At 43.1% G+C, this 267,718-nt stretch overlaps 1 protein-coding gene and 1 long non-coding RNA gene across 6 annotated transcripts; both read left to right on the forward strand.

Annotated features, from left to right (window-relative positions):
- Window positions 1-22,638: 22,638 nt before the first annotated feature.
- PDGFRA (platelet derived growth factor receptor alpha) lies at window positions 22,639-68,341 on the forward strand. Of its 4 annotated transcripts, XR_003520986.2 has the most exons (24): window positions 22,639-22,922; window positions 32,450-32,510; window positions 34,134-34,451; window positions 38,363-38,623; window positions 39,798-39,928; window positions 41,145-41,316; window positions 41,409-41,598; window positions 44,198-44,313; window positions 45,273-45,399; window positions 46,500-46,693; window positions 47,406-47,500; window positions 47,713-47,845; window positions 50,112-50,216; window positions 50,593-50,703; window positions 51,214-51,367; window positions 52,239-52,405; window positions 54,728-54,843; window positions 55,197-55,319; window positions 56,659-56,770; window positions 58,296-58,395; window positions 58,510-58,615; window positions 59,920-60,161; window positions 65,239-65,911; window positions 67,763-68,341. XR_003520986.2 is itself a non-coding variant. In XM_027600009.2 (23 exons), exons 2-23 carry the CDS (start codon window positions 32,462-32,464, stop codon window positions 65,384-65,386), a joined length of 3,270 nt encoding a protein of 1,089 aa, XP_027455810.2. In that variant the 5' UTR covers window positions 22,639-22,922; window positions 32,450-32,461; the 3' UTR covers window positions 65,387-66,122. The 4 variants fall into 4 exon arrangements, 3 of the variants coding, with proteins under 3 accessions (XP_027455810.2, XP_027455811.2, XP_027455812.2); XM_027600009.2 differs by lacking the exon at window positions 67,763-68,341 and having other exon boundaries at window positions 65,239-66,122; XM_027600010.2 differs by lacking the exons at window positions 22,639-22,922; window positions 67,763-68,341 and adding an exon at window positions 23,988-24,113 and having other exon boundaries at window positions 65,239-66,122.
- A 25,169-nt stretch (window positions 68,342-93,510) lies between these two features.
- LOC113924898 lies at window positions 93,511-174,136 on the forward strand. Of its 2 annotated transcripts, none has more exons than XR_003520844.1 (5): window positions 93,511-94,044; window positions 105,799-105,982; window positions 107,421-107,662; window positions 108,171-108,289; window positions 173,715-174,136. It is a non-coding gene; the product is annotated as an uncharacterized LOC113924898 (long non-coding RNA). The 2 variants fall into 2 exon arrangements; XR_003520845.1 differs by lacking the exon at window positions 173,715-174,136 and adding an exon at window positions 139,584-139,621.
- The last annotated feature ends 93,582 nt before the right edge of the window (window positions 174,137-267,718 follow it).

Here is a 267,718-nt window from a genome sequence, read left to right on the forward strand (position 1 = left end):
CCTAGATGCCATTAGGGAATTGCAAATTAAAACAACGAGACACTACTATATTCTTCTGAGAATGATGAAAATCTGTAACACTGACAACTCCAAATGCTACCCAGGTTGTAGAATGACAAGAACGCCCATTCATTGTTGGTGGGAATGCGAAATGGTAGAGACATTTTGGAAGGCCATTTGGCAGCTTCTTACAAAGCTAAACAGTCTTACCATACGATTCAGCAATCATGCTCCTAGGGATTTATCCAAATGAAAACTATGTCCACACAAAAATCTGCATGCGAATGTTTAGAGCAGCTTTATTCGTAATTGCCCCAAACTGGAAACAACCACGATGTCTTTTGAGAGGCAAGTGGGTAAATAAACTGTAGTGCATCGCACAATGGAAACGAGCTATCAACTCATAAAAAGCCATGGAGGAATATTAAATGTTTATTTCCAAGTGCAAGTAGCCAGTCTATAAAGGCTACATATTTTATGATTTCAACTGTATGATATTCTGGAAAAAGCAAAGCTATAACACAGTAAAACCATCAGTGGTGGCCAGGGGTTGTATGTGGTGGGGGAAGGACAAATAGGTGAAGAACAGGATTTTTAAGGTGGTGCAACCATTCTGTATGATTCCGTAATGGCGGATACATGACAGTGTGCTTTTACCTAAACACACAGAACTGTACCACACAAAGAGTGAATGCTAATATTAACTATGGTCTCTATTAATAATTTTATATCAATATTGGTTCATCAATTGTAACAAATGTAGCACACTAATGTTAGATGTTAGTGATAGGGGAAACTGTGTGTATGCGTGGGCGGGGTGTATGGGAACTCTGTATTATCTCTCAATTTCTCTGTAAACCTAAAACTGTCCTAAAAAGTGGTCTGTTTAAAAAACAACAACAGCAACAGGACTCAAATGATCAGTTTTCATCATAAAGTAAAACTCTTTCGCTTCACCTTGTTTCTGTGCCCTTGGCTATCTTGTCCACCGCTGGATCCCCATGGCACATAGTAGGTGCTCAGTAAACACCACTGAATGAATATGCTCACAAAAGGTTAGCCAATAAAACTCTGCTCTTATGTCTTTTGTACCCTGTTGGATCAGATAAACCTTGACAAAATGCAAATCACTGTAATCAGTTAATATGTATGAAACATTCAGTGTGTGTCAGACATTTTTCTAGACGCTTGACACGTAGTAATTCATTTATTCCTCGTTAGAACCCTATGAAATAGGTACTTGTTTTACAGACGAGGAAAACTGGGCCATAGAAAGTTTAAGTCATTTGTCCAAGGTTATAGGACTCATAAGTGGTGGAGTCAGGATTTGAACACAGAAATTCTGGCTCCAGAGGCCACACTCTTTTGACAACTCTGCTAACGGAGGAACTGTGGGAATAAGGAGACATATCAACAAATATCTTCTTTCAGGATATTTCAATCCATTAGGATAGCATGCATGAATTCTGCAAACAACAATAGAGGGCTGATCTCTTTCCACTGGAACACTTTTTTCAGGGCCAGCCCAAATTAGCCCATGTGGGGCTGCTGGGTCATTTCTCTGTGTCCTGAGCTTAGTTTTCGCATTACATACTATCACAGTCAACACTCAAGAGCTATTGACATTACTAACTAATTGCTTCCTCTGTGTTTGTCTACCCCAATTAGACTCACACTCCTTTAGGTCAGGGATAAGTTCTTATACTTCACTCTCTACCTGCATGGTGGGTGGTTAATAAATACTTTTGGACTGATTAAGTGTTGGGAGAATGCTCAGTAAGAAAACAAATTTAAGTCCAAATTTCAATAAAATAGAGTTCAAAAATATTGTGTGTGTGTGTGTGTGTGTGTGTGTGTGTGTGTGTTTTAGGACTTTCGGTGGCAAATTTGCACTTCATTTACATTTGATTCACTGTGAACGTCACGGTGTTTGATATTCACCATATCTTTGATGGCCCATTAGAGGGCAAAGTGCTTGAGTAAACCATTCACATACAGGTAGAGAGGAGCTCACCTTTGGATCCAAAGGATCCCAGAGTTCAGAGGTCAAGGGTCAGAAAGGTAGCAAGGAGCCTTGGGAATTGGAGATCAGTGTTTTACTGTGATACTTGTCACAGACTGTGTGACTGGGGCAGATCATTTACATTCCCCGAACCTCAGTTCCCCCATCCATTGCATGAAGCTAATTTTACCTGCTCTGTCTACTTCTCAAAGTTTTTGTATCAACCGAGCCTTTGGTGAGTGAAAGATCAGGATGTCATATAGCTTAAAAGAGAGAAGGTGGTGGGAAAGGATAGTGATGAAATATTTTGTGATTCATCTTCATTATATTCTGCATCAGAGGCTTATTTTTTGAAACAGGGCAGCATATAAACACTTCTGCTTGCTGTTTTAGACTATATAAGAGTTTCTACAGGAGGGTTAACTCAACTGGGTCACGGACTACTGAAGGACATCAAGTTAATGCCCTGTTTTCTCTCTTAATAGATTTCCCTCAAATGGGCTTGAAATATTCATAACCACTCCACTGTTGTGCAACCGAGTAGCGAGAACAAGTACCTGCTGGTTACTCATAACAATGGTTGTAATAGTATGTCGTCTACTGGGGGAAAATTTAAACCATCATTCCATAATTTTCCAACAGTTAATCAGTTGTTAAATAAAGACCGGCAAGAAATAAGTGCTAGCAGATCATCCACATTCTATTTCATATTTGCTGACGGCCATTAGAGCACTTTACAGTCATGGGTAGGTGGTGGAAACAATTACCAGGTTGCCCAAGAAGAGTCACTATGATGGCACCCTTACCTTTGGAACCAGAAATCAGCAAATAAGGTTTTGAGAGCTAGGTCTGGGCTCAAGTAAGAGGTATGAGAATGGTCTAAGCAAGGATATGAACCCCTTGCCACCTCATTGCTCTCCTCCTCCATTGGATTCTGCTATTGATCCCATCTGTGGGTATGAAGGCGACCGGACAGAGAGCTTGTCCCCTGTCCAACCATCACTGTTCTTTCTTCCCATCCCCAGAGAATAAGGAAGCCGAACAGCTTTGGCAGAAGTGCCGTAGGCAAGCTCTACCAGTTTGGAGATTGCCGAGAACTGTCAGGCTCAAGACACACTTGACCAGTCTTCTCCCCACTACCTCCTCAGCAGAGAGGGGTGGTACCAAAGAAGGAAGAGAGGAAGCCTCATAATTAGGAGGCATTCCAGTGTTTAAATATGCCCACTGTCATGAACTACTTTGGAGCAGTTGAGTTGTGTGTGTGTGTGCTTCCAGTCTTTGAGGGAGACACTTTGGCCCTTAGAAGACGGTTTGTCAGAGACAATGTAATTTTCTGAAAGTAAGCACTCGAAGTGAGATATGGGAGGAGGGGAGAAAAAAGTATTTGGGGGGAAGGATGCGTTTCGGTGATTGCAACTTCCTGAATCATGCTGATGCCAAACTCTGGGATCATTCTAGATAGGGCTACAGAGAGGGGAAAGAAGTGCAGTGGGGGCCCAGGACTAGATTCTGGAGCCCCTCACTCAGGCAGGGTGCTGTTTGAGTTTGGGCCCCCATCCATTTTTGAGCCTTTGGTGAGTCGCTTCAAAGTGGCCCAGATACACCCCTGGACGCGTACACCTTCAGGAGACATTTAATGGTAAGAGGCAGGGGGCTGGGGAGGGTGGAAGCTGTTTGAGACTAGGCTATTTCCTCTTTCCTGGCCTCATCTTCATCATTGGTGAAATAGAATAATAATGATAATTTCTGACCAGTAATTCTACTTCTCAGGGTTTACCTGAAGAAAATGAAAACACCCACTTGAAGGGATATATACACCCTTATGTTCATTGCAACATTACTTACAATAGCCAAGATACAGAAGCAACCTAAATGTCCGTTGACTGAAGAATGGATAAAGAAGATGTTATATATATGCAATGGAATACTACACAGCCATCAAAAAGAATGAACTCTTACCATTTGCAACATGGATGGAGCTAGAGAGTATTATGCTAAATGAAATAAGTCAGACAGAGAAAGACAAATACCATATGATTTCACTCCTGTGGAGTTTAAAGAACAAAACAAATGAATAAACACAAGAAAACAGAAACAGGCTCGTAGGTACAAGAAACAAACTATTGGTTGGGGTGGGGGACTTTGGGTGGATAGGGTAAAATAAGGGAAGGGGATTAAGAGATATAAACTTCCACTTATAAAATAAATAAACCACAAGGATGTAGTGTACAGCAAAGGGAATATCATCAACAATATTGTAATAACTTTATATGGTGACAGATAGTAACTAGACTTATTGGGGGGATCATTTCATAACGTATAAAAATGTCACATCACTATGATGCACATTTGAAACTAATATAATAAAAAAATAAGAATCTCTACCTAATAATCTGCTGGGGGAGAGGTTAAATAAAATAACATATGTGAGGCATCTAGCACAGTGTATCACAAGTAGTAAGAATTCCATTATTGCCAGTAATTATTGTTTCACATGATGCTTATACTGGAGTTATTTGCATATATGCAGGTCACTCCCATTTGATTATAAATCTCTCAGGGGCAGACACTGAGTATATTCATTTTTTTTTTCTTTTTCTGGAGCTGGCTGAACCTTGGAGGCAAGGACCTTTTCTTATTCCTCTAGATACTTGTTCCTAGCAAAGGGCCTGGCTCATGGTAAACAATGTAGAAACTATGTTTGTTGAATGAATGAATGAATGAGTGAGTGAATGAACAGGGAAATGAAAAACACACTAAAGTGAAAAGAATGGAAATCTGAGAACAGAGTGTGATTCCATGTTCCTGTTATTTTTGCTTGAAATTAATTCTCAGATCTCTGCTGGGATCTTGGCTGACATACATTTGCTGGGGTTGACTAGATTATATAATTGCTGTTTTCTGTCTCTAACCACTGTGATTATGACTCAAGTAGTGGATACATTTACGGTACTATGTAAATAATAATTATTTTAATTATGGTTTGACCTGTACAATATATTCTAACAACGTAGCTGACTGTGCATTTGTGTATGTGTACTCTCGAGAGTGGTGGAGAAATCTCCTATTATGAAGGTACAAAGGAATCTCCCCTCTATGCACATGGTAATTTTAGAATTCTAACATAGAGAAGTACAATACCACTGTAATTATAGCAAGTTTGCAGAAAGAAATGGCTTTGAAATAGTATATAATCTAAGTGTATTGTATTTAGATAATATAAAATTTAATTTTATTGACACTTTTATTTTTGGTGCCAGGAAAAAGGGATAATGGCAATTTTTCAGGCTTCCTGTAAGATTATAAAAGTTCCTTCTAGATTTAAGGGTGATGTAAGCAACATAACTTTTGTAACATGCTCAGTCAAGTGGCTGGTATGTAGTAAGTGCTCAGTAAGTATTAGATGTTGTCATTTGGCAACAGCATGTGTGTAAGTAAGCATATGATGTAAATGATGCGTTGTATGCATTTTTAGCATGATTTCCAAAAGGAACTCAAATTTGATCCACATGGTACCTGGTAGACCATGATCAACTACAGCAAAAGTTATTTTTTGCACTTGAAATGCACAAGGGACAATTTTAGACATTGGATGGAGTCGAGACATGAAGATGAATATCATAGTATCTGCTTCTAAGGAATTTACAATGAAATAAAAGAAGCAGATGCTCATGGAATAATAATAGAACTCTAACTGAGCACTTACTACATGCCAGGCACTATTCTAGGAGCTTTACTCCTACTAACTCTTATAATCCTCACACAGATGACATCAATTAAGTAAGATGTCACAGATAGCAAGCAGCTGACAAGATCCCAAACGGGGCTGTCTGACCCCAGTCCACACTCCTGACTCCTGCCTTAAATTGCCCCCCTAAGGGTGTGCATATAGCAGCAATGCAAGTATAATCTTCAGGAAGGGATAAGAAAACCGCTATGGGAACATTCCAGCCAAGAGATTGGGAAGCTTCCCCGAGGACTGGACTTTGAGTTGAATTTTGAAAGACTGGGGGAAAAGAATGTCAAGCAAGAGAGAAGAGCTTCCTAGATCCTTTGACAGCCCCCACCATGCCCCGCAATTCTGGAGTAAATTCCTCCTCTGGGCTCCTACATCAACTATGGTCCCCTGCTGTAACCCTTAGTACATTTACTGCAATTGCCCCCATTAAATACACACGCTGGAAATCTCTATCTTGAGCACCTCGGAGACCCTCAAGGGTTTACTACTACGATCTACCACTGACTACTTTTTTCTTAAATTAGATATTTTACACCACAAAACGACTACATTTAATTTAAAATATACCATGTGCCCCACAGAACTGTACATTTATATGGTGCGAAGATACATTGAACACACAGCTCATTATTTGAAACATAGTTTTGTGGCTAAATCAGTAGGATTATTGGAGCCAAAGTAAACCTTTTAAATGCATATGTCATGGAGGATGAATGCCTTCCAATTATCTGGAAGTTAATATGGCATTTTAAATGAAAACGACAATAAATCCTACTCTGTTCTCATCTGAATACTCTGTATTTTTGTATCCTGCTCATACACAGGAAATGCTTAGCCTCTCTGGTCCGGTAGGAAAGATACAGCGGCAGTTGTAAGATGGGTGCTACTTGATGGAATAGACAACAGAGGAAAATCAGGTTAGCACAAGGGAGGCTGAACGTATTTAAGAAATGCACAAAATTACCAACTTATAATAATTAATGCATTCTGAAAATTCTTGCCAGAAACACTACACATTATCAAATTCTGTCCCCATTGTTATTGAAATCATAGAATATTTGAAGCATATTCTTTCTTACCCTAAAATTGTTGGCTTTAAGATCCAAGCCAGCTGAACCCTACAACCTACAGCACCCCCCTAGGAATAACTTAAGCCCTCAGAAAAGGGCGTTCCTCTTGGAAGACATTAGGGTGCGTCCTGGGGATATGGAAGGCTATTTGATTATTAAAAAATTCATTTCCTAGAATACCCAGACCTTCCAAATCATTTCTTCCTTTAGAAAACCTCTTTGGGTTAACTCTGACTCTGCTTTTTTCCCCAGAGACTCCTTGCTCACGAACAAGCTCTGGGCTGCTTGTCTAAGTGCTGCTGGTTCATCCCTTAAGTCCTCTGCCTGTCCACTTCTGGCCAAGTGTTTTCCAGGCACCCAGGGAAAGACTCCTTCCTTCAGTGGATGTCAAACTCCACATTCAAGGATGATATTAAACATTATTTTACTCATATCTGAAATAGACTAGATTCATTCACTTGTTCTTTCAATAAACATTTGTTGAGTGCCCACAAGCACTGTCTTCCAGGCTTAGGGGCTAGAGTAGTTTTCAAAGCAGACAGTCTCCCACTCTTCATGAACTTTATAGTCTAAGGGGAGAAAGAGAAGGAAGAAAGAAAGAAGAAAAGAAAGAAAGAAAGAAGAAAGAAAAAGAAAAGAAAAAGGGAAACATGTAACTACAAACTGTGGTAAGTGCTGGGTGATCAGTTCTGTGAAGGGAAGCGCAGGACGGAGTGGTCAGTGATCGCCTCAGGACAGACTTTACATCTGAGATAGGAAGGGTGGGAAAGAGCGTAGGACAGAAGGAACTTTTCCCAGGCTAAGGAAGAAGTGTGTGCAGATCCAGAGGTGGGAAAGAGCTTGACAGATTTTCAGAAGACCAATGTAGGAAGAGGAAGAGAGTGATAGAGGGTGACATTGGAGGGGGTGGCAGGGTCAGCTTTGGGAGTCTAGGTTTTGTTTTAAATTCATCAAGAAGCCATTGAAGGTCAGTAAGTAGGAAGTGACATTGATCAGATTTATGAAAGCACACTGTCCATGAGAATGATTAAAATTAAAAAGACAGACAAACATCAAGAGTTGGCAAAGATACAAAGCAAATGGAACATTCATACATTGCTAGTGAGGATTACTTGGGAAACTGGCAGTATCTACCCAGCAATTCCACTCCCAGGTATATTCCCAACAGAAGTGCATTCATAGGCTCACCAAAAGACAGGCACGAGAATGTTTAGAGCAGTATTATTGATAGCTAAAAACTGGAAACTATTCATGTGTCCAACAACAATAGAATGGTTCAATAAATTGTGAATTCATACAATGGAATACTCCCCAGAAATTAGAATAAACAAACTACAGTGACAGGGAACAACATGGGCGAATGCCATTAACCAAATGCTGACTGGAAGGAGTCAGACACAGAAGAGTGCACCCTGTGTAACTCTATTTGTCTATGATCCATATAGAGTCTATGGTTCAATGATAAAGCGTTAAAGCAGGCAAAAACCAATCTATGGTGTTGGAAGTTAGGACGGTGGGCACCCTTGGAAGAGGCTCGTGTAGAAATAGCATGAGAGGACTTCCGGTCAGGAATGTGTTCATTGTATATAAAATGACTGAATTATACATTATGGTTTGTGTTCTTTTGGTATATATTTTATATTTAAACAATGTATATTTGACTTACATAAAAAATTAAGAGTTTACATTTTAGAAAGAGCATCCTGATGGCTGCGTGGAGAATGGATTGACAGTTGGCAAGAATAGATGTAGAGAAGCAACTGGAAGGTGATTCTTACTGAGAGGAACTTCTTGGCACAAGGGGGGCAGTGCAGTGGAGAGGGAGAGGAAGGGACAGATTTTAAATATTCCTGGAAGATAAAATCGATAAAACTTGTTAATGGCCTGAATACAGGGAGAAGAAACAAAGTATACAGCTAGATGTGGGGCTTGGGCAACTGAGAGTATGGTGGTGTCATTACTTGAGATGGAAAAGACTAGGGGAGAATCAAGTTTGGGTGAAAACCTATGGTTTGTAAATCAAGGCTTTCCAGCAGCTCCATTGGCACAAGGCTGATCTCAAGGAAGTGGAGAAGGTTGAAATGCCTCAGTACACCTACAGTCTTGCCAGACCTGAGATAGATTCTGTGGACAGAAAAAGGGGGAACATTCTCATTCAGAAAGAGCTCATTTCTTCCTAGGACTTTACTGTTTGTCTCCAATTCCTCCCCATTCCCTTAGCTCTGGATCTAACAAGGCAATCTCTGCCACCAGGAAGGCGACAAGGGTATCCCTACACTTTTCTCTTAGCCAGAAAGGTCCCATCTCTTCCCCTTAGGTCATAGGTAGTTGCAATTAAAGAAAAGACTTTTTTGGGTCACCTGGGTGTCTCAGTTGGTCGAGTGTCTGCCTTTGGCTCAGGATGATCTCAGGGTCCTGGGATGGAGCTCCAGCTGAGCATGGAGTCTGCTTCTCCCTCTCCCTCTGCCTCCCCTGCTCTCCCCCCCACCCCGTTCATGCACGCACATGCACTCTCTCTCTCACATAAATAAATAAATAAAATCTTAAAAAAAAATAAAGACTTTTTCCATGAATAAAAGGAAAGGAACCCAAATACCAACCACAGAACACAAAGAGGGGAGGAAAATAAGAGTGTGTTCTGAGTTGTCTAAGGTCTGACCCAAACAATGGGGCACTGAGAGCCCACAATGTTGAAGCTGCTGGGTGCAGGCAGAGGTGTCACACCAGGGTGAGGCTGGGGAGCAGCCAGGACCCTTTATGGTGGGCTTTGCAGCCTGTGCCAAGGGTTCTGGAACTTGATCTTTTTGGAGTTGGGATAGTTAGTTGGGGGGCTGTGATCAGTCTGGAGTGGAGATGCTGAGGACTTGAAATAGAGCGTGGAGGCAAGAAGGGAGGAAAGGAAGAGATGGCGCCAGGAAGATCTGGAAGATCAATCTGAAGGTCTTGGGGACTGAACAGATTCAGATGGGGAAGGAGATGGGCTACTCAAGGATATGCCCACGCTGGAGGGACCCTTGGGACTGAGAAATCAACAAGTGAGAGAATACAGGACTGGAGCAGGTTTGGAGAAGTAGCTTGAAATGGATCAGTTGAATCCTGACCTGGTGACAGCCTAAATACTGCTTCCTACAAAAACCCCCTTGCTCCCACCATGTAAGCCCTATCCCCAGGCACTGAGTGACTGGTGGGCGGCATTCGTTCATATGCTAATGTTTGTTTCTTAATAAATAGATTTTAAACGTCTGGGAAGTAGCTATTTCTTGTAATTTCTATGGTGTCTCTTCCTGGCTACCTAGCACCCAGCCTTGCACATAGAAGGAATTCAATACGCCTTTTGAATTTTGTGGCATTTATATAGTGTGAACCATAAAACTAGAAAAAAAGGTACAGGGGGCACCTGGGTGGCTCAGTTGGTTAAGCGACTGCCTTCGGCTCAGGTCATGATCCCAGAGTCCTGGGATCGAGTCCCACATCAGGCTCCCAGCTCAGCAGGGAGTCTGCTTCTCCCTCTGACCCTCTCCCCCTCTCATGCTGTTCCTCTCTCTCTCTCTCAAATAAATAAATAAATAAAATCTTTAAAAGAAAAAAAGGAACAGGAACATGAAAACCTACCCTGCTCAGATTACAGGAGGAAAAACATATTTTACTTCTGAGTTCCTTGATTAGGAACTTTATCCGCATTATATCCACATAAACTATTTCTTTTTTTAAAAGATTTTATTTATTTATTTGACAGAGAGAGACACAGCGAGAGAAGGGACAAAAGCAGGGGGGGAGTGGGAGAGGGAGAAGCAGACTTCCGCTGAGCAGGGAGCCCGATGTGGGGCTCGATCCCAGTACCCTGGGATCATGACCCAAGCTGAAGGCAAATGCTTAACGACTGAACCACCCAGGTGCCCCCCACATAAACTATTTCTAACTGCAAAGAGAATGATGGTGGTGGGGAGACCATTGCTGGAAGCCAGAAGGATGCCCGGTCCCCCCCCCAATCTGAGAATGATGGCTTGTATTAATCAGAACCTCTCCTATTCAGTGTCTCTGTCACTGCCCTTTTGCTCATGGCTGTGAGGGATTTTGGATGCGCTCACATAACCAGAAATACGTTTGGAAGGTGTAAAATGGCATGGGAGTATTAACTCATGGAAAATGGAATAGCAAATCTGAAATTAAAGTGACCTGCTCTTCCAGTGGTCTGCCTGGATTCCAAAGTATCAGAATAATTGAAACGTTTTTCATCTGTCCTTCGGGTAACATGTAGACATGGCTGGCCTTTATCCCCTGGTTGGTAGAAAGTGCTGGTGGAATGAGGATGAGCTATTTGCCACACAGCTTGAGAATGAAACTTTAAAATGGTCAGGGAGAGGACTGTGCATTCCAACCAAGCATCTTGGAAGTCTCTGTGCTCAAAGACCAAGTAAGTATTAAGCAATACCCATCAGACAACCTCTTCCTCAGTCATCCAGGTGGGGTGGAGGCAGGGAACTCTTGACCGGCAAATTCCACTTTCTCAGATTTTATTGGTGGCTTGAGGGAAAGCAGACAGCACGCAGAGAGGCAGATAAGATAACCACTATCTGAAGTGTGAGTCTGTTAAATTGTCTTTTATTTGGAAATACACTGAATCTAATTTAAATGTCAAGACAAAACTTAAAGATTCAACTACAGAACTATGGACAGATCATTTAAAAACTATTTTATTTATTTATTTGAGAGAGAGAGAGAAAGAGAGAGCGCACTCACGAGCAGGGGGAGGGCCAGAGGAAAAGGGAGAAGCAGACTCCATCCTCCGCGGGAGCTCCTTCCCAGAACCCTGAGATCATGACCTAAGCCAAGGTCAGATGCTTAACCATCTGAACCACCCAGACACCCCAGACAAATCATTTTTTAAGTGTGTAGAATAAATGTACAATATGAATTTTTACCTGCAATAAGAGAGTCGTTCAGTAGGCTTGGTATTAGTTACACTATATGAATCGCTGATGCTTACCCGGTTTGGGACCTACAGAAACGGCAATTACATATGCCAGAGCTGCCAGATGCACGCCAGAGTCTGTCACCACAAAATTCAGATGACTCACATGGATCTTTGGCAGAATTTATGTAAGTTATTCTTTACCTTTTGCATGTGTGAGTCTCGTGTGTCTCTAATTATCACGAGTACTGAAACACAGCTTAAATTTACTTTTGTGTGTTTTTACAAATCATGCCTTTGCACCCTTATTTAGCAAAAGATGGGTTGGTAGTAGAGAATTAAATGCAAAGACTGGAAGTCATCATAATCTTGCCTGAATTCAACTAAAACGGAAATTGGTATTGGATCTCAATTATTAAAATTCTTCTGAAAGATGTAAACGTATGTCAGTCAAGTGTTACCTGTGTCTGTAATAACATGACCTAACCATAAAAGCATGAGTGTTTGAGTTGGGTAAATCACTCTGGTTCAATTGGCCTTACTGTTCCCAAGTAGAATAATAGGGCTAACCAACAGTAATAATATCAGGTTTTTCACAGGGCTGCCATGGAAAAATCATTTGATAAGAAATATTTTGGGGCACCTGGGTGGCTCAGTCGTTAAGTGTCTGTGTTCGGCTGAGGTCATGATCCCGGGGTCCTGGGATCGAGCCCCGCATCGGGCTCCTTGCTCAGCAGGAAGCCTGCTTCTCCCTCTCCCACTCCCCCTGCTTGTGTTCCCTTCCTCGCTGTGTCTCTCTCTGTCAAATAAATAAATAAAATCTTAAAAAAAGAAAGAAATATTTTCCATGATGCCTGCCCATTTGAGAGCGCTAATTCCATAGGAGAACCTCAGAAAATTCAATCTTTTAGCTCCACAGTGCAGGCCAGTCTGTCAAAATACTGATTTTGTGGTAATACATGCAAAATGTACTATGATTTTCCTTACCGACAGGTAAAATTTTGTTTTAATGTTTGAGAATTCCAGTCATCAATGCCGACTCAATGTTACGAAGCACTGCTATTTGTTATGGGAGCCAAAGCTAGACATTTTAATTTGAGTTGGTCTTACGTTCAGGTCCTGAGTTAGCTCTTTGAAGTCCCTGGGCGGCCTTCAAATCTGCGCTAGAGTAGCCCACAGAGGAAGGGCTCCCCACCCCTGACCCTGGTGGACAGCATGGCCTCGCCTCTCTCCACTCTGGCCTCTATGCCTTTGCTTAAACCGTTCCCTCTGCAGGTAACACATCTCTCACTTTTCTTCGAGGGTTATTCTACTCACTCTTCAGGTCTTAGCTCGGACACTGCCCCCAGAAAGTCTTTCCCAACCTCTGAGGTTCCGTAAAGTGCCCTGATTCTGTGCTTTCGCGGCTATTTATACCTTTATGTTCTCACCTCTCACCGACCTTTTCATGGAGACTTTCCCCAGCACAGAGCCTGACATCCGGTAGGGGATGGCAACTGGCTGTATCTCCTTAGCATCTTCGTTCGCAATTGCATCATGAGCCCTCCTCCCTTCCCCCCACCCCTGCACTGACACCCAAACCGCAGTGTTCTGAGGATGTCTCCAGACAGGGTCAGATCTTCAAGACGAGCCTCAAGCTTGTCGAGGGCTGGACTGGAACTGAACCAGTTTCTAGGGGTGACTGGGGAGTCTTAGGGAAGGGAGAGACCCTAACCTGGCTCCCCTCCAGAACGTTTGGGAACACTCGGCTCTTTTTACGCGCTAACGTGGACTTGCTGAGTGGACTTAGATTCTGAGCTGGCCTCTTGCGCCCTCTGGTGGTTCAAATGCACCGCTGGGCAGAGGGAGAACTCAAGGACCGCTCAGGGTTTTTTTCTTTTCTTTAATCGGAGTTAGCGGCTTAGACATCTATCTACCAGGTAGTGAAGTCATTGCATAAATACACTTAGGGAGCACTACAATAATTAACCAAATGCACGTACCATAAGGAACTTGGAGCGTCTTGTGGAATCCTTGAAGGGCCTCGGGTTCTTTATTTTGTAGTGCAAACTTTTTTTTTTTTTAAGTAGTGCAAACTCTTAATAGGCTGTATGTGCCCAGTGGATAATTGAAAATGTGCTTTAATCCAAGGCAATCATTCTGTCATTGTCAGCCTGTGAAACATTAGCTCAGGAGCTGGATGACAGCACACCTTCCTCTTATCTCCCCAAGACTGCTCCACCCCAAGCATGACAGAAGAACCAGATCTGGCATTGACCTGAGTCTCAGTTATATTCAAATTTCATGATAGGCAATCTCAAGGGAGCCCAAGTGTCTCCTTTGAACAAGGACAATTCCTTAGATGAGTGTGTTCAATCATTCTGTGATCCGGTATCAGCAAATTACAGTTCCTTTGGGGGGCACTAGAAACTATCATTTCTGGAAACAGGAGCGTATGCTTTGCTATCTTTGCAACGGCCCCAAACACATACTTTTTGTGGGACCTAACTTTTTGAATGACTTAAAAATCATAGCAAAACATAGCTACTTTCCTCAGAATTGCACGCAGCGTTAAATATCACCTCCTGGGGGAAGATTCCTTGAGGATTTGGAGCAGATCTGGCTTCCTGTTGTAGCCTCCTGCATCACTAGATGACAGATGGGCCCTTGTCACGTCTGCCATTTAATCAGGGTCTGGGTTTGTTTTCTGTCTGTCTCCCCTCCCCGCCCCCCCCCCAAGCCGAGCTCCATAGTGCAGAGGTCTTGTTTGTTTCTCTACCACAGCATCCCTGAGTCTAGCACGATGCCTGGCACAGGGCGTGTCGAATAAACATTTGTTAACTGACTGATAGAATCCAGTGGGGGTAAATGCTAAGGAGATAGGCCACAGATGAAAGCTGAATTTGCTTCCTATTTTAGGGCTTCACTCAGATTATGAGCAGAAGGAGTATATGCTTAAAGACTCAGTGATAGCTGGGTCAGGATTAGCACCCGGAGGCCACGGCACGTCTGCTGCTATAGATGGAGGGCAGGGAGAGGAGAAACTCAAGTTCTTTCATTAAATTCCCGAAGCAATCAGAGACCAGCATCTCCTTGCCTCATGGGCCTGCATCTCTCTGCCGAGGGCCTGGTGGAAGCTGGCCTGAAGTCTGTGAAGGCTTACCTGCAGGATTGTTCTATTACCTCAAGATATAGGCATGAAGGTTACCTTTCTGAAAGCATATCTTTAAAGTCCTAAGAATCAAATAAGGATGTGCGTAGGTTGAGGATCTGGAAGCAGCAACGAGAGAGGGCCAGAAGTGTGCAGACTGTAAGAATATGATGAAGGGAAGAGTGAGAATGTAATGAAGAATGAAAATAGGAGACCAAGTGAAAGGATGGGGGGGAGCAAACTAATTCATACTTTCTTTTTCTCTGTCAGAGTCCCTTTTCCATTACTGACTATTCAAAGACAAATTAAGTTGAATAAGCAGCATGCCTGAATTGAGTGTTGTAAAACACACACACACACACACACACACACACACACACACACACACTTTTAGATCCCACAGGGTGACTGTTATGTGAGTACATCAGCAGGGAGACATCCCAGCCTTGGTAGGCTTACTGGGGATGTCATGCGTCTGTGTATGTGTTTCAGCCCTTCTATCCCCAGTTTTCATTTTGGGGCAAAGGTGATTGTGTTTGTAGTTAGAATGAACAAACGCTTTCTGATTTTAGCTGGGCTGCCAGTAACAGAAAAATTCAACATAAGAGTCTTAATGAGAGAGAATTTTGTTTTCCCTACATTTTCAAGAAGATAATAGGTAATCTCTCAGGGTGTGTCTGAAGCTTCACAGGTCAGGGACCTTCCATTTATTGCACCATAGTGTATGGTTTCCACTTTCAAGTTTGCCTCATAGTCTAAGATGGCTGCTGAAGCGCCAGTCATACATCTGCTTTCCATTCAGCAAAAAGACCAGATTGAGAAGGATGTGCCCCTTACTATTAGGGACACTTGTTGGCAATTGCAACCAAAACTTCTGCTTATATCCCGTTGGCCAGGACTTTTCTTCATGACCACATCTAGCTGCAAGAGAGATAGAAAGGTTTTGTCCCAGGAAGCAAAAAAAATCAGGGGCTCAATTACAGAGAAGGAAGGGAGAATGATTACTAGTGGACAAGATGCAATCTTTGTCACTGAAATAATACATATTTTCTTTTGGTGTCCGAGAGTAAGCCCTGCCTCAGTCTTTCCAGGGCATGGTGAGGGCTGGGGGTGAGGGATAGAGAGCTAGTATTTGAGTATCCTTAGGACAAGGATCTGGCTTCAACCGCACTTGGGTCTTTGGGTGATTTGAATCCAAATGTGGATGCAAACGTATTTTTAAGATTATGAATGACAGAAACCATAATCTAGTATTGACGGCCATCTAATAATTAAAGTTCTCATGTCTTCATAGAACGTTGATCACTACTCAAATACAGAACTACCAGATATGTCTGGCTACCATTTATAATGCTGAACTTAGATAAGTGTAGACGGCTCTTTAAATTCAACCAACTCTCATACAATCTCCTGTATAGATTCAGAGATGACAGCTGAATATTCAGGAGATAAAGATGATTCCCGGCGGTCCTTTCTCAGCCTCTGCCCACCGGAAAATGCTGGAGTCACCTGCATTTCTGTTCTGGATTTTCTCTTCATTTGACTCTTGCCTTCCAGAGCTTTTTCAAATGTATCATGTTTAAGAGTGGGCTCATTATTTTCCTTCCCAAATTTGTGTTCCTTTTGTTCCCCAACTGAGGAACAGCACGGGCTAAGACTCCACTCTCCCTCAGGGCTCACATTCAGCCAGGAAGGATGTGCATTTTACTTTCCCCTTCTGATTCACTTTCTCCAAACCCCCTGCTGTGAACCCTGGGGCCAGGGAAGCATCCTCTCCAGCCAGATTATAGCGGTGGCCTCCCTGCCTACTGGCATCCTTCAGTCTGATCTGGCCTAAGATTCAACTCTGCTCCAGTCCTGTCCGTCCTTAAACCAATTCTGGTACTTCCCAAGAATCAAGTCCAGACTCTACAGGGCCTGGAAGGTCCCACAATCTGGCCTCCTTCTTGCTCCTCCCCATCTGGTCCTTTCCAAGTTCCAGCCATTCCAAATTTTTTTCACTTCCTCTGATGACCTTGTGCTCTCTCTCACCTCCAAGTCCCTGCATAAGAGATTCCTCTCCAGCTAGACTATTATTTCTCTTAGGTTCAAAGAGAAGATGTCCCTTCCCTCTAAGAAGTCCCGTCTGGCCCCCAAGTTGGGCTAGGCTCCTCATCACTGTGCCCCTCTAAAATGTGAGTACAGCACTATAGTGCAACTCTCTGTTTCATTGACTGTTTGTTCAACCAGTCTATAAACTCTCTGCAGGCAGGGCTGTATCCTTACCACTTGGCACAGAGTCTTGGGCATCTTTGGCTCAGGAAGAATATATTGTATTGAATTGGAGCTCCTCCCAGCCTAGGCTGGAGTTCCCAGTTGTACACATTCTGGAGAGTTTGGGAAGGTTGTGTGGCCCATGATTCAAGACTATGCCCGGTCTGCCTTCTCTAGCTACCTTCGTAAGAGTCTCCCAGGGCAATGAGTGTTGTCCCAATGGGTGCCCTCTCAATACTCAGCAGTGAGGCTGCAATGGGGGAAACTTTGGTGGCCAGTCAAGAATATTCTAGCAACCTCCCTGAAGGCAAGGACCATATCCATTCTGCTGACTACCATATCACTAATGCCTAACTTAGAGCCAGACACAGGCAGACGCTCAATGAATGTTTCTTGACGCAGTGGATCGACTCTCCAAAGCTGAGGAGAAACTCTGATTGGCACATACCATGAGTTTTTGATGAATTAAAAAATAGAAAAAGAAACTCTTCCCCAACCAAGGTTGTGGGGGGAGTCTGGGGGTAGTCATGCGTGAGGTGCATGCATGGGGACACCTTGCCCCGCCGGGTGCGCCCTATCACAGCCCCACAAAGCAGCCGAGGGGTTCCCTCACCGATCCTTACCCCAAGTTCCCCGTGCTGAGGCCCCCACCTGCCTTCTTCCTGGCTCTCCAGCAGCCCCTCTGGCTGCTGGGGCCAGGCCTGGTCTTCTCATTTCCAGTCCCTTTCTTCATCCTTCCTCGCTCCACCTCCTCTTGTCCTCTCCCATCAGGCTCACCTTCTTAGGAGGGCCTGACACACTGGGGAGTAACAGCTGAAAATCAAGACAACCCCCCACCCCAAACTTGACTGAGAATATGAAAGAGAGAACTGGACTGGCTTTCCCCCAGCTCGTGAGGCCAGTCCAAGGGCACTGGAGCTGAGTGTGATAGCGATGATGTGGGTGGAAAATCCTGAAGATGCGAGAGAAGGATCCCATTTATTTAGCTCTTTCTTGGGTTTCATAGACCTCATCTCGCTTGATCTTCACAATGATCCAGGGACATAAGGCAGACACTGCACCCATTCATGTGCGTAGGGAAACGGAGCCTCAGAAACATGACCTGTCTTGACCACATCACACCGTACCTGGAGCCAGGACTGGGTTAGGCAGATTGAGGCACTGCTCTATGCAAATTGCTCACCCCCTCTGGCTTTGTTTGCTTATCTACTAAATGGGGGTAATCATGCACAACCCACAGTGTTGCCTTGGGGATTAAATAATACACTCACTAAATAATGGGGGCCATATTCAAACTTAGGTAGTATACTTAATGTAATTGTGGGACACAGGTCCCCGTGGCTCTCCACTTCACAACGCCTCTGCTGGACTTTTTTTTTTTTTTTAAACATCACAGAGCCTTGCTGTACTCCTGGGACTTCCAGAGGACAAGGCCCTTGCTTCAGTCAGGCTGACCTAAGCGCGGCCAGCCCTCCCCAGCCACAGCTGTGTGTTGGGAAGCTGGACGCTCAGGCCCCTAATAAAGAGCAGACCTCCCAATCTCTTCATTCCCTCTCTCTCCCCTCACATAGGTTTTCAAACTAAAAGTAACTAAAAGCTAAATCCTAAAGAGGGAAAGGGGGGGATAGGAGGCCCCCCAAAATACCCGGAGATGGAGGAAGTGGGGCTCTCTCCCTAGGAAAAGGGTATCCTAAAATCCAGATTCATAAGGGGTTCTCTCCTGCCACATCTTTCTCAACTCTGAGGAGGGTAGGCCCACTTGGGCTGGGCTGGGCTGGGCCACAAAACAGAGCTCCCAGTCTCTGGTCCTCTGTGTGGTCTGTAAGCAGGCTGCCGGGTTAGGGACCATAGGAGCCTTTGCAGCTGGTCGCCAGCCACAAGGAACTGCTGTCTACGTCTCCCTAGACCCAAATCTCTAGAGAGAAAGACCCAAGGAACCCAGAAGAGACGCTGCACCCTTAGCTAGCCAGCAACCGCCAAGGAGAGGAGGTGCGCAGGGATCCCTGGACAGAGAACTGACATTCCAAATTACACACGCTAGTCTGGACCCTTCTGGAGCACTCTTCCTCCTCCTTTTTCAAGCCTTGGGCCTCTCTGCATCCTGAGCGTGCAAAGAGGCTCGGAGCAAGCTTCCAAGCCTCTGCTGGGGCAGACCCGAGGCAAGGGTGGAGTTCTCTCTGCTCTCCCCGCGGAGACCCCACATCTGTGCGCCACATCCACACGCCTCCTCCGAGCCTTCCCTAAGAAGTTCCCTTTGCCGGGCCCAGGGAGGCGGCTTTTCCAGGCGAAGGCAAATATTGAAGTGGTGGAGGGAGGAAGGGGTAGTTAGCGCCGTTTTCTTTTGCAAACCGCCAAACGAGTTGCATTTTCAACTTGCGAACCTAGAACTGTGCCCCCATCCCATCAATCTCATTTGGGGAGAAAAAAAAAATCACAAGTTTGTTTAAACTGTGATTTGCACAACGAACGGCTTTGATAACTGCTACAACCCTAAGTCTTCTAAAGCAAAAGGACCTTCTGAATTCTCTAAGGAGAGCAGAACTGGGGGTGGAGCTGTAGAGCAGGGGAGTAGAGAGAGGAAACAAAACCCCAGCTCAGCGGGGAACGCCCACGAAAGCCAAAGGTGTGCGGCCCAGAGCTGCGGCGGAGGTTACGGAGGAGGGGGCCGCAGGCGCGAGCCCGGGAGCAGGGCGGGGGAGATTCTCTTTTGTTTTCAGGGACCATTTTGGTTTGGTTGTGCGTAGTCCGCGAGGCCCTCTTTTTGATGGCTGGCTCTACTTAATCTCTTTTGTACACTTGCACCCAATTTTATGTCGCCTGCGAGCCTGGACAAGCGAGGCCACGCCAGAACGGCCGTGCCCCCGACGGCTTTCCCCGACTTCTCTGCCCAGCTCAACTCCAGAGTCAGGCCTCCTTCCCAGAGCGGCCGCAGCCCCCCGCCCCCCGGACTCGCGGTTTGGGGAGAAAAGCCTCATTTTTAACCTCATGATGATTCCTCAAGGGAAAAACACAAGAGGGTAAAATAAAAACCCGGTTTGGGCTGGGACCTTCGCACAGCTGCCCACGTCGGCGAAAGTCACCCCTCGGCGCGCACCGGGTGGCCTGGTCCCCCACGGTGCCAGGGGCCGGAGCCCGGAGAGAGGAGAAAGGACCTCGCAGTCCGCCTTGGCCAGCGGCGCTTCTTGCCCACGGCGGCTCCAGGACCACCCAGGACCCCGGGCGCCCAGGGAGCAATCTGGAAAGATCTTAGAACAACAGGGGAAGAGCGCGGCTCGCCTCCCCCCCTCCATTCCTTGTCTCCGCCGCCTCCCGGGCTGACTGCGCGGCAGACCAGTCCTCTCCCGAAGGCTCGGACAGGCGGCGGAGGGGGACTGCAAGATTCAAATCCGCCTATGAGCCGTGGGAGGCGCGGGTGGGTGGTGGCTGCGGGGGCCGGACCGGTTTTAAGGCACGAACCGCCTCTTTTCGAGGGCCTCCAGGCCCGAAGTTGCTCCCGACCACTGGGTTTATTTTGCTTTTGCAGGGGAGGCAGATGTTGACCTCTCTCCATCTTTGCTCGGCCCTGACTCGGCGGAATCATTCCCCCCCAACCATTTGCTTCCCTGCGCCACCCCCCACCGGTGCGCTATCCCGGGAGTCAGCATCCCAGTGCTTTAAACCTTCTGGAATGTCACACATGGAAAGCTTTAGCAAATGTTTGTTAATGATCATAACAAAGGCATCATTCAAATTAGGCAGGTAATTACTACCAGAAGGACAACTGGGTGCTCACTTGCTCATCCATTCCCCATGCTTCAAACTCACGAGGAGTTACGACCCGAAGACACCCCCGCCCAGCCCGCTTTTCGGGCCGCCTTTAAGCATCTCTGAAATGAACTGTGAAGTTACCATTTGTGGGCGGGGAGCCCAGGGTTCTGAAGATCCCGGCGCGACCGGGCTGGCAGTTTCCCAGAGCAAAGCAGGCCTTCCTGGGTAGGCTCCCTACCTTGCCTCCTACTCTTTAGGGTATCTGATATAAAAACTTAGATCTCAAGTTGTCTTTATTAATAGCATGAAAGCCAGCACCCGCCTTCTCCTATTATTCCGCACGCTGATTTTTTGGGGGGTCGCGCGTCCCGGTTCATTATCTACAAACATTACGGTATCCTGTTAGCATTCCGAACAAGGGGCTGTTCATATATTTGCCTTCAATGATTTCCTGAAGGAACATGTGGAAGTAATAGTGAGCAGGGCAGTCACCCGAACTGAAGATGCACGAGAGGCGGGCGCGCAGAAGAGCTGGGGGAATGGGGCCCCTAGCCCAGCCTCAGGCGTCTTCCCGAGACTGACACCCCAGGAGCCCATTCCGGAGCAGCCCAGGACCCCACACCTTTCTGTGACCCTCTCCTGCCCGCTGTTTTCTTGTCCACCCTCCAGATGAAGGAGAAAGTTGATGACTGTCCGACGTTCCAGGCTCAACCTGGACGCCGTAGCCCTTCTGAGAGTGTGGAGGTGGAGTGGGGGTGGAGATAAAAAAAAATGACCCCTTCCATCCAACAGGAGAACTCAAAATTAGAGAAGGCGGGGAAGGTGAACGCGCTCCCCTCCCCCTCCGTCACTTGGAAGCCCCACTCGGCCTGGTTTGGTTCCTGGAGCGTCAGCGCCCCCTTTCCTTCGCGAGAAGAATCGTTCTCTCCCGGTAGAGTCTCTTGCCTGGCGCTTGGGGCAGAGGATTTGGGGCTCCGCTCAACTCCAGGGCATCGATAAGGTTCGTCCCTCGCGGCGGGAAGGAGCGCACGGAGGTGAACCTCCCCTGAACGCGGGGGTGGCAGGTTTGTTGTAGGCGATTCCTCAAACGCCCAAGCCCGAGCCCTTTTGTGTGCGTGATAGAAGCCAGGACAACCTCGCCCAGATTACCCCGAAAACAAAGACACGACAAGATAAGTGGCTCCAGGGGAGTAAAGGTCGTTCTGTCGGAGAACGTTCCAAACCTACGCAGACCCTCGATTCTTTGTACCGTCTTTCAAACCCATTTTCAAAGCAAAACAAAACAAAAAACAAAGACCATCATCTTCATATTGGACTCAACAGTTTGCTTAATCCCATTAAAGGATTAGCAACTACCCGGCACTTTCCCTAAAGGACCCCAAGTTGTAAAGACGCAACTGCTTGGAGACCTCTCCGGACAGCCCCCTGTCTAGTTGGGCTACGAATTTCTACGGAAGGGACATTCTCGATTCCAGATGTATAATCTTTCTGGGCATTAACTGCAATTTCACGAGTTCTTTTTCTTTCTTTCAAAGAGAATGCAAAGCAGTATAGCAGCGTTGGAAAATATCCCCCTAAATCAGGAGGCAAACTCCTTCTGGAAATGATGGGCAATTTGTATTTTCACGAACCTCTTTCCCGGCAGAACATCAGCACCTCCCCCTTCCACCACCCCCACCCCATCTGGTCTGCTTCTCCCCGCCCCCCAGTTGTTGTCGAAGTCTGGGGGTTGGGGCTGGACCCCCTGATTGCGTAAGAGCAAAAAGCGAAGGCGCAATCTGGCTGCGTGGAGATTCAGAGAGCACGGAGTTCGAGAAAACTTTTATTTTGAAGAGGCCGAGGGGGGGGGCGCTTCATTTCCTGACAGCTATTTACTTAGAGCAAATGATTAGTTTTAGAAGGATGGACTATAACGTTGAATCAATTACAAAACGCGGTTTTTGAGCCCATTACAGTTGGAGCTAGAGGGAGAAAAACAGAGGAGGGGACTTCAGGAGAGTGCTGGAAGCCGTGGACACTGTTTACTCCCTATGTAGGATTTTCATTACGAATTGACATAGGAGGAGAAGGTAAGGAAGGAGAAAAAATGATTTTTGTTTCTAAGAAGTCCCTGATCAGGCCCCTGGGGCTAGAAAAGAAGTAACTTCACTCAAACGTTGGGCGATGAGGGAAAAAATGGAGTTGAATTCCAGCTGTGCGTCCAGAGAGTCATTTATTTTGAATAAACTTCACTTGGAAGAAAGATAACCATAGAGTTAGAAAGTCTAGGGATTAAAAAAAAAACACACATTTTCCAGACCTATTTTTAAAAGCCGTGTTTTTCTAACAACTCTGTAGCCTCCCAAAGAAATTGTTTAGGCTTACATTTTTGAGGTTTCTTTTGGGGTTGGGGGTGGTATTCGTGTATACTGGGACGAGCACCAAGTAATGCTGGGAGTGGGGGCAGAGGTGTTTGCCCTCTTTTTGGCAGTAGGTCCTGGAAGGCGACAGGTTTTTAATGAGTATTTTCATTCCTCGCCCGCGGTTTGGCGGGACAGCGCTGCAGTCGGTGGTGTGGAGCGCGGCTGGGGGACTGGGGGAGGTGGAGGGAGAAGAGCGCCGAGTCGGGCGCGGAAGGGGTTGCGAGGAGGGGAGGCGTGAAGGGCTCGGCTGGAGAGGGCCGGGCCTTGGGTGCCAGCCGGGGGCACATGGCGCCGGCCGAGGGCGCGTAATTACTGGACGGCGCAGAGCGCCGGGTGCGAGCCGCGACCAGACACAGCACAACCGTGGCGGCTGCAAGACGAGCAGAGGGGGCGCGGACCTGGGCGAGGGTTTGAGGGACTCCCCAGCGGTTTGCGGGATCAGTGAAGTGAGAGGGAGAGCGGGCGCCAGTCCCGCAGTGCGCTGGGGTTGTGCGCCCTAGTGCGGGGGCGAAGGCGGCGCGGGCGGGCAGGCGGTCTGGAGTAATGACAAACACATTTGGCCCCGAGTGAAGAAGTCGCCGTCGCCTCGCATTCCAGCAAGTGGGATTTGAGGAATTTCGTCCGGCTCTCCAAGGGGCCCCCATTGTGCGCTGTGGTCCCCACCCCCACTCGTCTCCTCGCGCCCCCTTTCCTCGGTGGAATCGTTTTTTGTTTTTGTTTTTTTTTTTTGCAAAGGCCGGGGCTCTACTGCTGCCCAGTCCCGGCCACAGGAAGGAAAGAAGGAAGATCGCCAGAAAAGTGCAGAACTTCTCTTGGGGGAGTTAGGGACGACTGAGAACGGAGAAACTTGGTTCCCAGGTAAGAGAAAGGTGGTAGGCGAACCGACCTCACCACCTCCCTCCGGGCACCTGAGCTCAAGACCCCCCCCCCCCCCCGCCTTGCGTGTCCCTTTCCTCGCGGGGATGGGTGGCACTCGCCGCCTGCGCTCGCCCTGCGCTGCTTCATCCTCTCCAAGTGCCTCCTGCGCTCTTTGCGCCGGCCTCCCTGCCTGCTTCGGCGCAGTCTCCTCGCGCCCCTCCTTCCTCCTTCGTCTGTCCCCATCCCGGGACTGCCCGGGGAACGGGCGGCGTCCACTTGGCTCGGAAACAAATGGGATCAGCGGTTCTGTTGGGAAAGGGTCGCAGCCAGCTCAGAGCCAGAGGGACCCGAGTACGACAGTCCTAAGAGCCAGGAACCCGACCGCCTGGCCAGGTGTGCGGGAGCTGCCAGTGCCCTGGCCAAGCGTCTCCGACGGGAAGAAGTGTTGGGCTGTCTGTTGGCTGTGCGTCCTTCCAGCAGCCGGAGCGCCCGTCCCTCTCTCTGCTTCCCTAGCCCTGCTAAGACCTTAGGTTTGCAGAACGAGTGCCTGGAAGAACTTGCCACTCACTCCATCTGCCAGGCTGAGAGGCAAATCCGGGCTGGAGAGAGAGCGTGGATGGCCTTTATCAGGTCCGGACTGCCCCGAGCCCGGCCCAGCTGCCTGGAAAAGCCCCGGGCTGCGCCGTGTGGGAAATGGCTTTTTGGCTCCGCAGCCGAATTGCTCAACGTTTTGGACCGACTCGGCTTGCCGCAGTCGCTTGCGACCAGAACTAAGCAGCTTTTTAGAGCAGGGAGACAGCCGGAGCATACGGGCAGGACAATCAGCCGCACAGCTCCCGGGACTAACACCCCGGAGCCCAGCGAGCGTCCGGGCTGCTGGAGGGCAGGCAGAGGCACCCCCGGCTTGCGCACCTCACCCGCAGCCCCGGTGGCTCTGGTTTTAACATCCCCCACCCTTTACCCGCCTCTGACCACTCGGACCCTGGCGCTTCTGCTTTGCATCTCTTCCCTGTTTTCCTTTCCTCTTGGTTTCCTCCTTTCCTCTTGCTTGCCCTCTTTCCACTCTCCCATGATAAAGGCGCCCTTCCTCCGCTCCCCGACAGGCCGACAGGCGAGGGCCCGTCCATCTTCGCTTTGACACCCTGGTCAAACTAGAGACCTAAGTCAGTCTCTGCTTCGAGGCTCTTACACAGTCTTGTGTTTGGTTTGACCCAAGTGTAGCTTTGGGTGAGTCCCCACAGCGGGGGTGGGGGGTGGGGGAGGGGGAGGCAGAAAGAGGAGGTGAGGGGGTCGGCAGCGGGAAGGAGCGGGTAGCTGACCCTCGGCCCTTGCACCAGTCCTTAGTTGGACATAGAGGGACTCGAAGCAGAACCCCGGCTCCCGGCCCCAGGTCTGCTTTCTTCTTGGGGCGCGGACTGGGGAGGGGTGCAGGGGGAGGGGCAACGGGCCGGGCTTTCCAGCTGCAAACGCGTCTGGCGCCGAGGCGGGCCCGTTTTGTGCCTCCTGGGGACCGGCCGTGGGCGGCGCGCAGCGCCTGGACGCGTCCTGCGGACGTGGTGGCCAGCGCCTTCCTGCAGAGTCCAGCGGGTGGGACTCCCTCCGGCCTCCGGGGAGCTGCGACAGGGTTACATGTTGCTGATGGACGAGTGGCAGTTCTGGGGGAAAAGCTAAAGCCTGCTCGGTGATTGAAAGGTGCGGCTCTCAGCGTCCCTTGAGTTTGGCTTCGAGGGGCCCACGCGCAGCATCAGCCGTCGGGGTGCGAGGGGGGAGGTCCCGCGCGGGATGCAGGCTCCGGGCAAATTGCTTTTCTCTACTGAGCTCTAGTCCGAGCTCTGCCGGTGCATGTCTTTTGCTGAAGTGGCTCTGCGGCATTTCCTTTTGTTTTAAACTGAACAGGGAGCCAGGAATTGGTTGGAAAAATAGATTGGAGTAGCTAAAGAGAACCTCGGATTTGGGGCGCTCCCCTCCCAGCCAACTGCAGTTCTCCCCTTCCCCGAGAAAGGGAAGCGAGGGGCGCTTGTGGGCGCGAGTGTGCGCTGGGCTGCCGGGGCAGAAGCGAGCATCGGGCTGGGGGGGCGCAGGGGGAGGCCCAGTTCTTTAAAGACGAGGGGTCGCAGTCTCAGCGCCCCGAGGCCTTCTCCGCCAGCAGCTGCCCGCGGCCGTGTCGCTTTAGGGCCCATAGGAGGCGCTGGCGCGCGACTGTAACCCTAAACCACCCCCCGGCCCCTCTCCCTCCACCCCTCCCAGCCACCTCTCAGGTCTCCGCCGAAAACAATGCAAACGCCCAGCTTCGTGCCTGGGGCGCCGCGGCCGCTGCAGCTCTGAGGCCGGGAGTGCGGCCGATAGGGACGCTAAACTCCGACCGAGCGGGAGGTCGTCGCCACCAACCCCGGAGTGACAGAGCGGCCGAGGGCGTGGGGAAGGCGGGAAGGGAAGCGGCCGGCGCGGGGTCGTGTGGGGGCAGCGGGGCAGGAGGCGGGACCGTGAGGAACCTCCCCGGCGAAGGTGGTGGAGCTGCCGGGCCGGACTGCGCTGTAGGGGACCGGGAGCCTGAGCAGCCGGCGGCGGGCGGGCCAGCGAGCCGGCGAGCCGGGTAAGATTCGCGGGGCTGCTGCGCCCTCTAGTGGCCTTCCGGAGCGTGCGCCTCCCGGCTCTCCTGCCTCTGGCGCTCGGAGTGCAGCGCTGAGCCCGAAGGCCCCGGGCCGACCGACCCTATCACCTTTGCCGCGGCCGGAGACCTCGGATAGACGCCTGCAGGCAGGTGTGTGTGGCTCGGGAAGCGCTGGGGGAGAGGGAGGGGCGGGGTGCAGGGTTTGGGGATGGGCTGGGGGCGTCGTCGTGATTGAGGGTGGGACAAGCGGAGGAAGGCGGAGGGTAAGAGGCGCCGGGCGCTTTGGCTGGGGGGTAGCAGCCGACGTTTGAGGCCCCTCGCTAGGTCCCCTGCCGCGCGGGCGGCCCCTGGCTGTTTGTTTGTTTTACGACCCTACGCTATTGAGCAACGGGAACAGTCGTTTCCAATCAGCCCGCGGTTCCCGGCTGCCCGGCCGTCGCGCCCCCCCCGCCGAGCGGGTTTACGAGGGGTGACAACGGCCTGCGAACAGATCGGGCTGCGTGGCTAGGGCTGCGGCGTCGAGGTCGCCACCCGGCGCGGCCCAGGTGGTTTCCCTCCTGCGGGTGGGCGCCATCCCCGGGGTGGGGAGAGCGTCGGGGAAACAAAGCCCTGGATCCCCGACCTCCTCTCGAGTGGCTTCTCCTGCCCAACCCTCTGAACCTGTGCGGCCTGGGGTGGCAGTGCCGTCTTGAGGGCTCCCGAGGCCCCGCTGCCCTAGCGGACTCGTTCGCAGAGACCGTGCTGGTGCCTGGCCCTCACCGAATTCTCCTGGGACCCCGAGGACAGTGAAGCATTTTCGGCAACAGTTTCCCTATTCCTGCTTCCATTCTGTGGGCTCTGAACTGAGGTCACCACGACACCTAAAAGTACGATCCAAGAAAGGAAGAGATTGGAAGTTAAGATTTGGGACACTTGAGCACAGAACTTCCAGCAGCGTCTGTGTCTCCACGGACCCCGGGACGCACGTCCTTGGGCCAACACTGTCATCTGCTGGCCACACTTAAGAACTGCAACGAGCCTCTGTGGGAATGGGCTTCGTGGAGATTCGAAGCAAGTTGTGGCATGAGGAAGATGCATTTTCTGCCTGGTAGGACCAAGTGGAAGATGATGACTAGTTTCTTTTTACTACAGAGCTGCAAGAATCACTGGGCTGGCCACGTTTGTTTTGTGGACCTTTGTGTAGTTTTTCACCTTAGTTCGTTCTTTGCATTTGTGTAATGAACAAAGTGTGGACCTACCACATCTATCAGAGCAAGTCTGTGAAGAAGCTAGGCAGATATTTGCATATCCCTTTATGAGTGAAGTGCTGGAGTTGGGAGCTTGGTGATCTTGAGTTCAAGTGCACTATAAGCGACTACACCCAAGGTTGTCTCATTAGGAGTCACACCAGTTTGGTGACAATCAAAAGGAAGTGTCATTTCAGTCTTCTATGGCTAAATATCTGGTGCAGGAAGAGCAGAAGGGTTTACAAGCTCAGATTGTCCCATAAAATGCTCCCGTGTAAGAATACTCCAGCCACCACCCATTACTGGAATGTCTGATGGAGCACAGAGAGATCAAAACAGCAAAACAGCGTCTGGTGGGGTGCAGATCCTGGTAAACACACCCTCCATGAAGTTGCCACCAGTGTAGGCCAACATTTGGATTGCCAGGGCTGAAGTTACGAGATGGAGTACAACATTTGTCACAGGGAAAAAGCAGGACATGTAATTTTCACAGTTAGAATTAACTTAGAGCCGAAATTAACCGAACCTCGGGAATCTGAATCTGGAAGTTGTCAGTGGCTTTGGGGACTGTGAGAGAGTCTCCTGTGGCCTTTAATCATGCCAGGGTGGGGTGAAATTCAAGATTCAGTGGCTCAGTGGCGGGATGCGTTGAGCCCTTGGCGATCGGGAAGTTAGCTCTCTGGCTTTCTGAGAAGGCTAGTGTGCTCTCATTTCTGGAAATAGTGCCCAAGCTCTGTTTACTCTCTAGCTTAGCACATTGTCTTTGGTTATTGAGTTGCCCTTCAAGGCTCTTCACTTCTGTTTGCAGGAACAGGGGTGGCAGCCCATTAAGGACGGTGGCTACAAACATTTCTTTTTCTGTTTTATGCCACCGTATATATTGGTTCAAGTTAAAACAGCCTTGATGTTTCATCAGGCCTTTGTTAAACCTAAGTCTAGATTCACCTCTCCAATATGCAGGTGATGAAGGGCAAGTCCAAAGGCCTCTGGGCCAGACCTTCTCAGTAAGTAGAAGTTGAAGGAGTTACTCTGACATCCCCGTCATCTCAGACATCTTGGGGGGGCTGCTGCCTGGGTGCCACAGTTGGTTGAGCATCCGTACAACTCTTGATTTCAGCTCAGGTCATGATCTCGGGGTTGTGAGATCAAGCGCTACATTAGCTCCGTGCTGAGCACAGAGTCTGCTTGGGATTCTCTGTCTCTCCCTCTGCCCCTCCCCCTCATGCATACTCTCAAATAAATAATAAATAAAATCTTTATAAAACATTTTAGGAGTCTGCAGGAAAAGAGTCGATATGAAAACCAATGGCTGTGGTTTCTAAAGCACTTTTGACTTAACTATAACTTAGTCTTTATAATAACGTGGTAAAGCAAACCAGCAAGTCAGGTGTTATTAATCCCCCTTTATAGAAGAAGAGCCGGAGGTTCAGAGAGATGGACTAAGCGTCCGATTGGGATGAACCTAGTCCAAAGTGATTTCCATTAAACTTCGGAGAGAAGGAATGAGAAAGACAAGAAAATGCCATGGGTGGGGGGACCATAGGTCACTTGCCTGAGAGTGAACGTGGCAGACATCTCTTTTCCCTCCTTGTTTCTCTCGCTCTTGGCAGCGCTTTTTGCATTGTGGTTATAGAGGATGGAGCCTGAAACCCAACTTGTAGCTGGCATGAGAAGACATGATTATGATTTTTTAAAAACAGATTTGGATGAAGTCCGTTGCTCTCCTTGCAAAGTGATTTGTTCTTGCTGGCTCATTTCTCTGATTTTGTAACCTCAGTTACTTGTGTTTGCGCATCTAACTTTTGGATATGCTCCAGGATAGGGATCACTGATTAAGGATGAACGTTTACTCCCCGAGTGGAAAAGCCCGGGAAATAACGAGCTGGACTCCTCGAGATCCTCACTACATGGCCAATAGGCAGGGAGGCTATTCTCTCCTGTTGTTTTCCATTACCTCCCTGTAGGGCAAATACGCTGCAATTATTCACGACGCAATTGTCTGAGTTACAGATGAGTCATGACATGAAACTTCACAAATACGCCTGGGTTTCTAGCCAGGGAACTTCTCTTATCAGAGAAGGGAGTTTGAAATCTTCGGCAAACACATGTAGAGTCTCAGTGTTCGCATCATTATCGCTGGCTCTGAGGCCCTGCTTTCACTGCCCACGTTGTCTGTCAGTGAATTCTCCTCCCTAGCAGCAGGGCCACCGTGTCTGGATGCACAGAAGGCAAGCTGGTGGGGCTGGCCGGGGGCAAAACGCTCCTCAGAGCCCTTCTCTCAAGCTCGGAATGCTTTAAAGATGCATCATTGGCAAGCCCTGCTAAAGAAATGCAGGATATAAATGTGATAAAACCCAAGACATCAAGCTGGCTCTGGAGGGCTCCTTTGAAGTTGGCTAAGTGGATTATCAGTGGGAGGCTGATATTTATATGTACAAACACACAGGCCGTTACTGCTAATTGTGGTAAATCAGGCTGGCCAGCCTGGCTCTGGGGCCCACTGTACCCGTCACCACAGCAGTGAGGAAACCCTGCAAAATACCCCCCACCCCCCGCCTCCCGGGCACATGCCAGGAGCCTCAGAAGCCATCAGCAAGCCAGCATTGTGCAAATTGCGTTTGGGTTCACAGCGCCGCAATTGTACTTCTCTCACTAGGGTGAGCAGAGAAGGGAAGGAGGGCCCCAGTTTGCATTAGGAAATAGTGCTGGGAGGGGGAGGGAGGGGACACGCAAGGCTGAAGCACTGACCTTCCCTTGAGGGAGACCATATGGTGAATTGGAGAGGGCATGGCTTTTGCATCACACAGACTTCGGGTTAGAATTCTGGTTTTAGCACCCGCTGTGTGACTTGGGGTGACTTGCTAAACTTCTCTGAGGCTCAGCTGGCACTTCCTAAAATCGAATATGTCTCAGGGTTATTGTTAATAGACACGGCCTACAGATTTAGCATTTTTTTTCCTGTCCAACCCTCCTCCCCACCCCCCACCGTGGCCAGCATTCTGCCTTTCACTCTGTCTGTCTTCCTGCTCCATTTTCCAGGTAGAATTCAGTGATGCAGAAATCTGATTTGTGCATATGGGCCACCTGAAAGCAAAAATGCACGATCAGAGGCTAACCACAGGCATACATGGAGCTTCTTTTTTTTTTTTCTGTGTTTTCTTGGTTTGTTTGTTTTAGGCCAATTTACTCAAGAATCATGAACACACATCTTAGTTTCCAAAGTTGTGATGGAAAAAATTAAATCCCATTAAGTCCTTCCATTTCATGTGTTGGGGTTTTGAGCAAGGTAGGGACCCAGGACATCCCAGGAAAAGGCTTAGGTGATTTTTTTTAATGAGATATTCTAAAGCTTGCACCCCCCTGGGGGCCCCTCTGTAGGGCCTCTCCATTCGAAACTTGGGTGCTTCGCAGCGTCCACACCTGTAAGCCTGTGCGCAGGTCTTTCATTGACTTCAGTCAGATCACGAAATCAGTGACTTCATGTGGGAAGTGATGGGGAGGAGATAAAATAAGGCGAGTGGGGATGCGCATGAAAAGAAAAAGATAAGGAAAAAGGGGCCGTTTCATGGGATTGACCAGAATAGACTGTTCCATGGCTTCACCTTGGGGCTCCTTGGGTCCCTCTTAATTTTCCCTCCCTTTCCCTGCTTGTGTCTTGTGACATTCGGTTTCAGTCTCTCCCCACTTCTCTTTCATTCCTCAGATTTTGCAGCAGGCAATTGGAGTCAAAGACTTGGTTTCTCCAGGTCTCTACTGAATTTTATTGGGTGGTTTACCACAGCTCCCAAAACACAGACATTTAGGCATACTTTTCTCCCTGTTTCCTCTCCCCGCCTCACCTTCTTCACTGCTCCTTTCATGCCTTGTGCCCTGGGCTCCCCTTGGTCAGCCCGACTGTGAGTGCAGTGGGTCCTGAGCCTACTAGGGGCCCGTGCATGGCAAAGGGACCTCCTCCAATTGACATTGGTTTTGACTTTCAAAAAACTCGAGATCAGAATGGCTTGTCAATATAAAGATATTTGTTGTAGCCCAAGCATCTTTTCCAAAGGTAGTGGTTGAGCTTCACGTACTCTCTGTAGTGAAACACAAAGCAAATGACAACCTGTTTTGAGCGAAAATAGTTGCAGTTTGGAATTTGAGTAAATACGTGGGTGCTTGTTTTTCACATTCTTAATTTCAGTGGATTAAAAGGAACAGTTCTCTTATACTCTTGGATGCATTCTGAGACCATAAAAGCCAGACTTTTTGGAATTTGAAAGCTGCGTGCAATCCAAAAGGGTTTCAGCTTCAGATGGCTCCTGTCATGATCTTGGGCTCCCATTGGGCTATGGGATTCTTTTTTAGGTATCTTAACTGCTTTAACCATGAATCTTAAAGCAAGGTATTTTTGACTAAAGTGATGCTATTAATGCTTTCCATATTGCAAAGCACAAAAGGAACGAGGCTCACCGGTGGATTTATTGGCTAACACTGCTTCTGTTTGATGTTTGATTTTCCAGTTTTCCGGAACGATGGGGACTTCCCTTCCGGCCCTCCTGATCTTAGGCTGTCTCCTCAGAGGTAAGGATCCCAATACTCTCTGACTTCACTGTTCTGGGGGAACCCTTGCCTTCTAAGTTCTGTGCTCCGGGAGTGTATTCCCTGCACTGTGCAAACACAGTCCAAAAGAGGGGAGGGAAGTCGAAAATGTTGAGAAGTTATCTAGAATGACCACAAACCTTCAGTTCCCTTTGCTGGATCGAGCTAACTCCAGTTCAAAAGGAATGTTCACCAGTGGCAATTTTAGTATATGTATAATCCTGGCATTGAAACGTGGTAGGAATAATTGCCTAAATTTGCCCACTGCTCTCTTCTTTTTCCTGGGACATGGATTTCTGGAGACGTTCGTGAATGTTCAAAGGAAATAAACGATGGAAAATTCATGTCCAGGGTGTCATACCTGTCTTAAGTGGAAGATGCTTAAATTGCTGGAAAAATCTTAGAGCCACTTTTTCCCTTGGAATCTGATTGGTAGAATACTTGACTCTTGGGAAATCTTACTAACGTTTTTCTACCAGGAGGCTACTACTTGGACCATTTGTGGAAATATTTATTGGCATTTTTTTGGTTTTCATCCAGATGTTTATACATCACAGATGTTCACCATGAACCCAATGTTTTCCTGGTCTGAGGAGTTAACTTAAGTCTGTTAGTGTCTGTAGGGCTTACCTGTATGGGCATGTTAGCCTTAAGCGAGGGTTCGGTAGTTCCAAACACCACCAAGTATACCCCACCTGCAGGAGGATAGGTGACCGGATGCACTTATGACCCCGGCCTGAGGCTGCAAGAGTCATAGTGGGTGCATAGTGAAGTTGGGTGGGGTTCCCACATTGGGCTCCAAAGGAGATTAGAGACCATAGATTAATAATTAAGTCATAATATCTCTTCTGTCGGTTTTATAGACAGGGAAAACTGGACTGAAATTTTAGGTTCTAAGATGAACTTAGAGTTTTCTTTAAGTAGTCTTACTTTAAAAATTTAAGTATTTAAGTGTTCTTTAAGTATTTAAGTATTCTTAATTTAAAAATTAAAATCCAGGGGCGCTTGGCTGGCTTAGGCAGTAGAGCACGAGACTCTTAATCTCAGGGTCATGAGTTCAAGCCCCACATTGGGGGTGGAGCCTACTTAAAAATAAATAAATTAAATTAAATTAAGCGAGAAAGCATGCCGGAGTGTTGTGAGGAATGGAAAAGACATGATTCTTGAACACAGACCTGCTTTGTGCTTCTTGCAGTCTCCCCGCCCTGGTTCTCACCCCATTTCGTACTAAGGGGAGTATCTGCAGGGAATGTGGACAATAAAGAACCCATATGTGCTCGCGTCTCTGCCCTCTTGGGATATTTTATGGTCACACACAAGAGTCTGAAATATGGAATTGGAATCAGGCGTCCTCTTCCATCTGAGTGTTTGCTGGGATGAATCTCAGGGTTTGGTGGGGCTTTTGAGGCCTTTGGAGCATTTGCTGCTCTCAGCAGATGCAGCGGCTGTTATAATGGGGAGCCTTTCATGGGCATCCAGGCTAACGGATTTTGGCGCAGAAACGGTCATTGTTGCCGTAAGCCGCTGCTGTTGGCTCCTCTCGGTTCTCTGGGTGAGACTGTCCTTTCTGGCTGCACCCTATTCAGAGCCTGTTTCCTTTTACAGGGCCCAGCCTAATCCTCTGCCAGCTTTCATTACCGTCTATCCTCCCGAACGAAAATGAAAAGGTCGTGCAGCTGAATTCATCCTTTTCTCTGAGATGCTTTGGGGAGAGTGAAGTGAGCTGGCAGTACCCCATGTCTGAAGAAGAGAACCCCAATGTGGAAATCAGAAATGAGGAAAACAACAGTGGCCTTTTTGTGACCGTGCTGGAGGTGGTCAACGCGTCGGCGGCGCACACAGGCTTGTACACTTGCTATTACAATCACACTCAGACGGAGGAAACCGAGATCGAAGGCAGGCACATCTACATCTACGTGCCAGGTGAGCCGTGTGGGCCCCCTGCACCACGCTCCTGGTCCTGTCCCTCCTGCCAGCTGGATTAGCGTCTTAAGAAATATAAACATGATAAACAGTTACGGGAGAAAATGTGACAAATACGAGAGAACGCACAACATTAAACCAAGGTCACTTGTGAGACCATTATCAAGAAATATATATGGGTAACGTTTTGGAACCGCGTTAAGTTTTAGAAAATATTTTTATCAGGTCACGTTTTATTGGCATTGTGCAAAAAAATCTGAAATGACTTCATTTCTGCTCAGCTCAACCAAGTTTGACGAGTATTTGCAGTTTATTTATTATGTGTCAGGTGCTATGCGAAGTGTTGGGGACACAAAAATTAATTAGGTACCTTGGAGCTGCTTATCGTTTATTTTAATAGCTTCCAAATAACCATGCTATTCTTTCGGATGGAATGAAATATATATTCTTGATTAATTAGGTAGGCTTTTTTCTTCTTAATTCAAATTTGGGGGCAAACTCCATACTAATGATGTTGTCTCCCGACCTGTGAAAAGCAGGTGCCAAGACAGGAGTAAGATGGGATGAAGCACGCTAGGGCTTGATGAGGGGACAAGCCTGTGCGAGAAAATGGGGAGGGATCCAGCAGAGCCTGGGAGGGCTGTTTGCCTGCATTGTGGGTGTGACCTCGGATGGAGGAGGGAAGGAAGGAAGGTAGAGTAGATGAGTCCTAGAGCTCTGTGTCAAGGAGGTCTGGGACCTAAGGAACCCCAGTGCCACACAGTCCGTGGCTGGTGGCCCCTCTGGAGGGCATGGCCTTGGGGTGTGAGCCTGCTCCTAGAGTGGAGGATGGTGTGGTGCTTTCTCCCAGCAGCCCCGCTAATCAGCTAGGCTTAGCCATGAGCTTGAGGTTCATTTGGTTTACCGCCCGGCTAGTATGCCCCTGTGCACTCCTTGTAATGATCTAAATCTATATGTGCACTCATATCTATGTCTTACCTGTTCCTTTGTGTATATCTGTCTCTGTATCTGTCCCTATCTGTGTATATTGATTTCTACCAAGGACAGTTGTTTAAAGAAGGGCCATGATTCTATTTAAACATTGCATAGATAGTGCATTATGGTAGGGAAGACTCGCATTTTTAAAGGAAGCCCTGGCTGATGTGTTATGAATATCAAAATGTATATTTTAACCTGAGATGAATTCGTAGCTTTGTTTGCTGAAATCTTTACTAACAGAATTCGAGGATTTGGAACTCTGAACACAAACTCAAGTAATGGAAATCTTTGTACATAAATTAAAAGGGACTGTAGCTAGAGTACTTGGTTTAAAGCAAACAAATATACAAACTATTGATAACTCTTGCCATCCTGTTTTGGCAGAGGTGAGGTAAGGGGGGGTCTCTGAAATATGTCTTCCTATCTTTCTGCCTCTTCCTTGTAAGTTTTTTTTAAGATTTTTTTATTTGTTTAATTTGACCGAGAGAGACACAGTGAGAGAGGGAACACAAGCAGAGGGAGTGGGAAAGGGAGAAGCAAGCTTCCTGCTGAGCAGGGAGCCCGATGTGGGGATTGATCCCAGGGCCCTGGGATCATGACCTGAGCCGAAGGTAGACGCTTAACCGACTGAGCCACCCAGGCGCCCCATTTTTTTTTTTAAATCGGCCACTCTTCTTGTTCTCTGTAACTGTGGGTGCCCCACGGATCTAGACTCTCTTCATTTCTTTCATGACATTCTTAACTGTCTGAACCCTTCTTCCTAACAGTAAAAGGTTTTGTTTTAAGAAGGGTAGGCGGAGGTTTGTTCTTTCTCTTGCCACTCCAAAGGAGTTTGGGTTTTTCTTGCTCCTTCTGGCCCATAAAGTTCTTCCCAGGGTATTTTGTAGCAAGTTGAGTCTTGAGCATCACCTCCCACTGGACCCCGAAGATCTAGGAGGAGCTTCAGTCTGTGACCAGGTTTCCAATGGATTCGCAAAAGCAGCTTTACCCAACCTGGGCCCCGGGTGAAGAGAATTCCCAGGAAGGCTCGGGTGCCTCTCAAACTATCTCCGAAGTATTAAAAAGAATCTTGGTAAATTGACTCTTGACTCTAGTATCAAACTCCCTTCCCCTCTACCAGAATATCCATCCCAGCAGCAGGGCAGAGAGAAGAAACCACAGGGGCTGGTTGAGCGCATCCTTAGCAGCAGCAGGAGGAGGACTGGAGTAAGGACTTTGTTAACTGCTCGGAAAGAAAGGATGGAAAAGATGATGCGACTGATTCAATACCAGCACTACCTCAACCAGCGGTCCATGCTTCAAAACGATCTACAGCAGAAGGAAGCTGAGGAGGGTGAATCAAGAGTGGAAAGATGTAGACGTCGCTGTCATTATTGCCTTTATCATAAAGATCTTTCTGAGGACACCAGCATGGAGAATAATTATGACATAGAGCCAGTGTAAACGTAAACTTTATTCTTGTATGGTTTCTTCTTAACTAGTGATTTTAGCGTCATTTTGCAGCAGCTTGGGAAAGCTGCTCTGTGTTAGGGCAAACTGTAATATTTTGGTAATCTATGATATTATAAAGTCTTTTTTTGTGTCTTTTCTACCTTCATACCAATAATTTGTGAGGAATCCTGTAGTTTGCATTTGAATGACTTCAGTATACGTCCACCTTTTGATTTGACCTAAGGAAGCACTAATAGGTTTTGAGTGTTGCCTATGTGTTTGAGAGGCCTGAAGTCATTAAGACAAGACCTAGCCTCAAAAATTGGAAGCCAAGTAACTTGTGCAGAAGGAGTACACAGAAAACTTTGGGTGGTTTGGTTAGAGCATGATTAGGGCAGATGTGTATGCTAGATTTTGTGGTCTTCAAAAATTGTAATAAAATTTTTTTGTGCTATTTCAATTTTCAGTAGCAAATGTGTGTGTAGAGGATCTTATTAAAATTGACTTATTTGGGAAAAAAAAAAGAAGGGTAGGCATTTAGAATGTCACCCCAGCTTTGTTCACACATAAATGCCCCTGCTTTGAAGAGAATGGTAGGGATATGGGCTTGTTAAAGGCATATGGTGTTTTGATCATCTTTTTGTTTGTTTGTTTCGATCATCTTAAAACTGTCCAAAAATTCTCCCCTATCCTCAGCACAAACATTATCCAAGTAAGTTCTGCACTGCTGTCAGTTAGAGATCTTTTTATCTGTAGTCATGGAGAGTAAGAGGCCCTTCTGAACCCGACGTTTGAGACTCTCAGTATTCCTTACTGTAGTAGCTTACATAGCTGGTTTTCTTTTGGAAATAAAATTCTCAGGCTATGGAACTGTAAATTCTATTTATTACTTGACAGATTATATTTTTTAATAGACAGGTTTCTGTACTACTTTTCAGTAATACTGACTATAGACAATAGGAATTTTTAAATTTTTGGGGGGGTGTCTGGGGTTTTTATTGGTGATCATGGTCTGGGGCACATGTCCTCTGAAGCATCCAGGCACTAACTGGTCAGAACAAAGACAGGGTCCAGGTGTCCTTCATAAGTCACTCATTCCCTTAAGTCAGGGGTCTTGGCATCAAGGTGTTTGGAGTCAGTGATCTTGGAGGATGTTTATGACTGGAATTTTTGAAATTATGAGTATTTTCTCTTGTTTTGAATAGACTTGATTATTGATCATTTTTTCAGTAGTGCTTAAATTTTGATTTCAATTCCTGGCTAATATTTAGTCATCACCAGTCTTTTTAGTAGGGTACAGGCATTTTGGTGTTATTCATACTTTAAAATAGCCTTCTAGCTCTTATGGCGATTAATGTCAGTGTGGTGACAGTTCTGGATATATGTGAAGGTATCATTCATACCTAATGTGATTAATGCCAGTGGGATAATTTTTCTCCTGAATATATGTGTAAAGGTGAAATTAATGCCTAACGCATTTTTCTTTCTTTCCTAAACTGTAGACCCAGATGTAGCCTTTGTACCTCTAGGAATGACAGATTATTTAGTCATCGTGGAGGATGATGATTCTGCCATCATACCTTGTCGCACAACTGATCCCGAGACTCCGGTCACCTTGCGCAGCAATGATGGGGTGGTGCATGCCTCCTATGACAGCAGACAGGGCTTTAATGGGACCTTCAGCGTTGGGCCCTATATCTGCGAAGCCACCGTCAGAGGGAAGAAGTTCCAGACCATCCCATTTAATGTTTATGCTTTAAAAGGTACTAATACCTTCTCTCTCCTTCTTTAAAGAGTTAAAGGCAAAATAACTAAATGTATACAGGATTTTTTTTTTTTAAACTATCGTCCCTGGTGATGGAGACCCTGAATATTTGGGGATTTAGGACCCCACCTTTACCATACAATGTTAGGCTGCCCTCTGTGGCTGTAATAATATTAAGCTTAGCACTACTAAAAACAAATGCTTTACCCCTTGTAAGATTTTCATATTTCATCAGTTGACTTCGAAATACTGTAAGGAATTCTTTTCTCGCATAAGCCTCTTACTGTTATACCCACATTCCTGACTACAGACGCCCTAAAAACAAACACACACCTGTGGGGGTTGGATGCCTAGATTAACTTCAGTAACTTAAGAAAAGTGATTTTGATTTTGAGCAAAGCTGGTTGCTACAGCCCTCCCTTTGATGTGAGTGGTTCATGTGAATGGGAAAGGATAATGCGTGTTTGGGGTCAGCAGAATGCCACTGAACGCTGGGTAAGGGCTTCTTTTATGCCAGCACTGTGCTTGGTTCTAGAAAAGCGCTGAGAATAGTTGGGCAGCAGGGTGGGAGAGAGAAGGAGAGAAATGGGTAGGGGAGGAGCAAAGTGCCCGGAGCAGTGCTGGTCAGAAAAGGCTGGTTGATTAAATGAATAAATACATCTATAAAGGTGGTTGCAGAAGAGGAGAGCCATCCTTAACCCAAATGCTCAGGAATGTGGTGTTCTGTTCAATTGGAATTTAGTTTTACTCTTGTTACTATTTTCTGTGTAGGTGTTTGTAGGTATGTGGGTGTGTTATTTTATAACTATGTGCCAAATTATGTATGCCAATACAAAATAGAAGCTTCTGAGACTTCAAAAATTTTGTCTTGATCACAGTGATTTGAAAATTATTTTTCTTGGGCCAGCTTGGTGGCTCAGTTGGTTAGGCATCTGACTCTTGACTTGGGCTCAGGTCATGATCTCAGGGTTGTGAGATTGAGCCCTGAGTTGGGGCTTAAGATTCTTGCTCTTCCTCTTCCTCTGCACCCCCCAACAAAAACAAACAAAAAGCTTACAAAGAAAAGAAAACTATTTTTCAGGATTTTAAAAAAGAAAGCAAACCCAAACCTTATAAGGTTCTAACTATACTGTGGATAATGAGGTCCTTGTGTTTGTTCTTCTTTTAAATAGCAACATCAGAACTTGATCTAGAAATGGAAGCTCTTAAAACCGTGTATAAGTCAGGGGAGACGATTGTGGTCACCTGCGCCGTCTTTAACAATGAGGTGGTTGACCTTCAGTGGACTTACCCTGGAGAAGTGGTAGGTACCTGCAAGGCTCCTGGTGGCATGGAGCGGAGCACAGCAGGGCTCACAAGACCTGTCACTGACGGGGCATGACACCGATCTCCAGACTTCAGCTTCCCATCTCTGCAGTGAACCCATTTGACTGGATCACTTTATGGCTCGTTGGGCAATGGGGGAGGTTGAGATGCTAGCTGGACCAGGACCTTCAGAATCTATAAAGGTTGTACACTGAGGCTTCTTTTTCATAAGTAAGAAATAGGAAGGTTCTATACATACGGCTCTATCTATCTATCTAGCTATCTATCTAATTCCCCTTCACTCCTGATTTGCAAATTTCTGCTTCCTACTCTTTTTTGGCATTTGATAGCTTCTCTCCTTTTATCCATTTTTCTCCCCTGTGCTTTTGCTTCCCCTCTTCCTGTCTCTCCAGGGCATTGATTGGAAGTTGTGCATTTTCATATATGACATTATGACCTCATGCATTGAAGAGACATTCATAATCTGATATGTGTTACATCTTCCTGGGATATGAGGCAGTTTGATTTTACTGTTCATACTTGATTACCCTAATCCTTAAAGCATAAACATTTCTTCTCATTTATTGGAGGTAGACATTTTCCCCCCAAACCATAGTACATGCTATTTGGCCCAAAAATATATAATCTAAGTATTGTTTTATGAAACAAAGTTTTCATCAGATAATAAAAATAATACAGGTTTATCATCATAATGTTATCAAATTTAGAGAAACAGAGGAAAAGCCACTTCCCAGGACATCACCATTTATATTCTAGGAAGATAAATCCTTTCAATACTTTGTATACAAAATAAATGTAATCATTAATAGATATTATACTTTAAATAGCACTTTGTCACATCATTTTTCCTCTGGCAGTGTATCACAAACACCTTACTATGCCATTAAATATCCTTTTAAAACGTGATTTTCTAAGGCACTAGCTTAAGAAAAATTTTTTATTAGACTATTTTTTAGAGCTGTTTTAGGTTCGTAGTGAAATTGAGTGGATGGTACAGAGATTTCCCATTAGCCTCTGCCCCGTGCATGCACAGCTCCCCCCACCCCCTTACCAACAGCCCCGTGGGGTTGGCGGGGGAAGGACATCACAATCCAAGAACTTACATTAGCACCTCATCCCCACCCATGGTGTGTATGAGGGTTCACTCTCTGGAGCTAGCTTTTTAAAGTGGTTTTCCTCCCCTTCTGCTGTAGAAAGGCAAAGGCATCACCATGCTGGAGGAAATCAAGGTCCCGTCCATCAAATTGGTGTACACTCTGAGGGTCCCCGAGGCCACGGTGAAAGATAGTGGAGATTATGAATGTGCTGCCCGCCAGGCCACCAAGGAGGTCAAAGAGATGAAGAAAGTCACCATTTCTGTCCATGGTACATTCTGCTTTCTAAAATGTCAGTTATCCCTGCTGCTCAGGATCTACCGCGTGGTAATCATTACTTAATGGAAACTCTTCCCTGTACAGAGAAAGGGTTCATTGAAATCAAACCCAACTTCAGCCCGTTGGAAGCTGTTGACCTACATGAAGTCAAACATTTTGTGGTGGACGTGCAGGCCTACCCCCCTCCCAGGATATCCTGGCTGAAGGACAACCTGACTCTGATTGAAAATCTCACGGAGATCACCACGGACATAGAAAGGATTCAGGAAATAAGGTAAAGAAACACCCTTCCCAAGTATGCATTTCTTTTTACTGTGTCTCTCTAGATAGACTGAGGTTTGTGCATGTCTTACAACACAAAACAAGACTCAATCTAGAAAATGAGAAGTCTGACACAGGAGATACTTGAAATCAAGTACCTTTAATGATAACGTTGCCATGTGCTAATACTGTGCTGATAAATATTTAATAATAAAATAACAAAAAAGAACTAAAGAGCTCTGTTCCCAATAAGATCATTTCCTGCATCCAGGAAGGGATGGAGGAAAGGATGTAAAGTTGGACCCACTTGGATTGGATATATTCCATGACATCCACCATCTGTATGGCAAGTAGACATGTATGGTGACGCCAGTTGCAAGGCAGTTGTCACATAAACCTACACGAAGCAAAACGTCATTGGTTTCATTTGAAACACGTTTGCCCCAGGGAGGCCTCCACCGGAAATAAGAGTAGTGTCTGGTGAGATCTGGTTTAGAGAAAATGTGCAACGACTAGTTTGGATCCCTGCCCTCTGATGAGATGGTCTAATGCTCTCATCTCTTAACAAGGGGTGGAGTAAGTCCCCTTGGCCCCAGTTTCCCCGTCTGTAATGTAGGGTTAATAATACCTTACATCCCTCAAGGCAAGGAGTTAGACCAGATGATATCTTGAGGTCTCTTGCAATTCTAAGCTCTGATTTGAATCCCAGAGCAGAAGGTACATCTTGCACCAAGTACTCCGGCCCTGCACCCTTATCAGAAACCATCCCAGAGAGACATATGTCAGTCCTCTATTTCTAGCCTTCAGGGAAGAGGGGCAGACCCTCTCTCACTGGTTCACTTAACCTCGGGATTTGCTTTCTTCTTTCTGAGCTAAATCCCGTGTGTCGTTGAGAAGTAGTATCTGAGAAAATGGCATTTTACAGCCTCTGGAGAACAGCGATGGAAAAAGTGTCGATTGCTGAATCTGGAGGGATTTTCTGACGACACAGGATGAAGGTGGGCCAAGAGGTGGGCAGTGGCAAACTTTCCATTAGGCTGTGACGCCCAAGAGGAACGGGGTAATCCTGCACACCGAACACTTGGGACACTTGTAGGAGCGTGGTACGCAGGCCATAATCGACGGTCATGACAAGAGGAAGCTCACCAACGGAGAGGTTCAGGAAAGCCTCCTGTGAAAGTGATTCAGGAATTCCTCTAGCACAGATTTGCCTCGTTCCCACTGTGGGCGAGGGAACACAAGGGTGAATACGCCAGATGGGGGATGTGGCTTCCTGAAGCTTACACCTGTGGCTCCACCAATTTCCTTGGCTGAGCGAGTGGAGACAACAAATGACAGATGATCGTGTGGTGACCAGTAGCCAGCAGTGCCTACGGGGACTCGCTAAGAAAGCCCCGGTCTGGAGCACGTCCAGTGAGTGTAGTGCCAGCAGAGGACAAACCAGCCCGTGGTGGCCCCATTACCGGTGCTGGTGCCCGGCATTTTAGGCTAGAAGACTCTACATGTACAGCATACTTTGGGCCCTCAAAATACTTCCACACATATAATTTCATTTAATTAATTTTGGAAAGGGCACTGTGCTATTGCATACAGTTATCCCACGTTACACAGAAGGATGCTGAGGCGTGGAGAATTTCAGGGATGCCGGAGCTCGTCTCGCTTTGTGACCAGCTCTCTTCCCATCCATCCCGTGGCTTTTTGGCACTGTGATGCTTTACATGTTTACTTATTTATTTAAAGATTTATTTATTTATTTATTTATTTGACAGAGAGAGAGAGAGAGAGAGAGAGAGAGAGAGAGAGCGAGCATAAGCAGGGGGAGCGGCAGAGGGAGAAACAGGCTTCCGGATGAGCAGGGAGCCTGATGTGGGGCTCGATCCCAGGACCCTGGGATCATGACCGGAGCCGAAGGCAGACGCTTAACGACTGAGCCACCCAGGTGCCCCTGTGATGTTTTATAAATAAGGTCAATCAAATGGGCAATACTCTATTGATGAACCCATACAAACACACAGAGCCAAATGTCACTTATAACACATGGAAGAAATCTTTAGGGGAAACTTCCCTTTAATAAAGTATGAAGAAATAGATTTTTCTAATTTATTTTTTTAAAAGGTGACAGAATCTTGTACTTTATTAGTATTTAAGCATTAAGAAGGTGCTTTGTAAGAAGCCTTGCTCCATTCCTGCCGCCATTTGCCCGGGTCTCCCTGCCTCCCCAGGCAGAGGGAAATACTTTTATTAGTTTCATTAGGTTCTTCTGAAACCTTCCAGAGTTTCTTTAAGCAAATACCAACAAGTAGGAATCCTTGTTGGAGGAGACCTCTCCTGGAGGTCTGGAGAGCTCTGGAGACCTCTCCATGTCAGTGTGTAGACTGTGTCCTGTTGCTCGTCTCAGGATGTCTGGGCTTCTGTTTAAGAATTAAGTGTCTGTAAGTCAGACCTTCACTGTGTAGAAAGAGCACGGAAAATCCCGAAAAGTGAAGATATGGACAAGAAAACAAAGACGTTTTTGCTTTTTACAACAGACTTTAAAGTGAATGTGGCACCTGTTGGAACGGTTGGCATCTGTTTGGCTCTGGCTGGCTGACACAAAGTCCTTTTCGTTTCAGGTATCGGAGCAAATTAAAGCTGATCCGCGCTAAGGAGGAAGACAGTGGCCATTACACGATTGTCGTTCAAAATGAAGACGACGTGAAGAGCTATACTTTCGAACTCTTAACTCAAGGTGCATCAGGCAGTAGAAGGATAATGTTAGCTCCGTGACGGAGTGAACGAGTGTCCCCCAAGGAGAGCCTGGCACTTTTCTCCCCCGGGGGTGGAGAGAAAAGCAACGCTTTATGGGAGAAGTAGCTGATGAAGGCGTCACCTGTCAGGGAGAGCTTTGTTGGGCTATGAGTTCACACAATTCTGGGAAGTCCAGGCTGCTCTGAAACCGTCTGGGGAATTCCTAGCTTACAGCACCACCTGCTTCTCAGTCTGGCACCTCCAGTTCTTGGAAGAGTAAAGTGATGCATTTTGGTCCAGATGACCTTAGGTTGTTCCAGAGAGTTTTGGCCTTTTCGCTTAGCTTCCCTCAAGGCATTGCACAGTGGCCCTTACCAGGAGGGAGTGCCTTGGTCTATTCACGTTCAGGTCCAGCCCCTGGTTCACTGGGTACCTACCATATGCCTGGGACTGCGTTAGGGGACTCACTTGACCCTCACAGTAAATCTGTGATATAAGTATTAGCATATTTCTAATTTATTTGATCATGGATTAAAAAAAAATCTTTTAAACCTAGTGACATTCCACAGATGCACTTTGGTAAATGCTGCTTTAGATTATACTCTAGCTGAATCCATTAGTTGAACCCCAAGCCGTAATACAATTTTAAGAGCCTCCTTGCCTTTCAAGCCAAATAACCACAGGGGCTTTTTACTTTTCTCACTCCAGATTGAGAACACCACAGGATACAAATCCCTAAACACTGAAACTGTGAAAATGCTCTTAACCAAGTGGGTCTACTCAAAGTGGAGCATTATGATTATGCACATAATTGCTTTCAGCCCCTTCTTGGGTGGTTACTCGCTTGGCAGGTCCGAATGCGACGTGGACAATTTCTTGAACCTGAATTCTGTGAACCGTGGCTCACGGGAGTTCTGGGACCCAGACCATTCGATTCTGATCTCTTTTTACCTCTTGCAGTTCCCTCGTCTATTCTGGACTTGGTTGATGACCACCATGGCTCTACGGGGGGACAGACCGTGAGATGCACCGCTGAAGGGACGCCTCTTCCTGATATTGAGTGGATGATCTGCAAGGATATTAAGAAGTACGGAAACAAGAGGTTTCTTTCTCACTGGTGGTCAGAATGTTGATTCCTTGATACAAAGAACTTCAGATGCATTTGCTTTCTTTGGCTGGCCCTTCTTTTGTATTTGTGATTCTGCCTGGGCCTAAGTCTCATAAACTACAGGATAGGGGTCCTAAGCACGGGCCTGGTGTGCATGCGTGCATGGTATGCGTGCCTATGCACCCACGTGGTCATGAAGAGCTGTAAGGAGAAGGTCCCTGGCTCTCACCAGATTCTCCAAGGGTGCCTAATCGGAAAAGAAGATGAATTTAAAGGGCCACAGGTCCAAGAGGATTTTTACTCCCCTGGCCCACTTCACCTTATATTTCTTACAGGGTGAACTTTTTTTGGTAGCTAGATTGGCATGTGAACATAAATGACAATGTTGCCCATGGTGACCGCTTGCTTCCTTTGCCTACCTGCTGTTTGGGGGGAGTTAACTCACCAGTTCCTCCTTTACCCCCCGATCTGTTCATCTTCTCTGATGGGCACTCGAGTGACATGCTCACGCTTCCACCCATGGTGACTGCTTGCATTCAGAAGCCTCGACTGTTTCTCTCGGAGGCTGAGACTCCTAGACCTTCCCCTTCTTAGGGGATCTTGATCTTGGATCTTGACTGGGGCTGGATCTAGGTCTCATTAACTCAGCCAGGGGATCACTCCAACCCTAGTGACACCTGAGGGGCTCTTGACAGTGCAGGTGAGGAGAGAAGAAGGGGCCAGGCTTTTTCAAGGGGTGGGCAATTGGGATAGTTAAACACTCTTGAAGTGGGTCTGTTCAGTTGGCTCATGAGTTCAAGCCCTGGGATTGGTAGTTAACATTTGATGGAACTTATTTCTACCTTGCGTGCTTCATAAACGGTTAACTTTCAATTATCCACATACAGGTTATCCTCTTTTGGGTCTGTGCAAAACAAGTTTCAGTGTTATTAATAAGCACATAAAATACGAAAGTCCACCTGTAGCACCCCCAAATGTAGGCAAGGTCAGAGCTGCTTGCCACCATAGGTGATTCACTGCTTTGCTCACCTCCATTATCCTGATAACTGGCTCTGTATTTATGTTCTTTTTCTCTCCAGGTGTAATAATGAAACTTCATGGGCGATTTTGGCCAACAATATCTCAAACATTATCACGGAGGTCCACCCCCGAGATAGGAGTACTGTGGAGGGCCGAGTGACATTCACCAGGGTGGAGGAGACCATCGCTGTTCGATGTCTGGCCAAGAATCTCCTTGGGGCCGAGAGCCGAGAGCTGAAGCTGGTGGCTCCCAGTGAGTTGCTCTTAGTCATCAGCCAACCCCTTCCTCCTCCATGCAGAACTTTGAATCCCAGATGGGGTCCAAAAGGAGTGATGGTCCCAAGGCAGAAATTCAGCTCTGAATGCTCTTAAAGGGCCTTCGCCGGGCATCCACATGGGAGCCCTTTCTTTCGGATTCTGACCCCCAATTGCACCTTGCAGAGGCATCCTGCTTGTCTAGCAGGATAGCTACTCCATCTCTGTAGTCTGAGTGTGGGGATGGAAGATGGGGAAGGAGGATCTTCTGCCTTGTTGCTCCTTACAACTGTCGAGACAGGTTGAATTCTTTAAAAAAAAAAAAAAAAAGTAACAAAGCCCCAAGTAGAGTGTAAACAAAAATGCCACCTTTCAAAATAAACTGAACTTATGTGACTTCCAATCTCATTTATCAGTCTTTATATTCCAGTCCACATTCTGTCTGGAATGTTAAATGGTGCGGTACCTTTGGAGCCAAATTGCATTCCCCTGATTGAATTTTGTCCCCTTTCTCTTCTAAGGGAAGAGCTGGAGTAGGTTCATGTATGTAGATGATCGAGAGATGGTATCGCCCATCCTGAAAATGAGCCAGGCAGCCTTGATGCTTTTCCACCAGCAGTGAGAGATTTCTGGCCCAAACACAACCACATCGCCTTCCCACCCTCCTGCGTGTTTGTGCGAATTCTTCCTCATGTGTCTTTCTCTTTCAGCGCTGCGTTCTGAACTCACCGTCGCCGCTGCGGTCCTCGTGCTGTTGGTGATTGTGATCATCTCACTTATTGTCCTGGTTGTCATTTGGAAACAGGTAGGTATTTTTCCCAAAGAACTAAAAACCTTTGAAGCCAGTAAGAACAAGAAGAGTAGCCTAGTTCAGCGCGTGGCACGGAGAAGGAGCTCAGTAATTATGTGTTGAAGGAATGTGGTTGATCCTGCTGTGTCTGGTCACTTTGCTGCCATTAAGCTTTGGTGCATCTGGGCTTTGGTAATTCACTAGTTACCTGTCCTGGTCATTCGTAGAAACCGAGGTATGAAATTCGCTGGAGGGTCATTGAATCCATCAGCCCTGATGGACATGAATATATTTACGTGGACCCGATGCAGCTGCCTTATGACTCAAGATGGGAGTTTCCAAGGGATGGACTCGTGCTTGGTAAGTGCCTCCTGGGGTGATCTCCCAAGACTCCCCTTTGATTGGGACATAACTACTTTTTATAGCCTTGTGCAGGAATAAGGGATCTGAGCTTGTGCTTGGTAAGAGCTAGGCAATAGAAATTGGCTTTCAGAAGTATTTTTCTGTCTTGAAAACGAGTTAATTGCATCACTGCCGTGGTTTTTAAAAAATCTCGTTCCAGGGGCGCCTGGGTGGCTCAGTCAGTTAAGCGTCTGTCTTCGGCTCAGGCCATGATCTCGGGGTCCTGGGATCGAGTCCCACATCGGGCTCTGCCCTCAGCGGGGAGTCTGCTTGTCCCTCTGCCCCTCCCCCACCCCGCTCGTGCTCTCTCTCACTCTCAAATAAATAAAATCTTAAAAAAATAAAAACATAAAAAAATAAAAATCTTGTTCTACAGCAAATTATGGTTAAAGAAAATTCTACAAGAGGAGAAGAGAATGTGAGGAGGTCCTGCCAAAGAGACTCATCGAGATGACTTTGCTTTGGGAGTCACACAAATTGATGGGATGAGTTTCTGTGACTGAAAAGGAACAGATGAGATTTGAATGAGGACAACCACAAAGGGGTATTTTAAAGTAGTCCATTCTGAGGATGTATTAGATACTTCCTTAGAGTATGTATATTTAGAATATAGAATATAAAAATATAGGTACTTTTCAAAGCGAAACATGTAAAAATAATCAAGTCAACTTATCACAAACTTTTCATATATTTCAATCTTAGGCTGAGACCGAGTACATGAAGCTTTAGTTCAAGGACTTTTTTTTTTTAAATCACATTCTGAATGAATGAAAACAGGACAAAGACACAAAGCAGATGAACATAGGGGAAGGGAAGGGAAAATGAAATAAGATAAAAACAGAGAAAGAGGCAAACCATAAGAGACTATTAACTATAAGGAAAAAACTGAAGGTGGCTACAGGGGAGGTGGGTGGGGGGATGGGGTAACTGGGTGATGGGCATTAAGGAGGGCACTTGATGTAATGAGCACTGGGTGTTATTTGCAACTGAGGAATCACTAAATTCTACCCCCGAAACTAATAATATGCTATATGTTAACTAAATTGAATTTAAATAAAAGATAAAAAAAGACAAGTGAAAGTTAGAGCTAGAGGTTGTGTCACTGGGAGTACGCTAACCATGTGTGTTGGAGGATGCCAGAGGCAGTGTTTAATGATCCACTTGTCTCATTCCAAAATACAAGGTTAGGTCTTCTTAAAGAGTTACTTAAACTGAAATCAGACAGGATGTCCTAGCTACTTCCAATTTCAACTACTTGTACCTGGAAACGAAGTTTTCTTTATCATCTCTCCCCACCACCAATCCCACCCCTACTCCCCTCCCCCACCCCCCAGTTTTACAAAAAGAGCCAAGGAACTTAAGGTAGTAAAATGGTGGGGGGAGGGCAACATCCCTAATATGCTAAGAGGCATTTCTGTGTCTCTCTGCTCCTGTGTGTTCCCCTAAGGCAGCCATACCTTTCCAGGTAGTTTCTCACAATGCAAACATGCAAACATGCACTGCTGGCTGTTAGTCCCTTATGAGCCGAGTCTCTCCCCCGCAACCCCCCCCCCCCCCCCCCGCTGCCCTGGCTTGTTTCACCGTGGTGAGACTGACACTCGGGGACACATTCCTTTTAGATTGTGGGGACGGCAGCTTCCATTTCCTTATGTCGCTTCCAGCATGGAGCCAAGCGTGTGCTCCCGCTGGGCGCCATTAGCCTCTGACGGTCCTGGCCCTTCCTATAAGCAGGCAGCAAGGACAGCAGCCCAAAGTTCACTTCGTCACGCCTCGGAATCAGTGATGTCTCGAATACCGAAGTATTTCCAGTGGATAAGGACTTATTGATGCAAAAGATGCCTCTGTTTGCATGTGGAGAACAGAAGGGTAGAGAAGCAGGGGGTTTGGGCGAGAGCCACAGGAAACAAGGGCCTTGGAGCCTGCGGTCTGGCCCAGCACTGGAGCTGGGAGACAGAATGTTCACACCAGGGAAGGATGCACCCTCCTTACTCCTGCCTGTGGTTCCCTTCCCCCTACAGATGTTATTTGACAAAAGCAATTGTACTGATTTCCTTTCCTGTGGGCTCTGTTCTGGTCTTGACGTGCTGACTTGCAGGAACCATGAGGCTTACTCCATTCTGAAAGAACAGCCCCCACTGGGCGCCTGCACATGCTGGCTGTGGTGCATAAAACCGAGGGGAGGAAGCCCCAGTCTGCCTGTGTTAATGGTTCTGATTGCTCACAGGTCGTATCCTGGGATCTGGTGCGTTTGGGAAAGTGGTTGAAGGAACTGCCTATGGGTTAAGCCGCTCCCAGCCTGTCATGAAAGTGGCAGTGAAGATGCTAAAACGTAAGTGCCCTTTCCTGGGATTTTTTTGAAAATAGAGGTTAGTCAGGTGAATTGCTCAAAATCACACAGCCAGTACATGCCAGATTTAGGACCAGATCTTTCGATTCTAGGTTTTGTGTGTATTTAGGCTCTTTTCTCAGTCACGTTATTTATTCTCATTGCCTGTATGTTGGAAAATCAAGAGTTGTTATTTTTGGTGACTTCTGTTTACCCTCAAGACTAGGCACTAGTTAGTAGAGTCCAGACCAGGTCACTCTGTGTTTCTCTTTAAGGCTCTCGGTAAATGAAATGATATCCCATCATAGGATTAGCCATGTCATTGGCTTTGTGTGAGGGGAAATCACTTGAACTGATACGTGATTTGTTTCTTCAACAGCCACAGCCAGATCCAGTGAGAAACAAGCTCTCATGTCGGAACTGAAGATAATGACTCACCTGGGGCCGCATTTAAACATTGTGAACTTGCTGGGAGCCTGTACCAAGTCAGGTAGGCTTCCTGACCTGGGAGTGAGGATTTTCACAGAAGACCTGTAGTTGTGAAGACTGTCCAGGCTTTTTTAAAGTGCTTCCTGTCTACCTCCAAACATGCCAGCAACTCTAAGTCCCTTGAACGGAGTTGCCTGGCTTCCACTGAATTGTCGGAAGCTCCTTGTTTTTGAGCACCATCTCCTGTCTGCGCAAACATCGCATTTCATGGCTTTTCTGTTCTTCGTGTTCATGCCCATTTCTTTTTTTTTTTTTAAAGATTTATTTATTTATTTATTTATTTATTTATTTATTTATTTATTTATTTGATAGAGAGAGACACAGCGAGAGAGGGAACACAAACAGGGGGAGTGGGAGAGGGAGAAGCAGGCTTCCCGCAGAGCAGGGAGCCCGATGTGGGGCTTGATCCCACGACCCTGGGACTATGACCTGAGTCGAAGGCAGTCGCTTAGTGGCTAAGCCACCCAGGTGCCTCTCATGCCCATTTCTTAACTGGTTTTGGTTTCCGCAGGCCCTATTTACATCATCACCGAGTACTGCTTCTATGGGGATTTGGTCAACTATTTGCATAAGAATAGGGATAGCTTCCTGAGCCGCCACCCGGAGAAGCCAAAGGAAGAGCTGGACATTTTCGGATTGAACCCTGCCGATGACAGCACACGGAGGTGGGTGCAGAGGGACATGCTGCTGTGAGTCGTTGGCTTACAAGCCTCACCAGTGGAGAGAGCCCGTGTCTGCATAGAATCCATGCCTGCAGACCCCGTGCCATCAGGCAGCAAGACTTAGAGTCCCCCAGCCTACCCCGTTGTCCCCTGATGCAGCCGGGACACACCTGCCCGCAGGTGTTTGGGACCAGATATCACATGGGGAGGCCTTGCCAAGAGGTTTGAACGGAGGCAAGAGTTGGAGTCATTCTGGGAGCCATTTTGCTGCTAATGTGTGGTCTGCTTGAGACCTGTAAGTTGCAGCTCTGGCCAGGGATGCTTCCCTGCTGGTATCTTGTGAGAAACTGCCTGAGGACCTCCAAGTTTGAGATTCTGCTCCTTGTGGACCCTGGGCCTAGAAATCAAGCCAGTGGTAGTAATCCCAACTGCGGGAAACTACAAGTAGCTACAGAGGTCTGTGTGGCTTTAAAGTTCTGTGAGATCAGAAAGTGCAAGTTCACTTTATATTGAATTCCTCAATGGACACCACATTGGCACTGAAATTATTGAGGAGCAGGAAACATCTGGCCACGTGGTCGTGTGGCCCAGGGTTTGTGGCCCGTGAGTTGAAAAACAGAGCAAGAATAAAGACAGACACACCTCAGTTGAGATGACCCAGGTATTTGTGTGATTATTGATAAATGCTCATCTCACCTTCCAGGCTGCCCCACGTGGAAGGTGCACATTGGTTTTGCTTTTGCTCACCCCCCTGGCTAGCCCCATACCTGCCTCACCGCCTTGCATACATGGGCCCCTGCTCATCATCTACTGAAGGTAGAATGACCACTCCCAAGGGGCACCCTGAATAAGGTTTCTTTTTCTTTTGTTACAGTTATGTTATTTTATCTTTTGAAAACAATGGTGACTACATGGACATGAAGCAAGCTGACACCACACAGTATGTCCCCATGCTGGAAAGGAAAGAGGTTTCTAAATACTCGGACATCCAGAGATCGCTGTATGACCGCCCAGCCTCGTATAAGAAGAAATCTATGTTAGGTAAAACTGTCACTGTCCACTCTCTGCATCTGCCAGTGGTTTGGTATGATACAGATTTCCCCTGCTCTCCGAAAGTTGGGTTTCTGCCACTCTTTGATGAAAGATCTACACTAGTACTCGTTCTCACTCACTGAAAGAAGTCCGAAAAGGATTTTGGGTTTTACGAAATAGTAAGTGCTTCTTTGCTTTACACCGTTTTGGCTTACACAGGAGTTCATAGGAATGCTCTACTTTCAGATAGTGGTGGAAGCCTGTACTTAAAATACCCAGAGGAAGGAGTGCCAGGGTGGCTTGATCGGTTAAGCATCTGCCTCTTGATCTCAGCCCCGGCCTTGATCTCAGGGCCGTGAGTTCAAGCCCCGTGTTGGGCTCCATGCTGGGCATGGAGACTACTTAAAAAAAAAAAAAAAAAAATACTTAGAGGAAGGTGAGCAGGCACGGTGAGCAGAACTGCCAGCCCGTGGTCCCTAACTGCGTGTCTGCACAACTGTATCTGTGATGTGTTTTCAGAAGTTTGTGGCCTGTGAATTGAAAAGAAGAAAAAGAATAAAGACTTAATGCAACACACTTTCACACTTTAAATGTAATCCTTTTAAAGAATGGTTTATCCTGATGTACTTATCTTCCTTTTTTGGTGTTAATGTGTCTTTTTTTTTTTTTTAATGAAAGTATGGTGATCATTTTTTTTTTTTCTCTTATTGGGGGAAAAAAATTAAGTGCCCTTATTGGCAAAATTAAAAGTTGTCTATCTTCTATTGGTTCCTAATATTTTTTTCAAAATTTTAATTCTATAAGTCTCTGGTATCTAGGAGTTCAGTAGCCCTTGCTTTTGGCTTTGTAAATATCCACTTTGTGATAGAAACTGGAAAGTAGACAATTGGAGGTCGTGTTTTTCTGACAAGAGTGTTAGGTATTTCTACTGAATATTGTTTGAAGGAAGATCTGTCTGCTCTTTCAAAACAGATGAACATGTGGCAGGACTGCATTGATTTATAAACTCCAGGGAGCCTAGCCGATGCCCAGAGCAGATGGACCACCCCACTTCTGCCAGGGTGGGGGTGGCCCTTCCAGGTTCTTGTCTAATCCCAGGCTTGGAGTGGGGAAGACACTACTATCGGGTCCGATGTTGACATGTCTTGTAATTTTGTGTTATTGGGCCTGAGCCCTCCCATTAGTCAATGCACAAAAGTGTTGACCTGCCATGGAAATTATTTCGAAAATCACTGATATGCTCTGAATGCTTGCGGGGTTCTTAAGTGAAAGGTACAATCTGTTAAAAAAGAATGTGCTTGTTTTGCAAAGCTCGGTATATAAGAATATTTTCCATTGCTGCAGTTCCAAGTTCCATTCACTTCTCATTGCCAAATGGGTACACTTCCAAGCCCTTTTAAAAGATTAGCCAATGAGAGCTGTCGGAACCAGTGCTTCCTCTCCCCTCCCGTATTGTTAAAAATAGTTTACATTGCTTCCCAGGCTGGACCTGGCTCCAGATGTCAGGGGAACCTGATTCATGCTCAGCCCGGGCCCTGTTGGCAGGCGGACCACTGCTTTCTGGCCTTCTCCTAGCTGGCAGGAAAAATATGAATGGCTGCAACTACTCTTCACTTGCCTGAAAATTTTTAAAAAGAAATGAGAACTGCTGGCCTAGATTACCTCCTTCCTCGAAAACCCTGGGACCCTTCCAGATGGGACTAACTGGGGAAAGTGGACAAGTTACAAAAGGAACTAAAGGCAAAGTCCTTGGCACTGACCTATAAGATTGTTACCTCTAGTCTGATTGGGGCTGGATTTTATTCAGGAAATGAGCCAAACACTCTGAAGGTGGCTTTAAAAAGAGGAAAAAACAAAGGGGGGGCGGATTCCTAGAAGCTACTTTCTCAAGGGCCCTTATGTATATTCATCATGGAAGATTTTGTGTGTGTGTGTGTGTGTGTGTACGTGTGTGTGTGTGTGTGTGTGTGTGTGTGTGTGTGTTAGAGGTGGCTGAGGTAACTTGCTAACTAAGGCTGAAAAAAGAAATTTGGGAGGCAAACAACAAGATATGTGTGAGAACCCACTAGACTGGTCCTTATGGATATATATATATATATGTTTATAAACCAGAGAGATATTTCTGCAGATAGATTTCTTTTTAATGGTAGAACCTCTGCATGGCTTACATACCCACCCGTGAGGTCTGGAAATGCTATAGGAACATAATTTTAGATCCGTTCTTTGGACAAGGCTGAGCAGCCTGACAAGTGGCTGCCCTAGGGGAGCGTCCCCGTGGGGGATGCTTCACACTGTCCTCTAGGGCCAACACACTTCATTCTTTTTCTGCAGACTCGGAAGTCAAAAACCTCCTTTCAGACGATAACTCAGAAGGCCTTACTTTGTTGGACTTGTTGAGCTTTACCTATCAAGTTGCGCGAGGAATGGAATTTTTGGCTTCAAAAAATGTAAGTGCGTTCATGGAACAGAGTTCTCTGTGGATCCAGCCACAGGTCTGAGTGAGGTGAGCATGGAAGATCTCGCTTGAAGAGGCCAGTAGCAATGGCTGCTTCTCTCTTCCTTTTCCCCCGAAGCGTAGTGGGGAGTCTGATATCATCAAGTATCTACTCTGCTCTAGAGCTTTCTCCCTCTTGGGGGTGGTTGGGAGGAGAGCCTGGAGGAGGCAAGCTGTCTGTGCCGGGACAGCCTCCCCAACGCATGCCAGGCAGCTCCCAGCACCACCAGGAGGTGGTCAGTCTTGCAGGGGTGATGTTGTCTTGTGGCAGATGGACAGACTGTTGTTTCTTCCCTTTCGATGCAGTGTGTCCATCGGGACCTGGCTGCTCGAAATGTCCTCCTGGCGCAGGGGAAAATCGTGAAGATCTGTGACTTCGGCCTGGCCAGAGACATCATGCATGATTCAAACTACGTGTCCAAAGGCAGTGTATGTGCTCTCTCTGCTCACTTGACATGCTCACCTTTCCTCACTCAATCTCTAAAGCTACGTGTTGCTTCTGGCCACTCAGGGTCCATATTTTTAACGTGGAGTCCATGAAATTCAGGAATGGGCTCCAGGGAATCAGTATGAAAAGCATGAGCTCTGTAGCCAGGCTGCCTGGGCGTGAGTACTGGCTCCAGCATGTACTAGCGTGGAGCTTTGGGGCGAGTTACTTGACCATTCTGTACCTTAGTTTTCCCTATCAGTAGCAGTGACCTGATAACAGTACCTATCTCCTGGGTTTTCGTGGGTGATTCGGTGACTTTAATGTTAAATGCTTAGAACCGTGCCTGGTACATATGAACACTTAGCAAGTGTTAGCTATTACTCGTCTGTGCCTCAGTACATGCATTCATTTCCAGACAGAGCATCTCTGACTTCTACCAAATTTGCAAATGGAATCTATGACCCCTAAAACTTAAGACCATTTGAGTGAATAGATCTTAGAGGCCCAATCTCCTGAAAGACTGTCATTCTAAATGAACCCTCGGACCATCCTCCCCACCGCTTCTACCTCTAAGCAGATGTGGTAGCTCAGTATTGCCACCTGTTGGTACAATTACAAATCACGCCACTGCACCTGTTGTGAGACCACTCGGGGCTGCTGCCTCCACCCACAGAAGGCCACCTCTCTGTGTCCAGGGTTCATGTGGTTTGTGTACTGTGTGGCCGTGATCTGGAGATTTAGGCACCCCAAACAGATCAGTGGACGTTGGTGGAGTTGCTCTCTCGCCTGCTCAAGAAGCCGATGAATCTGTGATCTTGTCTGCCATTGTAGAGGGCTGAAGGATGCTAACATGGTCCCTTTATGTGGCGGCCTCAGCTTAGTGTTTGCACCGCAGCCGGCACCAGCCTCACAGAAGAGGCTTCCAGATTATGAAATGACAATTTCTTAAAGTTCAAAAATGTAACTGGTTCTCAGAGCACTGGATCTGTTTTTAATTTTGTTCCTAGGAACACCTGCAAATAGGAGACAGGCCCATTCAGGGCTCTCACTCTTTGGGTAAACATTCAGGCTTAAATATTTTTGGATGTTATTCTTTGGGAGGACACAAGAGGCAACATCGACCATCCGTCCTTCATCAGATATTTATTGAGCACCCACTAGGTGCCAGGCACTCTTCTGAGTGTGGGGAGCGTAGCGCTGGACAAAAAAACACGAAGATTTTGTGGGCAAGGTTATTAGTGCAAGTTATTATTAGTCCACAGAGAACCCCTGCTATTTCTGCTGCTGTAGGTCATCAGTGGGTATGCTGGGTTTACTTTCCTCCGTCTCTCCATGTAGACCTTTCTCCCCGTGAAGTGGATGGCCCCTGAGAGCATCTTCGACAACCTCTACACCACGCTGAGTGACGTGTGGTCCTACGGCATTCTGCTCTGGGAGATCTTTTCCCTTGGTATGGACCTGACATCTCTGCTCATTCGGGTTGTTTTGCAACAACACGGGAAGGGAAGCACTGTTTTCCAAGCTCCAGGGTGTAGACGATGCTAAGATACGTGCTGTGAGTCAAGAGTGCAGCAGCTGATTTAAATCACAAATTGTGCACTTGTGGTGTCTGATGTATCCCCATGTGCACTGAGCCGGGAGTCTTGGGGGGCTGTGCCCTCACCTCTGGCCTGTGCCCCCCACTCCTTTGGGCTGTGCTTGGGTGACTTTCTCCCACTGCAAGTGTTCCTGAGGACACCCACTCCCCAGCTGCTTTCTTGCTGGGGACTTTGAGTTAAGTAGGTTCACCGGTGGGGAGTCACCTTTCCGTCGCTTCATGGTGATCGACGCTCAGGTGAAAAGTAGTATGGCAGGCGAATGGGTGTGACTCACCTTCCCGGTCATCGCTCTGGAGGAGGAGAGGAACCTCCTGGTCATTCAGGGAGTCAGTCCCCAGGTACCCCCCCGTGCCGCCAGGTGAGGGCCCTGAGGGAGGAGTGATTCACGACCCTGACCTTAGTTCATCTGGAGAGGTAAGACCTTCATGTAGCAATAAACCGTGTGCTGCTGATTTAAAATTGTCATGGAAGAGAAAGGGGAAGGGAGCCCTGCGGTCATTTTGGACGGCTTTAGAGAGGAAACTAAGCTTCATCTGGCCTTGGCCATACACACTGAAAGGTGTCCTGAATTCTGTAGGAAAGGGTTTCTTCTCTGCCTCATCTCCTTTTTTGATCCCGGTTCTCCCTGCTTGGATGTCACTGTGTGGATCATCCCAGTGTGTGGCTTGACTGAGTCTCACGGTCTATTAAAAGGAGAGAATTATCTAGGTATTTCAAGCCGCAGCTTTGACTTTTGCTCTCGTTATTTGAACATTTTTGGTGAAAATGATTTTTTTGCCTTCAGTGGTTCAGAATTTCTCTTGCTTTTCTATTTTGCTTTATGTATGTAGATCCAATAGTCAGAAACATTGAAAAACATGTTCGTGCTTTTTCTAAAGATGTAGTTTTGTCTCAGGTGTCTGGACTTGACCAACATTAAGTACTGGTGACATTTATTTATTTATTTATTTTAAAGATAGATTTATTTATTTATTTATTTATTTATTTGACAGAGAGAGACACAGTGAGAGAGGGAACACAAGCAGGGGGAGTGGGAGAGGGAGAAGCAGGCTTCCCGCGGAGCAGGGAGTCCGATGCGGGGCTCGATCCCAGGATCCTGGGATCATGACCCGAGCCAAAGGCAGACTCTCAACGACTGAGCCACTCAGGCGCCCCAAGTCCTGCTTACATTTAAAATTTGAGGGGAATTCCTGGTTACATTTAAGATTTGGGGAAGCAAACTGTGAAGTCGAGGAGATAATAACACTTTATTGCCTTGAAAGAACCAGAACTTCAAGTGGGGATCCCCAGGTGTTTTCTGTAGGTTCTGTGTCACCCTGAGAGTTTCAGCAGTGTCCCACCCGCTGGCTAATCCTGGTGGTTTCCCTTGGTTTTCAGGTGGCACACCCTACCCTGGCATGATGGTGGATTCTACTTTCTACAATAAGATCAAGAGTGGGTACCGGATGGCCAAGCCTGACCACGCCACCAGCGAAGTGTGAGCCCCCTCCCCATCTTGTGGGCCTTGTGTTCATGCCCAGTGGGTCTGTGGGTTGTGGGGGGTGCCCTGACACCCCTCCCTGTGCCCACTCTGAGTTCTGCGCTCCCGCAGCTATGAGATCATGGTGAAGTGCTGGCACAGCGAGCCGGAGAAGAGACCCTCCTTCTACCACCTGAGTGAGATTGTGGAGCATCTGCTGCCTGGACAGTATAAGAAGGTTTGTCTGGGCCCCTTAAAGATGGGTGGAAAGGAATGGGCAAAGGGAAGACGTCAATAGCTGGTAGCTCTGCGAGTGAGCCGCACCATTCAACACTGTTTTAAAGGAACATTTTCAGAGGAGGAAAACGATTGCTTGATCCAGTGGCCTGGGTTTCCTGGAGTGCTCCCCAGACCCCTGGTAGCAGTGATGTCTGAAAACCCTCCCCTTTCCGCAGGGCTCCCCTTTCATCTTAAGTGTGCAACACCTGTAAACACTTTATTCTCCAGATATTTGAGTATCTGAAGCTACTGTGCAGTTAGAAGTCTCGGGGCATCCACAGCCTCATTTGCATACACTTAAATCCACGTGAAATTGGCTTTTACCAGCTGACTGGAAGGAACAACCTCAGCTGTTATTTGTGGCTCCAGCTGGTTTTTTTGTGGGATAGGAAGCATTGTTCAAAGGAACAAATGTAATTTCATGGAACCAAGCAGGATACGTTAATGAATGAAACAACTTTCTGCTGAGATGCTGTGAAGGAACCCCAGACACAGTTGTATAATAAACTCCATTTCTGAGATTCAGATTAGTCGCCATGTAGAGTCTTCATAGTTGTTACTTCTTCTCAAAGAGGAGCAGTGTTAGGAGGTTGTGTGCTGAACCGGGAGTTAAATGCTTTTGTCTGTTGATTATTTCACTGCCCATTACAACTCCTCGAAGTGAAGCAATGAGGAGGCAGAAGGAAATTATGGTAGGTCAATCAGAGGAGTTCTGGCTGCCTTAAGTCAGACGTGTTGGTGGGAAGAGACTGGAAGTATTGTTGAAAATGGGGTTTTCTAGATCAAAGGTCTGTAAGCTTTGAGTTAGATTTCTCCAACATTTAAGGATCAGGAAGGTTTCAGGGATGGTGCTCCCAGTGGAAGTCCTTGTCACCTCTTATTGGGACCCATCCAAGCCCTGGAGAGATTATGTAATGGGGACCAGAAGGGTCCATGCTAGTCCCAGAGAAGGGAGTGGGTGTGTGTGTTGGGGGGGGCAGGCACAGTCTTAGCTATTGACTCAGAGAACGGGCTCATTGTGATCTTAAGGTGAATGAGAGATCTCACTGGCAGGATGGCGGGAGATCTCTGTCATTGGTGGCCCTTTGTTCGTGTCCCACACCTCTGGGGACGGTTGACCTCTGACTCTCCTTCAGTTGTCTAAATCCCGTATCGGGGAGGGAGTTTGGAGACACAGACGGTTAAAAGGGAGTAAGTTCTGAGAATCCTTTTTGCAGTTCGGGCCGTGACACTTGGCTAACCATGTGAAATGAATGTCTGCAGAGTTATGAAAAGATTCATCTGGACTTCCTGAAGAGCGACCACCCCGCCGTGGCGCGCATGCGCGTGGACTCGGACAACACCTACATTGGCGTCACCTACAAAAACGAGGAAGACAAGCTGAAGGACTGGGAGGGCAGCCTGGACGAGCAGAGGCTGAGCGCGGACAGCGGCTACATCATCCCCCTGCCCGACATCGACCCTGTTCCTGAGGAGGAAGACCTGGGCAAGAGGAACAGACACAGGTATAGGGCTTCCGGCAGGGCCCCCCCTCTCCGCTCCCCAGCGCACCTGATGGTGAGGCTCGCCCGGAGCTGCGTCCGTTCCACGGCAGCCGGCTGCAGAGTCCCGGAGTCCCCAAGGGGTCTGCTCCGTTTTGTAAACGCTTCCCAGACCATCCTAATGTGGGCCCTGTGGGGTTGGGGGAGGTGTAGAGCAGGCAGGGACGTGCTTCCCAGGTGGAGAGCCTTTGACCCAAGTCCCCAGGTAGCTTGATCAGTCACTGCAGCCCTGATTCTTGAGATACTATAAGCCTCTCTTGCTGTTCTCTGCATGGGTCCTGGGACCAGGGGGAGAGTTGAGGGAGAGGATAGACTGGGCTATTTGATACTGACTGTCAGGGGATCTTAACCCCAGCTTCAAGTTTGGGTCACCTGGGGAGACTTGAAAACTGATCTACACACTTCACCCAGACCAACAAGTTAGAATCTCTGGGAACGGAGCCCAGGCGCCTCCTGGCTGATTTTATTCCTTCTTTTTAACTTTGTATAATGGAAGATTTCTAACCTGCCCGATTTAAGTCGAATAGTGAACTGTCGGTTCCTCTGTCACCGGACTTGAGCATTTATGAACTCGTGGCCGGACTGCATGAAGAGCCATATCTACTCGGCTGCTACTCTCTTTGGACTGTTTTGAAACAAATCCTAGACATCATATCATTTCATCCATAAATATTCTATTATGGTGCCTCTAAAAGATAAAGGCTCTATTTAAAAGAATAGCTGGGGTTATTAAGTTATTAAAAAAAAAAAAAACTACAGTACCGTTGTCTTGCCCTCCCCCACCAACTGACAAGAAATCGTTAAGAGCATCAGATATTCAGTGTTCAGATTTCCCTGACTCTCTCATAAATACAGTTTTGCATTTGTTTTGTTCTAATTGAGAACCAAGTAAGAATCACACGTGGCATTTAGTTGCTACGTCTCTATACGTTTGTCCTGCCCCTTCTTACCCCCTTGCATAGTAATTGTGAAGAAACTGGAGTATTTGCCTGTAACGTTCCCACATTCAGAATGTTGCTGATTGCATCCTGTAGTGTGTCTGACCATGTGCTTTCTCTCCTGTATTTGCTGTAAACTGGTAGTCTAGAGCCTTGATCTGGCTCAGGTTAGATTTTTGGCAAGCATGCTTCAAAGCCGGTGCTGTGTACGTCCATTGGGAGCTACCTAGTGTCCAGTTGTCTCCCCTTCTGTGACATTAACAGCCATTAGTGATCATCACCTGGATCCATTAATTTATTACCAACGCGATGCTAACACCCAGCTAGGACTACAGTCATTAGTTTTCACAGTCCCGAAGAGGGGACCACGTCCCAGTTCCCCCTGTCTTTGCATAGCCCTTGAAAAGAGGCAGGAGAAAGTGATGATAGTGGTCCTTGGTTCCAGGTCCAAGTTGCATATGAGTCTCTCTTCTTTTTTCCTCTTCGTTCAGGATACTCTTGTCCCTTCTTCCTCAGTCATTTGGTTAGCTACATACAGTTATTTAGGCAGAAGCACATGGTGTTATTAGTTTGGAGCCTTGTGATTTTGACATCCCTTGCTGTTGGTATGAACCAGGTAATTTAAAAAGTATAGTTGTGGTTTTGTTTTTGGAATGTGTTATGAGACTAGGGAAGGTTGGGCAGAGTGCCCTGACTTACCTTTGCTCATGACAATTTCAAAATTATGTTTATGTTCTTTTAGCAAAGTGTTTCTGTGAGCTTTGGGTATCTATGGTAGCACTTGACCTCAGATCTACCATCCTTTTTGGTTATTTTGTATGTCAGGGACTCTGAATAATATTTCAGTCATAAAAAGGTTTTGCTTCTAAGTTAAGTTAGAAAGTTGTATTGATAAATAACATAAGCAAAGTGCCCAGAACTTTTCTGGGGGTACACGAGGCTGCACCACAGAATTTGACATCTATTACACAGAGAGAATAATTCTAGCTGATAGATAGTTGTCGTCTTAGATAATTAGAACTTCTGCAAGGGTGATAACGTTTGATTTTCGAATTGTACGAAGTATATACCAAATGACTACCCCCAGGTCAGTTGAGACTGTGGCTCTGACAGGTGGGCTGAGCATGGGGAGTGTCTTGGTCAGCTTAGGCTGCTGTTACACACTATCATGGATTTGGGGTCGTAGACAATAGAAATCTGTTTTCTCACAGTTCTGGAGGCTGGAAGTCCAAGATGAAGGTGTTGGCAGGTTTGGTTTTTCCTGAAGCTCTCTCCTTGGCTTGCAGATGGCCATCTTTTTAATGTGTCCTCACATGGTCTTTTTCTGTGTGCCTATTGCGGGTGTCTCTTCCTCTACAAGGACCCCAGTCCTGTGGGGTGAGGGCCCCATTTTAATGACTTCATTTAACCTTAATTACCTCCTAAAAGGCCCTGTCTGCAAATATAATCACAATGGGGATTAGGGCTTCAACATGTGAATTTGGTGGGAGGGGGGCGTTATACGATTCTGTCCATCATGGGGGTAGGGATGCCAGGGTTGGGATGCTCTGGGTCTAGGAAGGCATAGTGGTCCTGTGAAGTCCTCTCCTTGGGCTTGGGAGGGGAGTGGGCATGAGAAAAACTGGCTCTTGCTTGCTGTAGAGGGTTTGGGGGGTGCTGGGTCAGTACTATTGTGGCCAGGCACTGGGCCACAAGAAGGGAATCAGAAGTAAGCCCAGTCATGAGCTCTGGGACTGCCGCGAAGCCTGGCAAGCAGCAAGGATGATCTGGGGCTGAGTCTCCCTGAAGTTAGCTTCCTCCATGGCCACATCTCTGCCTTCTCTCTGTGAGATGGATCGGCAGAGAGGAGCCTGCCAAGCCCAGTAGGGTCAGGGCAAGGGGGTGACTCCTCTGTAGGACTCCACTGTAGAACTGGCCCCCAGGGAGGGGCCATTAGTCCAAATCACAGTGTCCAAAGAAGTCTCATAAATGCAGGTCCTAATTGGGTTGGGGTCCATATCCAAGGGTTGACTTAGGCCTCCAGCTACTGGCCAGGGCCCCAGGAAGCAGATCTGTCTGGTCTGCCAGGGAGAAGGGTTGTCAGGACGACGTGATTATCAAGACCAGCCCAGTGGACTGGGGTTCACAGTGAGGCTCCCGGACCAGGGGGTAGGGTGGAGTACAGATTCAGAATGGAGACAAAAGCTCAGTCCTAGGGAAGGGCCCAATGTGTGGGGTTGTGAAGGGAAACCTCAGTTTGGTGACCCTGCAGGTTCTAAGAGCTCTCCGGGCTACAAGGACCTTGGGGCGGATGGCAGCAGACTGTTTCCCATAGGCCCCTACCTGCCAGGCTCAGTTCTCTGCTTGGAAATCGAACTGACCTGGAGAGGAGGGGAGCAAGGCAGAGGAGTCAAGCCTGGTCCTCAGGGGATAAAAGAGCTGGATCGAGAGCCGCTGCTGGGCGTGTGTGAGCCTCGCTCCTCTGGCTGGCCAGCCCATAGTGTGGCTTACATGGCACGTCTCCAGCGTGCTGCTGCAGCCTCACGGTGAGAGCAGACTGGCCTGCCTGTCAGCACCTCACCTGCTGGGAGCCAAATGACAGATCTAGACATGTTGCAATCCAAGGCAGGAGAATGATAAGGCAGTAGGAGTTTAGAGACAGGAAGGTAGGGAATCATGACAGGCTAGAGACTAGGGAAAATTATTTTTCTAAAAAGAGGTATTTTAAATGTCCAGAAAAATTGAGAGACTACATCTACTACTTAGCTTTAGTAGTTGTTAACATTTTGCCACATTTGGTTTCTCTACCTATATAATGTTATAGTTACCCCTATTTTACGTATATATGTAATATATAATAATATATACTATGTAATTAATAACACATAATATGGAATATATATGTACCACATTCATATACATGCATCCTTTTTCTTTTCTTGCTAAAACATTTGAAACTCCAGCAAACATCTCCTAAGAATAAGGATACTCTCAAGGTGCCTGGGTGGCTCAGTTGGTTAAGCATCTGCCTTCGGCTCAGGTCATGATCCCAGGGCCCTGGGATCGAGCCCCGCGGCAGGCGCTCTGCTTGGCAGGAAGCCTGCTTCTTCCTCTGCCTCTGCCCCACCCACCTACATACTTGCACTCTCTTTGTCAAATAAATAACTAAATCTTTAAGAACAAGCAATGAGGATACTCTCCTATAAAAAATCATAACAGCATGATCACATGTAAGAAAATTAACTATTTCCTGATATCCTCTGCTATTCAGGCCCTATTTAGGTAGGGTTTGAGTAATAACAATAATAATAATAGCTAATATTTATTGGGACTTAGTATGTTCTAGGTACTGTGCTCAGTGCTTTATGGTTATTACCTTATTTAATCACCCTGACAAGCAGGAATATTGTCAGGCACTATTGTCATCCCATTCCATAGGCCAGGGAACTAGCTCAGGGGGTTAAGTGACTGGTGTGACTCCCACAGCTGCTAAGTGCTAGATGATTCCAGACTTACAGCTCCTTTTCAGCCCCTTCTCTAGTGAGTAAAGAGCCTTCACCCTGCTTTCCAGCCTGGGGCTGGGGAAGATCTGGAAGGGTGTAAAGAAGAGGGGAAGAAGGCTTTCCTGAGGCATGGGCTCAGATCCTGAGAACACTGTTTGGACACTCGGGAAGTTTCAGGGACAGCAAGTGACTGGCCCGGCTGTAGTTTGCAGCTGATTTCATCCCTCTGTGCTTTTCCTTCCCTCATTGTCTTCTGATCAGGCACTGCTTACTTTCTTTTCCACTAGGACTGAGTGGGCGGGGGGGGTGGGGGAGGCTAAAAATTGTCACAGCTTGTTAGCAACTCTGCTGGAAGATTTGACAGAAGAGAAGGAAGGCCGAAGCATGGAGATGACCTGGGGATCTCGGTTTTGCACGGGGCCCACTGTGGTGTGACACATGATGAGTAGCTGCCTGGCTTGGCAGCAGAATCTTGCCAGATCGGGTGGCCTGAGGTGGAATGCCAAAGGATCTCACAGGAAGAACTCCTTTGCTTCTGGGGGCAGGGGGCACCCTAGCCACCCATCCAGTCTCATGGGTCTGCACGTGGGCTTAACCTTTCCAATCCTCTCCCTCGTCCAGCTCACAGACCTCAGAAGAGAGCGCTATCGAGACAGGTTCCAGCAGCTCTACTTTCATCAAGAGAGAGGATGAAACCATCGAGGATATCGACATGATGGACGACATTGGCATAGACTCCTCAGACCTGGTAGAGGACAGCTTCCTGTGACTGGCAGATTCAGGGGGGCACTTTCCACTCCTGGGGCCACCTTGGATCCCTTTAAGCAAACCACTTGATTGCAATGCAAACGTTTGGGAGGAGGACGCGGATGAGGTGTAAAGAGAAGTTCTCGGCCGAGGGCCTCAGGGAGCCTGCTCACTATGGATGAATGGGAGCTTTCGAAATGAGCTCTGTCAGCCTTGCCTCTTGGCAATGCTTCAGTAGCATCTTAGCGGCGTGTGAAGTTTGGAGATGTTTGGACAAGGAAGTGATAGGTCTCGGAAGGTGAACTCCATGTTTCCAAGGCATTGGTGAGATTCCAACAGACACAACTTCGATTGCGAGAAAACCCCAGCATTGTAATTATGTAAATAGGTCTAACTGAGGATGTGTTTAGATTTGTATTAACTGTCTTCTCCGGACTTCTGAAGAGACCACTCATCCCATCCATGTACTTCCTGCTTGAAACCTGGTATCAGCTGCTGTTGAACTCCTCTTTGAAGTACATGCAAAACCACTTTTGAACCTTAAAAGGTACTGGTACTATAGCATTTTACTTTTTTTTTTTTTTTTAGTGTTAAAGAGATAAAGAAGAATAATTAACCAATCTTGTTTACTAGATTTGGGTCCTTTAGAAGCCCACCAACTCATTTTCGTATTGTAATCTACGTTTAATATACTACTGTTATCAGTAACGCTAAATGTGTAATGTGTAACACGTTTTCCCTACAGAGAAAGCACAATTAAAAAAAATACTAAGTAGGCGACAAGTTGGACAGTTTTTGACATTTATATCAAATAACCGATGTTTCTCTAGAAAATATGGTAATAGCTTTAGTGGATTAAATTTAGTGGAACATAGAGAACAAAGTAAAAGTAGTGTCTTCCAGGAAGTCCGTGTTTTTAACTGTGTACTGAGTAGGTTCCCTAATCTGTTGTACTAAAAACAGTTAATTGCCCTCTGAAGTGATGGGATTTGAAAGAAACAAACCCCTAAATCCTAAATGTTCTCGATATAAAGGCATAAGCCTATGCCTAACATGACTTCTCATTTTATTACCCCGTGGAAAATACAATCAGCAATAAAAACTTAATTTGCAGAGGTCATTTTCATGCCCGGTGATAACTCTGGTGCATCCCAACATCTATATTTTCAAAATTTTACAAACCCTAGAAGAGTCAGAAGGATGCCTTGACCATGGCCTCCTTTCCTTCATCTCCTCTCCCACAGAGAAATAGTTTGAAACTGTGAGAACACACAGGCATCGTTTAGGGTTCATGTGTGTTAGACTGGATCCTCGCTTCCCAAATGTAATCGCAACCAGGATCACCAAATTCTAGGTCCCCACTCCAGAGCTTCTGAATTATTGAGTCTGGCCAGGGGCAGGATACTGTATTTTTATAAACTCCCTGGCTGTTTCGATTAGCCAGGTTTGGGAAACACCAGCTTAGGTCACAGGAAGTTGCCATGGGAAACAGATCATTTGAAATTTGGAACTGGGCTAGAAGTCATCCGTGCAGGAAGCCTACTATTTTAAATCCTTGGCTTTGGGTCAGTGACATTTAATGCCCCATATCTAGCAAGTGCTGCCCTTTGTTTAACTTTCCAGTCTTAGCTGAGGCTGAGAGAGCTAAATCTTGGTTTGGTAGGTCTTCTAGAAGTAAAGACAGAGCTTCCCACTGCATGGGGCAACTGGACTGCCCCCCCGCCATGGCATGCACGAAAATGACGCTATTCAGTGTCCCAAGTCTCTGTGTAACCAGGTGAATATTTTGGTGAAAAAAATTTTTAAGTTTTGCTGAAATTTTGGGGTGAGACAGCAGGACAAATTGTCACATCCATCCAAACTGTCAAAACTGATTGGTGTGGGTTCTTTGGCATTCTTTGCAATACTACTTAATTGCTGACACCGTATGAAAGAAACACGGGCTGTGATTACTGCGCTCACTGTGGGTGCTCCTGGCAGGTGATGCTTTGGAAGATGTAGCAGCAGTAACAAGGTACTTGACTACCCACTGGTGCAATCTCAATGCAAGCCCCAACTTTCTTCTCCACCTTTTTCATACTAAGTGTGAAGACTGAGCCAGACTGGCCAATTAAAAAAAAGAAAATCTGACTAGGTTCTGTAGAGCCAATTAGACTTGAAATACATTTGTGTTTCTAGAATCACAGCTCAAGCATTCTGTTTATCGCTCATTGTCTCTTGTACAGCCTTCTTTTGTTGGTGCTTTGCATTTTGATGTTCCTTTGAGTTCTGCGTGACATCACAAGGCTGGATGAAAATTCTCAGACAAGCAGGTTCTAGTCCTAATGAATACTCCCATCTAATGAGTACTCCCACCTGAGTTTGTGTGTGACTGCTTTTTTTTTTTTTTTTTTAACAGTGTTTTCAGTGTATCACAGATTTGTTTCCTTTTTGGCCTCTTGCAAAGTCCCCAGATGAAAATTTGCCAATCCTTCCTGCTTTCTGTTTTTATGAAGACAATCAAAGCTGGCCTGAGAAACACAATTTGTGACTTTAAAATGATCAATGATGTCCTTAAAATGTGGTCTGCCGATCTGTACAAATGGTCCTATTTTTGTGAAGAGGGACGTGAGATAAAATGATGTTATACATCAATATGTATATATGTATTTCTATATAGACTTGGAGAATACTGCCAAAACATTTATGACAAGCTGTATCACTGCCTTTGTTTATATTTTTTTTGACTGTGATATTCCCCACAGGCACATTGACTGTTGCACTTTTGAATGTCCAAAATTTATATTTTAGAAAAATAAAGAGAAAAATACGTGTTTCCAAAATAGTGGTGTGGCGAATGTGTGAGAAGTAACTCAATACGTAGGGTCTACTGATAAAAAAAGATGTATTACAAAATGCCCCATTTGTGTTTTTGTTTTAAAACGTGTAAATGAAGATCTTTATATTTCAATAAATGATATATATGTAATTTAAAGTTATGCTAAGGTTCCAGCATTTTTGTTTTTAGCCGAATCACATGAATTAAAGCCATCCCATTCAGTTTGCTTTGTTAGCAACATTTCAGTAGGACTCCATATTATGGTTTCGATGAGACCAGTAGGAAATTTAAGATTTGAATATTATTTGAGCGAGTTAGTTTTCAGACCCAGGATCTGACTTAAAGATGGCTGGCACTTGGCTCATCTTCGATCCTACTGTTTATTTGTTTTAATAGCATTATATTGCATGGTATTTTTCTCCCCTGCAGAAAGAGTACATTTACTGTCTACAACATTCAAACGTTGCCCATGTGTGTAATATAAAAGATTACAGACTTTTTTCATTCTGTCATCTTTCCTGTCCCTCTGCTGGTTCCCAGAGGCAGAAATGCATCTTCTATCTTTCCAGTTCCCTATCTGTGCATCTGTTTCTATACATATGTATACATCTCTATTTTTGCTTCATATTTTACCCAAATGGGGTTTGCTTTTTTTAAAAAAATATTTATTTTTATTTTAGAGTGAGAGCACGCGAGAGAGTACGTGCGCACGAGCTGGGTGAGGGCAGAGGGAGAGACTCTCCAGCAGATTCCTTGCTGAGTGCAGAGCCTGATGCAGGGCTTGATCCCGTGACCCTCAGATCATGACCTGAGCTGAAACCAAGCGTCGGACGCTTAACCAACTGAGCCACCCAGGCACCTCCATAATGCTTTGTAAAGTGCTTTTCCCCCCGTTTTTTTAAACATAGACTTTATTTCCTAGAGCAGTTTTAGGTTCACAGCAAAATTGAATGGAAGGTATAGAGGTTACCCCTCTACCTCTTGCCTCCCCCATCATCAGCATCTCCCAGAGTGGCACATTTGTTACAATTAATGAACCTATACTGACACATCATTATCAGAGTTTATGCTGCTTTTCTCTTTCAATGCTATGTTTTAGAGATCTCTGTGAGAAGTACCTATAGATCTCCCTCATTTTTTATGAGCTGTACAGTTTCACATTATGTGAATGTACCAGAATCGATGCAATCGTGTTCCTCTAGGTGCATTTATGGTTTCCTTGCTTTGCTGTTGGAATGACTTCATGAAGCTCCTTGCACACACATCCTTGTGCACACATAGTAGTGTTTCGTTAGGACAGAATCCTAGAAATGAAATTGCTAGACCAAAGGGTGTGCAGAAATAAGTTATCAAGTGCAAGTCTTCCCATATGATTGTCCCAATAAAATTTTGAATCACCTGCTTTGCAGATTATTTTAGGAACCCTAGTTTTCTAGGGTTTCCTCTGCCTCTCATCGCTCACTGCGATATGGTAAGTGTTGGGAGGGTGTTGGTTTTTGTGTTCTGAAGCATGTCAAATCAAATGACTTTAGGATTTAAAGAAAAATTATGGGGGCACCAGGGTGGCTCAGATGGTTAAGTGTCTGCTTTCAGCTCAGGTCATGACCCCAGGGTCCTGGGATTGAGCCCCGCATTCGCCTCCTTGCTTGGCGGGGAGCCTGCTTCTCCATCTCCCTCTACTGTTCCCCCTGCTTGTGCTCTCTTGTTCTCTCCATCAAATAAATTAATGAAATCTTTAAAAAAAACACAAAAATTATACAATTCAACTTATTTTTAATTTCTGGATGATAGAAATTGATTGTTATTAATAATTGGAACATAACACCCTATCCCAACATAACTCCTTATGACCCATATTCATTAGCTTGCAGATCAAAGTTCACCTCCTTGGAGTTAAGTTGGAAGATGCTGACTATAGGCTGGGTATTGGCTCTGCAGTGATTCATCAGTTGCATATAACACCCAGTGCTCATTACATCACATGCCCTCCTTAATGCCCATCACCTTGTTACCACTATTGGAGGGTTTTAAAACTCTTTCAAAGATCCTTTTCACATTGACTTCTTTTGCTTCTTAAGATAGCACTTTGAGGCAGGGAAGACATTTTATAGATGAGGAAACCAAGGGACTTCTAAAAACCATGCAGCTGGGTAATGAGAGCACCAGGGCTAGAAATTCCAAATATACTAATTCCAGTGCTGTTTATATCACACCAGACCATGGGAAAGCAAGAGATACTGAGAAAAATGTTTCTGTTCAGAAGTAGGTTGCTTTGCTTCTTGAGATATTTCAAAAGACAAGTGATGGACTAGTTGTCCTGTAGAAGTATTTTACACATTTATAATAAGAACAATTTCTTTTTAGGCTATACTACAACAGATCTAATAATGAATATTATGACTCTAATAGTTATATGCTTCATAAAATGCAGCTCAGGAAAATGACTTAGAATATCTGAATCCATCATAAACTAGGCAATTTCCCCCAGGATAATGGTGATAGAAATGCTTCATTATCTCTGACTCCAAATACATATAAGGATTAAACACAACCACGTTGTTACAGCAAAATTAATATACTGTGTTTATAACACAATTTTTTCACCCTTACAATTAAATATATGTGAAAATATATACGTGGCCTTAATTAGCAGATTATAATGTTCTGTTCTACCCAGCTACATAAATAGCACCCGTGTCCTAAAGAATAATGAATGCATCCTCCAAAATCTATTCCTACATGGGTAATGTTTCCATCATCCACATTTTGGTCTACATATAAAGCAATGGAGATATCAAGGACACATGGTTTCACATGGCAGGGGGAGCATATTTGCTCCCTGTTTCTGGTTTAAAGGCTAATTGGAATTTTAAAAAGATTTGCCACATTATCCTGGCAGATGGTATTTTGCTTTATCATTATTCATGGGTATTAATGACTTCCCTCTGGAGCATGTGTATCCTGTCTATTTTGAATTTCATTACATTTCATGCTGACTGCTCCAAACAGAATTGGATCCAGTATTTTTTGTGTGATGCTCAAGCTGCGGATTGTTGGGTTGGTCAAAGTTTTAGACTTGATTAGAAATTAACTAACTCTTTGAAATGAAGAAAACCTTTTTTCTTCTCTGACTTGAGGATTCCATTACATTTTTCATTTTGTTGAGCTTGCTATCCCACAGGGTTGCACGTAATATCTGGCGTGTATGAAGACAATTCCTAAGTATCCTTTGTTAGCCTGAGATTATTAGACATCCTTTCTTTTTCCCTAGAAGAGTTGGGGTTGGTTTCCTAAGTGCAGAAAATGCATGAGGACATGATGTAATGATCTGGCCACAGAAAGTCATTTTTTAACTAATCTCTTCAGCAAATACTTACTAGAGAACAGCCTCTTCTTTGTTTAGTTGATCTCTAGAACATTTAAGCCTCACTGAGGCAGCTGGCAGAGTTGAGTCCAACTGGCTAATTACCTGAGGGGAATATGACACTGCAGAGCAGAGCCGCACAGAACAGAAAACTCTGGTGGGTGGGGGGCCACAGACGGTACTTGGGAGTAACAACAAGCTGGAGGAGTATCTCATGTATGTTCCGTATGATATGGAGTATAGCTTAATGGACACTTCTGGTAGAACTAAAGCCTTCCTGCAACCAGAGGACACAAAGTGTTGTCGGAATATTTGGGAATGGGAAGGTAGGGCTGGGGTAGCCAGCCAGACTTGCTTCCTGCAGCCCTTGTCCTAGCTTGATTCCAGACACTTCACGGCCACCTTCACATCCATCCTCCCCAAATTTTATTCCCCTATCCTTCAATGTTACTGAGCTAGGCACTGTTTTAGGCCCTGGGATTCAGAAATTAATACAACAGACAAGATCTCTACATCATGGAAGATAGAAATAGTGTCTCTTGAGAGCAGAAAGCAGATTTGTTTGATGGCGGGTATGATAAAGAAGATGTCCCCTCCTAGGACAAATGTTGGTCAGATGTGTTTGCAGCCTATTATAAAACACTGGTGTTTCCTAAGCTGGTGTTTCCAAAGCTATTGCCTGTGAGCACCCACCCAGGCCACTTTGTGTTACCTTCATAGGGTTCAGGGTGCAGGGAAAACTGATGTAAATATCAAGTTCATGCTCTTTACTGGATTGTGAGTAGTAAAGTCCTTTGTTTCTGACCCAGGAGTCTCCTGTTTTCTGGCAGCATCCATGAAACTGTGGTCGGCCAACTCATAGGCTTGCAAGTAGGATAAAATCTCAGATCCTTCAATAGTTCTTGACATTAACTCAGCATAGTACCAGCCAAGTAAGATCTCTATCTTCTCACTTCCCCAAATGAAACCCCTCTTAACCTTGAAGGGACTGTGAGTTGGGAGGGAGTTGAAAAGCTCTAGTTGGGGAAAATAGAGAAGAAACTGACTATATTCATCTTTTTGCGACTGCAGCCTTTCCTTTGCCTTCTTCAGTAGGTCCAAGATGGGGAAATAGAAATTAAAACTTCACATGAAGTTCAGAGTTTGTACTGAACTGGAGGAAGTAGAGAACATTTTATTATCTAAGCATGACAAGGAATGGCAATGGGTTGATTCTAAATTTCATCCAAAGGGACAGGAAGAATGAACTCTACAGAATAGGTATGTAAGGGAAGTTATGGGACAATAATTAATCAGGTTATTTTCTATTATTATGCATGTTCAACCCAACCATTATACCTCAACTCTACAGAAAACAGGAAACAAATAGCAACTTTCCTACTCCTTGCAATAATGATGGATTTTGGTGCAGCCATTCAGCTCCTACCATAACTCCTTTTGCAACCAGAGTGAGACTATAGTGATGGTAGAGTCTAAGAGATGTACATGGTGAGGGTAAGGCTGTAACACTTTAGTTACGATTTGGGAAACAAGAATCCTTCCAAATCAAAGCATAAAGTGATATTTTGGCGTACTCTTCTAAAAAGACATTTATTTAGTCATTATTCAACAACCATTTCTCATGTATTAATGTTAAGTTCTAGGGATATCACTAATGTTCAGTGGCTTCAGAATTATATTCCTCCCCCTACTCTTCATAGGAGTAGAAGATATTCTCACTTCATTGATGTTAGACTTGACCATGTAACTCTTTTTGACTAATGGGTTATTAACAGACATGATACAGTGGAGCTTGAAATTTATTTGTATTGAGGACTTATGCTCTTGACCTCTTAGCACTATTGAATCTTCCAACCTGTGAACCTCTCTAGTTAGTTAGGTCTTCTTTATCTATACTAGTATCTCAATAATATTTTGTAGTTTTATGTATTTATAAACATTTTGCTATTTTTTCTAAATATTTCATTTTTTGATGTCATAAATAGCATTTTTTTCTATTTCTATTTGTAACTAGTATGTGGAAATGCAATTAACCTTATATTCTGCAACTCTGTAGGTCCCTAAATATTTTTTTTTTTTACATAGAAAATGTTATCCGTAAGCAAAGACAATTATACTTCTTCCTTTTCAATTTGGATGCCTTTTATTTGTTTTACTTACCTTATTGCACTGGCTAGGAATTCCACTACAAAGTTGAATGAAGATAGTTGATTAGGAAAGCTTTTTTCTGCATCTATTGTGATTATCATATAGTTTTTCTTTTTTCATTTGTTAGTTTGGTGAGTTATATTGACTGATTTCCAAAAGCTAAGCATTCTTGCATTCCTGGGTTAAAATACCCTTAGCTATGATTTATTATTCTTTTTATATATTGCTGGATTCAATATGCTAATATTTTGTTAAGGATTGTTTTTTTCTTCTCGGAGCAGCTTTATTGATAACCAACTTTATTTTACTCCACAAGATTCTTAGCCAGCATAGTACCATTATTTACCTAATGTCCTTGTTGCTTACAGTATTCTCAGGTGTCTTTATCAAAATGTTCCCTCCTCAGATGCTTAATGGCTGGGGTCTGTTTTTGTTTTAAGGCTCTTTTATTTTTTATTTTATTTTAATTTTATTTTTTATTCTTAATTTTAATTACAGTATAGATAACATACAGTGTTATGTTAGTTTCAGGTATACAATATAGTGATCCAACAATTCTATCCATTACTCAGTGCTCATTATTATAAGCGTACTCTTTATCCCCTTCACCTATTTCACCCATTGTCACACACCTCCCCTCTGATATGTTTTATTTTAAACAAGTACCCTCAGTTAAAGTTATTTTTTTCAACAAGAACATTTTTTACTTGAAACACACTCAGAATACATTGTTCTAAAAGATATATATAAAACATTCCATCCTTGCTCATGATGGATATTGACTTGTAATTTTCTATTCTTGTCATTTCTTTACCTTAGTTTGTATAAAGATAATAAATGGCCTTATATAATGAGTTGGGATATGTTTCCTCTATATTCTAGAAGAGTTTGTGTAGAATTTGTATTATTTCTCCCTTAAATGTTTGATATAATTCATCATTGAAGCCACCTGGACCTGGAAGTTTCTTTATTAGAAGGTTACAAATTATGAATTTAATTTCCTTAATAAATATAGGGCTCTTCAAGTTGTCTAATTCTTTTTTAGTAAGTTGGGTAGCTTGTGTTTGAAGGAATTTGTCCATATCAATTATGAATGTATTAGCAGAAAGTTTTTGACTTTATTAGCATGAAGTTGTTGATAACATTACTTATTATTCTTTAGTATTATAGGATCTGTAGTGTTGTCTCCTTGTTCATTCATGATATTGATAATTTGTGTCTTTTTTTATTGAGGATATTCACTAGAGGTCTATTAATTTTAGGAATAATTTTAAAAAGTCAGCTTTTGGTTTCATTGTTTATCTATTCTCTATTGTGTGTCCCATTCTACTTTATTGATTTCTACTCCTTATTACTTTTTTCCTTCTGCTTACTTTAGGCTTAATTTGTTCTTTCTTTTCTAGTTTCTTAAGGTAGAAGCTTAGATAATTTATGTGAGAACTAAAACTTCCTAATATACAGATTTAATGCTTTAAGTTTTCTTCTAAAAGTTAATTTAGATGCATCCTACAAATGTTGGTAAAGTGCAGTATGATATATAATTCAAAGTATTACTAGAGTATAGAGAAAAGAGCCTTTAATCAATGAAGGGGATATTGCAGAGAAGTGTTTGAGCTGGCCTTTGAAAGACTTTTTCCAGGGAGAGAAGAAAATAAGAGCATTCTAAGCCAAAAGAACAATAAGCCAGGATTCATGAGTTGACATTTCCTTGATAAAGCGTGCTCGTGAATATTTAAAAACTATAGTCCACAGATAGAACATCTCTGAAAGGCAGGGACAGAGCCAGTCATTCCCATAAACCAAAAGTGATGTTAAGGCTGAAAGTTGGTTTGGGTCTTGAAGTCATCCTTTTAGCAGATACCATTTTAAATGAGAATAGTAATGGTCCAAGAGAGTAAAAAAAAATGTACTGTCATATGTGAAATTCTTGGATATTGATCAGAACAAAGGCAAAATGAGGTGCAAATGGAAGCAATAGAGCAGTGTCTGGTTATAACTCTTAGATATGAATCATTAAGAAACATTCATTTATTAGAGAGATATTGCCTTGGAAACTCCGAACTTCTCATTTACTTCTACAGCCATGAGATCTTTATTTCTGCATGATTTCTTACTCTCTGCAGCAGATATTATAGATTGGCCCACTCAACATCTTTCTGTAGGTTTTTATTGCTTTTTTAAAATACCAAGGTTGGAAGGCAAAATATTCAAATTCCCTTACAGCTAGAATTTGGCCATGTCACATGATTCTGGCCAATAAGATGTGGGTGTAATTTCTGGGGAGGACTTCCTTATTGCATTAAAAAGGCAAATATGAGAAAAAGTTTTTGTCTTTCTTACATTGTCCTTCCCATTTTTTTCCTTCCTGGAACTTGAAGACACTTCCTAGAGTTGCAGCTGCCATCTTTTGACCATGACATTAAAAATCTCATCCTAAAAACAGCAGTCCAGGAGGCTGTAACAGGCTTCCTGATGACATTCTTGCACAGGTGCATTAGCCCTGACCTATCTAATTCCGCATTTTTTTTTTTTGCTTAAAAAACACGTTTGACTATTTTCATGTTTTCCATCGCTTGCAATAAATTCATATTCATAAGTGTTGCAACCTTTTTGTAACAAGTAAAAAAGTTGTATGGGGATGTCTGTAATTCCAATATGTAATAACTTTCTTAACTGGGCTTCCAAGACATCTACCTCTCTTGGTTTTCATCCTGCACCACTGGTTGATTTTATTTATTTATTTATTTATTTATTTATTTATTAAAAGATTTTATTTATTTATTTATTAAAAGATTTTATTTATTTATTTGAAAGAGAGAGAGAGAGCATGAGCGGGGGGAGAAGGAGAAGCAGACTCCCTGCTGAGCAAGGACCCCGATGTGGGGCTCAATCCCAGGACCCTGGGATCCGGACCTGAGCTAAAGGCAGATGCTTAACCAACTGAGCCACCCAGGCACCCCTACTGGTTGATTGTAATCAGTCTCTTTGCTGATCCTTCTCTTCTTCTGGGCTCTATTTATATTGGAGTGCCCCAAGGCAAATTCTGAAGCTCATTTTTTCTGGTCTTATCTAAGCTCATGGCTTCAAATACCATCTATATGCTGGCAATTCCTAAATGCCTATTTCCAACCCAGTCCTTTCTCCTGAACTATAGATTCATGTGTCCAACTGCATCCTCAGCATCTTCATTTGGATGTCAAATAGTTGACCTCTTAACTTCAAAACTTGACTCTCACTTCTTCCCTCAGGCTTGATCTGTCTTCAGTCTCCCTCATCTCAGTTTGTTGGCAACTCTAATCCTCCAATTGCTTAGGCTCCAAATCTTGGAGTCATTCTTGACAACTCTCTTTTTCTCACATTCTGCAATTACTCTGCCAAGACTTTGGTTCTACCTGAAACCCATCCAAATATATTCAGAATCTGGCCACTTCTTACTACCTGCACTGCTACCACATGGACCAAGGCACCATCACCTTTTGCTCAGATTACTCTTACGTCTACCTTTCTTTGCTCTCTTCCCTCCCATAGTAGACTCTTTTCAATACCACAGCCAGAGTGATCCTTTTAAAATGAAGTCAAATCACAGTTACCCCCTTGGCTCAAAACCCTGCAATGGTTCTCCATTTTACTCAGAGTAAAATATAAGGTGTTGAAAATAGGTGTCAAGGCCCTTCAAGGTCTGGCCTTTGCCAGTTCTCCAACTTCTTCTCTTCTTCCCTTTGTTCACTCCCTTCCAACCTCATTGGCCTCATTGCTGTTGCTGGAACACAGGTACACACTCACGTATAGCTTTTGAATTGGAATCCTCGTCCCCAGCTATGCTTGGATAATTCCCTCATTTCTTTCATGTGTCTATTCAATTTCACTTTTCCCACAAGGCCAAACCTGACCTCCTCTTTAATATTGACATTGGTACCATCCGCCCCCTTATCCCCACACACTGCCCCTTACCTCCAGCACTTCCTTTTCCACCTACCCTGCTCTACTTTTTCTTTTTTCCTCCAGTTACGAGCATCTAATTTACTGTATAAGTTATTGATATATTAATTGTTATTTTCTGTCTCCTCTGCTAGAATGTAAGCTATATGATTACAGGATTTATATCTGTTTTCTTCACTGATATATTCCTGGTACCTAGAACAGTGCCTGGTTCAGAGTAAGTGCCTAGTAAATATTTGTTGCAGGGCAGAAGAATAATGGAGAAAGCAACACTTAAGTCTCTGGCAATTTTGGAGGCCAAATTCAATGTTGATCTCAAAGCTCCTGCCCGTGTGCATCAATCTAAAATACCTATTACATAATGGCTGTTTTTTCTCTAGTGAAAAAAAGAAAAACAATCATGATTGTGAATGTATGGGAAGTTTTTTTTTTAAGATTTTATTTATTTTTCAAAGAGCGAGCACACAAGCAGGGGGAGTGATAGGTGGAGGGAGAAGTGGACTCCCTGCTGAGCAGGGAGCCTGATGAGGGACACAATCCCAGACCCCAGGATCATGACCTGAGCCGAAGGCAGATGCTTAACCAATTGAGCCACCCAGGCATCCCTGTATGGAAGGTATTCAGTAGGACACATTTGCAAAGTACTGAAAAGTGTTTAAATAGAGCCTCTCTTAAATCCCAAAAAATCAAATCTTCCATTGAATGTCCTCATTTATCATTATAGCATTCCTTTCAGACTTATGGGAAGAATTACATTCCTTATTTTGAATAAAACCCCCATTTTTTAAAAATAATTGAAGTATAATTGACAAACAATGTTGTATTAGTTTCAGGTGTACAACAGTGATTCAGTCTTCGTATACACTGCAAAATGATCACCTCAATAAGTCTAGTTACTATCCGTCACCATACAAAGTTACTACAATATTACTGACTATATTCCCTGTGCTATACACTACATTCACATAACTTACTTATTTTATAACTGAAAGTTTGTACTTCTTTGCTCATTTCAGTTCATATCCCCTTTGCTAATTTTACCCCCTTCCCACTCCCCTTCCTTCTGGTAACCACCAGTCTGTTCTCTGTATCTGTGAGTCTGAGTTTGTTTATTTTGTTTGTTAGATTCCATGTGTAAGTGAAATCATGTGGTATATGTCTTTCTCTGTCTGACTTATTTCACTTAGCGTAATACCTTCAAGGTCCACCCATGCTGTCACAAATGGCAAGATTTCATTCATTTTACAGCTGAGTAGTATTCCTTATATATATATGCCACATCTTTATTTATCCATCTTAGGTGTTTCTGTATCTCAGCTATTATAAATAATGCTGTAATGAACCTAAGGGTACATAGATCTTTTTGAGTTAGTGTTCTGTTTTCTTTGGGTAGATATCCAGAAATGGAATTGTTTGATTGTATGATGTTTCTTTTTTTTTCTTTATTAGGAGTTTTTAAAAAAAATTATTTATTTATTTATTTGAAAGAGAGAGAGCATGAGTTGGGGGGCAGAGGCAGAAGGAGAAGCACACTCCTCATTGAGCAGGGAGCCCGACATGCGGCTCAATCCCAGTTGTATGAGTTTTTTGTATATTTTGTATATTAACTCCTTACCAGATTTATTTGCAAATAACTTCTCCCATTAGGTAGGTTTCTTTTTCATTTTGTTGATGGTTTCTGTTGATGTGCAGAAGCTTTTTAGTTTGTAGTCTCACTTGTTTATTTTTGCTTTTGTTGCCCTTGCCTTTGAAGTCAGATAAAAAAAAATCTCTAAGACCTATGTCAAGGAGCTTACTGCATATGTTTTCTTCTAGTTTTCTTGTTTTAGGTCTTACATTCAAGTTTTTAATCCATTTTGAGTTAATTTTTTGTGTATGGTGTAAGATAGTGGTTCACTTTATTCTTTTGCATATCTGTCCTGTTTTCCCAGCACCATTTATTGAAGAGACTGTCCTTTTTCCATTGTATATTCTTGCTGCTTTTGTTGTGAATTAATTGGCCATATATGCATGGGTTAAAACCCAGAGCTTTGCTGGCAACCTGTCCAAACTTGGAGTGAGGCAAAAGGGAGGAAAAAACAGAGGCAAAATGCTGAGCACTGTTGGAATTAAATACATGGGTGGTGTTGGATGGTGGTTACTTTCATAAGAAGCACATATTTGTATTTGTAGAAGTTGAGGTGAATTTCTCAGAAACATTGCCTTTTACCTCACTAAGATTGAGAATTTGTTCCACTTCTGGTATGAATAAGCAAGCATTGTTTAGTCTCAATTCCTCTTCAAATTCAGACTCTCGTTAGGTTTTGATGGAGGCTACTTGGCAAAGAACCCAGTCTATCCATAGAGGCATGCTTGAGTGTGGAGTATAGCACACAATAGTCTGCATTATGATTATGCTACAGCTGAGGGCTAGCCACTTGATGGAACTTCTCTATGTTAATGATGCTAGAAAGGAAATTCTTTATCCTTGTAGCTCTATTGTAGGGTGGGGATGAGGGGGCACTCACAGTCAGAAATCTCAAGTGCCTCCTTAAACTTTGCACCCTTGGCATCTCACTTACCTCACCCTGGTCATTGTCCTGCTATGATCTGTTCTCGTTCTGAACCAAGTGGAATTAGTATTAAATGCTCCAGGAAATCTAGAATTTCCTCATGCTGTGTTCCCTTAAATAGAGTCGCCATCTTGATTGTGATACTCTGACTAGTCTTGGACGAGCCCTTCCCTGTTAGCGTCTTGAAACTATGGAGAAATATCTGTGGAAACTTTATTTCTTGGAACAACAATAATGCCATTTTGCTTATCAAAAAGGCCATTTCTTTCTATTTACTCCCTTTCCCCCCACAGATTGTCTTCCCTTCCTTCCTGAAACATCATTTATTCCATTTATTGTGTTTAGAACAACAATAATTAAGAATCTGGTGGGAAGTTTTTATAAACTAGCAATTGCATTTAACGAAGTCTTAATGGCCAAGTTCCGTTTAGTTGGACTCCTGAAAAGGTCTAACTAGAATGATCATAAATCCAGCCATCATTTTATATACTAGGGGAGCACTTTTTACTGATTTTCCCTCTTTAAATTAAGCAGAGTTTTGTATGTGATACTACATTTGATAAGTCCAAACAATTCAACTCCTTGTAGACCTGTGTCTGTTGCTTGACTTTACGTGGTTCTGATAAGATATTCTTCACTTGGACAGGGATGATGCTTCATGAAAATGATCCGTTGACTATATTGTTAGGGAAAAAAGAGTCAGAAGCTGATTTTACTGGGAAAAGGCCCTAGCAGATGAGATTTTGAGGGCTAATTACATAATGAACATGTTCATAATGTGCAAAGACTGTTGTCACATATTTGATGTAAGTCTAATGACGACCATATGAAGTAACTCATTATTATTATTCCTATATTTTGGATAAATGAAAGAAAGTTCAAAGAAAGTAGCATGTCTAGAATTACAAAGGAAGAGGTGTGATTATTTTTCCCCTTAATTTATAAATATAAAGGGCATTGAGTGATGACATGGAGAAGTCAATGGCATTGAAAGAAGATTCTTATTCCTTACATTTCCCAAGAGGAGGGGGGCACACACCCCACTGTGCAGGGCCACATGGGAAGCACCAGAGTCAGTCAGGAGGCAGATGAAAAGGAAAAAATATAGGTAGAATAGATATAGCCTTATTGGGATTTCTACCAGAAAGGCAAGGCAGGGCAGGGTAGATGTCATAGGACTCACTAGTTTGAATAATTCCAGGAGGCTTTGGGGCTTAAGGGCTGTCCCTTGTTGTTTGAGTTGTTTTAACATGGGGGAAATCAACATGGTGTGTGTGAGTTGGATAAAGGAGGGGCTGGGTATATGGACTTGGGACTGGTTGGAGGGTTTGTAATGTGGTTTTTGTGTACCTATGAAATTTGGATTGCAGGGAAGATATAGACAACTTTAGTCGTTAGTTTGGCCCTGTGATTAATGGCTGTCAAATAGACGAACATGGTCTAAGAAAATACAGTTAGAACCACATGGCATCAGGGCAGGAGCCTGACTCCAAATGCAAAGGTCTTCTCATGGAAACCATTTAAAGCCCTCATCAAACCATGAGAGACGATGGACTCTGAAAAACAAACTGAGGGTTCTAGAGGGGAGGGGGGTGGGGGGATGGGTTAGCCTGGTGATGGGTATTAAAGAGGGCACGTTCTGCATGGAGCACTGGGTGTTATACGCAAACAATGAATCGTGGAACACTACATCAAAAACTAATGATGTAATGTATGGTGATTAGCATAATAATAAAAAATAAAGGTCTCATCAAATTCTCCCTCTTGCAATCTCTACATCCCCTACTCTTCTCCAAACCTCCTACGTTTGTAGCATCAGGTACTGGCACTATCAGCCGCTTGGTTTCTTTAGTTAGAAAGCTAAGCCATCTGCTAAGCCCTTCGGTTCTGCTCCTAAGCATCTCTTCAGTGTGTCCTCTTCTTTCTTTATGTCTACTACATTTGTCTTGGGTCAGGCTCTCTTGACTTTTCTCTCTCCTAATCTGTCATTCTCCCCTATATCCATGCCCAACCCAGCTTCACCCTGTTTCCAGAATGAGCCTTGGTAAATGACAGATTTGATGACATTACATCTTTGCTACAATACTGCATGTCTCCCTATCTCCTTCAGATTTCTCAGCAGAATATAGAGTCTTTCATGATTTGACCCTCGCCTATCTGCTAGCTCTCTGCCCTACAAAAGTATGATATTGTTGTGTGCATCTATTTACCTAAGCTATTGTCGTAGGGTTGGTACATGGTAGGAGCTTATTAAATGTTTGGAGAATGATGAGATAGAGATAGCAAAAGAGCTAGAGATGAAGATGGGGAGAGAGTTTATTAACTGAACTGGTTCTCCTACAGAATTGAGTTTCACTGGTGTGTAGGAAATAGACTCACTCCTACTTTTATTTTGGTTACTGTTAACTTTTTCTTGCAAGGTCTATAAGATTCTTGTGCCTGGGACAAGGATTCTAGCACATTCAAGGTCAAGAGCTGAGAGAGGGGCCTGGAATAGAGGCACTGTTCTGTAGATTGTTTCAAGTACCACAAGGGGCTGCTAGAGAGCAATAGAAGCTCGAAAGAAACCCAAATTTCCCCTTTGGCCACATCCTCATTTCCTTAGTCTTGGTAGGAAGTGAGATGTTTTCTTCCATTTGGGATTATATTTATTTAGCGGATATGGCTCTGCCTGGGTTACCCATATTTGTCTTCTTGTAATACCAGTTGTCTTTATTTCAATCCATCCAAGGGCTTCAACCGTCTTCTCTGCTGTTTGGAGGGACTCCTAGGATGTTTTTCTGTTCTTCAACTTCTTGAATGCCATTTAAACCCATGTGGTTTTCCGAAGACAGGAATAAGGTGGGCCCATGTAGCCACCAGAGAACCAGCTAGTACATGGAACATCTTTGTGTCAATTTCTAAAAGAAGCCTCTTACGGGTGAACAAATGGGAAAAAGTGACAGTGCTTCCAGGCTGACCCCACCTGACCCCAGGGCAGTCTTTAGGAATTAAATTCAAGCTGGATTTCAGCCCTCATTCACTCCTTTGGTCAGGTAACCTGGGGACAGAATTCTGGAAGAATTAAGGAACCAAAGGGAACAGATAATAGCATGAGCTTTAAATATATATTTTTTAAAAATTCTTTTCCAGAAATTTTGTGAGGGTACTTTGTACAGAATGGGTGTGCATCCCATGCAGCTGAGACATTGCACTCTCTAAATTGCCTGAAATATTCTAAACTTCGCAATTATTCAATTGTAGTTGTTAGATCTTAATCACAATGAGCACTATTTCTGTATTTCTTTTCAGTACACGGAATTAACATTCCCATGCGATTCAAAGATGTTCAATTGCTAATAGACTCCCAAGGGGAGGTATCTGTGCTGATCTACTTTGACTCTTGTACTGCCAGTTCAAGACATTGCAAGAAACATGGAAAATTTCCCTGATGATATATATGAAAGAGCATTTTGTTCCTTCATGCACCAGCCTAACCTGCTTTATTCTTTCCTGTACATTCCTACATGGTCTTGAATTCACTGTCTTGTCTGATTATCCATATGCATGATCTATCAGTTAGATTACGTTTGACTCCATAAACCATAAAATCCAAATATCAGTAGTTTATACAATATAGAGGTTCATTTTTTATTTCCCATCAAAGAAGCCTGGAAGTCACCTAGGCTGGAGTGGTAGCTCCGCAGTCATCAGAGACCGAGGAAATATTTTTTTTTTTTTTGTCCACCCCACCACCCTTTATGTGTGTGGCTTTTATCTTCAAGATTACCTCATGGTCTAAGATGGCCACTGGAGCTCCAGCCATCAGGCCCAAGTTCCAGGGAGGGAAAAGAGGAAGGTAGAAGAGCAAAAGGACACATGCCTCCTTGCTGAGGGTGCCCCCTTTGGAGGACTTTTTTAGACGTCTCACTCAGTAATTTTCAGTTATATCCCATTAGCTAACCCTACAGCAAAGGATGCTGGGAAATACAGTTTTCTAGCTGGGCACACTGAGTCTTTGGACAATGCTGGAGTCCATTATTAAGGCAGAAGGGAGAATGGATTTGGGGTAGGGAACTAGCTGCCTCTACTACATATGAAAATTCAATTCTCTAATGCCCAGAAGAATACAGAGATTAGAAAACAAAATGCAAGAGGAATCACCACACAGAGAGTTGCGGGGCTGTCTTAATATAGTCACTGAATGCCAATCTATTCAGTGGCTGTTAGGTGGAGTCACTTGGCCTCTCTTATCTTGAAGTCACCTGGCTTTCTTTACCATCAATATATTCTCTATTTCCAGTGAGAACTCTCTCTGGGCTCCAGACTCATATGGCCAATTATTGACTTGATAACTCTTCATGGAGGACACATAGGATCCTCAAATTCAAGAGGTCCCCAAATGAGCCCAGAGACCTGCTCCTCTTCTAGAGTCCATGCACCAGCTGCTCAAGCCCCAGACCTGGAAGGCATCCCTGACATCTCCCAGCTCCTTACATTCTCCAGGTTCTGCTTCCTAAGTCACTCCTGAATCTTCCCGCTACTCCACCTGCCTGACCACCACCAAGGTCAGGCCCACATCACCTCTCATCTGGACAGCCACCCCAGCCTTTTAACTAGTCTAGCCTTGCCAACTCTCTCCTCCCTCCAATCCGTGCTCCACACAGCAGCCAGACAGATTATTATTTTTTAAAAACACAAACCCCGTTATGTCACTCCATAGTTTCCTACCACTCAACGGTTTCTTATTGCCCTTTGGGAAAAGTCCATCAATAACAAGGACTAAAAGCCACTGAATGATCTGGTCCCTGCCCACATGACTTTGTATCCCTCTCCCCTTTGCTCTGGTTTTCGTGATGGTCTTGCTAATGAGCTACGTTCTTCCCCATCTCAGACCAAGCTTGGCATACTCAGTTCTCACTGCCTGGAATGCTCTTTCCTTGGATCCCTACCTCTTTGTTTACTGAATCTCCAGGCATTCTTTGAGGTATCAGATCCACGCCTCCCTAAACCATGCCAGATTGCTGTCGGCTCCCATAGCTCACTGTACTTGTCCTTCGAATTTATCAGCTTTCTAATTACTTGCTCAGTTATAAGTTCCTTGAAGGCAGATCTCCTCTGTCTTGTTCCTTTGTGTATACCTGGTATCTGGCACAGCCATTGGTACCTATTCATTCGGTGACACGATCCTTCATTCATTTACTCATTAACTCAAAAACATTTGTTGACATCCCTGTTCTCATTAACGGTGCAGTGGTAGGGAAGGACATAAATAGGAATGTGTTTGCTATCTCACCTCTAAATGTCCTCTGCATCGGGACCCTAGACTTACACTGGACCAACAGATAGAAACCCAGTGTGAAATGAGTTCAGCTGAAACATCTTTTAACCCATTGGTTACCATAGTGCTGTCTTCTTGGTGTTTCTGATTTGAAAAAACTAATTCAGGATTTTGCTACTGATTCCTCTGCCACTCCCTCTACCATTTTTCTGCCCATGTTTCTACCCTCACACTCTACTATCTTAGACTGGTTCTGCTCTTGTTGGAAACTGTGTAGAACAAGGTTCCATATACTGAGCTAAACATGCCCCCTATTTACTATCCCCTAGGGGCCTGAATGGGCACCACGGATAAGTGAGGTTGTGGCCTTTATAATCTTGCAGCCTGTGCTGGCCTCAGGATAGTGAACAAGAGGGGCTTAGAGATGGCAAGGGAGCTGGAAGGGGGCCCTGGGTCCTTTTTATAAAAATAAAAATAGAAGTTTCGAAAAATGCTTTTATTCAAATTTACATAACTTTGAAGGAATATATGCATAATGAAAGAATAAGAACACCAAGGAGGGTTTGAGGGTGCCTCTGATGGAGATCACGGGGTGCTTAACCACCAACTAACTCACCTCCCCCAGCCATCCTTTGACATCAGCCATTGCTTACAACCTACTGACATCCTCAAGAGGCACTGAGTATTTGCTGGCGGGAAAGCATGACTGTGTCTTAGAGAGTCAGCCCATGAGCAACCATAAAGTTCCTGGCTGAAATTTGGAGACTCTTTTGTGTGCAGAGACTCCAGCCGTGTGCCTAAATCTTTGGACCCTCAGATTTATTGTGAGAAAACCTCCACTTCCCTTATCCACAAGGTAAGGATTTTATGTAAAATCTGTGGGCAAGGAGCTGGTGGGGATCCCTTCCAGGCCCTTAGACTGAGATCCAGGCTTCTTACCTGAGTAGGTGAGTAATCCCTAGCAAGGAAGACCTTTGGAGAATTCATTACTTCCTGTCCAAAGCAGCAAGTTGGCCACAAGGGGGAAGCATCATACAGAGATAGTGTTCTGGCTGGACCTGCTCTTTGTTCTGGCTTTGCTATTGTCATCCACAAAAGGAAGGCAGGTGAGGCCCACCGCCTGGGGGGCTGTTGCTCAGCTGTGACCGTGTCCTCCTGTGGTCTTGAACACAGCCATGCAGCCAATAGACACCCAATGAATAGGATTTGACATGGATAAATATTCAGGATTTAATTTATTAATGAGATTAAGCAAATCACCGAAACAAATAAGTAGAGATGGCAATTCTTAGATTCCAAAGATTCGTCATATGCTGAAGACTGGGAATCAGAAAATCTGGTTCCATTCCTGGCCTGCAAGGCACTCGATGTCACGTGCTTTTAGGCAAGTCTGCCAGTCTTATCTTTCATATGCTCCCCATATTCTCTTTCTTTCTATGTTACAGGGCTGGTGTGAGGATAAAAGGAGAGAATATGGGTGAAAATGCTTAGGAAAATTGTAAAACAGAATTAGAAATTTACTAGCACTACAAAGTATGTGAGCAAAGAAAATGCAGCTTGTTATTTCTTTATACTGATTCAACCTTTCTGAGATGGGTAGTGTGTGTGTGTGTGTGTGTGTGTGTGTGTGTGTGTCAATTTGGTGCAACTTAGTTTAAAATCTTAGCTCAATTTAATCATTAAAACCCTCATCTCTTCAGGCTAGGCTGCTGACATCTTCATTCACCAGGACTTCCCCAGTTTTAAAACTCAAAGTCCTATGCCCAAGAATCCCCTTCTGTCTCTTTAGGACCATTGCTCAGGCTTTCCAATTTCCCCTGCTCCCCTCCCTTCCCCAAGAATGCACTGGTATAACTGGGAAAGGTGCGGTTCACCAGACTTGCACCAGTGAGGAGGAGCCCAAGTCTTTGGACCCCTGGGAAATGCTCCGGATCCTGTCTACCTGGCTTTGGGGTAGCCTTGGAGAATGAGCAAGGAGGATGGGCAGGTTTGGACTGCTTTGTTGGGCTCTTGCTCTGGGGCCCACTGCTGGAGTCTCTGGCTCTTGTTTGAGGCCTTTGATCTCAGAGTCCCCACCTACTCCATCCCCTTAGCTATGCTGTCAGGCCAGGTCACCAGCCCTCGGTGGCCTTGTAGAATGTCTTCTGAGTCATCTGCTCATCATGGGGAGCACTGGGGGAACCAGAAGCACTATCTTGGGCTCATTTGATTATCCACCTCTACCACAATGTCCATCACTGCCCTTGTCATATTAGGAATGGGAGCATCAGCTGTAGGTTCTTCCCAGAGGCTTGAAACCTACCCCCAGGATGCAAGGGAGAGCATTCACTAGCCCAGATGTATTCCGTCTCATTCATATCTGGGTGTTTGTGACTGTTCTGTGGTAAGCAGAATTCTAAGATGTCCCCAGATTCCCAGCCCTTGGTGTGTTCACATCTTTCCTTTGTATTCAATAATAACTAGTCTAGGTGCTGCTGTGAAGGGATTTGGCAGATTAGTTGATCTTAAGAGAGGGAGGTTACCCCTCTCTTGGACCAGACCCAATCACATGAACATTTTGATCAGGTCTGGAGGTCAGAGACAGGGAGTCAGAGGCATTGGAATTATGAGAAAGCCTATGGGGGGGGACATATGGCAAGGAGCTGAGGGCCATCCCTGGGTGACAGATAGCAAGACATGAGACCCAGTCATACAGTTGCAAGAACAGGAATTCTGGGAACGATCGGAATTAGCTTGGAAGCAGCTCTTTCTCTATTTGACGCCCCCTCCCTGATGGAAATACAGCCAACACCTTGAGTTTTGCCTTGAGGGACCCTGTGTTGAGGACCTGGCTAAGACATGCCAGACTTCTGACCCATGGAAAATGTAGGGGAATAAATCTGTGTTGTTTTAAGCCACTAAATTTGTGCTAATTTGTTACACTGGATGGAAAACCAAGACAATGTCCCTTTTTGGGGTTAGGGCCCCAAGATGGGAAGGGGAAGCCCCCTTGTATCTCCTTTCCTTTTACCCCTTTTCCTCCCCTACGGTTCTTTCTGCTTGGAAGGGGCAGGCTTTCCCTCCCCTATAGCAGCCAGCCCTGTAGTGTTACTGCCCTGTGGAAAGGACCACCTTCTCTATGGTTCCAAGGAAGTCTATGATCTCAAACCTCAAAACAGGAAATGATTCTTGTTCTGGATGTTCGAGTACGATCTGGAACTGAAGACAGCCAAGGACTAATCTGGTGATTTATCATTCCCCAAATATTATCCTCATTGTATGCTCCAGAGTTATAGATGTTATATATGAGTACAGCAAATGCTGAAGATCTGGTGGTTTTTCTGAACAATGAGCAAAACAATTTTTCCTCATTATTTTCTGAGTAGATCTTTAACCTTGCTCAAAGTGGCTGGTTCTTTCTTTTCTCTTCCAAGGTAATTAGTTTCACAAATATTGTCTCGACTCCCTGATACAGTCAGTGCTATTGGGGCCTGAAATACCAACACAGCTTTGGTATTGGCAAATTACCTACACATATTTTTGAAATGTGTGCGCATTACCAGGGGGTGCTCAACAACGTGTTAGAGTCTATTAGTAGTCACAGAACCAAAGTAGTGTTTTATATTGGAGGGACAATTTTATTCAGAGACTGGGAGAACGAGCTAAGTAAGTAACTTTTGATAGGACATTTAAAACTTATTTGCAATATTTAAAAGAAACAGTCATTGGTTTTGGAGGACAATGGAACATACACATGAAACTTCAAGACAAAATCAAATTTTCAAGATTTCAAAGAATAGGCTAATTTCAGCCTGTGATGCAGAACTCAGGGGCCATGTGGCCATTCTCTCCCACTATTGACAACCCATTGGGAGAGGATTTCAGAAGACCGTTGCCCAGCCATATGGGGAAAATGGAAAAGGGAGGGAGAGAGTGGAGGAGGTGCCACTCAGGAGTTTATGGGAAGAATGAAAGATTGGTAGTGGTGTGCCCCATTGCCATGGGAGGATCACGGAGCACCCAGGGCTGGTTGGATTCAAGTCATAGAATCATAGAATGTTCGACTAGAAAGCTTTAGTTATCAGCTAGTTTCTAGATATATAAATGGCACTATGCTTTTTTTTATTTTTTTGACATTATTTCCAAATATCCAACCAGAAGCACGTCCTCAGGGAGGATCAGGATTTTTATAGTTGGAATGCAAAAGAAATAAAGAGTCAAAGTTGAGGTATTGATGGCCCAAATAGACTCTTGATACCCATTTCAGTAATACTGGCTAGTTGGGAAAGCCATATATTGATTGCAGGAGCCAGGCACTTGAGAGAAAAAAGCCACTATTTTTTCCAAATTCCAAAAGCTTTTCTTTAAATATTCAGTACCAGAGCTTGGAAGACCAAGCATAAGTTTTTTCTTATAAACTAAAGAGTTAGAAGAATGTAGGATAGGACAAATTCAATTTCTTACTACACAGAAAGGCAATTTCAAACTTTTGAAACTAGAAGGAGGAATTGGGGGGTGGGGAGGAGAGAAGAGAGTAAGACAAATGACCCTGGGAGGAAGTGGGCAAAGGACAGAGGAAATCTCTACCCCATTTCCTGTGGGAAGGGAGTTTATCAAACATCTCGTGTCTATCCAATGAGAGTTAACTCTTTAAATTCTGTGAGCTATTCCAGGCCTGAAGTTCTATGAATCTAAATCTTCCTATACAGATCGGGTAGGTATTTTAAACATCCAGATTATCACCTTTGCTGGAATTTTCTGAGTTTCTTCTGATTGTGAAATGTTTGTCATATTGGGGTTATCAGAACTACAGAGAGGTATGAGGTGGGGATCAGAATGGCTCTGCTCACAACTCCCTTTTTTATCACGAACAGAGGTGTGGATTGTTGGCTTTGGAGGATGACTTCCCTGGACCCCTAGGAGAACTCTGAGTCTCGTGAGCCTTTGAATTTTCTTCTTTGCACTTGGAGAGTAATTATGGGAAGTAAAACAGTGACCTGTGGAAATAAATCCTGGTAGGAAGACACACAGGAAGTATTCCTCACTCATTTTCATTAAAAAAAATTTTTTTTTAAGATTTTATTTATTTATTTGAGTGAGAAAGTGCACAAACAGGGGCAAGGGCAGAGGGAGAGGGAGAAGCAAGCTCCCTGCTTCGAGCCTGATGTGGGACTCTACCCCAGGACCCCGAGATCATGACCTGAGTCAAAGGCAGATGCTTAACCGACTGAGCCACCCAGGCGCCCCCTCATCTTCATTTTTGAAAAGAGCTTTATTGAGGTATAGTTTACATACGATAAAATTCAGCCATTTACAGTGTATAATTCACTGGTTGTTAGTGTATTTACAGATAGGTGCAGTCAATTTTAGAGCATTTTTTCATCCTATAAAGAAGCCCCATATAACCTTAGCTTTCATCTGCCTTCTCCACCAGAACCATCCTCCCTCAGTCCTGGCAACCACTAATCTGCTTTCCGGCACTATAGGTTTCCCTGTTCTGAGCATTTCATATTTATGGAATCATATAATATGTAGTCTTTTGTGATTGCCTTTTTCATTTCTCATAACCTTTTTGAGGGTCATCCATGTTGTAGCATGTATCAGAACTTTACTCCTTCTTAAGACCAAATAATATTCCGTTATATGGATTTGCCATGTCTTGTTTATCCATTTGACAGATGATGGACATTGGGTTTGTTTCTATCTATACTTCATTTTGTGTGTCCTGTAGTATTTGGGATTCTACTACTGGGTGCCTAACAATGAGACCTACTTCCCTTTCCTGAAAATATAGGTAGACTAAGAAAACCTGGTCTACTCAGGATTCAGACAAATCAAGTTCTATATGTGTTGAAGTGATGCCAAATAAAGAGACCAGTAGCTTAGAGAGGACCTTGTAGTGCTGTGTAAAGATGGCGTCCAGGACAGAGCCTCAGAGAGGACCAGGGTCTCACATCCCTTCAGAGATGATCAGGCTCAAGAGACCTGACCCACATTTACCCAACTTACTAGAAACCCTAACCCAAACTGCCAAACTGCCAAACTGCCTGATAAACCAAGAAGCTAATTTGTGATTTTAGAGTCTCCAAAGAGACCTGGAGTTAGGAGTTGACTGGTGTATCCATAATGTCCCTGTAGGGAAAACTGCATGAGAAGTCAAATTACCATCAGAAGGTTGCCTTGGAAGTAGCACTGCAGGCATAGGGAACTGTGTATCACTTGAAGGAATTGCCATTTAAGCCATAATAGCTGGACACACTTTGATATGTGTCTGATAAACATTCTTCTGGTCAAGACACCCTGCTTCTCAGTACTGCTGGATAAACACTGACCGACTCTTGCTATTTTCACCATCTCCTTGTCATTCCAAGTTGACCACTGGCTGTCTATGGACACTGAGATTTTATAATTGCTTAGAATAGCAATATTCAAACATTTTCTTATTGTGCATCCCTATGATTAAAACTTTTTGAGCACTAAGCCCACTTTATTTATTTACTTATTTATTTTACACACATACTATCAAATTTTTAAAAAAGATTTATTTATTTATTTTAGTGGGGGGAGGGGCAGAGGGAGAGAGAATCTCAAGCAGACTCTCTACTGAGTGGAGCCTGACACAGGGCTCACTCTCATGACCCTGAGATCACGACTTGAGCCAAAACCAACAGTAGGACACTCAACTGACTCTGCCACCCAGACGCCCCAACTCCTATCAATTTGTATGTTAAAATGAAGATTTATTTCTATAAATTAAATTGAATCTAAATTGAAATGTTAATTTTTTTCCCTACCTCAAATTGTCTTGTCTTCTCCATTTAAAGGATACTGTTTTTGTTTTTGCATTAAATCCATCTCAGATCTAAAGTTACACTTTAATCATCTGTTCTTTTAGTTGATTGAGTTTACGCTCAATTGTACCATCCTTACAAACCCATCTTTTACAGTAGGTTATTTAGATGAGATCAGAAAGCCTACTTCATGTTTTTTTTTTAATTGATTCTATTATTTTCATTTTAGCAAAGGTGGCATTTTCTGTTTATTTCCCAAGATTCCAGGGGGCAGCCTGCAGCAGCCTTCTAAACACAGACTAAAATCTTGCAGGGGAGCTAACGTTCTGCACTCAGGCTTTTCAGATAAGAGAAATGGTGAGAGATGTGTCTGAGGGTGTCACTCCTAGCAGGAATGAGAGTAAATGGCACCAAGATGGTGAAATTGGGGTTAGCAGAACTTGGGAATTGGCAAAAAATCCTTGAGAACCAAAGATTGCCAGTGGTTAGCCTCTTGGAAGCAAGCACTGTAACTCTGCCTAATTATGCTCCCTAATGTATAGATGGGATTGTGGAGATGCTCAGAGAAATAGAAGTGAAGCTTGATCCCCAGAGCAGAGAACATAACTGTTCCAGAAAATTCTCTGGTCATAATTGGAGGATACCAGTAAATTAGGATTTGGGTACCCTAGAGAGAACACTTTTGACTGAAAATAAAAGATGAGTTGGGTTCCAGATAAAAAGGAACCTGCTTCCTGAGAGATCAGGCTTGCTGAAGGAGAAAATTCCATCCTTGGACTCCATCAGTGGTTCTTAATGTTGGTTGCCAAGTGGAATCGCCTGAGGAGCTGTTAAAATGACCAGTGCCTGGGGCACCTGGGTGGCTCAGTCCTTAAGTGTCTGCCTTCAGCTCAGGTCATGACCCCAGAGTCCTGGGATCTAGCCTCGCATCAGGCTCCCTGCTCAGCAGGAAGCCTGCTTCTCCCTCTCCCACTCCCCCTGCTTGTGTTCCCTCTCTCGCTGTGTCTCTCTCTCTGTCAAATAAATAAATTAAAAAAATCTTTAAAAAAAATGACTGATGCCTGAGTCTCATCCCTAGAATTCTGATTTCATTGGTCTGGGATGAGCCGTGGCCATTGGGACTTTTTTTTTTTTTAAAGGTTAGGAACCATTGGATTAGAGGGTGGAAGAATGGGGTGACCCCCTGCGACGTCACAGGAGGAGACTTGGAAGGAAGAGGAAGGCCCTGGAACAAGGTGAGTCATTCCAGAAGCTTCAGCTGCGTGGCCTCTGTGACCCCATCCGCCAGGCTCCCATAAACATCGTGAAGAGAGGATTGAGAGAGGGAAGGAAAGCGGGGGAGGCTGGGATTTCTCCAGCGCCGGGGGAAGGTGGCCGTGGAACAGGGCGGGGAACCTTCTGTTTGGGGGGCTGCCACCGTCTTGGTGACAGCAGTGGCTTCCCTCAGTAACTGCCTGGCGACGCTAGAACCGGGAGCAGAGCAGTGCTGGTAAATGGCATCGCCTGGGGGATCCTTTTCCTTCCCACTCCCCTCTGAGCCTCTCTGCACCCGCTTTTCGGCGCCTGACATCTTTCCCTTCCGGTTGGCTATTGCCAGGCCTGGGGAGGAAAGCAAAAGGGAAGGCTTCCTCTGTCGGCGAAGTATCTGGAAGAATCTAGTAGAATCTGGCATCTAGTCTGCGGGCAGCCGTGTGGGTGGCTCTTCGGGGCTGCATTTCCCGAAGCGTGTTCCCTTAAACACCGATTCGTCCCGGCGTCCACGCAGCGAGCCTCAGCACCCTCGGAGAGCGCGGTCCTCACGCTCGGAGACAGCCCGCACAAAGAAACCGGTTTGTTTTTCCTTAACTCTCATGGCCCAGCTCATCTGGCCGCGGAGTTGTTTTTTCTCGGCTTAGCACATTAACATCTTGCCTCTTTCTCATGACACACTTTTGGGAAACTGCCCCAGAAACTACAATCAGTGGTTTCATTCACAGGGGACAAAGAAGGCAGCTGCATCCCGCACCCCCGAACCGGGGCCAGAACCGCAGTTGGGCCCTGGCCTCTCACTGTCACCGGTCGCCCCCTCCGCTGCCCCCTGCCGGCTGCCATGGCAACGCCTGCGGAGAGGTAGCACCAGGCCTTCTCTTTCTTCCCTACGCCCACCCCCCCCCCCCCCCCCCCGCCCCTTTGTGTCTCCGAAGGCGACTCAACACTCAGTAGGTGATGTTTTGAAACACTGATTGAGGGTTTGGGGCTTCATTTGCGCTCCGGTCTGCAGGTGGGCTCGGGAGGAGGAGAAGGCACTCCCAAGGATTTGCTTCTCTAGATCTGGTGGAACTGCCCGGCTAGAGGGTGGGAGAGGGCAGGCCTGGGAGCTCACACAACCTTGACATTGCCTTTTTTTTTTTTTTTTTAATTCTGTGATCACAAATACTTCACAAATTAGGAGTGGCAAAGGGCACAACAAAAAAAGAAAATATTTTGATTTCTTGGTATGTTTGGTTCAGGGGTGAATTTTTCTTTCAGTAAAATTTCTGGTCATGTTGTTTGCTATGATGTTTTTGCAATAAATAATTTTCTTTCAAGCTTGGAAGAAAAGAATGGCCTACTTTCTCCTCTGGCTCTGACTGGATCATTATTTTCAAAACCCCAAACCAGGACATAGAGCCTGATACACAGACTGACACAATTTTTGAAATAGGGGTTCTGATGGAACAGAGTAGTTGAAATGAAGGTGCCCAGGTGAGAAAATCTGGCCTCCTGGCTGCTGTACCCAGATGGCTCTCGAGTAGTGTCATTTCTAAATTATAGGGACAGTGAAGCCCATTTTGATACCCAATGATGAACACTGGGTATCCATATATTTTCTAAATTGATATCCACATTAAAAAAAATCTATTTATTGCTGCAAAGTCAAGAGCAGCCTTCCCCGGGGCGGGGGGGGGGAGGGGCGGTGGTGGTGGCGGAGATTCTATTCTGTGCCTAAGTGCATGAAAGACCTGGTTATTTCCAGTCTGCTCTGCTACCCAAGCCCAGGCTCGGGTGCTTTATGAATGAAAGGTTTGTGGGCATCTGCTTGATGCAAACCGAGTGCCTGGGAAAGCCTCACACAGCCGGTTCTGTCTCCCAGACGCCCGAGAAGGCTTCCCAGGGTCTGAAAGTACCAATTCTTAAGGCGTGAGCACTAGCGGAGGCTTATAATTTAAATCAGCTGGTTCTTATTTTCTTAAGTGTGAAAAAAACGGGTGATTAGGAGTGTGTGCCTGTGTGTGATGGGCTAACATTTGTGGAGTACCGGCTATGTGCTGAGAATGTTATATATCTATAATACATGTAAATTGATATATATCTTTATATAGATTTATATCTGAATGAGATATATAGTTATGTATCTACTATTTATATATCTGGTATGTGTATATATATATATAATGGATACATATACATAAATTGATGTAACTACGTATCTATTTCAGATATTTATCTGAATATACATCTATATATACATATATACCTGACTATCAATATATATCGATACCTATCTACATATCTTTATCTGTCTATATCTATCACTTTATTTCATTTTTACAGTTTTGTTTGACACTGATAAGGAGAAAATGAAATAGAGGCCCAAAATGGGCAGATAAAAGGGCTTGCCTAGGGTCACACAATGGAGCCCTATTCCCAGCTCAGGTCCATCTGACTCCAAAGTGTTCTTTCTGCTGCACCTTATTTTTATTATTATTATTTTTTACCATACAATCTTTATAATCATCAGAAATGTATGTATTAAGGCAGGAATGAGGCTGTCAACATGGGCCAATGATAATGCAGCGATCTCAGTCCCCACCTGAAACTCTCCATGTAAAATCCCACTTTCCTGCCTCGATCGCCTATCCTTCTGCTGGCTTTTTTTTAGGCCTTGTTCCCCAGAGCTCTTCTTTGACCCCCGCTGTGCCCTTCAGTCCATCAACCTCTCTCTTGTCCCATCGGATTTCTTGTCTTCCCTTAAACCATCTTTACAATTCTTCTCTTGAAAATATGGCCAACTCCTTGTATTATCCCCTGTCCTTCCTGCCTCCCAGTTCTGGAAGAACCGAGCCCCAACCACCTGCCTTCTCTGTGCCTGCTTCCCAGCTGATAAAGGATTCGGGGTGGGGGGAACCCTCATGGATTGGTATTATTTCGATAATGTTCAATAATCCTGACACTGCTCAGTAATCTTATTAGCAGTCTTTCTAATGAGCTTGTTCCCCCTTACTCCACAAACACCTGACTTCCCCATTCCTCCAGCCCCCTCACTCTGGACTAGCAACTTTGCTTTGCACTTCTCGGAGAAAATAGGTTCTATCCAAGAGGAACGCACCCTCTTCCCACCACCCAATCTGCACACCTTCCTGCATTTGCATCTTAAATCTTGCAACTCCTGCTTTGCAAGGCAGGTGTCTGCCGCTTTGAGTCCAGCCAGGGCTGAGGACTCGGGCCTCAGTTCTGCCCCATGGGACCTCTCTGTGTGTCTGTGTTCCAGGGGCCACCCCCAAGAGAGAACACTAATTGGCAGCTGCATCGCCTTTTATGCCCTACCTCAAAAGTCACACCACCTCTTAAGGCAGTCACAGAGACTTGCCCCGGGGCAAAGGGAGGAGGTACACCCACCACCACGTGATGGCGGAGTAGCAGATCATTGGAAGAGCATGTGGGGCAGACATGTGCTCCTGACCGTTTGAAGGAAATACAATCTACTGCAATTAATGGCTTTTCTTCCTCATTCTCGTTTAGGGTCTTGTTTAAATTTCTCCCGTCTTTCTAGATTAGTTACCCCAGACAACAGTCAAGACATTACCTTTCCACCTTGTGGTTCTTAGCAAAATTTTACATTATACAATGATTTCTATAGCGTTTTTGTTTACCATCTATTATTATCTGTCTCTAGCAGGGGCAGAACACTTCTTGAGGAGAGGACTATGTTTTTCCTATTCACCACTGATCTTCAGCACCTGCCTCAGTCCCTGGCATATAACAAGTGCTAAATAAACACTCATCAATGAATAACCTAAGGAGTGTTGAATAAAATCTGCTTTCCCCATCCCCCCCACCCAAAACATGAATTCAAATGGTATTTGGTCATGTGTTCATCTTGAACTCATACTCATTTGCAAATGGAAAGCAGTCAGATACGAGCGACGGTTATGACGTGGTCAATGGCAAGAAACTTCCTGGCATTGACTCTGCTGTCGTGGATAGCTGTTCAACACAGAAAACCACAGAAGCAAGTAGGAATTTCTCCAAAGGAGGCACTTTTTAAACCGTATGGAAGTTTTCATTTGAGAGGCTGTTGGACCAAACACCCTGGTTATTACTCAGAGAGCTGAAGTCCTTCAGCCAGAGGGGATCTGGCAGAGTCACAGAAAGGAAGACTCCTCCCCCTGACTTTTAAAACTGTCCACCTTCAATCAGAGACTTTAGGCTCAAATCAGATCAAAGAGTGATAAATAATTCATTTAAACTCAGAATTCTAAAGTGTTAGAGAACCAACTGGTGCAGTTTTGGGGGAAATAAGAGGCAGGCACTGGTGGGGTGGGGAACCTGGAGAAGGGAAATCTGGTGGGGGGTGGTGGTGGACTAGCATTGATTAAGGACAAGTTTTTGCCAGGTGCTTTAACATACTTTCATCTAAATCTTGCAGCAGTTCAGCTAGGTAAATAGTGGCATCTCCATGTGAAAGACCAGGAGACCAAGAGGTGAAACATCTTGACTAAAGTGGCACAACTCACAAGCAGAAGGGTTAGAATTCCTTCCCCTGCTGCCAGGGGTTCCCAAGCCTGTACATTTTCTACTGTACCAAACATGCAGGGTCAATCAGGAGAGGTCAACAAATTTTATTTTGGGGTCTCAGGTACACTAAGCTCTGAGCAAATGGTGGCCCCCTCAAAACCACACATTCTTCCTCCACTTGTTGATATAGATGGGATATAAGCCCAATTCTTCCAAATCTTGAAGTTACAAGAATCTAGAGATGCCAGTGATGGAATACATTGGTATGATGTTTCCAAATGTCAATTTTCCAAAATGTAACAAAAGCCTCAATGGTATTCTTATCTTATGACTCTACAATTCTTCAAGGAAATCAGACGTGATCAGAATCATGCATAATGGTGGTCATTGTAATGTTACAAAGAAAGAAAGAGAGAGAGGAAGGAAGGAAGGAAGGAAGGAAGGAAGGAAGGAAGGAAGGAAGGACCCAGCTGAAGACATGTAAAACTCTATTGTTTTTATACAGTGGAATATTATGCAGCTATTTCAAATAACTCTTTGGAAAAATATATAATGACAGGAAAATGCAAAAGGTATATTTGTAAAATAAAAACCAAACAAAACAATATATACAAACCTGGATACTTTATCCTTCCTTTGTTATCCCACAACAGAACTAAGATATGGCTGTAGCATTTGCCTGGACCCTATTACAGATTTAGGGGAAACAAAAGACATAAATATTTAGAGTGATATGAACCACAAAGGCCAGCCTATGAATTGCAGCTTATACATATTTGGCTGTAACTTCATTAGGGCTGCCTTTTTCTCTAAACTTGAGCATGGGCAGAGGGCCTGTTTAAGCCTCTCATAGGAGAGTGTCTTCATGAATGAAAAATATAAGATTTCCTCCTCCGCCTGCCTAAGAGCTCACATTCCGTGTCATCCTCCTGTCTGCCCACTGACCTCTACCTGCATGATCAATGCAGGGAGCACCCACTCCTTTCAGAGAAGACCACAGGACTGTAGTTTGGAGATGCCAACAAGACAAACAATATCAGAATAAGCACATAAAATGCAATGGCTATTTTTAATCTATAATAACATAAAAATTCTTATTTTCCTAAGGAAATTGGTAGGAAGCTTCAATCTGAACAAATTAAGGCTGTGATATGAAAGGCTTGGAGCCTTGGATTGTGTTGATTTCTGCAAGAATGACTGGTTAGCTCAGAGTAATGAATAATTAATGGAATTTCACTGTCCTCCCTTAGGAGTCTAGACTAGAGATGTAATGAGAGCCACAAATGTGCATCATCTATGTAAATTTAATTTTCTAGTAGCCATATTAAAAAAGTAAAAAGCAGGTGAACTTAATTTTAACAACATGTTATTTAACCCCATCTATCTAAAATATTATCATTCTAACATATACTAAATATGATCAATTATTAGTGAGATATTTTACATTCCTGCTTTTGGTACCTCATCTTGGAAATCCACTATGTATCTTACATTTCTGGCACATCTCAGTTCTGACTAGCCACTTTTCAAGTGTTCATTAGCTGTATGTGGTTGGTAGTTACATATTGGAGATAAGGTTCAGGCCAAAAGCTAGGCCTCTTGCACCAAGTAGCTAAGTTATGAATGTAAAGGAAAAGTTCTTGAAGGAAATTAAAAGTGCTACTCCAGTGAACACATGAATGATAAGAAAGCAAGAGCCTTGTTGCTGATATGGAGAAAGTCTGAGTGGTCTGGTTAGATCACAGCGGACACAACACTCCCTTTAGCCAAGGCCTAATCCAGCACAAGGCCTTACTTAACTCTTTTCAATTCTATGAAGGCTGAGAGAGGGAAAGAAGCTGCAGAAGAAAAGTTTGAAGTTAGCAGAGGTTGATTCATAAGGTTTAAGGAAAGAATCCATCTCCATAATGTAAAAGTGCAAGGTGATGCAGCAAGGGCTGATGGAGAAGCTGCAGCAAGTTACCCAGAAGATCCAGCTAAGATGAGTAATCAAGATGGCCACACTAAACAACAGGTTTTCAGTGTAGACAAAACAGCCTTCTATTGGAAGAAGATGCCGTCTAGGACTTTCATAGCTAGAGAGAATTGCCTGGCTTCAAAATTTCAAAGGCCAAGCTGATTCTCTTGTGAGGGTTAATGCAGTTGGTGACTTTAAGTTGAAGCTAATGCTCACCATTCTGAAAGTCCTTATCAATCAGAGAAAGATAATTATCATATGATCTCACTGATATGTGGAATTTAAGAAACAAGGCAGAGGATCATAGGGGAAGAGAGGAAAAAATGAAACAAGACGAGACTAGAGAGGGAGACTAACCATAAGAGACTCATAATCTTGGGATACAAACCGAAGGTTGCTGGAAGGGGGGGAGGTGGGGGGATGGGGTAACTGGGTGATGAACATTGGGGAGGGTATATGTTGTAATGAGCACTGGGTATTATATAAGACTGATGAATCACAGACCTGTACCGCTGAAACAAAAAATACATTATATGTTAATTAATTGAATTTAAATGTAAAAAATAATGATCTAATGAATAAATGAAAATTAAAGAAAGAATTATGCTAAATCCACTCTGCCTGTGCCCTATTAATAGAACAACAAAGCCTGGATGATAGCATATCCTTTGGCAATATGGTTTACTGAATATTTTAAGCCCACTGTTGAGACTACTGCCCAGAAAAAAAGATTCCTTTTAAAAGATTACTGCCCATTGACAATGCACCTGGTCACCCAAGAGCTCTGATGGAGATGGACAATGAGATTAATGTTGTTTGCATGCCTGCTGACACAACATCCGTTCTGCAGCCCATGGAAAAAGGAGTCATTTTGACTTTCAAGTCTTAGTATTGAAGAAATACATTTTATAAGACTATAGCTGCCACATAGTGATTCCTTTGATGGATCTGGGCAAAGTAAATTGAAAACCTTCTGGAACGGATTCACCATTCTAGATGCCATTAAAAAAACTTGTGATTCATGAGAAGAGGTTCAGATATCAACATGAACAGGAGTTTGGAAGAAGTGGATTCTGACCTTCATGGAGGACTTTGAGGGGTTCAAGCCTTCAGTGGAGGAAGTAAGTGCAGGTCTGGTGGAAATAACAAGCGAAATAGAATGAGAAGTGGAGCCTGAAGATGGGACTGAATTACTGCAATCTCATGACAAAACATGAATGGATGAAGAGTTGCTCCTAACGGATGAGCAGAAAGTGGTTTCTTGACATGGAAACTACTCCTGGTGAAGATGCTGTGAAGACTGTTGAAATGACACAAAGGATTTAGAATATGACATAAACTTAGTTGATAAGTTTATTACATAAACTTAGAGTTTGAGAGGACTGACTCCAATTTGGAAAGAAGTTCTGTTATGGGTAGAATGCTATCAAACAGCATTGTGTGCTACAGAGAAATTGTTTGTGAAAGGGAGAATTGATCAATGTGGCAAGCTTCATCATTGTCTTATTTTAAGAAATTGCCACAGCCACCCCAGCCTTCAGCAACCACCACCCTGATTGTCAGCAGTATTCAACATTGAAGCACTCCAACCAGCAAAAACATTACGACTCACTGAAAGCTCAGATGATGGTTAGCATTTTGTAGCAAGAAATTATTTTTTAATGAAGGTATGTACATTGTTTTTTAGACATAATGCTATTGCACACTTAGGCTACAGTATAGTGTAAACAAACATTTTATATGCATTGGGAAGCCAAAATATTCATTTGATTTGCTTTATTGCAATATTCCGTTTATTGCAGTGGTCTGAAACTGAACCAGCAATATCTCTAAGGTATGTCTGTATGTCATGATAAATTTGCCCACTTATCTGTTTAATTTATGTTTCCGCCTAGAAGACAGAAAGCCTTGTGTGTAAAACATTATTCTAGACCCTGGGAATAAAGCAGTAAACCAAAATTTAAAATATGTCCCTGCCTGCCTAAGGCTTAATTTTAGTGGAGAGACACTGAAAATAAACAAATGAATGAGCAGACCTGCTGTATCATACATCACATTCTTCCATGGTCTATCGTCTCATAAGTCATTTAATGAGAAAAGGAATGCAGAAAAACAAAAGAGGTAAGGGAATAAAGAACAGTGTGGGAAAGGTAGGGTCTCTTGTGTTAAGTAGGATGCTGAGGGAGGATTTCACTGCTGATGCTTGAAAAGACACAAATGAAGTGAAGGGGCAAGCCATGCAGGTATCTGGAGGATACCTGGCAGGAAGAGTAGTATTAGGACATTTACTGAAATGGAGAAGTGCTTGGAGAAAACCAAGTAGCGGGAGACAAGAATCAAGATTTCAGTTGGGCCATTCAAAAGTAGAGACACCTACCCAGTAGGGGTGATATTAAAAAGTATCAACAGATGTTCCACAGACACTGGCCAATCAGAAAGGATTTTCCACTATTCAGAGCTTATGGCACTTAGAAACCAATGGTAACACCCTAGTGACACCAGTGAGTGTCAGCTCTGCCTATGGGATGTCCAAGTGGAGACATGTGATTCTGGAGTTTAGGAGAGGGTCAGGGCTAGAGATGAGTAGTTTAAGGCCATGGGATTGATGAGACCAAGTGAGAGGGTGTAGACATTTACAAGTGGAAAGGTTGAGGATTGAGAAGAACAGCCTGCAAAGGTGAGAAGTGACCATTGAGGTAAAGGAAAACGAAGAGGGGGTGATGTCCTAGGCACCAAAGGAAGAATGTATTTCAAGGAGAGAGCAATCTATGGTGACAAATGCTGCTGCAGGGTTAAGAAGAGCACTGAGGACCGATCATCGGATTGGGAACGTGAAGGTTATTGGCTTTGACAAGGACAGTTTTAGTGGAGTTGCCAGGATAGAAGCCTGATTGGAATGTGTTCAAGAGATGACTGGAGCCGGAAAGTCTAATGAACTCTTTGCCGATGGTGTGCTGTAAAGGGGAGCAGAGAAATGGGGCTGGAGTGGGAGAAGGATGTGGGGGCAGCCAAGATTTGTTCACTATTTGTTTCAGTTGAGAAAAATTATGGTGTTTGCTTACTGATGGAAATGATCTGGCATAGGAGGGTATTGACAAGAAGCTACTGCAGAGTGAATCTTAGAGAAGGTGAAAGGAGGGGTGCCTGGGTGGCTCAGTTGGTTAAGCCTCTGCCTTTGGCTCAGGTCATGACCCCAGGGTCCTGGAATCGAGCCCTGCATCAGGCTCCCTGCTCAGTTGGGAGTCTGCTTCATCCTCTCCCTGTCTCTCTGCCGGCCATTCTGCCTACTTGTGTTTTCTCTCTGTCTCTGTGAAAGAAAGAGAGAAAGAGAGAGAGAGAGAGAGAGAAAGAGAGAAAGAGAGAAAGAGAGAAAGAAAGAAGGAAAGAAAGAAAGAAAGAAAGAAAGAAAGAAAGAAAGAAAGAAAGAAAGAAAGAAAGAAAGAAAGAAAAGAAAAAGAAAGAAAGAAAGAAAGAAAGAAAGAAAGAAAGAAAGAAAGAAAGGTGAAAGGAACTGAATAGACTGCAGAATAGAACATAGATAGGGACCTAGTTCATCTTTGCACCAGGGAAGTCAGAGTATGTAGGCACAGATGCGGGGTTGGTAGAGTTGGTGGGGGAGAATGTACAAGTTCTCTTCTTATTGTTTCAACTTGCTCAGTGAAATACAAAGCAAGAGCATGGTATTTGGAAGGAAGCTACTCCAAGATGCTCTAAGTGTGTCTCTCTGATAAGTAGAATTATGGGCATTTTAAATTACCTTCTTTTGACTTTTGTAGTTTTTGTTTCTCTCTATCAAATGTGTAATATTATATATTTTTTCTTAGTAATAGGTGTCTTTTCCCAGCACACTCCTTTTCTGCTGCTCCTAAAGGTAATACCGACCAGCCTGCCACTTACCAGTTGTATGTCCTTGAACTAGTTACTTACATTTCTTTGTCCTAATTTCTTTATTAGTAAATGGGGATGATAATGTCTGTGCTATTTAAACTGCTGGGTTGGAGGAGTATTAAATGAGAAAATGTGTGCAAAAATAATTTTAAAAGAATCAGCATGGATATAAAATGTTCTTATTGTGGTTATTTCTGGTCTTGGTAGGAAAGTCTGAAGCAGGCACGGAATCTAAGAATAGGCTGAAATCATCAATCCACCTCTTACAAGCTAAGTCCTAAGAGCAAAAACTACTTTTCTGACTCCAACAGTGCTGCGTCCTTTTATCAAGTATCTAATTAAGATTAAAAGCTTTGTGCTCAACTCTAGAAAACAAAATATGGAGCATGTTTCCTTTGCTGTTGCATTAAGTTAACTTTATTATTTGACACTCTGGTTAACGTGTTTCCTACTGAGCTAGGTTTTGCTTTTTGGCTTCAGATACATTAATTATGACATTTACCAAAATTTTTGCATTTGTATTCAAAACCACCCAGAGAATATATAGCCATGATTATTCTTTTGTTATTTTTAAAATTACTGTGATCGCATTGTTAGATGTGCTTCAGCACATGGGCTCTGCCGGCTTGTCATCATTAGACACATTCATAGAAATCTATAAATGAAAAAAAATAACCAGATGAAGATAAAACCACTTATTTAAGACACTTCGTATGAATTAAGTAATGATAGTGGAGTCACATAACTCTTCTGCGAGTACAATTCTGAACTGCTTTTGTGTTTCTTGGCATTTGAATATTTCATTGTCAGCCTCGAAGATTATAAAATGGAAAGACAAGGACTGTGTTTTTGTTGTTGTACAATGTGTACACTATTGAAGATAAATGCTCATTAATCTTTGCTTTCAACTTATTTATATCATCTCCTTTTTTATTGTAAGACTGTATAACCCCAGCATTAAAGAGCATTTGGAAAAATGAGAAAAACACCATTATCTCATCATCTAAATATAACTATTTTCCCTTTTGTGTATTCTTGGTGCCTCTCTGTTCTCTTACATACAGAGCTTTGCATGGTTGCAATTGTACGATGTATACAATTTTGAGAAAGAATTTTTAGAGTTGCATTTAAAAGGGGGTGTTATTTGGGTACAGAAAAATTGCTCAAGTTATGTTTCTACCTTTTGTTAACACTAGATTGTGTTAGAGAAACTGTGAGATCAGAAGACCTTACAGGGAGGAAAACCCTCTTGTGGGAGGCAGGAGCACAAACTGATGTGGTTATGGCTGATGTCTTCTCAGGTGGTCCTTAATTAAAATTTTGAATATTTTTTGGCTTTGATTTTGATGAAAATCTTACGATTTATACTATCTCAAAACAATTTTCAACAATGAAATGTATAAAAAAACAATGAAATGTATTTCTCTATTGCCATCTCTAATTTCACATACTTTCGAGTATCAAGATTATGGTAGGTTGATTGCAAATGTGGCCCCAAATTTTCATCTCTCCTTGTATCCATACCCTTGCAACATGACTTTGCAGCTATTCCCTGGAATCTGGGTGGGCTTCTATTATGCTTTGCCCAGTGGAATGCAGCAGAAGGGATGGAATGTCAGCTCTGAGTTTAGGACTCAGAGATTGTGTGCCTATACACACTAGCCTGGGCTAGCCTGCTGAGGTCTAAGAGACCATGCATGTAGATTGGGGCCAAGGCAGCCCAATGGACGCTCAGCCCAATGCAACCACAGCTGACCACAGATGGGTGAATCCAGTCAAGCTAAGCTGAGCCAGCCCAGATGAGCAGAACCACCCATCTGAGAAATCATCCATGGCTGTTGCTATTTTAAGCCACTAAGTTGTGGGTGATTTATTGTACAGCATTAGTTTGGTAATATGTAACCAATAAAAAAGTTCTATCACACTTAGACATTTTGGACAATTCTAATTTTTCCCCTTGGGTTTCTCTGGTAACATTAAGTTGCAGAATTGGAGTGGAAGGAACATGCCTTGCTCCCCATTGCCATCACCCATCTTCCACTAAAGGCCAAAGATTTGTCAAGCCTAGAGATTGACTGAAAAGTACTTCAACACGCCATTGAATGCTTGAGCACAAACAATCTACCCAAGGGCTTGCGTGCTTTCTTCAATGAGGTGAATGTGAGGTAAGACTGCCTTTATTTTCTATTTTCTCTTTTTTATCCAATCTATCAAGCCTACAATCTCTTCTCAACAGATTTTCAAGTGAGCAGGAAACTAGAAAAGATAAATAAAAGTTTGAGTAGTATTGCTACAGGAGAAATGGTCTGTATGGCTGCAAGGTAACATCTAATTAACCTCGGATGCAGGCGAGGCCCTGATAATAGAAGTGCCCAATTCACAAGGAACTAACAAACCGCCTGAAATTCAAGCAATTCACCTTTCTGTAGGGGGAGGTTCTGCTGCTGTTGTTATTTATTTTCCTTCTAATTTTAATTGGTTTGGGATATATATATGCACCTTTTTTCCCTCAAGTGTTTCTCAGTGGAATGTAGGTGCAAGAAATTCCTCATGGGAAATGATGTTGTTGCATGGGCTTGGGCATCTGGGAGGTCAAGTGAGAGTCCGGAGAAAGCAACGACCCTTTGGCAAACAACAAGAATAGCAGAGCCAGTGTTGTCTGCTATGTGGCACTGAGTTACTGATTTCTTCTTAATATGCCCTGATGAGGAGGTGGATTAAGTTATTTGAGGACAAGGAAGAATGGACTCGATCAGCTCTTCTTTCATTTTGAAACATTTATTTTATATGTTTCATTGTAAAAACATGCACAATTATTTTTAGAAGATAGCAAAACACAGAAAAAAAATGGAAGGAAGAAAAGTAGACCCTCATAATCCTATGAATAGTTCTGGGGGTATTCATTTCCAGTCTTTTAAATTCTTTTCTATACATAATTGGAAATGCAAATAAATAAACAAACAGAAGATACCCATATAAATAAGGGTGGGAGCAAAGTCAGAAATTCAAGTGGATTTAGAAGACAAGACACGGTCATCCCTTCCTCTAAAGAGTAGGGGTAATCATGACGTCATGGGGCAGGTGGTGGTGAGAGCAGAGAGTAGGTCAGTACCTGGTAGAGGACAACATTCACTACTGATCACAATGCATGAAACAAACATCAATCTGGAGCTTGGTAAGTGCCAGGCATGATTCTAATCACCTTCTCTCTATTAACTCACTTAAACTTCCCAACAACCCTGCCACTAAGGTGTTATTATTATCCTCATTGACACTGGAGGATATGTTAGGTAACTTGCCCAAGGCGGGAGCTGGGATTCAAATGCACGAAATCTGCTTACAGTGTCCTTGCTCTTAAAAGCTATGCAATTATTTTATTATTTTCTTTATTATAATTTTGAATCTGGACTCCCCACAGGATTCCCAACACCTTGACCATTAAAAGGAGCCCATTTGGCACAGCCGTGGAGAATTCACCACACTTGCAATCATTTATTGACTTAAAAGCATGTTCCTTTGAAACTGAAATCTGAGTGTCATTCATCACTATTCACTGGTGTTATAGCCTGTCAGTACCTTTTCTTCTTTCCACTTTTCTTTCAGAACACAATAAATTATATTCAAATGGAAGTCATGGAGGAAACTTTCCTTTCCTTCCTCATCCACAAAGCTGGTCAATGGGCGCTAAAGCCCCGGGGAAGCAGCATCTGTTGTAACTCAAGGATTCCCCACTCGAGTCGAGGATGAAATTAACAGACGTGGAGCAGTTTGCAGCTCAACATTTGTTCAAGTCTGACACATGCACGCATCATTAGCAACTATATTTGAGGAGCAAGATCAAGGAGGTGAGGAGGAGAGTGGAACTGATTAAAGGGATATTCAAGAAAGAGGAAATTCAGAGCATTTAGGTAAAGCTTCATAGCGAAAATAAATGAACTGGAGAGCAGAGCAAACAGTCAGGGACACTGGATAATTTCGCCTCTGCGATGTCCCAAACAAAGTCATTTCATGCAGTGAATTCCCCAGAGTGGCCGCCCCTCTTACCTCAGCTCCATGGGCTGTCTCTCCATTAAAATTCGAGGGCAAAGATTTTGCTGGTCCTGTTCACTTCTGTAATCTGGACTCATAGTAGATAAAATTAAATATTCATGGAATAAGTTAATGTGTACTTGCTCAAAGCTTGCCTTGACCTGAGCTAAGCAAGTAAGGTCTGAGATGTTCAGCAGGAATCAAAAGCAATATGCATGCTGAAAGAATGGCATCTTCTAACTAAAACCGGTGGTTAATTATAGTGTACGGAATTAGTGGTGAAATCTTATTGGAATGCCTCTCATGTGCCCACTGTTACTCTAGGCCACGGCAGAGATACAATAGAAGCACAATCACAAGGAACAGTGAACGTTTGCCGAGGGCTTAATTTGGCCAGGCATATGCCAACGTGTCGAATTCTCACAGCACCACCTGCAGGGCAGGTAGGTAGGTTTAAAGGTGATCATCTCCATCAGGCAATTTTGTGATGTGCCCAGGGTCCTACAGAGAGTAAATGGTGGGGCTGGGAGTCCCTCTGCTATGCACTTCACTGCCAGTCTCTGTGGTCCTTTAGGAATTTGCCCTTAATCTGAGGACACAAAAGGGACACATATGAACAATTAAGTCTTTTTTTTAAAAAAAGATTTATTTATTTTAGAGAGAGAGAGCGAGAGCATTGAGGGGGAGGGGCAGAGGGAGAGGGAGAGAAAGAATCTCAAGCTGACTTTCAGCTGAGTGCAGAGCCCAACACAAGGCTCGATCCCACAACCCTGAGATCATGACCTGAGCTGAAATCAAGAGTCCGACACTCCGCTAACTGAGCCACCCCCGGCACCTCTGAAGGATTAAGTCTTAAACTTCTGTGGCCCTGACAATAAAAAGCAGAAGAGTCAGTGTGGACTTCGACACAGAGCTCCTGGAAGGAGGCTGTCCTGAATCTGTCTTTCATTTTTCATCATTGGTTTGTTTGTACATCCCTCTCTCCCTCCCCCATCTACTCCTCCACTCCTCCTCCCTCCCACCCACCTTGCAAACAGTTACTGAGCTCCAGCTATGCTGAAGTGGATTTTGTGCTGAAGTCGTCGTATTTTAGCCACGTGTGCTTCTCGGCTTGAGAGGACCAAGGTTAAACCACACACACACTCCGGCAAAGGGGCTCCCCCAGGAAGGACAGTTAGGTGCTGTCTGTCAAAACTGAGAATGCTTACACCCTTGACTAGCGATCTGACCGGCTAGAATGTAGCCACGGGGACATGCCCCATGCCAGTTAGTCTCCGCAGTGCTGTTTGTGATGACCAAGGATTAGAAATAGCTGAATGTTCATCAAAAGGGAACTGCTTTAAAAAAAAAAAAAAGCTGATTGTACTCCCACAGAGATTACGAAGCAGCTAGAAAGAGTGAAGAGGAGGGATGAGTATATCTTTAAGACATTTAAGTGAAAAAAGCAAGGAGCATATGTATAGTAAGTAGGCGACCATTTGGGTAAAAGGTGGGAAATATAAACATTCTTGGGAAGACAGCTATAAAATATCTCTGGAAGGATACACCAGACACTGATGACATCTGTGGGTTTCAGGGGAGGGAGGAGGGAGTTGAATGGCAAGAGGAGCGGGAGGGATTTTTATGAAATACCCTTTTGTATGTGTTGAATTTTGAACCTGGTACATGTATTATCTATAGTCCCCTCCAAAAATTAAAAAAACAAAACAAAACAACAACTCATGTACACAGACCAAGTACTAGTGGTATATCGATGAGTCCTGGAGTTTTAATTTTGGTCCCCAAATCTCTCTAGGCTCTCAGAAGGGAATCCTTCATGCCAGGATGGGTTGGCATCTGGCATTCTCACTGTCTGACTCATACCTGAAGTGCTGTGACATTTGGTGTCTGTCCTTAGCTGGACCAGATACCATCCCCAAGGTCCCCTTCCTTAGCGAGGGAGCTTCTCCCCTGACCTGGTGTTTGTAGTTTGGAAGAAGGTGGTCATGGAGAAAGTGACATCTGTGCAGAACTTGAAGTAGGTGAAGGAATGAGCCCTGAGGGCATCCAGGAGAAGGGAATTCCAGAAATACAGAACAGCAAGTTCAAAGAATCTGAGGCAGAAAGAGTACCTGGCCTCGTGGCAGATGTGCCAAGGAAGGAGTACATAAAAGGCAGAGAAGAGACCAAAACAAAGGAGTAGTCTGCGGTTTGTGTGGGGGTGAGGGAGGTGTGGGTCGTAGAGGGCCTCCCACCCCTTTCCTTGAGATTCCACATCCAGACATCTGCTCTATTTGTTGACTCTGATCTCACGTCCCAGGTCTACGAACTGGCCTGTTCCTGGGTCCCTGACACCAAGTTCCTGCCCTGCACTCAGATTTGCTGTTGGTGCCCTGGCCCCAAGCCTTGTCTCTGTAACTAGCTCCATGACCCAGTCTCTCCCAGCTGCCACCAAGGAACGGGGACCTGAATTCCCGTCTGAGCTGGAGAGTGCTGACATTTCAGTCCATGCAGGGACCACAGGCATATGAGAGGGAGAGACAGGAGCAAGGAATCTATCTTTCCTGTGTTCACTGGTCTTCCTGGTACTTCAAAAATGGCACACCTTTTCCTCAGGTGCCTTTGAGCTTGTGAGTCCTCATCCCCAAACACTATTCCCCTATTTTGTATGACTAACTTGCTCTCTTGTTTCACTCAGAAAATGAGTGGTCCTCAAATGTCCTCCTCGGAGAGGCCTTCCCTGACCTCCTCTGCCACCATAAGATGGCTGCCTCCTCTGTCCCTCTATCTCCTTACCCAAATGAATGTCTTCATCACATATATGGATGTGTTTATTCTCTATCTCTCCCTTGTTGAATATGAGCTTGAGGAGAGTAAGGACTTTATCTAGAATCCCAACAATGGCAGGTGGTTGGGCCTCCTGGAACTTGTCTTGGTGAGTGAGTCTGGTTCCAGATTTTGGTCCCTCCAAGTCATCTGAGTTCCCCTGGAGAACCGGACTCTGCCTGTGGTGGGATGGAGAGTCCTAGGAATTAGGAGGAGAAGCATGATTGAATAGAATGGCATTATGTACAGGCACTGTGCATGGTGTCAGGAACACCATGACCTGCCTGTTCCCCATCCTGAAGCAGAGGGTTGCAGAGGCAGGGGCAGCATTCACCAACATTTTACAGGGAAAAAAATATAGGATTCTTTTACTTACTCAGAGTTGTATTTCTTTTGGTCTTATTGGAGCTTGAAGATGAGCGTAAAGCACTCATAATTTTAAGGTTCACAATTGTTGTAAGGTGGCAATCCACTTTTGCTCTTACTGATTCTTCATTCTTTTTTTTTTTTTAAAGATTTTATTTATCTATTTGACAGAGAGAGAGATAGTGAGGGCAGGAACATAAGCAGGGGGAGTGGGAGAGGGAGAAGCAGGCTTCCCGCTAAGGAGGGAGCCCGATGCGGGGCTCGATCCCAGGACTCTGGGACCATGACCGGAGCTGAAGGCAGACACTTAACAACTGAGCCATCCAGGCGGCCCTGATTCTTCATTCTTGAGAAGCAGCTTTGACACCAGTAGACTGGGTTTCAAATTCTGGCTCTGACACATGGTGACTTTGGGCAAATTAAACTTTTCTGAGCCCATTTCCTCACCTAACACAGGGTAGGGGGAGTGAGAATGGGGACAATATTTACATCCCACCATTGGCAGGTTGTAAAGCATGGAGTATAGTCTTTGATACATAGTCAATGCTTAATTAATGTTCAATCATTTCCTCCTTCCTCAGCCCTTCTCCACATCAGCCACCATGAAAGTTCTTTTCTTTTTTTTTTAAGATTTTTATTTATTTATTTGAGAGAGAGGGAATGAGAGATAGAGAGCACGAGAGAGAAGAGGGTCAGAGGGAGAAGCAGACTCCCCGACGAGCAGGGAGCCCGATGCAGGACTCGATCCCGGGACTCCAGGATCATGACCTGAGCCAAAGGCAGTTGCTTAACCAACTGAGCCACCCAGGCGCCCATGAAAGTTCTTTTCCATGTACTCAGTAGTCCAAGAGATTAATACTTGCCTGTAAGCTCTGAGGACTGAGAAGAAGCAGCACATGATCTTTGAATTCATCATTCATTATGCCCTTTGATGTTCAATGTCCTGGTCCCAGGTCTGACATCTGTAAGAGCTGATCAGGTAAAAAAAATTTTTGATGGTGGGGTCAGTCTACATTAAAGTCATATTTTCACAAATGCACAGGTATGTTAGGGTATAGGCTTAGCTGATAAAAGAAAATACCGCCAAATACAGTAGCTTAAGTATGATGGGAGCTTGTGTCTTTCTTATACAATAATTTGGAAATAGGTGGTAAGTTTAGGTTAGTGGCTCTGAGCTAGGAAGACATCCAGAAACCCAGGTTCCATCTCTCTCATTGCTCTGCTATACCCTCAGGTGGTATTTTGTCCGCGTGATGAAAGCTAGAGCAACACCACTCTATCCACATTCCAGTCCAAAGGGAGGAGGAGGAAGAGGGGGTCAGGAACTGTCACTTCCTTTTAGGGAAGTTGCTAATTCCATTGGCACAAACTTAATCATGTGGCCATGCCTGGCCTCGAGGGTGCTTAGGAGATTTTATTTCTCCCTCTGTGGGTATAGGCTCTGCTAATACTTGGTAACTGGGGGTCTATTGCTAAAAGGAATAAGAAGAAAGTGGATACGGGGGGGACAGTAATATCCTCAACACTCCTGGTGTGAAGGGAACCAGGTGAGAGTGTGTCTGACTGGCTTGGGGTGAGTCCATGCCCACCGAAGAGCAGCTGCTGACAGGTGCTAGAGCTTCCTTCTTACCTGCAGATAGTGGACATTTATTTATTTATTTATAAATTTATTTATTTATAAATTTTATTTATTTATAAATTTGTTTATTTATTTTTGTTTTTATTTAATTCTAATTTTTTTAACTTCTTTTTGTAGATAGTGGCTTTTAAGTAAATGGTGAGTATACATCTTCCCCTGCCCGTTAAAAAAAATGGATATCCAACAAAACCAAAGGTAGGCAAGTTCATGCCCATAACTGTATTTTTAATGGTTTCATACCATCCGGATCAGTCCTGGCTGTTTTCGAACTCAACCGAAGGGTTTTTGTTGTTGTTGTTGTTGTTGTTTTGAAACTCAGAGCCAAGGTTTTACCTCAGCTCCTAGGAGTTTGGTGCCCCGTGATAATCATTAGGGTCAGCGCAGAAACTGAGAGCTGGTGTGGCCCACGGTCATGCAGGAAGCTGGGGTGGGCACGGGCACAGCATCTCAACTGGAGTGTCGGGACTTGGGACTTATAACTTCACTTACCTCAGCATCCGTGCTTTGGTTTCTGTTTCTGTTAACAAGGGCCAGAAGAAGCAGCATGCCATAGTATTTTGGGGAGAGAATCACTCTGAACAATGATTGTTAAGCTCTCTCTGCCAATGTCAGCTGCAGCTGCATGCTGACAGATCTGCCCCTAGGATCTTCAGACTGAGCTCCAACAGACTCAGAGCCTGGTCACATTAGCTCACCTTTGTATTGTCATTTTAGAACAATTTGATATCCCCTTCTGTCTTCTGGTCCTCTCGTTTGGGGTGGATTGATAGTCCATTATTGTTGTTATTACTAGTTTACAGATGAAGAAACTGAGATGCAAAGAGATTAGGGGTATTATTCAAGGATCCCAAGCTGATGTGTGGTTCTCTATTGTCTCTACTTCCTGCAGTATTAAATGAGACCAATTTAAAAAGTTATTACATCAGGACATGCTTGTTATATGAATGGGTAAGCATTGGTAAAAAGTATGATCATATCAGAAAATGTTAGACTGTCATAGAAAAGAGAACTTTTGTAGGCAGTTCAACAAACTTTCTATCTACCTCTGCTTTGTACACCAGCCTAGGGATGGCATTGGCACTATAGAACACTGTTCTATAGATTTTCACATTTATTGTCCACTCTCTAGTTTATAGAGCAGATTCGCACATATCAACAGGCCTGTAAGCTAAGTAAGGATGGGATCTGCGTCTTAAATCTTTTTGTAGTCACTGTGGTATCCTGCACAGAGTAGGTGCCTTCTAAATTTCTATGGGATGAATACTCTTGTTTGGTCCTTGGACAGATCAGGAGGGTAAAGACAGATGGTTTCCCCATGGAATAGGCCTGGACACTGAGGCTTAGGGAGGTCGGGTGGCAGGCTGCCTATCATAGAGCTCAGAAGCAGTGCCGTAGGGAGTAGGCCAGTGGTTTCCGAGTTTCCTGCCCCAGTGATCCTGACATTGTCGTCCCACACCCTGCTCAGCCGTTTAGCTACTTTATCTCTGAATCCAAAGCACGCACTCCTAGGCACTCCAGAGGTCCATGTAAGTATCGTTTTTCTCTCTAAAGAAGCCTAAATCTTCTTTCTTCAGGGAATAAATTCAGAGCTTGAGACAATTGGTCTGGTTCTTGCTCTCTTTCAGTAAACGTGAAAATGCATCCTTTAAAAATTGCAGTTCCTGCTCTTGAAAATACAAGTGTGTTTTCTTCCCCTGCATCCTGGCTACAGAGAATTTGGTCACAGGTCTACTTTATCACTTGATTTTTCTGAAAAATGAATAGGACTGGAAAAACTTCCTTCAGGGTCCTCAGTGGCCTAACCTTGTCCTTTCTCCACAAATTCTAACTCTCTCTCTCTCTCTGTCCACAGTTGGACTGAGGTCAGTTCTAAACTTCTCAGGAGACAACATCCTGTTCTGATTCCCATTGACCCTGAGATTTTCTACAACACTCTTTCCCCCTCAAACCTGATCCTCTTGTTTTTCAATTCCCTTTTTGATCAATGGTACCATTTGTAAGTAAGAAATCTGAAGAATTACCCCCTCCCTCTTCCTCCCATGGTGGGTAGACTGTAAAATGATCCCCAATGATCCTCACCTCCTGATGTTCCCACTCTGGTGTAACGCCCTTCTTTGAGTGTGGGCAGGATTTGTGATTTGCTTCTAATTCATGGAAGATAGCAAAGGTGATGGAATGTCACTTCTGTGATTGATGTACGTATGACTGTGACTTCAGTCTTGCTACAAGACTTTCTTTCTCTTACTGACTTAGACAAAGCAAGCTGTCATGGCAGGGAGGCCCAAATGGTGAGATGCTGAGCGCAGTCTCTAACTAGAAGCTGGCAAGGAATTGAGGTCCTCCGTGCAATTGAATTCTGATAATCAATAATCGTATGAGCTTGGAAGTGGTTGCTTCTCCAGTTGAGCCTTCAGATGAGATCCCAGGCCTGGCTGATAAGCTGAGAGCTCTTGAATCTCTATGTTTTTGTACACTCCCTCTGCCTCTGCTTTGTGTCAGGCTTCATTTGGATAAAACAATTACCCCCTGTATCAGTCAGGGTCCCAGCAGGGAGCCAGAAGGTACTCTCAAAGGATTTAACTGAAGGGTGATGTGGACAGGGCTAAGGGCACCCAGGGACTGGTAGCAGCAGGAAAGCATTATCATCCCAGGCCTAGAACGGCAAGAGGAATGAATGGTGATGCCAGAGTTTGATGAAAGCTGGAATAGAGAAAGGAGTTGTCTGGCCAGAACTGTGGCTTTAGGTAGAGAAAGAATACAACTGCTGCCTGGACTATGGAAGAAAAAGGGAGGACAGGTAAATAAGTGCCCTAACCTCTCTCTTCTTTTGTCCTCCGATCCCTGGCTGTGTCTCCCATTGGGCAAACTCATCCAGAAGCCAGATTAGTCTTCTCCTGCCCTTGGACTGAGATTTACACCATGGTCTCCCCTGGTTCTAGGTCTTCCAACTTGGACTGGAATTACACTATTGGCTTTCTTGGGTCTTCTGCTTGCAGATAGGGCAGAGCATGGGACTTCCCAGTCTCCATAATTGTGTAAGCCACTTCCGCATAAGAAATCAATGTCCTTCTCTCTCTGTATCTATCTGTATCTGTATCTTGTATCTATCTGTATCTGTATCATATCTATCTATATCTGGGAGACCTAGCACTGGTGACTTGGTCCCTGTATATATGTTTGCTTTGACCCCCTCCTTTTTCTGGCAAGAGCAGACATTTTGGATTATTTACCTTTTTATCCCCAAGGTCCGGCACAAATAAAAGCTCAGTAAACATAGGTTTGAATGAGGTTTCCCTTACTATCTCACGTCTTATCTCGGATTTCTCTCAAAGCAGACCCTGAGACAAGACATGGGCACAGGTATTTATTTTATTTGGGAGATGATCCCAGGAAGCAAAGTGAAGGAGTAGAGAAAGTAAGAGAGTGAAGAGAGAAAAGCCAATGAATTGCTGCTGTGGGCAGTGCACCCAATCCCACTGAGAGTCCCTGAGAAAGCACACGGAGCTGTCACAGGGCCATCTATCACAATACAGGGAGGTAGGGGCAAATCCACCAACTGCTGCTTCCTGTTGCTTGAAGGTTGTCTCCCAGAGGAGTTAATTTGCCCATGCTTCTGAGTTGTTCTTGGCATCAGAGCAAGCCCCGTGGAGTGAGAAAGCCCCCAGGTAGAGCAGCAAAGAGTGGCAGGCACCTGAGGTGGGAAGCTGTCACAGGCTGAATGAAGCTGTCTCCCCAGCTGCAGGTGACTGCAGGTGGTGTGGGATGCAGTGCAGGATGTGGTGGGGGTGGGCTTGCAGTGGGTTCCACTGCACCCAGCCTCCTGGATTGGAGACAAAGGGAGCCTGAAATAATTGTTTCCCATTTATAAACACCTGCTCCTTTGTCAGTCTGCTTCTTTAAAGCAGGCTTGGGAAATATTTTTGGAAGGTTACAAGGGAAGTCAGTATTTTCAGTCATTAGTTTTAGTAATTATTAATGCTACTTCCTCTTTAAAAGAGTTCTGATTTGGACAATAAATTAATTGGTCATCCTACCCTTAGAAAATAGCCATGACAGCACCCACCCTCACTACTGTCATGAAGAGCACGTGGACTCTGCGTCCACCTCTGTCCTAAGCCAAGGCTCAGGACAATGTCCAGGACTGTGGTATGCTAGGAGCTCCTCTCTTCCCTGTTTGTGCAGGGGAGCTGGACATTTAGAGAGCCAGGGTAAGGGGGCTCTCTCTTTCCACTCAAGGGTCTACAGCCTGCCTCCCTCCCTGCCCTTGAAGAATGTTTGATTTGTCCATTTGTCTGGCTTTCAGTTCATCCTCACTTCCTGGTTGCACTCCAAATTCCTCTGGACTAGAGGCCACCCCTGATTTCCACTCAGCTGGGATCTTGACCTTCTCATCTTCCAGCCCCCTTTTCCTAGGGCTGGACCTAGCTTCCTGATCCTTTCTGACCTATACCAGTCATCACAGCCTCAAAATTTTCCCCTCCCCACATGTTTGGCTTAGACCTTGAGTGCCAGAACTACACTGGACTTGAGTTCACTATGGCCCCTGGCCTTGGAGCTGAGCGGCTGAACCTCCTCTGGAAAGCTTTGCCCTCTATTGCCCCAGCTAGTTTTCTCTCATTTCCATTTGAGCAGTCCTGGAATTTCCAACATACTCTGTGATCAAGACTATCTGGATTATAACAAGTTTTGGCACAGAGTATGCTGAAACAAATGAGAAAAAATCGAAGAGCTAGAAATGGTGAGTTCCATAAGATTCATTCATGTGTTCATTCATGCATAAATTTACTCAAATATTACTGAACTATCTGGCAACACAGTTCTAGACTCACAGTAGGTACCTAGTATTTGTGGGATTGCCCAGACAGGGGCAGGTACAGAAGTATGTCCCCCAGGGCCTCTGAAAACCAGGTGGGGGAGACTGGGAGTACTCAACCCTAATTTCTCTCCCACTCAACTCAAGGTGCAGAGTCCCCTCACGGCTCAGGATAGATGGAGTTTGGTCCAGGAAAGTACATTATAGTGTTAGTGTCTCAGCTATATGACCCTAGGAATAATAGTAATGTTAAGGTTTGAGTTTCCATGAAGCAGGTAATCCTGCTCCTTATTTCTTTCTGCTCCTTATTACCCTTCCCCTGACTTGCTCCATGTCTGGCTGCTCACAGAAAGGCCACGTTCAGCTCTGCTCTAAGCTTTATGGGGCCAGGCTTCTGGAGGTGATTCTGCAATGACCCAGTGGGCAGTGGGACCAGGCGGTAAGTTTGATTCTGAGGTGCAGTATTAGGAAGCCCAAGTTCTCCCTCATCCACTATATTGCAATATAGAACATTTTGATCTCTACTTTCCAAATACCCATGTCTCTCTTCCAATTAGTTCTCTGTACTGATGGGAAGCAGTGATGAAAGTCATTGGGCGTCATCAAAACCCATTACATAGTTCTAATTCACAGGGTTGGTGTGAGAATTAAATGCATCTTTAGGATAGGGCCTGGCACTTAGCTATTGTTATTGTTAGTAGTAATAATAGTAACAGTAACCTGATTCCTCACCACACCTAGCTGAGAAAAAAAAAAAGCAACACTATTAAGTATGTAGTCAAACATGGGCAAATAATGTTTTGGACAAGGGAAAAAATGGGCAGAAATGCATATAGCAAAGTGGGGATTGGGAGAAGAAAAGTGGGTGCTGTGGGATGAGTCACACCCCAATCTAGACAGGCCCAGACAGCTTCTCTGAAAGCAGGCTCAGAACTGACCTCTGAGTGGAGCCTGGGCAGCCTCGGAACATTCTACCATTTCCACGGGCAGGAGTGCCACACCCACTGTCATCAGAAAGACTAGCAGCGAGGAGCAGCTCAGTTTCTTGCCTTTGTGCCATTTCTTTTTTTTTTTTTAAGATTTTATTTATTTGAGAGAGAGAGAGAGAGTATGAGCAGAGGGAGGGGCAGAGGGAGAGGGAGAGAGAATCTCATGCAGACTTCCCACTGAGCGCAGAGCCAGAGGCGGGGCTGATCCCATACCCCTGAGATCATGACCTGAGCCGCGATCCAGAGTCCCATGCTTAACCTACTGAGTCACCCTGGTGCCATGCCTTTATTCCATTTCTTGATCGAGGGTGGTGGGGGGGATGGAGAGCAAGAGAATGCAGACCAGGGACATCAGACCTAAGTCCAGGCCACCTGCGCCTGACTGGGAGGGCCATCAAAGCATATTCCTTCATTTGCTCAAAGTCCTGCTGATGGAGCAGGTTAGTCTATTCTCATTACTTATAATTAAATTATTGATTGAGTAGCTACCACATATCTACCTCAGCTCACTCTTTTTAATTTGGGTGTTAACTTGCCAGGGAATACCTCTAAGGAAGATGCCAATAACTCCTTCGCAGCTTGTTTAGGATCCTTTTCATTTTCTTCTAAATCATTTTAAAATGCAACAGTTGGGAAAGCTATCAAGCATTTTAAATTATTATTGGGTGTTTCTTACAACTTGCCTGAGGTGGCAGCATTTATGGGGATCTCCCTAACTTCCAGTGGCTCTCCAAATGCACCCTAGGACTGTCATTTTCATTTTGACAAAACTCAGAGAAAAATATTGATCCTAAGGCGGGTACAAATGGTGGAGAGATAGCTACTATGAAAATGTAGATGTTCCATTTTACATTATTAATGAAGACAGCTAAAGAGCCATGCTGGCAGCAAACCCACCTTTTAGAGTGTCTTAAGTATGTCTGTGCCAACAGCAGGGGGTAAAGGGGAGAGTGGGCATCCCTGACCCTCTAGTCATCCATTCCCAGTGCATTCCAGCTTCAGACGTGGTCCCAAGTCATCCAGGATGGAGCAGTGTTACAGGGGATCTCCTTCATTCCCCTCAGTTTCTCTGACCATCTGACTGTCCCATCTCCTTAAGCAAGGTGGTTGAGGTAGGTCAGGTGGTTGACTTCTTCAGCCAAATGACCCAGGTCTGGGGGCTAGGCTTCTAAGAGTATGGTGGGTTGGGTTGGATGGGGGAGACCCTAACAAGCCTGGTAGCGCATACTGGATCCCTAAGCACAGCACTGCTTCATTTATGGGGATTGCTGCCGCTTACCTAAACTAGCCTCTTCTACCATGATGAAGCTCCCAGGCTTGGTCACCATTGACATCTTTCATGGGATGATTTCCTCAAAGTGGGTATTTATTTTCTCAAATGCCAAACCTTTAAAGTTCGGATAATGTCTTAACAGTTTTCCATTGGAGGCACCATAAAAGTATTCTCTAAAGTGGATAGCAGGGGCGCCTGGGTGCCTCGGTAGGTTAAGTGTCCACCTTCGGCTCAGGTTCTGATCCCAGGGTCCTGGGATCGAGTCCTGCACTGGGCTCCCTGCTCAGTGGGGGAGTCTGCTTTTCCCTCTCCCTGTTTGTGCTCTCTCTCTCTCTCTCTCTAATAAATAAATAAAATCTTTAAAGTGGATAGCAGAAGCCTTAAATATTTGACTCAGTGACTTAAGGATCTGGGAAAAGAGTCTAAGTAGGGTATTTATCTCTACATTGATAGAGAAAAAAAATCAGGATCAAACTAGTTATCTATCAGTAGAGGATTGGTTAAATAAGTTATGATGTATCCATATAATGAAATATTGTAAAGCCATTAAAATTGTCATAGAGTCATATTTATGGACATACGAATACATTCAGAAATACTAAGTGAAAAGCAAAATGCAAAATAGCACACACAGTATGATGATAATAAAAGCTACCATTTATTGCATGCTTACTGTGTGCCAGGCATTGTACTATATTCTTTTCCTGCATTATTCTAAACAACCCTTATAATACTCCAAGTAGGAGGTATGTTTTTCATTTCCAAGATAAGAAAACTGAGGCTGGAGGAAATTCCAGTGCTCCCTGCTATAGACTGAATGTTTGTATCTCCTCAAATTCATATGTTGAAACCTAATGCCCATTGTGGTGCTATTTGGAGGTGGGGCCTTCGGAAGGTGGCTAGATTATGAGGGCAGAGCCCCTGTAAAAAATAGTGCCCTTACAAGACCCCAGAGAATTGCCGTGTCCCCTCTGCCATATGAGGTCATCGCAGTAAGACATCTATGAACCAGGAAGGGAGCTCTCACCTGCCACTGAATCTGCTAGAGTGTTGATCTGGGACTGCCCAGCCTCTAGAGAAGTAAATGTCTGTGTTCGAGCCACTTAGTCTATGGTTTTCTGTTGTGGCAGCCTGAATTGATGGAGACGCTTGTTCAAGGTCACATGCAAAGCTGGGATTCAAGCTCTGATTCTCACAGTCTGTTTTTTGGCTTAAAATACACACATGCTCAAAGAGACAGAGGGACATCTGAAAAGATACATAACACAATGTTCATGGTAGTTAATTCAGGATGGTGGGATCACAGATGGTTTTTTCTTCCTTTTGCCTATTTGTATATTCTCATTTATCTTTAGTGCACAGGTATTCTTTCTTTCCCTCCTCTCCTTCCTCCCTTCCTCCTTCCTCTCTTTCTTTCTTTTTTTTCTCTTTCTCTCCTTCATTCTTCTATTCAACAAATATTTATGGAAAACTCTCTGCATTCCGGGTACTGTTCTAGCCCTGGAAATAGAGTAGGGAACAAACAAAAATCCTTGCTCCCAGGGAGCTTACCTTCTAATGGAAGGAGGCGGACATTTAACCAAATAAATAAGTAAAGTTCACGGTGAATTTGAATGTGCCAAGTGCAGTGGGAAAAATAAAACAGGGAAGGGACACAGGGCGTGCCAGCGCAGGGGGCTGGGATTGTGACTCAGAATAGAGTGGGTCAGCGTTGGCCTGCCTGAGGACGTTGACACTTGAGCTAAAACTTGAGATGCGAGAAGGTGGCGGCCACACGGAGAAGTGGGGGGAGAGTGGGAGGAGGTCGTGGGAGGAGGTCATGGAGCAGCCGTGACCGCTGGCTGATCCACGGGCTGACCTGACCTGGCCGCTGGGGGTTCCTCACCCCCCTGTCCTTGCCTGTATGCCCTGCCCAGCGTTCCCAGGTGGGAGCCCTATCAGGGATGGAGCCACGAGAGCGCGAGGAGTTGAGAACACCTGCGTGGTATGTGAGACTGAACCTTATTAAGGTCTCCATAGAGACTTTAAGATTCTGGTGGGCAGATGCGCAGAGCTGCTCATGCTGTGGTGCCCGAGACAAGCCTGGTGAGTTCCCCTGCTTGTTAACTCCTGCCAGCCGGGAGTGGCTGCCTCGCACGTGGGTCTCTCCCTGACCTCCAGCGCCCAGGGCCGGTTTTGCACCCGGGAAGTGCCGGAGTTTCTGAACCAACACAGGTGTTCTAGGCAGAGGGAGCAAGGGTAGGACCTCCAGACAAGAATCTATCTGGAGGTCTAACCCAGAGGCTAGTGTGGCTGGAGGGCCGGGAGGAAGTCTCTTAAAGCCTAAAGAGACGAGGATTCTTCCAAACACGATGGAGAGCAGAGTGAGTGTTTTTGGCAGGGAGATGACGTGAACTGACTTATTTTAACAGGATAACTCTGGCTGCCGTGTGGGGAATACCTAGGGGGGAGGAGGCCAGAATAGAATCAGAACAGTGAGGAGGCTGCTGAAATCATCTGGGCAAGAGAGATAGTGGTGTGGTCTCGGCAAGACTTTTCCAGCATGGCACCATTGGTATTTTAGGGATGGTAATTCTCAGTTTCTTAAGTTTTCATTTTAATTCCTGTTGGTTAACATACAGTGTTATGTTAGTTTCAGGTGTATAATATAGTGATTCAACAATGCCATACGTAGGGGTGATTATTCTTTGTTGTGGGGGGCTGTTCTGTGCATTGGTGGATGGTTAGCAGCATCCCTGGTCTCTACCCACTAGATGCCAGTAGTGCCCTCTCAGCTGTGACATTGGAAAGTGCCTGTGGATATTGCCAAATGTTCACTAGGAGGTGAAATTAGCAAATGTGGTTGAAGGTCCCCACTGAAGATCCAGGCTGATAGCTGTGGCGAAGTGAGAAGTGTTCGGATCCAGGATTTGTGGAGTTTATATGTGTCAAATGAGAGAGAGAGAGGACTCAAGGCTGACCCCAAGGTTTTTGACCTGGGCAACTGGAAGAGGGGAGCTGCCATTGACTGACATGGGGAAGACCATCGGTGAAACAAGTTTGAGGGCAGGGCTGTCTGGAACTCACGTAAGGTCTGGACTCAAGTAGATGTCTTACTAATTGCTTACATAATTTTAGAAGAGGCAGAAAGTAGTTAATAGTTAAGATCACCAAGGTATTAAATGGTATTCCAATGACCAAACAAAAAGGAGGCATTGCCAAGAGGTCTGAGGACCTTGAGGTCATAGTCTTATTCCAGGAGGTCTTTTTTTTTTTTTTAAAGATTTTATTTATTTATTTGAGAGAGAGAGAATGAGAGAGAGCACAAGAGGGAAGAGGGTCAGAGGGAGAAGCAGACTCCCCGCTGAGCAGGGAGCCCGATGCGGGACTCGATCCCGGGACTCCAGGATCATGACCTGAGCCGAAAGCAGTCGCTTAACCAACTGAGCCACCCAGGCGCCCTCTTATTCCAGGAGGTCATGCATTCTCAGGTTTGAGACTTAGAGTCAAGAGTATCTTATCTCAGTGAGGGTTAGTGGTTACTCACACGTTGGATTTCTTTGTTTGGGAAGGTCACCAGGGTGTATCTCTGGACCTTTAGAATCAGAACAATGGGCGAGAGCTAAGCCTCCGATCTCCAAAGATTTGGGTCAATATTGAATTATTTACTAATGTGCATTGGCTACAATTATTCAGTGTTTGATTCTACCCCATCAAAGAGGATGGCATGGTTCAGAAAAGAGCCTGGCATGTGAATGAATACCTTGCATATTTGATTTACAAACTGAAAAAAAACAAAAACATTTTCTCTGGCTGCAAAAATTCCATTGTGCTTTACCTACAATTCTTTGGCTATAGCCCGAGCTGAAAAGTATTTTGCTACAGCACAGCTATATATAGAAACTTCTTATCTGTCTGAACAGATAAACAACCCCAGGAAGTTTGGAATATGTTGCTAAGACTGTTCTCTTGGTTTATTTGTCACAGATTTTCTTGTCATTCTGCAAGGGATGTATTGCTTTCTTTCTATTTGGTGCGTCATCTTGTCGTCTTCAATATTCCTCTCTTCCTAAACTTTGGCAGAAGCTCTTCTTACCTCACTGTTGAAGAAATTGCCTAAAATAAAATGGTGCCCTGTTTTCCAGTGAATAAGCAGATCCTTCAATGTCTGGGAAGATAGGAAAACGGCTCTAATTCAGAATAGAGGTGGCAGAGGAGAAGGGTCAGGAGGGTGGGAGAGGAAAAGCTCTGACTTAAAATTAATGAAAATTCTGAGCTAAAGACTTTTGTTTTTACCTTATTTCTTTTAAGTAAATACAATGACAAGAACTAAGTTAATAAAAATTCTTTAAGCAGAAGTCCTACTGGAATGCACTTTAGTAAGTATAAAAAGTATATAATGTGTGCCCATTATTGCTAAAGTACTTTTTAAAAATAGCCTGAAAAGAGACTTTGCTTAAGAGTTTCCATATTATTAACTAAATTGGTATATTTAAAAAATTGCAATTTCACAAAATCTGCATTAGTGGGTAACAATTAGTGAGGATGATGTTCCCTTACAGGGCTTGCCCACTTGCCTGACTAATGTGATCCCTGTGGCAGGTTGATGATGTTTAAGTATAAGTTAGGGTTAAGAATAATAGAAATAATTAATCATAAAGGGGTTTTTTTAGATTACATTTTTTTCAAATTTATGCAATATGCCCATGAACGCATTTTACCTTCTTAAATTCAGATAAACTAAGCATCTCACTGTTTTTGTTTTTGTTTGTTTGTTTTTTTTCATCTGTTCTTCTTAAAGAAACACAAGTAGAAGTGCCTGCAATATATTTAGGGTCTAAGAACTGGAATCTTTATTTTCTTCACATCCTTAGCAAAACCACCACCGAACATTTCCCTATTTTCCCCGAACTAAATGTTTATGGACATTTAGGAGGCTTCTAGAATCTGTTCAACAAAACTTGCTGCAATGAGGGAAGTGTTCTATATTTGCTTTGTCCAATATGGTGACCAGTAGCCATATGTGGCTTTTGAGCACTTGAAATATGACTAGTGCTGATTACTGAATTTTAAATTTAAATTGATTTTAATTTTAACAGCCACATGTGCATAGTGACTACCATATTGGACAGTTCAGCTTCTAGACATATTGGACAGCTTTAGCTTCTGTACTAAAGAAATAGAATTCTGTATAACTTGAGATGATCCCATTCCTCTCTCCTCTCCATCTTTGTCATCTTTCTCTCCTTCCTTCCATGAAATTTGCTCTGAATACCAACCCACATGCGAGCTCTGTGGCTGGTACCAAGGTGTAGTAATTAAAGACATGTCTCTGACCTTAAGGAATCAACAAAGGTTGGAATGACAGTGACAGGTTATAGGAAAAGCAGGTGTGTGGTCAGGGCCCAGTGAGCAGGCAGGTATGGATCTCTTCCTCAAATATCCATATTACAGGGACTCATTTTTGTTAAATCTCATTTTTATAAATGTTGACTATTCATCAAAATATGTATCAAAAGTAGCCCAGTAGAATTTACTAAGAAAGATGAATAAAGCATGCCTGACTTTTGTATCTGGGGATGTGGATTGAGAGGAGCCATAAAGGAACAGAGACATGGGAATAAGAAGACCTGGGGGTTAGTCGGAGTGGGAATGAGAAGGGCAGGCTCTGGCAAGAGGCATAGGGTGGTAGTTTAAAGTGAGCGAGAATGGCGAGGGCCAGGGAAGAGCTGATATGAGAAAGCCTCAGAGCAGGAAGATGGGGGAATCTGGAGGGAGGCAGGAGTGCGGGGGTTATCGTTTGTCTCTGCTTAGGATTTACGCTTGGAAAACTAGCCAGGAAGGGCTTTCTTTGGCTCTTTTCACATATAGTTGCCAAGAGAAGGTTCTGGTTGGACCCTGAATAGCTGGAAAATAAAATAGAGGCTAGCAACATGCTGGCCAGCCAGGCAGAAGGAAGCCTGGAGCATGTTCATTATTGTCCCTGAAACATACTTCTGGCTCCAACTACAATTAACTATATAACTTCTACATCTCTATTTTGAACCTCTCCATCCCTCACTCTATGCTTTCCCATGCCAGCCTCCTTTCAGATTATCAGAGCTCCAAGTTCCCTCTCACTTTTGAGCTTCCACACATTATACATGTTACATATCCAATAGGTTTTTACTGAGCACTATATACATATAGTTCCTACCTCAGGATTCCAGTGCTTTCCTCGTTCCTTATATGCCAGTGACTGTGAGTGTGACGTTTCCAGTGTCATCTCTGAGGAGAACAAGTGAACTATTCTGCCTTGGGCACGTGTTAATGGAATGAGGGAATAAAAAGAAAAGATGGATTCTTGTGACTAAGTTAAAGCAGGCATTACTCAGTACTTGAGTGATGGCAATGGAAGAGGTGGGAGGTCTAAGACAATAAATGTCATGTTGAAGTTTTGCTAGTCATCATTCATTCATTCTATTCTTGCATTCATTTATTCATTCAACTAATACCTGTTTAAGAACTTAATATGAGAGTAATATGGATACAGTAGGGAAAAAGACTTATGATGTGTTGCAGGAGATAAATGTTAAGCAAATAATTATAAAAACAAAAGAATTGATTTAAAATTTTTTAAATAATTTTTTATTGTTATGTTAATCACCATACATTACATCATTAGTTTTTGATGTAGTGTTCCATGATTCATTGTTTGTGCATAACACCCAGTGCTCCACGCAGAATGTGCCCTCTTTAATACCCATCACCAGGCTAACCCATCCCCCCACCCTCCTCCCCTCTAGAACCCTCAGTTTGTTTTTCAGAGTCCATCGTCTCTCATGGTTCGTCTCCCCCTCCGACTTACTCCCCTTCATTCTTCCCCTCCTGCTATCTTCTTCTTTTTTTTTCTTAACATATATTGCATTATCTGTTTCAGAAGTACAGATCTGTGATTCAGCAGTCTTGCACAATTCACAGCGCTCACCATAGCACATACCCTCCCCAATGTCTATCACCCAGCCACCCCCTCCCTCCCACCCCCCCACCACTCCAGCAACCCTCAGTTTGTTTCCTGAGATTAAGAATTCCTCATATCAGTGAGGTCATATGATACATGTCTTTCTCTGATTGACTTATTTCACTCAGCCTAACACCCTCCAGTTCCATCCACGTCGTTGCAAATGGCAAGATCTCATTCCTTTTGATGGCTGCATAATATTCCATTGTGTATATATACCACTTCTTCTTTATCCATTCATCTGTTGAAGGACATCTTGACTCTTTCCACAGTTTGGCTATTGTGGACATTGCTGCTATAAACATTGGGATGCTCGTACCCCTTCGGATCCCTACATTTGTATCTTTGTGGTAAATACCCAGTAGTGCAATTGCTGGGTCGTAGGGTAGATCTATTTTCAACTTTTTGAGGAAGCTCCATACTGTTTACCAGAGTGGCTGCACCAGCTTGCATTCCCACCAACAGTGTAGGAGGGTTCCCCTTTCTCCACATCCCCGCCAACATCTGTCGTTTCCTGACTTGTTAATTTTAGCCATTCTGACTGGTGTGAGGTGGTATCTCATTGAGGTTTCGATTTGGATTTCCCTGATGCCGAGCGATGTTGAGCACTTTTTCATGTGTCTGTTGGCCATTTGGATGTCTTCTTTGGAAAAATGTCTGTTCATGTCTTCTGCCCATTTCTTGATTGGATTATTTGTTCTTTGGGTGTTGAGTTTGATAAGTTCTTTAGAGATTTTGGATACTAGCCCTCTATCTGATATGTCATTTGCAAATATTTTCTCCCATTCTGTCGGTTGTCTTTTGGTTTTGTGGACTGTTTCTTTTGCTGTGCAAAAGCTTTTTATCTTGATGAAATCCCAATAGTTCATTTTTGCCCTTGCTTCCCTTGCCTTTGGCGATGGTTCTAGGAAGAAGTTGCTGCGGCTGAGGTCGAAGAGGTTGCTGCCTGTGTTCTCCTTTAGGATTTTGATGGACTCCTGTCTCACATCTGGGTCTTTCAACCATCTGGAGTCTATTTTTGTGTGTGGTGTAAGGAAATGGTCCAGTTTCATTCTCCTGCATGTGGCTGTCCAATTCTCCCAACACCATTTGTTGAAGAGACTGTCTTTTTGCCATTGGACATTCTTTCCTGCTTTGTCAAAGATGAGTTGACCATAGAGTTGAGGGTCCATTTCTGGGCTCTCGATTCTGTTCCATTGATCTATGTGTCTGTTTTTGTGCCAGTACCATACTGTCTTGATGATGACAGCTTTGTAATAGAGCTGGAAGTCCGGAATTGTGATGCCACCGACTTTGCTTTTCTTTTTCAACATTCCTCTGGCTATTCAGGGTCTCTTCTGGTTCCATACAAATTTTAGGATTATTTGTTCCATTTCTTTGAAAAAAGTGGATGGTATTTTGATAGGGATTGCTTTGAATGTGTAGATTGCTCTAGGTAGCATTGACATCTTCACAATGCTTGTTCTTCCAATCCGTGAGCATGGAACGTTTTTCCATTTCTTTGTGTCTTCTTCAATTTCTTTCATGAGTATTTTATAGTTTTCTGAGTACAGATCCTTTGCCTCTTTGGTTAAATTTATTCCTAGGTATCTTATGGTTTTGGGTGCAATTGTAAATGGGATCGACTCCTTAATTTCTCTCTCTTCTGTCTTGTTGTTGGTGTATAGGAATGCCACTGATTTCTGTGCATTGATTTTATAGCCTGCTACTTGACTGAATTCCTGTATGAGTTCTAGCAGTTTCGGGGTGGAGTCTTTTGGGTTTTCCACATACAGTATCATATCATCTGCAAAGAGTGAGAGTTTGACTTCCTCTTTGCCGATTTCGATGCCTTTGATTTCTTTTTGTTGTCTGATTGCTGTGGCTAGGACTTCTAGTACTATGTTGAATAGCAGTGGTGAGAGTGGACATCCCTGCCGCGTTCCTGACCTTAGGGGAAAAGCTCTCAGCTTTTCCCCATTGAGAATGATATTCCCTGTAGGTTTTTCATAGATGGCTTTTATGATATTGAGGTATGTACCCTCTATCCCTATAGTCTGAAGAGTTTTGATCAAGAAAGGATGCTGTACTTTGTCAAATGCTTTTTCTGCATCTATTGAGAGGATCATATGATTCTTGTTCTTTCTTTTGTTAATGTATTGTATCACGTTGAATGATTTGCGGATGTTGAACCAACCTTGCAGCCCAGGGATTAAATCCCACTTGGTCATGGTGAATAATCCTTTTAATGTACTGTTGGATCCTATTGGCTAGTATTTTGGTGAGAATTTTTGCATCCATGTTCATCAAGGATATTGGTCTGTAATTCTCCTTTTTGATGGGGTCTTTGTCTGGTTTGGGGATCAAGGTAATGGTGGCCTCATAAAATGAGTTTGGAAGGTTTCCTTCCATTTCTATTTTTTGGAACAGTTTCAGGAGAATAGGTATTAATTCTTCTTTAAATGTTTGGTAGAATTCCCCTGGGAAGCCATCTGACCCTGGGCTTTTGTTTCTTGGGAGTTTTTTGATGACTGCTTCAATTTCCTTGGTGGTTATAGGTCTGTTCAGGTTTTCTATTTCTTCCTGGTTCAATTTTGGTAGTTGATACATTTCTAGGAATGCACCCATTTCTTCCAGGTTATCTAATTTGCTGGCATAGAGTTGCTCATAATATGTTCTTAGAATTGTTTGTATTTCTTTGGTGTTGGTTGTGATCTCTCCTCTTTCATTCATGATTTTGTTGATTTGGGTCTCTTTTCTTTTTGATAAGTCTGGCCAGGGGTTTATCAATCTTAATTCTTTCAAAGAAGCAGTTCCTAGTTTCGTTGATCTGTTCTACTGTTCTTTTGGTTTCTTTTTCATTGATTTCTGCTCTTATCTTTATGATTTCTCTTCTGCTGGGTTTAGGCCTTATTTGCTGTTTTTTCTCTAGCTCCTCTAGGTGTAGGGTTAGGTTGTGTATTTGAGACCTTTCTTGTTTCTTCAGAAAGGCTTGTATTGCTATATACTTTCCTCTTAGGACTGCCTTTGTGGTATCCCAAAGATTTTGAACAGTTGTGTTTTCATTTTCATTGGTTTCCATGAATTTTTTAAATTCTTCTTTAATTTCCTGGTTGACCCATTCATTCTTTAGTAGGATGCTCTTTAGCCTCCATGTATTTGAGTTCTTTCTGACTTTCCTCTTGTGATTGAGTTCTAGTTTGAAAGCATTGTGGTCTGAAAATATGCAGGGAATGATCCCAATCTTTTGATACCGGTTGAGACCTGATTTGTGACCTAGGATGTGATCAATTCTGGAGAATGTTCCATGGGCGCTAGAGAAGAATGTGTATTCCGTTGCTTTGGGATGGAATGTTCTGAATATGTCTGTGAAGTCCATTTGGTCCAGTGTGTCATTTAAAGTCTTTATTTCCTTGTTGATCTTTTGCTTTGATGATCTGTCCATTTCAGTGAGGGGGGTGTTAAAGTCCCCCACTATTATTGTATTGTTGTCAATGTGTTTCTTTGATTTTATTATTAATTTCCTTATAAAATTGGCTGCTCCCATGTTAGGGGCATAGATATTTACAATTGTTAGATCTTCTTGTTGGATAGACCCTTTAAGTAGGATATAGTGTCCTTCTTCATCTCTTATTTCACTCTTTGTTTTAAAATCTAATTTGTCTGATATAAGGATTGCCACCCCAGCTTTCTTTTGGTGTCCATTAGCATGGTAAATGGTTTTCCACCCCCTCACTTTCAATGTGGGGGTGTCTTTGCGTCTAAAATGAGTCTCTTGCATACAGCATATCGATGGGTCTTGTTTTTTAATCCAATCTGATAGCCTGTGTCTTTTGATTGGGGCATTTAGCCCATTTACATTCAGAGTAACTATTGAAAGCTATGAATTTAGTGCCATTGTATTGCCTGTAAGGTGACTGTGACTGTATATTGTCTGTGTTCCTTTCTGATCTATGCTGCTTTTAGGCTCTCTCTTTGCTTAGAGGACCCCTTTCTATATTTCTTGGAGGGCTGGTTTTGTGTTTGCAAATTCCTTTAGTTTTTGTTTGTCCTGGAAGCTTTTTATCTCTCCTTCTATTTTCAATGACAGCCTAGCTGGATATAGTATTCTTAGCTGCATATTTTTCTCGTTTAGTGCTCTGAAGATATCATGCCAGTCCTTTCTGGCCTGCCAGGTCTCTGTGGATAGGTCTGTTGCCAATCTAATGTTTTTACCATTGTAGGTTACAGATCTCTTCTCCCGAGCTGCTTTCAGGATTTTCTCTTTGTCTCTAAGACTCTTAAGTTTCACTATTAGATGTGGTGGTGTTGACCTATTTTTATTGATTTTGAGAGGGGTTCTCTGTGCCTCCTGGATTTTGATGCCTGTTTCCTTCCCCACATTAGGGAAGTTCTCTGCTATAATTTGTTCCAATATACCTTCTGCCCCTCTCTCTCTTTCTTCTTCTTCTGGGATCCCAATTATTCTAATGTTGTTTCGTCTTATCGTATCGCTTATCTCTCGAATTCTGCCCTCGTGATCCTGTAGTTGTTTCTGTCTCTCTTTCTCAGCCTCTTTATTTTCCATCATTTGGTCTTCTATATCACTGATTCTCTCTTCTGCCTCATTTATCCTAGCAGTTAGTGCCCCCATTTTTTATTGCACCTCACTAATAGCTTTTTGATTTCGACTTGGTTAGATTTTAGTTCTTTTATTTCTCCAGAAAGGGTTTCTCTAATAACTTCCACGCTTTTTTCAAGCCCAGCTAGTATCTTTAAAGTCATGATTCTGAACTCTAGGTCCGACGTACTAATGTCTGTATTGAGTAGGTCCCTGGCCGACGGTACTACCTCTTGTTCTTTTTGCTGAGGTGATTTTTTTCATCTTGTCATTTTGTCCAGAGGAGAATAGATGAATGAGAGAACAAAATGCTAACAGGTTAACAACGTCCCCAGCAAATATACTCTATACAAATCAGAAAAGACCTGAAACCAGGGGACAAGAAAGGGAAAGAAAGAAAAAAGAAAGAGGAGAAAAAAAAAAAGAAAAAGAAAAAGATAAAAACAAACAAAAACAGAACAAAACAAAACAAAAAAAACAGAATATGATCAAATGTGATCAGGCTAGTGCATAGATCAGTGCCACACACTGGATTTTGGGTGTATTTTGGTCTGTTAGAAGAAAGTGCCTCCTAAAATTTTAAAGGAAGAAAGACTTATATATGCACAAAATAAGGGTTGATACAATGAAGGGATGGAAGATGACTGTAAAGATGAAAAGTCTAAAAGATTTTATAAAAGGAATTGATAAGATAAGAAGTTGTTTGAAAAAAGAAAGAAGATTTAAAGAAAAAAAGGGAGAGAATGTGATCAGGCAGGAGACTAGAACAAAGCCATATACCAGTGATTTAGGGTATATTTTGATCTGTTAGAAGAAACTGTATCTCAAAATTTTAAAGAGAGAACAACTTATATATATATGCCAAAAATAAGGGTAACTACTATGAAGGGATAAAAATATGACTCTAAAAAAGAAAAATAAAAAAAAATTTTTTTAAAAAAGGGATTGATAAGATGTTGGTTGAAAAAGGGAAAAAGAAAAATTCAAAAAAAAACAGTTAAAAAAATTAACCTTGAAAATCTAATGAATCATGGTAAAAAAGCCATGAATTCTATGTGCAGTATTCCCCTAGCGCTGGAGTTCTCCCGCTCTCCTTGATCGGTAAACTTGGTCTTGGCTTGCTGGCTGTTCGTGCTGATCTTCTGGGGGAGGGGCCTGTTGCCGTGGTTCCCAAATGTCTTTGTGGGAGGTGGAATTGCCCCGCCCTTGTCGGTCTGGGCTAAGCAATCTTCTCAGGTTTGCTCTGGGGAGCTTTTGTTCCCTGCAAGCTCTCCGTACAGCTTTGGAGGACCAGGGTGAAAGTGGTGGCCTCCCAATCTCTGCCCGGAGGAGCCAAGAACTCGGCACCCCGCTCCTCAGTGCGCCCCCAGAGAAAAGCAGTCACTCCCGTGTCCCCGGTCTCTGGCCGCACTCTGTGCTCACCCGGCCTGTGACCAAGAGTTTCTATCTCTGGCTCCCGACCCCATGTGGAGTCTCCAAACCCAGCAGATCCCTGCGGTGCGCTCCCACACTGCTCCTCCCCGGGGAGGAAGGGGAGTCTCCCCGGATCTGCTACCTGTTGGGTCCCTGCTGGAGGAGCAGTGGCCCGACTGTGCCGCGGATCACAGTTTATGGCAACCCCGAGCTGAGAGCCCGCGCCTCGGCTCCGTCTCTGCAGCCGACTTCCCCGCTCCGATACCTGGGAGCTCTGCTGCACTCAGGCACCCCTGGTCTTTCTTGACCCTGAGGTTCCTGAGACCACACTGTCCCACGAGGGTTCCACCCCCAGCTTAGCCACTGGAGCGATGTCCCTCAGCAGAGCCGACTTCTAAAAGTCCCGATTTTGTGCTCCGTGGCTCTATCACTTGCCAGAAGCGGCCGATGGAGGCCTCCTCCCCCGCCGTCTATCCTCCCGAATATCGCCTCGGATTCACTTCTCCACACATCCTACCTTCCAGTAAGTGGTCGCTTCTCTGTTCAGAGAGTTGTTGCTACTCTCTTCTTCGGTCTCCTGTTAAGTTCGTAGGTGTTGAGAATGGTTTGATTCCCTATTCAGCTGAATTCCTGAGACCAGATGAAATCCAGGTCTCCTACTCCTCCGCCATCTTGCTCTGCCCCCTGATTTAAATTTTTGATGTAAGCTCTGAAGGGAAATTATAGGTGCGTTACAGAGAATTTGACCTAAGCTGGAAATCATGGAAGGATTCTCTGAGGAGGTGACATGTTAGTTGAATAGTTGGAGAAGAATATTTTTTTTTATTAATTATTTTTTTTATTATGTTATGTTAGTCATCAGGAGAAAAATACTTTCTAAGTAGAGGAAACAATATACAGTACTTTTCCTTCCTGGCCCCCTTTGCAACTGGCATTATGTGGCCATTTACTTAATTTTCTTTACAAGTCCTTTTCTCTATCTAGACTGTCTGCTCCAAGAGATCAGGAGCAGTATTGGTCTTGATTACCATAGCACATTCAATATCCAGCTCAATGCCTGTCACATAACAGGTGCTCAGTAAAAACCTATTGGAAATATAACATGTATAATGTGTAGAAGCTCAGAAGTGAAAAGGAATTTGGAGCTCTGAGAATCTGAAAGGAGGATGGCGTGGGAAAGCATAGAGTAAGGGAAGGAGACATTCAAAATAGAGATGTAGAAGTTACCCTGGGCCTTGTGGGTTACATGGAGGGATTTGGGCTCTGTCCTAAAAGCAATGAGAAACTACTGAAAGATATTAAGTAAAGAAGTGATGGGGGTGCCTGGGTGGCTCAGTCATTAAGCGTCCGCCTTTGGCTTATGTCATGGTCCCAGGGTCCTGGGAATCGAGCCCCACATCGGGCTCCCTGCTCCACGGGAAGCCTGCTTCTCCCTCTCCCACTCCCCTGGCTTGTGTTCCCTCTCTCGCTGTGTCTCTCTCTGTCAAATAAATAAATAAAATCTTCAAAAAAAAAAAAAAAAGAAGTGATGGAACTTGTGGTGAGCATAGCATAATGCATAAACCTGTTAAGTCACTATGTTATTACTTAACAATTTTCAGGTTTTCAGATTTTCAGTTTAAAAATATTCTGTCTGCTGTATGAAAAGTATATTGGAAAGGAGCAAGAGTGGACACATGAAGATTAATTAGGATGCTTATGTAGTGGTCCAGGTGAAACATGATGGTGTCTTAGGGAGATGGAGAGATGTGGATGTATAAAAGAGGTCAACTAAAAAACAAATAACCCAATTGAAAAATGGTCAAAGGATCCGAATCGACCTTTCTTCAAAGAAAATATGCAAATAGCCAATAAACACATGAAAAGATGCTCCATATCATTAGCCATCAGGGATATGCAAATCAAAACTGCAATGAGATACCACTTCACAATTGCTAGGATGGCTCGAATAAAAAAAAAAGAGAACAATAGGTGTTCATGATTATATGGAGAAATCGGAAATCTCATACATTACTGATTAGAATATAAAAAACTTCTCAAAAGGTTAGAGTTATAATATCACCCAGAAATTCCACTCCTAACTACAGACTCAAGAGAAATGAAAATACACGTTCACACAAAAAGTTGTACACAGATGTAGCTATAACTACATTATCCATTAACAGTAAAAAGTGATAACAACCCAAATGTCCATCAATTGATGAATAGATAAATAAAATAAAGGGAGTAATCATCATGGTGGAATAAGAGTTTTCTACTGTCTTGCTTCCAAAGAACCCTGATTTAAACAAGCACCTACAGGAGAGAGAGGCTTTGTGGAAGTCCAGAAACCCAACAGAGAAGTTCTAGCACCCCTGATGCAAAGATCATACAACATTCCCAAATTATGACATGTGATACAACACATTAATCCAATGAAAGACAATCATATGGTCATCATGATAGATGGAGAAAAAGTATTTGAAAAATTTATTTCATGTTAAAAACTTGAATGGTGACTATAGTTAACACTATATTGTATATCTGAAAGTTGCTACCAGAGTAGATCTTAAAAGTTCCCATCATAAGAAAAACAAATTGTAACTATGTGTGGTGATGGCTGTTAACTAGACTCACTGTGGTGATCATTTCACAGTATATACATATATCAAAATCATAATGCACCTGAAACTAATATAATGTTATATGTCAATTATATCTCAGTAAAAACTCTTAAAATATTGGGTATAGAATGTAAATAGTAAAGGCCATATGTGATAAACTCACAGCTAACATTGTACTCAATGGTGAAAGGTTGAAAGCTTTTCCTTTAAGATCCAAAAACAAGACAAGTGTGCCCTCTCACCACTCCCATTCCACATAGTACTAGAAATCCTAACCAAAGCAATTAAGCAAGAAATAGCAATAAAAGCATCCAAATCAGAAAGGAAGAAGTAAAATTGTCTGTTTGCAGATGATATGATCTTATATAGGGAAAACCCTAAAGATGAAACATACACACACACACACACACACACACACACACACACACACACACACACGAACCTATTAGACTACTCAACAAATTCAATAAAGTTGCAGGATACAAAACATACAAAGGTCAGTTGCATTTTTGTCACTAACAACAAAATATTGGAAAAAGAAATAAAGAAAACAATCCCATTTACAATAGCTTCAAGAACAATAAAATACTTAGGAATAAATTTAACTAAGGAGGTGAAAGATCTGTACACTGAAAACTATTAGACTTTGATAAAAGAAATTGAAGGAGACACAAATAAATGGAAAGATATCTTATGTTCATGGATCAAAAATCAATATCATTAAAATGTCCATGCCACCCAAAGCAAGCTAGAGATTCAATCCAATTCTTATCAAAATTCCAATGGCGTTTTTCACAGAAATTGAAAAGACAGTCCTAAAATTCATGTGGAATCACAGAAGACCCCAAATAGCCAAAACAATCCTGATAAAGAAAACTAAAGCTGGAGACAATACACTTCTTGATTTTTTTTTTTAAAGATTTTATTTATTTGACAGAGAGAGACACAGTGAGAGAGGGAACACAAGCAGTGGGAGTGGGAGAGGGAGAAGCAGGCCTCCCGCAGAGCAGGGAGCCCAATGCAGGCTCGATCCCTGGACCCCGGGATCATGACCTGAGCCAAAGGCAGATGCTTAATGACTGAGCCACCCAGGCGCCCCACACTTCCTGATTTTAAACTATGTCACAAAGCTGTAGTAATTAAAATAGTATAGCACTGGCATGAAAATAGACACATAGACCAATGCAGCAGAATCTAGAGCCCAGAAATCAACCCATGCATATATGATCAACAAATATCTGACAAGGGAGCCAAGAATCCTCAATAGGGAAATGTAGTTTCTTCAATACATTGTGGTGGGAAAATTGGATATATGCATGCAAAAGAAGGAAATTAGACCCCTATCTTACCTTGCTCACAAAAATTAAGTTAGTGGATTAAAGACTTAAATGCAAGAACTAAACCATAAAACTTCTAGAAGAAAACATAGGGGATAAATCTCCTTGATATTGGCTTGGCAATGATTTTCCAGTTATGACACCAAAAGCACAAGCAACAAAAGCAAAACTCAGCAAGTGGCACAACATCAAGCCAAAAGGCTTCTGCATGGCAAAAAAAAAAAAAAAAACAACAATAAAATGAAAGGCAACCTGTGGAATGGGAGAAAATATTTTCAAACCATATATTTGATAAGGGGTTAATATCCAAATTATATAAGGAACTCCTACAACTCCATACCAATTAAAAAAACCCCAAATAATCCAATCTAGATATGGGGACAGGACCTGATAGACATCTTTCTAAAGAAGACCTATAAATGGGCAACAAGTACATGAAAAGATGTTCAACATCACTAATTATCAGGGAAATACAAATCAAGACCACAAAGAAAAATCACTTCACACCTGTTAGAACAGCTATAATTAAAAAGATAAGAGGGGCGCCTGGGTGACTCAGTTGGTTAAGTGTCTGCCTTTGGCTCAGGTCATGATCCTGGGGTTCTGGGATCAAGTCCTGTGTCAGGCTCCCTGCTCAATGGGGAGTCTGCTTCTCCCTCTGCTCCTCCCCCATCTGCCCCCCACTCATGCTCTTTCTCTCTGTCAAATAAATAAATAAAATTTTGAAAAAAAAAAAAAGATAACAAGTGTTGGCCAGATTGTGGGGAGAAAGGGGAACCCTGATGCACTGTGTTGGGAATGTAAATTGGTGCAGCCACTGTGGAGAGTAGTATCGAGTTTCCTCAAAAAATTAAAAATAGAACCACCAAATCATCCAGCAATCCCACTTCTGGATATATGTCCAAAGGAAATGGTATCACTATCTGAAGAGACCTCTGCATCCCCATGTTCATTGAAACATTATTCACAATAACCAAGACATGGAAACAACCTAAGTGTCCACCGATGGATGAATGGGTAAGGAAAATGTGGTGTATATGTGTACATGGAATACTAGTCAGCCATAAAAAGAAGGAAATCCTCCCATTTTAACAACATGGTTGGACCTGGAGGGCATTATGCCAGGTGAAATAAGTCAGCCAAGGAAAGACAAGTGAAGTGCTGTGATTTCACTTATATGTAGAATCTAAGAAAGAAAACGGCAACAGAAGAGGGCACAGGAAGCAGAGATGGGCAAGTATGGAAGAGAAAACATAAGTAATAAATCTGGATGCTCTCAGAGTTTGTCTCTAAGAGCCCCAGCAAAGTGGTTCCCCACACGCAGCCTCTAATTTGGGCATGGAAGTTCGAGGTTGTGAGGAAGTCCCTTGAATAGCTACAGCTTGGTCAGGCAGACCACTGTCCATTGAGGGGAACAATTCTGAGCTTTCCTGGAAGCACTTCAACTTTAAAGACCCTCTTACCTGCCATGTCATTAGGGCACCAGCATGGTAGCCATTAGATTAATTTAATAGATTTTTATATAGCATTTATCAACATTCATATAGCAGAGATACTATACGGAAATGCCAGCAGGGGATGTACAAAACATATAACTAGTGAGAATGAGATCTGTGGGAAGCATCAAGGAGTTGAAGCCTCCTGATACATGTTAAATAATAGCTTCCCCCAGGATTCCAATGACATGCAAATGAGAGGATCTTTAAAATTTAAGTGCCCCCAGTGGAGAAGCTGGATGGTTTTGTCCCCAGGGTGAACAATCAGAAAAGGGACAAAGTAGTTTTAGGCAGACTCATGGGTTAAAGAGAAATGCCTTAAAAAGACAGACAGAGAGAGAGAGAGAGAGAAATACCTTTCTATGAATGGCACCTGTGATAAACTTCTTTTGATCAATTCCCTTTCTGTCCTGAGGCCTGGGGATGCACTGTGATGTTTACATGACTTGAGAGGGGCTAGGGAAAAGTTAGGGGCTCCCAGAGTGGCGAATGAAAATTTCTGGGACTTAAGTTTAAGGGGTCCAAGCCCATGTTCACTGTAGCATTATTCACAATAGCCAAGACATGGAAACAACCTAAGTGTCCAAAGATGGGTGAATGGACAAGGAAATTGTGTAAAGAGCAGAGATGTCTGCAGGTACCAACAGTGGGTACAAAGAGAAGAAAGGCTGGAAGGAGCCAACAAAAGGTGAATGAGGCTAATTTAGGATGCGATGGCCCACAGCAGGAGTTAGAAGGGGGACATGTGAAGGCTTGTGAATGGAGGCCAGTTGGATGGGACCCTTCAGAGCTTTAGGGCCTGCCTGACAAGAAGTTGAGACGGATTAGTTCAGGTTTGAAGAACAAAACAGAAAAGGTCTATTCCCTCAGCAGCTAGAGAATCATTGGTTCTTGAAGATGTCTCAAGGACCTTCTAGTTAAACTTGAGGTCCATTATGGTGACATGTCCCAGAACCATCAGTGGCAGGAATCCAGGTCTGGGTCCCAACTCTAGTTGCTCTTATCCTGGGATGGGGGAGGGGGGCGGTGATGAGCCCTTGTCCAGATGAGTAAGTGTTGGACTCAAGGGTGAGTCAACAGCAGGACCACCTGACTATAGACCCAGGCCACGTGTTCCAACAGCTTTATTGACGATAAGGGTGATAGTCTCATCTTCATCTGCTCAACTGGGAATTATCTGAACATGGATGAGGAGGAGGACGGGTGCTGTATCTTGGGCTCCCTAAAACCATAACATCTCTTGTATGGACCCCGAACCATGCCATATTGATAAGGATGAACCTTTGAAGAGCAAACTAGCATGTGGAAAGTGGGGCCTCTGAAGTAGTCTTGCTTTTGGGTAAGACTTAGGCTCAGTGAGGGTGGGGCCCTTGGGATTTCTCTCTGGGTGGGATAATGCTCTTAATGAAACTACTCACAGGGAGTGGCTGGTTTTGTTCTGACAGGGCTTCTTCAGTCCAGTATGCTGAGTGCTGCCACCTGACTTGAAACTTCACAGGTACTGCTTGGCGTAGGCACTGGTTTGCAGGCAAGGCTGTGTCAGCGATTAGATCATTTTAGACATGAGCAGGCAGAACAATATTTGCTGCCTTTATTGTGTTTCTCAGCTGTGTCTGCAGGCAGAGACTGCAATCTGGGGGGAAAAGAAAGAAAGAAGAATCTGTTTCACGCATGCTACAGAACACTAATATATGAGATTATAGTTTAAATTGTTAGTGTCAGACCTAGGAGACAATGTGACTTAAGACACCCCCAAATCTGCTAACTGCCTACAGGGCCCCAGGAGGGAACCGGAGTAGTTACCCGCAATTATCTGGCTTGTCTGTTGACTCCTAAGCGGTTTCATATTGACTCTGGATTTACTGATTATATAAGCTCTGACCATGGTTGTAGATGGCTTTATCCACACAGCGTGATAAACAGATACCCTTCCCCACCCCTCCCCGCCCCCAAAAAGAAGAATCCTTATAAAGGGAATGTGTCATGCTCTTGAGATGAGGCAGAGAAACAATTACATAACATTCTTGCATACTCTTAGTCCAAGAGAACAATTACAAGGACCTATGCCTGGAACTTTCTGACTCTAGAAAATCAGATTGCTCTGGAAATCAAGGAAGAACTAGAGTAGAATGAAAAATATGCTTCATTCTTACCAGGACGGGGATACAGGAAGAATGAAAGTGAGATACAGGAGAGCAGGCTGATAAAACTGGAGAAAGAGAAAGTTTTCCTTAAGAAAAGGGTTGGTATATTTTCAGAAGACCACAGAAGCCTGAGATAGAGAAACAGGAAGAGGAGGTGCATATAGGTAATGACTTTAGGAAGTTAGGCAGCGGGAGATGTTTTAGTTGTCGTAAGATCTGAAAATCTGGATTGGGGATCCATGAAATCTAACAGATGAAGAGAGGCAAGAGAAGTTAACAGAATGGCTTCCTCAGAAGTAGCTAAGATCCAGAAAAACAGAGAGAAGCAGCCCTTAGAGACATTGATGGAGTCCAGAGTAAGAGCTGTTAGGGAGACACCCTTGGAGACTTTAAGTTAACATTCCATAATATGGGGATAGATTTGAGAAGGATTGAGTAGACAAACCAGCATAAAACACTGTAGTACCGGGATGTATTAATGATGAAAGTAAGGAAGCTTGTAGGTTTTTGCCCACTACCTGGGGATTCCTGACCAATAAAAATATAGATTTATGACATTAAAGGAAGCTTGAGCAAAGATGCAGTCCACCAGGCAGAGGCAGGCAGGCCTGGGTTTGATGTTAGTTTGATGGGAGTATATCTCCCAGGGGATTATCCCTACTCAGAGAGTGACAATGAACAAGACTTGAACAATGCCTGTTTTTGTCAGTCTTATAACTCCCTGACTTTATGTCTCCCACTATGGAAGAATAGAACAAATGTGAGCAATATGTTAGCAAAAACAGCAGACGCCATGGGAGAGAGAAGGGAAGGAGGACATCTGAATCTGGCAAACGTGTTAGGTCTTTGCAGGAGAGGGGAAAGGGGATCAGTTCTAGAAGGAGATTAAACTCTTAGAAACTCACTTTTCTGAGAGACACAGGGGAATCACAGAGGGAAATGGAGCACTGCTGTACATCCCCCTGCTGCAAATAAAGACAGAGCAGAGAGCACCAGTCCCTGCAGCCTGAAACCATCCAAACCTGAGGAAAACTGCGTCCTGAGGAGCACGTGGCAGAGGTTTGAGTCCTCACTAGCTGCCCCAGGGCATAGGTTCTGGACTCAGCCAAGGCGCGTTCACTTCAGGGACCTGCCAAGGGTGGTTCTTCACTGGAAGCAGACATGAAGGTGCGGGGGGCAATTCCCCAAGAAGGAGGTTCTACCAAGTGACCCATTCTGATTGCCTTCGAGATGGTCAAAGCACCATTGCGGCTCAGTACTGTCTGTTCACAGTTCCAAGAGAATCTGGGGGCCAGTGTCCCTAACAGCCTCTGCTCTGTTCATGACTGAGATGTGACACACAGGACTCAAAGAACAATGGATGCTCAGAGGTTTTGTATGGGCTGCAAGGAAAAGAAAGGCCTCATGTAAAATCTGCTGTCTGAGATGGTCATCACGTTTCTAAGAAGTGCTTGCTCAGAGTGGAGATATTTTCCACCTAGACATGACACATAAATGGTGTCACAATTAAGGTCTATGTGGAGGTACCCCCCAGCCAGACTTAAGTTCCAGCTCCGGGCATCTGGGAAGGCTCCTGGGAAGACTGACTCTGCAATTTTCTGTTTTCTCCTCAGATACCAAGCCTCCGCTATGGTCTTTGGCAACCTCGTACACTAATTCTAGGAACCCATTTTTTTTCTGGAATACCTGACAGTGCTTTTGTTTCTTAAATTTGTGGGTATGAAGCTAACGCTATAATAATTATGTGTGTTATATTGAATTTTTGGGTTCTCTAAAAAGATGACTTTCATGAGAGACTTTGAGGCTTGAAGAAACTCTATCCATCCCAGTGAGAGGAGGACCGGGGATGGCTAACAGAAAGAAGCCGCCTGAATTCCCGTCTGAAATTTATAAACCCTCCCCCCTTTTTCTTTTTGCATCAAGAACTCTCTGACTTAAAAACTTTGGATTTTAGGCTCACAAGGGCAACATATTTTACTTTAGAAGTTTGATTTTTGGGGGGCTTTAATTTACAAGAGGATTTAATCCTTGGACTTAAATCCGCTCCCCCCCCCCCCCAAGAATTTGACAGCAAAGAGGCATTCTAATTACTGGAGTATCTTTATGTTGTTAGTTCATCTAATTTCAGAACCTCAGATGAACTATATCGGAAGACATATTTGGGTATGAGAATTAGAAGAGAGTGTATTTTCAGCCCCAGTTTAATGTACTATTTGATCCTTGATTAATGTATTGGCTAGATCCATTGATGAGCTTTTTGGTGGCTAAATCAACACTTCAAGCTGTAGACTCCTGAGGATCCCTAAAGGAACAGTGGTGGGTGGTGTTAGGGGAGGCCTCATGAAAGTGGAAACAGGACTTCCTACAGAACATTGCATTCCTCCTCCCATGTGTCTGTGTGGGGGACTTCCACTAGAGTAACATTCCTCGTTCCTCTCTGCCCTGTGTCAGTAGTGGTGCTGAACTTGGGAGCATCCTCAGCTTTCTCTAAATTCTCTCTCTTGGCCGCTGCCTTCCTACAGAGAAGACACTTACTGAAATGGGTACTCAGCCATAAACTCAGTGTACAGGGCAGGCCCTGTCCATTGATGGGACACCGTGTGGTCCAGCACGATCTATGGCTGGTGCTTAGTTGAATTCAAGGAAGCAGAGTTAACTGGCTCATTTGGCCAGGCACTGGGACCACATCCTCCAACATAGCTTCTGATCAGTGATCTCCATCTGTCTGATTGTGTGACTATGTCTTAGTTCTCTTTTCTACATAAAAATCATAGATGTATATTGCACCACCAACCCTCACATGGTTGGCTCTGATTCACTATAAGGAGTAGACCATGGAGGTTAGGGTATGGGAGGCATTCCCAAGTGTGCCAGCATAAATGCCCAATGGTTCTTGATAGCAGTAGAGACAACGCCAATGACTGCAAGAAGTCCCAAACTCATTACAGAACCTGTACTTGTGAGACATGTCTGATAAAGTGATTTATAATAAGACATATATATTTGGTTGGTCTTCCTTCCCCTTTCTGGCAGAGCTCCTAAAACCCTTGGAATTTCCTGTGATGAGAGTGATAAAGGTCTCTTTTGCTATGTTAATGAGGTGACTTTTGGAAAGCACTTAAGGGTAAGGGCTGGTTGCCAGAAGAAACAACCTGTGATTAGAGAGTTGGAATTTTCTGTCCCATTCCCCTGACCTCCCGAGGAAGGGAGAGGGGCTGAAGATTGAGTTCAATAGCCAATGGCTGATGATTTAATCAATCAGGTCTATATAATGAAGCCTCAATGAAAATCCCAAAGGATGGGGTTTGGAGAGCTTCTGGGTTGGTGAAGGCATGGAGATTTTGGGAGAATGGTGTGCTTGGAGGGCACAGAAACTCTGGGCCCTTTCCCCATACTTTGCCTTTTGTATCTCTTCCGTCTGGCTGTTCCTGAATTCTTTTATAATAACTTGGTAATCTGGTAGGTTAAAATGTTTATCTGAGCTCTGTAAGCCATTCTAGCAAATTAATCAAACCCTAGGAGGGAGTCTTTGGGATCTCCGATCTGCAGCTTTTGGGTCAGAAGCACAGGTGACAACCCGGACTTTCTGGCATCTGAAGTGTGTGTGTGGCGGGGTGGGGGGCAGTCTTACGGGACTGAACCTTTAACTGGTGGGATCTTTTGCTATCTCCACATGACAGTGTCAGAACTGAGTTGAATTGTAGGATACCCAGCTGGTGATGGAGAATTCCTTGGTGGTGCAGGAAATCTCCTTCCTCCCACATTGAAAATTTGGTACAGAACATCATAACATGTATTACAGGAAAGCTATGAATTGCTGAAATGTTCCCCATGGCCCACTCTTGTTTCTGATCCCAGGATGATTTGGTGATCCAAGCACAGGTGTATTCCCTGCTGCTTCACTATATTTAGAAGCTGGTGAGGGACCCCTCTTTCCTTCTTTTCCTATTAAATTCCCCTCCTCAAACTTTCCATCCAGAAATTCTTCTTTGGCTATCCCTGCTCCATTACACATCTCTGTTTTTTGTCCCCCCTGATATGTTTTCTCTCAGTATCATCCAAATTGCGAAAAGAGCTATGATTTAAACATAAACAATGTCTAGATTAATTTCTTTGTAATTCAACATAAGAAAATAAATTCTAGAATTAACAAGACACCTGTAGCAGAGTGTGATATAACCTCCTTCTATTGTATTTATACAGGTAACAGTGTAGAAAGCCATTCATTTTCATTTCAACAAACATTTATTTGAATGCCTACTGTGTACATTTCAGTGTCTCTGGCACTGTGTTAGGTGTTGGAGATACCAAAATGAAAGTCACAAGTCCCATTGTCGATGAGCTTGGGGGAAAAGAGTAAGTAAAAAAGGACTGGAGAACGTTATAGTAAGTGGTAGGATGGAGGTAAAAACAAGTTATAATTTGTGTACATCAAGTCCTGAGGAGATAGAATGGACTCTAACTGGTCCAATTGGTTGAACTGCATGCAAATGATCCAATTTTACCTGTGTATTCAATTTTTGTGTTTTACATATGTCACACTTTCATACTTAACGTGGTGTTCACGAGTCAGTATCTTACAGTTGACTTTGTTTCGGATATGACAAAAACCTTTATGGAAGAGATGGTCTTGGAGCAGGTGCCCTGGCCTCCCTCAGTTTCCTTCCATAGACACATAGTGACCAGTGACTGTGGGACTAAGGAACCCTCACTACCTCTGTGAGCTGAGAACCCCCCTTCAGTTTCCCTCTATGCATCCCTTCCAGGAGTGGTGGTGCAAGAGGTTCTTATCAACTTAAGAGGCAACATCTAAACAAGTGCTTCTCAAACTTTAATGTGCGAATGAATGACCTGGAGATTTGTTAAAAGCAGATTGGGGGCGCCTGGGTGGCTCAGTTGGTTAAGCGACTGCCTTCGGCTCAGGTCATGATCCTGGAGTCTCGGGATCGAGTCCCGCATCGGGCTCCCTGCTCAGCAGGGAGTCTGCTTCTCCCTCTGACCCTCTTCCCTCTCGTGCTCTCTATCTCTCATTCTCTCTCTCTCTCAAATAAATAAATAAAATCTTAAAAAAAAATAAATAAAAGCAGATTGGATGCCAGTGAGTCACAGATTTAACATTTCTGATAAGCTTTCAGGCAGTGTTGATACTGCCAGTCTTCAGAACACACTGTGTTCTGTAGCAAGATTTAAACATGTTTAACAGAATACAAACATACAGTTTATCTAGGTCTTTGGATAACTGCCCTTGTGGAGTTTTATGGTCTGGTTAGCAAGACTCTCCTCTGTACTCCAGAAGGCTTCCTGGAGTAGGTGCTATGTGCTTTGAGGCTTTCTTAATAACTAAGGACAACCTGTCCACCACCTTTCCCTTCTCCTGAGGTACCATTTTCCTCATGTCATCTGTAGGATGCCTACAGGAACTGCCATTTCTAAAATACCATTAATGTTATCTCTTATACAAATGAGGAAACTGAGGCACAGTGAAAGTTACTTGCCCAAGATCACATAGTAAGGGACCAGGCCAGGATTTGAACCCAGGCAGTCTACTTCAAGAGCCAAACACTGTGCTTTTGTGCCTCTCAACCACAATACTCTGATCACGGATGACTTACCCAAGGGTTGGTTGACCCCTGTTTTAAGGAAAGGAGAAAAATTAAAGTGAATCCTGTAGAAAGTTGATGTGCTTCCTCTGAGAACTGAGTTCTTTTTATGATTTTCTTCTTCTTTTTTCAAAATCTAGGATGAAACTAGTTAAATTAGAATTATCACAGCCAAGCTTGAAGTCAAGTCAGTATTAGATTTGTTTTCTCTCACCGCCAAAGGATTATTTAATATGTTGAAGGGAAGGGAGGAGGAAATAAAAGGGGAAAAAATGTTTTAGTCTGCTAGGGCTGCCATCACAAAATACCACAGTTTGGAAGGCTTAAACAATAGCCATGTCTTTTCTTACAGTTCTGGAGGCTGGAAGTTAGAATCAGAGTGCCAGCATGGTCACTTTCTGGGGAGAGCTCCTTTCCTGGCTTGTAGATGGCAGGAGAGAAAATGAGCTCTGGTGACCCTTCTTCTAAATAAAGGTACTAGTCCCATCATGAGGTCCTCACCTTCAAGACCTCATCTAAATCTAATTACCTCCCCCAAACCTCAACTCTAATACCGGCACTTTGGGGGTTAGAACTTCAACATACGAGTTTTGGGGAGACACAATTCCATGCATAGCAACAACGCAGTGCTGGTGGATCCTTTGTATGTACTGGGTCCAGATTTTTTCCCCCCCTCAGAGCAATCACCCTGCTACATAGCAGGACAGAAACAACATACAGTATGGGAATGCAGCATTTGTGACAAAGTCATCTTTGCAGGGGCTGACTAGAATGTCCCACCTACTCTAAGACTAAGCTGGGTTGGCATATAGGCAGTATATATGTGTGTTGGGTGAGAGAACACACTTTCTACTAGTTTTACAAGTGAGGAACATTTATTTGGAGTGGGCACCTGGTGGTATATTGTCCTTCTTCCCAGATTCCAATCTTCTCAGTTTAGTCAAAATTAAAATAATATAGCCTGAGGGAACATACGTTCATCAAGACAGCCTACCTACAAAATGAATGTTTTCTTAATCAATTTTGCTGAAAGGAAGAATGGAAATTGGCACAAAAAGTGGACTTTGTAAGACAATTAGAAAATGAAGAATTTAGGGGCACCTGGGTGGCTCAGTTGTTAAGTGTCTGACTTCAGCTCAGATCATGATCCCAGGGTCCTGGGATCGAGCCCCGCCTTGGGCTCCCTGCTCGGTGGGAAGCCTGCTTCTCCCTCTCCCACTCCGCCTGCTTGTTGTGTTCCCTCTCTCGCTGTGTCTCTGTCAAAAAATTAAATAAAATCTTTAAAAAAAAAGAAAGAAAATGAAGAATTTACTTTTTCTCATATGTATTTTGGGCAAAATTATGGAATAGGAATAGGAGCTATTTCATTATTTTTCCCTGGAAACTCAGTCTGAAGATGCCACTGTGACAGCTCTGACCTCACATGGGCCAAAAGTTCTTTTCTTCAGGACTTTCTGGCCCAGGGATGGGAAAGTTGGGATAGTCTTTTTAATGATTGAAGCCTTAAAGTTTTTAATGATGGAAAAGTCAAGGCTGTTGGCTGCCATGTTGTCTGCTAGTCTGCAAATGGATAAAGTAGAATGGAGAATAAGGGTTAGAGATGGAGGGTCAGAATGGGCTGAACTTGCCACCCATCCCCAATTCTTACGTTGAAACCCTAACCCCTAGTACCCCAGAATGTGACTGTCTTTGGAGATAGGGTCTTTAAAGAGGTAATGAAAGTAAAATGAAGTTATTAGGTTGGTCCTACTCCAGTATGACTGGTGTCTTTATAAGAAGAAGTTAGGACACAGATGCCCACAGAAGGAAGAACATGTGAAGAATAGAAGACAGTATCTACAAGTCAAAGAGAAAAACCCTCCTAAGAAGCCAATGCTTCTGGTATTTGATCTCACCCTTCTAGCCTCTACAGCTGTGAGAAAATAAATTTCTTTGTTTAATCCACCAACTTTGTGGTACTTTGCTATGGCTGTTCTGAGAAACTAATATAATCCAAAGTCCAGGCACATTCCTGTTCATGGAGTTCATTATACCACACATTATCCTGATGATAAATTTCTATTTTATCTCAAGCTATTTTGAGTTTGGTTTTTATCATGTATGGCCAAAGGAGTCCTGATTAATATAGTATTGATAAACAAGTAGGAGTCAGCCGGTAAAGGGAACCATTTTGAATGTGCAGAGGCACAGAACCCTGAGCATGGCTGGAGGTGGGGCTTGAGGAGTGACAGGAGCCAGACTAGCAGTCTTTTATGCCACAGCATGAGAGCTCTGGGTGAAGGGGGGTATTGAAGTTATTTATTTATTTTAATTAATTTATTTTTGAGAGCGCACATGCGTACATATGCGGGTGGGGGAGGGGCAGAGGGAGAAGGAGAGAATCCCAAGCAGACACCATGCTGAGTGCTAGCCCGACATGGGGCTCTATCTCATGACCCTGAGATCATGACCTGAGCTGAAATTGAGAGTTGGATGCTCAACCGACTGAGCCACCCAGATGCCCCCAATACTGAACTGATTTAAGCCAGGAAATTAGGTGACCATATTTGGATTTTTGAAAAATAACTAACCACAGGAGGATGTGGATTGGAAGGAGTGAAATTAGAATGGCTGTGCAGGAGTCTGCATGAGAAAGGGTGGCACCCGAACTAAGGATCTGGCCATGGGGAGATGGCCTGATTCAAAGGCACTTTTTAGGAAGTAAATTTGACAGGTCTTAGTGACTAATTGGTACCCAAAGGTGAGAGGGAGGGAGAAATTGGGGGCGACTCCCAGGTGTCTTGCTTAGGCAACAAAATGAATGGTGTTGCCTATTGCAGGGACCGAAGGTGCAGGTGGAGAGCAGGTCTGAGATGTAAACAGGATAGGCTTAGTTCTGCACATGTACACTTAGGAGGGCTCTGGGGACTCTTGCTGAAAAAGTCCAGTATGAGGTAGGGGGCTGCAGTTTTGGAAAGAAATTTAGGCTGGAGAGTAAATGTGGGTACAGATGAAACTGTCCAGAGGGAGGAGGGAGGAGGACAGGAAAGAGAAAGAAGAGCTCTCAGTGGGACAGAGAAGGAGTGGTCAGGGGAAGGAAAACAAGAAGCAAAAATGTCAGTGGGGAGGTGTTGTTCAGAAGTGTCAAGGGCAACAAGAGAGCAAACCGGGTCAGGACGGAAGGGTTTCCATTGGTTGTCACAGAACCACCTGTGACTTTGGAGAGAGAGACCCCTTTCAAGGAGCACAAAGAGGTGAGACAGTGGGGGGCCAGCTTGTCTTGAGTTGAGGAATAAATAGGGGAGGGGCATCTCAGGGTGAGCCAGTGAATGTGTACAAAAGGGAATATGTACAGCTCCTTTAAGAAATTTAGCTGCAAGGGAGGAAAGAGATGATGGGGGGGGGGGCGGGTTGCTGGACGGATATTCATAGATTGAAAGAAAGTTGTTTGCTGATTTTTCAGCAGAAAGGATTTTAGCATATTCTTGTGCTAAGGGGATAACATTTGTCTAGAAACTGAGATGCAAGAGAAAGAGAATGATTGACATATCCATTTATAAATAATTATTGAATACTTACTAGGTGCCAGGAACTTAGTGAACACAACAGAAAGGGCCTTGAGGCTCCTATAGTCTAGTAGCTCAAACTCACAGAAGTGGAGAGAGTGATGGCAGAGGACCCAGAACGATGAGGCTGGTAGAGACGGAGGAATTCTAAGTCCACTGAGGCAGAAGGAAGAAGGAAATTTTGGGTGAGGATACAGGTAATTGTGTTGGGAGAAGAATAGGAAGTGAGTGGTACTTCTGGTCTTTTGTAAGTAAGGGGTGAAACTGTTGCATGGATTGGCAGGGGGAATGTGGAGTGGAAAGTTTGAGAAAAGCAGAGTTTGGGATTCTTGATGGGTGTGGGCTAAGAAGTTGACTGCAGAGGCATAGATAATGGAAGAGACACATGTGCATGAAAGGACCTGGTTGAAACCAAAGACTAAATTTGTGAAGTCTCAAATCCATGAAGTTATTTGATTTTTCTCCCACACAGCCCAGCTTCCTGGCGCAGGCTCAGAGCAGGTGGACCTGTGACTTGCTGTGCTTGTTCACTACGTTACCCATTTTAATTACCACCTTCGATTGTTCAATGGTAGGTGCCTAGAACTTTGCACCGAGGATTTGACGGCCAAGACCAGGCTCCAGGGAGAAGAGCGCAGTGATGGCTTAGCAATACCTACAGAGGTGCTGGATTATGAAGTAGAGGTATGAGTGCCTCATTTATGCGGACTCTGATCCAAATGGCCCCATAGCTCACCCAGCTGAGACACTAGAGCACATGTGTTAGGGCTGCTGAGGACTTTGATGCCCTCCTTCTAGGGGTACTTCTGAGGTTACTGTTACCATGTGGCTTGGATCATATTTTGAGATATTAATCCATGGGTTTGTTTTTCTTACCCTTCTACCCCCATTTTTTGTGTCTCCCTGTCCACGCAGGTAGCAGGCCTTGTGTTCACTGCCTTGGGGGAAATACGTGTTCCAGGAGGAGAACAGATGGCCTGCAGTTCTTTCTGTCCTTGTTTTCCAAAGGCTAAGCCCGTGAGGGAAGTAGATTGGTCTTGACCAGGAGAAGGGGGACCACTGGTTGTATTTATTTCCTAGGACTGCCATGACAAAGTTCTAAAGCCTGAGTGGCTTAAAACAGCAGACGTTGATCATCTTACAGTTGTGGAAGCTAGAAGGCCAATATCAAGGTGTCAACAGGGCCATGCGCTCTTTGACAGCTCTAGTGGGGAATCTTTCCCTACCTCTTCTGGCTTCTGGTGTTTGCTGGCAGTCCTTGCTGTTCCTTAGCTTGTAGGTGCATTCTTCCAGTCACACGGCTGTCTTCTCCCTGTGTGTTTGTCTCTGTGTCCAAATTTCCCCTTTTTATAAGAACACAGTCACATTAGATTAAGGCCCATCCTAATGACCTCATTTTAACATGCTTACCTCTGTAAAGATTGTATCTCCAAATATGGTAACTTTCTGAGGTACCTGGGGTTAGGATTTCCACATACCTTTTTTGGGGGGGACACAGTTCCACCCATAACACTGGACTTTCTCCATACCGCCTGTCTTCCTGGCATTGTAGAAAAGATGGTGACAAGATCCAAGAGTGAAAGGGCCTCGGTAATGGGGCATCCAGTTTGGAAGACTTTAGGTGGTGTAGGACCTGAAGGGCCATGTCAATAGGGCCACCCTGATGCCAATCTGTGTGGACTGAGAGGTCTTCTCCATGTACCTCCAGATGCCCCAGCACCCTGGAGATTTAGGACACTGGTGCAAACACAGTGGGGGAAGGGTGCTTACTTTGCAAAGAAATGAGGTTTATCATGAAAAGTTTTGAGAGATAATAAAAAAACAAACCACTATGTTTCTTGTACACTTAAGTGTGTGAACCAAGATTTATGCCCACTGTGCTTGTCATAGATGTCTCCCCCATCAGAGCTGCCATTACTGTCTGGAACTCTTTCTGTCGGTGCTCTCAACAAGCCAGGTACTGATCATACCAGCAGTTATGTTTTCTAGGACATGTTTACCACCTACTTGCCTTTTCTCTCCCTTTATTTCTGTTCAATACCACCAAAATCAATATCGGTAATTGTCCTGTGGAAAAAAACCCAGATTGCATTTTTTTTTTTTTTAAGGAACAAATGGTGACCCCCTAGAAAATAATCTGCCTGGTCACTTTCTCTTTCTATGTCTCTTCTTCTTTTTTTTTTTTTTTAAGGGAAAATAGCTTTTATTTGTTACATACTATAGACAGAAGCAAAGGAAAAAAGTGATATATGGAAAAGAATATGATTTCATAACCAGAGACGGAATTGTGTTCAGAGATGAAAAGCATGCAGTAATTTTCTATAGTGAAAAGCAATTTCCTTCTAACATAAGTCATAACTTTTTATCCTGTTCACAATTCTGCAGTTTCCACATTTCCCCAGAAAAATAAACCCCCATTTTCTGACCTTGCTTAAAAAGTTCGATTTGGGAAATCCGCCACTCAGCTTAGCTGGGGCCATTGATTACACAGGAGGAAGCCTTGTCCTGTAGCACACGAACAGCTGGAGGTGCCCCGGGCTCTGGTCTCAACCCCTTTTATGTCTAATTGGCTGTGTGAGCTCAGAGGGAAAATAAACATAGAGCCTCAGTTTTGCTTATCTTATCAGAAAATGTGAATTAAAAAAAAATCAAGTATGCATTCTTCTTCAGTCACTCCTTGATCAGATCCTGAGTGCCTACTGTGTGATGGGCACAGGGCTAGGGGCTGGGGGTTTAGTGAAGAGGACGGAGTTCCCCATCTGGGAAGACAGGCATAAATGTTATATCACAACCCAGATCAGTGCCAAGAAAGGAGGTACCACGTGTTTCAGGAATGTATAGAAGGGAAATTTGAGCTCATCTGGGAATTAGGGAGGGCTTCTGAGAAAGACCCCTCCATGCTGTGATCTAAAAGAGAAGTGGGAGTTGATCAAGCAAAGGCATGAGGAATGAGGGAGTATTTTAGACGGAGGGTCCAGCATATGCAAGACCGTGACGTGGGAGGGAGCATGCTGTGTATGAAGCACTGAAAGACAGGGTACAGAGTGGTGTGATGAGGCTGCAGGGTAGACGAGCCAGCATGTGCCCATGCATGACCTTCCCGGCCATGATAAATACTTGCTCTTTATCCCAAAGCAATGAATGGAAGCATGGGGTGTGTGTGTGTGTGTGTGTGTGTGTGTGTGTGTGTGAGAGAGAGAGAGAGAGAGAGAGAGAGCATTCATCCACATCAACCCTCTGGTGACAGGTGTCATGATAAAAAGTGAGTCTCTAAAATTCTTTGAGATTCTAATTTTAAGAACAATCTTTGGCTTATGAGATCCTTGAGTGTGTCACTTCATTCATGATCAATCTTCAGAGAACCAGACTGAGCTGTAATCAGTATGTGAGTCCTCTGTAGCTACAAGCTTGCCTCTCTACAGGATGGCACAGTTTCTATTAAAAATATAGACGAGGAGATAGTTCTGTAGATCATCTGGAAAGATGCACATCAAAATGTTATCTCTGGGTTATGGCATTTATCAGTGACTTTCAGTTTTCTTTTTTGGTACATTTTATACTTTCCAAGTGTTGGGGAGTTACTTTTTAAGAGCTCCCTAAAAATACAACTGAGAGTAAGTGAGTGTCAGAGTCCTATACAAGTCACCAGGCATGCAGGGTCTTTCTATTTGGGAATTGAGTAGGATGGAATCAGGTTATTGTGAGGGCTGGGGCTTCACAGGGATACAAAGGAGGAAGGGTCCTATGGACTGAATTGTGTTCCCCCCAAATTCATATGTTGAAGCTATGGCCTCCAGTGTGGTGGGTAAGGAAGTGAGGAGTAAGGAAGCAATTAAGGTGAAGTGAGGACACAAGGGTGGATTCCTGATCTGATAGGATTAGTGTGCCTCGAAGAGAGGACCCCAGAGAGCTGCTCTCACTCTGCCATGTGAGGGCATGAAAAGGACAGGGCATCTACATGGCCCCCTACAAGGCCTCCATGTATAAGGAGGCAGGAGGCTGGCTCTTGCTAGAAACTGAATGTGCCGGCACCTTGATTTTGGACTTCTCAGCTTCTAGAACTGTGTGAAATAAATGTCTGTTGTTTAAGTCTCTCAGTCTATGGTATTTTGTACTGGTAGCCCAAGCAGTAAGATGGAGTTAACTCCATGGTACATGCTCTCTGGGAAGACTTCATAGAGGAGGAGAAAAATGTAAGTTGCACCTTGTTCAATTTCATTACATATCAAGTTATCTATGTGCCTTTTATGAAGGGAAATCATATGCTACCATCTAACTCCTACCAAAAGAATCAATAGATCCCCCCAAATCAATAGATCCCACACTTAAAGCATGTGTGTCCAAATGTATATCCATGTGCATGTAATACTGGGAGAAACACTGCCCCCCAAATAAGATTTGAAGCTTGTTCTGTCCACTGCACCCGTCCGCTGCAGTATCTACATACTGCATGCACTCTATACCGAAGGGTCTTGGCATCCAGACTTCTGGGAAGCAGAGAACTTCATTCTGTGAGGAGGGCAACATTATAGGGGTTCTTGCTCAGGCAGAAGCAGAGTGTGTCTCAGAGGAAATGGTGATAAAACCAAATTCTGAAGAATGGATTGAAGTTCACCAAGTAGATGTGGAGAGAGAGAGCTCTTATAAGCTCATGAGGGCAGGAACTATGGGTTCTTGGTCTCTGTGCCTGGTACCTACCTGATGCTCAAAAAGAGTTTGTGGAGTAGATGGGTAGAGGGACACAGAGGGCAGAAAAAACAGTATGAGCAAAGGCCCTGGGGCCAGAGGCAGTATGAGATATTTGAAAAAGTACAGGTCTGGTGTTGTTGGAGCCGAGGGTGTGTGTGGGGAGATTGGAGGAGTGGGGATATATGGAAGGGCAGGAGGGTGGCCAAGAGGAGCGAAGCACAAAGGAGATGAGATTGGAGAGATCAACAGGAGCTAGGTCATCTTGTACATTGCACTTGGCAATCTGGACTCGGTTCTGTGGGCAGTGGCATCATGGGTTTGTTGGCACGTGGCAGAATCAGGGTGGTGACCCAGTATCAGGATCTTAGCTCATGGTTCCTGCATTTCCATCTGACTCCTTTCTCTTTATCCATCTTTACCTGTGACTTTGCAGAGGTGCTTGGGGGCAGGGCCAGGCATGTAGGTGTATCTGGGCAGGTGTGCCAATGCCCGGTCCTCAGGCAGAGTTGTAAAGGGGCAAGTGGTCTCGCTTTCTTTTTTCTTCTGTCACTCTTCCTCGAACCCGGTGTCCCTGCTGCTCACTGCCCCTGACACTGTACACCAGTTTAGGGTTTGAATGGGTGGGGAACAGGAGAAGGTCAGAGGCATGTCTGAGGTGGGGAGGTGAGCCCCTCGAGGGGCCTCCTCGTGACGGTAGGGAGGTTGTGTAGAATGAGAGCCAGGGGCGGTGTGGGCATTCCCATCTCCCTGGAGCCAGGGGTGGATGCTGAAGAATAGCATGGAAGCCTGGCTGAGGATGTTGGGAGAATCACGAGATCTTTGCTGAGTTCCCCAGAGCAACACAGAAGATGGGCTTCTGTGTGTTGGATGATGAGCACTGGTTGGGGGGCGGGAGGCTATTCTGAAGGAGGTAGCCCAGACTTGGGAAGTCCATGGGGTGTGTAAGGAGGGCTTACCTGTCTGCCTCTGGGCCACCCCCTGACCCCCGCCCCAGCCAGCATCCGCAGCCAGCTCCCGCCTTTACCTCCTGATCCCACACTGGCAGAAATAGTAATAGCAGGCTTCCCACCAAGAGTGCCCCACACCATGTGGACCCCCACCCTCTGCCCCCCAAAATGCTAGGCCAGTGGTGCCTCACGCAAGCTAGATAAAGATGCCCCTTCTTGAGACAAAGCAGCTAGCTGCGGTCGTCAGCCTTCCTCAGCACACTGGCCTGTCCCGCAGCACGCCCCAACTGTGTCAAGGCTTCTTACTTTGTCCATCCCCGTCCACAGGAGGCGGTCTCAGGGAAGCCTGCAGAGAGAGTGGCCCGAGACTGAAATGCGGGCAGGTGCATTTTTATTTAATTTAATTTTTATTTTTTTAAAGATTTTATTTGTCAGAGAGAGAGAGAGCACAAGCAGGGGGAGTGGCAGAGGGAGAAGCAAGCTTCCCGCTGAGCAGGGAGCCCGATGTGGGGCTGATCCCAAGGCCCTGGGATCATGACCTGAGCCAAAGGCAGACAACCGACTGAGCCACCCAGGTGTCCCCACAAGTGTATTTTTAAAGTGCATCTTCAAGACTGCATGGAGAGCAATTGCATGTGAAACACAAAAAGCCTGAATCAAAGGTTATCGCTGCCACTCTCTCTTCATCTCTGTCATGAGTCACCCAGGCAGGTACCTGGGCATCAGGACAAGGCCCCAGATGCTTCAGGGGGACTCACTCCCTGCACGTTTACAGATGGTTCTCGCTTCATACATATTTCATCTGTTTGAGTGTATGTGGTTTGGGGCGAATAAAAGCAAAGTGATTTTTGTGTCTCCAGCTTTGCCTTCAATATTTAGAGATTGTATTTCCACCAAAGCCTCCGAGATGTAACTAAATGCAAACAATCCCTGCCAATGTGCATCTAAGCTCTCTGCAGGAAGGGGGCTCAAGGTTGGAGATTCCCATTAGCAAATTGGCATCTCCTCCTCCCTTCTCCCCAATGGGCCCTTGCATGAGGCTGAAATGCCAAGTTACTTCCCCAGAGCAATATTTCCCTCACATAGTACATTTTGATCAGACCTGTCACATGTCCCCAACCGTAACCAACTATCTCCCCACCAGCCTCTGTGTATGGTAACCGACATCAGATGAGCTCATCACATGCAGAAGTGCTGGGGCAATAAATCTTTCAGAAGATTAAATGGAGGCACCGAATCGGGCACCAAAGTGGGGATTAGAAAATACGATGAATGACAAAGACAAAGGCTGTTCAGATTCTCCATAAGATTAAGAAATTATCAGAAATGGCCAGAAATCCTGTCATTGGGCTGGGCCTATCTCACTCAGATCTCCTGACAATGCTTATCAATCCCTTTTGGTTCCCCAAGGAGATTGAAAAAAGAAAATAGTTGAATAGAAATAGTCATTTCAAATATCTTTATCTCCACATGTATTTCCTCAGAAGAAGTCCCATCTGATTGTGTCACCATACTGCTTGAAATCGGATGGCGCTGGGGGCTCACGGGAAAAAGCCCCCATTTCTTAGCATGCAAGTCTCTTACAAGCTGATCTCATCATACTCTCCCTATCTCCTCGCTGGATGCTCACTTGTGTTTGAATTACAGTTGACTCCTTGGGACTCTCATGCATTTTAACACCACATGTCTTTGTGTATACGGTTCCTCTGCTGGAATGCCATCCCACATGTTGTGTGCTTGGCCTCCTGCAACTCTTCTTTCACATCTGCTTCCCTCTAGAAGAAACTCCCACTGCAGGAGAACTAGTGCTCACATATCTGCTCACCAAGGTCTTTATACATTCCTTTATTATGACATTGTCAAACGGCATCGTTCCTATTTGCTCCCACATCTGCTTCTTTGCTGGATTCAGCTTCAGTCTTGATATCCGAGCATATTCTTCTTGGAAACCCTGGCCCCTAAGAGGGGCTCAGGGAACATTTGCTGGATGGAATGGAATGGTATTTTAAAAGAAGAGATGGGATACCAAATGCATGTGTGATTGACGAGAACCAGTAGTATGTTCTGATGGCATTCAGGGTGGGTTTACGCAGTTAGAAGTAACTAAGAAAGAAATCAACTCTAGACCTCTTAGAGGAGCAAAACTATAATATTTTACTTGGCTATTTTCTAGTGGACTATTTACTTGTATTATTTATTCATTTAACCACTGCTTATTTAAGGCCTCCTATCATGTTCTAGATACCGGGGATCCTGCAGCAAAGGAAAATAGAAAAAAATCCCTGGCTTCGTGGAACTTCTATCTTAGAACTCAGATCCTCGTAGTTCGGGAGGGTTCTAGGTTTACCTCCTAGCTTCATCACTCACTAGCTGTGTGACCTTGGGGAAATTACTTAAACTTCCTGTGCTTCAGTTTCCTCATCTCTGGCAGGAACGTCAATAACAGTGCCTACCTCAGAGGACGGTGGCAAAGATAAATCAATACACGTGAAGCACTTTGGATAAAGCCCTGCATACGGTACCCACTTACCCCATGTTATTCGTATCTAATGACTCATTGTACAGCTGAGAAAACAGATACAGACTCCACACTGGGTTGTTGTTCAGATCTCTCACTCAGGTGTGCACCCCCCGCCGCCCCCGAACAAATTAGCCTGTAAACACCTGTGTGCGCCCCCTGGCTTTCCCGTCTGCACCTTCCACTTGGAGCTCACCCTCCATCCTACTCCCGCTCCGTACCTCGGTCTCACCCTTTTCCTTGAGTAACACTTACTTGTCCTTAAGATCTTAGCTTAGGGGGTTCTGCCCGGGGAAGCTCATGAATCAGAGCCATTTGAATGAAATGAAGGCAGGGTTCCTGTGGATTGTCCGTCAAGAGGAATAGATTGGCCTTATATTTAGAGATGAATTCTTCGGTTGAGCTTTCCACCTTGCATCCATCTCAGTGCCAACCTCATGTTCTCCAGATACAGTCAGAGGGAAATTCTGGGCAGTCTTAGCAGGACTGGAAATCATCTCTCTTGAGTACTCAGAGCAGGGTCCTGTCACGTCCGACCTGTGCACCTGTGAGCAAGTGAGCTAGTTTCCCCCCATCTTAGCTTTATCGTCTTCAGAGTGGGAGCTGGGGGCACAAATAACTGCTTTGTGACGTCACGGTGAAAGTTAAATGGGACAGTTACGCAAAGCTTTTAGTCCAGTGCCTGGAATTGAGTTTTGTTTTTGTTTTGTTTTGTTTTATAATATTTTGAGGAGGTGCTTTCTTTTTTCTTTTTTTAAATTTTATTTATGAGAGAGAGAGAGAAAAAAAATGAGCAGGGGAAGGGGCAGAGGGAGAGGGAGAAGCAGATTCCCTGCTGAGCAGGAAGCCTGCCACGGGGCTTGATGCCTGGACCCCAGGATCATGACCTGAGCCCAAGGCAGTCATGTAACCAACTGAGCCACCCAGGTACCCCCAGTGCCTGGAATTTAATAAGCATTCAATCCATGACCACAATTCTTATCCATTATTATTTAATTATTATTTTTCGATGAGTCCGGTTGCTGCACTGGTATTCACTTGACTCCATGGGATGGTATTTTAATGCCAACTCTGGAAAGGGGTGAGCACTGTAGCAAATATCCTCCTTAATATGAATTTCTTCCTTAACTACTACAAAAGACTTTACAAAACAAATCTGCATTCTACCCCAAATTCCTTTCTTTTTCCCGTCACTAAACATTTTTGGGGGATATTGGTAGAGATTGGCCAGGTTTACTGTAATAACGATCTCTAAATCTCAGTGGCTTAGAACACCCAAGGTTTACTTCTTGTTCACGTTATGTACCCACTGAGGGTTGGCAAGGGGGCTCTGCTCACTGAAGTTACTCAGTGGGGATGGGGCGGTCATTACCTGAAACAATGCTGTTGCCCATGGCCAGAGGGAAAATAGACCTGTAGATGGTTTCAGACCAGCAAATAAGTGCTGAAATTCAGCCTGGAAGTGGCACGGTGCTGAGTACTGAGTCCACCCACTGAGCACACCTGTCACCTGCCCGGCCCATGCCCAAGGGAGCTGGTGGTGTAGCTCCAGGAGGGAGAGAATTGCAGGTCAATTCCAGGAAGGCCATATTGACCAGGGTGACAGCCGCAGGATACCGACTCTGTGTCAAGCACGGTGCTAGCCCCCGGAGTAAGTAGGATGATCTGTAAGCTATGACCTTTGTGACCTTGGTCCCCAGACCTACAGTCTGGCAGAAAAGATAAGGGACAGCAGAGGGCAGAATGAAGCAGATGCTACTTCTGAGCTTCCAGCAGCACGCCACTGAGCCCGGAGGACAAGTGGACTGATTAATTCCCACCGCACTGCTTTAGACACTGAAGGAATTCATTACCAGGGGCCTGGCGGGGACCATAAAGATGTTACTTGGGAGATGAGAACCAGGGTAGTAATAGCTCATCATTTTTAAAGTTCTAGTGCAGGCTGTCATCATCAACCCCACCCCCCCCATTTATTTAAACATCGATCTGTCTGCGTGATGGGCCAAGCAAGCAGCAGACACACGTGGTCCTGTCCTGGTAGAGAGCTTGGGAACCAGGGAGCCTCAGGTAGATGGAGCACAGCATGGAAGGGAGTGAGATGCCCCGGAACCCGCTCCCATTCTGTCCCATCCATGCTCTGGCCTCAATCACAGTTACTGGGCACTCACTTGGTGCAAGAAGACAGGGAAGGCAACATGAGGAGACAGAGAAAGCTTTGGAAGCCTGGGCCCTGCCCTCAAGGTCCTTAAAGTATATTTAGAGAGATAGGACAAATGAGATGCCAGGAAATATTGCAATTGAAATAGGGTAGAGATTAGTGCCTTAATGAGTGGTCTGGACCTGTTCTATAACATCTGAGAGAGAAGGAAGGCTCTCCTGCCATGGAAGGTCCAGGAGCACAAATGGAAGAGGCAGACTCCCTTTACCCTGGGGATGAGTAGGTGTTTGTTGGAGGAAAGAGATGGCATGGGAAATGGCGTATGTGTACAAAGGCAGTCGGGAAGGACGGTGAAAGGTCCAGGCAGAGCTTAGCTAGCTGAAGGGCCTTATGTGGCGGAGCCTTTAGTAGAAAGAAAGGGAAGTGGGAAGCATAGTGTAGTTTCCAGGGGTAGATTTATCCACAGGGCAGCGAGGGCTCTTGGAAACGGCGTGACATGTATTAGTGTATGCTGTCTTCACGCTGACTCTCGGAGGCTAGCAGGTGTGTCCATCAGGAGACCAAGGCTTGGAGGTCACCTGGTAATAGGCAGGGCCGGGGGTCATGCTTAGGACTATCTAGTGTTAAACCTCATGCCCCTTCTATCACACTAAACTGGGTGTCTGTGAGGACTGTGGCGTAGGGATCTGACTGGCTTACAGAATGTATCAAGATCAAGCAAACTGTGGCGTAGGAGATGGATGTGGGGAGAGAGGCTGGTGGCCTGGAGACTGATAAAGAGGCAAATATAAAAACGAAAAATTTGGTAAGGGCTTGAATTGAGATAATGATGAAGGAAATGGGTGTTGCCATGAACTGTAGGGAAGTCACAAGAAATTGACAAACTGGGAGGAGAGATGGTGACTGATTGTAAACACACTGAACCAGTTTGTTACTCGGTGTTATGAGACCAGATTTGTAGAGTGTTAATCGTTAGAAGTACAAATGCTGTGTGACCTCGGGCAGCTACTTCATCTCTATGAGCCTCAGTTTCCCCTCCATCAAGATCCGCTGTAAGGATTAGGTGATAAAATCATGCAAATCATTGAACACTGTCTAAGAAAGAGTCAGAGCACCTGATTAGTGTCAGCTGACACTTTATTAGAGAGAAGGGTCGGAACTTGGGAATGTGCCTTTTCTAAGAGTTATCTTTCTTGGCTGGGAATTCCAGTGGAGACTTGCCTTGTGGCCCCTGGAAACTCTGCCTACAGCTTCCATTATGACACTTTGTCTGATGGATCCTCTTGGGTTTGCCCATTTGGATAGTGCACCTGCCCATCTGCATCCCTACCTCCACGGCGGAGGAGCCTGGCCTGCCCTGTGTGTGGTGAGCATGGGATCTCCAGGTTTCCCAAAAGAGGAGGACATGGCACCCACCTTCCTAGTCCCCTGTTCTTATGGAGCTCTTAGGCCTCCTCTCTATTTCACCACATTACACCATCTTTACATGGAGTCATTGCATGTTCCATACCAAGTGAGTGTTTGAAAGAAGAGACCCTCAAACCCCAACCATCATCCCATAAGGTCACATAAACATGATCTGTTCTTATCATACAACAATATTATCTGGTGCAGGAGAATTTCATAAACAAACTTGGATGTGCAACAACAAAAAAAGTCCTCACACTAGGCAGGCAGTCAAATTTCTACATCTTAAAAGCCCCAATGAATTACGTACATAGTAACTAGGTTTGTCCTCATAAAAGTCATTCTGCTACCCTCAAATTCATCATAAAAAGATTTATATTAAAAACCAGCATCATGATGTCCATAAAAGATTGAAGCGAAAAAAAAAAAAACAACAATGTAGCACTGAGTCTGATTCTCACAGGGCCTAAGGCAACCCTCCCCTGAGGCGGGCTCCCATGAATGTCAGCATAGCTGAAGTCAGCTAGTTATTTAATAAAGCCAAGGAGTACCAGAAACCATATATTTGTGTATAACTCTTTGGAAACTGATGGACAATGAGAAAAGCATAGCCGAAGGTGAACTGTTCTTTTTTTTTTTTAATTTTATTTATTTATTTGAGAGAAAGTGAGTGAGAGAGAGAGAGGAAGCCGGGGAGAGAGGCAGAGGCAGAAGCAGGCTCTCCGCTGATCAAGGAGCCTGATGCAGGACTTGATCCCAGGTCCCTGAGATCATGACCTGAGCCAAAGGCAGACGTTCAACTGACTGAGCCACCCAGGCGCCCCTGAAGGTTAACTGTTCTGTTAACACTTTCTTCACCCACCACCTTAGCCCAAACAGGTCTTGTGGGATCTAAGTACTACTAGCTTTGATATTGATTTTATCCACACGTCTGCATCATTTCTTCAAAATCAAACATTGTTGCCTGTTACATTTCTTTCTTTCCTTTCCCCTTCATTATAAGCTGCTCTGGGTTTCTGTCCCCAGGCCTTGGAGGGGTCTTGTAAGTCAGCAAATCCACATTGAGTAAGTTGATAACTTCCCTCCTGGAAGTGTCTCTTGACCTCTGAACTGGCTCACTTTGAGAAGAGGTTCTGGAAAACCTGCCCAGGGGCCCTCGGTCGCTGGCAGAGGCAGGTGGCAAGACCTCAAGGATGTCACTTGCAGAGTTGTGCAAACAAGGGTGGTGGACATGATGACCTGACATGCTCCCTGCAGAAGTCTCAGCCTGGTGGGACATGAAGTCTAGAATATACTGGCAACCCATCTAGTGACAGAGGAAGACATTCCAGTGTAGATGGTCACATTGATCTGTCAAATATCAAAGCTCAACTTCAAAAGGCCTCAATTCCCTAATCTATGAAACGGGGATAACAAAATAAGGATGAAATGAGATTATTTGTAAATTACAAAACAACAACAGCAGCAGCAGCAACAAAACCCAAAAAACTTCTCTTTCCTTTCGAGGATTGCCTGGACCCACCTGCCTTTTGGATCGGTGGCACAGACACCTTTCTTTTCTTTTTCTTTTTTTTTTAAGATTTTATTTATTTATTTGATAGAGAGAGAACACAAGCAGGGGGAGTGGCAGGGAGAGGGAGAAGCAGGCTCCCCGAGGAGCAGGGAGCCCTACATGGGCTTCCACTCCAGGACTCTGGGATCACAACCTGAGCCAAAGGCAGATGCTCAACTGACTGAGCCACCCAGGCACTCCAACACCTTTCTATTCTAGTCCCCTGTCACCCCCTCTTCTGGGTCACTCAGTGCTGCTTGCTTCCTTTCCTGCCCCTCCTTGCTCTTCCTGAAGTTGAGAAGATGTGTGTATGTAGAGTTTGGATTAAGACCCTCAGCTCTGGGGGCCAGTGAGCCTGGACTGAACCCCTTCGCTCCATGGGGCCTGTCATCATGGAGGAGCTGGACCCGCTGCTCTAGAGAACAACGGAGGCAGGAAGGAGGCGCGCCCCCAGAGTTCCTTGGGAAGGGAAGGCCTCCTCCATGCTGCCCTACCACCAACAGCTTTGCTGTACACTTGCCCCTAAAACAAAAAGGCCCCCCTCTTCCTTCTTTAAGCCAAGACAGTGGTGGGCTTGGCAAGGGCACAATTGAGGCTCTGAGATGGGGAGGCTGAGGGCTACTGAAAAGATGGGTGATTTATTCCTTTGATGTTGGGAGCTGTTTCAGGAGGAGGAGGAGACCTGTACCTCAGAGCCACCAGGAAGGCCATCTATGCAAACTTTGGTTTCTGGAGTAGTTCCTATGTGCTGCAGAACAGAGTTCACGCCAATTCCCCCACCTCCTGGCTCACCTTCTGAGCCCTGGTCTCAGGCCTGGGCTGACCATACCTACCCTCTCCTTCCTGACAGCTGGCAGGGACGAAGCCATGCCTCCAGGCTGGCTACAGCCTCCTCTCCAGCCTGTAGGAGCAAGGAGAAGGTCTTCCTGGATGAGGCATCCATACACAATCTAGGTCACGTGGGAGAGTGAGGGAGATCCCTCTTTTAAAGCTCCATCTTAGTTTGTGGACATTACTCAGACCAACAAGGAGAAGCAGACACTGGTCCTTTCATCCCACCCTCATCCTAGCACAGGGAACCACCCCCATGGTGTCCATGACTGTGTCACAGGCACTCCTCCTTGGCCCGTGGCCCCTCATCCCTGCTCCCCTCTGTGTGGGCCCATGTGGTTCAATGGCCACATCAGTTTGGGTTGAGGATTCAAAGCCCTTCCCTTCTGAACATTTCCATCAAGTGCTGCCATTGACCCTCAAACAGGGAAATGATAGAGGGTAACTCTGCCTTCTGACTTGCTCATGGGGCCATGGGAAGCTCCATAATGTTTGGATTAAAATGCTGGGTTACAGTGAGTGGAAACAGGACAAAATATTTGGATTTGAGATTACCAAAGAAAATCTATTACCTGGAGCTGCCAGAGCATTTCCCTTAACCTGACTACTTTCCCAGGGGGGTTTTCTGAGTTATCTGTGGGAACGAGCCTTCCAGAACAAGGACAGGGGAGCTCATATTTTTTCCTTGTCACTTTTGCCCATAGTTATTGTCACCCTCGCCAGATCAGAATGAGGGAGAAGCCAAGACAAGGGGAGAAAATTAGCTGGGCCATGAGGTGGGTTCTATTTTCCCTTGGGCATCAAAGGGGGCCCTCATCCTCTTCTCTCTCCAGGATCGCCTCCACACTTTTATTTTCATCCTGCCTGACTTCTGACCATCACAGTCTTCCAAGGCATGCTCTAAAGCTAAGAAGACAAGGGAAGGAGAGAAGAAAAGAAAACTTTACACTGATCTTGAAAGATCGGATTCTGAGATTTGAAGAGAGAGTGCCAAGATATCCCCGTTAATTTAACTAATTTCGATGGGAATTTATGTATACCTTATCCACTTCCTAAGATGTTCTTGGTAGTTTCCAACAAAAGATACAGATATAAGAGAGCAAAATTCAATTATTTAATTAGAATTCAGTGAGACGCAGATGTGGGCCAGGTCCTGGAGGTGTGGAGGCTGGGGCGGGGCTTCAGCCAGTGCAGAGAGCAGGGCCTTTGGAATAGTTCACAGCTGTGTAACTTGGGCAAGTTATTTAATATTTTTGAGCATCAGTTTCCTCTTCTGTAAAGCAGAGTCAATACCCATAGTACCTCCCTCACACAATTGTTGTATGAATTCAAGTGTTTGTGAAGTGTTTGACAACAGTCTAGCCATTAAATGAGTACTTAATACACAGTAACTATTGCTATGATTATTTCTTTACCAGGAAATAATGGTGGGGACACTGTCCCTGCTCTGCAGGAGACACAGGGGTGGGGAAAGCCTTGGGGTGTCTGGGGTGGAGTATGCAGGGTGCCGAGTGAGTAGGCTAGGAACTAGGGGAAGAAGGAAGCTCAGTGGCACAAAGCCTCACTTTGGATTTACCCTCCGGGTAATGAAAAGCCACTGAGACCCTGAGCTACACGGCTGCTTAAAAAGATTCCTCTTTCTAAAGTATAATCATTATTTCATAGTAACGTGGAGGGGGCATGGAAGTAGGAAGAGATGGGAGGTCATCATGGGCCTGCTGTTAAGACATGAGGTAGAGGGGCGCCTGGGTGGCGCAGTCGTTAAGCATCTGCCTTCAGCTCAGGTTGTGGTTCCAGGGTCCTGGGATCGAGCCCCGCATTGGGCTCTCTGCTCCGCGGGAAGCCTGCTTCTCCCTCTCCCACTCCCCCTGCTTGTGTTCCCTGTCTTGCTGTGTATCTCTCTGTCAAATAAATAGGTAAAATCTTTGAAAAAAAAAAAAAAAAGACATGAGGTGGAGGTGAAAATAACCTTCATTAGGGCGGTGGCAGTGGGGAGGGCAAGTCGAAGACAGATTCCCAGGCTTCTGGTTTGCATTACTTAGGATGCTCTCCTAGAATGGCAACTCCACAAGAGCAGGGATCTTGGGTTTCTATGATGATGTATCCCAAGCACCTGGAACAGTGCCTGGCACACAGGAAGCACTCCATAAGTATTTGTTGAATGAGTGAGTAGATGGAGACTTGGGTGAAGACTCAAGACTTGAGAGGGAGAAGGAGAGATACAGGAAATAGAGCCGAGGGATGGAGAAAGGGTAAAGACCACATGAAAAAGGAGGAGACAGCAAAGGGCGAAGCAGCTCCAAGAAAGGAGGAGTGGTACCAGCTGCTCCAGGGGCTTTGGGTAGGATGAGGATCACAACGGGCTCCTTGATCGGGCTCCTTGATCGGGCAGCTGGGACATCAAGGCAGTGAGCCTTATGGGCAGTAGGGATGGACGCTGGATCCCAGCCTCCATCCCCTTCCTTGGTGACCAACAGAAGGGCTTGCTGACCATTTCCACTTCTTTTTCTCAAGTAATTAGCAAGTGATTCCAAATAACTTTAATTAAATGTAAAACCAAGTGGCATATTCATGCAATACTCAGGAGTGACTTTTTTCCCAATTTATAATGTCCTTGCTCAGCAATAATGTCACCAATTTAAAAATCAGATGAAAAAATAGAAATGTTCAAGTTCTTATAATATTGTTCACTTTCCTACTTTGCTTTCATGTGATATTTTAGGTTATTCCTGTAGCTGTTAATAGTCCTCTAATCTACACAATTTGGGAGCAAGTTGTCGCCTTGAAGAACTTTAAATTGGGTGCGTTCTTGCCTCTGTGTCTAGGAAAGCTTCGTGTTCTTAAATGTCATTTTCTAGAACTTTAGATATGCAGCCTTGGAGTGGAAATTCAATGCAATGATTTATTTTTACAGCCACGATTAGGTTTGTCTAAATCATTTGGTCAGCTCGGACAGTTGTATTAAAATCTTTAAAAAAAAATGACAGAAACCAGAACCTTCTATCTAAAGTATACATCCTTTCCTGTTGTTTTGGAAAGCCAATGGCACATATTTTAGACGGAAGACCCTCCTTTTCAATACTGTTACATATGGATCGTCAAGAGCTGGTTATGCCTTCTTCTATAAACTCGGCCTTCCATAGCTCAGCTGCTCAGTGGAGCCTTAACCCCAAGGAAGGTTGCCTGGTTTTGCACTCTTGCCTTGCCTAACAGTTGATGGATATAGCGCAGTATTCCTGTTCATATAAATATTTTAAGTTGGAAAAAACCCTTTTGTTATTTTTCTCCTTGCCTAAGAAATGTCTTCCATGAACTCTTCCCATAACAGAGCCGTACTCTGACTTCAGTTAATTCTGCCCCGGGTGACAAGGAAATGGCCTCTTGGCACTCTTTGTTTTCCACAACTGTTTTAAAAATGATGAGAGAATATGCAGAGCCGCGCTACTTTTAGGCAAATAGAAAAGTTCCTCATTTCCTATAAACTGTTCATCTTTTCTCCTTGCCAGTTCCGGATGTGGAAAAAATTAACAATAGCATTAATAAGGAAGCCAAAATATCCATCACACTATTAACCTCAGAGAGTCCAACTTCTTTGAAAGTTTCTCATTTTCTTCCCATTGTGGTGCGGTACAACCTGTAATCTGGATTTTTATCCAAGAATTGCTTCTTCTAGGAAGGCTTTTTATTTTTCTTTTTAAGATTTTATTTATTTGAGAGAGAGAACACGCATGAGCACAAGGGGAGAAGCAGACTAGCTGCTGAGCAGGGAGCTGAATGGGGAGCTCCATCCCAGGACCCTGGGATCATGACCTGAGCCAAAAGCAGATGCTTAACCAACTGAGCCACCCCGGCGCCCCCTAGGAAGGCTTTTGTGACTAATTCCAGCCCCCAGGGTCTCTTCCTGCAGTGGGTGTGTGTGCACACATGCGCGTGTTCTCATGTGCCACTATGTGTATATATGCTTTTGTATTATTTTCTATTTACTTTCAGATATTTGCCTTTCCCATCCCCTTCATTAATCTACAAAATATTCCAGAATGAGGATTATATATCTTCTTTTTCTTTTGTTTGCTCTTTCAAAGTATCTAGCCAGAAATTAGGCATCAAAGAAATGTTTAATCGGCACTCATGCATGAAATGCTGTTAGGACAGAAAACTAGATGCCAGGATCTGGGGTCGTACCCCTTCCTCCTGACTAAAACATTTTGCTCTGTGATTATTACACTGGGTTCCAGAGCAGATCCATGAACTCTCAGAAACTGTACCAAAATTTTAGTGAAATTGTGCTTGTGTGTCTGCATGTGCACTTTTGGGGGCAAGGTGTTTAGCCATCATCAGATCAAAGGGGTCCAAGATCCTCAAAGTCTTGAGGAATGAGCTTCCTTCCTCCCCTCGGTGCTGGCCAATGGACAATGCAAGGACTGAGTGCCTTTCCGGAACCAGTCAAGAGTCTTTCAGACATGAAGAATTTTACCCTTTAAAAGCCTTAGGGAAGAGATGGAGTTGGGGAAGAAGGGTTCTGAGGGGGCCAGAGATCAAAGGCCAATTTGACTGGGAGACTCTGGGGTCCTAGCATCCCCTCCATAGGTATCAAACATAACCCAAACATGCGGCGTTTTTGGCACTGACCCTCTCCCTCTCTCTGCCACCAAGCTCTTGCCACTTTTGGCTTTTTCTGGCTATATCCCAGTTTGAATCCTGATAATAATGCTTTCCTTAATATATTCTGGACATTAACTGCTGACATGGAAGTAAACCCTTAGGAAGAAGAGGAATTAGAAGAAGGGGGGAAGAAAGAGAAAGATACAAGAACATAAAGATAGAATATGAAACCGGCCCCCAAATATAGAAGAGATTATGACAATTGCACGGGGAGCTTCCCATGTCACTTAGAGGGAAAATGGTTTGCTAACCTGGACACAGAAGGAAGAGTGATTTTTAAGTGCATGTTTCAAATAAATTAGTTCATTAGTACCAATATTTCTAATGAACACTTAGGACTGGTATGAGTCACTTCTCTGCTGATTCCATTAGGAAATCGACTGGGTGTGCAGTTTGAGTGAGATTACAGAGAGAGAAGTTGAGAGATCTGTGATTTAGAAGGTGGGCAGCTTTTATCCAGTAGGTTTCAATGTCCTCTAACTTTATGAAAATAGGGCTGCCCAAGCTCAGCTGCAGAGAAGCCTCTGGTGAAGAGAGGCAGACTTGGGTCCTTCAGCGAGAGGCTGGCGCGTAGGAAATTTACACTGGTGGTTCACTCGTTGCCGTGGCAACCACTCGGATGCAGAGGAGTACATTTGTTCATTTTTACAATTTTTCTATTATTTATGTTGAGGTATCTTTGAGAGGATAATACATTTCTGGGGAAAAGGCAGAAAAGCTATCCCTGAGACAAAAAAGACGATTAACCACAGGTGCCCCAAATTGGAAATATGTGTTTGCTCTTCACGAGGGGCCCTGTCTTTTCCTACAGAGCCTCCGGGGAGGTCCTCAATGCCCAGTGGGATTTTGTGCTGTTCACAAAACAGGTAAATTGGCAGGCCTCACATATCAGACCCAGTCCTCGGCAATTTGCAGATATTTCTTCTCCTTTGCCAGATCTGTTTCTTTTTTGATTCAGGGCTTTCTCCACAGTGCATGGTTCATTATACTTAATTACCTAGAATATGTCACCACATGCACACGTAAGGTGGCTTTTTAAAACTCACCTGAGAAAACTTCTTGTTTGCCTCTGAAAACATAATGCAAAATCTAGGCTTAAAGTATAATGAATTTTGTTTTTCACAAATCTAGCAAAATAAATGAATAAATATATAAGCAAACGCATAAGCAAGCAAATAAACAAATCCCCAAACCCTTTAATATATAATAGGGATAATTGGATATGCTTCTAATTTTTGCTGGTTTGATCCCAGGGGATTTAGAGTAAAAGGTGTAGGAATCGAGGCAGTTCCTATGGAGAAATGAAGAGAGAAGTTTCCAATCCTGTGAGCAGAGATATATGGTGAAAGATATTTAAGAGCCTCGAATATTACATAGTCATATGTGATATATATATAACTGCAAATATAATAACAATTGAATACATATATAAAATGTATTACGTATGTAGTACGTACATGCTAGAACCAACTTAAAATTCCACAAATGGGAAGTTGGTTTATTATGGTTTATACAAAGCCATTAGCCAGTAAGAATGATGATGTAGGTAAAACTTGTTGATGTGGAATAATGTCTAGGATGTATTGAGTTTTTAAAAAAGTAAGAAGGGTACTTGGGTGGCTCAGTTGGTTAAGCAACTGCCTTCGGCTCGGGTCATGATCCTGGAGTCCCGGGATCGAGTCCCGCATCGGGTTCCCTGCTCGGCGGGGAGTCTGCTTCTCCCTCTGACCTTCTTCCCTCTCATGCTCTCTCTCTACCATTCTCTCTCTCTCTCAATAAATAAATAAAAATAAAAAAATAAAAAAGTAAGAAAGGGAGAAAAGAAGAACAGATTAAAAACATGTATCTTATAATCAAATTTTGCTTTAAAAATCAATTTCTTTATATGTCTATGTTTATATTTATACAGAAAAAAATTCAAAAGTAGAGTCACTGAAGTTTTAATAGCCATTCTCTCTGGTGATGGGATTGTATGCAGTTTTTCTTGTGTTTTTTTTTCCCCCTCCTTTGCAGGACGGTGAGCAGAATAGCGATATGACTGTAGTTGCATTTTATGATTTATTAATTACCATTATGTGTCAGGCAATGTATCATATGCTGGGGATACAAAGGCAAATGAGAGAGCTGGCTCCTGTTCTTTTGGAACTTGTGTTTAATGACTGCCCAGATCAGCTAGAGTTCTTACCTGCAAAGAACACAACTGTTTTGCCTAGTTGAAGTGGAAATGCGATTTATGAAAGGATGTTGATTACTGCTCAGAATTGTTAGGAGATCTGGAGAAACCGACTCAAGGCTAAGCCTACACAATGATGCCCCAAACCATATCCCAGAGCTGCCCTGAGAAGGTGCTACCTTTGCTGTTGTTGCAGCTGGCAAACAGGAAGTGAAAGGAACTTGACTGCATCTCTTGGTCCTCCAGCAACAAGGCTGGTTTTACACCAAGAACTTGTCTTTGTAACTCCTGCCACTCTTGAAAGCTGGACACACAGACCTCTCCAGGACACCCTCCTACACCAGCAAAGGTGGATGTGGATCATCAGAGCCTGGGTCACATATTTGCATCCTGGTTGCTCAGGAGGCTGGAATTTGGGGTTTTGAATTCATGTGTATGACAACGGGGGAAATTGTCATTGACAAGCACATTGACAAGCTGACTTCATAATGTGGGAATTTCTGCCATCAGAGTCTTTCTAAATGATGATAGCAGCCAGGGGTCTGACAAAAGTGCTCACGGATCATTAATTGTAATCAGGACTTTTGAAATTACATGTAATAGAAACCCAGTTCAAACTAGGCTAAGAAAAAGAGGAAATGATTAACTCCTACAACTACAAAGTCGAGGTTCATGCTGGCTTCTGTTGTGGTTGGATGAAGGGACTCAAATGATGTCATAAGGTATTAGTCTCTCTTGTCAGATTCTTTTATGTGAAGATTATGATGGTCCTTAAGATTCATACACACCACCTTAGAATCATAAGCAAACATAGAACATTTCTCCAGGGACGAAGGACTTTGGCTCAGTTTGGATCACATGCCCATCCTTGAACCAGTCATGTGCCAGGTACTGGGGCTAGGGGTGTGATGGTGTCAACTGCACTCCCAAACGTATAGCATAGGTTCCCCATGGATACAAGGTATGTCCTGGCTCTACCACTTACTAGTTGTATCATCTCGGGAAGTCACTTAATTTCTCAGAACCTCAGTTTTCTCATCTGTAAAATGGAAATAATAATATTGTCTACTTCACAGCATTGTTATAAGGGTTAAAAGAATTCTTATTTGTAAAGCACAGGAAAAATGTCTGTCATGTAATTAGTGGTATGTGAGTGTTTGCTATTATAATTCTGTTCTGTTTGAGGGAGAGAAAATGATAGGCAGGTAAAATTCATACATTTCTACTGCATCCTAGATCAGGTAGTTGAAAATGTGAATCTGGAATTTAAAAAAAGGTCTTGGCTAGAGTCTGCTGAATATAGGAGTTTTCTCAATTGCAGTGCTCAAAAAAGAGAGTGGAGCATGTGACCTCCCGAGGGAGAAGGTGTGGAGGGGAAGGAAAATGAGTAGGGATAGGACATAGCTCCATAAGTGGATGAAACTTTCAACACTGATGTTTCTCACATCATGCCCCATTCAACAGAAATGCAATCTGCCAGTGTTAAACATGCTCTTTTGTGCATCACATTCCTACCTTGTGTCTAAGTCCTTCTTGAGATTCTTCTGAACTCTATATACTTTAAGGATTTTAAAAAGATAACAGATCATTTGACCACATTAAAATGAAAGATTTTAGTTCAAGTAAAGCAAACTATTGAGGAAGTTAACATATGGATGACAGACTGAAAATAAACACAATGTCTGAAACTGACAGGCATTAATATCAGAACATGAGGAACCCCTAAAATTGGAAAAAAGCAAAAGGATGTGAATAGAAAGGAGAATTTTCTTATCCTAGAGATACCCACAAAGAAGACCATAATGTAATCTATGTAAGAATATTCTTAGGGGTGCCTGGGTGGCTCAGTTGGTTGAGCATCTGGTTGTGATCTCAGGGTTGGGGGATTGAGCCTGGCATCAGGCTCGGTGCTGGGTGTAGAGCCTGCTTGAGATTCCCTCTCTCTCTCTCCCTGTGTCCCCCACCCTCTCTCCTTCTTTAAAAGAGAAAAAAAAAGAACATTCCTAGAAGTGATATTATAATAGCACAAATTTGCAAGTAACCTAGTTATTCATCAGTAGGGTTATAGATACTCCAGAATACTACACAGTAAACAAAAGCTACGACTAGATGTACAAACAGCAATATGAATAGATCCTAAAGACATAATATTGAGTAAAATAATAAATAAAAATGAGATCTTTAAGTCAATATCTCTTGGTAAATAAGAAATGCAATACATAAAACAACTCTATGAATTTAGCAAGGATATAAGCCTGTTTAAAGACTCAACTATGTTAGAGTGGATGGTTTTGGGGGAAGGGGAATGGAGAGAGAGGAGAATTGAAAAGAAAAATAAATGGGAAAAAAAAGTCCTCTTTCCTTTTCATTATCTCCTCAAAGAGTGTGTGTGTGTGTGTGTGTGTGTGTGTGTGTGTGTGTGTGTGTAAAAAAGAATTTGTCAAATTGCAACCAATTCAAAGTCTGAAACCTGGGTGAAGTAATATTTTTGGGTACACAGTAGTTTTATATGTGCCTGTGAAACCTGGAAGTTAATTAGTATATCTAATTAACTTCTAGTAAACCTAGAAGTTAATTGTCTCTTTCTTCAAATTATATATCTGGAATCTACTTACTTGTTTACACCTCCACTGCTACCACCTTGTTCTAATTCATCATCTTTTCTCGCCATAACTAATGCAGTTGTCTCCAGACAAGCTTCCCTGCCTTGTCATGCCCCACTCCAGACTTCCCACCCCCAATCAAATCTCCAAACAGAAGTGATTGTTTAAGTACTTAATTCAGATCATATCGACTGTTCAACCGAAGACCTGTCCATGATTTCCCATTTAACACAATACAGCCCTCTATCTGTAGGTCTACAGGGCTCTCCATGATCTGGCTCTCTCACATCCCCCGCATACCTGCAGGACCCCAAATCCTGTCTCAGGGCCTTTGCCCTTGCCACTTCCTCTGCATAGAACCCTAATCCCTGCTCAAGGTCATCTCATCAGAGAGGACTTCCCTGACCACCTGCTCTAAAATAGCAAATCCCCTTTGCTCCTTCCAGATCTAGCCCTGCTTTCTTTTTCTTCATGACATTTATCACCACCCAACAGAGTATTTGTGGCCAGATGCCCCGACCCCACTAGAAAGTAAGTGCCTCGAGGATAGGGATGTCTTTTGAGATCTTTCTCAATTTTCAGGGCACTCAATAAATACTAGCTGAGAAGATAAAGGAATGAATGAAGGGGGGAGAGACAGAGACAGGGAGACAGAGAGACACAGAGGAGAGAACTGTTGGTGCTGCCATGCTTGAAGTAAGAATAGTTTTGTAGAGTAATCTCTCACTCTTTTCCTTCCCCCTCCAGACTTCCTCCCTGGCTTTCTGTCAAGGTGTTGGGATTGACCAAGAAACAGCTGTAATATGGAGTGGAGATTTCTTCTGACTTTGCTCAGGAAGGGCCACCTCCCCATGACATGGGAGAACTGCAAATACTTCCTTATTTTTACCAACGCTGGGAAGAACTTGTGCATTTCAGGAAACTAAGTACTTTTTCAGACAGGTATAGACAACTCTGTAAACAGACATGTTCCCCCCACCTCCACCCCAATTTAAAGGCACATGTCCATTGCAGAACATTTAGAAAGCACAGACAAGCAAAAAGTAGAAATTACAAATATCCAGTAACTTTGGTATCCTGAGATAGCTTCTGATAATATTTTGATTTATTCCCTTGCAATTTACTTTTCTGTACATTTTTACTCCTGCATGTTTACACCCACCTTAAAAAGAAAAATGAGATAAAAAATGACACTTTGTGAGAATGGCATTTCACCTCTGTGGGTTTTCTTCCAAAAAAACATAACCCAAGTCTAATCATGAGTAAAACATCAGTGGTTTGTTTTGTTTTGTTTTTTTGAGGGACGTCCTACAAAATATCCAACCAGTACTCCTCCAAACTTTGAAGATCATCAAAAAGAAGGGAAGTTTGAGAAACTGCCACAGCTAAGAGGAGCCTAAGGAGATATGATGACTTAGTAATATGCAGAATACAGAAAGGACGTTAGAGGAAATCTGGGCAAAACATTAATCAGTTAACAGTAACATATTAAGGGGCGTCTGGGTGGCTCAATCAGTTAAGTGTCTGCCTTTGGCTCAGGTCATGATCCCAGGGTCCTGGGATGGAGCCCCACATCGGACTCCCTGCTCAGTGGGGAGCCTGCTTCTCCCTCTCCCTCTGCTACTCCCCCTGCTTGTGCTCTCTCGTGCTCGCTCTCTCTCAAATAATCTTAAAAAAAAATACTAACATATTAATACTAGTTCATTAATTGTGACAAATGTACCAAGAGATGTCAGATGTAAATAACAGGGTAAACTGTGTGGGTGGGTGGGTGGGTGGGGGATCACATAGGAATTCTCTGTACTATCCTCACAATTTTTTTGTGAATCTAAAACTTCTGAAGTTAAGATTATTTTAAAGGTGGCACTTGAAATATTACCCCTCAGATGCATTAACTCCCTACCTGGGGGAAACAAAAGGATTGCTTCTGGAAATATCTCAAGTTTAGTAGACTCCTTCAGGACCCACACCCCCTCTGCTGCCCACCTTCCCAGTCACTGCTGAGTGAGGCAGGTAGATGGAGCTCATTGTTTCTGGCAGAGGGAAACCCTGAGGTGTGTAATTAGCTCTGTATCAGATAGGGCCGGGAGGATTTATATGTTTTGTCATGTTTAGGTTTCAGCGTGGAGCTCAGTCAGGTTATTTTAAGATCCTTGGCCTTTACAGGAAAAGGGAAGCATGGAAAACACATCCATTTTTATAAAACCACATGTCTAACAAAAATGATTTACATGGAAGTGAGCAACTGAACAAGACTTGGAAGTCAGCAGTCCTGTTCAGAAAACTGTCTGTGTGGAATTTCCTTGTTTTAAGAAAATCTTTTTCCATAGTCTATGACAAGAAGGATAGTTTTCCTCTCATTTCTTCCCCAGAGAAGGGTGGAATTGGATCCATTTTGCAATCTATCCACCACAACAGGATATAACAAATAATACATGTGTATTTAATCTATATGTAACTGTTTTTAATATATATTATTTTATATAAATAACATTATATAAAGAGAAATCTAACACATAATAGGAGCTAACATATAATGTGTATATAGAACATATTTGTATACAGATATATATAAGATCAGTACCTTTGAATTCTCCTCTGTACTTCTTCCTAATCATATCACTTACCGTTTTGCTGGAGGTAACCCCTGTCCTGAATTTTGTATTTCTTATTCTCTTATTTTCCTTACAGTTACTACCTGACAAAAATACATTTCTGAACAATATATTTTTAGTTTTGCATATTTTAAAATAGATATTAATGGAATTGGACTGAAGGAATGCTTCCATGACTTGTTTTTTGCACTCAACAGTATGGGCATTTTTAGTATATGTTTATTTGCTACCTAAGTGTCCTCTCCTGTGAATTATCTTTTTATAACTTCTCTCTACTTTTCTATTGGGTCGTTTGCCATTTTCTTATTAAATTCGAGGAGTTTTAAAGTATTTACATGCTGGATACTAATCACTTGTTGGCTATATTATGGCAAGTACGTGTCCCATTTGTAGCTTACGTTTAAGCCTTCTTTATGGTCATTTAGTTTTGTCAAATACATCAAAATTTTTCTTTATAGTTTGTGTTTTTTGTGCCTTGTTTAAGAAAGTCTTCCCTACTTCAAAACCTTAAGATAATCCCTATTATTTTCTTGGAAAAGATTTAAAGTTTTTAGACTCGTGTTTATGTGCTTGATCCAACTAAAATCCACTTTTGTGTAGATTGAGAGAAATAGTGCCATTTCATTTTTTTTTTGAAAATATTTTTCTGCTGTCTTCTGATTTTTAGTGCTGCTGTTGAGAAGTCAATGTTCAGTCTAACCCTTCCTTTCCATATAATACATTTTTTTTCTCTTAAGGGATCTTTTCTTTATTATTGTGATCTGGAGTTTCAGCATGATGAGCCCAGGCTTGGGTTTCTTTGCTTGTGACTTGCTCAGCTTCCTGAATCTGAGTGTTTGTGTCTTTCATCGATTCTGGAGAATTCTTCCCTAACAGTTCTTTAATATTACTTCTTACCAATTTTCTTTTTATTCTCCTCTGACATCTTATTAGATGTACTTTAGCCCCTGCATCTACGTTGCAGGTATTTCAAGGTGCTATATAGTTTGCTTCTCTGTACTGCATTCTTGGCAATTACTTTAGATCTATCTTCTGGTTCCCTAATTATCTTGTCAACTCTACCTGATGTGTTATATAATATGTCCGCCGAGTTTCTAATTTTATTTAGTATACTTTTTCTTTTAGAAGTCCTATCTGGCTTTTCTTCATACTTGCCTGCTCATTAAAAGAAAACTTCAAACATATCAAACATACCAAAGTAAAAAGAATAGTATATTCTTGTGTTCCCGTTACCTAGCTTCAACAATGAACAATTCATGGCTAATCTTATTTCCTCTATATCTCTACCTACTTCCTCTACCCCCTCAGATAATTCTGAAGCAAATCTAAGACATCATATCATTTTACCTGTAATAGTTCAGTATGTATTTCTGATACCCAAGGATTCTCCAACAATATAAGTTTTTTACCCCCTTAAAAACTCACTGTAATTCCTTAATATCAAATACTCCTAGTCTTTTAAAAAATACTTTATGGTTCCTTGGTCATATTTTTAATGTTTCTTTTAATGTCCTTGAACATATTACACTTAACTTAAATTTTATATCAAATTTTTCTAATGTATGTATTCCTGTAGATCTGATACTGTTATGTATTTCTGCTGGCTCTTCCTCAGGGTGGTTTGTTTATGTGTTTGTGATTTTTTTTTTCTTTTCTTTTTAATGTGAGCTTATGGTCATTGGAATGTTTCTGTGGGAATTCTTTGAGACTTGGATGAAGGTTCATTTCCCCAGAGGTTTGTGATTGCTTCTTCCAGGCACCTTGGGTCATTACTAACCTATAATCATTCTCAGTTTGGATGGGTCAAGCTACCCAAGTAGTGTGAATTTTGACACTAAACTTATGTAATGTTCACCTTGTGCTTAATAATTCTCAGAGGAGACTTTGTTTTCCAGAGTCAAAGCTGACAGAGGCAAGAGCTCTTACTGTGTTCTTGCTGTGGTATTAATTTAATCTTTCCAGTTTGTTTTCACTGAGGTTGATGACTCTGTAGGCCTGGTTCTATGCAAGGGCCTCAGTTTGCTTTCCTAGCTTGCATAAACCACAGGCATTTTCTCCTGACCCCAGCACATGTGTATAATCCTGTTAAAAACAAAAAAAGTCTTTACAGCCATGTATTGGCAGATTTCCTGAAGGTAAGATTTAGCTTTAATGCCCAATTACTACTCCAGATTCATGCCTTTTTTCTACTTTTATTCTATGAGCATTTCTTTCATTTTTTAAAAAACTCAGCTAAGCATTTGAAATATTATGAAAATTTTATCCAGCATTTAAGGTGTTTCATACTGGGGCTCCTTAGGATATCCATCGTACCACCACATTTCCAGAAAGAGGCATCCAAATTATGCTTTAAACCTCTCTCCCACCCTTTACCCACTGATTGCCTGCTAGAATCTTCAGAGTGTCTCCTAGCTATTCCTGAGACCTTCCCATTCAGGAAACTGCTTGAGGTACTCGTAGGTTCAGATCCTTTACACTCCACACTCTTCTGTTCCATCTTCCTCATTTGACCATCCCACTTCTACTGCCAATAACCTTTATGAGTTTCTCATTCTGCTTAGTAAAGCTGTCTTTCACTCATGACCACTGTTGTCACTATTATTTTTGGTCTTGGTATGAGACAGTGTTCTTCCTTTTCTTACTTTATCCTAAATATTGGATTGGCCTTTGTCTTCAATTCTCTAAAGCATGGAAGGTATGAGAGAGAGGATTAGAGCATAGAGATCTACTTAACTACTCTCCAGCACCAGACCCATCCTTGGGACTTCTGGTTTACCTACCTCTCTGTATCTCTTTTGCACTGTTGCCAGGTGACAATGGCTGGTGTACTTCCCAACACTCATGATCTGGTGCTCGTGGATGGGGTTTGTAGTCCAGGCTCAAGATCACAGAGTCATAAGAGAGGAATTTTTGTTCTCTTCTTCCCAGGCCAAGCCCCATCTTTCCAGTCAGCATTTTCCTTTCCAGGAAGGAGTACTCTCTCTTATGGACATTGGAAGGAGGATTTTTTTTTTCCCCAGAAAATCCCAGGGAGATAGGGTCTTGCTTTATGACTGCCTTCCATGTCCAAGATACGACAATGCTAGTTTGACATTATGTGCTTTTGTCAGTATCTGATCTTTCAGTCTCCCATAACACAACAAAGAGACTTTACCATTCTCTTTCAGTTTAGAGTGTACTGAGCCTCGTCCATTGCTTTGTCTGCTGCCCTGCAGACAATGACTTAGATAAGAAACATACACAAACTTCTCCAAAAATACATATTACTAAAGAGGTACCAAGCAGTCTAAAGTTGTATTTAGAAGAATATTTGCTCTCTAAGGGACAAATAGTCTGCAAGATGCAGCTCTCTTTCAAACATCTTCCAAATTTACCGGACTAAACAGAAGATTACATTGAAAAATTTAGGTTACTTTCCTACATGTGGGCTTTTCCCATGAACAATAGGTGGAATATGCCTTAGATTTACATAACTAATAGTCTCAAAGTGGTGGTTGTTCCAGAAAAGACAAACAAATAAAGGAACAAAAACAGTTGTCTGCCTCAAAAGTAAACTCAAATCTCCACCTGGGTCCTCCTTCCCCCACTTATATAGTAAAAGCTGCAACATTTTAAATTGCACTTTTTCTAACTGCTCTGCTCCTACATTTTGAAATAAGAATTTTGTTTCATCTAGGGTACCCTCTTACAAATCTTTCTAAATATACCACAAAGCAATGTCTTACTCAGTGGGTTGTTGCTAAATGCAGGTTTATGTCACACATTAGTATGAATTACTCTTGGTGTGAATAATTTGACTCCTACTCCTCTCTTCCTTTTATGCCATGGAAATGAGGGTTTTAATGGAATACGAGGCACTTGAGACCTTTAAATCCCTGTCCCACCAAATAGTGTGTGGCCTTGGCTAACTTATTTTTTCCAAACTTCAGTTTCCTTGTGAAAATGTTGCTATATTAAAGAACTTAGCCAAGTGTTTCAATGACTGTTAACACTCTCCTCTCTTTCCTCCATTTCTCAGCCTCAAGATGTTAAAGGCCACCTGGATCTGGGGGTGGCCAGATGCAGCCAGGTCTCAGACTATTTATGCCCACACTTCTAAAATCTATGGATCATTTGTAGTTGTACTGTAACATTCCCAGTTCAGATATTCTGCTTGGCTTCTCTGGCCCTGCCAGACATTTGTGGTCTCTTCCCTCACACGAGAAATGGAGCAGGGAAGGCTAAGCCCTATAAATCAGTATTTTTCAAACTGTTGGTTTTAATTCATTAAGGAATCCTGAAACTAATTTAGTGGACAATTAGCACCTTGAAAAATTAAATAGTATGAGAAGAAGAAATGTTCACAGTAAGAAGAAGTAATATTTTGTGAAGGTTTTGTAAGAAATGAGTCACATTGTGTGTACAATGTATTCCTTACTTTGAGTTGCAGTCAAAAAAAGCTGGAGAAACACTGCTTTAAAGGGTTTTGATACAGTCAAAATTCTGTTTTAATTCTACCAAAATAAAGTTACATAGATGAATATTCCCAGATAAACTAGAATAGCATGCTCTGTGTGGTAGATTGATTGCTTTATTGGCCTCAGTTCTTCATACCTCTGAGTCTACGTTCTTGCAATGCATGTCCATTCTGACCCTGCACTTGGTCACGTGACTCGATTTGGCCAGTGAGGTATTAGCCAATGAGATGCAAGCAGAGACATGGAAAAGCCTTGTGAAAGTGGGCTTGCTTTTGCTCTTGCCCTTTGACATTGCCACGAGAACACGTCCAGGCTAGTCTGTTGGAGGATGAGACTAACATGGAGAAGGGTGGAATTGTGCCAATCTCCCAGCCAAGGCCGTCCTAGCCCTGGTGACAACCAGCTAACCACCACACCTGTGAGTGAGCCTAGAGAAGACCAGAAGAACTGCCCAGCCAAACCCAGCCCAAATTGGCCAACATGTCTATTCATGAGTTAATAATTTTTTTTTTTAATGCAGTGGGGATTTCATAGTTGTTATGGGACACTGTGGTAATAAAAAATTGATATTTCCCCATTTGGGCATCTTAGTCATTAATAAAGCTCATGATAATAATTATTACAATAAAATATGCAACAATTTTTCAAAGACCATCATTTGGTAATCTCAAAAAACTCTTTTCATCTTCATGTTTTACTTTATACTGGGTGCCACAAAAGGACTCTTACTTAAGAAAGCACTTATTTCACTGCTTTAATAGAAGATGAGGAAACAGAAGAAGTATTGCTGCCCAAGTTTATTCAACGAGGTTCTGTTACCAAGAGAGTTGGGGTTAGCCTCTCAAGAATTCTCTTTTATCAGAACTACCTACAGTTTGCTGACCTCTCCCATTTTCCAAAATAAAAACCCTGGTGCCTGCCCATTCTTCTGGATCTACTCAGTTTTCATAAAAGCTCCTGTGGGATGTCAGTCTGAATAATTAGAAGCGACATTTTGCTTGCAAGCAAAATAGAGGCTCTTTCCTCAGGAAACCACAATGACATGAATATCCTCCAAGTGTGTGTTGTCCTCCAAATAACCTGATTTGTTTTCCCTAAATTTGCATTTTCATCTGATCATTAAAGATGAGTTTGTCTTTGTAACAGGAAACCTGTGATTCTCTTGACTAGTTTGTCCTCTTGGTTATCACAGCAAGACCTGGGGCCATTTGCTCACTGAACATTCAGTTTCCAGGAGCTACAAGTTATTTAACAAAGAAAGACTGCCCCTAACAATGAATGCTCACCCCAGTCATCAGTGAGAGAATAGGGTGTGACAAAGTGGTAGTGAAGGTTTGAGTAAGGGAGCTCTGAGGTTCTTTCACAGAGCCTGTATCAATAGGTTAAGAAAATATCAATTGTCTAGGTTACAGAATTGTGTGTCTGCATATTGAGGAGGAGAAAATGGAACAAAGGGCAAAGTCCTTCAAAGCCACCCCTTGGCACCAACAAACCTCCATCAGTTAGACAGACCTAATAATTTTGAATTAAAAACAACCCCAAATGCCCTACATCCTACTGGCAATAGAGGTAGTAAGCAGCAACTTCACATATGTCTCAAATACACTTAAGTGTCCTGCAATGGCTTATGACCCTAAAAGAAGGCAATTTTTTTTTTTAAAGATTTTGTATTTATTTATTTGAGAGAGAGAGAATGAGAGATAGCGTGAGAGGGAAGAGGGTCAGAGGGAGAAGCAGACTCCCTGCTGAGCAGGGAGCCCGATGCGGGACTCGATCCCGAGACTCCAGGATCATGACCTGAGCCGAAGGCAGTCGCTTAACCAACTGAGCCACCCAGGCACCCAAAAGAAGGTAAATTTATCTTGAGCAACTTCTATGTGCTAGATAGTATGCTGGGTCCTGGTGAGTTACAGACAAATAAGACCCCATCCCTGCTATTGAGAAGAACCTATTCTGCAGTACTTTGATGTGTTCATCTCTGTGACCCCAGAGAAGGGTTCAATATTTTGGTTCTTTGTTACTTAATTTCAATAGCTCAGTGGGGCTTTACCCATGCCTTAAAATTTCTCTCTTGATAGGTTGGTTATCATTTATGTCTTCTGATGCTTTACTTTTGAGTTGTTTTGGGGATTTCCATTTGGCACACAGATAGATATCCCATAAAAATATTCATTAAATTAATATAAAAATAATCATTTTTTAAATGCCTTAAAAAGAGTGGTCATTTGATTTGTAGAATTCACAAGAGAGAAGTACATGTGTTTGTATGTGTGCATGCCAAAATACAAAAATAATCTAATCTAATAAATATTTTTAGAATGTAAGTACTTTTTCAGCTAAGGATCTTAGGTTGACTTAAATCAAAATTTGACTTACATTTCCTCCAGCGCTTACAGCTTGGTTTTGAAGCTTAAATACTTGAGTTCAAAGTATTTCAGCTTTTAATGAAAATCCTATGGATTCCATCAAAATAGTAAATTAAGATGCTGACTCCAATCTCCTGCCTCACAAAATGGGCCTGCAAATCTATTTTAATGAATGTTTTACATAAGCCCTTTTTAAAGAAATGGTTAATAGGTAAGTTTAAGATAATCTATTTTAGTTAGAAAAAACAAAACATTTCTGAATGCATTTAAAATAAAAATTGTTTTAGTAAAAGTATTTTTCATTAACCTTGAAATTATGTAAATTATAAAGGAATTAAACTGTTTAAAAAATAGTTTTGCCCTACTGGTGTACTTAGGTGTTTTTTTTTTCCTTTCATGTGTTAGTTATCACATGTGTTTATGTGTTATCAATTTATTATTTTTATGAAATAAGATGATACACTTATGACAAGGGAGCTCACTAGTGATACATTGTTAAATTATCAATATTTGTAATCACAGAAAGATACACATATGCATCATTCACATTTTTATTTAGGGTTAGTTTTTTTTTTTTTTTTTTTTTACCCTAAGTGACTGCAATCTATTCAACTCTAAGTGACTGTAATCTATTCAATCTATTCAACCTATTCAGTTCTAAAGCCTTTTAAGATAATCTGTATCAATATCTCCTGAATATAGATATAATTCATCATCATGTATTCTAAGACTATCTTCTACTTTTGGGAAAACCAATGGTTTGGGTGATCATGTAGAATAATGTAATTATAATATTGTAGAGCTAGAAAGAACCCAGTGTAATCCAAATTCTCTATTTTACACAGGCAATAAATTGGCTCATGAAGGTTAAGTGAGTTGTTCACCCTTCTAACCTAATATACAAAGGTAATTTCAGAATTGTTGAACATGGAGAAGGCAATTGGAGTAACATACATTATTATTCCAAATGAGTCTTTTACCAACCACCTATCCTCTTCACGGAGTACAGTACAAGGGCAAAATGTCAGGCTGCCTACAGGAGCTATGGATGGACAGTATGGTTGATGTGAAACCATGGAGCATTCCCCATCACTCCTGTAACACACATGATCCTGCGATCTCACACCAAAAACCAAACCAGTGAGAAGGAGATTACTACAAGGGAATAATGAACAACCCCACAAGGGATAAAATGCTGAAGGAGACAAACCATGAGAGACTCTTGACTCTGGGAAACAAACTGAAGGTTGCAGAAGGGAAGGTGGGTGGGGGGTGGGGTAACTGGGTGATGGGCATTAAGGAGGGCATGTGATGTGATGAGCATGGGGTGTTAATGCAACTAATGAATCAATGAACACTACATCAAAAACTAATGATGTACTATATGTTGGCTAATTGAATTTAAATAAAAAACCCACTGATTTTATTCTTGCAAATATTGACTTAGTGCTAAGGACTGAATGTGACCATTTAAAATCCATATATGTTGAATCCTAACCTCCAAAGTGATGGTATTTGGAGGTGGGGGCCATTGGAAGGTCATTGGGTCATGAGGGTGGAGCCCTCACGAATAGGATTAATGCTCTTATAAAAGAGACCCCAAAGAGCTCCCTCCCACTTTCTGCCCTGTGAGGACACCATGAGAACAGGCCATCTATAAACCAGGAAACAGGCTCTCACTAGACACCAACGTGCAGGCATCTTGATCTTGGACTTCTAGACCTTGATCTTAGCCTCCAGAACTATGAGAAATAAATGTTTGTTATTTAAGCCATCCAGGCTATGGTGTTTTTGTAATAGCAGCCCAGACAAAGATATTTATGAATCCAACTTTGCTAGAACTGACAGGTGATAGTTTCTCAAAGTCAGAAGATTTTACCGCCATGTTCCATCCAAAACCAGATGTATAGAATGACCAAGACAAGTCTAAGGCTTGTGGGTCTCATTACTAAGATGTTGAAGCATGGGTTGGGTAGGATCCCTGGCTCATGATCAGTTATGATAACGTTGCAAAATTTGCCTGGCCACTAGGAAAAGCTTCTTGAAGAGGAAATTCGCTATTGAAAATTACCAGTGTTTGGGTGACTAGTTGGATTTTTTTCTTGGTTTTAAGGAAGTAGTGAAGGATAGAGGAAAGGATCCGGGCCTTCTAGGGAGAGAAACCTGAATTTGAACCTTGGCTCTACTGCATGGTAGTTGTGTGGCTCATCTATAAAATGGGGGTAATAATATTGCTCTTACAACATGGTTTTAAGAATTAGATGCTGCTGCATACAAGATCTATAATAGGTGCTCAATGAATGGTAGTTCTTATTAATTTTCTTCCATCCATGTGAAAGAGGACAATAATGGTATAATGGTTTCTATTCCTTATTAAATACCAGGCAAAAACCTTATAAGCTCTCATTTTGAATCTTCGCAACAACCCTATGACTCAGGTATTATTGCTATTATTTCTCGCAAATAGGAAACAGACTCAGTAAGCTTAAGTAATATACAAGGTCACCTGGAAAGTAAGATGCAGAGACAGGATTCAAACTCATGTCTGTCCGTCCAGGTTTTTACTACCGTCCTACACTCTCTCCCCACATCCTTTGGAATCAGGAGGCTGATTCCACTCTATACATGCTCCTTCTTTCCATGTGTATTTAGGCTGAATGATTAATGAAGATGATTAAACATCTCAGAACTAACACTCGAAAATGCATGCAAGGGGGAAAAGCTCCAAATTTCTGCAGTTTTAGTTGAGACCCTCAGGAACCAAGGTGAAACTAGAAGGCAATAAGACAGATGTTTGACTTTGAGCTTAAACAGTGGAATTTTTAGTGCTCTGTGTTTGTTTTAGAACATATTTTATAGTGATTGCTGTTGAAATGATGGGAAGATAGAAATCTCTTTTACGTTTGGAAGTGCTTTTTTTTTTTCTTTTTCATTTTCATTTGAATGCCAATGTTACGACTGGCTTCAGAAGATGAAGTTTTTAAGACCTTTCTGCTAACTTCCGATGTTAGCTGATTTCCTAGCTCTGCTGTAGTGAAATTAGGGTAAACACAATTTTACTCCATGCCTTCCATTAACAAGGTCAAAAGATTAAAGCACAAAAGACCATGTTCCTTTCAGTCTAACAAAGCATTTAGCTGGGATTACTTACCTTCTTGGGGTTTTCTTGCTTCTTAAAGCTTGTTCTGATTTCCTTGGTTCCGGCTCCCTAGTGACTCTGTTAGCTGGACTTGTAGCTGGAGATGGTGGTTGAAGGATAGCCTGAAGTCTCTCCCTTCTGTGCTGGGTTCCTGCAGGTCTGAGGAGCTGAAACTCAGGAAATGGTCTTCTAGCCAAAACGCTTATATCCCGATTCATAGAACAGAATGCCAATTTGTTACTTTACTGATTTGTCCTTTTGTCGATATTACCATATCTGGAAAGACAAATGACAATTAGTGAATCCATCAGCAAGTATTTTAGGGACATTTAAAGAGTATCCACTATACTATGGACACTATGGCATTTATAAGGAAGTATAATATACTGGAGTGAGCAAGAGTTCCTGGAGAAAAGAGCTCAAGTCTGATGGTGATGATTATGGGAGTGGTGGTGGTGGTAATTATCAATCCCTGAGCATTTTTCATGTATCAGGGTCAGGGATCTGTCTGTTTCTAAAACTACTTCTTCTAACATGTCCTACTTTCTTGTAACTGCCCCAGTGCTACTGCTTGGTAGATATTCTGTAGGTAGCTCGCTGTATTCTGTAGGTCCCATTGTTAGGAAGTAACAGGGTCAGGAACACAGGAAATGTGATGTCAGAAATGTAAATTAAATCCCTTCATCCTCTATTTGATTCTCCTGGGAATAATCATACCAATGAGGTATCAGAGGGTAGTCCTAAGAGGCTTAGGCAAAGTACCAAGTCCACGGAAGATGTTTTCTAATTGGTAGTAATTATTGCTGTTATTACTAATATTAGAGGTACATAGCCTTGCCCTCTTAAAAAGTCTCAGTGATGTGGAAGGGAGTTTTAAGAAGAATATGTTCAACGGTGATATGTGCCAGAGAGAAGCCAAAACTTAAAGGAGAGTCAGACTCAGGGAATATTGCTTTGGTCCCATGGAGTTATTTGAAAAGGAACTCAGGCAGGTGATGAGGCTGGGCATGAGGAAATAACTGGAAATTTGCACGTTTCTTCCCTGTAAATAGTACACACTAGCCAACGTCTTGCATTATACTCTCTTTTTTACTAGTTTCACGTCAGGGCTATGCTCATAATGATTTCCTGAGCCTCATCTTTCTGGTCCTTGTGGCTACTTGTATGTCCCTGGGGCAGACTCAGATCCTTTGTTGCCTTCATCGGGTTCTACTGAAGCTGCCCGCCATGGCTTCTCTTCTGCCCAGGAGAGGCAGATTGTGTTCCCAGGAAAGCTATCCTCAACCACAGCCTTGGGATTTATGAGTGAGGAGAAGACACTAAAAAGTGACAGTCTACAGAAGGCTGTACAAAGAGATTGAGCTGATGTGAACCATCTCCTCTGTCACTTGCTCATCTGTTGTCATTAGCTGTTTTCTCCTTGTTAACAGTGGATAGAGAGATAATAAAATGCTGCCCCATTTTGCAGAGATGATTATTACAGCAAATTTCAGTACTTGCTTTGGTCTTTGTTAGTTTGGGATAAATTTAAATTACGTAAACAAAATCTTGCTTCTCCTGAATATTTCAGCTTTTATGTTTTTCCCCTTGATTGTTCTAAATCTGAATGAAAGCAGCACTGGACCTCAGATGACCTTTTATCGAGATATCTCAACGAGCTTTGCTGCAAAACATCTCAGAGGTGATTTTAACTATTTAAATATTGCATAAAGTTTGAAAAATAGGTAATACATATTTATGGCAAAGTTTTCAAACAGAACAAAAGGGTAAATAGTAAGCAGCGTGTCTCCTGATTTCCTTTCCTGTTTTTTTACAGCAAGTCAGTGGCATGATGCAATCCAATCTGAACACAGATGAAATTTGAGGTTTCATATTATGAAAAATAAATGTTTCCTACTCTACCAATGCTGTAAATTTGCATACTATTGAATATATCGAATTTATTGACAAGGAGTGACACCTGCCATTAATTATGATATCATTGATAACAATAGCAAAAGACATAGTGAAGGAGAGCATATTAAAGATGTGGGAAATGCAGCACCAGATGTTGACATGACTCCGTGAGATCCTTAATCACATCTAGGTTATCCTGTGACCAGCTTGTGGAAGAACTGAGTAAGGTACTTTGTGGTGAAATGTAACATGGAAGTCAGAATCTTTCTCCATGTAACTCTTCAGAAAAACCACCTCCTGTGACTGCCCTGAGAATAGTTCATAAGGGCAGCCCATATCCTCTGCTCTAGCTTTGCAAAATAATTTCAAAAAAATTTATAGGAAAACATAAAATCTGCATGGTCATGTAGCATTTCAAGAAATGGCTCATGTTTCCCTGTCCATCCTGACATTTTTATTACTTCCCAGCCTGAATCTAAGAACAGAAGAATCTGTTTATAACACTCCCCCTTATGTGATTTTTTCCCAAATACCTATTCCCATTCAAAAAAACAAAAACAACTCAAAATTCCAAAAGTCCAAGGAAAGCCTCAAGAATATGCCTGTGCCCTTAGGCTGCCCTCAATTTTCTTTATAAGCTTGATTTCTTTGGATCTACTGGGTTTGGCCCAGAATAAATACAAAGTTTCTTCTCATGCATGAGAGTATTATGACCAAGATGGTCATTGGAAGTTCAATTAAACACCTCTATAAAAGATACTATTTCCAAGTTAAAATAGCTCATACATGGATCATAAATGATAAATTTTACCTCCAGGGGCGCCTGGGTGGCTCCGTTGGGTAAGCGACTGCCTTCGGCTCAGGTCATGATCCTGGAGTCCCGGGATCGAGTCCCGCATCGGGCTCCCTGCTCAGCAGCGAGTCTGCTTCTCCCTCTGGCCCTCCCCCACTCATGCTCTCTCTCTCTCATTCTCTCTCTCAAATAAATAAATAAAATCTTAAAAAAAGAATTTTTACCTCCATTTCACCCCCAACCCCTTTCCTCCTCCTTACAGTCTCTAGGTTTTGAAGTTTTTCTCCAGTAGAGCTAACAAACCTCCACATTAGGAAAGGATTTAATCCCAGGCCAACCAGAACTAGGATTTAATCATTATTATTTAGCTAATTAATAATGTAATCAATCATTTCTATTTCAATGACTATTTCACAATGGTAAATGAACGATGCAGTATGTAGCTGTCAGATCAGTTAATCTTTCTCATTCTTCTCCACTCTCTTCTTCATAACCTAGTCCTCCTTTTTTCTCTGTTTAATTACTAAGTTTACTTAAAATTATGTACCTCTCAACTTACACACAGTAAGTGACTTACCCTGGGAGAATCTGCCTCTCTGGCAATACATAATTCCTGCTGTAGAAATGGCATTTAAGGGGTGCCTGGGTGGCTCAGTCGGTTGGGCATCCAACTCTTGATCTCAGCTCACGACATGATCTCAGAGTTGTGAGTTCCAGCCCTGCATTGGGCTCCATGCTGGGTGTGAAGCCTACTTAAAAAAAGGGGGGCGCCTGGGTGGCTCAGTCGTTAAGCGTCTGCCTTCGGCTCAGGTCATGACCCCAGGGTCCTGGGATCGAGCCCCACTTCGGGCTCCCTGCTCAGCAGGAAACCTGCTTCTCCCTCTCCCACTCCCCCTGCTTGTGTTCCCTCTCTCACTGTGTCTCTCTCTGTCAAATAAATAAATTAAATCTTTAAAAAAAGAGAGGGAAAAAGAAATGTCCTTTAAAGATTGAGTCAAAGTTCCTTGAGGCCAGGGTCTGTGTCTTACATGACTTTATATTTGCAGCTCCTGAAGCGCTATGAATTATGAGGACAACTGAAGGAGCGAGTAGATGGATGAATGGATGCAGCCAGGGGTGGATGAGTGGGTGAATGAGAAGGACGCTGTGAAATTTGAACTTGACATAAGAAATAAAAGGTTCAAAAATTTACGAAGCTCAAGGAGCATGACAGACCTTAAAAATAATAATAAAAGATAAAAGCAGCTGGTGAGAGATACCACATGCAGATTCCTTTAAAAAGCAAAGCCCATAACAAACTGCTAAGTTTCCAATACTTTCTTTTTCAACGTAGAGGATGAAAGCCATATATTGCTTCTTTCCAAAGTTTTCAGCTCTGAAAATTAGTCTACCTTCCAAATATATTTGGAATATACGAGTTATCCATCTGCTTCCTTTGCTATTTATTGGGAAAGATTATGCTCGGAGTCATTAGAAAAGTAATTCTCTCTTGATTTTTCAAGAAAATTCCCAGATGTGACCTGCACATCGATAACAGAGAATTTAGTTTGCTGGCAAAAGCCAAATTGGATTTTGGTTGTATTTTGAGGTAGAGTTGCTGTACTTTTTTCTTATTTCAAGGGCAAATTCAAATACCTTCTTTCCTCCTGTTCACGACTGTGACTCCGAAGGGAAACTCCACCAAAATAGAAATATTTTTTAGATGGCAAAAATTCCAATTGACAATATTATTTAAAAATCCACCTGTGAGATCCAAGTATCAAATTCAGCTCTGAAACCTTATATCTAGGAATGCAGGATCAATCTGTCCATCTCTCCCTCAGTAATATTTCCCTAGAGAGGCTGAGTGATTATGCAAATCAGATGCTGTAAATGAAATCACTTTGTTTAAAATGACCAGTTCTGTAGTGGGATTTAATCACTTGAACCCTGGCATTGTTTAAACACCAGACAGCATGATCCAATGGTACAAACTGTCAATCATGTACCACACTGCATCTATTAATGTCGCCTGGATGATGCTTTGCCCCGAAGTGATGATAATAAATTTCAATTAGTTAAATACAAATTATGGGCCTTATTTGTTAAAGTAATTTCAGATGAGAGAAAGAAATTATTATGAAATATATGTTGTCACATAAATTTGCATTTTGACCAAACACTGGGCTGTGTGGGGGAGTCAAGGACAATATTAATAGATTCTTTTTAACTTGAGTACAAGGAGTGATGCCAAAAACTTTTGCCCAGGAGATAAGCTTCTGAAATAACTCCCAAAGTACATAAAAATGGCCACCACAGAAACAAGAGTGTGTTGGTATTTCAACTTAAACTTTTCTTCTGAAATAGTTGATAGAATTCAAGGAACATAACTACATCACAGGGACTTCAGAAAAAATAAGCATATTAAGGAAAACTGGAAGGGAATTTGCAAACATGGAAATAGTCCTGTTGGGCTGGTAGGATTAACGATGGATTTTTTTTTTTTTTATTCCTTCCAATTTTATGAATTGTTGCAATAAAGAGAAAATGGCTCAATTGTGCTCTTAGGTCCAGGGTTTGATTGATTGAGTCAGAGTGCTCTGGACATCTGCTTTTCCCCTGGAATGGTCTGCTGTTTGCAGAAGCTGTTTTTGGGTTTTTATTAAGGCCTGGAGGAAAAGAAGAAGGTGTGTGTGTGTGTGTGTGTGTACAGTTCTTTCTTATAATGCTGTCCTTTTTTGCTCTGGAAGGAAGATAAGAGATCTTGGTACACATTCTCTCTTTCTTTCTCTCCTTTGGTGCCTACTCTCTAGGACAATTTACTGAGAGAAATCTCCAGTCAATGAAAGATTCCCTGGTTACAAGTAATTATGTTTTCCTGTTCTATGTCATTGTCTCTACATCTGTAAGAATAATATCAAATTCTGCAGGAATACACATGATTGCTACACCCTTCAGCAAACTTTCAAAAGCTTATTAGTAGGTTAAAAGGATTTTCCGGTCACTTGCAAAAAGCAATAAAAATGCAGCACTTTGTGTTTATAGTATATGTACTCTCCAGATATCATTCAAAGATGATAAATTGAGGCCTTAAATTTAAAAATAACATTGAGAGAGTGATAGCATTGAATAGTGGGTAAAATAGGAAATAGTTACTCATGTTCAGACTTTGCTATTCTTAGTCTCCCAGCAGGTTTTAGACTCAGTTTCTCCATCTGTGCAATGACCACAATGTTCCTTCTGTCTCTGTCAGAGGACCAAAGTGAAAATGCTTTACAAGCGTTGGCTGTTATTGATGTTTTATGCAGGGATTTTTTTTCTTTTCTTTTCTTTTTTCTGTTTCTCTGCAAATCACAAAGAAGAATTTTCAGCTCTTCTCCCCAAGAACAGGTCCCACTCATCATAACTTATTTTAGCACATGCCCTAGCCTAGAAAACAAAATGTTTCATTTCCTCTCGTGCTGGTGTTCACAGACATGGACCTAAACATTGCAATCAGAGACCTCCTAAGCTGCCAAGAGAATTATTTTCAGTGACTCATGATATTTGAAGCCAGAGGGACTATCCAAAGCCACTGTTTCAGGCACTGAGTTTTTCCAAACAAGAGTTCCTTGCTGGCACCGAACTGAATCACTCTTCACAATAAAATTTCATTCACCAAAATGTCTCTGGAGAACCTTTAGCTTACTGTCATCTGTGGAAAATAGGAAGCCTGCATGAAGCTTTCTAAATTCTTACTTCATTTGGCAGGATCTTGAAACAAATCATAGCCAAAGCCAGAAATAGTGGAAAATGAACCCCAGGCTGACTTATGAAATATGTGAGCTTGCAGTTGTCTTGACATAAGCCTTCTTTATGGTCTGTCTTTTTGATTTGCCAATATTTTCCCTTAAGCATTCTGATGTGATTTTGTGGTTGTTGTTCACAACAAAAGGTAGGGATTTAAGGGTATGGCTTCTTTCCCTTCAGAAGTATAGCCATGGAGGGGAACCTGGGTGGCTCAGTTAAGCGGCGGACTCTTGGTTTCTGCCCAGGTCATGATCTCATGAGATTGTGAGATTGAATCCCGTGTGGCGCTCCACACTCAGCCAGGAGTCTGCTTGAGATTGTCCCCCTCTGCCCCTCCCCCATGCGCTTGCACTCTGTCTCTCTCTCTCTCTCTCTCTAGAATAAATAAAGAATTCTTTAAAAAATATATAGCCATGGAAACAGAGTTCTTGGTCTATCCATAAGCCAGAGGAAACATTCTAATGGTCTCTGAAATATTGGGTGAGGCTCTGGGAGACAGGCATGGGGGGTGTGGGCACTGATGAAGAGAAGAGGGTGCACCCTGCAGAGAAGGGTGTTCTGCAGACTGGGTGGGCCACCTTCAGGCAGGGTTTGTAAAAGGGGGCCAAAGAAGAACGGTCTGTGTTTAAAGACTAAATGAAACAAGGAGAGACAAAACAGTGAATGAAGATTTGGTTGAGGGTTGGGGTTGAGTTTTTTCTATGCTTGGGGCAGTATTAAATTCTTAATGACCCCATAGCGTTGTTGGATTGCTGGCGGGTGGGGTAATACTCCATAATTTCTCCATTAAAAGTTGGCAAAACATGGGGCGCCTGGGTGACTCAGTCGTTAAGCGTCTGCCTTAGAGCCTTAAGCGGCTCAGGTCATGGTCCCGGGGTCCTGGGATCGAGCCCCACATCGGGCTCCCCGCTATGTGGGAAGCCTGCTTCTCCCTCTCCCACACCTCCTGCTTGTGTTCCCTCTCTTGCTGTGTCTCTCTCTGTCAAATAAATAAATAAAATCTTTAAAAAAAATGTTGGCAAAACAGATCCATTTCTGCCCACGTGAAACATATGGGGGAATAGATATTAATTTTATAATCACTCGGATTGATAACAATTATAAAATAGGAGGAGTACCATGAATGATAGAAAACTGCAGAGAGCTTAAAGAATATACACTCATTTCATGAACAACTATTGTAGTTGCAGGCCAGTAAAAGATTTCCTTAAAATGGAGACCTTTGGGCTAGGCCCAGTAGGCTCTCCTGAGGTATGAGAGAAGGAAAAACGTCTCTGTGAGCTATAGGGAAAGCCAGAGTCCTTAGGAGATGGCATTAGAGAGATGATTCTGTGAGTAGCAGAATGATAAGAGAAGTTTTGGTCATGGATTATGGATTCCCAAGGACTGGGTGGGAACGTTTGGGAGGGAAGGAAATCATGGGGAGGTGGACAAAGGCTCTTCCACTCCCCACCCCTTTCCCTTACAGTGGATGGAGCAATCCATTCTCCACATTGGCTGCATTGTTCCAAAGTTGATCTGGGATTTTCAGCTCTTGACCCTTACCCAGCCTGACCTTTTGTTAGGAAGAACTAGAAACCCTTAATTGGTAACTGTGAATGCCCAGAGGAGTCTTACTTAACTCCTTGGGAACTTGGGAAATGTAAAGAAATCAACCAAAAAGATGCTTCCTAGGTGATATAAAGAGCAGGGATTTGGGGTGGAGTGACATCTGTCTCTTGCTGCCAGAAAAGAGAGCCAGTGACAATTCATAGTTGGGGGCTGAAAAGTCTACAACTTATAAAGATGAATCTCAGATTATCCCAATGCATTTGGATGGTAGACATTCCGTTGGTCTGGCAATGTGGAAGTTTTTTGGTTTTTTGTACCTTTCAAAGAAGGGTCTAGTCCTGCTCTGTCCAAAATGGTAGCCACCAGGAGCATGTGGCAATTCGGTACTTGAAATGTGCCTAGTCCAAATTGTGAGTGCTGTGAGTCTAAAACACATACTGGATTTCCAAAACTTAGTATGAAGAAAAGCATGTAAAGATCTTGTTAATAATTTATCAATTATTTTGTGAATCGACGATGTCCTGGATCGACGGGGTTAGAGAAAATACCTTATTAAAATGAACTTCTCCTTTTTCCCTTTTCTTCAATGTGGTGACTAGAATGTTTACAATCACACATTCACAGATGTGCCTCAACCTGTCTTTCTACTGGACAGCACGGATCCAGTCAGACACCACATCAGCTTTTTCATTTCATCTCTTGTCCTGTCCGTAGCAACTTTTCTCACCACACCCCCCATAAGGTAGAAAGATCAGGAGGGGAAGAGAGATGCTACCTGATTCTGTATTCATTTTAATATGCTGCATTCTCCTTACCTCAACACCCTAAGAGTGAAAACATACGTGTGTGTGGTCTGTCTAAACCTTAGGCTTCAATGTCTGCACCCTTGAAATTCCTGTTGAGAGAGGGAGGGGCCTGGGGCTGTTCTCTCTGCTCGCCTGAGCTCTTCATCTGCCTGGCATCCCAGACACTCGTGCATTGAGAATTGTTCCTGCCAGTTCTGCCTTTCACAGATGTAGCTTTGGGAAAGGACCTGCAACAGTTCTCAGGGCATCGGGGAAAAAGGTGGCTCTGGGCCAGGATTTTTTTTCCTTCCAAATGCCGTGTTTACAAATGCAGCTGCAGAGCGCAGAGCCATACACTTGCCACCTCTGTTCTTCTTGAGACTGGAAGAGGCCTCTCCCAGGGGAATCTGCATTTTGAGATGGAATTCTTCAAAGTTCCTCAAGCCTGCACTATGAAAAAAAAAAAAAAAGAAGGCACTAATGAGGTAATTTCAAACCTAATGGCAGACAGTGGGGACAATTTTGTCCCCTACTCCCTCTCCTTGTCAAGTCAGGCCCAGGAAACGTCTTGAGTTAATCTTAAGATGACCTATTGGAAATGGATTAAAGCAAAATTCTAGAGACACTGAAGGATTTGGGTCGAGAGAGAAGCAGATGAGATCCTTACAGTCATAGGTAGCATTTCCTAAGCCCTTGCAGGGGCCCAGCCCTGTTGTAAGCATTCATTCACCTAGCCTTCACAACAGTCCTCCAGGGTAAATACAAGTGTTACTTCCATTTTACAAGAAGTCTAAGCGGAGGCAGGAGACTGTTATGCCAGTTGCTTGAAGTCCTAAGCTAATAAACAGCCAAGACTATGGATAGCCTAGCTCCAGAGCCAGTAACCTCCACACTACACTGTCTCCCACGTGCGAAGGCTCAGAAGCGAGCAAACTTGGCTTCATCTGTCTGTTAAATCAGCAAATTTAATCTCCCCTTGTATACGTTCCCAAACTTTATGTGCCTGCAGATATTTCTAGCCTCTGAAATATTCATGCTCCTTCCTACACTTAATTCAAGCTACTTAGAGTGCCTTGGCCTCCCTCTGTGTTGATGGAGAGGATATTGTCATATCTTCCCATACCTGATATTTTCATCTCCCAGACACTGTGGCCCTTTAAAATACAAGTTTCTTGAGGGACAGGTTTTTCTTATTTGTCATCATGTTTTCAGTTCCCTGGATGGTGTCTGGCATGTAGCTGGTGTTCATTAACCTCCCCTCCCAGTCCTACTTAAGTAGAAATTAAGAGTTAATACCATTCCTTTCCCAAAGAACTAAAGAGACAGTTACTCACCAGAAGATAATATTATTTATTATCTCTTACATAATCTTTTAAGTTCTTTTCACCTCAGAAACTTTAATTACCAATAGGCAAATGTTTCTCTAATTATTTGGACATAATTCCAATGTCACAGTCAAATAATTGGACTTGTAAATTTTAACAAGAATAACTGCAAGCAAGTAAATAAACTAAATAATGCAAACATTCCTGTTTAACAGGCTTTCTTGGATTAAAAAGAAATATTTTTGGTAACTGATAATTTCAGAGAACCCATTATATTCTATTCATTGCATTTATCCCTCCTCAAAAAGCATAAAACAAGTGTTCATTTTTTATGAGTCAAAATTGCAACATGTATAAATAATTGGTTTTCAATGATGCATGCAAATAATATGAGAATTTGTTTTAAATGTAGAAGCAATTGTGGGATATAATTACAGTGTATGCAGTTCAACACCCTCTTGCTCATTAATATATATGGACCCTCTAATGGATGTTCATTGTTTCCTGGGAATCAAATCTGGCAGGTCAGATCCAAAGAAGATAATTTCCCCTGGTTGTCAAATGGATTATAGTCTCAAAAGCAAATCAATAGCCATATCTCAATCAACTGCAACATTTAGAAGAGCAAGGCCCCCTCAAAACCCAAACCCCAATTTGGTTAATGTTCAGAAAGTAATATTAATTGTAGGGATATAAAATATGCTATCTAAAGCTTACCTCTTTTCAGTTGACCCCTCTCCCTTCCATTTTAGCGGGTGGTAGACAAAAAGAGCATATTGGCTTTCATTTTAGTGGTTGGGGATGGGTTTAAAAAGCTTTTTGTATTTATATAACTTGTGTGTATGTTTGTGCGGACCTACTCACAACCATTGCTGGCATCATTGCAAAATTCATAGTGATTTCTCAGTTTTGCAAATTTTTCCAACTTTGGCTTACTCACATTTGTAATTCTAAACTGCAATTAAAATTCTGTGGCTTGGTGCCATTTCCTCTGGAGCATTCCCTTTTGGGTAACCTGCAAAGATGAGGCAATGAGTGAGTCCTTATAAACTCAGCTGAGCTAGCCAGATTGGCTTCAGATGGCAGCTTTGGAAGTGAAAGTGCACAGGTTCAGAAGCCCTTGGGTGCTGCCTGCCAGGTTCCTTACATTACCCACTTCTGTGACCATCCCTGTCTGAACCCCTAAGCTAATGTAACCTGTACGCTCCATCTTGAAGTCTGAAGAGGGGTTAGTCAGATGGAGAAGGGCAGGGGTGGGGAAGATATTCCAGAGAGTGTGAACAACCTGTGAAATGTTCAGAGGCCAGAGAGAGATGGCCCGCTTGAGGAGCTGCGAGTAGGCTGGAAATGCTGGAGCCTTGTCCGCATGTGAGGGTGAGGCTGGAACAGCAGGCTGAGATGGCAGAGACGTGGCCATCACATACGCGGCCGTATCCAAATCAATTGCGACACTTAGAATAGCAAGGGTGACTCAAAACTCAAACCTCAATTTGATTAGTACACAGAAAGAAATGTTAATTATAGGGGTATAAAATATACTATGGAAAGCTGACCTCTTTTCATTTGACCCCGCCCTTCTATTTTAGCGAGTAGAATTGGCTAAAGGGGTATATTGGCTTTGCTTTAAATTTTGTTCCAGAGAGCAAGGCTGTTTGCTGAGACTTTTGAAAAATGAGAGCAATATAATTAGTTTTTGATTTCAGAAAAGACAAAGAGCATTCTAAAGATGTGGTAGTGGAGAGAGAGAGTAAGAGGAGAGGTGGATGGACAGATCTTTAAGATGTAGAAGTAACAGTGTTTGATGACCCGATGAAGGGGTGACCCCCAAGTTTCTAGGGTAGCTAACTTGAAGGATGACAGTACTGATCAAAGTAGGTATTAAGTATTCTATTTATTATTAGAGAACAGATATGGGCAAGGGGATGTATACTTACAACAGAAGATAATGCAGCTTTATAGAGCTAGTAATATAGAACTCTTTCATGTGCACAACCAAAGAGGAAGAACAGCAATATTAGTGAAAACAATAAGCGATGTCCACCCCAACCCGCAGAGATTCTGATTTCATTGGTTAGGATGGGTCCAAGTACTTTTTTAAAAATTGGGATTAAAAAAAAAACAGTGTAAATCTACTCTCTTAATAGATTTTAAGGGTGTACTAGAGGGTTGCTAACTATATGCACTCTTGTGCAGCAGAAATTTGGGGATCTTTTTCATCTTGCATGACTTAAACTCTCTACTTATTGAAGAGCAGCTTTCCCCTCCCCCCTCCCATAGGGCCTGGTAACCACCTTTAGACTTTCTGCTTCTATGAGTTTGACTACTGTAGATACTGTATATAAGTAGAATCACGTAGTATTTGTCCCTCCGTGCCTGACGTATTTACTTAGCGTAATGCCCTTGAGTTTAATTCATGTTGTAGCACAAGACAGGACTTCCTTCTTTTTTAAGGCTGAATAATAATATTCCATTGTTTGTATCTTCTGTATTCATTCATCTGCTGATGAACATTTGTTTCCATGTCTTGGCTTTTGTAAACAATACTGCAATGAACAATGGAGTGTAAATATCTCTTCAAGATCCTGATATCTTTTTGATGAATATCCAGAAGTGGGATTGTTGGATCATATGGTAGTTCTATGAGAGAGAGAGAGAGAGCATAAGCAGGGGGAGTGGCAGGCAGAGGAAGAAGCAGGCTCTCCACTAAGCAAGGAACCTGATATGGGACCCGATCCTAGGACCCTGGGATCATGACCTGAGCCAAAGGCAGACACTTAACCGACTGAGCTACCCAGGCGCCCTATTTTTAATTTTTTGAGGAAAATCTGTCTATTTTCCATAATGGCTGCACCATTTTACATGCCCACTAACAGTATACAAGGTTTTGACTTCTCCACATCCTTGCCAATATTTGTTATTTTGGGCTTCTTAATTTTTTTTTTTTTAATTTATAATGGCCATTCTAAGGTGTAAGGTTATATCTCACTGTGGTTTTGATTTGTCTTCCCCTGATGATGGTGATACTGAGTATCTTTTCATGTGTCTGTTGGCCATTTGTATGTCTTTCTTGGAGAAATGTCTGTTCAAGTTTTTTTGTGAGTTATTTGGGTGTTTTTGCTATTGAGTTGTAAGAGTTCTTTATATACTTTGGTCATTAGCCTCTTATCAGACATATGGTTTGAAAGTATGTTCTCCTATTCTGTAGGTCTCCTTTTCATTTTGTGATTGTTTCCTTTTCTATGCAGAAGCTTTTGACTTTCATATAGTCTCACTTATTTATTTTGTTATTATTGCCTGCCTTTTGGTGTCAGAGCCAAGAAATCATAGGCATTAGGTGCTTTTATAAAGCTCCTCCGGATGACTTCAGTGTGCAGTCAGGAGAACCACTAGTCTAAATTATACCTTGCTAATGACAAGTGGTTCCACTTGGCCATGAACATTCTGTTGGTTAAACAGGCTAGCAGTTAACCACATTTATTGTCTATTTGGCATGGTGACCCCTAGAGGGAGAGATAGATCTTAATTTCTGGATTGGATAAGAATGAGGTAGGGAAATTATAGTTTGAAAGAGCACATCAATATTATCAAATTTTATTTTTGAATAATCATCTTTTTCATAATTTAAACTAGAAAAAAACAACAAGATCTTTGTTGTTGTGCTCAACAAGATCTTTCTCACTCCGGAGGTATTCAGTGATTCTAAAGGGTGGGTGTGTGTGTGTGTATTTTGTGTATACAGGATTTAAACCTTAGGAGATGGTATCTGCAATGGAATTTTTTAAAGTGGGTTTAAAAGTTCAGGAAAGCAGGTGTAGTGAGTCTGTCTCTGATTATGTGGGCGTGTGCATTCATTTACGTAATATTTACTGCATGCCTCCTAGGTGTCAGGGCCTTGGCTGAACCCTTAGCTATAATGTTTCCAGTCTACCAGGACTGTGAGGTAGGTATTATACCCATTTTAAAGATAACAGTGTGGCAAAGAAAGGTACACAGTTCAAAAGGGACTGGAACGTCAGTTCCATAAGGGCAGACTCTTTGTCCTGTCTGCTGCTATACCCCCAGTTTTGGGACAGCGTCAGGCTTACTGGAAGCAAGCACTCGAAATGTCTATTTGGAAGAGGCGGAGCTGGAGATTGGATGCGCTTGTGTCAGCTGTCAGGAGCTGCTGTTTTTCCCTCATACCTAGAGACTCTCAGCTCTTCCTCTGCCTTGTCAGTCTTGCCTTCCCTCCCTCCGAGTTTAGGGGAAGCTGTGCCCCCTTCCCCACACCCCCACCCCAGGTGGCTTTGCAGGGCTGCATCTTTCTGTGAGGCTGTCAACTGGGTCCTTGAGTGCGCTGTGGGGAGGGCATTTATTCACCCAGGAAATATCCATTCACATACTGAAATCTGGTCGATCTGGAAGGTTCTAGATGGGAACAATTGCCACTGTGTGTCCACAGGCCAGGAACTCAACAGCATTTAACAAAATATTATGCCATAGTAGGGGGTAGAGCAAAAAGCATAAAAGTGTGTAAGTGAAAATACACGGAAAGAAAAATCTCTCTAACACAGAATGCCCTGTGTTAGCAAGACGATCTTAATGTTGTCCCTTAATTGAATTTATGGTCCCTTGTATTTTAACAATCTTTGTGCTATTAAATGACACTGTTTCCAAAATATGCCTGATGGGAAATAAAAAGCACGGCCTTGTTTCTACAGCTTAAATATGAAGCCTTCCAGGGGAAAAAAAGAAGAAGAAGAAATGGAATATGCTTACTGTTTTCTATCATTTTTATTTTTATCATTTCAGAGCACTCCGAGGAGGATTTGGGAAATCTTCATGTCACTCTCTTAATAAAGCCACAGTGAGCACTTAATGCTGCTTCTACTTCCCACACACAAACTTTCTAATTATAAAAGGACCTTTTCAGACTTATTCAGGGCATATAATCTTATTTGCAGCCCCTAATTGGAGGACTGTGTTTGTTGAAAAGAACAGAAGTCTTCAGTCATTTAGAATAAAGCTGGCTCATCAACCCCTGTGGGAAGAAAAGAACTATTTATTTTATCCGTTAATCCCAAATACAAACACAATAAAGCTGTCTTTTCTAATAGTGACCTATTTCATGTTAAATTGGGATAGAGCTAGCTTTGCTCAATAAGACTATTGTGGTCAACAAAAAAGTCAATCTTATTAGGATTCCCACTGAATACCTTCCAATCACTTATCTTTTAATATGCTGAACCCAAAGCCCAGTTGAATTCTTTATGTTGCTGGACACAAAATGCAAATCTTGAAGGGAAATAACCTCGACTAGTGAGCCCCATCTAGTGACAGGGAAGTAAATTGCTGGTCAAAAACCTGGGCGGTAATTATCCGGTATCTTTAACCTGAACCTTTCATTTTTCTCTTTGTGCCCAGGCCATTATGTTTTATTTCTCTCTCTCTCTCTCTCCCTCTCACTCTCTCTCTCTCTCCCTTTCGCCTAGCCTCTTATTTCTAAGAATAGATAACTTTTTATACTCAGGAATTTTTTTCTTGATAACTTAAATTCCAGTCTCTAAAAACATTAACATTGCTTAAAACTAGCCAGATTTCCGCATTTATACTGAATTTTAACACGTGAGCAGTCATCTCTCCTGAATAGCATTACATAGCACTTACAGATTAAACTGTATTTGATGTAAATAATATTATTCATTTATCAATTTTATGTTATCAAAAGACCACAGAGAATTTTTTTACTCATAAGAGCTTTAGAGGAACAAGACTGAGTCATAGTAAAATCCAGGGAGAGATCTAAGGGGATTAAAGCTTTCAAAGTCTACTTTCTTTTTTTTAGATTTTATTTATTTATTTGACAGAGAGAGAGAGAAAGACAGTGAAAGGGAACACAAGCAAGGGGGGAGTGGGTGAGGGAGAAGCAGGCCTCCCGCCAAGCAGGGAGCCCGATGTGGGGCTCGATCCCAGGACCCTGGGATCATGACCTGAGCCGAAGGCAGACGCTTAACGACTGAGCCACCCAGGCACCCCTCAAAGTCTACTTTCTTGGGCAATATCACCATTTGACAATTGCATTGGCTTGGAGATTGGTTTCTTTAGCTGACTACATTAGAAGTTAATTTTAGTGTGTCTGCATTCTACGTTTCTGCATTTCTTGACTTTTACTGTCATAATAATAAACATGTCAAAATTGCATAAGGCTACAGCGGGGATCAACTCCAATCATACATGGACAATGCTTTTGCTAATGATTCTGCCTTATAAATGCAAACCTTCTTTGTTCCCAGGGGGAAAAAAACAAGCTGATAATAGCCATATATCATTTTAAAATGAAATAGAACATATTCCTCAATTTATCTACACTTTCAGAATCAGTTACTTTCAGAATCTCTTTCCACTAGCCTATGTGCCCAAACACCAGAATCAGACCTAGGTATAGGAGTTTTCTGGGTTATGGAGGAAAGAACAAAGGACTCAAGCCCTGATATTGCCCTTCACTGGCTACATGGCCTTGGGAAAGTCGTAGCTCCGATCAAGGTGTCATGGGCTCAGGCTATGGAACAGATGATCCCTGCTCCTTCACCTCCCAGCTATTGGGCTTTAGACAAAATTCTTCCCCAAGCTTCGACTTGCTCAATGTATATCATGATATTTCCTTCATAGAGTTGTTAGGAGAATTGACTGAGCAAAGTATGTGAAGTGCTGAGCTCAGGGTCTGGCACATAACAGAGGGCTCAGTAAATACTGTTACTTACAAAATGAGAGGACCAGCATCCACCTCTCAAAACCCTAGGGAAAACTCAATGAGGGGGCGAGTGGGAACATGTTGGTCAACTCAAAGGTATTCTATAAATGTTATGGATTAGAACAAAGCTGGACCCTCTTTGAGGCCTCAGAGAAGGAAAGTTGTTGTAACTGAAGAACGTGAGGCTTTTATTGATCAGGGCAAGCTTTATGGGCTGAACAAAATTTTTGTAGGTCGAATGATTTGTACCTTTGGCTTGCATTCTACTTGGGGTTATAAAATTTCTGAAGAGAGTAGAATGATAGAGTTGGAAGGGAGACTGTATAATTTAGTTTCCTTATTTTTTTTTTTTTTGAGAAAAAAACCTAATGCTCCTTTCTTCTTCAGAGTTCTTTGCTCACTTGAGATTATTTAAGAATTTTAAATTATTTGTTTGGCGTCAGCCTTTACTTCTGGGCTGGAAGCCCCCTGAGGACAAGGGCCATGTGTGTTTGGTCCACACTGTAGCCCAGCCATGACTCAGTGCCCAGCACAGTGTGTGGTACATTGTCTACACATGGTAATTACTGACCAGCTCCGGGAGGTCAGATACCAAGGAAGAGGAGAGCATGGACTCTGCAAGGAAGAAAAGCTGGGTGCAGATTTGACCTCTCTGGGTCACTTCCTATGTGACCCTGGGCAAGTTACTTAACCTCTCTGATCCTCAGTTTCATTATCTGTAACAAGACTGATAATGCCAGAATCTACTTCATGGGGTTGTTGCAGAGATTAATGAGCTAATTCATGTAAAGTGCCTGAAACATTGTAACTCGATTAATTTATCTAAATGCCTGAGATAACAAAGTCAATTGGAGTTCTGGAACCAGAATCTTACCTACGTCTTGTTCTTATATTTTTTTATTCCTCCGGTATCCCGCAACCCCTCTGCCTAGGCCACTTTCCAAAACCATTAGTCTAATCAGACAAAAATAGTGACACAAAATCGAGTATTGGGCCATTCACATAGAGGTGCTGCAATCACTCAAAGTGCGAGTTTCAGGAACTCGTTTGAAGGGTGGCAAAGGGCTTATTATTGCTAATAACCTCCCAGTGTCTGAAGCACAAAGCTGAACAGAGTATTTCATATTTTGCTCTCACAGTGGGTCCTTAAGGGTTTGACAATCAGATGCAGACATGGCTGCATTATGAAATGGCATGTTTAAAAATATCTCTGCGACTCACTCCTAGATGACTTTTAGCAAGTGAACTAACTGTTAGCCTTCTGGAAGATTAGATGTCAGGATAATTAGCCCCCTGCCATGTGGACTATTTTTTTTTCTTTTCCAAATCTCATTCTTCTTTCTTCCCTAGGCCTCTCCGTTGACACGGTTCATTATTACTCGACGCCTGCGTTCTTCAATTTCGTGTCAGTGCACAAATAAACCACCTCGTTTTCATGACTAATCATACCTAACACTCTATTCACACCCTTAACTTTGATATTAAATTTTACAATTCAGAATGTATCCAAATATTATGGAAAACAAAGAGTGGGTTAGACAGGTAAACCAGATACGGAGTATTGCATATGATAACCCATCCTCCTCTCTCTCACTGGTCTTCAAAAGCCCTGGTGCCCTGGGAATGATGTGAAATGCACATTTTCTCATTTCATGTCATGAGCAGAGGTCTGTGAGTTTCTTCTTTCGTTGTCGAACGTGAGGGTCTGTGAGCTTTCCCATTTTATTATACCGAATGACCCAAACCTGGCCTTATGCAACTAGGGAGTAACTTTCTCTTTTCTCCCGTAAATGGAGCCAGTGAAAAGCCAGACTAGAAGGAATGAGACGGAATGGGGAATTATCCAAAGGAGCCATACAAATAATTATAGAAACATCTGGCTGGAAGGACTCTGAAAGGCTCTCTGTCCACCTCCCTGCACTTCAGTCTTGCCCCACACCAGTCCGACAGGTGATTTTGACTCCTATTTCAAAAGAATACACAGGATACCAGGTTTCTGCCCTCCATTTAAGAAGGTTCTTCCTTTATGCTGCTTACTACCTTTTCCCTCTCCAGTTCAGACTCTTTTCCTTCCATTGTCAGGCAGAAGAGTAGGTTTGTGTCATGCCCCCTGGAAGTACAGATGTCCCCCAGGCAGAAAGGTGAGATTATTTTGCCCCCCCAGCTGCCTTTCCTGCCCACGACCTATAGACTTTGTTCTCTAGTTCCTCTGGGCATTGCCACAGTTTGATTAATTGTGGAAAGACCAAGATCTCCTGAAAATAGTCTTGAACTGAACCAGCGTTTGGGGTAGAAAAAAGAAAAAAAAAGAGGACAAAGGAATGTTTTCCTTCTTTTCCTCTTTCCTCTGCCAACATCATGGCACCACTCCTCAGACGCTGCCTACTTCCCCCCACATCTCCCCACCCCATGTTCCCAGCTTGGAGAAGGTGAGACATGATCCAAGGCCAGGCACACTGCTCCTAGCTCTGTGCCTGGCTCCATCCCCAATCCAGCGCTTCTCAAAACTCTAAGGGCGGGCCTAGGTCCTAAGAGTTTTCTAAGATTCATTCAGACCCAGGAATTGTTCCCTGGAGACCTAGCACTTGCAGGGAAGCCTTCCTACCCTACACCCACCTACAATCTTGCATATAGGTCCTTAATTTTTTTTTAATTGCTGCGCATGACTTGAAAGATGGTGACTGGCTGAGCTATTTTTGACGTGCATCTATATTAGTTTTGTACACCAGAGGTGGGTCCATTGAACTTAAGTGGTCTGGCAACACATGTAATGCAAAGAGCACTTGTTAGGGGGTCAGGCCAACCTCGGTCTGATACTCTCCTATTTCATTTGCTGTCGAATGACTTTTGTCAAGCTGCTTCAGGTTCCTTTAGTGTAAAATGGACCTAATGCCAACTTCAGGGCCTGATACTGGGATTAGAGAGAGAGTTAACTTACGCCAAGTCCCCAGCACAGTGCTTTGCATATACTAATTGCTTCAAACACGGCTCTCTCCTCCACTGGCTCCAGAAGGGAGCTATCTAGCACCTTAAACATTCATTGGCTTCATCAGTCAAACTGAGCTGCCTTAATAGCAACACACACTGCGACTGTTAATAGCAGCACCAGCGACTCCCTGTGTACCTGCTGTGCACCCAGTATTGTGCTAGGATCTGAGGATCGCAAGGCAACCAGACTCGCGGTCTCTAGTCTTGGGGAGCTCACAGCATGAACGCAGCATCTGCAGCAGGCCCATGTGAGACCCTTCATGCCCATCCAAGCCCAGAGCCATAGCAGGATTCGATGAAGATCTCAGAGGACCTAAGCACTAAGAAGATTAGGGGGCTGCCACTCCCCTCCCCCCGTCTATAATTAAAAATAAAAATGGTACCAAAATCATAATGAAGTGTGGAGAAGCAGAACAATGTTCTGATATTTTCGCCGCTGGGATGACTGTCTTCGTGCTTCTTTTGAAATATCAAGTTTCACATTCTTTTTAAAAGGATGTTTTTTTGGGTGTCCTCGTTTTGCAGCACAACCAGTCCACCTATAGGGTAACACAGCACGACTGCAAGGGCTCTCCCAATGCTCAGCAAACGGACCAGAAGGTAGGTCGAGAGCAGAGAAGCCGGGGGTCTGGATGCCTCACCAATGACCTGAGAGATCCCACAAGAGATGGAAAAGTGATGGTACCTTTTGACACAAGAGGGAATCGCCATATTAAAAAGTCAAAATTCATTCCAAACATATGGAATATTTCCCCCCCCCCCCCCGGGGCGGACTTTTCACAAATGAGACAAGAGAGAGGTTATGTATAGATTAGCAAGTTGTAGAGTCGATTCTATATTGGGTCCTAAGAAATGACCGCACGATTGACTTGCGGCCTCTTGCTCTGCTACTATGGAAATTGCCGGAGACAACGGTGACAGGAGACATTCGCCAGCATGCAAAGGCACCTGTCTTTTGTGGTTCTTTCCTTTCCTCGGTGGAGGACCTTCTCTCTGAAGGACACAGACTGTCGCTAAGGCAAGGTTACCAGTACTTGGCGAAGCTTCCCCGGGGACCTAGCTAACAACCTGCACACCTGGAGCCACTCACCCTTCTACTCCAAATCAGAGAGAAGCATCAGGAAAGGCCCCGCAACCCCGACAGGGAACTTTCTGGAGCAGAGATGAAAACAATTTATGTAGCCACTGTAAATAGTTAATAAAATCCATTTTATAGTCCATCTACTTAGATTTCCATTACCTCCTGTTCTCTTTCAAACATGCATTTTTTCTTTTGAATCGTTAGGCAATAAAGAGTCAAGCCATTTATCAATCATCCTTTAACATGTTTTACCATTTTCAGGAAACACAGTGGCTTTTATAATTAATCTCCCAGTAGAAGCTGTTTGAGAAAGACTCCAGCCCAGCAGAAAGAAGAGTCTTTTCTTCATGGGAGTTTTCGGGTTCTCGTGAGTGGAAACGTTCAGAAACAGATGCCGGCTGTATTATCACATATTGCAAACTGTTCGTTTCAGATAACGAAGGGGAAAAAAAACAATAGCATACAGTCTCACTCTCAAAAAACTGTCTTGTGACTGAGCTGGTGTTAAATGGGCCCCACAAACAACTCAGGGTTGTGCTGCTTCAGAGAAACTCCCCGGTGCAGGCCTAGCTTACCACAGTAAGCTCACATCTGGCTGGAGACTGGAATCCCAGGGCCAGAGGATGGGAGGGCGTCCCACCCCCAGACCCACTGGCCCTGGCGGCCTTGGCCTTGGTAAGCCCAGCTAGCCCTTAGCGCTGCCCACATATCAGACCATGTTCTGAACATTTATGCATATTCAGTCTTGCAATCCGCATGGCAACTCTCTGAGGAGAGGTACTGATAGGATCGCAATGCTCAGGTGACTTGCCAAGGGCCCACTTTCCAAGGGGTGAGTCCAGGAGCCCAGCTCGGGGGACCTGGCTATGTCCTCTCGGTTGCTGTGCTCTGTGGCCCCTGGGACGCTACCTGTTCTGTCCTCACTTCTGACCATGGCATGTGCTCTGGTGGAAGGGAGGCTCGTCCAGGCCTCCGCTCCGCAGAAGAGGAAACGGGCACATGATGCCAAAACACTTGCCCAAAAAGTCATGTTCAAGATGGCTAGGAGCTCATTCCTTGCCTTTTATTTTTGATGTTTTAAAGATTTTATTTATTTATTTGAGATAGAGAGTGAGAGAGAATGGAGCGGAGGGCAGAGGGAGAGGGAGAAGCAGCCTCCCCCCAAGCAAGGAGCCCGATGCAGGCGGGGCTCGATCCCAGGACCCTGGGATCATGACGTGAGCCGAAGGCAAACGCTTAACCAACTGAACCACCCAGGTGCCCATTCCTTGCCTTTTAGACCAACTTTCCTTATGTTCCTGCCTTGTATCCTCTTTATTCTCTTTGTGAAAAAAATAAGATAAAATCAAGAAAACCAAACCTGTTGCTTTACTTCTTTCTACGACTTGTCTGTCTGGGTCATAGGAAAAGGCGGAAGGTGTGGTTGGCCTGTATCACTGAGTAGAAGCAAACTCCACTCCAGGCTTAAGTTCTTCCCCCAAACAGCTGTGGCTTTGTTCCTTGAAGGCAAGTACATGGTTGGTTTGGCCTCCCACCTAAATAGAAGGTTTTCAAATGGTTTAAACTCATCCTCAGAAACGTTAGTAACAAATATAACAAATATTGGGGAAGTGCTCCTATATTTAGTGTGTACATAAAGGATTTAGAAAACCATTTGACTCTGGATTGATCTCCAGGAGAATGTTCTGGGTTTCTCCAAGACATTAGATGGGACAATTATATTTGACTCTCCAGTGTCAAGATTACATTTCCACTTGGTTCATTTTGATTTTTAAACAATCATCCTGAGGGCTCAGGTGGTTTTTGTGAGCCAATCTGACCCCCCGATCAAGCTCATTCTGAAGACACTGAGGCATCATTTCATTTGCATGACAACCTGATACACTTACTGGAATATTCCTTCCCACATGAGGGGACATCTCGGTTGTGATGAGACCACAGGCAATGCAGTACACAGGTTGGACTCCATCTCTAACAATGTCATTTGATTAAACAGGCAATCATCTTCACACAAGGAAAATCTCGAGTCACATGAATGCCCATCTGTATTCATCAGAATTCAGCAAACAGGAAGATGGCTCACAGCCAATGGATATTTAGGGAGTTTAAGAATGAGACCATTAACAAAGATGGGGCAGGTTTAGGGAGGCACAGTGAGAGATGGTGCAGTGCCCCAGGCTAGCACCATGGAGGAGCCATCACCTTAAAGAGAACAGTTAAGGGAACCAGAAAGTGAGCTATGTGGGGAGATGCGCATGAAAGGAGCTGTAGGTTCTTAAAGGGACACAGAAACCCACCGTGAATCCTTACGGAGGGAGATGTGAATGAATACCACAGCTGCAACTCTCCACCCGCCTGTTGACCAACCCAACCAGGGGGAAGGGCAGCCTACAGATGCAGACCACAGTGGACAAGCTGCCAGAAACCCAGTGCAGGGAGACGGGGCAGTGGGAAGATGCCCAGCTCATCATTTCGTTACGTTTCTGAGCTACAATAACATCTGCATACTCTCCTGCTTTGACATGAGTAGTTTAATAAAGAAGTGATTAGGAGGGGGGGGAGGCCTCTGCATACATGACATTAGGTGGCCAATTTTCTCCTTATGGCAGAAATCAGTGCTGTACATTCCTCACTGGGTTTTATGAGTCAGAACTGGATGTACCCAAGGGTCTCAGAAATATGACTCTCCAAGCAGGCCCTCTAACCATTGGCAAAAGAGAATCAGTGGAAATCTACTCCTGCTGGGATGATGGTCAGAGTCAAAATTAAATAGGAACATAGGCTTAAGAAAGAGGGTCATGGGGGTTTCAAGTTATTGGCATAAACTTTCTGGAGGAACCCATGGCATTGAGAGGCCCACAGTTTAATGGAATAAATAAAGCCTGGTTTTGTTTTGTCCTGCATTGTTTTGTCTGGTCTCTCTTAGGAGTTTAGGCAAAAGGCCAACCAGAAAGAGGAGAGATGGGGAAATCCCAAGAGGCATCCTGGGGCATTTTAGAAATGTCAAGGACGCCAGAAGCCAATTAGGATATAAAGAGATCATTGGTGAACCCAGTTTCTAATCACGTGGTAAGAGCCCCTCTCGGCAAAGACAAAGGGCCAGGCAGTGTTTGAATAAGAACATGATATGGTGCTAGAAGCAAAGGCTTTAGAGTCCAGCTATTAGGTGGGTCACCTTGAGAAAGTTTGAGAACCTGCAGAAGCCTCAGTTTCCCACTCAGGGAAACGGGAACACTACCTGCCTCTCCTAGGATTGCTTTATGAATTAAATGAGATCACATATTTAAAATGCTTGAAAGAGTATCTACCACGTTGGTGTTCAACAAATAGTATATATGTGTCTGTAAACTTACTCCTTTTTATGAACACATATGTGCATATCTGTTTCTACTAGAACCATCTGGTCTTAATGAGGAATGGGCATGGTCATGATTGGTTACAGGGCCCTTTGGTTGTGAGAATGCAGAGTGTGGCAAAAGGTGCTCGTTCTTTCTCTTTCTATTTACGCCCCTCCAAAAACAAGCTAGCTCTCTTTTTCTAGCTGTGTTCTAAAATTCTTCCTGACCACGTACCCTGACACACATAAACCCATATATGCACTTTAGAGATTTTTTTCTTTAAAAATTTCTTATTGAGGGGCGCCTGAGTGGTTCTGTCGGTTAAGTGTCTGCCTTCGGCTCAGGTCATGATCTCAGGGTCCTGGGATCCAGTCCAGAATCGGGCTCCCTGCTCAGCCGGGAGTCTGATTCTCCCTCTCCCTCTGCCTGCCGTTCCCCCTGCTTGTGCTCTCTCTCTGTCAGATAAGTAAATAAAATCTTTAAAAAACATTTCTGATTGAATAATTAATTATACACTTAGTAATTTAATTTAAAAATGTTTGGAATTCAGGGTAGCATAACAAAGTCTCAGATGCTCCATTTCTCTTTCAGCCCTCTCTCCTCTCACAGATTGCTTTATTGTGGAAATGACTTTATCCCCCCCAAAGGTCTTGTATGATTGGGAGCACAGAGGTCAGAGAATTTTGTTTCTTGCACCTTATTTTGGCTAGAATGGAACTAAAGATTTCAATTTAACGGATATATTTGCTTGTTTCACTTATTATTGACTAGAAAATGTACCTCAGTCTCTTCGTGACTGTTGGTTTAAAGATGTTATATATTTTCAACATTTTTAAGAGATTTTAAAATGTTTGCCTCAGGTGATTAAAGCAAACACAAAAGATTCCACAATTCTGCCAGCTCCTTAGAAATTTCACTCTTGGGCCCATATCCTTGAAAGGTATTGACCCCTACAAGCCGCTAATAATGTAAAAGTTGACAGGCCAGTTTAACCTTTTAATTGTATTCTGTGCATCATGCATTTGACCTTCTGGAGACAACTTGATGAGTTTCTGCCATATTAATTACTCCATGCTGTTTTGCAGTGAGCCTTTTACAATTCAAACCTAGTAGATGAATGCGGGAACCTTTCTAGGCTCCAGGGAAAAAGCCAGAATGGCAATTTAAAAGTACCCAACAAAATTTTCCACTACCAGGCTTGTTTTCTTTCCTTAAAATGGGAAACAGAGACCTCTGGAGTGATCTTGTATTTATTGGACTGTGTTACCTCTTGCAAATTTTTAACACCTTTTTTCCTAAAATATCTTTGAAACTACAGGACTTATCTGGAATAACTTCTTTTAATTATTATGCATTCTATAATCAATACATTTATTACCACGCAATACTATCTCTGACACCCGAGTCTTCTTAACTTCGTCTTAAGTGTCATTAATGAGATCTAATGTGCAAAGTTGCATTTAATTTTCCACTCCTGAATATTCTTCATCTGGGCTTGGATTTTGTCTTCCTGATGAACTAGACACTAGTCATGATTCCTGGAAGAGCTTCCTCCCTCCCGTCTGTTAGCCTACATGCAGTTTAAGCTTTCCTTCTTCCTCTCCTTTATGGGGAGCAAGAAGTCTCCTGTGTGGTCATTGTCATCACCCTGCGCTCAGGCTTCTTCAGGGAACATTTTGAGCCATTTTAAAATTAGACCTGAACATTTCCCATGGCTGCGTTTGGAAGGCTGCTTATAGCCCAGCCTCTTCTTACGCACCGCGTAGGAGTTTTAAACCAGAAGTCCTACGTGCCAAAGCTGGATTCCACAATCCAACTTTTTCCTGCTTCCTGTCTCCCCTCATTACTTAGGTCTTTTGAGTCAACAGCTGTCTCTTGCTAGACTTTCTGAAATGACACATATGATTGGATAGGGGTCAAATATTTGGATAGACTCTCAGGTCTTCCATTTACATCCCATGTGTCTCTATTTATGGATGTGTGTATCAAGTGCATGCTTTGTGCCAGGCGATGTGTAAAGCAATTCACACTTCATCCACACAGCAATTCTGCAGGAACGGTACAAGGATGGGTACTTGGCCGATGAGAAACAGCTCAGAGGGTTGAAATATTCATTAAATCAGGTTTAAATAACTTCCCTGGGTTAGTACTAGTGGACCTGAAATTAATACACAGCTTTTCCTGACTTCAGAGTGTATGCTTTAAACTGCTACACCATCCTGAAAATCTCACGAGCTTAGTCAAGGCACTTGGCTCTGTGGCACCTGTCCTGGGTGCAGTGAGTGAGAACTCAAGCTGGAGCCAGATTGTCTGGATTTGAAATCTGACCCCTTCACTTACTAGTTGTGTCACACTGGACAAGTAACTTCATCTTTCCACACTTTGGTTTTCTCATCTACAAAATGGGGATAAAAATATTATAACACCAAATTCCTTGGGCCACATGGAAGATTAGATTCATGTAAAACATTTAGGTCAGTCCTGACATATATTAGGTGCTCTTTAAAAGCAACAATAATAAAATAGCTCAATAATGTTAGCAACTCTTGTTGTGATTTGCCTTATTTGTCAAAAAAGAAGCTGATGGGAGCAATTGTGTCTACCCTAATTGATTGCTATAAGGATGCTTGGTGAGCGCTTGAAAGTCTGAGGTTCTCTGTGGTTGTGTATTACTGATAAAATCCTCTTATTCCTCAGCCTAGAACACAATGGTAGAAGAGGGTTTGGAGAAGTTTGCTTGGGGGCAGAAACTAGGTGTGGTATCTAAACAGCAAGAATGAGGGCACCTGGGTGGCTCAGTCTTTAAGCATCTGCCTCCAGATCGGGTCATGATCCCAGGGTCCTGGGATCGAGCCCCGCATCGGGCTCCCTGCTCAGCAGGGAGCCTGCTTCTCCCTCTCCCACTCCCCCTGCTTGTGTTCGCTGTGGCTCTCTCTGTCAAACAAATAAATAAAATCTTAAAAAACATAAACAGCAAGAATGACAAGTCTTGCCCTTCATCCCCTGCAAAAAGTGTGTGGTAATGCCTGTATGAGCAGAAGAGGGAATTAGGAAGTTTGAGTTCTATGGGACTCTGCTGCGGGCTTATTATCCAAAACTGGGTAGTTAACATATCCAAAGCTCAAGCTCATTGTCCTTTCTATGACGAGAATGATACCATACCTCTGCAACCTAATTTCAGAGAAAGATTAGGAAGCAGAAAATAAAGTTAAAAATTAAAAGGACAATAATAGCTTTATATCACCAAATGGACTCTCCTCTAGGCAACAGGAAGTGGTTGGGGCCAAGTCAGATAGGTAGTTACTAGGGAAAAATTAAATGGCTGTCTAACAATCAGTAGGATTACTATGGGCAAGCAGTTGTGTTTGACATGATACAAAGATGTATAAGAAACAAAGTCTTGCCTTAAAGGGGACGTGATTTACTTAGTGGGCAAGATGTAAGAAGATAACTAATAATAGAGGAGTTTCTGTACCAGATAAGTGGTGCAAACCAAGAGGCTATAGGGCAAATTTTCCCATTATGAACACCTGCTACACCATTTAATTATGTAGAGTTTTTATATTATAGAATTTGGTTGAACTAATTTGCTCTCAGTCTTCAAAATGGTATAAATATTTAAGTAGAATTCTTAAGATTTAACCTAAACTCATGTTTGAAAGTTAATTTTAGCCCCTCTGGGAATTTTAGACACCTCTGGGAACCTATCAAAAACTCTGAAATATCTCCTAGGAAATGGCACAAACGCCCCACAGTCTGCATATAATTGCAGAAGGTCGACAGATCCCCTAAAACCCATCCGTGAACACCCAGGTTAAAAAAACCCTGCTCTAAGAATGTGAGAGCAACACTATTATAGAAACTAAGTTACCCATAGTTTCCCAAATCTTACTAGATCTCAGTTACATTTTTGTTAGCTTTTGCTATTTTAAATAAGGCTATAGTTGAGATACCTGGGTGGCTCAGTTGGTTGAGCGTCTGACTTTTGGTTTCAGCTCAGGTCGTGATCTCAGGGTCATAGCATTAGGCTCTGCACTCAACAGGGAGTCTGCTGGAGATTCTACCATTCTCCCTCTGCTACTCACTCCACTCGCTCGCTCTCAAAATAAATAAATAAGGCTATAGTTATGATTTTTGAAATTAAAATGTCTTTTAAAAAATTTATTTATTTTAGAGAGAGAGAGAGCATGGGGGGGTCAGAGGGTGATGCAGAGAGAGAATCTCAAGCAGACTCCCCACAGAGTCCAATGGGAGGCTCAATCTCACGACACTAAGATAATGACCTGAGCGGAAATCAAGAGTTGGACACTGAACCGACTGAGCCACACATGTGCCCCAAAATGTCTTCTTTTTTAAACAAAACCCTCAAACTTCTCGCATACATAGTATGGCAGGAATTGCTACTTGTCCCCCCAGGATCTATTGTCTCCTTTTCCTGTAGAACGACAATTTTTAACTGGGCACAACAGAATGAAGACTGCCCTTTCCAAACTTTCGAGAAGTGTTGCTATGTCACTGAGTTCTAGATAATGAACGTAGATGCAAGTGTTGTAAATCCACTTCTGGAACCCTCCTCAATAGACAGTTCAGTTGTGCCTTTGGCTTCTCCTTTACCAGTTCCTCCATCCAGCTGCTTGGAACGTGGATCTGATGGCTGGAGTGCCCTGTTGGGCTATGAGATGAGGGACAGACCCATCCTAGGGACCGCAGATCTGAAAGATGGAAGGAGCCTGGATCCCTAAGGAGCAGGGAAGAGTATCCCCATAGTAGTTCTGAAGATTATCTTCTGGTCTTTGACATAAGACACAAATAAACTTTCCCATCATTTAAGTTGCTATTTGGCGTTTCTCTAGGACTTGTACCTGAACCTAATTAGCATCTGCAGATACAATGCCTTGAATTTGGAGGTTCTTTTCTCCTGGCTTTCCTGGTATCCATTGTTGCTAATGAGAAGAATAATCTGTCTTCTCTTTCTGGTAGCTTTTAAAACAGCCTCTTTGTATTTTGCAGTTTCTCTTCCTTGCATATATGTGTGGATTTATTGTCATCTTTTCTGTTCCGCCCTGGGTGTTCCTAAGTCTCAAATCCCTTTTTGGTCCTGAGCCAATTTCTCAGCCATTTCCTCTTTGAACATTGTGTCTCCACTCTTCCCCAGCCTCTTCTGAAACTCCTAGTTAAAGTATGTTGAGAGGCGCCTGGGTGGTGCCATTGGTTAGGCCTCTGACTCTTGGTTTTGGCTTGAGGGGCGATATCGGGGTTATGGGATTGAGCCCTGCAGCTGGCGCTGTGATCAGCGTGGAGTCTGCTTGAGACTTTCTCTCCGCCCCTTCCTCCCCACCTTGCTGCACTTGCTCTCTCAAATAAATAAAAATAAATCTTTTAAAAAGGGTATGTTTAAACCTCTCAATCAAAACTTCTTGTACCTCAATAGCACACTTAATCATTTTTATTTATTTTTATTTTTATTTTTTGGTGGTGAATAAATGTTTATTTATTTATTTTATTATGTTAGTCACCATACAGTACATCATTAGTTTTTGATGTAGTGTTCCACAATTCATTGTTTTCATATAACACCCAGTGCTCCATGCAGTACGTGCCCTCTTTAATACCCATCACCGGGCTAACTCATCCCCCCACGCCCCTCCCCTCTAAAACCCTGTTTGTTTCTTAGAGTCCACAGTCTCTCATGGTTCCTCTTTCCCTCCGATTTTCCCCCCTTCATTTTTCCCTTCCTTCTCCTAATGTCCTCCCTGCTATTCCTTATGTTCCACAAATAAGTGAAACCATATGATAATTGACTTTCTCTACTTGACTCATTTCACTTAGCATAATCTCCTCCAGTCCCATCCATGTTGATGTAAAAGTTGGGTATTCATCCTTTCTGATGGCTGAGTCATATTCCATCGTAGATATGGACCACATCTTCTTTATCCATTCATCTGCTGAAGGGCATCTCGGCTCTTTCCACAGTTTGGCTATTGCGGACATTGCTGCTATGAACACTGGGGTGCATATGGCCCTTCTTTTGACCACGTCTGTGTCTTTGGGGTAAATACCCAGGAGTGCAATTGCTGGGTCATAGGGTAGCTCTATTTTTAATTTTTTGAGGAACCTCCACACTGTTTTCCAAAGTGGCTGTACCAACTTGCATTCCCACCAACAGTGTGAGAGGGTTCCCCTTTCTCCACAACCTCTCCATTTGTTGTTTCTTGCCCTGTCAATTTTTGCCATTCTAATTGGTGTAAGGTGGTATCTCAATGTGGTTTTAATTTGAATTTCCCTGATGGCTAATGATGATGAACATTTTTTCATGTGTCTGTTAGCCATTTGTAAGTCTTCTTCAGAAAAGTGTCTTTTCATGTCTTCTGCCCATTTTTTGACTTGATTATTTGTTTTTTGGGTGTTGAGTTTGAGAAGTTCTTTATAGATGCTGTTCTTGAATTTTATTTCCTAAATACCCTCTCTGTGACCAAACTTGAGTTTTTTCCATCCATTGAATTTTTTAATTTCATTTTTTTTCTGCTGGCATTTCTTATGGACAACATAGTTGAATCTTGTTTGTTTGTTTCCACTTGGGCAATCGCTATCTTTTAATTACTGTATTTAGAGCATTCAAATTTAAAGTGATTATTGATACAGTTGGATTAAACTAATGTAAATCCATCTTCAGATAACAATATACTGCCTTCAATGTAGTGTACATACCTTATAATAGAGTACTCATCATTCCCCCCTCCCATTGCTCATGATATTGTTGTAATTGATTTCACTTAACTGTATGCTATAATCATCTAGGTCATGTTTATTATGCCTTCAAATAAAGTTATCTTTTAGATTTATTAAGAATAAGAACAATCAAATATTTTATTTTATCTTCATTTATTCCTTTTCTGACATTCTTCATTTCTTCATGTAGATGTGACTTTCTGACTTATATAACTTTCCATTTCTCCAAAGAACTTTTAACATTCTTTGCAGGGCAGATCTGCTAGCAATGCATTCCCTTAGTTTTTGTCTGAGAAAGTCTTTATTTCTCCTTCACTTCTGAAGGATAATCTCACTGTATGTAAAACTATAGGTTGGTGAATTTTTGTTTTTGTTCAATGCTTTAAATATTTCACATGGTCTCTTCTTTACATGGCTTATGATGAGAATTTGCTGTAATTCCTATCCTTGTTCCTCTCTAGGTAAGATGTTCTTTTCCTCTGACTTCTTTCAAGATTTTCCCTTTGTCTTTGGTTTTCTGTAGGTTAAATATGCTATGCCTAACTAAGTGTTGTCCTCTTCATATTTATCCTGCTTGGTGTTCTCTGAGTTTCTTAGATCTGTGGTTTAAAATCTGTCATTAATTTTATCAATTTCTTGTCCATTATGACTTCAGGCATTTCTCCTCATTTCGCACCCCCCAGATATTTCAACGATGCATCTATAACACTTCTGAAGATGTCCCAAAATGTTTGAATGGTTTTGTTTGTTTGTTTTGTTTTAATTCTCTTTTACTCTTTGCAGTTTGGGAAGTTTCTATTAATTTCTATTTCCAGGCTCACCAGCTCTTTCTTCAGCCCTCTCCCAGCTACTGAAGGGCTCATCAAAGGCGTTCTTCATTTCTGTGGTAGTGTTTTTGATTTCTAGCATTTCCTTTTGATTTTTTCTTCAAGCTCCCAGTTGTCTGCTTATAACACCCCTCTCTCTGTTCCTCCATTTTTTTTTCCATTAGAGCATTCAACATGTTAATCATAGTAATTTTAAATTCTCTGTCTAAAAATTCCCATGATCTGTGTCACATCTGAGTCTGGTCCTGATGATTGCTTTATCTCTTCAGCCTGTGTTTTTTCTTACCTTTTACCATGTCTTTCAATCTTTTGTCAAAAGATGAGCATGGTGTATAGTAATACATCCAGTTATAGGAACCAAGGTAAATAGACATTTGGTGTGATGTTTTCTATTAATCTATCTGGGAGCGGGGCTATGTTTAATCTTTTCTGAAGCTACAGATTCCAGAACCTTCAAATTATTCTAGTATCCTTGTTTTTTGTTTTCCTTTTTCCCTCTCTTACTTTGGTTTCCCTGAGAACTCTTCCTCAGAGTTCTCATCTTATAGCTCTTTCAACCATAACCCAGTTACTACACTGGAGCCCTATGGGTGTGGTGGGAAGGTAAGGGAGAGGGAAAGTGTTCTATAGTTTTATTTAATCAATCTGTCCTTCCATGGGCCTGTGTCCCTAGGCTGAGACCTTCACAATGGTTGCTCAGCAGTTTTCCCCTCCTACATGAAATGAGAGGACTAGGGGGATGGAATGGGAGAAATGTTCCCCTTACTCCCACTCTGCTGGGATAGGGCTCTGGTAAATTTTTCCCCTGGAAAGTAAGCCTTTGTTATGGAGAAAGATCTGGGTGTATTTCACAAGGATTATGCTTTCCTTCTTCCTGTAAGAGTTACGAGGGTATCTTTCTCAGATCAGGACTATAAGAACCTGGTGGGGTTCCTGGAATAAAAACCCATCAAAGTGTGGGGTCCTCCTAATACTGGATTCCCAGGAATTTCTCACTCTTAGGCTAGCCCATACCCAGCCTCTTGCAGTTCACCAAAACCACCATGGGAGTATTCCTACCAGGTCAGGGCTCCAGCATCTTCTGCTTCAGGAAATCAGATCTTGGTTGTGATTCTGAACCCACCTGTCTGTCTAGTTCTCTGATGGGTTCAGGAAAAGTTATTGGTTTTTAGTTTGTTCAGTTTTTTTCTTATTGCAAGGACAAAAGTGATGACTTCCAAGTTCTTTACATGTTGGAGCTGAAACCAGAAGTCATCTTTGAGATTTCTAAAATCTATGCATTCTGTATATTTTTATTATTATTGTGATTATTATTATTACCATTATCATTTATTCCTATTTGTCTCATGACCTTTTGTTCTTTTTTATGAATGGCAATCTTTCTCTATGTCTTAGAGGTCCTTAAATGTACTCACATAGTCACTTTTCAGATAGGCCCATTTGAGTCACAGGTGCCAAGGAAATGATAGTTTAGTTTTCAGGAGTGAATTAATCTCTTGATTTTTATGTTGTTGGCTAACTTCTTTAGATTATTCTCCTTCTATGTTTTAGAATTTTGACTTCTAGGTACAACTTTGAGCAGAAAGGTTTTGTTTTGTTTCTCTCTAATATCACCCCTCCTCGTATTTTGTAGATGTCTTCATTAGACTGCTCGCATTGTTAAGCCAAAACTCTGCCTTCTACTGGAAACTCAGGGCCACTGTCCTTTAGTGAAAGTTGAGGAAGCATCTGTCCAGTCACCACTCTGCAGGCAGCAACAGACAGCTGGGTCTGCCCTCTCCCTTTTCCCCAAGTAGAAAGCTCTATATTAGCTCCATATATATTTTTCCAGTGCATGTGGCAGGGAAGAACACTCTTCCTGCTTTGTTTCCTGCTTTGTGCTGCTGATTCCTGTAGAAGTTTACCTTATAGACACAGATGTAGTGAAAAGAAGAGCCATAAGCACCCCAATGTGCATAGCAGCAATGTCCACAATAGCCAAACTGTGGAAAGAGCCAAGATGCCCTTCAGCAGATGAATGGATAAAGAAGATGTGGCCCATATCTACAATGGAATATTACTCAGCCATCAGAAAGGATGAATACCCAACTTTTACATCAACATGGATGGGACTGGAGGAGATTATGCTAAGTGAAATAAGTCAAGCAGAGAAAGTCAATTATCATATGGTTTCACTTATTTGTGGAACATAAGGAATAGCAGGAAGGACATTAGGAGAAGGAAGGGAAAAATGAAGGGGGAGAAATCTGAGGGGGAGATGAACCATGAGAGACTATGGACTCCAAGAAACAGACTGAGGGTTTTAGAGGGGAGGGAGCATGGGGGGATGGGTTAGCCCGGTGATGGGTATTAAGGAGGGCACATATTGCATGGAACACTGGGTGTTATACACAAACAATGAATCATGGAACACTACATCCAAAACTAAGGATGTACTGTATGGTGACTAGCATAACATAATAAAAAATAAATTAAAAAAAAAAAAGAAGTTTACCTTGTCTTGAAATGAGGGTTGTGTCTGTTTTATTTTTCTCTTTTAAAACTTTATCTGGCACTTATTCGGAGTAGATCTGGGCCTAAAAGCATGAATTTACAATCCCCTTTGGCCCAGAAGACATGTTTATCTTGGTGACATCTCTATGAACTAGATGAAGTCAGGTTCTCTGTACCCATTTTACAAGTGTAAAGAGAGCATAATGGGCAGTCAGCAGCAGGCTCGGACTGGTGAGTAGGTCTCCTGTTTCTGTCTTCAGCAGGTGATAGTCACAATCATCTCAGGCCTGTGATGTTGGCAGCTCAGCCTCTAACATTTCTCTTCCTTACGATGTTTGGAATCTGGGACGTGCTGGAGAAGGTTCTGTTATGGGCAGGCCAATTGTTCCATTTACAGCTGAATCACTACTTTAGAATTAGTGGTCTCTGCCCACAGATTTCTGAGCTACTGGCTGAGATCATGACGCCCTTTCATGGTCTGGGTTCCTTTATGCGTTCCATGCAGAAAAAATTTCTGAGATTTCATTTACCCTTCCTCCATCTTCGATCTCAAGCAGACAGTTCCTAATGACTTCATATCCACTACACTTCTGCTCTTCCCCTCCCTCAATCTTACACCTTTGTCAGATTTCATCACCTAGAGATCGGAGCCCCTGTACATTTCTGAGGGAGGAAGTGTTTATGTTTATACCTTTTCTTGCATTTTGTGGCCTTCATTACCCAAAGCTGTGTGGAATTGAAAGAAGCACAGTTGGCCTGAGCCCTGGAGCCATCTGTTCAACCTGCTCAAGATATTGGTGGTTGACTGTTTACTAAACAGACTACCCTGCGTGGCAGCCCAGAGGCTGAGGCTGGGGCTTCTGTTAATCATTAGGCATTTAACAAACAGTTGGGGCCGTTGCTAGCTTTTCTTCATTGCTTTCAGAAGCAACTGTTCTGTACCCTGCCTTCAGCCACACAACAAGAGATCGATTCGGGGGTGTGTTTACTGTGAGGATTTCCAGCAGGCTTGGGTTGCCACGCCCGAGCAGCAGTGGTCATGTCGTTTTGCAGGAGATGTGACATGTGTGCTTTTGTTGTTGACTTTATCTTAGCCAACACACGTGGGTGTCTAACGTTGGCTGAGAAACTGGGCTCTAGGGTGGAGTGAAGGTTTAATTTTGTTGACAGTTTAATGCTTGGAGAGATATGCGCTCTGGTGAGGTCTCTCTCTTGAGACTTTTGCCCTTTCGTTAATGCTTTGCGTAAACACTGCCTTAAAAATTGTTCACGAAGTATCTGCAAAGGCATGTGGAACTGTTGGTAAATGGTCACTGTGAATAACATGAACCCATGATCAGATTTCTGAACCTGTGTTTCTTTTTGGTGGGATTGATTGTCTGATGCAAATCTTTATGAAGCTACAGAGATTGAACTCTGCTGCCCAGTTGTTGTGGCAGAGTAGAGCTCATGGTAGAAATTTAGCCTTGGGAATAGATATGGAAAACTTCTCCCAAAGCCTTGTATTAGAAATAGTGATCTCTACCAGTTGAGAGTATTAAAAATAGGAAAATAACCATGAAGTTGCAGAAAGTGGGACAGAGGCAAGAGCAGCCCATATTTTTAGCTAAGGAAGGAAAAGAGAAACCTGGAGACAAGTATCCCTTAGATCTAGAGGTGTTCTGGAGCCAGCTGGCCTCTTAGAAGAGTTTGCTTGCCTTTTCAGCTCTGTGTTTGGGGAGATCAAGTTGGTGGCTTCAAATCAAGTATGGTCGGAGTATTTATTGGACTGAAATTGTCAAATGCTACCCATCAGGACTTTTCTCCCCTAGAGAGCCAGTTGTTAAATGTTTACTAGAGCACTGCTGGATGTGGAAGGCTAATTCTTAATTTCATTTCCAAGAAGTGAGAGAGATTATATCATTTTAGAAATAAAGACATGTCACAGTTGAAGTCATGTTTATAGAAAAGTAGTAAGAGTTTGACTCCATGACATGCCTGAGTCGCAAAATAGCCTCTGAATTTAAACTAAGCTCTTCTCTCTGGGTAAAAACACATCACATATAAAATACAGCCATTTTAAAGATCTGGGGGCAGGGAGGGGGCAGAATGGGAAGGGTAGAATATGCACTGTAAGCAATTACAAGATCTTAGCCTTGTATTTTGCTTGGTTTTACTGGTTCTGTTCATTTTATTCATTTACTTATGCATTTTACAATATTGATTGAGCACCTCCTGTATACTGTGTTAGGTCTTAGATGAACAAAAACAGATGTGCCTATGGTCATCATGGCATGCACAGTCCAGTAGAAAAGACACATATTAAGCAAATAGCCATAAATAAGTGCATAATTACAGACTGTAGTAGATTTTACAAAGGAGAAGTATAGAATACTAAGAAAACATATAACCTGGTGATTTGCTCTACTTGGAGGTTGGGTGGGGAGGTTTCCATGACAAAGTGTGCACTGAGCCAAGATCTAGAGGATTGGTAGCAGCTTAACCTCGTGAGTGGAAGTGAGTGATAGAGGAGGATTAAGCAGAGCGAACAAATGTGCAATAGCCCTGTGATGTGTAGGAACATGTGCGTTTTTAAGAAAATTAAAGATGAGCTGAACGATTGGAGAACAAGGAACAGGGGTAGGGGGTGCGATGAATTGTGTTAATACATTTATATTAATCTAAGAGGAATGGAAAGCTCCTGGATCAAATCTGCACTTAAAAAAATTTACTTTGGCTACAATATGGAGAACTGATTGGAAGGGGAAGAGAGAAGATAAGGACATAAGTTAAAGGTTATTATTGTATATTCCAGGTGAGAGAGAATGGAATCCTAGACAAGGCTAGTGGCAGAATGGATGAGAATAAGGAGCTGTATTTAAGAGATGTTTAGGATAGAAAATTGAAGAGAACTTGTAATGCATTAAATATAGGCATGGCAAGGAAGGGAGTCTTGTGAAGGATGGCCCCAAGATTTTTGGCTTTAGAGAATAAATTGATAATTGTTCTGCTTACTGAGATTAAGAACCAGACCCAGGACAGAAGCCATGAGTTTGGCTTTGGTTATGTGGAGTTAAAGTACCCTTTCAGCATCTATAATGGAGGAATCTAGTAGATTCTTTGGCTATTCAGATTTGGAGCATTATGGAGAGGTTTAGAGCTACCTGCTTCTAGGTGGTAACTGAAGCCAGGTTCAGAATGACATCCTCCAAAGGAAGTGCACATGGTGAGAAGAGGAGAGGGCCCACACAGTACCTGGGAATTTTTAAATATTTAGTAACTCAGTAGAGGGGAATGAACCTGCAGAAGAGTGAGGGAGTAGTCAGGGAGGTGGAAGGAAAAACAAGAAAGATGGGGCTGGGGGTATGAGAAGAGATTCACTATAAGTAGGTCTGAGGAATCTCATTTGGGGAATGAAAATGTTCTAAAACTGATTTATGGTGAGGGTTACATCTTTTGATAAATTACTAAAAAGCATTGAATTGGATACTTGAAATAGGTGAGTTTTATAATATACAAAGTGTACCTCGATAACATGGTTAAACAAAGAGAAAGAAGAGACTATGGGATGAAAGAAAAGGAAGGATGAGAATCTTTCAAGAAGGAAGGAACGGTCATGTGTGTTGAATGTTGTTAAGCTTAGTAAGATAAGGACTTATGGTCACTAACAAAGTGAGACCTTTAGACAGATACATAATGCAAAAACAATGGTCCAAATATTGGATAATGTCATTGGATAATGCAATACTGTAAAAAAAAGGTGGCCTATATTTTGAAATGATATCTTTATAATTGTGAGAAGGTGTACATGACTTGGTCCCTCCTTGTTCTCCCATAAAGAGTCCAAATAGAGGTGTTTGTTATGCCCTCTGCACGATAAGGCAGCTAGCAAATGGATTCTGACAAGGCAATTCTATTATGACTGAAGCTCTGTTCATGTGTGGCTAAGAATTAGTGCCCATGTGTGATTAAACAATATATTTCTCCAATAAGTCTGAAACAGAGAAAATTGTAAAACTCTTCATTATTCTTTAAATGATCTAATGGTTACAAAGGAATTATGTGTCAAATAATAGTCATCTTCATACATATGTAACTGGTACTTCATCCAGCATATGGCACAGGGTAGGTGTTCAATAAATATTTGTTGACTACCTAAACTCAGAAGTTAGAAAAGCGAGAGTGCTCATGAATCATTATTTAGATCTATAGTACAAATTGCTACAATAGAAAAGCTCAGAAGAGTATAATATTTTATCAAAAGAAATCTATGTAGGTAATTCACAAGCTTTGTCCACTTAGAAAGATTCTACTAATTCTTCAGTGGTTCTTATTCATTTTTCACTTGATTACCCAAATCAGCCTAAACTAGTCAGCCAAGAATATGCATATAAATAAATCCTTTTACCTTAGCATCTTTTGGAATTGCATTTTGCTATCTTGTCTTATTTCACTTATTTTATTTGAACTATTCTTCTGAAAATGGCATTTTTTCCCATTTTTATCCTGTCTTAACTAATGAATGCCTCTGACTTCTAAATTAGGCCGCACTCAAGAAAACATGTACCAAGAGTTTGTTTTGTTTTGCTCTGTTTTTCAACTGAGCTTCTTATTTTAGGTATCTGTAGAAGACTGTTGACATGTGATTGCCAATCCAAATTTTTAATGAATCGTTTCAACTGAATGTAAATGACTTTTCCAAATTGGTTTTTAGGAAATGCTTCACTTAGGCCACTGGATATTTGCTAAATTTCTTGAACTCATCTTGTATTTACAATAGCAACCCAATGTTATTCTCTGAGAACAGGAACTCAGGGAGCAGAACCACAGTTGATGAAGATGTCTCTGAGGGAGGAAGTCCTTGAGGACTGAGATGACCTAGAAATGACCAGTTTTGACAGAATTTTAGATAAGGATCAATCGGTGTGGAGTGATTTTGGTGTTCTGTTAGATCTGAGTACTTTAATATATCTTTCCTACTGACACTTCTGTTTCTCCCAGCTGGAAATTAATACTGTTAGAATAAATGTTCTGGGTTAGATGATATTAGAGAGGTGTTTGGGGCTATGCAGCAGTCATACAAGATTAAGACATTTGCTCTTTTTTTTTTAAGATTATTTATTTATTTATTTATTCATGAGAGACAGAGGAGGAGAGAGAGAGAGAGGGAGAGAGAGAGAGAGAGAGAAGCAGAGGGAGAAGCAGGCTCCCAAGGAGCAGGGAGCCCAATACGGGACTCGATCCTAGGACCCTGGGATCATGACCTGAACTGAAGGCAGACACTTAACCATCTGAGCCACCCAGGCGCCCAGGACATTTGCTCTTTGTCCTATTGACCCAAGTTCTCCATTCCCTCTGAACATCCTGACAGTGAACATACTGACTGAACATACTGACCAGCACACTGAGCCCTTGAGATGCTTGGTGGCTCTCTCTTGGGCCCATGAACTTCTACTCCCACAAGTCAAGTTGTATATTTGCCAAGAGTCCATTGTCCCTGTACTTGTCATTGCTGTTATGTAATTTAGTTTATAGATAAATATTAGACAATGAGGCACTCTATCATAGAGAACACAATGTTTCTATGAAAACTAGGTTGAATGCTTTGGAAAGACTCACTAAGGTGAGTTCCCCCCAAATGCTATTGGATTAGTTGTGAACAAGGCAACTATACAGATTGAGTGGGAGGATATGATAAAAATATAGTCTCTGTTTAAGGTGGCTTTATAAGTGTTGTTTTTTTAAATTTTTTTCCTCTTTAAATTTTTTATTATGTTAATCACCATACATTACATCATTAGTTTTTGATGTAGTGTTCCATGATTCATTGTTTGTGCATAACACCCAGTGCTCCACGCAGAACGTGCCCTCTTTAATACCCATCACCAGGCTAACCCATTCCCCCACCCCCTCCCCTCTAGAACCCTCAGTTTGTTTTTCAGAGTCCATCATCTCTCATAGTTCGTCTCCCCCTCCGATTTCCCCCCCTTCATTCTTCCCCTCCTGCTATCTTCTTCTTCTTCTTTTTTTCTTAACATATATTGCATTATTTGTTTCAGAGGTACAGATCTGTGATTCAACAGTCTTGCACAATTCACGGCGCTCACCATAGCACATACCCTCCCCAATGTCTATCACCCAGCCACCCCTCCCTTCCACACCCCACCACTCCGGCAACCCTCAGTTTGTTTCCTGAGATTAAGAATTCCTCGTATCAGTGAGGTCATATGATACATGTCTTTGTCTGATTGACTTATTTCACTCAGCATAACACCCTCCAGTTCCATCCATGTCGTTGCAAATGGCAAGATCTCATTCCTTTTGATGGCTGCATAATATTCCATTGTGTATATACACCACATCGTCTTTATCCATTCATCTGTCGCTGGACATCTTGGCTCTTTCCACAGTTTGGCTATTTGAGGACATTGCTGCTATAAACATTGGGGTGCACATATCCCTTTGGATCCCTACATTTGTATCTTTGTGGTAAATACCCAGTAGTGCAATTGCTGGATCGTATGGTAGCTCTATTTTCAACTGTTTGAGGAACCTCCATACTGTTTACCAGAGTGGCTGCACCAGCTTGCATTCCCACCCACAGTGTAGGAGGGTTCCCCTTTCTCCACATCCCCGCCAACATCTGTCGTTTCCTGACTTGTTAATTTTAGCCATTCTGACTGGTGTGAGGTGATATCTCATTTAGGTTTTGATTTGGATTTCCCTGATGCCGAGCGATGTTGAACACTTTTTCATGTCTGTTGGCCATTTGGATGTCTTCTTTGGAAAAATGTCTGTTCATGTCTTCTGCCCATTTCTTGATTGGATTATTTGTTCTTTGGGTGTTGAGTTTGATAAGTTCTTTAGAGATTTTGGATACTAGCCCTTTATCTGATATGTCATTTGCAAATATTTTCTCCCATTCGGTCAGTTGTCTTTTGGTTTTGTGGACTGTTTCTTTTGCTGTGCAAAAGCTTTTTTATCTTGATGAAATCCCAATAGTTCATTTTTGCCCTGGCTTCCCGTGCCTTTGGCGATGGTTCTAGGAAGAAGTTGCTGCGGCTGAGGTCGAAGAGGTTGCTGCCTGTGTTCTCCTTTAGGATTTTGATGGACTCCTGTCTCACATCTGGGTCTTTCAACCATTTGGAGTCTATTTTTGTGCGTGGTGTAAGGAAATGGTCCAGTTTCATTCTCCTGCATGTGGCTGTCCAATTCTCCCAATACCATTTGTTGAAGAGACTGTCTTTTTGCCATTGGACATTCTTTCCTGCTTTGTCAAAGATGAGTTGACCATAGAGTTGAGGGCCCATTTCTGGGCTCTCGATTCTGTTCCATTGATCTATGTGTCTGTTTTTATGCCAGTACCATACTGTCTTGATGATGACAGCTTTGTAATAGAGCTGGAAGTCCGGAATTGTGATGCCGCCAGCTTTGCTTTTCTTCTTCAACATTCCTCTGGCTATTCGGGGTCTCTTCTGGTTCCATACAAATTTTAGGATTATTTGTTCCATTTCTTTGAAAAAAGTGGTTGGTATTTTGATGGGGATTGCATTGAATGTGTAGATTGCTCTAGGTAGCATTGACATCTTCACAATGTTTGTTCTTCCAAGCCATGAGCATGGAACGTTTTTCCATTTCTTTGTGTCTTCCTCAGTTTCTTTCATGAGTATTTTATAGTTTTCTGAGTACAGATCCTTTGCCTCTTTGGTTAAATTTATTCCTAGGTATCTTATGGCTTTGGGTGCAATTGTAAATGGGATCGACTCCTTAATTTGTCTCTCTTCTGTCTTGTTGGTGGTGTATAGGAATGCCACTGATTTCTGTGCATTGATTTTATATCCTGCCTCTTTACTGAATTCCTGTATGAGTTCTAGCAGTTTTGGGGTGGAGTCTTTTGGGTTTCCCACATAAAGTATCATATCATCTGCAAAGAGTGAGAGTTTGACTTCCTCTTTGCCGATTTGGATGCCTTTGATTTCTTTTTGTTGTCTGATTGCTGTGGCTAGGACTTCTAATACTATGTTGAAAAGCAGTGGTGATAGTGGACATCCCTGCCACGTTCCTGACCTTAGGGGGAAAACTCTCAGTTTTTCCCCATTGAGAATGATATTCGCTATAGGTTTTTCATAGATGGCTTTTATGATGTTGAGGTACGTACCCTCTATCCCTATAGTCTGAAGAGTTTTGATCAAGAAAGGATGCTGTACTTTGTCAAATGCTTTTTCTGCATCTATTGAGAGGATCATATGATTCTTGCTCTTTCTTTTGTTAATATATTGTATCATGTTGATTGATTTGCAGGTGTTGAACCAACCTTGCAGCCCAGGGATTAAATCCCACTCGGTCATGGTGAATAATCCTTTTAATGTACTGTTGGATCCTATTGGCTAGTATTTTGGTGAGAATTTTTGCATCCATGTTCGTCAAGAATATTGGTCTATAATTCTCCTTTTTGATGGGGTCTTTGTCTGGTTTGGCGATCAAGGTAATGGTGGCCTCATAAAATGAGTTTGGAGGTTCTCCTTCCATTTCTATTTTTTGGAACAGTTTCAGGAGACTAGGTATTAATTCTTCTTTAAATGTTTGGTAGAATTCCCCTGGGAAGCCATCTGGCCCTGGGCTTTTGTTTGTTGGGAGATTTTTGATGACTGCTTCAATTTCCTTAGTGGTTGTAGGTCTGTTCAGGTTTTCTATTTCTTCCTGGTTCACTTTTGGTAGTGGATACATCTCTAGGAATGCATCCATTTCTTCCAGGTTATCTAATTTGCTGGCCTATAGTTGCTCATAATATGTTCTTAGAATTGTTTGTATTTCTTTGCTGTTGGTTGTGATCTCTCCTCTTTCATTCATGATTTTGTTGATTTGGGTCATTTCTCTTTTCTTTTTGATAAGTCTGGCCAGGGGTTTATCAATCTTGTTAATTCTTTCAAAGAACCAGCTCCTAGTTTCGTTGATCTGTTCTATTGTATTTTGGTTTCGATTTCATTGATTTATGTTCTGATCTTTATTATTTCTCTTCTCCTGCTGGGTTTAGGCTTTATTTGCTGTTTTTTCTCTAGCTCCTCTAGGTGTAGGGTTAGGTTGTGTATTTGAGACCTTTCTTGTTTCTTGAGAAAGGCTTGTATTGCTATATACTTTCCTCTCAGGACTGCCTTTGCTGCATCCCAAAGACTTTGAACAGTTGTGTTTTCATTTTCATTGGTTTCCATGAATTTTTTTAATTCTTCTTTAATTTCCTGGTTGACCCATTCATTCTTTAGTAGGATGCTCTTTAGCCTCCATGTATTTGAGTTCTTTCTGACTTTCCTCTTGTGATTGAGTTCTAGTTTCAAAGCATTGTGGTCTGAAAATATGCAGGGAATAATCCCAATCTTTTCGTACCGGTTGAGACCTGATTTGTGACATAGGATGTGATCTATTCTGGAGAATGTTCCATGGGCACTAGAGAAGAATGTGTATTCTGTTGCTTTGGGATGGAATGTTCTGAATATATCTGTGAAGTCCATTTGGTCCAGTGTGTCATTTAAAGTCTTTATTTCCTTGTTGATCTTTTGCTTGGATGATCTGTCCATTTCAGTCAGGTGGTTAAGTCCCCCAGTATTATTGTATTGTTGTCAATGTGTTTCTTTGCTTTTGTTATTAATTGCCTTATAAAATTGGCTGCTCCCATGTTAGGGGCATAGATATTTACAATGTTAGATCTTCTTGTTGGATAGACCCTTTAAGTAGGATATAGTGTTCTTCCTCATCTCTTATTACAGTCTTTGTTTTAAAATCTAGTTTGTCTGATATAAGGATTGCCACCCCAGCTTTCTTTTGGTGTCCATTAGCATGGTAAATGGTTTTCCACCCCCTCACCTTCAATGTGGGGGTGTCTTTGGGTCTAAAATGAGTCTCTTGCAGACAGCATATGGATGGGTCTTGTTTTTTAATCCAATCTGATAGCCTGTGTCTTTTGACTGGGCATTGAGCCCATTTACATTCAGGGCAACTATTGAAAGCTATGAATTTAGTGCCATTGTATTGCCTGTAAGGTGACTGTGACTGTATATTGTCTGTATTCCTTTCTGGTCTATGCTGCTTTTAGGTTCTCTCTTTGCTTAGAGGACCCCTTTCGATATTTCTTGTAGGTCTGGTTTCGTGTTTACAAATTCCTTTAGTTTTTGTTTGTTCTGGAAGTTTTTTATCTCTCCTATTTTCAATGACAGCCTAGCTGGACATAGTATTCTTGGCTGCATATTTTTCTCGTTTAGTGCTCTGAAGATATCATGCCAGTCCTTTCTGGCCTGCCAGGTCTCTGTGGATAGGTCTGTTGCCAATCTAATGTATCTACCATTATAGGTTATATATCTCTTCTCCTGAGCTGCTTTCAGGATTTTCTCTTTGTCTCTGAGACTCGTAAGTTTTATTATTAGATGTCGGGGTGTTGACCTATTGTTATTGATTTGGAGAGGGGTTCTCTGTGCCTCCTGGATTTTGATGCCTGTTTCCTTCCCCAGATTAGGGAAATTCTCTGCTATAATTTGCTCCAATATGCCTTCTGCCCCTCTCTCTCTTTCTTTTTCTTCTGGGATCCCAATTATTCTAATGTTTCGTCTTATGGTATTGCTTATCTCTTGAATTCTGCCCTCATGATCCAGTAGTTGTTTATCTCTCTTTTTCTCAGCTTCTTTATTTTCCATCATTTGGTCTTCTATATCATGGATTCTCTCTTCTGCCTCATTTATCCTAGCAGTTAGTGCCCCCATTTTTGATTGCACCTCATTAATAGCCTTTTTGATTTCGACTTGGTTAGATTTTAGTTCTTTTATTTCTCCAGAAAGGGTTTCTCTAGTATCTTCCATGCTTTTTTCAAGCCCAACTAGTATCTTTAAAGTCATGATTCTGAACTCTAGGTCTGACATCGCACTAATGTCCGTATTGAGTAGGTCCCTGGCAGACGGTACTACCTCTTGTTCTTTTTGTTGAGGTGATTTTTTTTGTCTTGTCATTTTGTCCAGAGAATAGATGAATGAGAACAAAATGCTAACAGGTTAACAATATTCCCAGAAAATACACTCTAATCAAATCAGAAAAGACCTGAAACCAGGGGAAAAGAAAGGGAAAGAAATACAAAAGAAAGAGGAAAAAAAAAAAAGAAAAAGATAAAAACAAACAAAAACAGAACAAAACAAAAAAAACACAATATAATCAAATATGATCAGGCTGGTGTATAGATCAGTGCCACACACTAGATTTTGGGTGTATTTTGGTCTGCTAGAAGAAAGTGCCTCCTAAAATTTTAAAGAAAGAAAGACTTATATATGTACAAAATAAGTATTGATACAATGAAGGGATGGAATATGACTGTAAAGATGAAAATTATAAAAAATTTTAAAAAAGGAATTGATAAGATGTTTGAAAAAAGAAAGAAGAGGATTAAAAAAAGGAAAGAACGAAAGAAAAAAAAAGGGGGAGAGAATGTGATCAGGCAGGAGACTAGAACGAAGCCATACACTAGAGATTTAGGGTATATTTTGATATGTTAGAAGAAACTGTATCTCAAAATTTTCAAGAGAGAACAACATATATATATATGTATATATATATGCCAAAAATAAGGGTAACTACTATGAAGGGATAGAATATGACTCTAAAAATGAAAAATAAAAATTTTTTAAAAAAAGGGATTGATAAGATGTTTGTTGGAAAAGGGAAAAAGAAAAATTCAAAAAAAAAACAGTTAAAAAAATTAACTTTGAAAACTAATGAATCATGGTAAAAAAGCCATGAATTCTATGTGCACTATTCCCCTAGCCCTGGAGTTCTGCTGTTCTCATTGATCGGTAAACTTGGTCTTCGTGCTGATCTTCTGGGGGAGGGGCCTGTTGCCATGGTTCCCAAATGTCTTTGCCGGAGGCGGAATTGCCCCGCCCTTCCCCATCCAGCCTAAGCAATCTGCTCGGGTTTGCTCTCGGGAGTTTTTTCCCTGCAAGCTTTCTGTACAGCGTTGGAGGACGACAGTGAAAATGGCGGCCTCCCAATCTCCACCCCAGAGGAGCCGAGAACTCGGGCCCCGCTCCTCAGTGCGCCCCCAGAGAAAAGCAATCAGTCACTCCCGTCTCCCCAGTCTCCGGCCGTACCGTGCTCACCCGGCCTGTGACCGAGCGTTTCTATCTCTGGCACCCAACTCCGTGTGGAGTCTCCAAACCCAGCAGATCCCTGCGGCGTGCTCCCACACCACTCCTCCCAGGGGAGGAAGGGGAGTCTCCCTGGATCTGCCACTTGTTGGGTCCCTGCTGGAGGAGCAGTGGCCCGACTGTCACCGATCACAGTTTATGGCAACCCCGAGCTGAGAGCCCACGCCTCGGCTCCGTCTCTGCAGCTGGCTTTCCCGCTCTGATGCCTGGGAACTCTGCCACACTCAGGCACCCCTGGTCTTCCTGTGACCCCGAGGGTCCTGAGACCACACTGTCCCACGAGGGTTCCACCCCCCGCTTAGCCACTGGAGCGACATCCCTCAGCGGAGTGGACTTCTAAAAGTCCCGATTTTGTGCTCCGCGGCTCTATCACTTGCCAGAAGCGGCCAACGGAGGCCCCCTCCCCTGCTATCTATCCTCCCGAATATCGCCTCGGATTCACTTCTCTGCACATCCTACCTTCCAGAAAGTGGTCGCTTTTCTGTTCAGAGAGTTGTTGCTATTCTTTTCTTCAATCTCCTGTTGAGTTCATAGGTGTTCAGAATGGTTTGATCCCTATCCAGCTGAATTCCTGAGACCAGATGAAATCCAGGTCTCCTACTCCTCCACCATCTTGCTCCACCCCTCAGCTTTATAAGTGTTTTTAAGTTCTCACTTCACTTATAAAAGCAAAACTGGAAATAGTGTACAGTGCATAGGGATTCATTTATATAAGAAGTTCAACATGTAACACTAATTAGAACACTACAAGAAAAGGGCTGGGGCTAAAATCAAAAGTTTGGCAAAAGAATATCCATTTATATATTTTAAAATCCTATGAAACGTTTAAGGCATGCAAAGATAATTTTCTATAATTATTCACTTTAATATTTTTGATGAGCCAATTAACGTAGAGTAGGAGAACTTCAACTCAACTTGTGAATTTCCCAAGCCACTGCTATTTCCTGTCTAAAATACCCTCCCTCACTCCCTACATCCACTTCCTCACAGTTTGTGTTCTCCCTCTCTTAGTCATTCTTCAAGTCCTAAGACTCCAGGTCAGATGCTAACTCCTATGAGGAACCTTTCCTGTCCCTCATTATTAAATTTAAAATTTTATTTATTGCACTCTATAAGTACTGCTTTTTGTTTGAATTACCATGTAGACCCATTACATCCCAAAAGGAAATGTCAAGTGCTTCCAGCAGTGTAAGCACTGACATGACCTCTCCAAATTTCTTCCACTGGAGTCTGCACAAAATCTAAATGTAGGAAAATCACAAACTGGATGTTTTCATTCCTTGGATTGCAAGAGATTTTCAAACTCATTTTGAGTTTGAAAACCCATTAAATGTCTTATTTTCAGATTGTTCTGCCTCGTGTGCCATCTCTGTGCTGAGTACATCACTTTATGACTCTACTTAAGGCACAGTTGGTATTGTATTCTAATCATTTATTTAACATACTTTATTATCTTTGGGTCCCATGGGGGTCAGTCTCTGCTGCCTGCTCCTTTCTCTTGAGAATGCATCACATTTTCTTGTTTCTTCTTATATTGAGTAATTTTGTTGGATCATGTCCTGAACATTGTGAATGTTATGTTGTGATGACTCTAGATTATGTTATATTCCTCTCAAGAGTGTTTACTTTATTTGTTTTAGTAGATAACTTACATAGCTGGATTCAAAATACAAACTCTGTCCTTTGGGCAGCAGCTTGCATCTCAGTTCAGCCCGTCCATCCTCCACTGGTCTGCCTACAATCTACCTGACACGTGCATCATTCAAGGTGCAGATAGACACTCAGAGTTTATACCCAGAATTTGGGTTCTCTCTCTCTCTCTCTCCAATTCTTTCCTTTCTGAGATTCCCCTCCCACTCACCAGTGAATTTTTTTATAGGATTTTAGCCACTCTACCCCTTAGGGTACCCCAAGTCTAAAAGCCATAAATATAGGAAACTCACCCAGTGCTGTTTTCTCCTTCCAAGTGTCAATCTCTTTCCAGTGTCTTTTGCTTTTGTTCACTCTCCAGGTCCTTCAAATAGTTGGTGTTATTTTAAATTTATTATTACTTTAAAAATTTTATCCAGAATTTATCATTGTTATCTATGGGAGAATTGGTGTGCTAAGAGCCTACATGTCCTACCAGAAACAGAAGCACCTCGTTGTCTTTGTACGTCTGTGTCTAAACAATGTCCAACACATTGTGTAGGCACTCAGGAAATACTTTATGTTGGACAAAATAAATAGAAAGACATTGCTAAATTGAACAAATATATTAGAGGGAAGGAAGGAGGAGAGTTTATTCTCATTAGTTCATATTACTTTTTTTCCAATAATAATTAGACTTTAGAAGTCATAAAGATCTTAATCAAGGGGACTTGAAGAACAGAAACAGCAAGTTCTCAGAGTTAGCAAGAGGCAGGAAGCCAGTAAAGGCAGGCTCAGGGCAGCGGCATCCACAGGGTCAAGGAGCATTTTAACTTGTCCAGCCCTGGACCCGTTCCCGCCAACAAAGTGAGTTCCCCAACACCCCCTGCCCCAGCCGCCGCCTGTCCTTGGCATTATTAAGCCTCAGAGTGACTATCTGCTTCATGAGAAATCCCCTTGAAAAATCTGTTAAAGGCAGTTTAGAAAATAACACAGTCACTATTGGCTGAAAGAAGATAAACAGAGTAACACAATAAATCGCCACTACCCACCAGGGAGGTGTCTGCAGGGGTATAAGGGGCTGGTGCCGGGCCTCTTCTCATTTACCATCTTTATTAATGACCTGGATGTGGTGTAAACAGCTTGCTAATGAAGTGGCAGCCGGGCCTGCCAAGGAAGCCACTGCGGCTGGAAAGAGTAGAACACAAACCACGCCAGTGTAACAAGGTTAGGACACCAGGCAGAAAAATCAAAGGACTGAGATTCAGTGGGAAAGGAATACTATCACTGTCAAGAGAAGAATGATCAGAAGTGTGGCTTTCTGATGGCAGAGAGTAGAGGAAACAGAAAAAGAAGCAAATGCCTGGAAAGAATCTGGAAGTGCTAGCAGAAGGCAGTTGGCTGATGGCCAGTGTGGGATGATATCTTATAATAGCCATGTCCCGCTTCTTCTGAATTTGCAGGCTATAAATGTCATCAAGATGTTAAAGGACTGGAGAGGTCCTCAAGACCCCAGGAAGGAAGGAAGGCTCTACTTCTAGTTATGCCTTCATGGTCCCCACTGCTCCTTGGCACTGGTCGTTTCCCAATTTGAGACTGGCCCAGGCCTCGCTTGGTGTGCCTCCTTTATGGTCCTGGTCCACCGGAAAAGGTGGCACAGGCAGGTGGACGCAGGGCCCTGGGGTGCAGAACATCAGGAGCCCTGACTATTCTAGGCAAAGAATTGCTTTCCACCAATAGTCATATTTGTATTTGATTCACTTCACAGCTCTGAGGTATATAAAAAATGATCTTGTTTACTGACTCATTTATTTTATTGTCTGTCTTCCCCATGAGAATAGGAGGTCCCAGGAGGACAGTGGCCTCATCTGTCATGTTCACCTCTGCAATGTCTTCATCAAGGGCATAGCCTGGCTCACAGTAATCAGGAAATAAATATTTGCTGAGTGAATGAATGAAGAAATGAACCCTGTCCTACACGCTCATTTTACAGAAGAGGAGACAAAGCCGCACAGTGACTTGCCTGCAGTCACACAGGTGGCAGATGGACATGGCCTAGAACCCTGTTCCTCTGACTCTGAGCACCTTCTCGTTCCTCAGCTCCATCAGAACTTGTAATCACACATCACCTTCTTGGGGGGTCTGCCCTGGCCTCCGTGTGGAACACGCCACCCCCTCCACCCAGCCAACGTTTCACATTCCCTCCCCGGCTCCATGCTCTGCTCCCCACGACCTGTGAGCCCTTATCGTGACTCTATCTATCTTAGCTTGTTCTTGTTTGTCCCTCCCTGGAGGATGTGGGTTCCATGAGAGCAGGAATTTTGTCTGTGTGTTCATTGCTGTGCCCCCAGCCCTTAGCATAATACCTGATACACAGTAGATAACAAATATCTGCTGCTGAAGAAAGAATGAGCAGGACTATGGTCCTCAGCCTCAGTCCTCAGTGACGCAATAGGATAGAGTCTCCGCATGACGGATGTGAGTCAAGTGAGTGGCAAGTAGATAGAACTTGAAAACTAAACTTGTGTTCTCAGTACCTTTCAGGCAGGTTTGCCTGGGTCTCCGTTCTCCCATCTCTGTAATGGGATCACATAATGACTATATGATGCCATTTCTCTAGACCCCTCAGCATATGTCTGACATCTAGTAGGTGCTCAATAAATGATTTTCCCCTTGCTCTTAATCTGTCAGTAGGGTTCCTGGACCTAAGAATCTCAGGAAAACATAGGCAGGCCCTTGAAATGAGTGCTGAGAGGTGGAAATTATGAGCAGAAGGGGAATGGAGGGGAACCTGTGAGATGACACTCCCTGTTCCCCTTCACATCGTGTCTGGGCCCGAGCAGCATGATGCACACTCTACTCTGAGGGCAGAAGGCAATCTGTTCATTAGGGTGAAAGGAAAAGTGCTGGCATGCTGGGATTTTCCCACTCTATTCTGGGAGCATTTGCCAAAGCGGTGCAGGTGAGAAAGTGAGAGTGAGGCCAAGGGAGCCTCCCTGCACTTATTCCGAGTTGTGGACAGCTTCCCACCTGTCTTTCTGTTTCCAGGCCTATTCTGTCATGTGACAAGTGACACGCCACCTGAAATGACAGGTGGGGAGCCACACGGGCCCCGTGTGCTGGTTTCTGCCCAGGGCTCCGCCCACTGGCTCTGACCTTGGCCTGATTCTTCTGTGAGTATGGCTGAGTCGCAGGAAGAGCTGCTAACGACGGGGGTGGGCCATCCCCAGGCTTTATGGGCCCCAGACACCTCCAAGCGCTTGTACCCTCCAGGGCCCCCTGTGCAGACATCATTTGCCCAGTTGTTAAGGCACTGGCTTCTCATCCTACCTGTCACTTACTAGTTGGGGTGGGTCCCTTCACTTCTTGAAGCTCACATTTCCCGTCTATAAAATGGGAACATTATAATAACTATAATAATAACAATAGCTACTTCATGGGATTGTGAGGGCTTTTAATGGGATAATCCACGTAAAGTGTCTGGCACATAGCAAGTGCTCAATAAAGAATAGCTATGAGCATAGTTATTGCTGCTGGGGGGACAGCAATGAACGCACAGACAAAATTCCTGCGCTCATGGAACCCACATCCTCCAGGGAGGGACAAACAAGAACAAGCTAAGATAGATAGAGTCACGATAAGGGCTCACAGGTCGTGGGGAGCAGAGCATGGAGCCGGGGAGGGAATGTGAAACGTTGGCTGGGTGGAGGGGGTGGCGTGTTCCACACGGAGGCCAGGGCAGACCCCCCAAGAAGGTGATGTGTGATTACAAGTTCTGATGGAGCTGAGGAACGAGAAGGTGCTCAGAGTCAGAGGAACAGGGTTCTAGGCCATGTCCATCTGCCACCTGTGTGACTGCAGGCAAGTCACTGTGCGGCTTTGTCTCCTCTTCTGTAAAATGAGCGTGTAGGACAGGGTTCATTTCTTCATTCATTCACTCAGCAAATATTTATTTCCTGATTACTGTGAGCCAGGCTATGCCCTTGATGAAGACATTGCAGAGGTGAACATGACAGATGAGGCCACTGTCCTCCTGGGACCTCCTATTCTCATGGGGAAGACAGACAATAAAATAAATGAGTCAGTAAACAAGATCATTTTTTATATACCTCAGAGCTGTGAAGTGAATTGAGTATATAAAATGATTATGGGTGGCAAGTGATTCTGTGAATAGGGTCTTCTGGGGTCCTACTGTCTGGCATCCCCCATCTTACTACCCACCCGCCTGTAACATTTCCTCCAGGCAGGTTCTGTCCTGTCGGACCATGTGGTCCCCACAGCAAGGGAAACACTCAACAGCTAACAAGTACCAACCACCCCATGCAGGAGATGAGACAGTCTTGAGGCTTCTTTCCAAAGGCATCGTAATCGAGAGGGAGAGCCAATGAACTTGGCCAGCAGGCAGATGGCAGGTGCACAATGTATTTTAGAACTCTTGAGAACAGTCTCTCCTCCCAGAAAAGCAAGCTGCAGCTTGTAGGGAATGTTAGGCTTACACTTTCCACCTCGCCTACCTTTGCAAACAAGTTATTAGCAGTTTTACATTTTCCCTCAGGGGAATCAGTGTTAATTCACCTTGGCACCTTTCTGGCACCAAGCCATCTACTTCTGCTCACAGCTCTTTAGCTAAAGAAGGAAAGGAAAGGAGGAAGGAAGGAAGGGAGGAAGGAAGGGAGGGAGGGAGGGAGGCAAACAGGAAGGATGGAAGGAAGGAAAAAAACAAAAATTCTACCTCAAAGTCTTGCTAGAAAAACCCTGAAACACACCTTAATGACCACTCATGATGAGTGGGTTCTTGGAAATCACATGTCTCCAAAAGTTTCCAATACATTTCTGAGCTTTTGAGTCTTGGAGAGATTTAGGGGGAAAGTAAGTGGGTACAATAGTGTGTTCAGGAAGGGGTCTAGGCTGTCTTCACCGTAATAGTCTGACTTTTCTTTCACTTCCTCCAGGGTTAATGGAAATTGAGGTGCAAGACATTCAAGGCCTTCCATGTCAGACATGGAGACATTATTTCTTAGCCGAGGAAATAGTGGCAAATTATATGATGTTACTCTCAATGCCAAGCTCCTTCATTTGCATTTGGCCAAATTTCTTAGTAATAACAATGGCAGCACACATCAGTTGGGTCACGAGCCCTATGCCCTTACAAGCATCATCTCTTTTAACTTAAAAAACCTTGACCTCTGCAAGGATTTACTGTCTTTGACTGGATAGGTTGGTTTACCTATTTCCAGAATTCAGTATATCATAGAAGCCTGCGTATGTAAGCCACATTCTCTAATATCAGCTTTCTCCATAAATTTTAAAGGTGACATTTTGGTTTCCAGGCTGCCTTGCTCTTTTGTCTTATATCACAGTTGGTTGACAACTTGGTCAGGGAAGAGAAATGTGGGTCATGGGCTCTCCTGGACCTCAAAAGGAGCTGATTCCATACAGGTGCGTTCTGCACCTCCACATGCAGCCCTGTAGTTTGTCACATCCTTTTTTCTTTCACAGAAAACACTGTGTGTACTTTTATGACCTCCCTGAGGATAGAGGCTGGGCAGGTGTTGGCCTCCTTTATAAAATGGAAAGTGAGGCCCACCAATGGAGTTCATCATGAGAAGAACGTCCAGACCATGTGTTTAGGAAGAAGCAGAGCTCAGAACCCACCAAGTCCATAGTTCTGTCAGACATAAAATGGACATGGGAGCCCATCATTCCTGCTGCAGCTGACTGGATCTGGGTGGACCCAAGAATGGATGTTCTAGAGATGAATATGGGGCCTGGAACAAAGACTTTGCAATAGGGGCAATATCAATATCAACGATGCAGACAATAACAGCTCTTTATGAATCATTTACTGTTGACCAAGCATTGTGCTATGTGCTTAAAACTCATTATTTTATTTAGCCCCACTGTATCAAATAAGTATTGTTACCATATTTTTATAGACGTGGATGAAGACAACCCATCAAAGGATGTGTGTGAGTACACATGAACGAGAGAGAAAAAGGTGTAATTCAAAAGTAAAATGATGTGTAATGGTTAATAGTATAAGCTCAGGAACTCAAATGTCTGGATCTGACTTCATTTCACTCAGCGCTGTCCTTTTGTACATCCCTAAACTGGACCAGTAATGGTACCTATTTCAAATGATTGCTACGAAATTTAGAGGAGTTAATACTCATCAAAAGCTTGGGACAGTGTCTGGCACTTGATATCTCTTCAATAAATATTAGTAAATAATACCATTCTTTTTCCTTAACCACAAATAACTCGATGAAATCATGTGATGGCAAAGTTGTCAAATCAAAAAAAATTTTTCCTAGGACAGCTATTATTATTTTAAAAATATCTTCTAGATGTGTGGGGAAGGCCATTTCTTTCCATGAGGAAGGAAAGCCACATGGGTAATATTCTCTCTGCCTGCTCACTTACTCCTCCCTATCTGTTCACTTGATCAATATTTGTCAAACACCTTATATGTGTCAGGTAATCTTCCTAAACACTGGGTATATAGCAGCAAACAAACAGAAAACATTTCTTGCCCTCCCAGAGACTATATTCAAATATATTACTCAAATGAATAATAACATATTTCCGGCATGTTTTGATCTTATTCAGTATTTTGATGACCTTCTGCTGTCCTTCTCCTGAATCTGGCACCATTCCCTTGTACAACTTCAAGGCTATGGGGCTACCCTGGAAAAGAGGTACGAGGAGGGATTCATCTGATTGGTGAGTCTGGAAGGTGATGCTGGGACTTGGGGCCCAGCTCTCCTTCTCTTCTGCAGATGTGCATTTGCTTCTGTGCTCCTCCATGCTGTAAGTTCCGGGGGGCTAGTACATCTGTGCTCCTCTGTGCTGTAAGCTCCGGGGGGCTAGTACATCTGTGGTCATCCTTGCCTGCCTATGCCTGGGTAGGCTGATTTGCCTAATTCTGGAGTCTGGTTGTATCTATAAGCCTCATTCTCCAATATCAGCTCTATCAGTGGGAGAAAAAGGTGATTTAGTTTCTTGGCTGCCTTATTCTTTTGTGTGATTTCTCAGTTGGCTCAGAACTTGATCCAGAAGAGAAGTGCTATTTATTGGGCTCTCTCAAATGCCAAAAGAACCTTACCTTGCACAGTTACATTCTGTACACGCAACAGACAATATTTAATACATGGCTAATGTGTAACTTCATAGCCAACAATAGTCAAGTGTTGACTAATGTTCATTATGAAACAAATAACAAGAAAATCTCTCTCCTCTAGAGGAGAACACTAAGCGATTTAATTTACTGAGCCAGGCATAAAAGAGTCAGGAAATCAAAGGCATGCCTAACAACTCAAGTGGGTGTTTTCTGTTGCCTGTTTATAGTGAATGATGAATATTACTCAACAGTAAATGGCAGACATTATATTGTAATTTTACATTAATTATAATGTACATGTTTAACTACATATCTGTTTTACATGGGTATACACAGCTTATAGTCATTCTTCATTCAAGTTTTATAATACCCAGGGAATCTTGGCTTAGCTTAAGAGGGCATGATCAACATTTTAAATGCCTAAAACTCAATTACAGTTGACTCTTAAACAACATGGATTTGAACTGTGTGAGTCTGCTTATACCTGGATGTTTTTGATAGAGCATAGTACTGTAAATGTATTTTCTCTTCTTATGATTTCCTTAATAACATTTTCTTTTCTCAAGCTTACTTTATTGGAAGAAAACAGTATATAATACATATAACATATAAAATACATGTTAATCTACTGTTTATGTTATCAGCAAGGCTTCTGATCAACAGTAGGCTGTTAGTAGTTATGTTTGGGGGGAGTCAAAAGTTATACATGGATTTTTGACTGTGCAAGGGGTAGTGCCCTTGACCCCTGCATTGTTCAAGAGTCAACTGCAAGGTTAGTTTACTCTAGTTTGAAAAGACAAGATCATATCCATGACACATTAGGGGTAGGATGGTGACATGGACTAGAAAAAATGGAGATCGTGTCCAAAAACCAAAGGGAAATATTTTTTAATTTTCCAACAGGAAGGTCGGACTCCTTGGTCTGATCTTCAAGATCCCTTCCTTCCATATTTCTACAAATCCCTAAACTTCATAGTTGGCCAAACCACACAGAGTCAGTTTTTCTTACAATCCAGCTGCCTTCCTCCAGCATAGGATCACACCTTCAGAGGTAGCAAAACTGAATGCTCAATAGCTACCCTTGTGATTTGTAAGCTCCTTACACTCACAGAAATATTTTTGTATCTGTTATCCAACAATTTTTTAAAACATTGCCTTAAAAGCATATATAATACTCCTTTGTTCAATTGATATAATTTAGGACTGTCACTTTGGTTGTAATGTGACTTGAAGTTTGTCAGACTTCAGTTTGTGTCCCACAAGCTTTAAAGGGACTTTTCCAGCATCTCGCTCTCATGTGCTCCTCAGGCTCACCCTCCTCCACAGCCCTCCTTCTGCAGTCCCTTCTTCAACCTGAGGTACCTCGTCAGACTGGCCTGTCCAACTCCAAACCCCCTGGGCAGGTCTCTATGATCAAACTTCTTTTAGAAAACGATAATTTCCTTCAAGCCAATAGAGGGGATGGTAGTAACAGACAAGGTAGAACCATTTGTTGATGTGTTCATTTTATCCAACAAATCTTGTTTGACTCCTTGATATATTGTAGAAACTATGCTAGGGACTGGTCATGTGAGGATGATCAAGGCACTGTCCTGGTCCTGAAGGTACCCCGAAGTGAGATAAGGATCAGTAGTATCTGGGACGGCTTACTACCATCTCTTCATCCTGTGCCCCTGGCAGACATCGCTAATCAATCACAGCACTTTTTCCCCTGTGGAACTTAGACTCAACATCACAGTCCATTTCAACCCAATGCTCCAGGCAACTACTATTACTGAATTGGATCTAACATGTGAGATCCCATGAGATGTATTTGCCACACCTAAAGTCAGACCTGGGATAGTGGATGAAATGGAGTGGGGAGGAATGATAGATTATTTTAGGCAGACTCTTTCTGGTGAAATCTGGTTAAAGTAGGCTTCTTGATTAATGAAACCTGAAATGCACTCATCATTGTAGCCAGTTTTCATTGTACCAGACACTATGCTACGTGATTTCATTGTAAGATTTCACGTAATCTCATAGCAAGCTTATGAGGTCAGTATTGCCAGCATCCCAGGTTTGAAGAGGAAACCTATGCAGAGCAAGGTTATAAAATGTCCCCAACATCTCACAACCAGAGTGATGAACTATATGGATTCAAAGTGAAGCCAACTTAAGAGTAACATGTTTCCAAAGTGGGGGGTGAGCCACTGGGACATTTCAAGCTTCTCTATACATTTATTTTTCATCCAAAACCCAAATAAGAATGTATTATGTGGCTTGTCACTGGCACCCTCAGTCTGAATGTCAAAGGGTTACTTGTCACACAGCGTGGGAGACACCCTGTAAGTAGAGAGCAGTTCTCCAAGGCAGAGAGTTGGCCATGGTGCCTTCATCCTTCTATCCTTTCCAGTATTGAGAGTCGCTGCCCTTCACATGTGTCTAGTTGCTATGGCATGTCAGACCAGAGAATCAGCAATACTTTCTATTGAGATGAAGAGTGATCATGAAAATATTTTGAACCACTCATTGGTGATGGAAAAGTTCTGAATAGATTTGTCGAACTTAAAGGTAAGTTCCACATTTTTCTCTTACAAGAAAGGAGTGTTTTGTGTTTGCAGACCTTTACTATAATGACAAATGTCATGAAGCAGACTTTTTGAAACAATAAGCACACTTCATCTGTCCCCTCGAGGTAAAGGTGACATTTTAACAAGTAAGAAAGTCTTTCTAAAAAAACTTATATATGAAAAGAACATTTTGGAAGTGGTTTGAATTTTTCATCTGTTGCACAAATAGCATAAATATGCCATCTGTCCACACTCTTTAAAAAGTTGAAAATAAAACTTTCTAACCTGTTTAAAGAACCTCCAAACAGAGTTCTGGTGGGTTCTGAACTCATTTGTTAAGAATACTAATAGTATGAGAGTAGTTCAAGATTACTTTGTAAGAACAACTGATAGACATCAAAGAAGATAGAAATTTCCTGGCCACATTTCAACAGAATCAGCATAATTTACAGAGAAGACTAAAAAAAATAAATAAATAAACTATCATGATTTATCGATTCCAGCCAGAGGTGCATCTCTTTTGTCTCTATGTCCCTCCGTGAAGGAATTTTGTCAGCTCTGACAGTCTTGAAAACCAAGATTTGAACTCTTTTCCCCTAGCTTAAAGCCTACTAGAACCAGCTCATCAAACTGTTTTATCCTAACAGGTTAAAGATTTACTGAACCACTGCTCCTGCTAAAACATATTAATTCTTTCTGATTAAAGCAAAATATTTTGCCCTGTTAGAAAGTAGAATCAGTTTAAGAGTATTGTTTATTTCATCTTTCACCTCATTTTTCAATTTTTCTTTTCATTGTTTTTACTGTATGGAATACACTGGCAGAGGAGTCGTTTCTGTAATTTATAAACAGATGAGCATATTTTGGGGCATGCTTAAAATTTCCTTCATTAAAGATATATAGACAAAAAAGAATGCGTGGAGCCTGCGGCAGTACTCCCACAGCTTTGAGAATGGAGTCAGTGGAAAGGGAGAAAGGCACAGAAGAACATCAGTCAAAACTACCAGCCTTATATCTTTACCTATATTCAGGCTAATTCTATTTGATAAATTGAATCTAATTGTTTGGTCACCCGATTAGAAGCCAAAACCTTAGATCCCTCCCCAATGGCCAAAGGTCCTAAAGTTTGGCCCAGGGTAATCCCGTAGCTTGACTGCTCAGAGCTCCTTCTCAGCGAGGACTAGGATCAAGAAGAAAAAGCGAGGGGAGTTGGGGGGAGCTCTGTTTTCTGATAGGTCTCACAATGGCTCCCTGAGCTGGCTGGGATGACCCTGACCCTCCATTGTTCCAGCCCAGCACAGTGTGGTCCCTGGCCACAGTGGCTGAGAGGCTGGCCTTCCTGCCCTTCTATCAGCACAGATCATCTGAGTGTCAACAGAAGAATCATGCATAGTTAATGTAATCCCCTCAGTTTAACAAGGGAAGATAATCTGGAAGTCTCAGGATGGCATAGAGCTGTTTGAACATGAACAGCCATTTGCACACCGTCTGGGATCGCTTTCTTTCTTCCCCCTCTTTCCCCTCTTTGTGGAGTTTGGACACCTCACCCTCCCGGAAGCCAACCCCCTCCACCCATGAGGCTTGTTTTCAGGCCTGATGACAGCAGGTGCTCATCTGTGCAGACAATTGGCCAACTGACTTTCTACCTAGAAGGCTTTCTTGAATCCATCCCCTCCAACGTCAGCGTAGACGGTCTTAGAGTGTCTCCATGTAGTTAGTGAATGGAGCTTCCCAGTATCCAGAACCCCTCAGAGGCATTTATTCACCTCCCAGGCTGCCAACACCTCCTCTGTTACCTCAATAGTTTTCCCTCTGGTTCTAGGGCTTCCTCGGGTTACAGGTACCCTTTCCCAAAGCTCTGCCTCTCCTAATGCCATGCTCCTCATCAGTCTGGTTTTTTCCCTTTCCACCCCTTTCTCCAATTTCAGAAGAACCTTAAGTTAAAATGAAATTGTTCTGGGTGGTGGTGGCAGGTGATTTAAAAGCATGAGTGCTGGGGTGCCTGGGTGGCTCAGTTGGTTAAGTGTCCGACTCTTGATTTTTGGCTCAGGTCATGATCTCAGGGTCCGAGGATGGAGCCCTCTGTTGAGCTCTGTGCTCAGGGAGGAGTCTGCTTGAGATTCTCTCCCTCTGCCCCTGCCGAATGCTCTCTCTCTCTCTCTAAAATAAATAATCCTTTTAAGAAAACAAAAGCATGAGTGCTTTTATTTCTCTCTTTTAAAAACAAATTCTTTGAGTATAAGCAAACCACATCTGAGGTGATGGAAGCCAGAAGAGTGGTTATCTTATCTCTGGAGGTAGAGGGGTGTTGTCTGCAATGGGCAGGGGGGAAACCTAGGGTAATGGAAATGTTCTATAATGATCTGAATCATGATAATAAGGGTGTACATATGGTAAAAATTCATTGAGCTGTGTCCTTAAGATTTATATGCTTTGTTTTATGAAGATCATATATCAAATTTTAAAAGGAAAGTAAAATACAATTGGCTTTGTTCCTCAGGGGTTGGGTGTTCAGAAGCCAGTAAGGCGTTCAGACTAGGAGGCTCCTAATGTCACAGCGAGCCATCACCCACTGAGCAGACACTTTTTACTTGTCCCTACCCAGGTTTGCTGAGCTCCATGGAAATCACTGGGTGGACTGAGTCAGGAGTGACCCTGAGCAGAGCCCAGAATTTAAAAAAAACCATCTTGTACTCTATTATAAAAGCTGGATATAATGGCAAGTGCTTCACGTGTATAATCTCATGTAATCCCCACAATAATCCTGTGATGGGAACTATTATCCCCATTGCTCAGGTAAGGAACCTGACACCATAAGCCTGGGTAGGTGGTCCCCAGGTGACACAGCTCACCCTGTGGCAAACCCTGCGCTCCCTTCACAACCCCACAGAATTGGCCTCTCAATTAGAATGTCCTCGTGGACAATTTATTTTCTTTCAAAAATGGTGCTCTTCTTTGCTAGTGGGTGTTTCATTCCTTACTATATATCGTGACAATGGAAAAGTGACGTATTGGTTGATGAGATGGGTTCCTTGGGAAACGTGCTGGGGACCTTACCCTCATTTCTCCTCACCAATGAGGAAAAATGGAAGAAGAAATAGTGTCGAACTTAGTTTGCAAGAGAGGAGTCTTGTGCCGCAGCAGCTTCCCTCCACTTCTGTCTGCAGGGGTTGGCAGCCAGCGCCTAAGGCGTTGACTCAGCATTTCTGATCTCTTGGGAAGGGGTGCTTTCACTTTTTAAAAGTGTAAGTGAATAGGGGAGAATTCATACTTTCTTCTCAGATTAACCTACCCTGGTTTCTTTACATAGTTGCTTTTCAAGACCCCAGTCCTTCTGGTGTTGTTCTAGAATCCTACGCAGACTTCTGCAGTGTCCATCCGGCTCTCCCAGCGAGTAGCATATGATGTTTTGAATTGCCAGGAATCCTAACAGTACACTGGGGACCAGTATTCTGGTCTGTCCTTTGGCGATTTCAAGTTCTTTTTTAAAGATTTTATTTATTTATTTGCCAGAGAGAGAGAGAGAGAGAGCGCAAGCAGGGGGAGAGGCAGGCAGAGGGAGAAGCAGGCTTCCCGCTGAGCAGGGAGCCCGATGGGGGGCTCAATCCCAGGACCCTGGGATCATGACCTGAGCCGAAGGCAGACGCTTACCTGACTGAGCCACTCAGGTGCCCCTCGATTTCAAGTTCTTAAACAAATTTCTTAACCTCTCTGAGCCTCATTTTCCTCATTTGTAAAATGAAGGTGGTTACTTCAACAAACAATAACAGTACTCCTAATTAGGCCTATTTTATGTGCCGGGCACTTTTCTTACTTGGACTTATTTAATTCTTACAGCAATCCTATGAACTCAGAAGCATCGTCGTGCGCTGTTCACAGACTAATAAACTGAAACACAGGCCTGTATTAAGTTGTAGAGTCAGGATATAATTAGGTCTGCCTGAGGCAGAGCTTAAAGTCTTCACTTCCATACTTCTCTTACCACCTCAAAATGTTGCTGTAAGTCCTTTATAATATTTGTGGCAGCACTTTGTAAGTAATAAAGCAAAAGCAAAATATTAATATCATTATTGTCATTCTAACTACATGCCAGGAGAGTTGGAAATAAGAGACATAGTCTGTGCCTTTGAGGAACCTATAGTCTCCAAGACTAGAAAACACAGGCACACACGGACATCCACACCTACCAAAATATAAACTAAAAATGCCCAACTGCATCAAGCACACAAACAACAAAAACTGTATAGAGAAAAAATATGTGTGCCCAGAGGATGTTGGGATCTCTAGAACATCTGGAGCCTGGTAGCACTGCTGTGAGAATACCTCCCAGGAGCGTTTTGCTGTCCGACTTGGGTTAGAGAGGCATTCTGGGTGGGGCATGGCTTCTTATATTTCAGGGGCCCCGGGATTGGAGCCAAGAGGGCAGGCTGTCTTAGTAAAAGAGAGAGCTCAAGTCGAGGGTGGTGCTTTAGTTAGAGACAATGGAGAGGCGAGAGAGGGCGCTTGCCAGGGGCCCGTGAGGCCATATTATCCAAGGTCCTAATTGGATTTGCAACACTGTCATGAACCACCGTGAGTGTCTGACAAGAGATGTGAGGTGATCGAAAATACATCAGAGGAAGACACACCAAAAAGGAAGATGAAAAGAAAACAGCCCAGAGCAAGGAGTGTTGCTGATAGTTCAGGGACAAGATGGACATGCTTCTGGAGGAAGAATCTGGGATGGTTTGGGGAACTATAAAAAGGGAGAGTCTGCACGCCGGATCAGGCCCCCCTGGATCAGGCCCCTCGTAGGCCAGACAGGGTCTGTCAGGCTCACCACCGCACTCCCGGTGCCTGGGGCTTAGCGGGCATACCATAAATATTTGTTGCCTAGCCAGGCTTAATTGAGGGGCAGGATGGATGTAGGTTGTCTAAAAAAAAGACAAGGAGTCAAGGATTAGATTCATAGGACACCAATTACTACTGAGGACCAGGACACCAGACAAACCATTGATGATTATGTGAAATTGAAGAGCTGACATTTAGGAAGAAATTCATGATCGTGAGTAAATTCGGAAGATACAAGTGGGGATTTCTTGGCTAAAAACAAGATGAGAAGTTCAGAAGACAGGAGAGGTCGGGACTGGGATGGAGATTTGGAAGTCTTTTATGGACAGGTGTTTATGGGGATTTTGATTTGCAAACAACAGAAATCTACTCTCACTGATTTATATAGAAATTAATGTACTGAACTAATAGTTCTCAATTCACAAAGGCACTGAGGAGTTCGGAGCTCCTGACAGAGAGGTCCTACATCCAGAACCCCCAGCAAATGTCCTCCCCCGAAGCGGGCAGCAAGGAGACGGCTGAATGTGTTGCTGAGGGCCCTCACTTAGATCGTTGACCCTGTGGGCGTAGGGCGTTGGGCATCCCCATCCGCCCCCTGGTACTGCTGTCCCTGCAGACAGGCTGTTAGTGCCACCCTGTCGACCACCAGGAAGTGTCTTCCACTATCCTTGATTTTTGTATCAGGACCCCAGTCACTGCATCTAACAGACAGATCATTAGGATGCCAAATTGCCAGAGAAGCTGAGAGAGGAGGATTGGAATTTCTGCAGCGGGGCAGGGCTCTGCTTCTCTCTCTCCAGATGACTGCAGCGGGGAAGGTGGCTCAGATGCCGAGGCCCGAATCACACATGTTTATTTCAGAGAGGAGAGGGGTGAGATCAGAGCACACAGTGCCAGGAATTCACCCACCAGTGCTGGCTTCACCCACGGAGAGCTCCGGTGGGTGCTGATGTGGTTGACCCCTCCCCCCTCCAGTGCCTGCAAACTAATTCCCTCCGACCTCCACTTAATGCCTGTAATTAAGAGCCATCCATTTACAGTAAGAGACAGTTCCAGTTGAAACTGTAAATATCCCTGGAAAGAAACACACTTCACTTTGTTATCACAACTAACCTTTCTTGCATTAATTTTCAGGGCTAGAGGATAGAGGCCCTGGCCCAGAAGTTTGGCGGGGACCCAAGCCAACTAGACACCCCTTGTAAAGGTCAATACCCAGTCTGCCCTTGCTTGGGGACCCCTAGTTTGTTTTTGTTCTTTTACTTGCGTACTTTCAGTGGCCTGATCAATTCGTCACAACATGTCCAACATGCAAAGTGTTGGGATGGGAGGAAAATGATAGAATGGAAAGAAAAAGAGACTTCTTCCTCATGTTGCTCCTTCTATGTACGAGGCCATGAGGATGGGGCTAGAATTCCCATTTAGTGGATGCTGAAGCCAAGGCTCCAGGCCACACAGCTCATACGTTGCAAAGATAGGTTTCAGAACCTGTGGCCTTGGCTTCTGAAGGCTTGCAGCTCCCTCTACACTCCATTGTCTCACCATGAAAGGAGATGGATCCAAGTGCCACAGAGTAGGGGAAATTTGCACTTTCAGCCCAGTGTGTTAAAGGAATAGAATACCTTTGGGGGATGACCGGGGTTTGCCGTAACATCAATGTGCGGGCTTTTTCTGGGAAGGGTGTGCCCTAAAGTGGAAGAGAGAAAGCCACAGAAAACCAACTCCAATTTTATGACTTCATCTAGCACCCCAGATGCTATATGTCAGGCATCTGTTGGTTGCAAATAACAGAAACCCAACTCAAACTGGCCCGATAGGAAATGGAAATTGTTGGTTCATGGGCGTGGAAAGCATGCTAGTTCTCTGGATCTCTCTCTCTCTCTCCATATCTCAGCTTGGCTTTCCTCTGTGTCTGCTTCATTCCCATGCACCTGTCCCAGCATGGTGGCAGAGGTGGCCGGCCACAGTTCTAGACTTCCATCTTGCCAGCTTCATCCTCCACCCCAGGATTTTTCAGCAACATCTATAGCAGTTAGCTTGCCTCATGACCGAGGGGCTGCAGTGCCCGCACCAATTGTGGGGGCCTTAAGTTCACGCCTGCCTCCGCGACCAAGGATTCCTCAGCCTCATCTCCATCACAAAGCCTGAGCATGGCTCCCCAAAGGAACACTGAAGTGCCAACACCATAAGAGGGGCTGCTGGAGAGGCCAATCTACCCATATCCACCTGAACGGAGGCTTCATAAAGAGAGAGTTGATTTTTGTTTCATTTTTAATTTGCTTTGTTTCCTGCCGCATCCCCAGGGCTTCAAACAGGGCTGAACATATGGTAGGCACACTCAATAATTATACTTGTTGAATGAATGATGAAATAAATGAATAAATGTCCCTGCGGTCCGTGATGCCATGAAATGGGAGAGTGCGCACACACCACGGTTACCAACTAGTGTAGGAAGCAGAATCTCTTGTCCTTTAGATGAGTCATGTGTCATTCGGTCAATGACACATGACGCCCGCAATGCTGGTGTTCACTTGCATGTCAGTCACAGAGTTAAATGGAGACCAGGAACATGGTCTCTAATAAGGGCAGAGCTTTTACACTCCCGTTGCTCACAATCCTGGAATGAAGGATGATGCGTCCCTTTTCCTTACAGGCTTGTGTCTACAAGACAGATGTGCCTCGTGCATCGCTGCCCTTTCTTGCCACATCCCCCTGCGTGGTGGAAAGCCCGCATGGTGATACCCACTCCCTGGGAATCCGTGGCGCTGCTCTGGCAGGTGCAGGGAGGGTGGCATTCGGGAATAACCACTCGACTGCTGTTAACAGGGTCTTCTCTCTCCTCAACAGGCTACCCCAGGGCCCCAGCATGTATTTTGGGGAGAACGTGGACCTCAAACCCCCCCACATTATCTCCCAGCTCATTTAGCACCGTTTGGCTCCCTGGCACTCAGGACATCGGCACTTTTTGCTTTAACAAGTAGGAGACTGTACTCAGTCAGCTTGTCTCCGTCAGACTTGGATCTCTCCAGAAAAGGCTGCAAGGACATTGGATCTGGAAACGCTTTGAGAGACAAAAAACAAAAACAACCCTTGGAGAAGTCACTGCCACACACTGCCTGGTTAATATGCACCCCGTGTGTTTTGCCACTGTGGAAACAGAACTTAATTTGTAACACGATGCAGCTATTTAGCATTTCCCTCCCCGCCTCCTCCTCCTCCTTCTAGTTAATTCTGAGTGGAGATAAATCTTGAAAACAGCCTTGGAGGGCACAGCAGGAGGGCCTGCAAAGTCATTCGGGTTGTGGCTACCCCCGTGGCCCCTTTGCTCTTTTCGGAGCAATTAGGACTGACGCAAGAAGAGTGAGTATTACTAAAGCGGCTCAGGAACACTAAAGAGCCAGGATGCCTGCAACACTCAGCTCAGCTCCCGACAAGGGGTTCCTGGGGCACCCGTGGGGGTTGAGAAAGATCTCTGTTGCCCCAGGAACTATCCTGAAGCCTACCAGAAGCGTAGGTAAGAGACCTACGCTCAGCAGGTTGTCAACCTTTTAGCTCTTACAGCATTCCAGAGAAGTAGGCAAGCTACTGAACTGTCAGTTCCTAAGCTGGAAACAAAAGCTCCAGGAGCGGAACAATTTCCCCCAGGCAACTTGTCTGAGTCAGTGACAGAAGCTCAGGTTCTTTGTCTACAAAAACATGACAGTGCTGCACGGCATTAACCTCTATCTCCCTCCCTTAGTATTGAGGTTTTGATCCTTGGTATTTTCTTCCATCCAGGCAGTCACGTCTACTGTTACCTTTGTCTGCTCTTATTATTCCTCTCCTCTTGACCTTCACATGCCTTCAGACATAACGTGTTTCATTGAATCTAAGGTACCATTGGTTATAAGATGAACCACTATTATATATATATATGTGTGTGTGTGTGTGTGTATATATATATATACATATACATATATCATTATATAAAATATATATAATATAAAATATATGTTATATATTCTATTTTATAAAATAGAATTCTTTTTTAGCATTATGTAGAATTATATAAATATATATATAATGATATATATATACATAATATATATGCTAAAAAAGAAGAAATACTGCCGATTAAACATGATATGACACTGATCGTGATTTTAGAGACGTTAAAATGTGGGGAGAAAAAGTATCTCACAGTCCTTAAAAATGTGGCATATTATTTGTTTGCCCAGATTCAGAACTCCCTCTTTTCTTCAAGAAACAGGTTTGGGGAAATACTTCTTCCTTCTCTCCAACCTTGTGGTCCTACTGTGAGTTGTCAATCCTGTTCTCTGCTCCTCGGGCTACAGAATCTGAGCATGAAACCCAAATGGGGCAGAGCATTGGACTGCCCTGGGATTTCAAACATTAGAGTGAGAGAAGGGAGTGTTTGCTGTCCGGTGACCAAGAAGAATGGGTCCTGGAGGTCGGGGCAGCTGGTATGCCAGCCTGAGGGAGAAACCTGGTTTGAGAAAATGAGCCACTTACAGGAAGAGCAGCTGAGACAGAGATGGAAGAGAGGCTCAACAGGGCTTTTAACTCTTTAAATGCATTTGTCCCTGAGACCAGATACACAGCACCAACAGGTCCCCCCTGTGCTAAACCTAGAGTGGGCTTTTGTCCCTTGCTACAAGAATCCTCTTTTCAAAAACATCAAGTGAGCTGCTAAGCCAGCAGTCTCTCCCTATCTCCATCACTCTTCCACCACCAAGGGCTTGTGAACACTACTGGCCAGCCTGCTTCTTTTTTTTTTTTAATTTGTTATTGTTATGTTAATCACCATACATTACATCATTAGTTTTTGATGTAGTGTTCCATGATTCATTGTTTGTGCATAACACCCAGTGCTCCACGCAGAATGTGCCCTCTTTAATACCCATCACCAGGCTAACCCATCCCCCACCCTCCTCCCCTCTAGAACCCTCAGTTTGTTTTTCAGAGTCCATCGTCTCTCATGGTTCGTCTCCCCCTCCGACTTACTCCCCTTCATTCTTTCCCTCCTGCTATCTGCTTCTTTTTCTTTTTTCTTAACATATGTTGCATTATTTGTTTCAGAAGTATAGATCTGTGATTCAACAGTCTTGCACAATTCACAGCGCTCACCGTAGCACATACCCTTCCCAATGTCTATCACCCAGCCACCCCATCCCTCCCACCCCCCACCACTCCAGCAACCCTCAGTTTGTTTCCTGAGATTAAGAATTCCTCATATCAGTGAGGTCAAATGATACATGTCTTTCTCTGATTGACTTATTTCACTCAGCATAACACCCTCCAGTTCCATCCACGTCGTTGCAAATGGCAAGATCTCATTCCTTTTGATGGCTGCATAATATTCCATTGTGTATAGATACCACATTGTCTTTATCCATTCATCTGTCGATGGACATCTTGGCTCTTTCCACAGTTTGGCTATGGTGGACATTGCTGCTATAAACATTGGGGTGCACATACCCCTTCAGATCCCTACATTTGTATCTTTGGGGTAAATATCCAGTAGTGCAATTGCTGGATCATATGGTAGCTCTATTTTCAACTGTTTGAGGAACCCCCATCCTGTTTTGCAGAGTGGTTGCACCAGCTTGCATTCCCACTAACAGTGTAGGAGGGTTCCCCTTTCTCCGCATCCCCGCCAACATCTGTCGTTTCCTGACTTGTTAATTTTAGCCATTCTGACTGGTATGAGGTGGTATCTCATTTAGGTTTTGATTTGGATTTCCCTGATGCCGAGCGATGTTGAGCACTTTTTCATGTGTCTGTTGGCCATTTGGATGTCTTCTTTGGAAAAATGTCTGTTCATGTCTTCTGCCCATTTCTTGATTGGATTATTTGTTCTTTGGGTGTTGAGTTTGATAAGTTCTTTAGAGATTTTGGATACTAGCCCTTTATCTGATATGTCATTTGCAAATATTTTCTCCCATTCTGTCGGTTGTCTTTTGGTTTTGTGGACTGTTTCTTTTGCTGTGCAAAAGCTTTTTTATCTTGATGAAATCCCAATAGTTCATTTTTGCCCTGGCTTCCCGTGCCTTTGGCGATGGTTCTAGGAAGAAGTTGCTGCGGCTGAGGTCGAAGAGGTTGCTGCCTGTGTTCTCCTTTAGGATTTTGATGGACTCCTGTCTCACATCTGGGTCTTTCAACCATTTGGAGTCTATTTTTGTGTGTGGTGGAAGGAAATGGTCCAGTTTCATTCTCCTGCATGTGGCTGTCCAATTTTCCCAATACCATTTGTTGAAGAGACTTTTTGCCATTGGACATTCTTTCCTGCTTTGTCAAAGATGAGTTGACCATAGAGTTGAGGGTCCATTTCTGGGCTCTCGATTCTGTTCCATTGATCTATGTGTCTGTTTTTGTGCCAGTACCATACTGTCTTGATGATGACAGCTTTGTAATAGAGCTGGAAGTCCGGAATTGTGATGCCGCCAGCTTTGCTTTTCTTCTTCAACATTCCTCTGGCTATTTGGGGTCTCTTCTGGTTCTATACAAATTTTAGGATTATTTGTTCCATTTCTTTGAAAAAAGTGGATGGTATTTTGATGGGGATTGCATTGAATGTGTAGATTGCTCTAGGTAGCATTGACATCTTCACAATGTTTGTTCTTCCAATCCATGAGCATGGAATGTTTTTCCATTTCTTTGTGTCTTCTTCAATTTCTTTCAGGAGTATTTTATAGTTTTCTGAGTACAGATCCTTTGCCTCTTTGGTTAAATTTATTCCTAGGTATCTTATGGTTTTGGGTGCAATTGTAAATGGGATCGACTCCTTGATTTGTCTCTCTTCTGTCTTGTTGTTGGTGTTTTGGCCAGCCTGCTTCTTAACTGAGGAAGTAGAGTTGTTGGTTCGTTTTGGTTTTTGTCTTTGTTTTTTTGTTTGTTTGTTTGTTTGTTTTTTAAAGATTTTATTTATTTATTTGACACACAGAGAGAGAGACAGTGAGAGGGAACAGAAGCAGGGGGAGTGGGAGAGGGAGAAGCAGGCTTCCTGCTGAGCAGGAAGCCCAATGTGGGACTAGATCTCAGGACCCTGGGATCATGAGCTGAGCCGAAGGCAGACACTTAATGACTGAGCCACCCAGGTGCCCTGGTTTTTGTCTTTGAAACAATGAATTCCAACTGTTTAAAAGAAAGAATATTGGTGAGGGGATAAGGTGGGGAGAGGTTAAGGCAAAAAAAAAAAAAAAGAAAAAAAAGAAGAAGTAAAAGTGAACAACAATCTGAATTTCTCTCCCAAAGTTCCTCCATCGACAAGGCATTCCTGACACTTTTTCAAAAACTAGCTTGTGGGGGGGCGGGGTGGGGATAGGTAGGGGTTGAAAATGAATGCCGAACTTCTTGGGAATTGTAGAAATAAAAATGTGGGCAAACAGAGCCCAAGAGAACCTAAAGTTGTCTTCAGACTGTGAGGTTTCCAGATTTCTCCAGTTGGCTAATGAATACATTCAAAACCTTTTCTACATAAAACTGAAAAAATCATCAGGGCATTATACTAATCCACTTACCCTATTTTAACTCTTCAAATGTTCCCAGAGCCTCTGATTTTCTAGTGCAGAGAAAAGTCAGTGGAAAATTGCTTTTGAGGTGTCTTTTGTGCAATAATCTTGGGCAGTACTCACCTTGCCATGTCCTCGTGTGCACCTTGTAAATTGATTCCAGACTGCTTATTCAAAAACCCAATCTCCTTAGAAACCAGAAAGAAAATGAATAGAGGTGAAAGCCCATTTTACTAGTATTCAGGTCAAAACCTTCATTATACAAATATGTTTGTCCTTCAGTGCCTTTTAAGTCAGAAATATTCATTATGGATTGGTGTTAATCTCATATTTCTGCAATATTTTTTATGTAGATGGATCCCCAAGTTGGAGTTGTCTCACCCTTAATGACAAAAAAGAAAAAAAAAATCACTTCCTCTTCCTGCACCTAATAAAGGTAATTTTATTACCTTTCTTCTTTCTTTTCTTCTTTTTTTTTTAGCAACACTTCCTCATAGTGTTTTCTGAAGGTTTATTAACTTTTTATATGGAAAAATGTGGAATGGAGGTGGTATTATTACTTTATGGGTCTTTGATCAGAGCTTTCCCCCCCAAAGAATGCCTTTTGTTGGAAAATACTGAAAGAGAGAAAAGCATGAGGCTCTACAGAGCCATCATTTAAGTATCATGCTTACATAGAGCCTGTCAGAAAATGGGTACTGCCTGTTTTCTTTCTAGAGGAGGAAAATAAAAGGAGTTTGAAACATAATCACCACATATCACAGTATTACCAACTTTTGAAGTTGGTGATAACTTTTGTTAATCTGGTTCATTGGTGAAAATACTCCTCACACTAGAATATGAGCAAGAAATGCTCAATGCCTTTGGTGTGGGTCTGAGATTCCCATAGGACCGTCCTTGTCTCTCCCTGTATCTTTACATCTTGAGTCACTAAAACCCTCCACGGGCCACCTGGTCTACCCTGGTTTCTGAGCCAATTCACAAAGCATCAGTCCCCCTCACTCCCTTCCTGTGCCAAATTATGACAGTGAGGCTGGAAATGAACTCCTGCTGTGAACAGGTCCAGTGGCTGGTGGGTCCCAGTGTTCTGTGAACATCAGAGTGCCCCCATGGCCCCCCTTTTGGGTATGAGCCAGGAGTCTCCACTGACCTGTCTGGTCCTCCAGTCCCTGATAGGCCTTTAATCCCTGGCTCAGGGTCTTATATGTCTCCTCTCCCAAGGGTGATCTCTTGAACATCTGGTTTTCTTGCCTTCTCCGCATTGTTTCTCCTTTCTCTGCTATCAGCGAGTAGTTTAAGCCAAAATGCTATGTTCATAGTTTGTGTGGATGGGTAGTTGTGACATGTCAGCTCCAGCCCTAGCAGTTAACATGTGGCCCAAATCTGGCAAGTTGGTGTTTTGAATGCTTTGGCCATGGTGATTGGCCATGTGAGATGGCCATGAGATGACCATGTGACAAAAGTTGGTCCAATGAGAATCAGTCCTGGGACTTGGCTTAAAATTGTTGGTAGGAGGGGCGCCTGGGTGGCTTAGTCGTTGAGTGTCTGCCTTCGGCTCAGGTCATGATCCCAGGGTCCTGGGATCGAGCCTCGCATCAGGCACCCTGCTCGGCGGGAAGCCTGCCTCTCCCTCTCCCACTCCTGCTGCTTATGTTCCCTCTCTCTCTATGTCTCTCTCTCTGTGAAATAAATAAAATCTTAAAAAAAAAAATTGTTGGTAGGAGAAGCTCTTTTCGCTATAGCATTTCTCAGCCATGACGCAATTGACATATAAGTCCAGATAATTCTTTGTCGTGGAGGGGTTGTCCTATGCATAATAAGATGTTTATGGCCTCAACCCCCTAGGTGCTAGGAGTGACTCCCCCACCTCCAGTTGTAACAACCCCAAATTTCTCTTGACACTGCCGCATGCCACCAAGGGGAGGGGATAGCAAAACTGTGCACCATTGACAATCACCGCACGACCTGGCAACTGAGATGTGTGCCCAAAGCTGCTAGGAACTTCATGTGAAGAACATGTAGCTGATGGACATGCAATATACAGGAAGGTAGAGCCAAAAGAAGATACGGGTTGTTACCAAATGACCTCTATGCTCCTAAATTTGTTGTGCTCCTGTGCAATAGGTTAGTTTTACTTTTCTTTGGGACTGAGAACAAGATGAAGATGCCCACTCTTACCACTTCTATTTAACATTGTACTCTGTAAGTTTTAGCCAAGGCCAATCATGCAAGAACTATGAGTAAAAGGCATAGAGATTGGAAAGAAAAAAAAGGTGTCGTTTTCCGACAATATAATCTTTCTTAGAATATTCTAAGTACATCATTTAATTTTGGTTATATTTCCCTAAAGACAATGGTTTTAAGCATCTTTTCATGTATTTGAAAGAATACATGAAAAGAATTCTAAGAAATCTATTAAAAAATGTATTAGAACTAATAAGTAAGCTTAGTAAGTTTGCAGGGTAAAAATCAATATACAAATTTCAACTGTATTTCTATTACTAGCAGTGAATTTTACAAATTATAATTTAAAAGAGTATTTAAAACAGTATCAAACATGAAATTCTTAGGGATAAGTTTAACAAAATACATGTAAGACCTGGATCCTGAAAATTATAAGACCCAGATAAAAGGAGAGCTATATTAGATTAATGGTCAGAAGACTAAAATTTATTAAGATATCAAATCTCTTCATGTTGATTTATAAATTCAGTGCATCCTAATCAAAAGCCCAACAGGGTTTTGTTTTTTTTTAAAGAAGTTGCCACGTCAATTCTAAAATATATATGGAAATGCAAAAGATCTATAATAGCCAAACAATTTTACAAAATTGGAGTTGGAGTACTGGTACTACCCGATTCAAGACCTTTTATAAAGCTATAGTAATAAAGACAATGTGGTACTAGAATAAAGATTGATATATAGATCAAAATTACAGAATAGGGAATCCAGAAATATACCAAAATTTATGTGGCTAAATGATTTTTTTTTTTTAACAGAGGTATCAAGACAATTCAAGGGGAAAGGATCATCTATTTAACAAATGGTTCTGGAACAACTGGATATCTATAAGTCAAAAAGAAGGAAATCTCAGTTATGTAACATTGTATACAAAAATGGATCATAGATCTACATGTAAAACATAACACTATAAAATTCCAGAAGAAAACATAGGAAAAAAGCTTAGCGATCTGAGGTTAAGCAAACAATTTTAAAAATAGGACTTGAAAAGCATGAAGTATAAAATAAAAAGTGCTGAGTTGGATTTCATTAAATTAAAGGTGTTTACTCTTTAAAAGACCCCATTAAGAAAATGAAAAGGCAAGATACAGGTTGGGAGAAAATATTTGCAAAAACATACCAGCTAAAGGACTTGTATTCAGAATATATGAAAATTTCTTTCAACTCAAGAGAATACAAGCAACCGAGTAAAAAGTTGGCAAAAGATTTGAACAGACAAAGAAGATATATGGATGGCAAACAAATACATGAAAAGATGCTTAAAACCATTGTCTTTAGGGAAATATAACCAAAATTAAATGATGTACTATCATATACCCACCAAAATAACTAAAATTAAAAAGACTGATAATACCAAGTATTGACGAGGGTGTAGAGCAACTGTTAATCTCATTCATTCTTGCTGGGAATAGTATAACCATTTTAAAAAAGAGGTCACCAACTTCTTCAAAACCAGGTTATTACTTTAGGAAATAGCAATTCCATTCCTAGGTATTTGTCCAAAAGAAATGAACACATATATCCACACAAAGATATATGTGAATATTCTGTTCAGTCTTACTAATAAGATCCGCAAACTGAAAATAACTCAGATGTCCATCAACAAGTGAATGGATAAACAAGTTGTGGTATATCCATATAATGGAATAGTATTTAGTAATTAAAATGAATGAACTAATGATAGATGGTCTAATACTGCATTATACTAAGTTAAAGAAACACACACACACAAAAAAGACTATATACTTTATTTATATAATATACTGGGAAAGGGACAATCCTAGGAATATAAAGCAGATCAGTGGTTGTCAGAGGTCAGTAGATTGAGGACATTGACCTCAAGGGGTAATGCGACAACTGCTGGAGTAATGGAAATGTTCTGTATCTCTTTTGGTGGTAGTTACATGACTATCACATTTGTAAAAACTCATCAAATTGTACATCTAAAATAGATACATTTTAACATATGTGATACTATCTCAGTGACGCTACCTTTCATATATTGTATGAAAATAGGAAGGATGCTACGAACCAGGGGTCAACAAGCTTTTTCTGTAAAAGACCAGAGAGTAAATATTTTAGCTCTTACAGGCCATACAGTCTCCATCACAATATTCAACTCTGTGTTTGTAGTGCTAAAGCAGGTATAGACAATAAGTAAATGAATAAGTATGATTGTATTCCAATAAAACTTTATTTAAAGACACTGAAATTTAAATTTCATATAATTTCCACACATCATGAAATATTACTCTTCCTCTGATCTTTTCCCCTACCCATTTAAAAATATAAAAGCCATTCTTAGCTAGCAGGCCATATATAACAGATGGTGGGCTAGATTTGGCCCACAGGCTGTAATTTTCCAACTCCTTCTATAAACATGTGTTAGTAAAAATACAACAATTATAATGACTATATCAAAGAGGTGATGGTGCAGATAACATTTCTAATACTCCATTCATATTTACCTGTTAGAGATCTGTGTAGACTAGAAATAACAAACTTTATTTTTACTTATTCTTCAATAAGTTTCTTCAACAGTACATGTTTGTTTGCTATATTAATATTACTTTTAGAGTAGTGGCCTTAAAAAATCAAGACTTATTCTTGATTAAATAAAGTTCAACTTTCAAAACTTGGCACATACATATAAATTCATTTTCTCTTGTAAAATGACATTTCTGATGCCTTTAAATGACACTTCAAAGTTTTAATAAATGTCCAAACCCTATTCTTTCCACCCCCATCTGCTCCCTGCCTCTAATTCATAAGGTTATAATAGAGTCTTTCCACTTGCTCTACCTTCTAGAATGTTCTTCCCCCACATAACATCACTGTCTTTAGGTCTCTGCTCAAAAATCCTCTTACTGGGGGACACCTGGGTGGCTCAGCCAGTTAGGCAGCTGCCTTCGGCTCAGGTCATGATCCCAGGGTCCTGGGATCGAGTCCCACATCGGGCTCCTTGCTCGGCAAGGAGACTGCTTCTCCCTCTACCTGCCACTCACCCTGCTTGTGCTCTCTCTCTCTCTAATAAAAAAAAAAAATCCTCTTACTGGGGTGCCTGTGTGGCTCAGTCGGTTAAGCGTCTGCCTTCAACTCAGGTCGTGATCCCAGGGTCCTGGGATAGAGCCCCCTGTTGTCGGGTTCCCTGCTCAGTGAGGAGTCTTCTTCTCCCTCTCCCTCTGCCCCTCCCCTTACTCGTGCTCTCTTTCTCTCGCTCTCAAATAAATAAATAAATAAATATCTTTTAAAAAAAATATCCTCTTACTATCAGAGTCCTCAGTAGTAAGCCCCTCTCCTTGCCCTTTTACTTGGATTTCCTTTTTTCCATAGAACTTACTACAATCTGTCACACTTTATGTTTACTTGTGTATTTGCTTATTTTCTGTCTCTTCTCAATGAGCTCCATGAAGGCAGAGACTTTGCATTTTTCAATATGTAATCCCAGTGCCTAGAAGAGTTGCCTGACAAATAGAGGGTGCTCAATATGTGATTTGATGGATGAATAATCTGGGAATGCAAAAAGGGGTATGTCTTTCATGGGAACTTCATCCAAAAACTGCCATGTAATGAGCAGAAAATTATACTAAGAACCACTGTCCTGGGACATCCAAGGATAGTGGGAGAAAACACCAATTTACACCAGGCAGATGACCATGCCAGTCAGGAAGGAGAGTAGGTCACACTAAGAGAGTGTGGCACTCATATCCCTGAGGACCCCAAATAGAAAGATAATTTCCTTACAAGGTTTTGAGCAACTGCCATATTGGAGAACATTCGGTAACCATGTCATCTGCTGAAAAAGTAATGGCCATGAGTTTTCCTTCCCCTTAGCTTTACTAAACTTCTAACATCTTCTTGTTAAAAATTATTGTAAATAAGGAGAACAAATTGTCTAGCAGGAGAGTATTTCCCAGGTTTCAGAGAGGAGGTTTGAATAAAGAATGGTGTGTTCAATTCCCAGAAGGCAATTCAAGCCTTCTGAGTTACAGATGCCCATAGTACAAAGGTTATAATATAGCATATTTCTTCATAAAGTACACTTCACTGTCACAGAACTGCAATGTCCAATGTAGAAATCTATGTCTTTGAAGTTCTTGACATATAATGTTGACATTTTCAGACTCTCAGTTCCATGATGGGAGATTAGAATGATGGTAGTGAACAAGAATGACCTATAGAAAGACATTTTCTGAAGTGGCAAAAACATTTTTTTTAATGCATGGAGAATTTTTCTTTTAAACGATGAGTTCATCATAAAGGAAAAAAAGAGAAAACATGCAAATAGATTTTGATTTTCTTTACAAAATCTCATAGGAACTAACAGACAAAAACTTGGAAAAATTTGTGTTTGAGACATCTTCCTTTTTTGTTACAAAGTTGAAAATATTCTCATGGGAAGAATATGGTCCGTATTTTCTTAATACTTAATAACTGTGTCACAGTGAATCTGATGTTGACATATAACAATTAGAGATGGCTTAATTTGAATTCAAAGATAGTTGTCTATATAATACTTGTTTTGACTCTTGGCCTTGGAGGTAAACATTAATGAGTTCTCTTTCCTCTCTCTCTATGCCAAATATGATACTTATTTGATTCTAAGACACAATTTTTTTTGCATTTCAATATTTCTGAAATCAGAATATTTTATAATGTGTGGCATCTCCCAATTATATTTGTCAGCATGTTTTCTTTCTTTGTGGTACATAAAACCATCTTGCATTGCACCGTTGTTACCATCCTAGATTCCCTGAAATAGGGTATGCATGAAATATATTTTATTATTTTTATTTTTATTCTATTTCCCATCAGGAACCATTTCTCCCCACCCCTCAATTCCTCATGAAGCTTATGGCAAAGCCCCTTACAAAAGAAAGGCTTTATACTGTTGATTCACTGGCTCCCTAACAATGATTCTTTTGCGATTATTAAGGCTCAGAACTTCTAAGTGGATAAGATTTGTCTTATATTTTCAGAACCTATACTTTTATAACTCACATGAACAAAGTTATTATTAGCAAGCACCTGTTTAGCATGAGTTGCTGTGAACGTCTCAGCCTTGATGTAATTCCCTTTCTTGGTTTCCCTTTCTTTCTGTAGCCAGAATCCTCACCTACTGATTGCTTGGATAATAAGTCTGAATTTAGTCCAGGATTTGGCTTAGGAAATGATATAATATATATGTCACATTCTACACATGTTTGGCTACTTACTCTCTTGCAAGGAGGATCAGCACCAATTAAAACGTTTAGGGTGGTGAGCCAGTGTTGAGAGCACCTTGCTTAAGGACCAGGCCCCCAGGGAGGAGGTCAGATCTCATGGGAAGAGCATGGGCTCTGGAGCCAGGGAGACCTGAGTTTGAATCATGCCTCTGCCACTTCCCAAGTGTGTGAACTTGTATGCAAATTTGGAACGCAAATATCTACCCTGCAAGGTTATTATAAACACTGGATGTGTGTGAAGTGTTTGGCTTTAGGAGGAGCTTGAGAAATGGTGGTTAAAGTAGGGTTGATCTTTGAACAATGTGATGGTTAGGGGCGCTGACCCTCCCCCCCAGTCAAAAATCCACATATAACTTTGACTCCCCCCCAACTTAACTACTGGTACCTTATTGTTGACTGAAGGCCTTACCGACAGCATAAAGTTAATTAACACATATTTTGTATGTTACAGAGGTTCTGTATGGTACTCCTATGATAAAGTAAGCTAGAGAAAAGATAATGTAATTAAGAAAATCATAAGGAGGGGCACCTGGGTGGCTTAGTCTGTTCAGCATCTGCCTTCAGCTCAGGTCATGATCCCAGGGTCCTGGGATCGAGTCCCGAATTGGTCTCCCTGCTTAGTGGGGAGCTTACTTCTCCCTCTCCTACTGCTTGTGCTCTCTCTCACTTGCTCTCTCATGAATAAATAAAATCTTTAAGAAAAAATAAGCCATAGGAATAGAAAATGCCTTTATAGTACTGTGCTGTAAAACAATCCATGTGTAAATGGACCCACGCAGTTCAAACCTGTGCTGTTCAAGGGTCGACTGCATTGTTCAAGATCTCATATAAGAGGGTAAACCCAGGAGAAATTTGAGGTTGCTGCACCCTTTAGCCTCCCCCAATGTTCTTGTCTGTTCATTTTAGGTGTCAGTGTTCTGATATTTATACCTTTGCCCTTCCATAATCTAGAATCATACAAGTCTAAAATTGCCCTCCGCTGAATATCTCTGATCACCTATTTACCTCTCACCAGGAATTTAAAGTGACAAGCCAAGCTTGGGTTGGAATTCTGGCTCTGCTGCTCACCATCTTCAACACTGAGTGTGTGCTTAAGCTGGGTTCTCCAGAGAAACAGACCAATAGGATATATATGTATACAAACACATATATGAGATACATAAAAAGATTTATTATAAGGAATTGGCTCATGTGACTATGGAGGCTAAGTTCCAAGATCTGAAGTGAAGTTAGCAAGCTGCAGACCCAGGAGAGCCATTGGTGGTGTTCCAGTTCAAAGGCCGGTGGGCTCAAGACCCAGGAAGAGCCAAGGTTTCAGTTCAAATCGAAAGGCAGTAAAAAGCCTATGTCACCAACTGAAGGCAGCCAATTAGGAAAAATTCTCTCTTACTCAGGGAAGGTCAGCCTTTTTTGCTCTTTTCAGGCCTGCAACTGACTAGACAAGGTCCACCACATTAGGGAGGACAATCTTGCTTCACTCAGCTATTGTTTTAAATGTTAATCTCATCCAAAAACACCCTCACAGACACACCCAAAATAATGTGTGACCAAATATCTAGTCACCATGGCTCCGTGAAGTTGACAGACAAAACCAACCATCATGATCTGTCTGCATCTCACTGTCTATTTTGTAACAAGGGGAGAAGAATCATGTTACATATGGAATTGTTATCAGAAGAAAATGAAACCATACATTTGAGGTTCTTGGTATTCAATAACGGCCAGTTTTCACTCTCATTTTCCTTTTATATTCAATAGTGTAGGCATCTGTGAGCAGGCCAAGGGGCTATCTTGGACTGTGTTTTTTCCTTTGTCCCCCAAACCCCATTACACTCATGTTCCATTCTAGCTCAATTCTACCATTGAAACACAAATGTCAACAAGTCGCCTCCATAATTAAAGTGGTCCTTCTCCTGTAAATTTCTTTGTGGCATCTAAACATCAGATGGCCAGAGAATAGACCCAATTTTACACTTGGGGAAGAGCCTGTCCCATAAACGGTTGTATCTGTGTCCATCGCACACTGTTTTCTTCCTGGTCTTGATGTTCCTTTGTGAGGCATGGCAAATCAGCTGGCGGAAACAGTCAGCCTTGCCCCAGCCAAGAAGGGATTGTGAGCAGGCCAGCCGCCCTGCCTTGCCCTTCACCTCTCTTGCTCTGCAGATCACTTGAGCAAGATGAGCTGGGTGGTCCACGTGCTCGGTGTTGGGTGAGTGCGGTCATACGTCACTTCAAAGCCACTCCATATTTTCTTCCTTGATAGCCCAGTGGGCCTTCTGATTATATGATTACCACATTCCCCTCTGAATTGTTCCCTAACTTCCTTTCTGTTTCTTTCCACTATTAACGATTTACAGATTATAGTGATGTCTTTCTGGCGTGTTAAATCTTGAGTAAAATCAATATGGCTATGCTATTGCCCATCAATTTAATCTTAAGTGAATTGAATCTTGTTTTCATATGAGATGGGGTAGGGATGGGAAAGACCACAGAGAGAACAAGAATGACTAACTATAGAGTGCTGGTCTGTGTGGTCCTCAGTCCAATAATACTCTTCACTTGGACCTTTGCTGGAGCCCCTGTAGACCTAATTCCTGGTGTTCAGCTCATTTTCAGGTCCATAGACCTATTCACTTTACCAAAATCAAAAGAAAAGGAGCAGTGGGTAGCCAAACATTTGACTTTTCCTAGTAACATTAAAATAACCACAATCCCTGCAAGAAAATACCCTCGTTTTTGTATCAATGCAAAGTAATTACAGATCTTGAATTTAAATCCAAATCATCCTGTCTCTCATAATATATGCAACCCAACTGCACATGTTTCTTCCCTTTGGGCCCTTTTTGGAAAATGTGACATACACAGCTAAGGCTAACAACTGTTGTCAGAAAAGCAGCTCATAATGAGAAAATTTGGGCTTTTAGGAGACTCCTGGTATGCAACTTCTGCCTTCTTCCTACTTAAAATATAAACATAAAGGCTGAAGATAATTTTGATTAAAAATCAAAACAAAAACAGTCTCTTGGAAAGGAGTTACCCTTTGGCTGAATGAAATGGCCCTGCTTCTGCAAGCCAGTGTTTTCTGCCTTTTGTGGTCCCGGCCCCAGGGTAAGTAAGGTGCTTGGCTCCAGGTGTTGGCCTTGTGACTGGAATGGGGTGGTGGTGGAGTGGAGGGTGAAGGTCAGGGACAACACCACAGCTTTCTCTCCCCGACACTCTGAACAGGCAGGTCCCCCTGAGAAGTCTTTCCTGCCAGCAAAACTGTGCTCTCAAAAGACTTGACTCCCCACTTGCATTCAGGAACTCATCTATTTCGTTTCAAGAAAATGGGCCGTATGGTATTCGTGTTGACAACGAGTCTTCGCTGTTTCCAGCACACAGGCTCAGAAAGTGAACCTTACTGCTGTAAGTGCAAAGGTCAAGTGTGAGGACTCTGCTTAGCAACTTCTGAAAGATGAAATTGGCTTACAGGAGGAAAACAGGGTCTGGCCCAGATGAAACATCGAGTAATGGAAGGTGTGTAAAGGACACATTTAACCCCACGAGGACTAACCTCTGTGAGCAGCTTCCCTTCCCCCCTGGCAATTACCCTGAGGATAGATTCTCTATGAGGATTCTACCTACCCAGGGTTTATGGAACAATCTTTTCACTACACACACACATGCACACACATCCCAAACCACATCAGGCACATCCTATGCTGGGTCAAATGCCCCATCCCTAGATGCCCTAATCCATGGCTGGCCATTTCTTCCCAAAACACCCACCTCCAAGCCTCTGCTGGCCTGGCCATTGCTTCTTGATTTTGATTGATGATTCAGAACTCACCATCTTCCATGGTCTGCCTGTGTTTTGCTCAACATAATTCACATAGCAGTTTGTGAAACCCTACTCCCTTTCTAACAGGGAAAAGAATTGTGTATCAAACAGATACATGTGGAGATGGCAACATCTAGCCTAGACAGCTCATTCAAATGGCTAACTCTAGCTAACTCATTCATTCCTTCATTCACTCACTCATTCATTCATCTATCAAATATTTATTGAAGCCAGACTTTGTTGTAGCTATGAGAATACAAGAGCAAACCGAATAGTTAAGGTCCAGGCTTTCAGGCAGGTGATGTTCACTTGGGGGATGCATACTCAGAAACAAGTACACAAAGAAACAAGGACATTTCAGATTTTATCGGGATTACCGCTATGAATAAAACCCATCAGATCAATGTAGTAAGGAGGGAGAAAGGATTACTTTTTTAAAATCTTTTTTCCTTTTTTTTAAATGAATATTAGTTAAAAAGAAAAAAATTCTTCCATTTTCTGTGTGTGTGTGTGTGTGTGTGTGTGTGTGTAGAGTAACAAGACTTGAGATCTACTTTCTTAGCAAACTTCAAGTATACAATACAGTATTATTAACTATAATCACCATGCTATACATTAGATCCCCAGACCTTATTCATATAACTGAAAGTTTGTACCCTGTGACCAGTATCCCCCCATTTCTCCACCCTCAACCCCTGGAAACCATCATTTTACTTTCTCACTCTGAGTACAACCTTTTTTTTGATTCTACATCTAAGTGAGATCATACAGTATTTCTTTCTGTGTC

Source organism: Zalophus californianus, chromosome 2 (assembly GCF_009762305.2).
Source record: "Zalophus californianus isolate mZalCal1 chromosome 2, mZalCal1.pri.v2, whole genome shotgun sequence".
In the NCBI taxonomy this organism is placed as follows: domain Eukaryota; kingdom Metazoa; phylum Chordata; class Mammalia; order Carnivora; family Otariidae; genus Zalophus; species Zalophus californianus.

What these genes read in the sequence shown, in the direction of transcription:
- PDGFRA (XM_027600009.2), top strand. Translation starts at nt 32,462, where the DNA reads ATGGGGACTTCCCTTCCGGCCCTCCTGATCTTAGGCTGTCTCCTCAGA. An exon ending in GAAAGGATTCAGGAAATAAG is followed by an intron (nt 41,599 to 44,197) that starts GTAAAGAAACAC and finishes TTTTCGTTTCAG; the next exon opens with GTATCGGAGCAAATTAAAGC. An exon ending in GGCAAGAGGAACAGACACAG is followed by an intron (nt 60,162 to 65,238) that starts GTATAGGGCTTC and finishes TCCCTCGTCCAG; the next exon opens with CTCACAGACCTCAGAAGAGA.